Here is a 211,005-nt window from a genome sequence, read left to right on the forward strand (position 1 = left end):
AGCATGTGAGCAGGGCCCTCCCTAGTTATTCTGGGGCCTTATGCAGCCCCCCATATGGGTGGGGAGGGGTGTGGGGCCCCAGGCCTCCGCACGGGGTGGGGGGGGAAGGGGCAGGGCTGGCTTGAGGGGTAGGAGGGAACCACTCCCCAGCACTCACTGGCGGCGCATCTGGGGCCAGGTTGATGCATTTCCCACTGCCGGTGACTGCAAGCCCGGACCTGCTTCAGTCCTCAGGTGAGTGGGGGTGGGGCTGGGGCAGAGCGGGGGTGGGAAGAGGCAGAGCAGGGGCGGAGGCCATGGGGAAGGGGCGGGGCAGGGGCTGGAGCAGCACTCAGCTGCGTAGGGCACCAGGGAATTTGGCACCCCAAATTTCCTGGTGCCCTACATAGCTGCATACTTTGTGTATGGGTAGGGATGGCCTGGCATGTGAGTACATGTTGTAGATCAGGCCCTTTGGCTTATCTCAACAATTTGATCCAACTATTGGGTCGGAATCCTTGACTTTTGCCCATTAGTTAATTTTGGGACCAATATTTTAAAAATATTGTAGTATGCAATATGTTCTCTGTAACACAAAAGGCAACCAGGTGTATATTGTTTTAATTAAATTATATATTTGAAATACATGAGAGAATGTATTTCCAACACATTTTATTTATCTGGTCAAAATATTTGGAAAAGTATATATTTCCACCATATGTAATTAAACTATATATAAAATTTCTGCAAATAATAAATGTTTACTTTGTGTGGAGAAGCAGAATTTTAATTGTAAAATACTAGAAATGTACAGGAACTGAAATTTCCATTTAGCAGGATGTTCTGCAATGTCAAAATTTGATTTTGTTCTGAATCAGAATATTGAATATTTCCAAATTTATCACAAAATAAAATTTTAAAAAAATCATTTTTGATTTTGACTTTAAAAAATAATTTGATAAATTTTTAAATTAAAAAGTTAAACATTCCATTCTGGAAATAATCAAAATGGACCATTTCAGCAATATGCTTCAAAATGCTTCATTTCAATTTTTTATCTAAACAAAATGTAATCAAAATCGACGTGCTCCTGTGGAAAGTTTTGATTTAATCAAAATGGCATTTTCCACCAAAATCTGTTCCATTAGAAAATTTTTAACAAGAACTATAAAATACTTTAATTTTTCATTTACTAGGGAGTTCACTGGAATAGACTATGACACATAAAGGAACAGCGTACTCTATGTTCTATTGTTTGTAATATATGTTTGGAAGAAGCTAGAAACTTGAGCAATGTAGAAAACATTACTAACACAATGCAAGAGTTTTTTAGTACCAAATCTCTGAGAAGAATTATAAGGATTTCTTAGTAGCATTTCTTGGTTTCAGACAGGCAAGCATGGATGACTATCCTATGGATGACCAAAACCCAATGACTATCCTATTCCAATCTATTTTATTTTAAAGTCTATTTTATAGTCCTTTGCTTAAGAAGCTACCAACTATGCTCTCAAAATTACACACACACACACACACACATAATTCATTCACTTGGAAACATATCAAAAATTGATGCATCCAAAGATGCACCAAATTGTACCAGTCAATGAAAGTTTTACTTGTGTAAGGACTGCAAGTTTTGGCTTAAAATAAATAGATCTGCTAATGGTTAATTTGGATTTTTGACCAGCAATTGGTCAACGTTAGCGTACAGTTGCCCTGATTCTCATTTACATTACGGCTGCTCTACATCTCTCCAGTAGTGTAAAGGGCCCTTGAAGTGGGTGTAAAGGTTAAAGTTGTAGTTTTAAGAATGAGATTCAGCCCACTACCTGATAGAAATATTTTTATGTGTGTACAGATTTAGGTTTGTAGTTTCAAGAATGAGAATTAGGCCCACTATCATCATCAGTCCCTTCAGATTAACAACTGATCTGCTATGCTAAATCTAGATGTACTACATCACACATGTTGAAGTAATAGTACATTCCTCTCTAGCCACAGGCTAGTGGGCAGTCCCCTATGAGAAAGGTACATCTTTTAAGGCATAGCTGTAACGTTTTTTTTATACTAGCACTTCTGCTCCAGTAACAACTCAAACAACAAAACACAAACACAAACTGCGATTTCTTAAGACAAACAGGCTACGCATCTTATAACTGACATAACTTATGACTGACAGAAAGGACAGATTTGACTCCACAGGAAATTGAACACTAAGAACCACTGAGACCTGTGGAGATTACCCTAATGGTTAAAAGTATTTATTGGATAAAAATTTGCCAGCAGTAGAGTATCAACTTCTAGATATACATAGCAGCAAAATACACTGTCCTTGCAGGAAATTGCACACTTCTCTCAGCTTTTTAAAAACTAGAAGCAGTATTTTTTTAAATTTCTAACATTATGTGATGTGTGCTTTTCATTGTCTTATGATTTTCTTGAGTCTTAAAATCTCATGTTAAAGGATGGATATAAACTCATTTAACTCCACACAATTTAACGCATGTATTCCATTGTATCAGAAGCATAAAAGAAGGCCTTTTTCAATTTTTTTATATTTTATGTATTGCTTTTTTGCATCCCAATACAGATCCTTTAAAACAATCAAGAATATAAAATGAAACACCCTATGACTCAAACCAGATTGCTAGGACATAAAAGTGTGAGTCTTTTGCTCTAAAATAATTGTATTTCTAAATCAAACCATTTTTAAAGACCAGAGTACTTTATAAGAAAAGATTTACCAAAACATTTATCAAACAGATTTGATTAGATAGAGTAATTCAGAGTGATTCACAGACATAGTCTGTGAAAAGTCTTGCAGGGGAAGTGGTGATAGCCCTATGGCTTAGGACTTCTAAAACTAGAGTGAACAACTGTTCTGCACAAACAGCAGAGCCAGTGCTAGGCATAAGAAGATTAAGCAATTGCTTAGGGCCCCGAGCAGCTCAAGGGGGCCCCTAAGTAATTATTAATATGTGTCGGGGTGGGTAAAATTATTGCTGCTTAGGGCCCCCATGGGCTAGCACCAGCAGTGACTAGCAGGGAGATTGACTAGCTGTTCAAATACGTATTTCCTGTCTGTAACATGTATCATTCTTCCCTTTACATTATAAAAAGTTAGGATTTAGTCCTTTATCCGGAAATATTTTCCTATGAAGGCATATTGGTTTTACATTTAACTTTCAAAAACAGCTGATTCAGAAACAAATCAAAATATGGTTCACTTACAATATCTTTCATTGACAGTCACCCAACTTTTGCACATAAGAGTTGTGTTGATGAAGTGCATCTACAACTGTCTGTTATACATCCCTAAAAGATAAAGAGTTTGATTACATGCTTCTTTGTACCCATGGAGGCAACTGTGCCAACAGCGCTGTTGGGGAGTTCACCATATTGATACCATTCTCACACAACCATGCAACCAGAATAGGGCAATTTGAAGTTCTGGCTAAGGGTACATAAAAACTCTGACAGCAGAGGCTGCCTGGGAGATACTGTGAATTAGTGCCTCTCTCTGACGTCATGTCTCTGCCCTGTGCAGCTATCTCCACCCACTTTTGGGCCTGTAACAGTGAGCTTTAGGGCATGTTTTGTTGCAGTAAATAGCCAGCTTTTACTTCTGTCTTCCCACTCTGGACAAAAAGAAAAGGAGTACTAGTGGCACCTTAGAGACTAACCAATTTATTTGAGCATAAGATTTCGTGAGCTACAGTTCACTTCCTTCTGTAGGCAAGAGCGAGGAGTGAAGGTTTTCCGACAATGGTAGAACTGCATTTTCAACTACTTACAGCCTTCCTACTTATTTTAAATATGAGGGATTTGTTTCAGTTTTAAGGCAAGTAAGAAAAATGTACGATGCAATGCAATATTGTTGTTTACACATTTTCTCTGTAGTTTAACTGCACATCATTTTTCAGGACTTTGTCCATCACATTGTCAAGGCTCCTACTGAATCCTCAATAAAGGGCCAGATTCTATTTTTATTTACACTGTTAGCTCCAGTTCTAGTTGATATTTTCATAAATTACTTGAATTATAGGTTGGAGATTATGCTTATAAAATCTGCAGATGCCGCCAAACTGGGAGGGGTTGCAAATACTTTGGAGGACAGGATTAGAATTCAACACAACCTTGACAAATTGGAGAATTGGTCTGAATTTGAAAAGATGAAATTCAATAAGTGTGAAGTACTTTACTTAGGAAGTCAAAAATCAAATACACAACAAGATGGGGAATAACTGGCAAGGTGGTAGTACTGCTGAAAAGGACTTGGGGATTATAGTGGGTCACAAATTGAATCCAAGTCAACAATGTGCTGCAGTTGTGAAAAAGGGTAATATTATTCTGAGTTGTATTAACTTGAATTTTTTTTAAAAGACACAGAGGGTAACTATCCCACGCTACTTGGCACGGGTGAGGCCTCAGCTGAAGTACTGTGTCTAATTCTGGGCACCACTTTAGGAAAGATTTGGACAAACTGGAGAGATTCCAGAGGAGAACAACAAAAAGGATAAAAGGTTTAGAAAAACTCACCCATGGGGAAAGGTTAAAAAACCTGGGCATGTTTTGAGAAAAGAGAACTGACAAGGGACTTGGTAACAGTCTTCAAATACATTAATAGCTGTTATAAAGAGGACTGTGATTAATTGTCCTCCATGTCCACTGAAGGTATGACACGAAGTAATGAGCTTAATTTGCAGCAAGGCAGATTTAGGTTAGATATTAGGAAAAACTTTCTAACTATAAGGTTTGTTAAACTCTGGAATATGCTTTCAAGGGAGGTTGTGGGATCCCCATCATTAGAGGTTTTTACAAACAGGTTGGACAAACACCTGTCAGTGATGGTCTAGGTTTACTCAGTCCTGCCTTAGCACAGGGGACTGGACTTGATGACTGCTCAAGGTGCCTCTAGCCCTGCACTTCTATGATTCTATGAGATTCTCAGATGAAAGGCAGTATATAAATGCAAATTATTATTATATCCTTATATTTTATTGCTCTTTGTCATGTTTATTACTTGTCATCAGCATACTGAACTTTTTCTATAACCAGAAAGGCTTTAAATTTATCTAGGATTAGACACCTATCTATAGTTCCCTGGTTTGTAGCTTTAAGATTAATGATTTTCTTTCATGTAATCTTTGTTTTTTTCTGAAGTCATAAAACATTTTGCATGTTAGTAATTGACAATTGCTACATGATGGTAAATAATACTGCTAACAACACTAAGTACTTGTAATTGCAAAGCACTGAACAAACAATTATTAATCTTCACAAAATCTCAGCAAAGAGCATATTTTATCCTACAACTTAAAAACAAATGTAAAAAAATGAATACGACTGAAAAATGAGATGCTTCATTTCTCCAGACTTATCCTATTAATTATTTTAATTAACAAAATGTATATAATAAATTTATAAGGAACTCCTATAGCATCTTCTAACAAACATTCAGGCATACTCTCTTCTTGGTGCATACACATAATCCCTGTAAGGGTTAATGGGAGTTAGATGCACAAATTGAGAGCAGACTATATCACAGCCTGTAGTATATCTAAAAATGGTTCTTTGGGTGCTGATCTTTTGGCTGTGTTTTCATTCTGTCTTTTAAAACCATTATAACTAGCACAGGTCTGGATGCATTATAGGGACCTTTAAGAAGCCTTCATTATCTCTCCTCTTTTTAACCACATAATAGGAAAAAGTGAGAGTATAGTACATAGACCACATTGAGGAAAAGGAACTTACCTTGAATTTTTGAACTGGTATATCTATTTTCTGTAATGCTCAGTGTGAATCACTCTTAAGTGCTGGCCCATTCACGATTATATGTGTTTTGTGCCAAAGGTTATCAGATTGCAAAAGTGTACTCATCTCCCAAGGGACTCATAATTCACCATCACCTTATTTTGACACTAAGGGAAAAATATGTGTATCAAGCAGGGGAAATAACAGGGCAAAAACCCTGTGTTAATGGTGTAGGAAATCTTCCAAAGGGAAAAAACACAGGCTAGAAAGTTAATAAAGATAACAGAAAAGTAATATTATCAGATTATGAGAAAAGACTTGCCTGTGAGTTCATGCACTTCACAGAGTTCCCAAACTGTATTTGAGGAGTTTTCCTGAAATGCAAGGAGAACGAGACAATTAAAATGCTTACTTAAATTAGCAAAATCTGAACCAGGTTTACAATGGCTCAAAGAAAAGAGACAACAGGATTTATTATTGCCTGAAAATACAATAAAAGCTTGAGTAAAAATATATTCCTGCAAGGTGACTATAGATACAGAATATTCCTATACAACTGTAGAGTCATCAGCCCAGATCCCCAGGTCTGGCCCAGCTGTGCTAGGCATAGGAGGTAAGGTGTGGGTTGGACAAAGGAAGCTAAAAGCCATCTTTACATTCCCCCAGTCCCGGGAATAGAGAGGGCCAACTGTATTCCCATCATAAATTAGAGCATCTTCAATCTAATTTACACAGGGGCAGAGGCTGTTACACAGCTGGGGATCCCTGTAGTACAAGATGCTGCAACAACAGGGGAAGGTTAGAGATAGCTATGCTGGCTCCATGCCAGCCAACGTTTGCCCTATTCAAAAGGAATTCCCAGATGCCCTGTTAAGCAGCTTTACTTTGGGAATAGTGGGATGAAGTAAGGAAAATGATGGATTTATGCTGGTGCTGGATCTGCACTGTATATGAATTAACATTCTATAGATATTTGTACACCATTGCCAATTTGCCCCAAATAAAACCATTTTAAAACTAATCAGCAGAAGTGGTTGTGGAGAAAGAAGAAAGATATGGATTCTAATGCTAATAAATATTAAATATTAACTATTATGCATACTATTTTAAAACGTAAAACTAATTTTAAAAACTGCACTTCATTAAGTGTAATAACTATGCTCTATACTAAGAAATATGACCCAGTGTTAACGAATTTAAGAATTAATTAATAAAAATCAATGAGCCAAATTCATCATGATTTTTTTAACCTGTCCATATGACAATCTCTTCTTTGGACTCTCATTGCTAAGAATTAATATGTTTTTCTCTATATAGAATCTTATATATGAAGTTTTATTTAACACCTGTAACCTGTCTTTTGAAAGAATTTGCAAATATTTCAAAATCTTACAAAACATTTTAAAATGACTTTTTAACTAATATCAAAATTTGATATCTATATATCAAAATATATAACATTAAAGAAATAAAATTAAAATCTAGTACATTCCTGTTTTCAGGCACACACAATTTTCAGAAGATATACTGCCCTTAACAATGAAATTTAAACACAGACAGATGTTTGTAGCAGTTCATTATTGTTGTCTTCACATTCTCATCACTGAAAGGCAGCCCCTTTTCTTGCACATCATGAAATCTTCTCTGACAGTTTCATTAAGAAGCATTTATATTCTCCCTTGAATGGTATCCCTTACTCTTATGAATAATACCTCATTAACGATTAGTAGCAGCCAGGACACAAGACACCTTTTCTAATTCCCCCTAAATATATTCTAGGTCAATGGTTCAGTACTGACTCACAGAACAGACAAGCTACTGAATAGTCAACACTGCTTCTTGCAGCAATCTGAGTTTTCTCTGGAGACATATAAGTCATGTACTAACTTGCTTAGTTTATGACTGTGATCCCCAAACTTTTCAGGGTTGCACCCTCCATGACACCATCCGTGGCTCCCCAGAGCTGGGGCTGGGGCCATGGTTCCTGGGGGGAAGAGGAACATAGACAGGGTAAGGGGGCTGAGGCTCGGGCGGGGCCAGGGCCAGAGCCTCAGATAGGCCACAGTCAGGGGCTGGGCGCAGGAGCTGGGCCATAGCTGGGGGCAGGGCCGGAGCAGAGCTGGGGCAGAGCAGGGCTGGGTGGCACTCCCTCCCTGTCCCATGTGGGGACTGACCTGGACCCCACTGTGACCCCCAAATGTTCCTCTGCCCCCCCAAAGGGGTCGCACCCCACTGCTTGGGGACCTCTGGTTTATGATACATAAAATCACAGCCTGAAGTGGCATGAATGCAGGCTTGAGACTACATATTCTGAGAACAAAAGCAAGCCAACCAGGAGACACTGGAGCATTTCCTTAGCAGATGTAAATTAGCACAACTCCATTGACATCTAATGGGCTATGCCAATTTACACCACCTGAGGATCTGGACCCGACTCTTGAGCTAACTAATGCAGGTCTTTGCTCTACTGCAGTGATATTGGCCTCAGGGGTTCAGGCGCCAAATCAGTGATCAACATTACGCAAAAGAACCAAAGTAGTGTGAATTCATTGTTTCATTTACTATAGTACTATATATTCATATTTAAACAGTTTGACAGAGGAAATATTTTGTGTGTGTGTGTGTATATATATTTCTCACAACAAAATGACTGACCAAATATTATTATTTTATCCACTACAATTGGTTAATAACATAGTACAACCATCCTGACTGGTTAATAACTTAGACTGGTTAATAATTAAATCACACAGTGTTTTCATATCATGTTCTGCAAAGGAGAGACACAGAGCCACTTGTGGCTTGCAAGCCTCAGTCTGAGTATCACTGTTCTACGGATTCGATTTTACAGGGTGCTGTGCACTCTAGCTCTGATCTAGCAAAGCACTTAAGCATGTGCTCAACTTTAAGCATATGAGTAGTCCACATTAATAACATGCTTAAAGTGTACACGTAACTGATTTGCTAACTCAGGATCACAGAGATCAGCATTTTGAAGGATCGAGTCTTGTAGTGAGAGTGGCAAGGTTTGCCTATGGCTTTGGCTTAACCAGCAGGAAAAAGGGCAGCTCTTCAAAAGGGAAGCCCAGTGGACAAGTGGCAACCCTTTATCTTTTGGAATATTTGTCTTAACCTTACTAACCGACTAACCATATTATTAAACTAGGATTTCTTTGTGTATAACTTCAGCACTAGCTTGGAGTTTGAATCAAAGCTGATTGTTTGTGTGTAACTTCACCTCAGCCCAGCACTCACATTGAAACAGCTTGTGTGCAACATCACCTCTAGCTTAATGTAACCCTTCTGCCCAGTCAGAGTTGGCAGCAACAAGGGCCGGGTTCAATATCTAGGGGATCCATTCCAATAACACAATGCAAACCGGCTCGAGCCCCCACCCAGTGACCTGGGACAAATATATACCACCCCCGCTGGGCGCCTCCAAGAGGCAATACTTCCCCTCTCGCAAGCACGTAGTCTGAGTGTAGCAAAAGCCTTTTAATAACAGAGAGAAACAATGTGGCATTATGTTGGGGAAACACCACCAACAGGATTCATAACACAACCCATGAGCAAAAAAAACCCACCCCAAGCAAATTGGGGCATGCCCTTTTCCCTTTGGTTCTTGAGTCCAGCAACTCCAAATCACCCAAAGTCCCGAAAGTCCAATGCCCCAAAAGACTCTGTCCCTGGTCAGGGCAGCCCCAGAGTTCGAAAGTCTATCGGCGGAGCTTTACCTCCCAACCTGGGTGGAAATGGGACGGGGGTAAGAGGCACCTTACATGACCTGAAGCTGACAGCTCCATAGCAGCGCTCCGCTCCGCCAGCCGCCCCATGAACTCCGCCCCATGAACTCCTTCGCTCCGCCAGCCGCCCCACGAACTCCTTCACTCAGCTGCACTCCGCTCTACCAGCCGCCCCACGAACTCCTTCGCTCAGCTCCAGGGCCCATAAGCAGCTCCTGCCATCCACAAACTGCTCCGCATAGAACTGCTTCACCAGCTGGTCTGCAAGGCACACCAGCTGTCCCGCAAACTGCTCCACAATATATCTTCAGGCTCCCACACTACTTAACACAACACTCAGTGATTTCAGCTCTTAGGTGAATTCAGCTTGTAGTAGGGGAGCCCCAGTGCTGGTGCACTGTCAGCCCAACATGAGCTCAGCAGCCTATAACTAGACTTCTAATGAAATCAAAATTAGCTCTGATATTCCACAGTGGAGAGAGGAGGAAGTGCAATTAGCATGTAAGGCCCTCACCAAGGGGCCCATACCATCAAGTATCAATACTTATCCCCAACCTCTCCCCATTCACACAGTTTTGGAACCCATGACCCTTGCCTAGCAAGTGCTACTTAGTTGATGGTGAATCCCTCCATCATAACAAAAGGCCACATACAGTTCCAAGCACAGTTCCCATAATCAGGGTAATAACAATTTATTCTTCCTGCCCCAATAACAGAGACACTGGGGATCCCACAGCAGCCAAAGTGACCATTTGGGCAGCTATGGTCTCATTCTAGGCATGGTGGGTGTGCCTATGCAAATGAGATCGGCCCCTGAAGTTCTCTTCCATAATTTGCCACACCTCACCACCAGATGTCAGGGTGGAGCTCATCCTGACACTGCTTACATTAACAAAACTTGCATCAAAGTGACTGGGATACATGTAATCTCATCTAACCCAGTCTGACATTCATATTGGTTTATTTGTGTAACTTCACTTCTAGTTTCAGAGTAACAGCCGTGTTAGTCTGTATTCGCAAAAAGAAAAGGAGGACTTGTGGCACCTTAGAGACTAACCAATTTATTAGAGCATAAGCTTTCGTGAGCTACAGCTCACTTCCTCAGATGCATATCGTGGAAACTGCAGCAGGCTTTATATATACACAGAGAATATGAAACAATACCTATTCCCACCCCACTGTCCTGCTGGTAATAGCTTATCTAAAGTGATTTCCAGCACAAATCCAGGTTTTCTCACCCTCCACCCCCCCACACAAATTCACTCTCCTGCTGGTGATAGCCCATCCAAAGTGACAACTCTTTACACAATGTGCATGACGTCGTCATGAATAGGTCGGAATATGAACAAGAGGCTGCTCGGCAGCTCTCCAACACGAGTTTCTACAAGCCATTACCCTCTGATCCCACTGAGAGTTACCAAAAGCAACTACAGCATTTGCTCAAGAAACTTCCTGAAAAAGCACAAGATCAAATCCGCACAGACACACCCCTGGAACCCCGACCTGGGATATTCTATCTACTACCCAAGATCCATAAACCTGGAAATCCTGGGCGCCCCATCATCTCAGGCATTGGCACCCTGACAGCAGGATTGTCTGGCTATGTAGACTCCCTCCTCAGGCCCTACGCTACCAGCACTCCCAGCTACCTTCGAGACACCACTGACTTCCTGAGGAAACTACAATCCATCGGTGATCTTCCTGATAACACCATCCTGGCCACTATGGATGTAGAAGCCCTCTACACCAACATTCCACACAAAGATGGACTACAAGCCGTCAAGAACACTATCCCCGATAATGTCACGGCTAACCTGGTGGCTGAACTTTGTGACTTTGTCCTTACCCATAACTACTTCACATTTGGGGACAATGTATACCTTCAGATCAGCGGCACTGCTATGGGTACCCGCATGGCCCCACAGTATGCCAACATTTTTATGGCTGATTTAGAACAACGCTTCCTCAGCTCTCGTCCCCTAAAGCCCCTACTCTACTTGCGCTATATTGATGACATCTTCATCATCTGGACCCATGGAAAAGAAGCCCTTGAGGAATTCCACCATGATTTCAACAATTTCCATCCCACCACCAACCTCAGCCTGGTCCAGTCCACACAAGAGATCCACTTCCTGGACACTACAGTGCTAATAAACAATGGTCACATAAACACCACCCTATACCGGAAACCTACTGACCGCTATTCCTACCTGCATGCCTCCAGCTTTCACCCTGACCACACCACACGATCCATCGTCTACAGCCAAGCTCTGCGATACAACCGCATTTGCTCCAACCCCTCAGACAGAGACAAACACCTACAAGATCTCTGTCAAGCTTTCTTACAACTACAATACCCACCTGCAGAAGTAAAGAAACAGATTGATAGAGCCAGAAGAGTTCCCAGAAGTTACCTACTACAGGACAGGCCTAACAAAGAAAATAACAGAACGCCACTAGCCGTCACCTTCAGCCCCCAACTAAAACCCCTCCAACGCATTATTAAGGATCTACAACCTATCCTAAAGGATGACCCAACACTCTCACAAATCTTGGGAGACAGGCCAGTCCTTGCCTACAGACAGCCCCGCAACCTGAAGCAAATACTCACCAACAACCACATACCACACAACAGAACCACTAACCCAGGAACTTATCCTTGCAACAAAGCCCGTTGCCAACTGTGCCCACATATCTATTCAGGGGACACCATCACAGGGCCTAATAACATCAGCCACACTATCAGAGGCTTGTTCATCTGCACATCCACCAATGTGATATATGCCATCATGTGCCAGCAATGCCCCTCTGCCATGTACAATGGTCAAACTGGACAGTCTCTACGTAAAAGAATAAATGGACACAAATCAGATGTCAAGAATTATAACATTCATAAACCAGTCGGAGAACACTTCAATCTCTCTGGTCACGCAATCACAGACATGAAGGTCGCTATCTTAAAACAAAAAAACTTCAAATCCAGACTCCAGCGAGAAACTGCTGAATTGGAATTCATTTGCAAATTGGATACTATTAATTTAGGCTTAAATAGAGACTTGGAGTGGCTAAGTCATTATGCAAGGTAGCCTGTTTCCTCTTGTTTTTTCCTACCCCCCCCCCAGATGTTCTGGTTTAACTTGGATTTTAACTTGAAGAGTGGTCAGTTTGGATGAGCTATTACCAGCAGGAGAGTGAGTTTGTGTGTGTATGGGGGTGGGGGGGATGTGAGAACCTGGATTTATGCAGGAAATAGCCCAGCTTGATTGTCATGCACATTGTGTAAAGAGTTGTCACTTTGGATGGGCTATCACCAGCAGGAGAGTGAATCTGTGTGGGGGGGTGGAAGGTGAGAAAACCTGGATTTGTGCTGGAAATCACTTTAGATAAGCTATTACCAGCAGGACAGTGGGGTGGGAATAGGTATTGTTTCATATTCTCTGTGTATATATAAAGCCTGCTGCAGTTTCCACGATATGCATCTGAGGAAGTGAGCTGTAGCTCACGAAAGCTTATGCTCTAATAAATTGGTTAGTCTCTAAGGTGCCACAAGTCCTCCTTTTCTTTTCACTTCTAGTTTGGCACTCATGTCAAAGCAGGTTTTTAGTTCACAACTTCATCCCTAGCTTGGTACGTATACTGAAGTAATTTGTATCTAATTTAATTTCTATCCTCTTGCAGAACCAGCTAGTTTGTAACTTCACCCAGTTTGGTACTCACATTGAAGTGACTGGTGTGGAACTTCAGCTTGCCGCTCACATGGGAGTGTCCTGTGTATCTTTACCCAGCTTGGTACTTGCACTGAAACAGCTTGTTTGTGTAACGTCATCCAGCTTGGCCCTTGAGCCAGAGCAGTTACTTTGTGGGTGAAAATTGACTACTGGCCTGGCACTTGCACTTAAGGGACTTTGGTATCACCCTGCGCAAAACAGTGACAGTCCTAATAGCCTTGTTAAAATTGCTTCTTTATGAACCCAGTGACATTACTGCCCCATCGCTAGCAGACATGTCAGTAAGTGGAGAGGGCAGCAGGTGAGGAAGGAAGGGGAGGGTTATGCAGGCGGTGTCCCTGCTTGTGTCCCTAGCCAGAGCAAGGTGGGAAATGCCTCTCCCCGTCCCTATTTCATCTCAACATGAATGTGACAAGGATGGGAGCTCTTGGGGCCCAGCAGTGCCATGTCCTCACACCAGCAGTGAACACACGTTGGGAGCCTTCTTAGTGACCAGGGGGACACCGCGACCGCACCCACCGCCCGCTTCGGACGCTGCGCTCCATCATGGCTGCGTACGCTCCCAGTGTGCCGATGTGGCCTATAGAAACTACACTTCCCAGCATGCAGTGCTCCTCGCAGCCTCAGCTCCTGAAACGATCGTTCCCAGAATGCATTGCTCCATTCCCAGGGCTGCGGCCTGGTCGCGTTACCTGCTGGGAAGTGTTAGCCTTCTGGCGGCGCTATGCATGCTGGGAACGGTGATCTCCTCGGCCGTAGTTCCGTACTTTGATCCCGAGGGAGCAGTGGTGGGTTTATTTTATGCCATTTAGGTGCCGCTGGAGTTCAGCCCTCCTGGGCGGGGTCGGCAGCGTTTTGCCAACCGTTCCAGTGTATGCGGGTTCGGGTCGAGAAGTGCATGTGTCCGCCTGAGCTCTGCGGCGCGTGCGCGTTCCATCGGGAGGAGACGCTGGTGTGTCCTTCCGCACTTGCCGTAGGTTCCCGGCTCGCCCGACGTTGCCGCCGCCTTTGTGAAGAGGCGAAACCGGAGCGGAGCCTCCGAGCGGCGGTTTAAGCGGAGAGAGGCCCCGCTGTCAGGTTAGCGCCGTGCCCGGCGAGCTCTGGGGGAGGGGGGCGCCCCGTAGCCCCTGAACCAGCCACCGCTAGCGGCAGAGAGGTGTCGGGCCCGCCCTTCCCCCCACACCCGGTGCCGCCCAGGGGAGGAGAAGCCAGCAGTGGGGAGAGGGGGAGCAGGTTCCGCCCGTGGACTGTGGTGGGCGAGGCGGCCCCACACGCGGGGCAGTAGGAAGCGATAGGCTGGGGCGGTGGGGAGAGTCGGCCCCTGGCTCAGGCGGAGCTGCCAGGCTTCTCGGGAGGCGCTTGCTGCCTTGTGTTGTGGGGAGGGGGCCTTGGGCTGAAGCGCCGCGGTTGCTGTAACGGGTAAGCCCGGGTAAGCCGAGGCATCCTGGCGGCGTCTCCTTCCAGCCCGAAGGGCTCCAGGGTGCGCCGATGCTGTCACCTTTGGGTGACAGCACGAGTCTGTGCAGCAGCAGCAGCAGCAGCAACAACAACCCAGCCACCGTGCGCGGGTGTCCCGTCGAGCTCTCTCACCCGCTGTTCGCTTATCCCCGCTGGCACAGCCCCTTTCAGGCGTCTCTGGTGATAATGTACTGGGTCAGGAAGACGCACCTAATCAGATCAATTTTTCATCTTTTTCCAGTTGCAGCAGTGCTGTGAAGCTGGCTTTCTGTATTGGAGCCACCACGTTACATAATTTATGCTTTGTAAATTTAGTATTAAACTTCCAATTCCTTTATTAAAAACTAAAACAAAACTAAACAAAAATATTCAATGGTAGTATTAATCTCTTAAGTTGTTTTGACGATCTTAAAAACAAATCAATTGGCAATTTTATGTTTAAAGTAAATATAAAAAAATCAACATTTACATTGGACTAAATATATGAAATTTCTGGTATGTTTCTTTTCTCATGCACACATGCATGTATGTGAAAAAAGAAACAGCTGTCAGTTAATGGTTCACGGCTTTTAGCTTTATCATCTCTGGAAAGCACTGCATCTGCAAACATTTGTTCAAGTGCATAATTTCAGGCACTTGAATAGTTCCATTACTTGGGCTTAAAGTTAAGCACGTGCATCACTGTTAGCAGGATCAGGGTTTAAGGGCATTCACGGCTCCTCCTATTGTTCACTGTAGAACTTCCTCAGACATAATTTGGATTTCTTTTTCATCAACAAATTTAATCTTAGTCTTCCACCCCATACACATACAGCTCTTCTGATCTGTATTTTAATTTTTTGGTACCTTCGTTTAATGGGGGTGAACTCTCCACTTCTACCAACCTGTTGAATTTGGGAAACCTTGCTGTGTTCACAGTATAACATATAATTGACCATGTATTTCTGAATCCACCTGCGTCTTCATTTTTCTTTTGAAAAATACACTGGAATCCCTGACAGTAAACACTAGACAAAAAAAAAAAATATACAGAAAAACATTGAGTAATCTACATTTTGTATAGTTCAAATTGTGTTCTCTAATAAATTATACTTACCTTGCTTTTTAGTTCATCATAAAGTTGGCGTTCCTCATATGATTCAGAATATAGATTTAATACAGCTATGTGCTATGGAATATGCTGTTAAACAGCAACTTTTAAAATGAACTTAAATGCAAAGGCAGTACGTTGTTCGTTGATATTTTCCTTCCTATTGTCCTATGCCTGGATCTTGAATGTAGTTGACACTCTTCATATGCAGAGACACATTGTCGGATTAGAGACTCTAATCTTTTGGTAGCCAGCAGGATATGGTGAGTGAGGGAAATCTGGATATGATGTAATGAATGTTTAGGTGGCTCCTTAAGGCTTTGTTTCACAGCTTTGTTTTTAGTAGGTCAGATAAGTATATTTTTATCAAACTGACTAATTTTTTGAAAAATCATGGAAGTCCACTGTGTTAAAAATACATCACTGTCAGTATTATATGACTTGTTTAATAATCACTTCATTTTGATCAGGATTCCAGCCATGTCTGACAAAAGTGAATTGAAGGCAGAGTTAGAGCGCAAAAAACAACGCTTGGCGCAAATCAGGGAGGAGAAGAAAAGAAAGGAGGAAGAAAGAAAGAAAAAGGAAGTAAGAACCTAAATTTTATCAACAAGAAAAATATCAAATATTTGCTTATGTCCTGTAACTTGTTTTGCACTTAGTAAGTTATTAATTTGCTTCATGTTACTTAAAGGTATGCTGTCAAGAAGGGTAGGGCTAAAACTTAAATGTGCGGTTTTGTTTTGTTTTTAAGGGGGACTAACACCACTTCTGAATAGAAATATTTTGATGAGTGTTTTTCTTCCCCATGCATTGTTAGAAATCCAAACATAATAGCATTATACTAGTGCATGAGAAACAGAAAATTGAAGTGATTAGTCAGATCACTAATCAGTGATCAGGGCGGCACCTGTAGAAAGTAAACAAACTGCATAAACTGTGAAAAGTTTTGGTTTTTTCTTTTTTAATTTAAAGTACTTTCTTAAATGTAGTTTTCAATATGTCCCTCAGTAATGACTATCAGTGCTGTCGGTGGCCAAGTAGAATATTGTGCCATTAGCCAACTCTAATCTTCAACCTGCATTTTCAAGTCAAAACAGTAATCAGGTCAAAGCCACCTACTCTGCATGTTGGAAGATAGAATTAATAATCAGTCAAAAGAAATCCAAGCAATTGCTTAAGTGCACAGTTGGCAGTTATACTCTAGAGACTTCTGCTGCACATTGGCACACGTTCAACAAAGCACTTAAGCATGTGCTTGAAATTAAGCATGTTTAAATGCTTTGCTGAACTGAGGCCTTCGTTCATGTCTTTTCTGCACTTAAGTTATGAGCTGTTAAGAATCTTAAAACAGCACGTTACTGAACATGCCAGAAGCATGATTCATATGTAAAGAAAAGACAGAGAAATATCTTGCAATATAATTCATGTCCCAGTGATCACAGAAAAGTGTATTGACAGTTTGCACTTTCCAGGAATCATGTATAATACAGATAGCACATCATCGGGGGCTTGTTATAATATTTGGGAACTCCTTGATTTAGGAGAAATCATACAATGGTTTGGAAATATTATGTGTATCCAAGAGAGGAGTAGGCATTTATCTTTAACCATAAACATAGTGAGAAAATTGACTTATCTAGGTTTTTCCACCTATACGAAGGATTCCGGTTGAATGACTGGTTTATCTTTGTCACTGTTGTTCTTTTTTTATAAAGTGCCAATGATCGTACTCTAATTATGTGATTGAGATAAATTTATTGTATGGTATGAGCAACTTGAATTTGAGTCATATTTCTTCAAGTTAATAAGTAGTAGACATAGACTTATTTGTTTAAACTTAATGAAGTGTTATGGATCTCTCTCTCTAGAACATCAGTTATTGTAGACTTTTTTCAGTGACCAGTTGGAGGATAGTTCATTTAATTTTTAGTCTGAAGTGATGTTGTTGGGAGCTGAGTGTACTTTAATCCTAAAATTCCCTTGGCCCAAACAATCTTTTGGTTATTATTTTGAATAATATGCTGAAGCATTTGATCACTTGATTTTTCCTTTTGTTTTGTGGAGTGTTGCAAGAAACAACTTAACTTAAACTGTACATTGCATCCATCAGTTGTGTTTTTGCGTAAAGACAGAGAGTAATATAGTTATTTCACCCTTCCCTTTCTTTCATTTTGTGAAACGTATGTGATTGTATAGAAAATCTAAGCAGCCCATGTACACACCTACAGAGAAGTGGTTCTAAATATGTTCATGCCCGCTAGCATATGATCTATATATTCTCCTAATTAGTAAGCTTGTAAATATTTGCCATATCGGGCAGAGTGTCCTGTCACACCATTGGCCAAGCTTCTGTCTGTCTCCTTGCTGTCCCAAACCCATAGTATTTTTCTTTATAACAGTTACTGCCATTCGAGAGGTTTTCCAGACCATTATCTCATTAAGGAACATAGAGCTCTTTGACTTTCCCTGCAAAAGGAGCTTCAGGATTTCTAGATCAGACTTTTCCAAGTTCTGCTCATGATGTTAATGAATACTGGAAAAAAACCTAAATGTTTTCTCACACATGAAACCACAAAATGTTTTATACCAACTATATACTGTCTCATAAAGGTTAAGTCTGTTCCTGAAATTTTTTTAGACTGATCAGAAGAAGGAAGCTCTTCCTGTACAAGAAGAGTCTGATCTTGAAAAGAAAAGAAGAGAAGCTGAAGCATTGCTTCAAAGCATGGGATTAACACCAGATTCTCCTATAGGTAAGAATAGTACCAGTTAACTGTTTCATCCCTCGTATCCTACATTAAGAATGTAGCACTTGTATTAAAAGCATGAAAATTAAATGACTGACTCAGTGGTTCTAGCCTGCTTCTGTCTCTTGTCTTTGGCACAATTTGTCCTGCATAGTTCACCATTTGTCATAAGTGTCAATCCTAAATGATGTGCCTCAGTGCACACAATTAAATGCTCGATGTCTCTTCTTTTACAAAATATTGTGAGTAAAATGTTGAACTCTGCAAATCTGCTCAATATTTAAGACCATCTCTGAGAACTGGGATCTAAATTTAAAGTATCTTTGGTACATAAAATTGAGGAGTATATGTCAAAAGTAAGATTTCTTCAGAGCATAAACAAAAGTGAATTATTGGGAATCTGTTTTGGTCTGCATTAAATAACATACATTTTTGTTTTCCTCCTATTTTCCCTGAACAGCACATTGGTATTTTGTCCTCTGTCAACAGGCAGGGTTTTGGCTAGCGATTTTCCACTTCTCCACAATCGCTGACCTTAATTACTATACATTATCAGTAATGTATCAGTCTGTGCATTTGTTCTGTTTCTACTACTTCCCCCTCCCACCAACACAATCTTATGGGTGTTGGATTGAGGTTCACTTAATCAGCCGATGGGTCTAACAAATATTTATTAAGAAAAAACGGAGTAGTGATCAGTTACAAGTGAAGTTCATTAGGACGATCTCATCAGTATCCTCCAGCACCAAACAATACAGCAGTCTCCCTTCATCACACAAACTTATTTATAACTTCTGGTTATATTTTCTTATACATATGTACTAATTTCTCATTGCCATGTTAACTCTCTTCCCTGTCCGTACAAGTTTAGTTTTAAAGCAGACCGGTCTCTTCTAGCTTTTTAGTTATTATCTTGATTACTCTGCAATTTCTTACACATATGCAACACTAACGTGATTATTCTGTAATTTCTTACATGTACACATTTCTGTTTATGCTGTTAAATGTTACCAGAACAGAGTGTTAAAATCCACAGCAGTCTTCTGTCAGGCCTAAAGGTGCTTTCACTTCCAATAGTGGGGGTAACAGCAAGGTCAAATGTAAGTTTTAACTGTCTAGGAAAATATACTTGTTCTTAACTTGTTCTTTCCCTGTTTTAGCCTCAGCTCCTACCCCATTCTTGGATAGGCTTGTATATCAGGTATGTCTGATTGCTCAGACTTTGGTTTTCCTTAGTCATATCTTTCTGAAAAAAAAATCAGACTGGAGAAGTATTTTTAAACTCCATCCTATATCTCAGACACTTCTCTCATCACTAGTTTTTGAGCACCCAGGATTTCAAGTTATCCTTTTGATTTGGGCTTTCACTGTGAATCTTGTCTTGCAAGTATGAAGCAGTGTGGTAGTTGCTTTTCCATTATGGACATGATCCTTCGCTGACAACCCTGTTGCATCTGGTCTTGAAACAATCCCTGTGTATTTTGAAAGTGACCATGGGGATACCATTAAAAATATTCTTATTCCATAAACTTCAGCAATGACCTACAATGGCTTGTGAGGGTAGAATCCTGCCCTAGAATCCTGCCCTTAAATCATTACTCTGGCAATTGTACTCCACAGATGTTTGAGTATCTTTCTCTGTGCCTGCCATTCAGTGTTTTGGCGTCTTTAGCAGTACAATATGTTACAAATTATCTATTCCTCTCTGTGTATTTTTGGTAGACTAAAATTTAGGACATTTCCATTCAGGAGAAATGATGGTTTGATAGTTCTGCTGAAATAATATGAAAGACTCTTTCAGAAGTCCACAAGCATATGCTTACTAGCTGTCTGTGAAAGTCTGAAAGCCATGAACTGGTACATCTCTCTGAAAGAAATGGGTTTATAAGGTATAACTGTTAATGGAAAATTGTCTGAAAAACCATGCCCTAACAAAATTGGTACTCTTCAGGTAGGGAACCATTTGTCCAAAGCCTGGACCTTGTTTGCATGTGACAGTGGAGAACACTCCCTTTCAGTGGCTATATTTAACTTCAAGCAGTAGCTTTGATCAAGCTCTAACTCAGGTTAAATTAAGTTTCTTCAAAGGAAAGAGTGGTATTGGAAAAATGTATAAAGTAAACACGTATTGATAGTTTTTCCTTTCTGTAGACTTCCAGTAAAGTGGTTTTCCTATATTAGATATTGCCTTAATGATAGAATATGGGATTTCACTTTTAAGAACTCATCCTCTGATCCACGTTTTCTTAAATACCACCATATCCCTGATGTAAGAAGATATACTTGTAGTAGGAAGAGAGCCTGAGATATAAGCCCTTGTGTTAGAGGCCTGAGCTAAAGTAGTGGGCAAGCTTTTGCTAATATAACGCAAAGTTAGCAAAAGTTAGGCTGTGAGCAAACATCAGGCTTTGCCTGCTTGCAAGTTCACAGAATCGGGCAAGAATAGGGCTGATATTGCAGAAACACACATTTCTAAGAAGTGCTAGGCACAGAGTCCGTATGCAAACACATTTCAGAAGAGTGGTACCAAAATATCCCGGTATCAAGGATGGTACAAAAATATTTTCCAAGAATAAGGAACATGCTGACCCCCCTCCTAAAAGATAAGGTCAGGATAACAGAGTGATAAATAGAGATGTTTTAATCGAACCAACATGTACAAGGAGATAGGTGATAACTAGCCACGTTGGGGGCAGTAACTATCTATCTCACAGGGGCATTTGTAATTTGCATTTTTATGTAATTTGTTTGTATCGGTCTACACTCTGGGGCATCGATCTAAGTTACACCACTTAGCTGAAGCTGACGTACTTAGGTCGACTTACTGCAGTGTCTTCTCTGGTAGGTTGACTGCTGACGCTCCCCTGTCGACTCCGCCTACACTTCTCATGCCGGTGGAGTACTGGAGTCGATGGGAGAGCGCTCGGCAGTTGATTTATCGCGTCATCACTAGGAATGATAAATCGACCCCCGCTGGATCGATTGCTCCAGAGGTAAGTGTAGACATGCCCTGAGAGAGTATCTTGGTCCAGCCAAGGAAGGAATGGAAAGTCCTGCCATTCACAGAGCTATGTCATGGGCATACATGTCTTACTATCCTCGTAGAGTCTGCCAGGTGTTATTGCTGTGCTTTTTCTGCAATAAACCTGGCCTGGTGCCTTCGTACCTTAACGGATCTTGTGGTTATTGGACAGTTTGCTCGAGGTCTGCTATGCCGTCTGTCTGCGTAGAGCTAGGGCAACACACAGGGAGAACACACATGCAGCTGAACATCTAACAATACTTACTTAGTGAAACACAAAACTGCTTCAAGAAATCATTAAAATTTTATCTTCTAACAACCAAAATTAAGCATCCTTATTTGGACAGTCTTGTAAGATAATTACATATGCATTAAATAGACATTGTCCCCACCAAGGAGAAGACTGCCTTCTTGGAAATGACATGCTCCACAAGGGGGCATTGCAGTATCGCAGACTAAACTTGAGAATGATCTAGAAATAATACATTCTTTGTGCTTATCATAAGGATCCTGTGCACAAATCTTTTTCTCAACAGTCCTCTGATCTGCTCTTCCCACTAGCCCACTTCTTAACTAGGAAGAGTGTGCAAGTTTTAGTCTAGTAACAGAGCCTAAAGAGATTAGGCCTCAAACCTCTTCACTGCATCTTTATTCATAATCAATACTACAAATATTAAGTACTGTAGAAGATGATGTAGTAAATCATGGTTTTACCTGAAAATCTGTTTACTAGATATATATGCCTACTATAAGTAAGTGATAGGCTACTACAAGTTGCCTTTTGGTAAATAAGTTTAAAAGGACTAGTTCTTGTCAATTCCTTTAACATTTTGCCTAATTTTAGTCTGTTTTCTACTCATATTACAATATTTTAGATCTGCTTTTATCATACATGTATTGGACAGTTCTAAATGTAATTTCCACTGCAAGAAAAGCATTTTGCGGGAGGAGCAACTTTAGGGGTTTTTTTAATAGGCAGAACATCAGAAATAAGAATTATTTTCCAAAACCCTGGATTAGATCTGCCATTTACTTTGGTAATGAGAATCTATTTCTTTAGCATATACACATTGTACTACAGATAAATCACTCAGCTATGCTGTATATAACAGTTGTTTTTTAAAAAAATGGAAACTTCATACAAATGCAAATAAACTAGGAGGCATAGAGTAGGTACTCACGTTGACACTAGTCTTTCCTTTCCACCTATATAGTGCTGTCTCTTTAAAAAATAATAATTCTGGTGCAAAGAGGATTTAATAAAGATAGAATTTTCATTAAACACTTGTGTGGTCTTCTGTTGAACAAGAGATTCCTAAAAAGAAAAAAGCATTTTAACTTTAGTGTATATTAGCGGGTCAAGGAGGTATTGTTTCATATTCTCTGTGTGTGTATATAAAGTCTGCTGCAGTTTCCACGGTATGCATCCGATGAAGTGAGCTGTAGCTCACGAAAGCTCATGCTCAAATAAATTGGTTAGTCTCTAAGGTGCCACAAGTACTCCTTTTCTTTTTGCGAATACAGACTAACACGGCTGTTACTCTAAAATCTGTCCTGACTCTCACTCCATGTAGTTTCAATGTCTCTAACAGGGTTGCATCATATATAAATTGGGGCAAAATTTGGTGTAGAAAACCAGGGAACCTTCAAATGATTGTTTTCATTGGTTAATTACTTTCATGGCAGTGATTATAGAATCAGAGAAACGTGGGACTGGAAGGGACCTCGATAGGTCATCTAGTCCAGTCCCCTGCACTGAGAGAGCACTAAGTATTATCTAGGCTATCCCTGACAAGTATTTGTCTGACCTGTTCTTAAAAATCTTGAATGATGGAGATTCCACAACTTCCTTAGATAATTTGTTCTAGTGCTTAACTACCCTTACTCTAAGGAAGTTTTTCCTAACATCGAACCTAAATATCCCTTGCTGCAATTTTAAGCCCAATTATTTCTTGTCCTGTCCTCAGTGGATGAGAACAATTTTTCACTCTCCCATTTATAACAAACTTTTTCATGAAGACTTATCATGCCTCCCCCTTCCCCTGGTCTTCTCTTCTCCAGACTAAGCAAACCCAATTTTTGCAATCTTTCCATGTGGATCACATTTTCTAGACCTTTAATCATTTTTGTTGCTCTCCTTTGGATTTTCTCCAATGTGTCCACTTCTTTCTTGAAGTGTGGTAGCCAGATCTGGACACAGTACTCCAGCTGAGGCCTTATCAGTGCTGAGCAGAGTGGAAGAATTACTTGTCATCTCTTCCCTGCAACACTCCTTCTAATATATCCCAGAATGATGTTCACTTTTTTTGCAACAATATTACATTGTTGACTCTCATTTAACTTGTGATCAGTCTACTATAACCCCCTCCCCCGATCCTTTTCTGCAGTACTTCCTAGGCAATTGTTTCCCATTTTGTATTTGTGCAGTTGTTCGAAAAATTACTTCCTGCATGTTTGTCAAGGTTCCTTCTCCACTCTGAACTCTAGGGTACAGATGTGGGGACCTGCATGAAAGACCCCCTAAGCTTATTCTTACCAGCTTAGGTTAAAAACTTCCCCACGGTACAAGCTTGGCCTTGTCCTTGAACAGTAAACTGCCACCACCAAGAGTTTTAAACAAAGAGACCACTTGGAGACGTCTTCCCCCAAAATATCCCCCGAAGCCCAACACCCCCCTTTCCTGGGGAAGGAATAAGAATAAGAATCCTCACCAGTTGGTACAGGTGAACACAGACCCAAACCCTTGGATCTTAAGACAATGAAAAATCAATCAAGTTCTTAAAAAGAATTTTAATTAAAGAAAAGATAAAAGAATCACTGCTGTAAAATCAGGATGGTAAATACCTTACAGGGTAATCAGATTCAAAACACAGAGAATCCCTCTAGGCAAAACCTTAAGTTACAAAAAGACACAAAAACAGGAATACACATTCCCTCCAGCACAGCTTATTTTACAAGCCATTAAACAAAAGAAAATCTAATGCATTTTCTGGCTAGATTACATACTAACTTTACAGGAGTTGTAAGGCTTGCATTCCTGATCTGTTCCCAGCAAAAGCATCACACAGACAGACCAAACCTTCCCCCCCCCCCCCCGATTTGAAAGAATCTTGTCCCCTCATTGGCCATTTTGGGTCAGGTGCCAGCTAGGTTACCTTAGCTTCTTAACCCTTTACAGGTGAAAGGATTTTGCCTCTGGCCAGGAGGGATTTTAATGCACTGTATACAGAAAAGTGGTTACCCTTTCCTTCCTTTATATTTCCTTTATATTTCCCTTTCCTTTTATATTTATGACAATGTTGCACTTTGCATTTGTCCTATTTATTTCACACCATTTATCCAGTTTGTCAAGATCATTTTGAATTCTAATACTGTCCTTCAAACCACTTGCAACTCCTTCCAGCTTAGTATCATCTGTAAACTTTACAAGTGTACTCTCTCTGCCATTATCCAAATAATTTATGAAGATACTGAACAGAACTGCTTTCAGGACAGATCCGTAAGGGACCCCTCTCTTTATGCCCTTCTGGCTTGATTGAACCATTGATAACTACACTATCATTTTCCAAACAGTTGTGCACTCGCCTTACAGCAGGTTCACCTAGGCTATATTTCCTTATTTTGCTTATGAAAACATCATGCGAGACAGTACCAAAAACTTTACTAAAGTTGAGATATATCACATTTACTGCTTCCATTCTATATCCACAAGGCTTCTGTCAAAGAAGGATATTGGGTTGGTTTGACATGATTTGTTCTTGACAAATCCATGTTGACTGTTAGAAGAAAATAACGGTGGTAACTAAGTGCTTACAAACTGTTTATTTGCTCCATTAACTTTCCAGGTACCGAAGTAAAGCTGACTGGTCTAGAATACCCTAGGTTGTCTTTATTCCTCTTTCGAAAAATATGTACTATATTTGCCGTTTTTCAGTCCTCTGGGATCTCTCCCATCCTCCACAGATCCTAGCTCATTTACACTTATGTTCCCTATGTTAGCTCTTTTGGTGAAAAACTGAAATAAAAAAAAGTTTCAGAGTAGCAGCCGTGTTAGTCTATCCGCAAAAAGAAAAGGAGTACTTGTGGCACCTTAGACACTAACAAATTTATTTCAGCATAAGCTTTCCTGAGCTACAGCTCACTTCATCGGACGCGTTCAGTAGAAAATACAGTGGGGAGGTTTATATACAATGGGTGTTACCATATACACTGTAACGAGAGTAATCACTTAAGGTGAGCTGTTAACCAGCAGGAGAGGGGGAAAAAACAAAAAAACCTTTTGTAGTGATAATCAAGGTGGATCATTTCATGATCATGTTCACCCAAGCTGTCTTCCACCTTCAAATTCTCCTTCATATTTGTCAGAATTAAATCTTAAATAACTTCTTCTTTCTAGTCTCTTTCACCACCATCTGTAATAAAAAGTTGTCTCCATTGCATTCCAAGAACTTGTCAGATAATCTGTGCCCTGCTGTATTATTTTCCCAACAGATGTCTGGCAGGTTGAAGATCCACATCCTGTGCTTTGGATGATTTTGTTACTTTAAAAAAAGCCTCTTCCAACTCTTCTTCCTGGTTAGATGGTCTATAGTAGACTCATACTAGGACATCATCCTTGTTTTTTACCCCTTTTATCTTTATTCGGAGACTTTCAACAGGTCTGCCTCCCACTTCTGTCTCAGTCTTAATGCAAGTATATACATCTTTCATGTACAAAGCAACCCCTCCTCCCTTTTGTCCCTGCCTGTGCTTCCTGAACAAGCTGTACCCTTTTATACTGATATTCCAGTCACATGAATTATCCCACTAAGTCTCTGTGATACCAAGTATGTTGTAATTGTGGTTATTCACTAGTATTTTTAGTTTTTTTATTCCCCATACTACTTGCATTAATGTACAGGTATCTAAGATGTTGATTAGATTTCCCCTCCTATGATTTCCTATGTTCCCCCCAGATTCTGACCCTTCATCCAGATCTCCATGTTTTGGATTTACCTGTGGATTTTTGTTTCCTGGTCCCTTTGAATGTAGTTTAAAGCCCTCCTCTGTAGGTTAGCCAGCCAGATGCTCTTTCCCTTCCTTGATAGATAGATCCTCTCTCCTCTCAGCAGTCCCTTCTTCTTGGAACAGCATCCCATGGTCAGGGAAGTCAAAGCACTCCTGGCAACACTGTGACCGAATGGCTTTGCATTCATCCCAGGATGTGTCTATCTCTCTCTCTGCCTCGGTCCCTACCCTTGACCAGAAGGATTGATGACACCGCCACCTGTGCCCCCAGCTCCCTCTCCCTCACCTCCAGAGGCCTGTAGTCACGTCTGATCTGCCCATGGTTATATCTTACCAGCAGGTGGTTTTCTCTCAGGACTGGTGGCCACATTTCTTCCAGCCTTGGGGATATGTGGCTTCTCCTGTGCCGCCTTTAGGGGAGATTCCTCATTGCCAGGGTAGAAAACTAGTTTTGAGGGGGTTTTTGTGGCCTCTATTGAAGGTGGGTTGGGAGCAGAAGTAGCCAGCATCCAGCTTCCTGCCTATTAAGGCACTCCTCCTCCCCTGGTGGTGCTACTGCTGGCCTCCCCACATGGATTGCTTCCTCAGTCTTGGAGGTCTCCATGTGTATATTTTCAATCATTTTCAACCTAGCCACCTCCTCCTGTAGCTTTCCCACCTGCTCCCTGAGGGATTCTACCAGTAGGAAACTCTCACACTGGATGACCTTTCTAGCCTGGCTTTCTGTGATGGGGACTACAGGTCACAGTCTCTGCAAATCCACACCATAGAGTCATCCATGACTGGGTCCTCTGTCTGGACACAGGAGCAGTGTAGGCATTGGCAATGTGGCCTTTTTGACCCATGCCCCCTCGTTAACGCACAGGGGAAGGGTGATCAAAGGTGATTCAGGATCAAGGGACAGGAGGCTAGAGCCTTGCTAATGCACACTCAGTTAGCAGGCCTCTGGTCCCCACTCCCACACAATCCCCAAACACACAGTCCCATATAGACCACGCTGTAAACTTTAAGCAAGCCAAAAGAAAAACCAAACAGAAACAAACTCACTTACCCCAAGAATTAGTGTTTGCTCTTTCAGCAGGGTATATCCCTCTCAGACTCCGCTGTTTGCAGCCCCCTGTTCAGGGAACAGTTATGTCATGTTTTGGTGGGGGTTTTTTATTGCTGCTCTTACCTTTTCTGTATCTGATTCTTTCGTGATCTATGAAGTTGTGTACAGTAAGCAGCTGCTTCCTGGGGCAAAAGAAATCCTGGAAAGTCAGTCATTTGTCCTCATCTTTTCTTCCTTTGGATTTTTTTGGAGGGAGTGTGGGGAAGAGCTGCTCTGCTTTGGAGAATAAATACATACAATTTTAAGTTGTAGTTTACATAAGTATTTTTAGATTTGGCTCTGATATTTAATGTCATAGTTCAGTGTTTGATATTTTATATCTATTAGTTAGAGCTCAATCACTAGATTGCACATTTTTAGGGCCTCTACCGAATTCACGGTTCATTTTGGTCAATTTCATAATCATAGGAATTTAAAATTTAGTCAATTTTATGGTTTCAGATGTTTAGACCCAAAATTTTGTGGTGGTGTATTCGTGGGGGTCCTGACCCAAAAAGGGGTTGGCTGACTCTCTCACCCCCCAGCAGCTGTGCAGGGGAAGAGGCAATACCATCCCTCCCCAGTCCTGCCAGGACTAGCAGCTGGAGCTCGATTTATGGTAGGAGCCTCCACCCTCAGTCCTGCCCCTCTTCACCCCCTCCAATAGCTAGATTTCACAGGGGAGAATTGATTTCGTGGTCCGTGACATATTTTTCAAGGCCATGTATTTGACACAGTCTGAGCTAAATTGATAGTCTGGGCATTATAATCCCTTAGCTCTGTTTTCAGGAGTTAACTGTTTAATTTAATAAAAGCAGAAAAAGTTTTCATTCATGTTTGTCTGTTTTTATGTTAATTACCTTTTTTTTAATTGAACAAGTTAGTGATAAAATCATGCTGTACTAGAATAGAGGGTTGTAGGCAGTCATTCTATAAATTATCCAGCAGATGGCAGTGACTACCCAGAAAGCTCATGCTCAAATAAATTGGTTAGTCTCTAAGGTGCCACAAGTACTCCTTTTCTTTTTACCCAGTAAAATTATACCTGTAAAAAGAGCTATCTACCAACTCTACCTGTAATTTTTCCCTGTTTTGGGAGCAAAGGGGGAGTTTTGTTTTTTGGTGGTTAGTTTTTTGGTTGTTGTTTTTTTTGGTGGTTGGTTTGTTTTGTTTTTTTTTAACTCCCAGTTTAGGGGAGAACCATGGCTTTGGGTGTCTGTTACTGAAAAATAGAAGGTGCAAAGAACTTTGAGGCATTATTAGGCTGTCAAAAAGGTATAAAGATGGGTTAGGCCATTCTTACAAATCATAATTTCTAGAGTGGGGAAACACAGTTTTGCGTGGTATTTAAATTGCATGATGTCACTCTTCATTATGCATCAGTTCCCAAAAGCACATTGCTTTTTAAATTTTGTTTACAGTCTTCGCCCAAAATGCTTGAAACTTTTAAAGGAGATATATATTTTAAATATAACATCATTATATTTAATTAAAAAACAGCTTCAGGATAGCAGCTATTCTTGTGTCTAAAGGAAGTGTTAATTACTATTATCCGATAAAACAACAACAGTACAGGTTAAAACTTATTGTATGGCAAATTGTTGCAGTTGTAACTGAAGCAAAGGCAAATTTAGTAGAATTTAAATAGTGCATTTTATGATCTGTTTAATCCATGAAAACAGTTCTTAATGCTATACTAACAAATGTCTTGAACTTATTTGGAAATGACAAATTGTAAGGAAAATTGTCTCCTTTGAAAGTTGGTGGCAGCATTTTGTAGAAACTGAGATCTTTTTTTAAAAAAGATTCACCAGTCATTTTCTCCTGGGTGCGTCTTTTTTTGTTTGTTTGTTTTTGTTGTTTAATATATATAAAATCCCAGGTACATTAAATGCCAAAGAGTTGCATGAGTGTCCAGCATGAAATGTTAACATTGTCTTTTCCCCTCTCTTTCTACTATTCATTTTCATCCACGTATTTTTTGTTTGCCATCACTTTTTTTTAATACTTCATGTTAAATTAATTTGGAAACATCCTAAGCTGTGCAACCTCTACGAGTAGTAACAGCGGATACCTGTCTGTTTCACTATTTAGTCCCTCCTCCTATGTCTCCATCTTCCAAATCTGTGAGTACTCCAAGTGAGGCTGGAAGCCAAGACTCTGGTGATGGTGCTGTTGGATCTAGGTATGGTAACTTTCTTAAAACATTAGATTGTTAAAATGACGTTAGATATGTTTGTAGGTTGAGAAGTGCTTTAAAATAATATTGAGTTAGTGTTAACTTAAAATTTGTAAACGTCTAAGTCAAATTTTATATGTCTAAGTCCTTTTAAGATAAACCACATAACATCTCTTGTTCTAAAGCAATTAATGTTTTTTACTCTAGTGATTATGTAAAACCATTTTATCCTCTGATTCAGATAATTTTCTTGGAATGTATTTTATTTAAATACTGAAGCTGCAAATAAAATGTGAAATGAAACTTTGAATTTCTTTTTAATTTTAAGATGAATCAGATATGTTTGTTTCTAATGGACCGATAGTTTAAAGTGGCTGGGAGGAAAGAGAATGTTATATCAAAGGGATGTTTTCACTGTCATATGTGCACTTTCTTCAGATAGTAGGTAAATTCTCATAATAATTTGCTCAGAAAATCTATTAATTGGCAAAGAGATTAAGGTATTATGCTGCTATCAAATATGTTTTTTAACTTATCACACTATATGTTTATATTATGGAATAACTTGTTAAAACATAATCTTCTAGATTTCTTTGTGTGTGCTTGTACATGAGTTTTGCTCCTTTTTGAAGAAGTTTAAATAAGATGTTTGCTATAATATTTATAGGATGCACATATTCATGTCTTCCAAATGCTTGTGTTGTGGCTGATGTGTCATTCCCATATTTTGCATACCCCATGCTGTGAAGAATGAGTGCTTGAGCCCCATTATGTATAGTTTAAAATGTTGCTATTCCCACCATCCTAACTGTGTTTAAAAAAAAAAAAAGATTATTTTCATAACCAGTTAGTGGCATAAACAAAAGTTTAGGTTGTTGCTAAAAAATGAGCCATGACCAAAATTAGGAGAATGTAAAAGATCACTAACATGGAGACACATTGCTTTCCTGGCTGTTCGTGGACACTATGCCTCTTGAATGCTACTTTGTGTTTAATATTTCATTCAGTCTGCATGGATAAAGCCCACTTTTGATGTAATAAAATATCCAGTAATATTAGTCTTTCATTTAGTAACAACCAGATTTTAAGTAGTACAGTTCACATGTGACATGAAATCTGTGGATCGTTTGTATCATAATCCATTGGGTGGGAGGGTTATTCTCTGCTAACATTATTTTAATCTAAAATATTTGAAGATTAAATTCCATTCATGTGTAATATTTAATGGTGAAGCGAGTATGAAACATGTTTGACATGAAACAAACTTCACATGTACATTTTATGGTGAATTCATCTCTAACTAATGAAAATATTATAGTCCTCACCATTGTGTATTCTGCACGTGCAGTTACATAAATGCATGTCACATAAATGTAGAGTAGGCACAGGTGCTTGAAAACTGAGAGAAAATAATACCGTGCACTTCTATAATTTCATCCATATATCTCAGTGTGCCCTACATGTTAGGATTAACAGCAATTTACAGAGTTTGGAAGTACAGTACAGCAGTTTTCCCATGTTGCAGGTGAGGGAACTGAGGTATAGATAAACAACCTAATTTGCTGATGATCAAATAGTGAGTCAGTGGTAGAAAAAGAATATAATTTTGAGCATTACATTGGGAGTCAGAAGAGCCAACCACCAGACAATACTTTCAGATAATTTAAAGTACTAAAATATCTGCCTCTATGTATAGTATATTAGTACATATGGACTCTTGGTGAGACACACTGGTATTCAAAAAATCTTGAATTTGGAAAATCATTCTGCAGGAATAGTTTAGTATGATCGCCTCTAGAAACCATGTTAAGGAGTTAACCAGTTTCAGAGGCCCATCAATGTGCCCATATCATTACACATCATCTTTTGGAATGTAGTTCTAAAAGTTTGATACTGATCTGAAAATGTAAAACTGATCCTTCTATTTTTTTTCTCCATGTTTTTAACCCTTTAATCCCAACATTCCACTTCAGTTGCATGTTGAACAGCTATGTGATCACATGATCACAGTGCTTCTCTTATGCAGCAACTCAGTTTACAAAGATTGTCTTCCTGGTTAGCTTAGCATCTCCTTTGCATTTTTACCTCTCCCTTATGGTGGTTGGCACACAGCTGCATTTCTTAACTACCTGATAAGCAGTAAACCACTGTTCAAGCCCTATGTCCACTGCTGCTATCAGTTTACCTGACTGCTTCTCCTGTCCTTTTCATCAGTAAACCATTTTGCATACGTGCTTCTTCTCATCCTCAAGTTGCTGTGTTTATTGCAGATCTTCTGCCTCTCTTCCCCACTCCCTATGTTTCTCAGGAACATTCAGAATAAAAATTCAGGGCTTTGCATTTCTAACTAAATCATTAATGAAAGGTTCATGCCTTTTTTACCAAAACTTGCAACTAGAACAACCTAGTACATAATTAAAGATACATAAATTTTAATTTAATATTTTTACCACACTGTATTAAACTATTGGGAGCAACTTTACATCTTTCTAGGAACTCTCCAGTTACACTGGAAAATAACTTCAGTCTTCCTAAAATAATCATATGGAAAAACCTTTTATTGATCTAGCATACAAACATATTACATGTTCTTTATTTTTAAGCTTCTGATACAAAATAATAGTAAAATTCTCTACAAAGTATGGTAGCATATACAAGCTTACTAAAAGCAGATGTTCTGCTGCTAATATTTCACGTATGTTTGTTTGAAATTGCTTCTTTGTGCCCTGGTAGAGTTAGAAGTAGACACCAATACTGGATGAAGTAGATTTCCCTCCCCCCTCCAGGCAAGACTAAACTATAAAGAAGGTCCTATTTTATATAAGTGACCTGTAACAGATCCATTCCCCTTCTTATTCCTATGTACTGTGCTGAATACTCACTATTTTGAAACGTTTTAATATAAAGCCCACTGTTTTCTACGATACTGAATATCTTAAATTGGCTTTAAATCGGATGACATTTGTAAGCCCAAGGCAGTGCTTAACCCATAATTACAGCAGTGTCACATCTTGGAAACTCTAGCAGTTCTGTATCCCAGTGGAAACGCATTTTGCTTCTCTACCAAAAAGTTTGTGTGTTGACTCATTTCCTTTACCAATATGACAATTTCCTGCACATATTTAATGCTTTGGGCAAGATTGCAGTACATTAACAAACGTGACTTCGTATGACATAACCAAATTTGTATAGCTTTAAAATGAAGTTTAAAGTTTAACAGTTCCTAAGCTGTTTCAAATGGATTTTTATTCATTTGGCTTTCATTTAGGCTACTTTTGTCAGCGATTCTGCAATGCTTTAATTTCCCATCTCTGAAAGAATTGAATGTCTCTAATTGCTCTGAATTGTATGTTTGTGTTTAACTGTTTTATACTTATTGCATGTATTGTAGCATTGAACATTCACTGAATTTCCACTAACTGATATTTTGTTTCCTTTGAACAATGAAAAAACTGTAAACTTACAGTAGCTTTAACATTTCATAGTGTGTATTTGCTTCACTAATCTCTGGCCTCTTTTGCTAATGCTGCATGGTTGTTCAACCTACGGTATCAGGACGCTGCATTGGGATACTGATCCATCAGTTCTTCAGCTCCACTCTGATTCCGATCTGGGGTATTTCATAGATTTTATATTCCCTCTTTTGTGTATTTATAAATATACAATTTTTATATATATACTCCAATATGAGAGCTCTTTTTTTTAAAAAATGAACTTTAAGTTACTATTAAGGGAACACAAGTTCTGAAAGTAATCAAAGTTCATGCTCTCCCTGGGTTTAGTGCAACTGGCTTATAGTAGGCAATTTCAGTCTTACTGTGATTGCAAGTTTATCATTTTTCCAGCAATATGTTTCAGTCTTTTAACTTTTTATCTACATCTTTTTTTTTCTTGGCAAGACAAACTATAAAATGTCATTCTATTGAAATAAAATAACTACACATTTTAAATATATATAAAATGTGTCTAGTATAAGAAAAGATGGGAACTTATTGTTTTGTGGCTAATGTATCATGAAGTCCATTATAAATTGTAAGCTTTTTCATTAAGACCCACATCATGTTATAGAATTGTTTGCCTTCCAAAAATTAAAGAAAGAATGTTAGAATTTTTCCTTGAGCCTGTTTAGTCTGTAATGAATTTTTTTAAGTGTGGGAGAAGATGATGGAAAGATTAATATTCATATACTGCTTTTTATTGCTGGATTATTGGACTAGTGATTAATATACAAATTGAAGTTAATAGGGGTTTTTACATAAAAGTTCACCTGAGGTGGGTCTAACTTGCAATATATATATATATTTATATATAGTGTGCTTGTGTGTGTTGCAGTTAGACCCATTTTGTCCATGTCAGTATTGTAAATGAGATCTTGTTCTCTCAATTTTTCTTGTTAAATCTTTATCTTTAAGTTCTTTAGTATTCCGTTCCAGGATATTATACTACTGTTTGGGAACAGACTTACAGTTCTAAGTCCTAAATAATAGGTTTGGGAGAGCTAAGGAAATGGCCAACATAATTAAATGGACTGGCAAACAGTCATTAATTGCAGAAATAATTAAACAATTTTGCAAGCTATGCAATCTTGGAACCCTGGTCCTGCAAATATCTTTCATGTGAGCAGGAAAACAATGGTAGTGCTCACATGAGTTTGGTTTGTAAAATGGACCCTTTAGCCAGTGAAAAAGAGCTTTGTCATACACTAAGATTTAGCAAGCCTTGAAAAACACTTCGTGTGAAATCAAGAAATCCAGATATCTTTGCCTTTTTTCTTTTTCTTCTAGTCTGTGTGTATAAGCCAGACACCTTTTTAAAAAATAAAGATAGCATATCACTAACATATATAGCATTTTTCAGATGATAGCATCCTTTGGATTTAAACTTGATTTTTAGAGTGTGGAGTGAGATGATGCCTTGCAATCTGAAACGCCTTATAACTTAATCATGATTGTATTAAAAATATCAATTGTTCTGATGTCTCTGTTCATTTTATTTAGACGTGGACCTATTAAACTTGGAATGGCTAAAATTACACAAGTTGACTTTCCTCCCCGAGAAATTGTTACATACACGAAGGAGACTCAAACACCAGTTATGACTCAACCAAAGGAAGGTGAATGTTAACTTATACTACTATTACATGTATTTTTCTGGTTATTAAAATGTACCAAGACTATTCTAGAAGGACAGATGGAGATCAGTCATTTCTATTTGATGTTTAATATTTTACAAAATAAATAGTGTTTCAGAGCTGGACATAGTTAAGTGTAAATTGATCTGAGGGATGACTGGTAATGTCTTGAGTCCATACACGTCTTTTTAAAGAATGTCATCCTGCATCTTGTAATTAATTAAAGGAAACCTATTAAGCACTCGTATTTTCCTCTCCCAAATACACAGTTTTCTAGAAGATTTACTACATTTATTTGTAGACTTCCTGATGTTTAAGCAATGTAGAATGTGTTCCATGCACATTAACGTAACAAAATCAGTTTATTTGAAGGCTTATGTTTTCTTAAGCTAAGAGTCAAATATGTGATTAGCATATGCAACTCCTATTCTCATCAATGGAATTTTGATCAGTGATTAATGGCAGTCTGTGTCCCAACACATAAAAATCAATTTATAAAAATAAGAGTCTTTGAAGGTGGCATTTTTCTGTCAACTGCTAGTGATGCCACTCTCAAAGACTCTTATTTTTATAAATTGATTTTTATGTGTTGGGACACAGACTGCCATTAATCATTGATCAAAATTCCATTGATGAAAATAGGAGTTGCATATGCTAATCACATATTTGACTCAGCTTATGGCACAAACTGAAAAGAGTTGGAAATTTCTAAGTTAAAGCTTCAGTTGTAACTCGCTGTCTTTGCAGGAAAGAGATTTTTTTAAAGAAGATTCAGTGGGTTAATTCACTTGCTGTTAAACTTTAGAGACCTGGGAATTCGATCACAAATGACAATATTTGGTCTTTGCCTAGTCCTTAGTTCATATCACAAAAACACTGAATTGTTCAGTGTGACTTCCTGCCTGATCTCTGATGAGAAGTTCACTATGAGAACATAAATTGAGGGCCTAGAATTTCAACTTCCAATTTTGTATTTCCTAGCTTTGTTGGGGTTTGTGTTTAATTTTCTGGCATCTTCTCAAATATAGATAAAAGCTATGGGCAATGTGTTCATTTATTCTGTTAAATTTATATTTTACAGGATTTAGTTCTTAAATCTTTTCATTTAAGAATCACAAGCATATTGTCTGAAAAGGTTTGATGCAGAATGTATAGCACTCTAGCTTGCATCAGTACTTTTTAAACATTTGGCAGTGGTTTATGTTGAAGCCACTTATATTAGAAGCACACCTCTATAGAAGAGAAATGAGAAAAAGCAAGTCACAGTACTACTACCTCTCTGTTGAAAAAGAGCTTTTCTTTCTTTTCCCCTGTTTTGCCTCATGTAAGGGAATCCAATATACGTTCCAAACACCTAAGAGAGCAGGTTTCTAAACTTGATAAACTAGAGTAGAAGCGGATTTTTTCCCTGTATTTAAATGGTTTGTTTTATTTCCCCACAAAAATATATATAGACCTAGTATTTATTTTTATTTATCTGACAAACTGAAATATGTACTAATATTTCAATAAAACGTATTTATTGAATATTCAATATATTGCCTACAGATCACAGGCAAATCCATTCTCTTGTGAACAAGCTTTCTATCCCTTCATATGTGAGGGTTTTTAAAAATACTTACCAGTTCAAAGGCTTTTCTGTAGTTTCTTTTCAGTTTTTGAATGGTGGCGTCTACTTGGAGCACTGGCAAAAATGGAAGCTGAATGCTTGCTTTTCAAGGGTACATCAGTAGTGACATCAGAGGAATCACATTGTTCTTCAGGAACTCACTAGTTCATGAAAATGCTGATTTCCACTTTAACTGTTCTTTATTTATGAGGTCGTCTCAATTCTGCCTCTAAGAGCTTACAGTAGCAAGAGCCATATAGGTGTGCATTCACATTCTACGTGTATTGCGTTGGGCATGGTGTCTGCTGTCAGTTTTCAAACTCTCCTCCACTTTCGTGGCATCATGTAATTCACTGTTTTGGTGTGATCACAGCTGGGTGGCATCTCAGAATTTTTCAGTGATGGAACAACTTTTCCTTAAAGAATCTTGTCTGGAAAAAAAATAGGAGTTTATGCAGAAACTGTATGTAGGAGAGTTTACTTTTTTGAGAGTTCTAAAAGTAAGTCTGCTAAGGGTTGAGTGTGTCTCTCTTTAACATGGTGTTGCTGCAAATTTTGCATAGGCTGAGGGAAAATTAATGAACAGATGAAATTTTATCTCTTGGATTGCATTCTTCATCCAAGTATTTTACTAATAATCCTCATAAGATGTTCAAGCAGTAAGTAGATATTCCTGTTTTATAGATGGGGAGATTGAGTCAGAGGTTAAGTAATTTATTCTATTCTCTCTTGCCTCCAAAACCATGAATACTTGGATTAGAATTCATGATTTTCTGGTTACCTGTGCTCAAACAAGCTTTAGTATTTCAGAGTGATTTGTATACAATTTTATTTTAGAAATTTGGGTGGGGAGGGGTGTTTTAAAACTGGCAACTTAAGTGACAAAAGGGGAACTGGATACATTGAACTCAGAGTTAAACCTGAAAATCCATCTTAAGTCCCGTAACATACATTTTTAGAGGATTAAAGATGACTTAACTCTCAAATTCTGTACCCTCATTGACTTTCCTGAAAATAACCACTCCTTTGCCTAGGAAGCTCCCTGTAGCATAACTATGCAATACTGCTCCTTCCATCCATTTGTATATCTAGACCACTGAATGAGACAGTGTGATGGAACATGCATTGGAAGTACAACTGGTTACCTTCTAATATAGTCTAGAAAAAGGCAGTTCAGGTTTTTCAAAGATTAAACTTGAAACATTCTAAAGGAAGAATGCTATCTTGAAATGTAGTGAATTTAAAACCGACTTAAAATAGTTTCAAGTGCTACAACTGCCCCTTAATTCCTCTGCATGTTTTGGTGGTTTTATAGTCACTCTTTTCAATTTTTACAGATGTTTTTCTCTTCCCTATTGCTATGAGATCCACACAAACAGTGAAACCTGACTATATGCAAAGTAAACGAATAGGTTACAGAAAAGATTTTTTTTCTTTCAGCTATACTAATTTTGTTTATATATAAAAATAGTAGGTAAAAATATTGGACAAAAGTGTATTTAAATTGACAATATTCATTTAAATGTGTTTTTGGTGACAGAAATAACTTCTGTGTTGACACCTTCTACATCAGGCTCCCTTTTCATGCAACTTTGGGAAAGTCCATACTTTTGGAAAACAGCATTTCCTAATGGAAAGACTGCAAATATTAAGTGTGAGATTCTTGGTTGTTTCATTATTTCTATTGTGATATGCAGTGTTGTAGCCGTGTTGGTCCTGGGATATTAACGACACAAGGTGGGCGAGGTAATATCTTGCATTGGACCAACTTCTGTTGGAGAGAGAGATGAGCTTTCAAGCTTACACAGAGAACTTCCTCAGGTCTGTGTAAGCTTGAAAGCTCATCTCTCTCTCCAACAGAAGTTGGTCCAATGCAAGATATTACCTCGCCCATTTTGTCTCATTATTTCCAAATAGCTTCTGGCTCATGGAACATAGTCCCAGGGAGTAGATCACAGTTCCAGGGGAAAAATTGCCCTATGTTACTTTTAATCTATCAAGGCAATTTTACCTATAAACTGTAATAACCCATATAACTATGTCAAAAAAGCAAGTGAGCTACCAAAGTTCTCATTGTCTTCCGTCTTTCTTCCTTCCATGTTAGTCTTTCTCTTTTGCTTTGCCTCTTTTTTCCCACCCCCTCTCATTTTCTTCCCTTTTTCAGATTCTCACTGGAAGGTGGAGAGTTAGCACATGGGTTGTGTGCTGAAGTGCTTTACTTACAATGCCTGCTGTGTGTGAAATTGCCTGAGATTGCATGATCCTTGTTAGTTTTACTCTCAACAGATATGCTGTAGTTAAAGAGCTTTAGTTCAGGAAAGTGACTGTGAACTGTCTGCCTCCCACTGGTGATTACCAGAACCCTCCCTTGGACACTATAAACTAGGATGGGTGGGTGCAAGCAAACTTAAAAGTTCCTTGCTTCCTGTTCGCTTGAGAACTACTGCTTTAATTGTATTGTTAAATCTACTGGTATTGTGAATGTGCATCTCTCAAAAGTGACTTGACACTTGTATTAAGAAATGGGACTGATAAATTTGCTTTGAAGCCTGAATGTCTTTTTTATACGACTTCTTTCCAAATACATCTTTAATAAATAACTGGGAATTATGTTCCCGCCTCTTTAATATGGGGACTACAAATAATACTACAGTCAGAAAGTGAAATTGCCACAGCAAACTGGAGTCTTGAAATGTGGGATGCTATGGTCATAGTTTTTTCCTATCTAAAATATCTAAGAGGATACAGGCAAATATGTACGCATGAGTTGTGTGAGTTTGGTGAGAATGGAGCACCTTTAGTTCATGTATATCTTTTCAATTATCACATTTAATCTCTAGGCGGTATTTAGTTATGGAATTTCTAGTTCATAGTGTTTAAACTAAGTAGCAAGACTAAGAAGTATACTTGAAGCTTGTTCTGTTTAACATAGGGTAACTTGATATTACATAGACTAACAAAATGTTCTGTATACAGGGAACCATGATGATGAGAATGTGTATTGGAATCTCCTTCATCTGTATACTCAAACTATGTCTGTATTAGAAGATCTGACTATACAGTCAGAGGCAGTCACTTCAGAGTTAGGGTTGCAACTGAATTTCCATTTATAATCCTAATTTTGGCAGTTCCCTCAAAAATCCACAAATGAAAATTAGCAGGTTAGATCCAGAGCGGAGGTCAATTTTTTTCTATAAAATGTGTGGTGAATTAGACACAGCATTTCTCAATTATGACATCCTAAAAAGTGTAGTTTAAAACAATTTTGGAACTCCATTTAACATGTTTCCTTTCTCTCAAACTCTCTGCTGCCCATGCCTCCTCCTCACCCCAAAAAAGAGGAAAGAGGCAGCCTTACTGGACTCCCCCAGCTCTTCCCTAGGTGCTTGACTTTGGCAGGAAAGGTTGTGAAAGTCAAGCAACCAGAGACAGTTCATTCAGCCTTATTCTCTGTACTTGTCTATGTGCTACGTATACAGCATGGTGTCTGTATTTTTTAGCTGTAAGTGTTTTATCGTGTGTTTTGGCCAGTGGTCCTTGTTTGTACATATAATTTGAAGTCGCATACCTTTTCTGTGGATGACTTACAATCTCAGGTCCTTTCAGAATGTCTGAAGCCTCATTTCTCCTCTTTAAGCACGCTGGTGGGGTGTGAAGGTTGATAAAATGGTTGACCTGAGTTTTAATAATAATTAGTGTCTTTCATTTGAACATCAAACTTGAAATTGTACAGATCACTTAACCCTCAGTGAAATAGGTCGAAAAGGGGGCACTTCTCTGAACACTGCCCAGTATGGAAATTAAGACCAGAAATTAAGACGACCCTATCCTATAGGAGGATTTAGGTAGGTCGACAATTCCAGTTCGGTAGTTATTGTTCTAAGATATAGGGGCTAAATGAGGATCTTGACTTTACATTTCATCTGCAAGTCAGTACAGTGCCTCCTTATGTCATGCCCCCACACTTGGTCCAGTACTGATTCAGATGGAAAAGTGTCACATACTGAATCATGACTTTTTTGACCATGTTCCATTTTGCTTGAAAGTCTTTCCTCCAAGCACTAGCTGGCCTCATCTATCTCACTTCTGTTATAGGAGGCCTGTGTTTATGAAATGTGACCACATCCAAGCCGGATGTGTTGTAGCTGCAGGCAATGGAAGGCATGACAATTGTTCACCTATTGTTGTATAGCTGTATTATGACCTCTGAGTTCCTTAAAATAGTGATGAGAAACTCAGTGTCTTGGAGAGATTGGAAATCGTTCTCTTTTGCTTTTCATCTGACACACTAGAACAATATAAGCATAGCTCTCAACATGTGTTTTTTCAATTTTGTGACTAGGATGAAATAAATAGTCTTTTAAGAGATTCATTAATGAATGTTTTGCCACAGTTTTTCATACATGCTCCCAGCAACACAGCAGAGTACCTTCTTTTCTTAATTCTTGGTCCTAAAATGAAGTAAATTCAATAAATGCTAAAACATAAGCAGAATTCCAGAGTACAAAACAGACTTATAAAGGAAGTTTACTAAACCTTTCTTCAGGTTGCACCTACCACTTGAAGATTTTGTGTGTCCACAAAGTACTCCTAGTCTCTGTGTAAAGAGTATAGTCTAGAAGGAAGCAAACACAGCACCTAACACAGTGGGGTCCTGATCCATGGTAGGAGTCCTTGGTGCTATGGTAATACAAATAATAGATAACCATTGGGGAGAGGCAGCCAGACATTCTCAATGGAGGGCCTTAATGTTCTTGAATTTGCTCAGTCCGGGACCTTGGCGCTAGAGTAGCCTTCCTGTGGTGGTCAAAAACTAATCCAGCTTTATGATGTAGGTCAAATAAATCTGTTTTAAAACATTTTTTAAAAGATAATGAAAAAGCACATTTTAGACTAATATTGCAGTAATTCACAATTTTTTCATATTTGTGGACTGTTTCTTCAGCCAGATCTTCTCTTATGGATGGTCTTCTCTCCCCCCCCCCCCCCCCCCCCCGCCAGTGCTAATCCCACACCTATGCAGTAGCTATAATGATTGATAACCTAAAGTAGTATTAGAACAACATAAAGGAGATGAGATTAAAATAAACTTGTTCCAATGCAACACGTATGTTGTCTTGGTAACATTCTCTCCTTATTTTGTTTTTGTTACCTTTCCATAATGTAGAGTATTGAATTCATTCATTCCTTTGTACTAAATCTGCCCGTTGCCTATAATTGCCACTGAACTAATCTAATCTATCTGGGTCATTTTATAGTTTTGGGCTGTCCTCTTGTGATTTGCTACCCATCAATTTTTATGGTGTCAGCAAATTTGATCATGAAAGAATTTTAATACCAGGGACACCTGACAAAGACTTGATATGATTCATGTGTAATGCAAACAGGAATAGGCATCCAAGGGAATTCTGCTTAAACACTGGCTCATTGTTAATGGATGCTTTCTGGGATAGGAGGCCCACCTCTTGTTTTAAATGCCACGTTGCACCTTTGTCATGGAAGCACTTATGGACCAGGGTTTGAGAAACACTGATTCTGTTAGACAAAAGGTAGGATGTGGCTCATTTATTGTTAAATGTTTAAATTGTGTGTGTATATACACAGGCCTCGACCCTGCGTAACCGGCATAAAACAAATTCTTAAAACTAGATACAGTAGAACCTAAGTGTTATGAACTAACCGGTCAACCACACACCTCATTTGGAACCAGAAGTATGCAGTCAGTCAGCAGCAGAGGCAAATGCAGTACAGTACTGTGTTAAACGTAAACTACTAAAAAAATAAAGGGAAACTTAAAAAGAAAAAGATTTGACAAGCTTAGGAAACTGTTTCAGTGCTTGTTTCATTTAAATTAAGATAGTTAAAGGTAGCATTTTTCGTCTGCATAGTAAAGTTTCAAAGCCATATTAAGTCAATGTTCAGTTGTAAACTTTTGAGATAACAACCATAACGTTTTGTTCAGAGTTACGAACGTTTCAGAGTTACAAACAACCTCCATTCCCAAGGTGTGTGTAACTCTGAGGTTCTACTCTACTGTGCTGTATCAGAGCATTACAAAGTGACTGTAAAGCTGAAAGGAGCAGCTGAGGATTCCCCTGCTGTGAGGGAATCCTCGGCTAATCTATAGTTGAGGTAGCCAGCCAATTTTGGCTTTCCTTGCTCCCATCAGAGGGCATATATCTGGAGCACGGTGTGCTCAGATGACCTTAACCTTAATGCAGGGGCTGTTAGTGGTAGCCAGAGAAAGTTAGTCCAGTCTTTAGGCTGGACTTAGTTGTTGTGCCAGGTCAGCCTCTGGACAGGCCCATGATTTGGGGAGACGGAAAGATGGCAAAGCACCATGTTGGCTTCCCCTTAGTTGTTTGTGCCAAAGGTACTCCAATACAGCAGAGGATTGAACGTAGGATGTCTAGTAAGAAGTCAGGTGACAGTTTTTCTCTATAACCATCTCTCTTATAACATCTTCCTTTCAGATTACTCAGACAACTGGAACTTCACATTCTAGTATTTATTTCTAGGTATAGGCTAACTTACAGCACCGCCTTTCATTCCATCTCTCCAAAATACATCACAAGTTTGATGTTGAAGTAAAAACTCACCCTACATTCAGAAAGTAAATGGGGGAAGTGTGCAGGCTGACACACTCCCTGAAAGTTTTGCAGTTCATGTTTGTTAGGGAATTCAGAGTGATTTCCTATGAGTGAATTGCTGATAAGCAGTAGAATAGAGTATTGCACTAATAAGTATAATATACAGGAGTCTGGGGAGAAAGACACAAAGAGAAAAAGGTATATGTGAACAGGTAAGTATTATAAACATGAAAATCAACAGAAGATCTGTATAAATGTGAAAATTAGCAAAGAATTACACTCAGTTTCTGCTTGGGACATTATTTAGTAATGTATTTCCTCAGAACCAGATGGACTTGGCTTATTTCAATAATTTATTGCATAGATGGGACACTTTTGATGTGTAATATACTTAAAAACTGGGAACCTCTTAATTTACAATTATTGTATTCCTTACTCTTGTAGATTATAAAATTAATGTATTTGCAGTCTCTGTACAGTAAAGTGCATTTGTGCAAGTCATATGTAATTATTTGTTAACTAAAGACAATATTGCTGTATTAGCTCCGCACTAAGTATTTGTAATTTGTTATTGGTGACTTATAACTGCTTAATTATTAGTTTAAAAAAATGCATAAAACTTGTATGATCAAAATATTATTTGGTTAAGACTGATCATTTTAACTCAGGTTTTAAATATATTTAACATCTGCATGTAAGGCCTCTGGGTGCTACAGCAATACAAACAACACCACGCATAGTATTTATATATTCCAACTGTACTCTTTAAGAAATAGTTTAGTTTTATATATGCCTTTAGTTCCCAGTACATGCTATAAATATACAATGAAATACAGAAGGAAAACTTAATAGGAAGACAACTTCATCTTAACAAAAGCCACCCATTTCACAGATGATTTAACTTTGATTAACCTACTCAGCAACAGATTACTCAGACAACTGGAACTTCACTCTATAGCGTTACTGCTAGGTGCAGACTAATTTACAGCACTGCTTTTCTTTCCATCTCACCAAAATACATCACAATTTTGATGTTAACTCAAAGTAAAAATTCAGTGGTTCATTAACTCTGGTTTTAGCATTCATTGACAAGAGATTTGTCACTTTAAAAGTAACTGCTACTTTTATGCACTCTTTACTGCTTAGTTTATAACCTTAGATCCCCTGTCAGGAAAAAACATGGAGTTAACCACTTAGAATATTGTAATGAATATTCATCAATAAATTGATGTGACATACAGACCCGTTTCCAGTCTTCATGATCCTGTGCAGTTTTTAAAGTTTTGACTGCTTTATCTTCGTCTTTTTGGGGGGAAAAAAGGTTAGCATTTTTAAAAAAAACTAGAAATTGTATCAGATGTATTGCTAACTTAAATGGTATAAACACCCAGCAGATAAAGTTGTCAGTAATGAACAGAGGGGAGGCTGAAGTAGAGAAGGTCATCTCTGCAAAAATTCAGGCTAAGATGATACGTTTTTGGGTTGGTGTGATGCATTTAGATTTTAAATGAGTACTTAATGCATTAGAAATGGTAAACTGTTTTTCGACATTAGAACTTTTAATACTTTTTAGTGTGTGTTGCTATTCATCATATTGTATCACAACCCCTGCGAACACTTAACACTTGGACCATTATTGTTAAAGTAAGAGGTGGTGACTGGGGGGAAACGAGTTGGGGGGAGGGGAGAATAGGAGAGGAAAGGACATTTTAAAAACTTAACTCTGATCCTTCCTGTTCTCCAGTGGATTCTGGTTGTGTCTTTAGATTGTGAGTTTCTCTTGGTAGGGACCATTCTTTTGTTAACAACTTGATATACAATGTTTTAATTTTCTAAGCTTTTATGTTTTAATTCAAGATTCTTTACTAATCCATTTTTTATATATATATAATAGTGTTGCTTAATGTAAAGTAACCACAATAGAATTAAGGCAACAAGTCTTATGAGCCAGGGGGATGTTTGTACATATGTAAACCTAAAAATAGGACTGAGTCATCAAAAGCCCTGATAACTTAAAGTATTGGAATAATTGCTGCTCTACTATGTCTAGGACTCAGCTGCAGCAGTAACTAATAAGATGACAACATATACTGAAAGTAATATGAAGGAATTTGGATGTCTCTAATATACACCATCTATGTTGAAACATGAAAAGGGAGGAGCAATCTGCTACAATATCTTTTCTGTAAAATATGTAGATTATGAGGTCACTTAGCACTAAACAGCTGACCATCTGCATTTGTTAGGAATTTGACTCCTGTCATTGAAAATGGTACTTAAAATCAGTGTGATGCAGCAAAGTTGGGATGCATTTTCTGATTCATTAAATTTAAAGCTAGAGTAGCTGTCCAGAGTGACCAGAATCCAGGTCTCTAAATATAGGGCATTTTGTTAACTGCAGCAAGATTGGTTGGGGAAACAAATATTTTTACATAATTAAATTTTCATTGTACATCAGTTGTCTTGCAATTTGCTATTCTCAGTCATATCTATTAAATATAAATTTATCAGTGTTCACACCCACAGTGACTGGACATTAGAATTTCAGTTTGCTTTGAACAGTACAGTTTAGAATTGCTACAAGTTATACAGTTTTCAGATTAATAGTCAGTTGTACATGCGAATCCATCTAAAAAGGAGCAGTGTCTTTCTGTTTCTCCATGTGATTATTTTGCGCAAAAAAGCTTTTTTTTAAGTAGCACAAAAGCTGTAATTGGCGTGCTTTGTAAGGAAGTGTCAATGTGCAAGAGAGTGGAGATCACTAAGAATTCTTTTACGCGTTCTTTCCCCTTTGCACCACCGCCTCCTCAGCAGGGTCACTGAGATCACTAGCTTTTCTTGAAATGGCCATTTTCACTGGCAGGTGCATTATACCCTGTATTTTCAGATTGTTTTTCCATTCTGAATGTTTGGCAGGTTGATTGCTCTGGCTGCATTGACAGAGAAAGGGCTGACAAATGCGGTTGGGCTGGCTGAAAAGACAGTGATTACTGTTTTCCTTTGTGGCTGATTGAGGCCCTTGAAAGGAAAGATTTTAACCTTCACCATTTGGTTCAAAAGTATGAGCATATATTGAAATCATTCATGCCATTTATCCTAGTTCTGTAAACTTGTCAGAACGTAAAAATCGCTCAATTTCAAGTAATGTACGATTGGCATACGTCATTATCATTTTGATTAAGTTGGAGTTTGTATTATTGTGAGCATTATACAGTGTCACTTAAAGCTTTCTTTCCTGCAGGTACAGTTATATTTTTATTGCCTGTACTATGGAGTTAAAAAGACATTCAGACCTCTCTAAACCTATCACTATGTGTGTGGTTTGGCAGCTGGTATGGCCTACAAGCTGTATTTTGTTTAGAGGGTAAAGGCTTGTCTGTGGACCTCCTGGAGTGCTGGTAATTGCACGGGCTTGCCATTGGGGAAAGACATGATTGGAAGCAGTGAGGCAGAAAAATGTTGTGCCATCCCATTGCCACCTCATAGCAGAGACACACAATCCCAGCAGTACCATCTGGTTGTTGCTATCTAGTCAGCTGGCCTGGCTGCTGGGAGCATGGCTTGGCAGCTGGTTCCCATCCCTTGACCACTCTTTTGTGTGTGTGCTCGTGTGTGTTTTTTGTTAGAGAACTTTAAACATGGGTCAGAGAAACGTCTGTGACAAACAAGTAGAGTCCCTGTTGAATACTGTCTCGTTACTTGTGATGAAGCATGCTGTAGACTCCTGCTGCCATTCCCTTATAGACAGATGACATAGCTGTTTAACCAATAAAAATAGTCTTTTCAAAAACTTACCTTAGAAAGGAGAGGAAGAAAAGACAGGAAATGCATATTCCACAACACTAAGTAATTTAAAGTTATTTTCTGGTTTACAGTATTCAAAGGATAAAATGTAGTAATGTAAAAAGTGCTGTAAACCTTGTCAGTATTCCAGAACATTAACATTTTACCTTATTCATTGCAATTAGGGAAAACACATTTTGCTTTAAAATTCTCATTGCCAAACATGATACAGATAATGAGACTTGCATTTAGAATGACAGAAAAGAAAATGTAATCTCTCAGCTATTATCTTTAGCAAAATTTGCCTCTCAGAATAGCAACCTGAAAGCTAATGTAAGTCATCTTTATGCCATATGAAGACCCATTAGACACTGATGGTTTCAGATCACAAGTAAGCAGCAGCTCTGTAGGCTATTTTAGACATTTGATTTTCTTTATTCTGCAGCATTAATGTGTCAGCATGTTACATAAAACTGTGGTACTTTCATATTCTGTCTGGAATGATAAATGCTTGTAAATTTAGAGATTTCCACTGTGAATTCTCTACAATTGCTTATGTATTCTGTTTCAGTTTACACAGCTACGCAATTTGGTATGACTGTTGTATACTAAATAGTGGTGTAGATAATGTTCTGATTAATATTCCTTCACTTTAACCAAACATTATCCTTTTTAAGGATTACGTTTTAGGAACTGCATCAATTTATGTAAAACTATTCCATATGCACAAATGTATTTACTTTTGTATTGTGTGAAACTGGATGGAACTTTACTGTGCTTCTCTAGGACTGTTATTAACTATTTTGCTGTATCATTTCTTTTCAGATGACGAAGATGAAGATGATGTAGTGGTACCAAAGCCATCAACTGAACCCGAAGAAGAAAAAACATTGAAAAATGATGAAGAGGAGGAAGGTACAACTCGCTTTAGGACACAGTATTAGGCATTGCAAATAAAAGGATGTTTAGGAATTTTAATGTAATAGTTTTTTTTAATCAAACTGACATTTGACTTTTTAGCACCTTTCTGTAAACAAAAATATGAATAACTTAAAATCCTATGTAAAAATTATTAAAATATATGGATATGAAAATGTTTTTTTAATTTGAAAAATATTTGGGTTTTTTTTCATAAATGTTTAAACAGATAAGAATGAACTTTAGGAAAATCTAACCTTTTTTTCCCTCCCCCCAGCTGCCCCTCATGAGCTTACAGAAGAGGAAAAACAGCAAATTTTACACTCTGAAGAGTTTTTAAGTTTCTTTGACCATTCTACAAGGATCGTAGAAAGAGCTCTTTCTGAGCAGATTAACATTTTCTTTGACTACAGTGGAAGAGATCTGGAAGACAAAGAAGGGTAATGTGGGAGTATTGAGTGCTTTACTGTGTTTACTATATTTGTAACTGAAAACGTGATCTTGGATTAGTACCCTCCATTTGTCTGTCTTTACAGAGAGATTCAAGCAGGCGCTAAACTGTCCTTAAACAGACAGTTTTTTGATGAACGCTGGTCAAAGCATCGTGTTGTTAGTTGTTTGGACTGGTCATCTCAGGTAAAACAAATATTTACTTTGAGTCACCTTTGCAGATACCTCAAGTTTTGTGCACTCAACTTTTATTTGAACCATACATTCAGTGGTTTACATATAGTTCTTAGAATAGCTCTGACACGCTCTGCTGTTTACATACTGTAATTGGATGTGATTGTGTTTATATATTTTGAAAGAGGTAACAGAAGTTAACTCAATGTTCTTTTAAATGCAATCTATAAATAGAACAAAAAATGTCCAAGGCGCAAAGATACAGTATTAGCTCCAAGAAACTAGCCTCACCTAAAATTTTTTTAAATGGATACAATTTATAATACATAAGTAACGAACACAATATTATCTTGTATTTTAACACTATTTTTGAATAAACCCTTGTAATTATACTTACTATGGTAATTAGCTAATCCAATATTTTCTGTTTATGGGGCTGACTTATCCATTGGTTAAACTTTTAGTTTTGCCAGTATAAATCAAGATTCTAGGACTGACTGGACCATAAGGCAGTTGTTTATTTTGAACATTTTTTTCCATTAATTTCTCTATAACTAGTATCCAGAATTGCTTGTAGCCTCCTACAACAATAATGAAGATGCCCCTCATGAGCCTGATGGGGTGGCTCTTGTGTGGAATATGAAATACAAGAAAACTACCCCAGAGTATGTCTTTCACTGCCAGGTATGATGTGAGTTCCTGTCTCACCAGGCTCAAGATTTTATGTTGATTAATTTGGACAAGTGCCTTATTTATACTTGTCAACATGATGATTTCATTGGGTTGGCATGTACTTTAACCACATGTATTTGCAAACAGATGTTGATGGCTGAAGACTTCATCAGTTTGAAAAGATTCCTCTGTTTAAATATTCTGAATATCAGAAATTTTGCATGTCTGAAAATCTGTTTCTTAATCTCATTTATTAAAAGAAAAACTGACATTTATGCTTTCAGTACGAGGGGCTTTTCGGGAACTATGATGCAGAATGTACAACTAGACCTTAGCCCACTGAATAAAGTGTACATAGCCTGAGGAATTGGAAAAAAATAGATAAGTAAAAACACATGCTTCAAGTAGAAAACAGATGCAGGTTTTAAAATGGATTACTGAGAGGTAAAAATGTGCAAACCTTTTCTGTTTGACCAAACCTACAATAACCATTTATTTTCAAAATGTCATAATTCTGAAAAATCACTTAGTTGAATTAGAACTAGTTTGTAATCTGATGCTGTCAGATTACTGTCAAGGCATAGATTGCAAAGGTAATTATATTATGATTTCATACTATAGTGACAAAACAGTTTTCTGATCTCCTTGAAAAATGACCACAGAATGTGTCCTATTACTGGATTCTATTTCTGTTACATTTGATTTGTATCTTTCCTAGAAGTTAGTAGTATGCATATGGGGAGAGTGTGATTTTTATTTGTATTTAGTAAAAGTTGAGACCAGAAGAATATCAAGATTTTTAAATAACCATTCAACTCATGTAGTTGTGAACCTTCGTGTATTTGGACAAAGGAGCAGAAGATAGGAAAAGCAATATCAAATGTAATTGAGGAAACAGCTCCCTACCAGTAATTGGTCAGATTTTCTATCCTTAAATTCTGGATTTTAGTCTTAAAACAAAACTTTTCCTTGTGTGTGTGTGTGTCCTTTGCAGTCAGCAGTGATGTCGGCTACATTTGCAAAATTTCATCCAAATCTGGTGGTTGGTGGCACATATTCAGGCCAAATTGTGCTATGGGATAATCGCAGCAATAAAAGAACCCCAGTGCAGAGAACTCCACTTTCAGCTGCTGCTCACACGGTAGGGGGTGAAATGAGAACTACTCACTATTGAGCCGTTAACCCCTTGGGGTGGGAGAGGGTTTCCCCTGGATGAACAGTGATGATGTTTTAATATTTATGTCTGGATTTAACAATAGTAGCACTGAAGAATTGTCTTTGTCATGCAGCTGTCAGTTTTAAAGGAGCCTGTCTCTACACCATGCGTTACTTAAATGCTAAAAGGCTAAATAAGTTTTCATATCTTTCAAATAGTATTGTTAAGTCAACTTAAACTGTTGTATGAAATATTAAAATTTGTATTTCACACTTGTGTTAAGTGAATGTCATTGAATTTGTTATTATGGAAACTGTTTCTGAAAATAATTTTGTAATCTCTTTTCAGCACCCTGTATACTGTGTAAATGTGGTTGGGACCCAAAATGCTCATAATTTGATTAGCATCTCAACTGATGGAAAGATATGCTCATGGAGTCTGGACATGCTTTCCCAACCGCAGGTAGAGTAAACTTGGGAAAGTATGTAATAGAGAGCTATAGATGAGGCTATTACTTACCACTTTTTAGCTCAGGTAGTCTGTACCTTACTAAATACTTAGGATTTTAATATTAATTTCACCTGTTTGCTTTACCTATTTCATAAGACTTTGTAAAGTAGTGTTCTGCATTTTGACAATATGCAGACATTCCCTGCTTGAGTAGTTGTATCGTAATTCTGTAAGATAAATTCCTTTTTTACTGTAGTACATTAAGTGTCATAATAATTTTTGGATTCTTCAGTACTGATGCTAAAGTTTGGATTCATGAATAAGAGCTAGATTTCCAAATGTAGAAAAGGGCTGGAATAAGAACGGCTTGTGGACTAACTAGTACTAGGAAACCTACATGATTTCTGGTAGAAGTTAAGATGGCAAGTTTGAAAAATAAGTTCCTGCTACTTTTTTCTACAGGATAGTATGGAGTTGATTCATAAGCAGTCCAAGGCTGTAGCTGTCACATGCATGTCCTTTCCTGTTGGAGATGTCAACAACTTCGTTGTTGGAAGTGAGGAAGGCTCTGTGTACACAGCATGCCGCCATGGCAGGTGAATAGACACTCAAATTATTTTTTTGTTTTAAATAGTGAAGCTTATCAGGATTTTCCCCTTAATATAGAAAGATTTTGTTGAGCAAGCTTAATTAGCGTTCATAGCAGAGCTTTGTGTTTATATAAAAAGGTAATATCTTTTTAAAAATATGAAATATTAAATCAGACTTTTAAAGTTCAAGAAAAGAATCCACCATTGCTACTGTTGGATCTTTACCTTGGCTAGGACTACTTTTAATTATGAAAAGGAAGATGAACTAGTAGACTTCAGTTCTATTCATTTGAATTGTAGCAGAACATCCCAAACTTTGTATCAGTTCCCCAGATAATTGTACAGTAAAATCACACACAAATCTTAAATTGGCTAGCATTTCTCCTGCTGTTCAATCTGCTTTGAAATTATCTGGCTGTATCCTATCAATTGCTTTCTTAAATAAAATTGAGTGTCCAGTTTTCATCTCAAATACACATCACTCTCACAGCACAGCTCTTTGGTTTAAAACTAGCCAAAATTGTCTCTTTTGTAACATCCTTTTTCCCTCCTCTCCACTTTATCAGTTCTGATATGAGATTATTGGGGATGTATTGTCACTGGGACTAAAGTCTGCCCCAGCTACTTACGTGCAACTCCTGTTTAAGGCAATTTAAGGAATTTCGTATCCATATTTGAGGACTGAATTTTGTTATCTGATCCAAATATTTAGCTATTGCTTGAAGAGGTACCTAGTCAAATCTGGATGGGATAGCCTTGCCCAATGTTACTGTTTTCTATGGTATTATGTCTACACTTAAATACAACAGAATAGGGTTTTGGAAAAGAGAGGCTAATACACAGGATCATATTCAAACCCACATTTCACTTCCCCTCTGCAGGCCAAATCTATTTGGGTTCCACTGAAACCCACTCCCAGTTTATTTAAAGCATGTATTCCTTGTTGCCTTTGTGTGAAATATAGTTTCAAAGGAAATTAACCTACATAATGTATTTTAAAACAGCAAAGCGGGAATCAGTGAGATGTTTGAAGGACACCAAGGACCAATCACAGGTATCCATTGCCATGCCGCAGTTGGACCTGTAGACTTCTCTCATCTTTTTGTCACCTCATCATTTGACTGGACAGTAAAGCTTTGGACAACTAAGGTATCTAAAACAGAGGTGTCTAACAATTCAGACTTTGACACAAGGTGGTGCTATAATGTAAGCTTTAGTTAACCAAATTGTTGTCAAAGGGTTTAGGGAAGCTTGTTAAGTCGATTGGATGAATGGTAACATCAGATGAGTTAATTTATGTAACTTAGTTCTCTTTTAAGAACCTGCAAGTAGCATCACCAAGATTACTGTAACTTATTATCACCTAAATGAAACTTATATGTAAATCCTGGCTGTTTGTCTATTTCTGGTCCATTTTGCTCATCCTTTCAACTTTTGTAACTGGGTTGGGAAGACCAATGTAATTATTCAAATAAGTTATGTTGTAATTCAGGTATATTATGTATTATATTAAGTATATTATAATTATGGTAATTTAGATGTCCATTTCATGTCCTTGCATCTCCATAGTTCTCACTACAGCCCACAATGCATTACCATCAACACTGTTTCTAATGAGCCTGAACAGAGTTGCAGTCAAGAGCCATGATACTCATGTCTTTTCCATTGCTTGCTTAGCAAGCTGCCTCTGCAACATTGTTGTCCCAGGGATCATGAAGCTGGACTAGGGTCAAAGTCAAGCTACGGTCTCCCCCATAACAGTGCACAAGCCTACCCCTAGGCCATCAGGTCAGCTCAGGAGACTTTACCAGAATTCACTCATATTTAGGTTGTTATACCAGCCTCCTATTGAAGCTATGTTGTAATAGCAGGCAGTAAACATGCTATATCATTCATCCAAACAGGGGGGTTTGGTTTTTCCCCCATCCTGTGGTTATTTTTTGGCCTCTTTCTATGTAAGAGACAGTTTAAGTAATTCTTTAAGCACAGATAGTTACTTTATTTTAGAATTGCTGCAATATGAACTGTACAAAAACTCAGTCTTTCACCTTCATTGCAAAAAGATTTCACTTTCAGAATCCCAAATGTAAAGATTGTATGGTGTAAAGTACTATATGGTGCTTTGTTTCAGAATAATAAGCCTCTCTACTCCTTTGAAGACAACTCAGACTATGTTTATGATGTGATGTGGTCTCCCACTCACCCTGCCCTGTTTGCTTGTGTGGATGGAATGGGTAGGCTTGATCTGTGGAATCTCAACAATGATACTGAGGTGAGGCACAATAATTTACCTACTTCAAATCTGACAAGAACTAAAAATCTTAGGCTTCTTCAGAAATGTGTATGGCTAGAAATGTTTCATCATGGTTGCACTATGTATTTCTGCTGCTGCAGTGGCATTACGCAGTAGATGTGTGATTAGAGGGGAATAATTCAAGTCACCTCGTTTTTAGTGTCAGATGGTGGTAACTAAAATGTTGTCCTCCCAGTATAAAAGGAATACAGAATTTCTGTCTATATAGCATGCTATACTTGTGTGGCTTTTTCCTTGGACGTGCATACAAGGGCTAACCCCCCCCCAATACTATGAATGAGTCACATAAGATTGCTATTATGCTGTTAGTTGCTCTAGTAGATTCACTGGCTCACATTCAAATGTAGCTGTTAATTTTTCTAGCATGAAAAAAAACAAAACACGATCATTAATCACCTGGTAGGGTGACACACACTTATTTTCAGACATAAGAATGGCCATACTGGGTCAGACCAATGGTCCATCTAGCCCAGTATCCTGTCTTCCAACATTGGTCAATGCCAGGTGTGTCAGAGGGAATTAACAGAACAGGTAATTATCAAGTGATCCATCCCCTGTTGCCCATTCCCAGCTTCTGACAAACCGGGGTTAGGGACACCATCCCTACCCATCCTGGCTAATAGCCATTGATGGATCTATCCTCCATGAATTTATCTAGTTCTTTTTTGAAACCTGTTATAGTCTTGGCCTTCACATCCTCCTCTGGCAAGGAGTTCCACAGGCTGACTGTATGTTGTGTGAAGAAATACTTCCTTTTGTTTGTTTTTAAACCTGCTGCCTATTCATTTCATTTGGTGACCTCTAGTTCTTGTGTTGTTAAGAGGAAATAACACTTCCTTATTTACAGCACAGCTTTGCAAACAGTAAGGTTCTGTAAAGGATTGTAGTCAGTACCTATCCCGAAGCCCAAGTATACTTGCCTATATTACATAGAGCCTTCAATACCAAAGGGCTTTGTACCTCAAAATGCACCTGATCCTCACTGTACTAGCAGAGGCTATTGAGGTCATTCCTAAATGTAGGTCTTCCAAGTAGAAATGAAATTGATTGCCACTAAACAAATATCTGTTGTGTTATGTGTTTTAAGAAGAATTAGGAGGGGAAATTGTCCTAGGATGATTATTTTTTGGCAAATTTCAAATCCATACCTATTGTCCTGTAACATATACTGTATTTATACCAGAGATGTTCCTAATGATTTAGGGACTGTTTGTATTAATGTTATGAGGCAATTTTTTCTCTCTAAATGAGGATTGCTTAAAATAGGCTCTCTCATGACCGTTTCTGCATATGTATATTTCATGAGTGCTACAAACTCAGGATTTATTTTAAGAACTGAGGTAGCTTTTGGGAGGAAAGAGTAACTGGGGTAAGACTTGTAAGCTCCCATCTCTCCCAATTCCCTTTCCCAATGTATTGGACCATTGGGGAAAATACTTGTCAGATCAGTGTTGAAGATTTGTTTCACCTTTTAAAATCTCCTTTTTCTCAAGGGGGAACAGTTGGCTAGAACACATTTCCGTATGATTTTTATGCTGCTAGTTTTAACTGTGTTCTAAATGGATATAGGTGCCAACTGCAAGCATTACTGTGGAGGGTAATCCTGCTCTTAATCGTGTGAGATGGACACATTCTGGGCGAGAGATTGCTGTAGGTGATTCAGAAGGACAAATAGTTATATATGACGTGGGAGAGGTAGGTAACTTTTGAGTTTGCTACTTTGTGTTACATGGATTTAAAGCTTCTTCCTGAATTTACTCTGTCACCTAACTTTTTGACTTTCGACTTTCAACTTTCCTTCAAAACATTTTTGCCAGGAATAAATGGTAATTCAAGATAAATTTCTAGTCCTCTTGCTTTCAGGATTAATTATGATTTTTAAATGTTTCAATCTCAGTTCAATTTCATACAATATTTTAGCATTTTAAAGAAACTTTGATGTGTTGTAATTGTGCAACTAAAAGATAAATGGTCAGTATTAAGCTGTTGAAATAAAGATATCTAACCATTTAAATTTATACTGCAGTAGAAATTGCATATAGAGGAGATTAGTAGTGGGTGTGGACAAGATTTCACCTCCTTTATCACTACTCTGAATGCATGCCAGGTTGGTTATGAACAAAATGTACCATCCAATGGCCATTTGAACTGTAAAGTGAGAAGTAGTTGCCTCACTTCAGTTCCCACTGAGCAGCTGTCAGTCTCTCTAAAACAATTAGAATTGGTATATATATTTCAAGGATTGTTGGACAAGGATAAAAGAACTACTTTCTCACCTGTGGAGGTGGTCTCTCCAGACTGAGGTACATGGGCCAAGCTTATTACTACCACTGCCCTATTTGTTCTGTGCTTAAACGCAGGACTTCAATGCCAAAAAGTCAGACAGCACCCTTATCAAGCACTGAATTTATTAGTTTTTTAAAGTTTACTAAGGCTTTGTCTACACTGGCACTTCGTTGGAAAAACTTTTGTCATTTAGGGGTGTTAATAAAAAAAACCAAACCCCTCACCCCCGAACGACAAAAGTTTTACTGACAAAAAGCGCGGTGTGAACAGTGCTTTGCCTGCAGGACTCTCCTGCTGACAGAGCTGCTGGTGGAGTGGAGAGGAAGAGCTCTCTCCTGCTGACAAACAGCAGCTACGTTGTGCGCCTTTTAGCAGCACAGCCGTGTGGCTAAAAGCTGCGTAGTTTAGCCATAGCCACAGTTACCACCATTTGTTGGGCAATGCATACCAGCTGTATTTGCTAGTAAGACTATTGGAAAACTTTTAATGAATAAGGTAAGCTGTTAGCATAATTTATAAATGTGGTGTTTAGACCAGGTGTAAAAATGAGCTAAATTACATTGTGTAATTACAATATTATTTACACCCATTGATATTTCTCTATAGCAAATTGCTGTTCCGCGCAATGATGAATGGACACGTTTTGGTCGAACACTAGCAGAAATTAATGCAAACAGAGCTGATGCAGAGGAGGAAGCTGCAACCCGCATACCTGCGTAAATCTTTCAAAAATGAGTTATAGTAGTGGATTTGGGAATGACTTGTGTACATTTTCAGAGTAATAGCATGCTTCAGTCTAACTGGTAACCTGAGGAGAAATACGTGGAATAAACTGTGGATTTTGAAATTGTATAAAGGTCACTGAAAATTAAGTCTTGCAATGTCACATTTTTTATACATAATTACAAGCACGTTATTCTTGAATTTGTTTAATTTTTAATACAGCTGCCCTGACTTTGCAAGAAATGTTTTGCTGAAACACTAACCCAGATGTATATTAGCTGTAACGCTACTGAATTTTTCAAACAGTATGTAACTATTTCTGAAAGATAAACAAGTTCCATTTCTCAATCAGAACTTCCTGTATTATACTAGCTAGCTTTCATTAGGTAGTTAATCTCTGAAGGATTGTTAATATTAGGATATTAGAACTGTCCACAGGAGTGCATGCATCCTGTTCAAAGTAAACCTTCATCCAGTTTCTTTCTTGCTCTTTTTTTAATAAGCAAGCAAGGCTAGGGTAGTAAGTTATGTCTATAATAAACTTTATTTGGTCACTGAACCTGACTTTGTAAAATAATACATATTTAGTACTAGGTCTTTGTTAAAAGGTGAGATTCCTTTATAAATAAAGGTTACGCAAGCTTTTAGCACCAGCCCAGCCCCCAGTCTCTCATTAGTAGTAACATCTTTGCTCAGATGTACAAAATCATTAGGAACTACTTCTTTATAGTCAAATAAATCAGTGTAAGATTCTTTCCTGTTCCTCCCGAGACAATTCAAAGAAGCAAGAGGTTACCAACTCCTGTCATAAAGATTGCTATCCCCATCATACTGTAAGAGCCAGGTGCTGGTGTCCTTGTTGCCACAGCCTGTACATAGAAGTATATGGTATTAAAACATTCTGTGTAACTAACTTAATGTGTGCAAAGAATGTAGAAATGAGTCCTTATTCAATGTTTTGGGTAGAGATTTCCAGGATTAGCAGGAGGACTTCTGGAGGATGTTGAAAAGCCTATTGTAATCTGCAAGATGAAAAAATGACTAATAGAGTAGATGAAATTACTTAAAAAAACCTCACCTCATGTTATAGGTAATAAAATTGCCAAGCAACTAGGAAAAAAAAGAGAAACATGCTCCATTTGTGCCAAGTTCATGTGAGGCAGTAAAGGGGCTTTTGTAGAGATGTGGATCTAGATTAGCCTATCCCCTACCCCATCCCACTCTGGAAAAAAAACAAAAAAACAACCTAGTTTGTGTCACAAGAATAAGATCTCTTAAGCTCTTGTTTGCTCCAGCTCAGTCTGTTTCCCCAGGTCAACATTAGGGTGCCAGAACCTTCTTTCAGAGACCATTTGACCCCAACTTTTCAAACTAGGACTGCCTACAAAGGCTCTCCATATTATCATAGGTGCTTCTCCTCTCAAGGATTTGCCAGTTTAATGCAGCAGTATCACCCATCTGCTTTTATATTATTTTTTCCTCTGTCAGTTACTCCACTCTGTCCCCTCCCTTGCTTTGGCAGCAAGAAAGATGCTTTGCCCTTTGTGAAGAGAAGACAGTGCCTCTCCATTCTTGAACCAAGATTCTGATTAATATGTCTGCTCCAATAAAGCCTTTTGTCTTATCAAGACCAAGGTCACTCCTTCATACCTCCTGTGAGAGTATTGACAGTGATTTAAAAAACATTTATGAATTCTGTGCCCACTTAACTATCTCTGTGCTCTCTGTACAGAAAAGGCCCTCATTGAGCATCAAGGAGAGTGCCTGACTCCACCATTAAGAACATTTGTTTTTCAGGTTTTTCACTCTGCAAGATAGCTTCTGTGTAGCTGAATGATGCTGCACAGGACTCCTCAAGACTATCTGCTTAGAATAGTGCTCCCCAAATGCTTCCTCAGAGCCATCTTGGAGGGGAAGGAAACTTTTAGCTTATCTTCTCCCCCGCCCAAACTTGGGCCCATTTGTTTGGCAAGTGACAAAAATGGGCTCTCTAGAAATGTTAGGTCAGTGCTTCTAGAAGAAAAGTCTCAGTCTTGTACTCTGAGGCCTAGGTCCTATTTCCATTATTTTCCCTCTTTTTTACAACCACGGCAGAAGCAATACTTAAGTGCTGTGAGCCTGAGGACCACAATCTAGCCCAAGCCAAATCCCACTCATGCTGGGAGAAGGCGTACCTATCCATCATACATGTAAGGGAAGGGGCTCTTAACATTTAAAGAGCAATGGAGACTTACTCCTTCTGACTAAATAAGGTAGTAGCCCAGAGCTATTTCAAAAATGTAGGTGTAGACAGTATTCCCTACCATTCTCTAAACGTAGCCTCTTCCCATCCACCCCCAGAAAATAGCCACAGGAGAAAAAAGAATTCAGGCAGAAGTCCAGCAGCAGAGTAGGTTAACAGTTTATTGCACTGAATGCAGCATGTATGATTAACTGCCTTGTAGGTAGGTGGCGTGTCAGGTGCTCATGGCCCTCACAGACTGAGTACAGGCTCTTGAGACTGAAGGAGCTAAGAGACAAAGATGAGACTTTCTGGGACATAGAACAGTGCTCCTCCACATCTGACAGTCTCGGTGCTGTTGAGACTGTCATCCTCCTCAAGAGGAGAGAAATGATCCCATAGTTAGGACCCTCCTTCCAGATTATGTCAGTCGTATCCTTTTGTACTGAGGATACCTCTCCAGGGAAGGGAATCCTGGTTATTAGGAAGAGACAGGTAATAGCAATGTAGGATTCAATCATTAGAAATATAGATAGCTGGGTTTGTGATATCCAGGAGAACTGCATGGTGAATTGCCTGCCATGTGCAAAGGTGGCAGATCTCGAGACATCTAAGCAGATTTATATGTACTGGTGGGGAAGAGCCAGTGTACATGGTACAATGACCTACAGAAAGGCAGGAGAAGTGTCTTGGACGCCAAATTCAGGCTGCCAGATAAGAGATGGATAAAACTATAGCGTTTGGAGGAGGGATTTAGGTTTATTAGGAACTGGGGAACCATTGGGGAAAGGAGGAGCCTTTACTGAACAAAAATGGAATCAGATTGCTAACCTGTAAAATTAAAAAAAAATTGTAGAGGAGTTTTTAAAATAAGGGCTGAAGAAAAGCTCACAGGTGCAGGGGAGGATCTATTAATGGGGATTTGCTACATTGGGGTGAGCAAACTACAGCTCGGGTGCTACATCCGGCCCTTCAGACATTTTAATCTGGCCCTCGAGCTCCCACCAGAGAGTGGGGTCTGGGGCTTGCCAGGGTCCACGTGTGGTACAGCTTCCGGAAGCAGTGCTATGTCCCCACTCCAGCTCCTACATGTAGGGCAAGCCACTGGATGATCAACATGCTAAAGAAGCACTCAAGGAAGATTAGGCCATAGTGGAGAAGCTAAATTAATTCTTTGCACTGTTGTTCATTGCAGAGGATGTGAGGTAGATTCACACACCTGAGCCATTCTTTTTAGGTGACAAATCTGAGAACTGTCCCAGATAGGTGTCAGAGGAGGTTTGAAACAAATTGATAAATTTAACAGTAATAAGTCACCAGGATCAGATGGTATTCACCCAAAAAAAGCGGATTCTGTACCAGCTGACAACTGAAGGATAGCCAATGTGATGCTAATTTTTAAAAAAGAGGCAATTACAGGCCAGAAAGCCTAATGTCAGTACCAGGCAAACTGATTGAAAACTATACTCAAGAACAGAAGGATCAGACATCCAGAAGAACATGATTTGTTGGGGAAGACAAAATGGCTTTTGTAAAGGAAAACCATGCCTCATCAATCTTTAGCATTCTTTAATGAGGGGGTTCACAAACATGTGGACCAGGGTGATCCAGTAGATACAATGCAATTGGACTTTCAGAAAGTCTTTGACATGGTCCCTCAGTAAAGGCTCTTAGGCAATGTAAGAGGTCCTAAGATAAGAGGAAAGGTCCTCTTACTGATCAGTAACTGGTTAGAAGACAGGAAACAAAGGGTAGGAATAAATGGTCATTTTTCAGAATGGAGAGTGGTAAATAGTGGTGTCCACCAGGCATCTGTGTTGTTCAACATATTCATAAATGATGTAGAAAAAGCTTGCAAAGTTTGTAGATGATACAAAAGTACTCAAGACAGGTAAGTCCCAAGCTGACGGGAAAGAGTTACAAAGGGATCTCACAAAACTGGGTGACTGGGCAACAAAATGGCAGATGAAATTCAAGGTTGATAAATGCGAAGTACTGCACACTGGAAAACAGTCTCAACTATACATACAAAATGATGCATCCTAAATTAGCTGTTACTAAAGAAAGATCTTGGAGTCATCTGGATAGTTTTCTGAAAACATCCACACAATGTGCAGCAGCAGTCAAAAAAGCTAACTCTGTTAGGAACCATTAGGAAAGTTATAGACAGAAAATATAGTGCCACTATATAAATCCATGGTATGCCCACGCCTTCAATACTGTGTGCAATTCTGGTCACCCCATCTCAAAAAAGATATTAGAATTGGAAAAGGTATAGAGAAGGACAACAGAAATGATTAATGGTATGGAACAGCTTCGATATGAGGAGCGGTTAAAAAGACTGGAACTGTTCAGCTTGGAAGAGACTACTAAAAGGGGATATGATAGAGATCTATGAAATCATGAATGGTGTGGAGAAAGTGAATAAGGAAGGAAATGTTATTTATTCCTTCACATAACACAAGAACTAGGGATCACCCAATGAAATTAATAGGCAGCAGGTTTAAAATAAACAAAAGGAGCTACTTCATACAGCGCACAGTTAATCTGCAGAACTCATTGGCCAGGGATGCTGGAAAAGCCAAAACTATAACTGGATTAAAAAAAGAATAAGGTAAGTTAAGAGAGGATAGTGCCATCAATGGCTATTAGTCAAGATGATCAGGAATGCTGCCCCATACTCTAAGTGTTCCTAGGCCTCTAACTGCAAGATGCTAGGACTGAATAACAGGATGGAGATTGCCCTGTTCTGTTCATTCCCTTTGAACCTTCTGGCATTGACCACTCTCAGAAGACAGGATATTGGCCAAATGGACCATTGATCTGACCCAGTATGGCCATTCTTCTGTACTGGCTTAGATCATGCTTTTCCCTGGGATAGGTGCAAAGAATCATACCGGGGGGAGTCATCTGACCCTAGACTTGAAATGACTGGTTCTCAAATGGTTTAAAATTGAGTCGTGTCCACTAAGTGAACTTGGCATCCTGTAGGCTTGTTGATGCTCTCCTTCACGTTAATAGTGCAACTGAGGGACTTCCCTACTGTTACAAGTAGATAAGATATCCATCATAATACACAGTCCTTTGCCTGGTGAAAGCACTGCACTAAACAGTTACAAAAACAAGGAGTCCGGTGGCACCTTAAAGATTAACAGATTTATTTGGGCATAAGCTTTCATGGGTAAAAAACCCCACTTCTTCAGACACATGGAGTGAAAAACAACAGTTGCAGGCATAAATATACTGCATCTGTAATTTTCACTCCATGCATCTGAAGAAGTGGGTGTTTTACCCACGAATGCTTATGCCCAAATAAATCCGTTATTCTTTAAGGTGCCACCAGACTCCTCATTATTTTTGTGGATACAGACTAACATGGTTACCCCTCTGCTACTAAACATTAATGGTCATCCCAATGTGAGAGAGAGTTAGGAATATAAGCATTGTTCTAAACTACACAATCATTTGAGACTGAGGGCGGGGGGAAACCAAACCAGGCCTTTCCAGTTCTGGAAGGCTAAGGCTTGTTAAGCTAAGCTCTCTGAGAGTGAGGCTGAGTGCTTTCCAAAGGACAGCCCTGAACTCCAATCTTTTCCATTTCAGCCAACCTAAATAAATTGGTAAGCAAGGTAGGATCTGCTTGTTTCTAAATTCTTTGGATAAATCACCTGAGCCCAAGATTGAAACCTTGGCAACCCAACCTTATATGCAGGCCCATGATTATTCTTGCTGTTGAAGAGAACCTGCTAAGTTCTGGAAGGATAATGCCTTTCTCACCTAAGAGACCAAAATGGTAATACTCCCTTCTGGAGGCAGATTGAAGGACCTTACAATAAATTGTTGTTGCTTTCAATGTGGGGTGGGGGGTGGGGGGAAGGTACTTACAAGAACCATCTCTGGGATCACCAGAGACATAAGTCAAAAAGAGGCTGAAGTAATGCTCATTTCTGCTGTGACACTGCATCTGCCAGAATCCCTGCCAGAATCATGGTGGAAAATGCATAAGGCTAATGTGTTATCCCACTAAATGTAACCATGAGAGAGGTGGTGGTCACCAGTGACAAATCCTGACCTATGGCCAGAGCTCCCCTGAGCTCTGAAGGAGAATTTTGCTTCCCATCTCATGAGACCTACACGACTCTTTCAGGATTGGGAAGCATGAAAACTAGACAGGAGTGTGAGCAACCCCAAAGGAACCTAATGAAACTGAGTAAGTGGTAGAGCGGATTCAAAAATGGGAATAATTGTCATTAAACATGTCTGCTGAAAAATTGCAAAACTCAAAATGTGACCAACTGTCAAGCTATGCGAAATCACCCCTTTTTCAATCAAATAGAAACATTCAAAAAAATTTCATCAGCTCTTGTAATTGGGCAACATGGCAGTTGAAATTCAGTGTAGAAAACTGGAAAAGCTCTTTAAAGCTATCCTGCAGCATTCAGGGGCTCAGGACTGGTCATCTTAAAAACTATCAAAAACAGAAGACATCCGGAAGAGGACACAAAAATCAGTTCCTGCTGCAGGAGTCTAGATAGAGGGGAAATTAATAGGAATGGTCTATTTAATCTTAGTACTTTTAATCTCAAAATGTTTCTTAATAATTTGGAAAGAGGAATACAGCATTCTGAATGGTATAAAAGAGGTTAATCATGTAGTTCAGTTGATCACTTCCTGTAGTGCAAAGGTGAAATGACCAGGAAGGCAATAAAGATCAAACTGATAACAGGAAATCCCTTTCTGGGCAGCATACACCCTGTGGAACTCGCTATTGCAAGGTATCATTGAGGCAATATCTTAGTAGCAAATGCTTAGAGGCACTGTACACACAGAAGACTTAGCAGGTGCAGTTACACTTATTACATTAACATGCAATGTCTTTTTATTTCTTATGCTTCAGCGTATACCCCAGTATGACATAGTGGAGTTAGGAAGACCTTTTCCCAATAATTTAGTATGAGCACTATCAGACACTAGCCATGGTAAGGGATGGACACTGTATTTGATTAGATCAACCACTGATCGTGGCAGCTTCCAAAGCAGCATGAATAGAAAAAAAAATGTTAATAGTGCATCTTGTAGCAAAAATGCTCATGTTCAGAGAGGGTGCCCTTTTCCTAAAGAAGCTTGGATCCAGGTTGTTTGAGAGCAAAGCAAGAAATCTGTGCTCAGTCCTAAGGTGGATAAAAGCCTGGCTTTCATTTCGAGAGCAAGTTGCCTTTCCGGAGTAGCTTATCCTATTTCAAACAAACAATCTGGCAATACTTCAAACAAGACTGAATATTAGTAACTCTCCAGTGCTGGAGACCCAAGGAAAAAGTAGGCTACCTTCAGGCCTGGAGGCACACTAGCTTCCAGTCGCATCGGCATCGACCTTGCTGCAGGGCCCTGACAGTGGAAAGTTCTCTGCACAGAGGACACTACAGTAGCAGAGAGCAGTTTTAATCACATAGAAACAGAGGAGGCCCAACACAGTCCCACAAATGGGCAAGGCTGGGCAGGGTGCGAGGGGCCATGGCAGCTGGCAAATGCACTGATTCGGTACATCCCCTCGGCAACCTCCCACAGTCCAGTCCAAACTCAGCACCGATCAGGATTTAAAGCTACTCAGGGCAGGCAGTGACATCGCTTCTGCCTCGAGGTGCCTGGGAAGATAATTTACACTTATTGTTTCAGCTTCAGCAAAAAAAAAAAACAAAAAAAACCCCACACTTCGAAACAAAGAAACTTGAGACTGAGGATTTAACAAAAACAATAGAAAAATCCAACACATGAACCAATCTTAGCATTATGTAGGTTTAAAGAACACAAATCTCAAGTGTTTCTCTGTCTGATTGTGCATTTCAGATGGGTGGCGCTCCAGGTACATGCACAGGATAGCTGCAGCTTACTGCACTATGTTTTTTATGGAAATAAATGCCATGCAGCATTGAATGTGCTAATTACATGTCTTTGTGTCTATGTAATGAGACATGTAATCACAGCACTAAAAGCACTTGTTTATTTCTGTGTGCATTAGACATGCACAGAGCTGGAATGCAGCACTGCTACATTCAAAATATTTGGCAGAAAATTCAGAGGTGCTCATACAGATAGGCAGGGCTCCAAAAGCAGCAAAGCTCATCCATCCACTATGCTGGGGACCCAGCTCAGATGGCCCAGGATGGGAGTCTCTCCCCTCCCCCACCACAGATCTGTTGTATACATCAGTAGGAGCATCAAAAGGATGTTTTAAAGGGAGGGCAGGGCCATAGCCAGTGGATTCTCAATTATACAACTCCACTAGCTAACTCTGCGACATTGGGCAGGAGGGGTCTGTATCATAGAGGCTATTGCAGTCCCCGGGCTGCAGCAGCAATCTAAGTGTCTGAGCGGCACTCTGGTGACAGGGAGACCTCTGCTTTAAGTCCATTTGTGCTGTGGTTGTGGGGAGAGCTGGGCCCAGACTGCAAATATGCTATGATTTTTAAAAAACTTAATTTCTGATCCAAATCGCTTCTAACACTTCAGTGGCACTTGTCTGAAGGGATGACTTAATCCAGTGGGAGACTGAAGTTTTAAAATTAATCCAGATGAATTACCCAGGTGGAAAAAACATCAGATTTAACACAATACTCCCCATCTCCCTTCTCTCTGAAAACCTCAACAGCTGCCCAGTGCTTCACAAAATAAAAAATACCCTTTGGGCTGAGAACAAGGGGAAACATCATACCCCCAAGGGTTTTTTCTCCCACCCAGCAAGTTTCAAGTGCCTGAAAATGGTCACGTATAGGGAAAGCGCTACCCTCACCATTACAGTAGCTTTGATGGAGCCCCGTCCTGCACAGTGGAGCTGGCTGGAGAATGACAGTTGTTTCACAACAACTTGTGAAGTTTTGACTTTTCTTTTTGCTCCACACAGCACAAAACATTTTGGCTTCATGTGTTGACAAAAAAAACAAACAAAAAACAACACCACACACACACACAAAACATTTAGCTGAAAATGCTTTAACTAGCTCTACTATATGGGTGAAAATCACCTTCTGTGCATTAGTACCAGAGAGCATTCAAAGTTTATTTAGTGCCATTTGTTCTTAATCTCCTCTACAATCCTACTTCTTTGCCAGGAGAACCATTTTACGTATTTCAAAATCAGAAATGGGTTTATGTTGCTATTTAATCTATGCTATAAACAGAAGTTCTCTTACCAATTCTTGGTATTAAAAAAACCCCTCATTCTATTATGACCAAAGCTCATATGGGGACTGGCTGCTGCAATTGGAATTATGTCTTCAGGAGGTTATCTTTGCTCAATAGATTTGAAAGTGAAAACTTCAGGCTTCCATCAGCTTTGCCTTATCAAAGTACCCCCTCTATTTTCAATCCAAAATCATGCTATTCAATTTGACATTTGCCCTGTATATTTTCACCAACCTTACGATAGTAGCTTTCTGTTCAATTGAGACACACAAGGACTGCATAAAGAACAGGCATGTCATGTGATGGTGTCTATCCTCCAGGCATGGGAATTTTTAGCAAGCGGAGCACAGCTCTGCAGCTTCTGCTGGAATTTAAATAAATTTTAGAGGTATTTTTCCCTCCCTCTCCACTCCAAAACAATTTCTTCTAATTCTAGATGAAAATTTTCAAAAACACAACAAACTAGTTCTGCTCCAGAGGACTCCTGACAAGCACTAGGTATGAATACGAGTCTTGGTAGCTTCAGCATGGGTCTGAATCCACAGGTCAGGTATCATTTAGGGAAATGTATTGGAAAATGGAATCTAGCTTCAAGCAATTTATAACCATTTTTATTTTTCCTCCCAAACCATATTTGCATTGACAACCCCATCCCCCCAAACATTTAGGGAATGAAAAGAGGATAGGGTGGATGGGATTTCTTTAGACAATCCCATGTCAGCAGTTATGGAGGGACCAGCATGCCAGTTGCAGGATGCTAGATATTGTAATGACCATCCCAGGAGCCTCACTGTCCAATAACTATTTCGGAACTCAAGTCAGTCAACAAGCTGTGAGCAAGATTAAATGCCAGTGTGTACCAAGGATTTTTCTACCCCTCAAGGGAGCATATTCTTTTCACAGAGCAGAACAAAATTTGAAGATACAGGAGTGTGAGCTGCCTAAAAAGCCTATGCCGAGGCAAACTGCGTAAAGAGATACATTCTCTGACCGAGGACTGGGAACTGGGTGCCCCATAATAGCCTTGGTTACATGCACTCAATTCCTGTTGAAGTCAAGGGAAGTTTTGCTCCAAAGTTAAGGGCTGATTGTAGTTCAGCAGCTACAAAAAGTTACCATTTCTTGGATAGCGACGAAAACACAGGGAGATTTGCAAGTGTTTATTTGGCAGAGACAATAAAGGCTGGACATTCCTATTCATATTTTTTAAAAAAGCTCCTTCTTCCTTAAATGCTCTCTAAAGCCTTGGCCTTCACCTGTCGTACGGTGAACTAAAATATTTAACTGGAATAAAGTCAAGGCAATTCTAGTTGCCTTAAAAAAAAAAAAAGTCCTGGAGGCTATTTAACACAACCATGGCCCAGAAACTATGGTGTCTGAAACTGAAGTTGTAGGATAGGTAATTTTCTACCTGCTTATAAAAACCTGGCCACTGCCTGTCTTGTGGAATCAACAGCTCTCTCTTCTCAGTATTACATTTCCTTAACAGTTTCCTAAGGAATTGCAAACCTTTCACTGTCCCCCATTTCAATTAAAATAGCTGCCTGAGATTAAGTGGCAACTGGATTGAGCTCAGCAGCAATCCTGCCTGTCATTTGGTATTTTACTGCAGTTCTTAAACCCAGAACATGGAAGCAAGCCGTTAGCTAGGCATTACTTTAGCGGTCCCTACCCAAGTCAGTTTGTAGGCAAGGATTGGCAGGGCTTCTCCCCAGTTTACCAAGCATACATTGTCAGACCCAGTCTCCTTTAATTAGGTTTATTGTCCAAACATAAGCCAAATAAACAGAAAATAGTCCTTCTGCTCACCCTTTATCCTAGCCTCTTCTCCCAGAGGTCTCTGGTAATTCTGCTTCTTGCAGCTTTCCAGCTCCCTGCTCAGCCAGTCCTCATTCAGCCAGCTCCAGCTGCTCTTCTGGAACAACTCCACTACAGGAGTTAGTTCCACTCTCCTGTGGTGCCAGGTACAGCCTGTCCCAATCATTATGCCTCTGACAGGCTGTTACAGCCCCAGGTGTAGCCCTGCTTCCTTTAATTGGCTCAACTGGGTCCACCTGCTCTGATACAGGGGCACTGGTCCTGCACTGCTTACAGAGACCAGCTATGACAGTAGGGTGATAGATTACAGCTATGAACAGGGACTCTTGCTTTTTCCTGAGAGTCTGGCTGGAATTCTGCATTTGCATTGTTCCAAAAGCAGATTACCCACCAGTCAAAAATGGCTTTTAATTTAGCAAATTTGAATTTTAATTTAGCAAACTTGAGGCAAAAGTTCGACATAATTTTTTCTTCAAAATACCTGGAAATCGTCTCAGAGTATAGCACTCCTCCTGTGGAACACAACCAGGTGCCTCCATTTTATTTTTTCTGGAATTTAGAGATTTTGGAAAACAACTAGCTTTCCCCCTCATTTTCCTCCTACCAAGAAGGAACTTAGCCCCTCCCTGAGCAAGTATTTCCAAGTGGATTAATTTGTATATACCTCAAGCCCACAAAGCCAGGAGGGCTTGCAGCTCCCCGAGCTGTCAGAAGTCATTCTTCTAAAGCTACAGAAACCTCCTGTGCAGAACATAGAGCAGCTTTGTAAGTCTGCAAGGCTGTACTCAGAGATGTTTGCACACATTCACACAGTGCTACAGATCAGATGTTAACCCCCTGGCAGATTTCCCCACGCTGCACATTAATCCAAACTTTGTACTTCTAGTGAAGGCACAATCATAATAAAATGAAAGCTGTGTCTTTTAAACAAAAACAGATTACATCAGAATTCAGGAGTTATGAATATTCACCAATCCAACCACCGGGTGATAGATTTCCTAGACTACATGGGGAGCCAAATTTATCTCTAGGAGATTCCACTGAACACAATAGTTACATCAAAGATGAGTTAGGCCAAGGCCTTTTATTACTTAATTACAAATATGACACTTTTGGGACTTGCTGGCAAACTAGCAGTGCATATCCTGGCAATTATTTCATCCGAATATGCTAAAACTAAACCCTGGACTTATTTTACTTGCTACTCAGATATGTACATTTACAGGATAAATTTATTCAGAATGCTCTTAATAAAATCCACTTATAACTGGTAAATACAATCTCACCACATTTAAACATGATATGCTGGTATTCAGAATTAGCAAAACGTTACTAATCAACATTACCATGAGTTTCTGGGTAATTCCTACAGTTTTCAGGCACTCCTCCCCACATACACACCCACAGTTCCTGTGCTGTAACTTCCTACCAGCATTGCATGTTTATGCTTTTGCCTTTATTAACTAATACCTTGATTTATTCTCTAAGACAAGTCATACTACACTATAATGGGACCTTTCTGGCCTTAAAAATCTATGACTAACTACACCAAATATCTGATGGTTTATTTTTATATATTACACAAATATAAGAAAATGAAATGACTTTAAATATATTTTATTGTTCCATGATTCTTAATAAAAACACCTTCAAAACATTCTGTACATTTCAAACTGCTTAGAACTGCATACCCATTATATAAATGTAATCGTGTATGGATGCCATGATGTCTCTGTACAAAGATGTACAATATGTACAGTAACATTAAGTGCAAGCTGTGCAAAGCCAAGTAAAGGTTACTGATTCATGCCACTGGTTAGGGGGGGGGGAAAAAATCTATGCAGAACTAAAGCTTCAATCCGTTTCCTGTGTGCAAATGATTAATTTATAAACAAATAAATGCATATTGTATATCATTTAGAAAGGAGTGATTTGACTTAAATTCTCAGTTCAGCAAGAGCAACATGCAGCTGACTGGATAGATATAGTACTGTTCTCTTGAATTTTTTTTTCATTGTGTCGTTATACTAGGCTGAAAGGTCATCTCAGGATTCAGCTGCTACTTTTGGTAGAACTGAAGCAACATCAAGAGATCGAAATTTTGGAAGATAAAGCCCAAACTTGTTTTCTATGCCAGCAAATGTAGCTGTAGCAAGTCTGTATCCACCTATGTGGTCAGGATTAACAGGAGGCAGGTCTGAGATTCGAGATTTGGGGGTTGGTTCTGATCCAGAGGGTTTGCTGTTTGAGGAGAAAAAAAGAAAAGATTATTTATTTAAAATGTTTCTCCTGCATCAGAATAACAGAGCAGAATCTATAGTAAGCCAATACTAAAAATGATCATCTGTCTACAACATATAAATCAACATAGTTAGAAATTAATTATTCTGATTAGTTTTTAAAATAAAGGAAGCTTGCTTTAAAGGCCACTATCTAGTAGTTCAGGCTAAAATTTAGTTTCTGGATATTTTAAAATAGAAATATTTTCATGAAAAAAATATTTTAAATGATTTTAATTAAAACAGTTTGAGGGGGATTTAATTATCATCTTGCAGTGTAGGAAACCCAAATACAGAAGTTTTGTGCAGTGTATTAAAAAAAGTGAAACTGACATACTTCCTGTTGCTTAGACAGTGAAATAGTATACAAATCAAGGCAATTTGATTTGTTTAAGCTCTTTCAGTTTTAATACCCAAAGATGTTAATAGTAATATCACTGTTCGGGGGATTTTTTGTGCAGGGCACACTTAAAACAAAATTCTGGCACTTTGATTTACAGCTAATCAATATCATTAAGTTTAACTACATCTGTTTCAACATATTCTTTCCATTTAGTTCTCTGAAGGCTCTGTATGAATTCAAACTTAGCAGACCCGATTTGCATGTTAGTGAGCAAATGTTTGCACTTACATTCCTCCAAAATCAACATAGAACCATCGCTGCAGAAGTTCATAGGTCACTAACGTAACACCAAACTGAGGTGAAGATCTGAACACTCGAGCTGTTGAATATTACAAATAATACTGTAATACAGCAACGTTAGATCAAGAAAGATGGTCTGAGAATTTCAAATGAACCTGTGAACTACAATACTAAGGCCCAATCCTGCAAACTTTACTGCTGGGAGCAATCCTGAGTAAAACAACATTGAAAAAATTTGCAGGATTGTGGTCTGACTTAAAATATAAAGAAAATTCCCTACCCATAGCTCCCTTCCAAAAAGCCGAAGGGCCTTCTTCTCTAAGTATCTTTCTAAAACAGTCAATAACTCCACTGTATGTTGTCTGACCAGCGCGAGCTGCCACTTGCAGTCTTGTCTTGATGACATCAGCAGGGGTTACCAAGGAAGCAGCAGGCACACCTTTTAGAAGAAAACAGCATTTAATTCACACAAAGTATCTTGTAAAAGATAGAAATATTTCTAATGTCAAAGAAAATACCTGCAAATGTCAATCTTTTTATGAAATCAAAGCTTATTAAAAATGTAAACCCACACACCCTGGTACTAACATAAAGTATTCAAAATTGACTTTTACTGCAGCTAGCATAGCACAATCCTTCTAAATGTCTCTTCAAAATCACGAAGTTAATTTTAATACAGATGCTAAAGGAAAACACTATGAAAATACAGCCAAGAGAACTGCAAAAATTATGCAACGATATTAACAGAACAATTCTCTCAAGAGCTCCCCTTTGAGTTCTATTATCAGTCATTTCAAATATCTTTTATTTTACCTTTTTTAAAGAGAGACCCAAATATTTCCAAGTATAAATAGTTAAAACTCACTCTCTCTCTTTTTCAATATAAAGGATTAAATATTCCTGACACAAATTAGTGGTGCTCTCAGCTGATTCTAGGAGCTCTGTCAGCCTTACTGTGCTTTGTGAATATTAATAGTTCTACTCACCTATTGTATGTACCAAGTACTTTGTAACAGTATAGCTGATTAACTGCTCTGCAAAAACCTCTCAAGTACTCGCAAAAAGAAAAGGAGTATTTGTGGCACCTTAGAGACTAACCAATTTATTTGAGCATGAGTTTTCGTGAGCTACAGCTCACTTCATCGGATGCATGCCGTGGAAACTGTAGCAGACTTTATATATACACAGAGAATATGAAAAAATACCTCGTCCCACCCCACTGTCCAGCTGGTAATAGCTTATCTAAAGTGATCATCAGGTGGGCCATTTCCAGCACAAATCCAGGTTTTCTCACCCTCCACCCCCCCACACAAATTCACTCTCCTGCTGGTGATTGTGTAAAGAGTTGTCACTTTGGATGGGCTATCACCAGCAGGAGAGTGAATTTGTGTGGGGGGGTGGAGGGTGAGAAAACCTGGATTTGTGCTGGAAATGGCCCACCTGATGATCACTTTAGATAAGCTATTACCAGCTGGACAGTGGGGTGGGACGAGGTATTTTTTCATATTCTCTGTGTATATATAAAGTCTGCTACAGTTTCCACGGCATGCATCCGATGAAGTGAGCTGTAGCTCACGAAAACTCATGCTCAAATAAATTTGTTAGTCTCTAAGGTGCCACAAGTACTCCTTTTCTTTTTGCGAATACAGACTAACATGGCTGTTACTCTGAAACCTCTCAAGTACTAACATTCCAATCCTTCACAGATCCATTTGTTTAAAGGTGTAAATATGCAAAGTGATCATTCAGAGGCCTTCTATTCTACAGTGTGAGATTTCTATGGTGCTCTTTGGCCAGTTCATTAGCAGAACACAAGAACACAAGTCTACTTAAAAAGTAAACTATAAAGAAAGGTTGACAATAAAGGTTTCAGAGTAACAGCCGTGTTAGTCTGTATTCGCAAAAAGAAAAGGAGGACTTGTGGCACCTTAGAGACTAACCAATTTATTAGAGCATAAGCTTTCGTGAGCTACAGCTCACTTCTTCAGATGCATATCGTGGAAACTGCAGCAGGCTTTATATATACACAGAGAATATGAAACAATACCTATTCCCACCCCACTGTCCTGCTGGTAATAGCTTATCTAAAGTGATTTCCAGCACAAATCCAGGTTTTCTCACCCTCCACCCCCCCACACAAATTCACTCTCCTGCTGGTGATAGCCCATCCAAAGTGATAACTCTTTACACAATGTGCATGACAATTAAGCTGGGCTATTTCCTGCATAAATCCAGGTTCTCACATCCCCCCCACCCCCATACACACACAAACTCACTCTCCTGCTGGTAATAGCTCATCCAAACTGACCACTCTTCAAGTTAAAATCCAAGTTAAACCAGAACATCTGGGGGGGGGGGGGGTAGGAAAAAACAAGAGGAAACAGGCTACCTTGCATAATGACTTAGCCACTCCAAGTCTCTATTTAAGCCTAAATTAATAGTATCCAATTTGCAAATGAATTCCAATTCAGCAGTTTCTCGCTGGAGTCTGGATTTGAAGTTTTTTTGTTTTAAGATAGCGACCTTCATGTCTGTGATCGCGTGACCAGAGAGATTGAAGTGTTCTCCGACTGGTTTATGAATGTTATAATTCTTGACATCTGATTTGTGTCCATTTATTCTTTTACGTAGAGACTGTCCAGTTTGACCAATGTACATGGCAGAGGGGCATTGCTGGCACATGATGGCATATATCACATTGGTGGATGTGCAGGTGAACGAGCCTCTGATAGTGTGGCTGATGTTATTAGGCCCTGTGATGGTGTCCCCTGAATAGATATGTGGGCACAGTTGGCAACGGGCTTTGTTGCAAGGATAAGTTCCTGGGTTAGTGGTTCTGTTGTGTGGTATGTGGTTGTTGGTGAGTATTTGCTTCAGGTTGCGGGGCTGTCTGTAGGCAAGGACTGGCCTGTCTCCCAAGATTTGTGAGAGTGTTGGGTCATCCTTTAGGATAGGTTGTAGATCCTTAATAATGCGTTGGAGGGGTTTTAGTTGGGGGCTGAAGGTGACGGCTAGTGGCGTTCTGTTATTTTCTTTGTTAGGCCTGTCCTGTAGTAGGTAACTTCTGGGAACTCTTCTGGCTCTATCAATCTGCACAAGATCAAATCCGCACAGACACACCCCTGGAACCCCGACCTGGGATATTCTATCTACTACCCAAGATCCATAAACCTGGAAATCCTGGGCGCCCCATCATCTCAGGCATTGGCACCCTGACAGCAGGATTGTCTGGCTATGTAGACTCCCTCCTCAGGCCCTACGCTACCAGCACTCCCAGCTACCTTCGAGACACCACTGACTTCCTGAGGAAACTACAATCCATCGGTGATCTTCCTGATAACACCATCCTGGCCACTATGGATGTAGAAGCCCTCTACACCAACATTCCACACAAAGATGGACTACAAGCCGTCAAGAACACTATCCCCGATAATGTCACGGCTAACCTGGTGGCTGAACTTTGTGACTTTGTCCTTACCCATAACTACTTCACATTTGGGGACAATGTATACCTTCAGATCAGCGGCACTGCTATGGGTACCCGCATGGCCCCACAGTATGCCAACATTTTTATGGCTGATTTAGAACAACGCTTCCTCAGCTCTCGTCCCCTAAAGCCCCTACTCTACTTGCGCTATATTGATGACATCTTCATCATCTGGACCCATGGAAAAGAAGCCCTTGAGGAATTCCACCATGATTTCAACAATTTCCATCCCACCACCAACCTCAGCCTGGTCCAGTCCACACAAGAGATCCACTTCCTGGACACTACAGTGCTAATAAACAATGGTCACATAAACACCACCCTATACCGGAAACCTACTGACCGCTATTCCTACCTGCATGCCTCCAGCTTTCACCCTGACCACACCACACGATCCATCGTCTACAGCCAAGCTCTGCGATACAACCGCATTTGCTCCAACCCCTCAGACAGAGACAAACACCTACAAGATCTCTGTCAAGCTTTCTTACAACTACAATACCCACCTGCAGAAGTAAAGAAACAGATTGATAGAGCCAGAAGAGTTCCCAGAAGTTACCTACTACAGGACAGGCCTAACAAAGAAAATAACAGAACGCCACTAGCCGTCACCTTCAGCCCCCAACTAAAACCCCTCCAACGCATTATTAAGGATCTACAACCTATCCTAAAGGATGACCCAACACTCTCACAAATCTTGGGAGACAGGCCAGTCCTTGCCTACAGACAGCCCCGCAACCTGAAGCAAATACTCACCAACAACCACATACCACACAACAGAACCACTAACCCAGGAACTTATCCTTGCAACAAAGCCCGTTGCCAACTGTGCCCACATATCTATTCAGGGGACACCATCACAGGGCCTAATAACATCAGCCACACTATCAGAGGCTCGTTCACCTGCACATCCACCAATGTGATATATGCCATCATGTGCCAGCAATGCCCCTCTGCCATGTACATTGGTCAAACTGGACAGTCTCTACGTAAAAGAATAAATGGACACAAATCAGATGTCAAGAATTATAACATTCATAAACCAGTCGGAGAACACTTCAATCTCTCTGGTCACGCGATCACAGACATGAAGGTCGCTATCTTAAAACAAAAAAACTTCAAATCCAGACTCCAGCGAGAAACTGCTGAATTGGAATTCATTTGCAAATTGGATACTATTAATTTAGGCTTAAATAGAGACTTGGAGTGGCTAAGTCATTATGCAAGGTAGCCTGTTTCCTCTTGTTTTTTCCTACCCCCCCCCCCCCCCAGATGTTCTGGTTTAACTTGGATTTTAACTTGAAGAGTGGTCAGTTTGGATGAGCTATTACCAGCAGGAGAGTGAGTTTGTGTGTGTATGGGGGTGGGGGGGATGTGAGAACCTGGATTTATGCAGGAAATAGCCCAGCTTAATTGTCATGCACATTGTGTAAAGAGTTATCACTTTGGATGGGCTATCACCAGCAGGAGAGTGAATTTGTGTGGGGGGGTGGAGGGTGAGAAAACCTGGATTTGTGCTGGAAATCACTTTAGATAAGCTATTACCAGCAGGACAGTGGGGTGGGAATAGGTATTGTTTCATATTCTCTGTGTATATATAAAGCCTGCTGCAGTTTCCACGATATGCATCTGAAGAAGTGAGCTGTAGCTCACAAAAGCTTATGCTCTAATAAATTGGTTAGTCTCTAAGGTGCCACAAGTCCTCCTTTTCTTGTTGACAATAAAGGCATTTTGGGCACACACACTATGGTAACAGCCATCAATGATGGTACAGTAACAGTACCTCACCCCAAGCACCAGCACTGGTTTCTTATTCAAATGAAAGGGGAACTGTGCAGGTAAAGTACTATGCTGTTAGAATATTTATAAAATTTAGATGTAAAAATCCAACTCTCATTTTTAGTATAATGAATACTGACTCATCTCAATCACTTAACCAAAACCAAGAATTCCCTTCCAACTTGGAACTTGAATGTTCACTTTCAGTCTTGGTTGAATTGTTACTGTTGATTTCAATACAATTAAAAAAACAGCCTAACAGTTGTCTACATAGCACTTAAGGGAGATTTATAAAGTTGACAGGTCAGAAATTTAACGAAGTTACAGTAAACCTTCCCAAAACATCCTGCTGATCAATTCAGGAGGTTTTATCTTGGAACAGGAGCAGCAAAGCCAGTCTATTTGCTAAAGCTAACTATGCACTATTACAACCCTATAAACTTTTTTTGAAGCCACATGTGTACACACAATGTTCTCAGTTATGCTTATCTGATCCACTCCCATTAAACAGTAACATGAATTTGCAGCTCAGAAAGAAGGATTCTTGTAAGCTAAATTTTATATCTCAAACAAGATTTATAGCCATTTCTACTGAGCGCATCGCATCAATATCCAAGTGTCTGATAAACATTAATGAATTAAGCTGTGGTTAAAAAACACAAATGGCAAGTCTTATTATAGGATACTAGCCCCCACAGTGTATTTTTCAGTAGTTCTATGAATAAAATGGAACAGATTTTCTTCCCATTTCTGGTCCCTTTGTGCCATTCAAGAGCAAAAGGGCCGAGAAAACTGTCACATCTCCCCAGCCATGGGGGCATACCCAATTGGGAAAGAGCGGGCATAACTAGGTCCTACGCCAACTCCAGTTTAGGTGGCAGGCTGGAGCACACAGAACTCTAGTGATCCCTGGATAGCTCCAAGGATGGTCTAATAAACTACACATAGGCCAGCACCAAATGGGCCCAGGATCAAGGAACTGCAAACACCTCCTCTGCATTCCACCCCACTTGTGTTACACCGAGCAGATACTGGGTGCAAAAGAGAATTTGTCCACCAGGATGTCTACCATTAATTTGTCTAGCAGTGCATTTTTAGCTTATTCACCACCATCACATCTGGGCCTAATTTTATTAGCCTACTGACTGAGATAAGAGGCCATTATTACCAACAAACCAGTTACACATTCTGTTCATACCAAGTGCAGCCAATGATTTTAGTTTATTGTTTATTCATTGGGTAATGTTATGATTTACTAACATGTTATTTTACATATAATCATCGTATGCGAAATAGAGTTAAATTGTAGGATTATAGAAATATAAGATTGATCAGTAGTTAGAAGGGGTAATTATGTATTCGATATCTAAGTAAGTAGGATTGTAAGACAAGGCTTACAGGCTGAGGCCTGTAAGATTTTAGCTTAGCCATACTAGGCCATAGGCTTAAGAAAAGCTTGACAAAAGTAAGGGACCAAAGAATGACCCTATGCCACAACATTACCAGAAAAGATGCACCAATGGGTGATATTGCAAAAAAAATTAACAGTAAGAGTCATTTTTCGCTACAAGATGCTCATTAGTCACATTTTTCTAACCCTCACCGCAGGATGCACTATATGCATAAACACTAATGACGTATAGTCAGAATCACATTATAAAGAGAGGGTACCCAGATTAGGAAAATTGAGCTCCCTATGGGAAACTCCAGCAGGAACCATTCCTTTACTTATTATCAATCCATGAGAGACCCACCAGACCCTAACACTATCTAGGAGGATGTGAGTATAACTATATAAGTAACGTGTGCATAGGTCTGTATAGAATTTCTATATGCTTAGGTAATCATAACTTTGATTGTAACTTTAGTAAAACTTGTCAAACAGACTAGACATTATACTTATAAATGTATGTGAGGTCTCTACTCTAGGCCTTTGTGTGTTCCTAGAGACTCTAAATCTGAAGCAAGTAGCAGAGGTGACTTTCACTCCATTAAGCCTGAAACTGTAGCCACCAGAGCCGAACCCACGGTGGTGTAATACCACATTACAAAATTCACTTTAAATAAAATAAAAGCCTACAGAAGTCATTTCTAAACACTAACTTCATGTAAGTGGGGTGAGTTTGTCCCACTATCATTAGAAGGGAAATCTTGATTAGAAATTCTTTAAAAAAACATGAAGAGTATGTTATTTCCACTCCTGTCCTGCTATTGAACAGTAAAGGCACCTTCAAATCCTTGTTTTGGCATTTACCTTTGAACTGAAAGTTTCTTCCCCAGTTGTTTAGGAGCCCTAAGCTAGATGAATCATTTTCTTTCTAATTCTTCTCAGTATATGTTCATCAAAGATTCAAATTAGCCTTCAAGTCAGAGAGCCTGGTAACAACTAAAACCCCATTGAGACAGACAGATCAAATTTGGCTACAAGTTGCTGAGCTGCATTAAGCTGTTTATCCACATTATGCAAATGTAATTAGCTCTCATCAAAATTACACTACCTCCCACCAAGGATAAAAGTGATCAAATTTAGATTAAATCAGATACAATGGCATACTAGCTTTCATTTATATGGGACTGATGAACGAATATTAAATATTATCTATTAAGGGGGAAAAGGTTATTTCTAGAAAACATATTGAGAAGTTACCTGCAATGGCACCAGCTGTAAGGAGATTAAGCCCTCCCACATGGCCATTTTCATCAGCAAGCATCAGTTTACTGTGAGCATAAACAGGAAAATAGATTGCAGAAAAGGGAATGTCTCGGAGGAAACACGCTTTGGCACCCTGTCACACAAAAAGGAAACATAATATACACACGTTATATAAATAGGATTAGACTTAAAGGCTGGCAAGAAGCCCCAGGCCACCGGGTATAGACTGAGCCAAGGCTCTTGAGTGGATCTACCAGGTAACCAGTAAATGTAATATGTCTTAAGGAATGTAGTATGGAGATTTGAACATCAAAAGAAGCACAGTTAGTCATTTGATGGTCAGCTCTCAGCTTCAGCGATGGTTTCTAACTTTAGCAAAAGAGTGACACTTGACAATTAAGGGCCTGCCATCAAACCTTAGATAGATGATTTTTCGTACAGAAATGTACACGACAATTTAACCTACAAAAAACCTTCTCTTAGCTGATCCTGCTGGCCTGGTGACAGGGAATGTACTGCCACACAAGAGAGTCGACTGGGGCCCTTGCTTGCCACTTGCTCCACAGGAAGCTGAGAGCATCTCCACTGACCCTCTCCGGCTGCCAGAAAAAACTGCACTGCAGGGCTAGCACAGTTTGTTCTCTTTCCCTATGGGAAAGTTGCCACAACATGGAAACACTAAAGCATGGGAAAGTAATACAGAGACAAAGGATGGGGAACTTGAATGACTCCCTTGCTGGGAAAAAAAAGTAATTCTTGGTTAAAACAAAAGCAGACTGTGAAGAACTTCAAAAAGATCTCACAAAACTAAGTGATTGGGCAAAAAAATGGCAAATGAAATTTAATGTGGATAAATGTAAAGTAATGCACATTGAAAAAAATAACCCCAACTATACATACAATACGATGGGGGCTAATTTAGCTATAACTAATCAGGAGAAAGATCTTGGCGTCATCGTGGATTGTTCTCTGAAGACGTCCACGCAGTGTGCAACAGCAGTCAAAAAAGCAAACTGGATGTTAGGAATCATTAAAAAAGGGATAGAGAATAAGATGGAGAATATCTTATTGCCCTTATAGAAATCCATGGTACGCCCACATCTTGAATACTGCGTACAGATGTGGTCCCCTCATCTCAAAAAAAGAAACGTGGGCATTAGAAAAGGTTCAGAAAAGGGCAACTGAAATGATTAGGGGTTTGGAACAGGTCCCATATGAGGAGAGATTAAAGAGGCTAGGACTTTTCAGCTTGGAAAAGAGGAGACTAAGGGGGAATATGATAGAGCTATATAAAATCATGACTGGTGTGGAGAAAGTGAATAAGGAAAAGATATTTACTTGTTCCCATAATATAAGAACTAGGGGGCACCAAATGAAATTATTGGGTAGTAGGTTTAAAACAAATAAAAGGAAGTTCTTCTTCACTCAGCACACAGTCAACCTGTGGAACTCCTTGCCTGAGGAGGTTGCGAAGGCTAGGACTATAACAGGGTTTAAAAGAGAACTGGATAAATTCCTGGAGGTTAAGTCCATTAATGGCTATTAGCCAGGATGGGCAGGGATGGTGTCCCTAGCCTCTGTTTGTCAGAGGGTGGAGATGGATGGCAGGAGAGAGATCACTTGATCATTACCTGTTAGGTTCACTCCCTCTGGGGCACCTGGCATTGGCGACTGTCGGAAGACAGGATACTGGGTTGGATGGACCTTTGGTCTGACCCAGTAAGGCCATTCTTATGTTCTTATGAACTTGGCATACAAGGCCTAAAAGCAAACTAAAGAGAGTCCCTCTAGATCTTGACACATGCTACAATATCTGTGAAGGGGCTGTTAAAATATGTTATGTCAAGAATCCTGATTAAAATGACTCCCCAATTATTCATCTGATATTGGGTGAATTACTTCCTGCTGCAAAGAGCTCATCCTGAGGGTGAGCCATGGAGGCTTCAAAACTATCTCCTCCACCCACCACTTCAGTCCACTCTGTGCCAGAATTGTGGCCATTGACTCTCTGAGTTCCCTACATAAGAGGCTCTGGGCCATGGGCCACATAAGAGTGATGCCAGGGCCTTAGGAGGTCACACATTTCTAAAAGTTCCCCTCCACGCTGACCTATTTGGAGCAGACATAGTGCTCTCCGCAGGGGATCTGTGGGGCTTAAGTGGTATGTATGGTCTTGTGGAGACACACTCTATGCTTGGATGAATTTCACTCACCACTATTACATGTTTTAAAACCAGTCCCCTTTTGGTATTTACTCCACTGAGCTTTGTATTCTTTTTTTCTTTAACTTAATTATCCTAAACTTCCTTGAGATGACTGTTCAATTTTAAAGAAAGATAAAATTTGTAATAAAACCATCTTTCTAGTCACCAGACACAAAAATTATTACTGCACTAAAATTTTGTCCTATGTACCAAAACATCGATGCTATTTAGGGAAACATTATAGCTGTGTGAATCTAACCTAGTGAATTCAGAATAAAAGCTGCAGCTATGGACGTAAATTTACACATTTTTACAGTGCTACATAGCTCCATAAATAAATCAGCTAAACCAATATTATGGAAGTGCACAGCTGCCTATAGCTGTTGAATTTACGTATTACTCCTTGCACTGGCACAGGATACAGAAAGAAATACTCTTCCTTGTTTAAGAAAACTAATCGCTTCTGCACCATTACATCTGATCTGTAATGATGGTAGTAAGTATACCTGCAGGGAAGGAATCTGTTGACTGGCATTCTGGTAAAGTACAGTACAGTACAGGCTTTTTTTTTTAAATGGAATTCATTATTGACAAATCCCACCACTTAACTTCTTAAAGATCTGAATCCTACTAAATTCTACTACTGTTTCACTGCTGCCAAATTATTAAGACAAAAAGAAGATGCCGCTGTGAGGATAACAATAGAGATAACTGAGATTCAAAATAAATGTAAGACAATTTAGGCTCCTAAACAAACACAAAAGAAAAGCTAAAGAAACTTTTCACAAAAGCCTCCAAATGAAATGATCCATGCCAGAAGCCAGCAGGTCTGCAGTACAGGACTCCCTGCAACCTGATATAAAAGCCCAAAGGATAGAACAGGAGAGTATTTTTATGTTTCCCTCTTTCACTAATATGAGTATAAGGGCAAGTCTACGCTACAAAATTAAAAAGAAAAGGAGGACTTGTGGCACCTTAGAGACTAACCAATTTATTTGAGCATTAGCTTTTGTGAGCTACAGCTCACGAAAGCTAATGCTCAAATAAATTGGTTAGTCTCTAAGGTGCCACAAGTCCTCCTTTTCTTTTTGCGGATACAGACTAACACGGCTGCTACCCTGAACACTACAAAATTAAGTTGACCTAAGAGTATGGCCACACTGGAAACTTCAAAGCACTCCCGTGGCAGCGCTTTGAAGTGCAAGTTTGGTCGCGCGCGAGCGCTGGGAGAGAGCTCTCCCAGCGCTCCTGGTAATCCACCTCCACGAAGGGATTAGCTCCGAGCACTGGGAGCGCGGCTCCCAGCGCTTGGAGCCTGTTTACACTAGCGCTTTAAAGCACTCTGACTTCTACGCTCAGGGAGGTGATTTTTCACACCCCTGAGCCAACAAGTTAGAGCGATATAAAATGTAAGTGTAGCCAAGCCCTAAGTTATGTTGACATACAGCCACTGCAGTAAATAAACTGCTTTTGCATGTCAACCCTACAATCCTTGTGTTGGTAGTGCGCATCCTCAACAGGAGCGGTGGAATCAATTTAACTGTCAGGGTGGGGCACTGTGGGATGGCTCCTGAAAGGCAGCAACAGTTAATGCAACAACACACTGCGTCGACCTAATTACATTGACTTAAGTACTACACCTCTCATGGAGGTGGAGTTATTAAGTTGGTGTAGTGGGGAAGTTACATCAGTGGCAGCTGCATTTTACTGTAGACACTTACAGATTTAAGTCGATGTAAGCTGTCCTACATTAAACTAACTCTAATGTAGACCAGGGCTAAATGTTTCCCCCCCCCACCCCACTTTTCTACCATGTGGCTGCCCTGCAGGAAGAGATTATTTTTAAATTTGAAAAGATTTTTGTTTTTCAGCAATGTTTTTGTTTTAAAAGTTCTTTTAAATTTAGCATAAAATGGTTTAAAAGTGGTGTGCCAGGAATGCCCAAATACATACCTTATAAAGACCAAAAATTCCCAGTTCTTTTAGAACAGTAAGGGCACTGACTCTGGGTCCTGTAGCGATTTCTCCTGCTACCTGCAACCGAATCTTTACAATCTCTAGTGGATTAGTGAAGATGACCTGCGAACATCCTGCCTGCAAGACCAGAGAAAATGAGTTACAGTGAATTCTATCATTATATCACACCAGTAAGAGTCCACTCCTACAAGGTGCTGAGCACCTTTGGCTCCCACTGAGGGAAAACAGAGCCCTATTACATTACGTATCTGCAATATGGAACACACTCAGTAAAATCCCTGTTCTGAAGTCTCCCGTTCTTCTGCATAAAAGCATGTGCGTTTTAAAGTAAATTGAAACAGAAACAAAGGCAGACTGCCATGGCTCTGTATGTATTTGTGATTTCTATTACAGCAATCATTCCATTTTTCTTCTCCCTCTGACATCCATATTTCTAAACAGCCACATTACTGCCTAGAAGTTTATCAACTTTCATCCATATTAGATATCAGGTTAAGTTAATCATAATGCTCTGCAGTCCAAGGCTCAGGAAAACAGGAACAAAAGAAAACTGCTCTCATTCACAGACTAAAGTAGAGTATATAGCAAGTACAGTTTTGCCACAGAGATGAAGAATAAATATTAAAAAGGGAAATTTAATTGATCAATATTAGAGGAATATGTATGAAGTTTACAATATGCAGTGACAGCTCAGAAAAATGGATATTTTAGTTGCCATAACTCTACAAAACTGAAAGTTATGAAATTTTGTACAGTTGTATTTGATATGCAGTAGAATAGTTGGGTTCAATAAATGAAAACCAGCCAATGTGGTGAGGTGTTATTTGTAGTTAGTGCTGCTGCCTGCGGGAAGTAAGCTGACTGAAATTTATATTTGAGGTTGTAATTTTAAATAATCAGCAGAGTGGTCATATTTTTTGTGTGGAGCTTTTAATTGTTCTATCTGGAAAATTAAATAAATAAATCTAAACAATAGACATACCAACATTTCCAAATTTGTTACAAAGGAAAATAGATAGCTAGATACAGACTGGCATCCATTTCTCTGACCTGAGCATGACACAGATTTAATAGCTGGCAAATTGTTTTTACTTTATTAGCAAAGCAGAAGCACCATATCTTTCTCGTTTCTCCCATCTAATATTGCTGCATGAACTGTTCTACAGATTCTGCATTTTAGCCTAAGACTTTCACAGAGCTGCATCTCAAATGTTAGAGAGATTCAACATGACAGTTTATTCAAGAAACATGTAAATGTACTTGCAAGTAGCATGTTTAGACTTCTCTTTGGTATGCTGTAGGTACCACCCTTCCCTTCTGGCAAAGTGCATGGTGCCTCACAAAACGGATAATTTGTCTTTACTGCCGACCCCAATGTTCCTTTCTTTCCTCTCCCCCTCTTTAATTTTTTAATTAAAACCATTTACAAATTCTATTTAAAACTTGTGGCACTGAACATGCCCAGCCTTATATTAATTAGCATTTTCCTCTCATTTTAAAAACTCTGAATCCCTTCCTCATACCCTTTTACATTCACTTCAACCTGTCAAAAACATCACCTAAGGAAAGGGAGACTACCCCAAACAGCTTTCTTTTTTATCATCCAGGAATTCAACTCCCACTTTGTGAGCACAGTGGAAAAATGCAGGAACTTGCTTCTTCGGACAGCTATCCTATCTCCTACAAAGCACCCAAACCCAGGCTTTGAGCATCTACCAATGATTTAAAATTACTAAACTAAATATGCAGTTCAACCAACTCACCCCTCCTGCCAAGCAGTAGCTCATAACCAAATCTCGACATATCCAGAATTGAAATCTGTGTTGGGGTTTGCCAGGGCTCAGCCTCTTCTGTCATGTGTAGTCATGCTGGCAGGGATGGAGCAGCATACTCTACAAAATATCATCTTCTGTGCAACATGACCTCGCATGCACTGTCTGTGCAAGGTCAGGCCAGCCGAGGGGAGCAGCACGCAAAATGGCGTCCTCTGTACAGCACCCTCTATTTGAGCCCCAACATCATTTCTTTACAAATTAAGAACTAGACACACCCATATATTGGCCTATATGTCAATCTCCCTACCTCTCTTCAAAGGCAGATGTAATTAAAAGGCCATGCAACATGGAGTGAAAGTTGGCAAATCTGGGCTACTTCAAATCAGGGGCAGGACAACACTGCAGAGCCCCAGTTTATCTCTCACCCCTTCTATTATTTGGAGAGGGAATCAAACATCAACTCTCCACTGATCACAACTGCAGACTGCACCGACTGTAAATTATTTCTCTACTGATCAAAGTTTGCAATAAAGGAGAATGACAACCCTGACAATTAAATGGTCATTATGCTTTGAGTCAAAACCCCTGAACCCAAATAAGGGCAGTTCACATTTATCTTAATGGCATAGTTTCCCATTTGTCATCATCATACTGGTTTACCTCTGGATAACTTTTTGAAGGATCTCTCTCAAACAGAGGAGTTAGGTCTTCAATTTTTCTTTTTCTGGAACACTTGATGCAGCCATCAGGGAAAGTGCCAACTTGCTGAGCCCCTACAGGCCAGCTCAATTTGACCCCAGCTCCTCTGTGATGAACTATATACAGTAAGTTGTCTCAGTGCAATAATGCCACTAGTGTCCAACGCCATTTTTCAGACCTAGTTTCCTTCCTTCCAGTCTCTCTCCCCCTCACACGCACTTAAAACAATAAAACAACAATGGATGATGCCCTGCAGAAGAAACATTTCAGAGTTTCAATCTAAACAAATTTTATAAAATTACCAGCCGGCAAATTTTGTTAAATAATCACCTAATTCATTTTTCTTCATGTTGTATTAAACATCAAACCAATTTGAAAACTTTATGATTTTCCTACATTCATTTATTTCAATAATTGTGGTAGCAATAATCTTAGGCAGAATGCTTGTATTATAATGCAATATACCACAAAAACAATCCTCAAAGAAACCACAAATTTAGATGCTGAAACCAGAAATTCAGTTCTGCTAGACAATAATTTGTTAACTGCTCATTAAATGTACATACTGTGTATACATGTATGAAATTCTGGTTTTTATTTTTAATCAGCTATAAATTAGAATGTCCTGCAGGGCAGGCAAAATAACTGTCCCTCATTGCCTAACACACGGCAGAGAAACACAAACAGACCAATTCATAAACATTTCTATTTTCTACAAAAAATCCAATCTTCCTGTAATTAACATTCTCTTTTTCTATCTGCAAAAGTGGCTGGGTCTCTGTTAAATCCCAACAAAAGCCTGCTTCTGAAGGGGCAGAGTTGGACAAATAGGACTCTAATTCATACAAAACTCTTTAACCATTTTCTATTAAAAATGTGTGTTTTGCTGAACAGATAGCTGCATAAAACACATCTACTAGGGGAGCCCTAACATGCGCGGGCTTGTGTGTCATCATTAAAGTAGTATTTTGAAAAGTGCATTAATCATACCAACCTCATTAACATTTGGCGCGCACAGTATTCAAGATACTGACGGACTCCAATAACAGACACACTTGTCACAAAGGTGACTTGAGAAGTTTCAGAATATTTTAAATATAATAATATAATAACTACAACCACAACTAAAACTCATTTTAAATGCTGCTCTTTAAAAATAAATTCTCTTGCCCAAACATTGATTTCTCAACACAGCTTTATTTTTCATTCAGTGTTATAGGTGTGCTTGGACCTCTGCAGGTCTCTAAGGTTATGTCTGCATTGCATGCTAGCTTAAATCTACATAAAATGGCTTAAAAAAAAAAGCACAAAGATGCGGTGGCACGGGCTTCAGCATGGGCTGTACAAGCATGCTGGTGACCCTAGACACATACTCGCATTGTCAGTCTGTGCCATCTTGGCTTCACTACTATTTTTAGCAATAATAGCTAAATTATAGCTAGCGCACATTTGCCAGCGTGTGCTGCAATCACACCTCTTACTACAGTTTAGACATACCCCACAAGACACCACACTTTCCCAAAATGTTCTTACAATCCAAGACCTGATACTGCAAACACTTCGGTACGTGAGTAACTTTACTCACGTGAGTAGTTGCACGGAATTCAATAGGACTATTTGCATGAGCAGGGTTTTGCCAGATTGGTTCCTTGAACATATCATTTATGAGTATGACAGAAGAAGGAGGGAAGGCAAAACAGAGGACATTTACGGAAAATGGGAAGCAAAAGTTAACATTTTGGCAGTGTATGTATTGTAATTTTTTAATTTATTTTTATCAATGTATTGTTTGTTTTAAAGATTATGAAAAGAAGAGGATTTTGAGGAATAAGGAAGAGGGGAGACTAAATTGGATAGGATCAGGGAGGTAAAATGAGGCATAGAGAACAGTACTGAAGATAATGCAGAAGCAGAAAGATAGAAAGGAAGTGTTAATGGAAAGAAATTGGTGGAGTGCAGGCACTGCTTGTAAATCCTCAATATTTGTTTGCAAATTGGTTGTGCAAATATTCGTACTTCTTTTTTCCTTTTTCAAATAGTCCTATTTCTATTTATTTCTTTGTGTGTTTGTGACAGAGTGTGTGTGTGTATATATAAACAGACACACATATCTCAAAGGAAATTCAAGTACTAATATTCAAATTTATTTCTTTTTAAAATAGAATTGTCCTTTTGCACCTAAATTACAGACACGTTAAAAAAAAAGGTTGACAAATTTATTTCTGAATGGAGGTTATTCATACACATCAGAAACAACAATAATAAAAGCTTCTATTTAACCTTAATGTCACGTAAAATAAAAACTCCACAAGAAGCAAATGAAGGAACTACAATTGACAGCAAAGGTTATGAGAGAAAAGACGTAGTTTGAGATCCCACTGCAAACACCTCATGACATGCCAAAGCCTGAAGGAAATACACAAATGACCCTACAACATGAGACCTCTTGCCCTTTCCAATTCCACCCCAGAGGCATACGCTACAAAGTGGGAGATGTCTGCTCCAAGCCCTTGTTTACTTCCTCCTTGCAACTGCCACATCCTGGACCAAAACTATTTCCCCACTCAACCAACTAAAATAAGAATATGTTCTTTGATGTTTATGAAGTGGTCTGATTTAAAGAACTTGCACTCCACTCCCAAGTCAGAGCTTTCATTGTTCATACACCTACAGTAACCCTACTACAGGATTGCTAAATAATACACCCCCTCTCCATTTAAATACGTATGTTTAAGATTGTAACAGAAATCAAAGCAATTTCAAATCGTAGCTGACTTTGCCCTTAACTCTCCTTGTACTTTCAACAGGCAAAAACATACAACAGCACAAGTAAAGGTAAACAATCATCTCTAATTCTACACTTCCTGCATTTTTCCTCTTTGATAATTAAAAACAATTGTTTAAACTTTTTATAACTTCTTTAGTTTTTAAAAAAATATTTGACAAATGTCTACCTTGACAAGCTAGAAGGAAATGCACATAAGAAAACCATTAAAATGTAAAAAGAAAAGGAGTACTTGTGGCACCTTAGAGACTAACCAATTTATTTGAGCATGAGCTTTCGTGAGCTACAGCTCACTTCATCTGATGAAGTGAGCTGTAGCTCACGAAAGCTCATGCTCAAATAAATTGGTTAGTCTCTAAGGTGCCACAAGTACTCCTTTTCTTTTTGCGAATACAGACTAACACGGCTGTTCCTCTGAAACCTGTCATTAAAATGTAATAATTCTTTTTTTGAAATAAAATCCAAGGAGTGTTTCGAGACTAGACAATATCATATTTGTTTTTTAGTTAAAAACACACAAAATGGTTTAAAAAAAAGATTATTTTTAGGGTCATATTTGGCCTTTGGATGGATGCATGCATATGACAGCTACAAACATTAGTGGAAGCTCCACATCTGCCTGAAAGGAAGTATTTGGGCCTTGGGTTTCCTGCGACTCTTGCACCCCACATCCTCCTCCTCTTCCCTCCAGCAGAAATCAGAAATCTCCTCCAGTTGGGACTGGATGCATCCCTGTCCCAAGTTTTACTATTGCACTGTCTCCACACTGTTTAGGAGGTATTAACTTTTTCCTGTTTAATTTTAGAAGTCACAGAACATTGTTTCTGAAAGGCTGTGAAAGTCCTTTCAAAGCATTTATACAGCACAATAGGCGTGCATGCGGCTTTACAGACTTAACATGGACTCTCCTCCTGACTGATGAACTGATTGTTTCAGAGACAATATTTAACTATACAGGCTTATGGGGCTTTCTCACAGCATTCTCATCTGAATGCAAAACCCATGATGCTGAGTAGGAGGAAAGCTTGTAACTTATAGGTCTCCAGAAATTAATTAATTTTATTTATTTAATCCATTTATAAAGCAACTATCAGCAAAGTGTTCAAGAGTCATACAATAAAAAACAAAATACAATACTTAATAATAACCCACCAGCCCAAATACACAGCCTGAAAACACAAATAAGTCTGGCATGGGAGAGAATCCAACAGCCCCACTAACGACCCCCCACTCCCAATTAATAAAAATGGATTAATGGGCAGGGAGAGAAAGGTGGGTCCCCAAAATGGTCAACAGTACGCCAAAGAGCCAGGTGGGATTTGCAATGTGTCCTAAAGACAGACAATGAGGGACTCTGACACACCTCAGTAAAGGAGTTCACAGCAGATTTGTTCACAGCAGTCCTGAGAAAACCCTGCCATGTCCTGGCCCTCACTAAGCCTAGGTACTGAGGACAGACCTGTACCAGCTGGGCAGCAACACATTTGATAATACTCTGCAGTAAACTGACATCTTTGTAAACATCAGAAGTGAGAAGAACTTTTTCACTCTGTACCCCAAAGCAGATGACATGCACAGAGGCTGACCCACATTGAGGGTGGGGAACCAACGTTCAGGATGGGATTCATGAAGCATCTCCAGCAGGGTTCCACTTTCAGCTAGCACAATAGCCTCACTTTGAATTCTCCTGCCCTACCTTGCTTGGAACAGGATCCATATGGAAACGGTACTGAACATGTAGAGGGAAGCACTGACAATCAACTGGCATTGTTTCAACCACCTAATCCTGTCAGTTTTCTACTTTAGCTTTTAATGAGTTGCCAGCAGTGTGTCCTAGATTCAACACTAGTATTTGTGAAAAGAATAAAAGAAGCTGAAATGACATGAAGCAACAGAGCAGTCACCCATTTGTAAGCTATCACGTGACCTACAGAGGCTACAAGGAAGAGAATGTGGTCTCTGAAGTAGCTGAAGTGAGGGCAAGTGGTCTGCTGTCTGCACCTCCTAAAAATGAATGGAGGGGCAGAATAGGTATGCCATCTTCCCCTACAGATGCCAAAAGGGGAGAAACAGGACTACTAGACACACCATAATACACCAGAGAGAAGTAGTAGGCCAATGGCCCGCCCCCCAAGAAAATAATTACTGAGAATACAGCCAATTGGAGGAGAGGGTTGTGTTTGGATAGCAATATGGGGAGTCCTCAATTTCAGAGGAGCATCTGAATTTTTGAACACTTATATGAAAATCAAACATTCTCTCAAATTTTCACATGTCCTCTTCATATATGATAAAGAATATCCTTCAGATAGGGAACTACTTACCAGAAAAGATATGGCCTTTAATGCAGGTTTTACTGTGTATGAAACATTTTGGTACAAAAGGATCTAAACATAGTAAATCTGATGATCAGATTTCACAGCCAGATGGAAATTACAAATATCTTGCAAATATTTTTAACTTAACACATCACAGGAGAGAAAAACACCTAATGAATTACACAGTCTGCAAATACTGTTTGTACAACTGAGCCTTCGAGAAGAAGGTTAGCGTTTGTGGTTGATTTTTGCTAGCTACATATTGCAACTCCTTTTACCCATTTCCATAAAAGTAAACTTTGTACACTGACAGGTGAAGACTCAGGTATGTACCATACTGCCAAATCTAATCAGGGAGAACTATAATTAGCCTACCTTCAGGGCTTCTTCTTTGAATTTAAATCTTGCAGAGGTCAACCACCTTATTGCCCCAGGTTGTATGGCAAGCTGAGGAGGTTTTATTCCAGCTTGCCAACTTCCAGCTGGAAGTTATTAGGGTTCTCTGCTACAAAAGTATCCCTAACCAGCTTTAAACATTCTACACTGTTACCAAATGTTGTGAAATCCCACAAATGAAATTAGCCAAGTTACAAACACCAAAGTCTGTTGTCATTAAAAATGCAAACCAAGTACAGATTGCTTAAAGAACTACCAAATTATAGACTTCATTTCCAGCGTAAATTCCATTTGTATATTTACTACTTTTACATGCTGCTTTTAGTTAAAAGATGGAGTAAAATAACTCTAAAACTTTGTATAAAGGAATTTAAACAAACTCCCTCAGAGCTGTTAGCTCAAAGCCAATAAATACTGTTATTCAATCTCCTTACATTTATGTAAACAATATATTAAGAGTTGTTGTCGTTGCTGTTTTTAAACAGAAGATACCAAGTGAAGACGTAGGTTTAATTCTCTTTTGAGATTTACAGCAGGAACTGGGCTGTCCAAGTCAGTTTTTAAACTCCCTTCTATGGGACTTTTTCTGGGAGGACCAAAGGAAGTTGATGATGATCCCTCTACTGTATTCTCAAGGACTGACAGTGAGCCATCTCGTCCCCTTCACGCAAAGTATTAATACCATCCAAATGTGCCAAGAACTATGGAAAGGGAGGAGGAGCACCCTCTCTTTGAGACTGCGGAAGCCCCTCCTATGAACACCACATCCTGGGACTCAGTCTGACTGAGCTGGGAAAGTATGGTCAGTCAAAGATAGGAGCAGTGATAAGCAGCCACTCCACAAAGCAGGCTTCCATGGCAAATTATAAAGTATAAGATTCACTCAGCATCAGTGTTGCTGACAGCAGTATTCACTTTATCTCTGCAGCTGAAGGTAACAATGAAGAGGGATGGACGTAACAAGCAGCTTTGGCTGGGTCAGCAATGCCAGCACATCTCATATGTTAGCAAGGAGCAATACAGAGGGGCCATAATTCCATGCTGCTCTCCACGATTCATGAGACTGGAAGAGGGGGTGTGAATAGATCTTAGGGAACTGGATCACTCTATATTTCCTGCCCCTTTCTCACAGAACTGAAACAAGTAGATAATGCTTGGGCACTCCACATGGAGAACTACAGAGTTTCAGTAACTTTTCCCATGTTTCTGTGTGGAAGAGGATGGTTTGCCTGATGTCATGGAATATACATTATACTTTATCTGTTATTCTGACTGGCCAGTGCAAGGGTGGGAATTCTCTCACTCTTTTTTTTTTTTTAACATAGGTATGAACAGCACAGAACTGATACTTACACAACTTCCAGCAAGGATCTCTGCAAATACTGGAATGGAACCATCTCTCTGAGTGAACTTGTCTCTGACAAAATCATTAACCTAATAAAAATATACAATTTATGTATCACAAACAGTTTTTTACTTGAACTTTTCTGATCAATACACATTACATTTGTAACCAAACTTAATGGAACACTAGTAAGTGTTCATCATTCATGCATTTAAAGGAAACAAAGCCCAGCTGCTTCTACAAACATGGGAATGCCAGGAAAACAGACTTGTCTTTTACTACTACAAATCAGACAAAGATTAGTAAGAGACAGAATTAATTTAGAAATGGAGAAACTTACTGTGAGCTTAATGGCCTTTTCTGGAGCAACACCTATAAGCTGTGGTAACAAGCCTATAGAGATAGAGAAAATCATTAGGAAGCATTTTTTTCTATCAAAGAAAATATTACTTTTATAAGAGCCCAACACTCCTGCCTCTCCACAGGTGGAACTTCCTTTGAACTCAATGCCAGTTCTGCATGTAGAGCTGGCTGTAACATTGGCTACTGAACGTGTACTTATGCAACTGAACATCTTAATACTTCTGCTGAAATTGGCAATATAAAGGATAATTGAATCCCCCTTCCATAATCAAGTGAAACCAGAAATAGGGGTAAAAAACGGGAGGGGCTTGGAATATTTGTTTACACAATGGATCATTCAGCATTTTCATGAATATTTTAGCCTCCTTACTCAGCACCACTCTCCCATGAAGTATACAAATGAATGATTTACTCTATGAGAGAGTGAGGCTGAAGAATGTCTGTCTAATATTTTCATCCTTGCAGTACACTGAAAGCAGACTGAGCTTGGATCTCTCCTCTACAAAAGTTTATCTTGTACTTTTGATGAAGGATGTTCCCTACCTGATTTAATTTATTCACATTAAACACATAATCATGCTATTTGATAACTAAAGCAAGTTTGGTAACAACCTGTTAAATGTCAAAATTCCCAACATAAAATAAATAAAATGTGTAAGCTTGAAAGCTTGTCTCTTGCACCGACCAAATTTGCTTCAATAAAAAGATACTACCTCACCCACCTTGTCTCTGAAATAAGAGACAGTATTAGACATCTAAGCAAAGCATCGTTACACACGGCCAAGTGTTGCCATTACTTAGGTGACTTGTTTAATAAAACACAAAACACACACACACAAGTTTCCTTTGCCCAAATGACAACGTACTACTCAAAATGTATGGTTTTCTTTTTTTTCCTATTACTTAACTTACATAGTTAGAATGGATATCGAGGATCAGCATTCGGGAAAAAAGTTAGTTGTAAGTAACATTCAATTCGAATTCACTAGTTTCTCTTCAAGCACCACATGAGGTGGCACATGCAGTACTTTAGCTTTTAAACCATTAAAAATGTTGTTTACAGGCTACATTTTGGCATGCAGCAGCTGCCTAAGACAAACTAACAATTAACTTCTATATGGAGTCACAGGGCTCAATTTGCTAGAGGCTACAGCTTATCTAAGGCTTTAAAGGATTTCCATTCTTTCAGTACAACAGGGTAGCATGCACTTTAAAAATTGCTACTAATAAATGTTTTCTATTCTGTCAAGTGTGTGTGTTGATGGACCCCTAAAACATACCTTGGAGAGGCTGATGAGACGGACATTTTTTTGTTTTGTTTTGTTTGTAGACAGCCTGCAAATATTCTTGCATACATACTACTATCAGTCAAACCGAATCAACGACAAAAGCACATGACCTACTCATACACGTTTCTAGGAGCAGACTGATTAAAAGAATAAATCAGTAGATGGCAGTCTTAACTTCCTAACATCCATGATTAGATCAGCTCCTGTTACTTTTATTCTAAATCTTCTGCATAATCATGTCAGTATAGTATATATGTTACAAAACCTGCATAAATAAAAGGTTACAAATTGTTAAAGTATTGATTTGTCCCTTTGATGATATCACTGTAGCTTTAACGAATATTAGGCTAACCTGCCAAGAGTTTTGTCATTCAACGGCCGGAACAACAGACCACCAGTTATAGGTGATATCAGACAACAACAATAAACAATACAACCACAGGTTTCCTACTGTCTTGCAAGGGTAAGGCAGGGAAAAAAAATCTATGAAAATATTATGCTATTTAAATAATAAAGAAGGTATAAAGATCCCCCACCACACTTAGCCCATTTAATTCACATAGTACCTTCCTCTAACCGAACCCACAGAAAACATGTACCTACATAGAAAGATCAACAAATAATACATGCAATGTCTTGTTTTCTTCCAACCCAGTATTTTCTGTGCAATTTACAGGCTTACTACACTGAGGAAAGGTACTTATTACATACAAAGAAAAGTTGACAATGACAAAAAGAAACACTGCCCTCCCAGCCTGAATCTCTGATCCACTGTGAAAAGAAAATCCAGCTCTACAGTGCCCACAGTTTAAAAAAACAAAAAACAAAAAAACCCTACTAGACAAAACACCACAAGACACACCTCCCACTGCCTTTTATGTGCTGTTAAATACATGCACACACACACTCCATAAATCTATATTTCAGAGAGCCTGAGATTCCAGCCAGAGGAACGTACAAAACATTTCAGAGTTAATTCTGGAGTTGGGTGGCAGAGTCCAGTAGCCTTATGACAGATATTAATAAAAAATAAAGAATTCCTGTAAGGGATCACTTTATTTCTATGTAATTTATGTAGTAAAAAACACACGTCACGTCTGCACTGTCCTATTCTGTCTAAATACAATTAAAATTAACACATTTATGCACACAAGAATCCACCTACAGATACACTGGGCATCTCTTCTGTGAATGCAATATAAATGTTTCTGTACTTCTACTTCTACATAATTTGAATTATGACAGTCTGGCATGGTTGTGGAAACAATCTAGCGCTATGAACTCAGTATCAGACTCTCCACAGATTTAAGTTTTTCAAGGACACAAAAATGCTAAAAACGACCATACAATCTAATTAAAAACAAGTATAGAACAGACCTAAAAATAATTTGATCACTGTTTATTTTAAGCAATACATTAAAAATGTAAAACATTGTGTATCATTCATGTAGAGAGAGTCTTTGCTTTCAAAGTGCTTGTCAAAGGTTACAAAAAGAGGCAACATTGGTACTGTTAGCAACAATCAAAACTCAGACAGCACCAAAGCCAAAAGCTCCAATGCAAAGCTATTTGACTAGAAAAGGAAATACACTAGAAAAGGAAGAGAAGTGATGGGGTTTCAGGTGAAATTTTAAATTATGAATTAAGGGGTAAAATTGTTCTTGTGAAATAATTAGCAACACGGGAAAGCAAATCTATTTACCAGTAAGATAAATTACTAGCAAGAGCCATAACAAAAGCTGTGCTACACTAACTATATCATCCCTAATATATCCCTCCCTTTGTGTTACTTTCATTGCAAGCCCCCAGAAAGACAATGTAAAAGTCGAACATTAACTACGTACCACAAATAATGAGATTATTAAAACCTCTTTAATCAGAGCAGTCTCGTTTTAACTGGATTCTCTAGTGTAAAAACTGCTCAGGGGTTATCCCTTAAATAAATTGGAAGATTACCAATGCCTCCATGGACACAGCACAATGCAGACGACCCAGACAGGGAGCATCAAGGAGGTGAGGGACTCCACCCCAAGGAAAAGAACCAACTTAAGAAGTACTCCTATGGCAGCTGGAGAAAGTTTTTGTGAACACAATTAAGTTAAACCAAATGGTAAATAAGAATACAGAGGTTGGTTAAAACACAAAGATTGCAAGTGACCAGTTAGAAGGGCCCCAACCATATAACGTGAAATAGTAACAGTCCTTCGGAATATGCCCGAGCTAAAAACATGAGATGGACCCCCTATATTTGGGTATATTGAAGCACCTGATTGATAAAAAGCAGTTTTAATTTCTCAACTTAGACTTTAAAATCAGTATTACACTGATAATCAATTTTACAAAATATGAGACATATTCATATTTTAGAACTAATACAATAGTAGACAGCAACAAAAAACAAGGAAGGCTTCACCTAGCGAATGATGTTTAGTTTTTCCTAAGGAAACATTTACAAATCATGGAGCAAATCCCATTTATCACTCATGTGAACAGAACCATTAAAAGCATGAGACTACTTGCTTGAGTATGATGAGCAGGATTTGACCCTTAGTTCAGACATTACATTTCAAATGATTCTGTTTCTGTCTTGTATTATGTATTTCTCATCCTTCTCTAACAAATATTTGCATTAAAATAGGATCTTTGCTCCTTAGACACTCATCTGCTCCTGCTGTTTATCTCCCACCTACAGTCACAATCCTTTTTTTGCAAGATAACAATCAAGTCCACAGCACCCATAATGCCCCAGAAAATTAGGACTTCAAGCAATGAAATAGCACTAGAGGAACAAAGATCCTGTTTTCCAAGCAAGTGTTTATAATGACACTGATCAAGGGAAGATAAATACTCAGTTCAGCTATGTGAAATAGAAGAATTGTTCTGATTAGCAAGAGTTTTTTTGGTGTTCCCATAAGGTGTTGGCTGTTGATGCACTGGATGAAGAAAATTACTAGATACCTTTGATTTATTCACTTACCTCTGTAAAGACCAAAAAAGCCTTCATAACGCAAAACTTTTTTAAAACAGTCATAGCTGTTTTTATACATCAATTCTCCCACAACTGAACCAGAAGAGCGCTGATTCTGCATTCGTGTCTTCACCAGGTCTATGGGGTACACAGCAGTGGCACCCACAGCTATAAGCAAAAATTACAAAACATTATTTCTACAGTACCACAGGTGTGTATGTTGCAATCGACTGTTAAAAAAAGTACTAGTTTTCTACAGCAGTGACCCGAAACATGAGGTTCAGAGGGTAATTCATGTTTACGGGCACGGCAAGGGAAAGTTGATGGCAGAACACAAGGCAGAAAAAGAAATCTTGGATGGACAACGTGGCATCCTTGGTGGATCAAAAGAATTATTCAGCCACACAGAGATTAGCACAGGATGGTACAGAATAGGCTACTGTGGTTGCAATCCTCCAGTAATGGAGATGCCACATAAGAAGGCTGTATACACTGTGAATAGTACCAATTGAAGTTAATGAGACTACTCACATTGTGAAACAGTAAACATGTGCCAGTCTTTGCTGGATCAGGAGTGTAATCCCTATGCCTCAGTTCCCCATCTGTAAAATGGACAGGATACGTCCCAACCTCACAAGGATGTTGTAAGAATAAATATTCGTATTTGTGAGGTGCACAGATATTATAGTGATGAGAACCATAGAAAAGTGAATATGTAAAATAATCTGTTCTCCTTGCTTGAAATTTGCCAAAGGTTGTAAGGACTGCAGAAAGCTCAGAATGCACTGTAACTTCACCTGTTCTGCTGCAGGGCTGGTGGGCACACGTTCAGTGGCTCTCTGAACCCTTCCTGCAAGTTGTGTGATGGAGTCTGGCCCTCCCAACCCTTGAGTAGTTCTCTGCACAATGATCATTTACTCAGGCTGTGTAGGAGTAGAAGGGGTTGAATTTCACCCCAACGTACAATATGTCTTAAGCAAAAAGCCGCTGAAATTAACAAACACAAAGCTTTCAAACGCTATTACAAAAAATGAAGGACAAAACCTTATGATACCAGTAGATCATGGATTTTTTTTTAAAGGCATGTTAAAATATTCAAAAACTATATTTAAGGGGAAAATTGACAAAAGCTAACAAAATAAGAAAAAGTTTGTTTATAATTATGTAGACAGACATAGCAAAATCCTCAGTTTTGTCCCTCTCAATTTTGTTCTTATGTTTTTGGTATCACTCCCACCAAGTATAATCAATGGCGGTGCAATACTGCATGCAGAAAGCCAATGTCATTATGAACGTTTTGCCTTGAAGACTGTCTGGAGCCAGAGTTGCCACTGCAATGTTCTGCCAAGTCTTCTGATCATAGGTAAAAATAAAGAGCACTTCACAAAGCTCTCCAGTTCTTACCCTTTCAAACAATGAACTGCACCTTAGATGATCTCCATTAGTCTGGTGAGATAATATTACATTAACCCAGCCTTGAAAACAGTACACAGACATGTCACTCACCTCCAGCAACTGAGCCCAAAGTGAACCTGTAAGCAGACTCTGCTACGTGGAGCCAGATAGGCCTGCCCATACCGCCGTAAGATTGCTGGGGGGGTGAAGGGTGGGGGGAGAAGGGAGACATGATTTGGAAAACATGTGAGAAACTGAAGCAGCCTATGAACTGGCTTTTGTAAAATTAAAGAAAAAATTTGACAGAACAGCAGCTTTAGTTCAAGGGAAAAAAGACTGGATAATCCTCCTTTGGCATAAAAGAAATAGCACATTTTCAAATAAATCTCTCATATAGTTCTACCTCCTATATTCCTTGTCTGACCAAAGAAACAGTTTGAAAAATTATTTCTTTATATGAAAGGTGCATGCAGAGATGCTTTTAATTTATGATTTTTCCCTTCTGTAGGGCTCGATTCTATGAGATGGGGAGTGCCCTCTACGCCCACTGATTTCAATAAGCTTTGAGGACCTCAGAGACAGAGCTCAGCACCTCACAGGATCAAGAGCATCATCAATATAGTCTATGTTTTATCATTATACATGCATTAGATATCCATACTTAGCACATACAGCACTTTACAGTCTCAAAAGCAAGGAAAAAAGTGATCTAGTCCTCATAACACCCCTGAGAGGTTAATAAGTTATAATTATAGGGTTGACTTTTGTTTTAAGTTATAATGATGAGCCTCAGATTTCACTGACATATGCTAGAGTAACAAAGCGGTACATGGCCTTGGAATTTTTCAATGATAGACTTAAACAAATGTACATCTGCAAGGGGAAAAGCCTACAGAGACTGATATTGTGGTGTCGACTAGTTAGAAAAAAGGTGCCACTAGCAAGCTAGTCTAACTTGCACCGATGAGGCATTCTGTAAAGTATGCAAACTGGGCCAAACAGAAATCAGTGGGGTAGAGGAGAGTTTGTTCATTGAGTGTAAGATGAATTGCACACAGAAGGAAAGGAAGATAGCAGTAAGACTAGTCCCTCCTCCCACTCCAAAAAAAGTGAATGATTCAAAATTGTGAATTGAGATCAAATGGAAATTATTGGGAATTAACTGTGTTCAAGTCAGGGAAATATCTGGTCTGGCATAGTAAGGGTGATATTTATACTTTGCCAGAGATATGCACAGTGCTCTATGGACACAAAAACCAAGACCCCACCTCCAAGGCCTTACAATCAAAATTAGTCATCAAAGTCCCCTCTTGCTTATGCTGTGGTTGTACAAGCAGGGAGGGAAAATATCAAAAGGTGTTTAAGTAAATCTCCTTGCTCCATTCCCCTGACATTTTTAAAGCCATTTGCACCATGGCAGATGACCCCGACACTCCTGACAGTATATTTAGATCTTGCAGAGGCCCCAGGGTGTTACGGAAAGGTTTTGCTCTTAGACCACACATGAACACATGAATATGCATTAGAAGATATATGGCATTTTACTGAAAACACAGTTCCTATATCCACAGGAGTATATTTTAAAGGATCTATCGCTAAGGTTCCTTAAAAGAGTTGTGCTGAGCTTGCTGCAGCACTGGGGAGCGAAATAGCCATTGCCATGCAGCCGGCACTGCAGAAAATTCATTTAAGCAGCCCTATTGGTACTGATATTCCATTGCACAGGTACAAACTTGAAGTTATAATATATTGTACATTTTGTTTTACTTGATTTTATTAAATAAGTGTGGAGAATACAGCAAAAATTGCAAAGATTATATAATTTTGGGGTCCACTATTCTTTTTCACTTTGATTGGGCAGATGTATTTATTTATTCATTTGTTTTTGGAGGATATTACTGTGTGTATTTCAATGAGACATTTAAAAGTTCCATCATGCATACAGTTCCAAGCAGCAACCCTTCTCATTGCTGGGCTCTGATCAGGCCAAACAGAGGGAAGGTGCAGTTTTATCTCACAACATTTTATGTCACTGATCTTTGTTAGCTTCTACTAAAATCTTGGCAGCCATCCACTGAATGGTCTCAGTAGGTCCTTGATCCCGCAATGTGTAGCATGCTGCTGAACTGCTCCACTGAAATTTGTAGGGCTTCATGCTGCTCATGAAGTACATGGTACTATATAGGATTGGCAACTATGAGATTAAGATGAGCTCACTTCTTTTAAAATATAATGAAACTTTTACAAAGGCCTTCCACAATATACACGGCCATCAAGAATTTCCTTCCCCAAGATATTTCGTCCAGAATAACTCACTGGAATACAGCCTAACAGAGAAGAATGGAGAATATTCAGATATTTATCAATTGTGCACATAGATAAAAAAAACCCCATAAGATTACATCAGAAGAAAAACCTTTAGTTAAGATCAGAAATATATTTTCCCAATGGGTACAATGGAAAAGAAAGATAAATCTGAAGAATTTCCCCTTGAATCAGAAAAAAATTCATACTGAAAAAAGCAACACTAAATAAATCCCAAAGTAAAATGGTGTCTCGATTTATGTAGATAAAAATAGATAAAAGCAATGAACTCCTAAAAGACTTGAAAAAGGACTAGTTCTTTTATCCCTGCACAGTTTTCTTCTGTCTTCAGCACACTTGCTTCTCTTTAATCTTTTAAAGCTAGTCTCTTCCTTGTAAGCATCAGAGTCTTATCAAAACCAATATATTATACTCAGACTTAAATTCGGATGTTAATACTCAAATTCCTTGTGAAACAAAAGTCACTTTCATCCTATTAAATGAGTGTTCACTATAGTTTGTAGTTCACTTGTGTTCAAATGTAAATAAGTATAATTAATGCTATAGCTTTCAGATCATGCATATTTATAAACAGAAAATTACTGAAGCTGTCATACCCATCTAACCACTGTATACTGATATTCAACTGCTAGGTTTAAAAAAGTCTCAAGATATGTCAACACTGAAAAAAAAGGAGTATTTTTAACATGGGTTAGCTAACTTGGGTTAAAATAGCAGTGAAGACACAGCAACTCAGCTTTTAACTCAAGCTAAAGCCTATGGGGAGCATGAAGTTGAACTTGAGCGGGTAACTTGAGTTAAAAGCCAAGTTGCCATGTCTTCATTGCTATACCCTAGTTCAGAAGACACCTTTTTTTGCACTATAGACACACTCTTACATTAATCAAATAATCAGCAAACATGTCTGACAAGCTATGTCTACACTGAGCTGTAGTGCTGACTACAGGGGTGTGAACTGCAGAGCACAAAGATTTGCACAACAACTTGGTACCTTTTCGTTCTTGCCAGCAATATTTACACAGGGCACAACTCAAAACCTCGTAGTCTGCACTATGGAGTAGTGTAGACAAGCCCTAAGTTTCATTCATGCTAAATTTACTGAAGAGATATTTACATTAATTTTTCTACATTACATTTCGTTAATTTTTTCTAAAAAACCCTAGAATTTAGGAGTCATTTAGAGTCACCGTAGAAACATCTCTATTTTTCTTCCCAAGCATAGCTCCCCTGCAAGGTAGATACTTCTTAGACCTCATAGAATTTCTTATCCTTCTCTAGGATTTGATAACATATCCTCCCCAGTATAAATCAATTCAATAAGATAATAGAGTCCAACAGAGATCAAAGTTCACCCCCCGCCCCCGCAGATTCAGGAACAGAAAGAAAATTGACTATTCCTTCTAATCTGCATTTTTAAAAACAGAGCAGAATAGGCAGGATGAATAATGTCTTATTCCAAAAGTGGGAAGGTGGAAGGAAAATACATTCTGTGCTTATTATTATTACCATAGTGCCTAGGAACACGAGTCATGGACCAGGACACCATTGTGCTAGGCACTGTTTAAACACAGAACCAAAAAGACGGTCCCTGCCCCAAAGAGTTTACAATCTAAGTATAAGAGAGATAAGGTGGGTGAGGTAATATCTTTTATTGGTTCGACTTCTGTTGGTGAGAGAGACTACAACAAGACTGCATAATCTAAGTATAAGACAAGAGATAACAGAGGGCTATAGACAGACAGACTCACAAGGAAACAGTGAGACATTACTGGTCAGCACAATAAGCAGTGATCTCAGCACAGCAGCAGCCTAACCATTGTCAAGTGTATTTAGATATTATGACAAAGGAGAGTTTTCAGGAGGGTTCTGAAAGTGGACAATGAGACAGCTTTCAAGATATTTATGGGGAGTCCCTCCCAAGCATGAGGGGCAGCATCGGAGAAAGCACGAAAGTGCTTATCTGCAAAATCAGAAAGTGGACAATGGAGGCTGGCATCATGGGCTGATCAGAGGTGAGATTCAAGATCTTAACAGTGAATACAAACAGCTTATGTTTGATGCACTGGTGAAGGGGGAGGCAGTGGAGGGCTGCAAAGACAGGGATAACAATCAAAGTGACAGGTTAAGAAAATAATCTTTGCAACAGCATTCTGAATGGAGGATGATGATGCTACATCAAGAAAGGAAAGAAAACAGGTCCAGCTGAGCAAAACTTTTTTTTTCCCCCACATTCCTTTTACCACATAGGTGAACTACAAAAATAATTCTGACCAAGGAAAAGCTACGCATGCTGTCTGAAGGCATTAATGAAAACCAAATATGACACCATAAAATGCAATGCATGTTTTTGACAGTACAGTATCTCTCAAAGTCCTTTTTATAAGTCCAGATGAACAGAAACAGATTTCTGCAGGGAAAGAAAGATGGAATGGATTGCCACAAAAGTCTACAAAATAAAGCATTACCTGTACGTAACTTTTGTAGACTCCTATTTCATCAGCTCAGGTACGTATTTACCCATAAGGATTTAAACAAAGTGGTAACAGGGAAGAACACTCCAGACACTGATTCTGCTCAACTGTCAAATCCATGTCAGAGAAGGTGACCAAAATGTACATGATGAGCCACAGGTTGTGCACAGAATTTCATCATAAATCACTCTGCTCAAGACCATACCCCTCCATGGGACAATCTCTCAACCACAGCAGCTGAATAGGTTTAACATTTCCTCAGGGACTGATCCAAGGCTTGGACTTCTGTGGTCTTTCTTGTAGATTCAAAGAAATCTGTTTCCAATACACATACTTTAAACCAACTGAGCTGAGGAGTTCCAGCAAGGGGCTTTATAAAGTCCTTGATTACTCTTAAAGCTCTAGAGATTTCAGGGAAGTCTTTGTATTTTTGGAGATGGTAACCCACATGGCCACTAGACTAGGTAAACACTCACAACATACTGTGCATCTGGAGAAGAAAGCTCTGCTCACTCATTAATGCAGTGTCACTGGGACACATTTCTGGGATCATCTCTTTTTCATCTGGCAGAAAGCTATACAGCATTGTATGCATTTGACAAATCCATCCTGGCTGCTTAAAGAAACTAGTAATATATCTTTCTCAGTTCTCACTTTCTGCACCAGTTCTTGGGTCTTTTATATAGGATGGCAAAAACAGGGTGCTCTGATTCACAGTTCCAAACATGGTAACAATGGTGTAAGCCATATGGTAGACAAGGCTCAGGTGTTTTTAACCACCATATTAATTATCTCTACTTAGTACATACTCCACCCTTCCCATCACGAGTGGAGGTACACCACTGCACAATGATGGAGAATTAGGGTTCCATCTTTGTCAGTGTCAACACAGCCATAGACACTGTGGTGACAGGCACTCTAAAAATTCCAAAGGTCGACTAAAGGATAGACAGGTTTCAGAGTAGCAGCCGTGTTAGTCCGTATCTGCAAAAAGAAAAGGAGGACTTGTGGCACCTTAGAGACTAAAAAATTAATTTGAGCGTAAGCTTTCGTGAGCTACAGCTCACTTAATCAGATAGATAGTAGCTAAATCACTCTGATTTTCAGAAAGTGGGGACCTAGAAAAGGGAAACGATGGTAATCCACTGAGCACTTAAGCCAGAAATACAGAGCATGGGTGTCTGTGCACATAAAGAAGCTGAAGAATTTATCTCTGTTTTACGTAACAAGGAAAAAGGATATGGAGACATCCTTTGGTCAGAAGGCAAGAGTTCAGGGAAACACTGGATTTAGCTGTACCTTCTTGAAAGACTTACTTTTAAAGGTACAGCTCCATATTTCTAGAAAGAAATAGACTTTCTATCTATACTTTATAGACTAAAAGTAAAAATAAAACCATTTAGGCTCAAGTACTGCATTTTTTCTTTGATTTTTCGGCTCAGAGCACAGTTAGTATTCAATGTAAACAATCACAGTCAGGGCAGCATGATTATGTAATCATTTAATCTGCCACATACATGTCCTTCTTTCTGAATTTGCTGCCTAACCGTGTTTCAGGGCTTGTCTTCACTGCAAAGTTAGCCTAGCTCGAGTGACAGCAGTCACTGCAAAAACACTGGAGATGCAGAGAGCGACTGTACTAGCAGCACAAAGTAGCTGAGGCCTGGTATAGAACTACCAAGTTAAGTCAACGTATGCTGCCTTGTGTTGACCTAGTTAAGCATGTGTCTACACTTAAATTTGTCTCACACGGATGTAAGTACTCCATTACGCCGACATAGTAAGACCTGAGCAGTGTTGAGTCATAGTTGATTAACTCAGGTTGAGACAACACAAATGTAGACACTGCGTTATCTATGTTGACCCGAACAGTCCTCTAGCAGATGTCCCACAATGACTGACACTGACCGCTCCAATCACAGTTGTGAACTCCACTGCCCAGGGGTCACGGAGACCAGAAGACCTGTTCCCTTTAAAACCCTGTGAATTTAAATGCCTTTTCCTGGTAGTCCACCTTGGCAAGCACACCTAGCAACTCTCCACTGTTGTGCATAACTGCCCAGCTGACCATGCCAGCTATGTACGTCAGATGCGCTCCAGCCCAGAGTCGACAGGAGATATTGGATCTACCTTATGGGGAGAAGAGGCTGTGCAGGCACAGCTAAGGATCTGCCGTAGTAATGTGGACATCTACGAGGGGATGTGGGAGAATAGGTATGACATGGATCAGTGGCTGTGCTCCGTGAAAGTATGCGGCAGACATACCAGAAGGCAGGAAGAACAACAGTTGATTGAGTGCCGAGCCACAGACTTGCTGCTTTTACAAAGAATTGCATGCCATACTTAGCAGACACCTCACCACCATCCTGCACACCTCCATGGATACCTCAGAGAAGTCTAAGTCACCGGCCCTTGGCAGGAACAGGGAGGAGGAGGAGAACAGGAGACATGCGAGTCATGGTGGTGGTGCGGGGGATGCTCCAACTATGCTACGAGCCAGGATCTGTTTGTGACTCCACAGCAGTCCAGCCAGTCCCGGTGGTCAAGACCGATGCAGAGGAAGGAACTTTGAGTAAGACTGTACATTTATTTCCCATTACAGCAATGGCACCCCCACCTTGGCAGGACACAATTACTGACTTTTCATATATTTACTCATACTAGAAGAGGTAGCAGTACAACAAAGAGAGTGTAACATGCCACACAGGATACAGAGCCCTGACTTGTAAAAACACCTAAATCTAAAGTATATAAAACTTCCATGAAACGAAACCACACAAATCTATGAAGAAAGATCTCAGGTGCAGGACCAGCTCTAGGCACCAGCAAAGCAAGCACATGCTTGGGGCGGCACAATTCCAGGGGCAGCATTCCGCCACCCTTTTTTCTTTTTTTTGGCTTGGGTAGGGGCGGCAAAAAACCTAGAGCCAGCCCTGCTCAGGTGAAGTAAAGAGTTAACATTCTGAAGCTGTATTTTCCATCCTCCAATTCTACATTTTTCATCAGCCCCACACAAACAGGATTCTCCTGTTGCTATGTAAATCACAAGAGCTAATGAGTATCAAATAACATTAGCAAGATTCAGTGAGCATTCTAAACAAACCATCCAAGTCAATCACCATGGAAGATGATTACTCCAACTAATCTCTCAAAGGAGAACACATTTATCAGCCTTACATGCTGTATACACAAGTATATTCACAACATAAAGATAGAGCTTTATTATGGAGCTCAATATGGAAGTGTACTAAAACAGAAATAAAACTCAAAGTGTACTTCCAAACTAGTATTTATTTAAGGATGGATTTTAACAGAAAATTCCAGATATTTTCAGGAGTTAGTGGATATGTTTTTAATTGGTTTATTAACAATAGTGGGAAATCCAAGTGTATAGACAGTTCATCAGAGGGTTTAACGGTTTCATAAGTTTCTTCTCTAGTACAAAAAATATCTAATATTTTGATTAAAATCTATAAGCATCCACTCAATGAATGATTTGTTTCAGGAAGTAATGTTTTAAAACATTCTTACAATTTCAGTCCAATTATAAAAAAATGTAATAAGAACTTCCCTTAAAATCTAGTGCCTAGACAACAAAAACATCACTAATGTCAGAGGAATCCAACATGTTTTCTTTATATTCAAGAGAGAAAAGAAAATCTGTAAAATCTGGGAACAGAGTTTCTTTTCTTTTCTTTTTAAACTATAAGCACAGATTTGAGTTTTGTAGAAGTCTTTTTAAGGCAAATATATCTAATTTTCATAAGCAAATATTCAGAAGTTTTATAAATTGCCAACTTCTAAATGTTTCCTTCAGTTTAGCATTTTCACAATTGACTGTACACATGATATCACTCCTACCTACCTGCCGCTGGAGTTCTGCCAAGTTGTAAGGCAAGGCACCTTCAGCCAGTGGTGTTATTCTCTCAATATCTGACAAAGTTAAACGCCTTCAGACAAGCCCAAGGAAAATAAATCATTGTTAGCCAAAATCATAAACAAATCTCAGCAAGCACCTTTTCCTCAACAGACTAGATTATGGCTTTATATATTACTTGTTATATTTCAGGTATTCCTAAGTACTTTACTAAGTACTGTTGCAGGATCCAATCTTGGGAGTTATAAGCATTTCTGTTCTCATTGTCCTCAGTGGGAATAAAGGGAACTCAGCATTACCCAGGTTTGGGCCCTTGCATACTGGTAATATAGGGTCTGCACTCTGTAAATGGAGCAGCCACCACGTACCCCATAATAACTCACATGCTGCAATCTAGTCAAGACACCTCTCACACTTCAAGTTTACACCAGCAATCTGTGTATTACAAGTTTTTTGAAGCAGGGAGTGTATTTTGTTATTTTACACCATATACTGATTATCAGATGACTGCACTATACATATACTTATACACCACTCACCCCCCAGCACAGTCAGCAGTCATCAAATAATCCATATATACGTAATATATGAATATATACGTAAAACAAATCTATTTTAAAGTAAATATAAATAGGGTGGAAAGACGAATATGAATGATTATGATAGTTATAAATTACCCTGTAGCATTGTATAAGTCTGAAAGTTGATAGAGAATATCGATTTCCAGCGGTGTCACTTGTCCAAATTTGATTGCAGCCTGGGAAAACTCCTCTGGATTTAAGAGGAAGGGGAAAATAAGGTAAATGATCCTGAATCATTTATCACATTTTCACTTTAAATAGAATGAAATGAGCCAGAATTAGTACCACATCTATTTCAGAACAGCAGCTTCAATCACAGAGTAAATCTGATCTTTCAACTCTTACTTATGCAAGTAGTCCCCATTGAAATCTATAGCAATTCTCCTATCAGCAAAGTCCATAGATCAGATCCAGTATTTGGGGCTCTACTGTAAAAGCAGACAATGGTTCATCCATAAATTATACCAATCAGCATTAAAACTAGCACAATCATTTCACTGTTCCTTCCTCCCCTAGCTCTCATTGTTCCCAGGTTTGGATAAGTGCCTATCCACACTACAAATACAATTTGTAACACATCCATGACACTCCTCTGATCAGTTACAGAAAACATGGTTTAGTAGTATCTATAAAACAAGTTTTTCACAAGATAATCATGTGAGCCACGTTTGTGCATTCACATTTACCAAAATAGTTAGGTAGTGATGTATCAGTACAACCTGGAGAATCTGGACAGGTGTCCCATCCTACCATCCAAAGACAGACGGTGCCCAGAGCATATGAACATAGAGCAGCACACATGGGGTATTGCACTCTTAGATGTCTAACTTCATGAGAACTGGAAGGAAAAGGGGTGGGGCCAACCCAGAAGATATAGTTAGTGGGTCCCATCCACAGATGGGAAATAGCTACGTTATGAAATGGTTACAGAAAGCCAATCAATCCAGGCCAGTGGCAAGGTTGAATCACAGTTAACTTGCACGCTTGCTAACAGTATTAGCCTTATTGTATGTGTGGAAACAAATTATATTTAGCGCACACCATGCCATTAAACGGTTACAAACTCCGCTAAAATTGTGTGGAAAGAGCTACAGTAGCACACAGGAACAGCCAACAGGACACAGAGAGTTTCTGATTAAGTATTTTTGTTATTGTTAAAGCATACCCATTCTGCCATAGTTGCCATATTCCCCAGACTTTTCTACGCTCCATGTAAACACTTATCACTACCATAAGAAGGTCCACATTGCAGTGGTATCCCCAGGATATCAGAACCAGTCAAGGCTCTTGTCAGAACCCTGACAACTCTTCTCCTTAAAGAGCCAGCTAGAACCCTCTGCTGGCCTGTGAAGTCTGGAGTTGAGCAGGAGACGCACATTCAGAATCAAACTTGAAATATTTGCATAGCTGTGCTAAACCTCCATATTACTAGATTTACTAGTCTTAATCCATATACAGTATAAAAAAGACACACTTTATAGATCTGAAAATTAATAAAATATAGTAAATTTATTTTACCTTTTGTGACCTCAATATCTTTCCTTGTAGCTGCTATAATACTGTATATCTTTCGAACGAGTTCCATGTTATTCAGCAGGGCATTAAAAGCATTGAAATAGGAGAAGCTGACCTGATGTGAAATAGTTCCACCTGCTACCTTAAAAACATAAATAAAAAAAAAAGATAAAAGACAGATCCTGATTTGTGGTTAGGATTCAGCTGATAGCCTTAAACCCACTGACAACCCAAGGGAGCTTTACTGTAAATTAACATCCATCTGGACATGCAAGAAAAGATTAAGATATATTTCCATCGTAGTAGTTGTATCCTGTTTTTTTAGTGATACCAGTGAGGGGGTCATTATTACATAGAAAGGGTACTATGGTTTTTGATGCAATAAAAATCATCAGGAAACAACTGTAGAATTACTGTTAAACTTTTTTGTAGAATGCGTTGTTCTAGATTTTTCCAACAGTGAAATTTGCGTATGTTTTATTTTAGGTAATTTATAGCAATAGTTAACAGTGTTAACAATTAACCTTAGAAGTTGAAATTAACACAAATCCTTACTTTCCAAACTAAGACACCTCCCCCATCCAGCAAAATACTTAAGTGTATAAATAGTCCCCATTGACTTCAATGGGACTTCTCATGTATTTAAGATTAATCACATGCTTAATTTGTTTGCTGGACTGGGGACTTGTCTATAAAGAGCAGTGAGCCAAAAGATGGGCAAATTCTGACTCACATGAATAGTCCTATTACAGTAAATAGGACTACTCACATGAGTACGAATTTGCAGGATCTGGACCACATTTCATGTCACTAGTTATAATACTGTTTACATTGCAAATTTCAGCTCAAATGTTTTATTTACTGTGACAGAGTATACAAACCCCATACAAGGTGGAAAGTGGTTAATGAGAACCTGTGGGCGCAATTAGCCCCATCCTGCTTCACTTGCAAGAAGTGCCAAGCCTGGAGGAACTTAAAAGGGGAAACATTCCATGCAGGGGCTGACTGGGAAGAGAAGAAGGCCTCTTGAAGGAAGGCCTGATTAGGACCAGGGCCTACCCCAGAACTGACTGAAAAAAAGGCCTGGCCAGAGCCAAAAAATAACAAGACACAGTTAGACCTGAGTCTCCCTAGGGGTATGTAGGCCTGGCAAGGGACTCATATATGTTGTCTGTACCCAGAGCTATGGATTTTTTCCTTTTGGGATCTGTGAAGGAGTGCACCCAGGAAGGAGCTGGTGAAAAGGCCTAGAAGCAGGCCACAGTAGGAAGCAGTGGATACAAATAGGCAGACCTTAGCTGTTTATTACAAGGTCCCTGGGCTGAAACCTGGAGTTCAGGGAGCACCTGGGTTCCCCTACTAACAAAAGTAGTGGGGAGGCCCCTGGATATAAGGGCTGGAAAGCCTGTAGCTGGGATGAAAACCCAACATAAAGTCACTGGGCGACAGCCATACGGGATTATGTTTACCCCAAAAGAGGTGGGACCATACAGAGGTCCCTGGCTGGAGGGCCAAGTCATGAGAACAGCAGACCACTGCACAGAAGGCATCTAATGAGAAGACACTACTATGAAATGCCAAGCCATAAGAACGTGCACCTATGGTGACTCACCTCACTGACTCTTACAAAAAGGAAAATACTCAGCTATTCATGACAAACAATCTTGCTTTCAGTAATGCAGAATAACTTGTACTTTATCATCATTATTAGGGCTGTCAAGCAATTACAAATAATTAACCATGATTAATCGCGCAATTAAAAAATTAATTGTGATTAATCGTACTGTTAAAACAATAATAGAATACCATTTATTTGGTATTCTGGTGACACTGTAAATAAGAAGAGGACAGCATTATCTCCTATAAATGTAAACACACTTGTTTGTCTTAGTGATTGGCTGAACAAGAAGTAGGACTGAGTGGACTTCTAGGCTCTGAAGTTTGCATTGTTTTGTTTTTGAGTGCAGTTATGTAACAACGAAAAAATCTACATGTGAAAGTTGCACTTTCACAACAAAGATTGCACTGCACTACTTTTATGAGGTGAATTGAAAAATACTATTTCTTTTGTTTATCATGTTTACAATGCAAATATTTATAATAAAAATAATATACACTTGATTTCAATTACAACACAGAATACGAATATGAAAATGTAGAAAAACATCCAAAATATTTAATAAATTTCAATTGGTATTCTATTGTTTAACAGTGTGATCAAAACTGTGATTAATCGCAATTAATATATTTTTAGTTAATCACGTGAGTTAATTGTGATTAATCGACGGCCCTAATCAGTATTACTTCTATAAAAACACTATATTGCATAAAAACCCTATGTGAGCAATGAATGGTACTGCATTGTCAGTATTGCTAATGAAGAGGAAGATAAGGCGTGTGTTAAGAATTTTAGATATATATCAATTAAATTACAAACTCTCACTTGAATAGCACTTATATTTAAGACATTATTTTCTTTACACTTACTGAAACTAGATTTTCTTCCACAAACGGACTTAGCATATGCGAACGAATGGTAGCCATGATGTCACTAAAGTCCAGTCCAGTAATCATACCAGTTTTGTTTTTGTCTTTCAGTGCAAAGGCTTGTCTTGCATGTTCTGACTGTAGCTCCTGAAATACGAATTAGAAACATCACATTAGGAATATGAGTCTGTACACCCACTGTGCATGGAACTCCCACTGTCTTCATCCGCCTGCCTAAGAGTGTGCATGCAAATGTTATACTCTATATAAAAATACAACAGTAGTTTTAGTAAAAGCGCTCAACAAACTGATTCATCCCAAAAAACTCCAATCCAAAATGGAAGCCAAAAAGTCTTCCCACCACTCCTACCCATTCATCTTTGCTGTCACAAGAAAATCAAAGGAGAACAATTAGAGTTTGAAATGTCATCAAATCTGGGCTTTGGTGAACTGAAGCACAAAGGACTGTTCACATTTCGAACCCAATGCCCCGCCTGCAGCCTGCTCAATGTTAAACCAGGGAGCTGTTAGCCAATGCTCCTCCAATGATGTGTTATGCAGTACATAAAAGGTTGTTACAAGTAGGAGAGAGAAAAATTATTGTTCTTAACCTCTCAAGATAGGACAAAAAGCAATGGGCTTAAATTGCAGCAAGGTCAGTTTAGGTTGGAAATTAAGAAAAACTTCCTAACTATCAGGACAGTTAAGCACTGGAATAAATTTCGTAGGAGGGTTGTGGAATCTCCATAATTGGAGATTTTAAGAGCAGGTTAGACAAACACTTGTCAGGGATGGTCTAGATAATACTTAGTCCTGCCATGAGTTCAGGGGACTGGACTAGATCACCTCTTAAGACCTCTTCCATGAGGAGAGTGCTGATCTCTCAGGTATTCAGGACTGAACACAATTAGGGTTTTATAGGTTAAAATTATCACCTTGAATTGTCCTGAAAATAAACTGGAGGCCTGTGAAGATTCCAGAATACAAGTTTAGCATGCTCCCTGAGAGAAACATCTCTTTACAAGTGGGTCACTGCATTTTATACCATCTAATGTTTACAAATGAATTTAAAAAGAGTAGCCTCATATAAAGCACATTGCAGCAATCTAATCCCAAAGTGACAAAAGCATGGATCACTCTAGTGAGACCCATATAAAAAAAACTGCATCCTTCTAGCCATGCATAATAATAAAGCACACACTCAACTCCCATTATTCCTAGAGGTCTAGAAGCAGCTGGGAATCCAAAATATTCCCAGGTTATTAACCAGAGTAACAAAAGGCATGCAAAATTTTCCAGCTGATACCCACTGAACTAAATATTCTGGTTAGTTTCCCCAACCTACCAGTACTACCTCAGTCTTGTCTAGATTGAGCTGCAACCAGCTTGCCCTCATCCAGACTCTGATCTCAGCACAACACAGACTAAGCCAGCTGAATGCAGTAGCAGGTCTGATAATTTGCATGGGCTTGCCCTGGCACTTCTAGGCTTGGCAGTTCATAGCCCTGGCACCTCTGGGATTGCTGCATCAGTTATGAATGTAAAAAAATTGCTTAAGCCATGACACCTTTCATTACAAATTAAGCACTGGACAGAACCCTGCTGTATCCCATAAGAGAGCTTCCTTGGGGCTGCCCAGGATACTGCTCTGGGTTATCTCAACAAAAATTGCCACTCAGGATATGTGAACAGTGTATTGTTGCCCAAAACCCTTATCATCCACATTCAAAGCCCTAAAGCCACATCTAGGGATGTACTGAACCCCAGCTCACATGTTTGTGTAAGGGTATACTGAGCTGTGACCCACCACTCCCTTACCACCTACTGTACAGTGTGGGCGCAGCAGAGGTATCTGGGCTTGAGTTTAGATGACACTCCACCGCCACTCCCACAATTCCTTGTACCACTATCTTCTGCATACCTCCCACAATTTTACTGCATTTCTTCCATACACACCATGGACTTTAGAACCTATCTAACCAAACTCTTTATTTTGTAGAATGCCCTCAGTATCTATATCCTAAACTATCATTACAAGCCATATAACCAATCTAATTCAACACCCTGTACTTTCCTGCAATTATTTCCAAAAACAAAGCAATTTAATTTCACAGGCCAGCCGAGGAATTACGTCAATTATGAAATTTTAATTTTCTTTAGGCCTAAAAGCCAGAAACCACAACAAAAATATAATATGAGTTGATCATTTCAAATTATATAGAATTCAATTACCTACATACATTTGCAAAATCTTTTCCCCTTAATTACAATGCACAGCTGTCCACGTTCTCCTTCTTTCCTTTTCTCTTAGCTGACAACTCCTTCTTCCCCTCTAATGTGAAATATGGTTCTGGGAGTGAATACTTTTAAAGTCCTCTCCCCACAGGATTCTTCAGCAAACCTTTGAAAGGAAGACTTCTGGCTTACTGCAAGTTTGGCACAAGGGTCTTAAACTTCTGAGGTGCAGTAGTGTATATTATGGGGAAATGTAATAGGAAAAACTTTATGAAGCTAAATGAAAAATTAATCAATACAACAAAGTATCAAGGGAAGCTATGGAGTAACAGCCAGTGGAGATATTCAGGTTCCAATCCTTTTCCCATTGAAATCAGTTTTGCCACTGAACTCCAAGGGAGCAGGACCAGACACCCACACTCATCAGTGAGGGGATGTTTTAGAAACAAAATTAATCCTGCCCTCCAACAGGGTGGTGGACCAAAGTCTAATGCACTGTATGTGATCTTATTATATAATCTGTATGGTACAGTGATAGTTTAGCTCTGTTCTGATTAGTCTATCTGGACAACAAATTTCTCACCACCATATAATAAAACTAATTTATAATGGCCTTAATACAGCACAAATGACAGAGCTGACGGCCAATTATGCACAGAAAGAAAAATAAATAACTGACCTGCAGAAACTGTGTAAACTCCGAGTAGGTAAGGTTCTTCTTTCTGTTATGTCCAAAATGCAGTCGAATAAACTCACAATCCCAATTAAAAGGGATTTGATGATGAATAATGGTCTGTCCAAAAATTTCTTTGACATTTTCTTGGGAGGGGAAAAAAAGCAAATGAGTTGTAGAATAAAATAATTCACCCCTGCCTAAATGTTCCTGGTAGAAAATAAGAAGTTTTATAAGGCCATTTAGAAAGTGTTGTAGTCTGGTCACTTTAGAATAATTTCTAAGTTATATATTCAGAGCCACGTGCAAGAACACATTTACTACAGAATTTAATACCCAAAATTGTACATTACTATGTAAAGCCATGGAATTAATAATTTCATATTTAAATTTAATTAAGAAGCAATTTCTCTTGTAGCACTATAAATAGTTGCTATTTTGTACTCTGATACAGAAATCAATAGTAAGTCCCCATTTCTGCAAGGAGTCAAATTAAGCCTTTTATCAAAAACATGAATACCTGCATCACTGTCTAATGCAATATTTGTCATACTAAGTATGGTTTGATTGAAACTTGATTATTACATTCACACTAGCCTGAATATGTCTATTGAAGATAGGCATAAGAAATGCCACCTAAAGCATATCATTAGCTCAGCAGAAAGCACCTTATTAAAAGCTTCTGATAGTGTCATAAAATATGGCCCTGACACAGAAATCAAACCCTATAAAACATGATTGGTAGTCTCAGTTATTAAAATGTTTTAAGGTAAGTGAAATTAAAGATGTCACCTTTTAAATGAAGTAGAGAGGGAAAAAAACACATTTTAGGGTATGGAATTATATTGTGTGTACTGTACAACCAATCAACCTATAGCATATACAAAGCCCGATACAGAAAAATTAGATGGGGTGTTATGTGCATACAAGTCTGGTATGTGTATGCAAATGGCCAATGGGACACAACTGGACATTTGTTCACACAAATTGGACACATGCAAACTAGACCAGCACATAATTTTCTAAATTCAGCTCAAAAATTTTAAATCAATTCTAAATTTCCTTGTGAAACTAAACTAATTTAAAAGCCCACCACAGAGCTTAAGTTAAAAGAGAAATGCTAAAATATTTTCTTTAAGACAGGACTCTTTTCTGTTAACAACTTAGCTAGCATATTTAACAATGTTTGAGTTTACATTTATCAATAGTACTAGAGGACTCTTATCCTATGAGCAGTTATCTACTCTGTTTCTAAGTGGAAATTCACAGATGTGGACTGCAATATCTTCCGTCCATTTTTCCATCAGACTCTTTCTTTGATGGAAATCTGTTCCCTTCTTTACATTAAGTGATCAGTTGGTTTGTTCATGTTTTAAAGTATATGCTTTTCAGTTCTATAGCTGCCTTCTTTACATGAATCAATGCTACTCCATGATTGTAGAGGCTTTATTGGTTCAGTGTATGAGAAATCATTGTGAGAAGGAAAGAAAGAGGGACGAATGGAAATCTATGGAAGGGGTCAGAGTTCCAGATCAATTCACTAATGTACAAGATTGGGTTTTTGGTTATATCATTTGCCTCACATTATAGTTGCAAGGGAGGTTTCAAAAGTATGGTCATACTCTGGTGACTGTGAATGAAGTGATGTCCACCAGCATATTTGTCACACTGTCCCATGCTCTAATTTTTCTCTTTACTCTGTTCTATCACAGCAGGTGCAGGAACTTATATTTCTACGTTCAAGCTGACAGAGTATTTATAACAACAGAAATTGATAAAATCGGCTAATGTTAAGGTACGTGTACTCCTTTTATTTCCCGAGACAGATGTCAGCAAATTATCAAGATAAACTGCAAGTAGTTCATATCTGATAGAACCATTCAAATAAGAAAGAGATCAGATAGCAATTCGCTAAACTTAAAAAAAAAATTGTAAAAAACACCATTTTATTACAATCTGATAGAAGTTTTTCATCGTCCCCATCAATCCATGCTGCTTATTTACTGAAGTCTCTTCCCAGTCTTTGCTAATCTTTCTGTGGTAGAATTACCTTTTGCTGGACAGATACTCTCCTCCAAGGCAGATATCAATGTAGCTCCATGATGCAGCTTGGATGTGGGCTGCCACACAAATGACATGGCCAGAGCACAGCCCTGTGATGCATCCAATCTACCATCAGCCCCAGAAGTTATAATCCTAAAGTCACATACAAATCCATAGCTCCAGCATTCCAGTGCACTACCTCCAAATTAAAGGCAAGTGCTTAGACAAAATGTTTACATGACTGCCACAGAAATTTTCCACCTGACCATTTAAAGCAAATTATAGCTGTATCTGAACAGCATTTCTTTGAAGGCTTTGCACACCAGATTTTGTCCAATCACCTTCAAATATTTTGAAGATAGGGCCAAAGTCAGCACCTGTGAGGCGCAGTAAATTTTCTCCAAAAGAAGATCCTTTTCAGACAACATTCAATTTCAAGGGAAGAGGCTAAATACCAATCTGAGTTCCAGGCACGCAGATACAAAGATGAGGAGCATGGCATAAGAACCCAAACAGAACACAGGTGCAAATGAGCTCAATCATCATCCCCCTAACCCACCCACCCACAAGGGGGGAAGAGACTGTTACCGCAGAATCGTAACAGTGCTACTCAATCCTTTTGATCTGAGCTATAGTGCTGAAAGTATTCTATTTATATATTTGTTTTACTTTTATATACTGTACTGTATTTTTTTAAACTGTGAACAAATATGAATATCAGCTGCAACCAGGAATAACGTAAATTGCTCCATGTAGCTCTAACATTGCACCTACATCATGACAATCTCCAACAGCCCTTATCTTTTAATCTTGGCTTTCCACTGAGCAGAGGGCTAAACAAGCTGAATTGTACAGCAATTTAGGATAGAATGGAAGTTAGCACATTCTAGTTATGGCTAAGGCCACTGGAAATGCACACAATGGAAATTCTATGTTGCATCACCAATTTAGGATCAGCCTGCAGATTTTTGGCATTTCAAATGTTTTCGGCAGAATGTAAACTTCAGGACTCAGACTATGCTATTGCTCATACATTAAAAAAAGGAAAGGCAGCAGCCCTCACCAACAATTTAACACGAGGGTAAGCACAGAGGCAAAACTGGCAGTTGGACATCTTGGCCCTTGGATAATGACAGGTTTCAGAGTAGCAGCCGTGTTAGTCTGTATCCGCAAAAAGAAAATGAGTACTTGTGGCACCTTAGAGACTAACAAATTTATTTGAGCATAAGCTTTCGTGAGCTACAGCTGCATCCGATGAAGTGAGCTGTAGCTCACAAAAGCTTATGCTCAAATAAATTTGTTAGTCTCTAAGGTGTCACAAGTACTCATTTTTTCTGGCCCTTGGGTGATAGCTACTATAAGATGTCTTACACAAAATGCTTGTACTTTAAATTGAAAAACACTTAAAATGAATTACATTTCATCAAAAATTGAAGACATTTCCTTGGAACAAGGAGAAGGGAGTCATTCTGTAAGATGTCCATGAGATGGGGTTATCAACTTTGTCTCAACTTTTCTGGATACATTGGATAGTGCACAGAATCAAAGCAGCCTTTTAAGTGATCCTGGCTGGGAACCCTGGGTTCTGAGTTCTCTCTTCTCTTTCTAAACTCTCCCAAAATTTAAGATCTGGGAGTATTAAAGCTTGTAACTGAGCCTGAAACTTTAGGCTCACTGTAAGTACAAGTTCATCACTTTAGATAGGCAATGCTTATAGTTTGTGAGGCCTCCAATACAGCCCATGCAAAAACCACAGTTGAGATTTCATAGAAGTTCTACACTCTGCCAGCCTGCATAGCAGAGTTTGTAACTCCCTATCATCTCTCATGAAGCAAAAGGTCACACTAAAGTTACAGGCAAAATCCATTCCACAGATAAGCTATATGAGCATAAGCACGTCAATGTTGGGGCAGGGGGGTTAAGTGAGATTTTATCTGTGTATCCAGGTTCTTTTATGGTCCCCATCACTAAAAGTCTAAACACTAATGTAAGCAATGCACTTCTAAAGTGTTGCTATGATCTTTTGCTATTTCTGCAAAAAGCTAATTTCATTCACTTCCACCTTCAGGATACAAAACAAAAATCAAAACAAAAACCTGCTGTTATTTGCAAATAACATAAAAACATAAAAAACAGAAGACTGTCTGAAAAGCTCCCTGGGGATGTTGCGCAAGTGGTGTGTTAGGGAATAACAGAGGAAGGAATCCAATGGTATATCTACACAGCAACTGGGAGGCGGCTTCCCAGTTCAGGTAGACAGCCATGCACGACCATGCTAAAAATAGCTGTACGGCTTCAGCAGCATGAGCAAGCCACCCCAGCTGCTGCCATTGCTGCCTGTGGCCACACTGTTATTTTTAGTATAATCACTCAGGAGCAGCTAGCACGCGTCTATCTACCCGTTCTGGGAAGCACCCTCCCATCTACTGTATAGCCATACCCCAAGTGTAGCAAGTGCAGCAGTACGCCTGCTAGTGCTGAGGTGGGAGAGTGGGAAGAGGATGATGTATGGGGTGAATAAAAAGGAACTAAAATGAATGGAAATATATTTCTATTCCTATTTAAAAGGTCAGGACCATCATTAATAGTGGCCAAAGTACAAAGGTAATGAATTAATCATTTTTGTGCAAATAAACACGTACAAGTCACTGCTTCCTGCGCTGCTGAGCTCTTGTTCTGTAAATTAACACTGTCCCTGGACTTTAAACTATTTACTATTAAAACTGAATGGGTGCCTCTCACATATCGATAACAGATTATGTTGAGTGGTTCTAGTTGTGAGATTGGAGAGGAGAAAGGGTAGTGGGATAGAAGATTAAACAGAAAAACCATGTGGAAGGACCAAAGAAAGGAAGGGTGCCATTTCTAATTTCACAGGAACTCCTGGAATTATCATAAATAACTAAAATGCATTGATGCATACATCATGTTCCCATATTCACTGCATGTACCTATGATACCACGTTAAACAAAAACCAACCTCAGGTAAGGTAATAAATGTACACTAAGTTTAACATGAAGGTGTGTTGTATTTAAAGTTTGGGGTTTTTTTATCCAATCTCATGAATTAGTTTTAGAGCCTGACTCATGATTTTTGAGCGTTGGGGGTTGGCAAAATAGGAAGTAAACAGTTAGACTGAAAGGCTTCAGAGTAACAGCCGTGTTAGTCTGTATTCGCGAAAAGAAAAGGAGTACTTGTGGCACCTTCGAGACTAACCAATTTGTTTGAGCATAAGCTTTCGTGAGCTACAGCTCACTTCATCAGATGCATACTGTGGAAAATACAGAAGATGTTCTTATACATACAAACCATGAAAAAATGGGTGTTTACCACTACTGAAGTGTTTTCAACTACCTCTCACTCACTCTTCCTCAGCCCCTCCCCATCCTCCAACACTCTCAAAACCGCTACTGTTTCTCGATTTTAAGGAAGATTTAACCCTCTCTTTCCCAAGGAGTAATGTGTTACATTTGTTGGAGTAAATTTACTGGTTTAAAATTAGAAATTTGTTAATAATCCCATCCATCTATAATAGTATAGACAGAGCTTTTGTAAATGCTTTCTTAAGAGATTAGGAGATAGTCTTTTTTTTGCTCTGAGCAACAATATTTAAATGCCTTGCATTAGTCAGCGTTCAAGTATCCAAATACCTTCCAACTTGCTCCAAAAGAATTTGAAAACTGAACACAGGGAAATCATGAACAGGAAAACTGTAAAACAATATACAGTTTCGTTATTTTATCTGTTCTTCTGCTCTTCAGAGCTACAAGGTTTTAAGTTAGCTCAGGTATTTAATTAAAAATCAGTCTCTGAAACATTCCATGAGAATGGCTGTCCTTCTAGCCTCTGCATGAGAAGGTGCAAAATTGGAAGAAAGTGCTTGGACTTGTACACACCAGTTAAGTGACACAATCCAGATCAGTTTAAAGTTTACCCAGTTGACAGTTCAAGAAGAATCCTTTCATTTCCAGTCAAATACCTACTTCTAGAGAAATTTTAAGCAGTCTTGGCAATCCCTGGTTCCAGTCACTTTTACCCCACAAGATGGGGATTATCTGCTTAGCATCAAGCAAAGGCACAGCTCTTTGAGTTATCTCAGAAAACAGAGCTGAAAAGCAAAAACTACCCAATACGAACATTTGCTCTAACCCAATTTCAGTTCAACTAAAAATGTATAGAAAAAAAATCTGTAAATTCTCTCAGCTTTGTAGCATTTGTTTTATATCTTATTTTAAATACTTCTTTCAAGTTAAGAAGGTTTATCATCAATGAAGTAGACAGTTACTTACCTTCATCAATGAAGGTTTAAAAAAATAATCAGGGTCTTAGAATTACCTGATTAGGAAAAGTCCTGACTTGAAAGTATTCTAAAGGTGAACTGTGATTTCACAAATCCTTAGCATGTTTATTATTAAGGGATGCTAAATCCCTTTCTCAAAAATTGTTTTCTTTCTATTACAGCCAAGATTGAAACGGGAATGAATGGTTTAAATGAGGTTGAAAGAACGAGGAGTACTTGTGGCACCTTAGAGACAAACGAATTTATTTGAACACAGTGGGCTTTAGTCCACGAAAGCTTATGCTCAAATAAATTTGTTAGTCTCGAGGTGCCACAAGTACTCCTCGTTCTTTCTGCTGATACAGACTAACACGGCTACCACTCTGAAACCTGTTAAATGAAGTTGTTACTTGTTCAACTAGGTATTGACTGCTAACCATTCCACCCCCCTTTTCTTTTATTTCAATAAACTTTAGATTTTAGATAATTCTCAGTAATGTATAATCTCACATATGTTATCCACTGATAATGGATCAATCTTTCTGACAAAAAGTTTCCATATAAATATAAAGTTGTTAACCTTGACCTCTATGAGATTTTAGGTGTTTCTGTGTAAAAGCTTTACACATAATTTAACAAACAAGTTACTCATTGGGAGTAGAATATAAACATTTTATAAAGAGCTAGTAAGAGTAGAAAAGTGACAGAAAGAGGGCTAAAAAACCAGCAAGAAGCCAAGATGGCCACATTTGTCATGGGTATATATGCAGGGTCAAGCCTAAGGGGAAGAAAAAAAAATCAGAGTGAAGGAAACTACTTGTTGTGTGTTTGAAATGTAACCACAGTTCCAGATCTACAACTGTCTATCAATCGTGCGCGCTAGTTGGCTAGCTCTATTCCATTTCGGTATAATTTCTAATAATTCTCTACATTAAAAATATTTATACATACGGGACATGATATACATGCACAGAACCTTGTACACTACACAGATTAATATACACAATATGCCACTATTAAGTGTGTGTATTTTAAGTCAAGCAATGGGTAATACCTTTGTTTATTCGCACTGATTGGCTAAGGTCAAAAATTACAAATCGAAGAAAACTGGCCTTCTCCCCTCACCCCACAAGGAGTAAATATCTTGTAAGATTCTTTGAAGCAAAGATCCAAAATGGAAATATCACACTTCACCATGATCTCATCTCGTGAGGTCTTTGGAGAGTTTCCTAATTTCACATAACTGAAATTGTCTCCTGCACTCATATGAAGCTAACCTACTGTCTGATACATATGTAATGGGGCGGGGGGGGGAGCCCAGAAATAAACCAATACAGAGGCATCTCCTTAACTCACAAAAGTGATCTGAGACCAATTGCTGATTAGCAAATGTCAGTATTTCATATGAAATTATATTGTGCTTTATATTTCCCCCAAACTCTACACACTTATAATAACCCTGTGAAGGTGGTTATGTATGCCATTTTGCATGTAGGAAAATTGCCAAGCAAGAAGCAACAGGAAGTCAGGGGTACCGCACCACAAAACATATATTATAAAGAAATTAAAACATTTCACAGTACGCCACTAACTATAAAATATACAAGTAATTGCCCTATGGCATATTTTGTAAAACTAATGAACTGGGGATAGTAGTATAAAACTTCCCTACAGCACTCTGATATTAAAAGGAATATCAACTTAAAAATCACAATTCTATCTGAAAGATTGGTTTTAGTTGTATTTTTACAACTAACCTTATAATAATTGAAAGAGGACAAATTTGTATCTATTTTTAGAGATTGCCTTGTGCATTTGACACCACTTTGTGTTTAGTCAGTTTCCCTTGTTTTGTGATCCTCTAATACAGCCACAGAAGAGGGAAAACACAATTTAACAGTAGGAAGCTCTGACCATAAAACCACCAAAATCAGCACAGAGGGACACAAGGGCATATGTACTCCGTGACATTACTTTTAACTCATTTTTTGAACCAGCTGTTTCAACTTGACTATGTTCATGTACATTTGTGAGAAATCGGGGCATCATCACTTTTTTGGTGAGAATTAATGTAATGGATTGCTTTGTCAGTTTGACTGCTAGCTAGTACCTGAATTTACTGTTTCTTTTTATAAAGTTCTTACATATTATTTCTCTTTAGGATGTGGCAGCCCCTGAGTGCTTAATATTTTGCCCTGTTTGTTAATCATGTCACTGTATACGAGTAATGATTCAAGCAATACTATATATATTTTTTCAGAAAAAGGCTCGTGCATGATTTGAGTTTCACCACTACCTCAAAAATTGGTGCAAAAATTTTCAGAAATTGCTGGTACAGACAGTAAGTGGCTACAAATCCAAGCATAAATTGCATTATCTTTATTGAAAGCTTTATTCTTTTGGATAAAATTAACATTTCGCACTCCATGTATTAAAATTCTCAGCATTAAATGTTTTCTAATCTAAATATACATTTTAGCTTAACATTAAATAACAAATCTACAATTTATTATAATCAGTAAGCTTTTATCTATTCAGTAACATGGTAAAATGAAACTCTTTCACCTACAGAATCCTGTTCAGTTCAGTTCTTACTCAGTGATAAAAATTAGACTGTAACAATAAAAGTCTAAAAGCCAAATTCCACTCTTACTTACATGGGTTCAGCTCAGGAGTTGTACCCATATAAGATAGAGTAGAATTTGTCCTTAAAACAGGAAAATTAAATTGGGATTTCTAAAACATGAATTAGAACATCTTCATTTCTACCTGCAACCCCTATTATCTTCTCAATAAATGTAGTAACAGTTCTCCAAAGGTGGTACCTGGAGATCCTGAACTTCTTAAAAAAATCCCTTCAGGAATGAAGGAATTAGTACCCATGGTTCACTATGTTACAGGACAGTCCTGCACAAGCAAGTTTTACACCACCTATTTTGGGAATGTGTAAGAGTCAATGATTCAACAAAGTATAGTAATTACATTTTTGGATTTCTTACGCTTGTGTTCTAACCAACACTTTGAAAAAATGAAAACAAATTTTACCTATAGATACCCTTTTAGGAAATCAGTACTGTATGTGCAGAACTATACGTATTTCCGGTTAGATTTCCAGGGAGTCTTGGCCATTCTTGCTATCGATACTATTGACCTTAATCTGTTAAAATGCTTTCTGAGAGTATTCTTACCAAATGTCACTTCTCCATTGCCACTCTTGTCAAACAACTGAAAAGCAACAATGAACATTGCATCTGGAGTACACAAAACTGACTCAAATGCCAAAAATTCTTGATAGGAGATCAACCTACAAAGGAAAAACAGAAGTTAAAGGCTTTAAAAGATATTCACAAGGGCCATAAAGGTTGGGGTTTGATAATTTGGAAGGCTTCACAATCCAGTGATTAAGAACAGGTGACAAGAAAACGGATTCTATGTTAAAAATGGGAACAAATGTGCTGTGTCGCCTTAGGGAAGTCACAACCCCTGTGACTCAGTTTCCAATTGCATTCAGATCTGTGGACACAACTCTCAGTGTGAGCCTAGTATTTAATACTTCATAATTATTTTTCAAGTGCTGTTCTACTTGGATTTACAAAGTGTGAAGTAACAAAGCATTTCTGCTGAAATGAAATTTGGAGGGTTGCCACTGCTAATATACATGCTGTACCAGAAAAAGTTGGATTTTTTATGAACCAACATACAGATAAAAATGAGATTTTCCTCGCAAAATGCAGAATATAAACAAACCTTGAAATTCTTTTAAGAACACTGAAATAATACACTACTCTTCAAATTAAGCAAGCAAAACGCGTATAACTGCTACAGTTCTGAATTTCAGATTAGCAGGTGTCTAGAAAAATAGTTACAGTATAACACGAAGCCCATTTTATTCACATTCCATCATTAATTTCTTTATCTACTTTATTTTAACATCAATTAGGTATTTTTTTATTTCATTGTAATCTCCAAAATAAGTTTAAACCACAAAAATGAACTGCATCTATAGCAATAAAGAAACATGCATAACATTTTTGCAGATTGTCAAGGTAAGAAGTCTCAAAAAAATATTTATTGATCTCAATTTACAAAATATAGCCTTCCAGTACTCTCAGTGCTGAAGGATGAACTCAGTTCATAGCAGTTATTTTGCACTGGGACTGTTCATGTCTGAAGACCCCAGTTGAACAGATGCATATTTTATGAAACAGTTTAATGGATTAGGCCATAGTAGCCATTAGTTCATCTAGCCCTTATACACACACTAACCAAAATATAGATCCTTATAACAAGATCCTTTACTTTCCATATTCCCACTGAACTAGACTCTAGAAACATTATGGGCCACTAAACAGGAAAATTCTCAACTTTGACATTTCTATCATAGACCACCAGTCTAACAATTTACAAAAATGAGTTTCTTCCACAAGGTGATGATTTTGGAAAAGGAGCCCTCTACCAAGAAAGCCAAACACTGCTGCTGCTGAGTTCAATCCCAGAAAAATGACAAACGTATCAAACTAAAGGACAGAACAACTATTTTTACAAAAACCTTTCTAAGGTGCACCTAAAGCAAACAGGTACCCAAATACTCCATCTTTTTCCAGAACGGTCATAAACTTTTTGGTTATTCTTGACCATTTTTTCTAGGATTGTTAATCCTTCTTGAGTTACTTAAAACTTGAGAACTTAATTTTTAGGGGCAGACTAGTTAATGGTTATTCAGAAGACCTTGGTTCTATTCCCAGGTTTTGCAATTGATCTGCAGTGTGACTATGGGTAGTCGCTTCAGTTCTGTGTGTGTGTACACAAAAGGTACATTAATACCTACCTAAACATTGTAAAGCAATTTTAGATCCTCTGAAAAGCGTAATGTATTATTACAATTTAGTTGTAGACTAAAGTAATTAATAATGTTATAAATGAAACTACCTCTAGAAATAATACAGTTATCTAAGACTGAAATTTGGTATAAGATGCTAAGACTCACAATGAAGGCTACAAAAGACTATGCTTCTGGAAAAAAAATTCAGGGATAAACCTGATGATGTTACCATATAGGGACAGAATAAATCTTTCACATGAGAAAATCCTGACTAGAGATAAATATAGATCTGAAGATTCCAGAAGGCGCAGTTTCAGACAACTGAGTGTCCAAATATTTTGTATTCCAGATCACACAATAATAGTTCCCCATCACATCATCAGTTATTTGCATATAATGCATAGTCATTTTATTTTTAATTGTACAACTAAAACTTCACATTTAAGTTGCAATTCACATCATCCTATTTTTCTAATAACTTCTACTTTTGAACAAAAAGTTATTTATAACACCAAGTTACTATTTCAAACATCCCTCACAAGCAAATATGATATAGAATCATATCCTTATTTTTTCTGTTCCCTGTTCACATTTATTTCTAGATTAATTTTGTGTTCTTAACTGTGAGGAAATAACGCTTTGACACAAAGCATGCAGCAGTCTGGTGCTCTGTGAATTGTCTCACATAATTCTGAAAATGGAACTCCATCTTAGCCTAGGGAAATCCTATTTTAGTTATGCGTTTTCCTGAACTGAGACTACTGATCAGATTAAACAGTATTCTGCATCTGAATCAGAACTAGAAACTAGGACAAAACCAAATGCATTTTCATTTGTGACTCTTTTAGGATCTGAACCCACGACTCCTAAATAAATCCAACTCTGAGTTCCTATCTCCCACCAATTTTGGACGATAGCAACAAGAGAAAAGAAACACTTTTCTAGACCCAGTCAACTAAGAATTAATTGCTTAAATTGTGAGTGGAAGAGAAAGAGGTATTAAAGAAAGCATTAAAAAAGAAAGTTAAAATGCCTACTAGTAAATTTGAAAAAAGATTAGTTTTATGCAATCAAGATTATTTTAATCACATTTTTCTATCCTGTTAAATAATCTAAAATAGATTTTAGAGATACACCTCTACCCCGATATAATGCGGTCCTCGGGAGCCAAAAAATCTTACCCCCTTATAGATGAAATCGCGTTATAAACTTGCTTTGATCCACCGGAGTGCGCAGCCCCGCCCCCCCGGAGCGCTGCTTTACATCCTTTACATGTTATATCCGAATTCGTGTTATATTGGGTCCCGTTATATCGGGGTAAAGGTGTAATTTTTGCCCTCTAATATGCAGCATGCTTCACTCTGTAATTTGTAAAAATTAACCAGTGAGCTCTTTTTCCAAGGTGTAGATTGTCATATTCTGGAGAGCAGGCTCAAGCCTCATAAAAATGAAACCGTAAGTGAATAGAAAATTAGAGAATACTGCATTAATTTGTAAATACCAATCAAGATATAAACCATATTTTACTAGTCCTATTCATATTTTGAGAATGTTTTGATATGAAAGCTCTCAACTACAAAAACCCAAACACTAGTGAAGGTGGAATAAGAAGATGTTATAAGTACTTGCTCTTCTGAATTTTAAGCAGCAGATTTCATGATCAGTAGATGTAAACTACATTTATTGCATCAAGTGGTGGAGGTTTTGCTTTTTCACAATAGGCATATAAGGCTGGAAATATTGGCCGTTACTCATGGAGGGTGCTAAAATTACCATTAGCCAATGAGCAAAGAAATGCTCAAAAACTGAGAAGGCAAGCTAAATCTGGACAAGTTAATGCTCAAATACCTTGGCTGCCTTCCAACCTCTTCTGTCTCTGTAAAAATCCAAACTCTGGATAGTAAGTTACACATTATTTCATCATATTTTATCACCTGCATGAATACACTGATCTCGCTCTGAACAATAGTGTCCAAACAAAAAGCTACACACAAAACAGAAAGTGGTAGAAAACCAGCAATTTCTCAGTCGGAGGGTCTGCTATAAGAAGTGAAAGACACTCTTGACTCCTAACTGTACAAAAAGTCCTTTTATAAAACCACTCTTCAAATAAACACACTTCTAAAAGATGACCAACAGCTGCGGGAGAAAGCAAAATATTACAGATTTGCTTGTTTACTGATCATGATTTCAAAAAGATACGTATATTCAGCCATATTGCTGGTGATGCATCCCATCACATCCATATGTTAGAGACAGTAATGTAACTTTTTTGGGTTATCAAATACCTCCTAAAAGTCCAAGGAGAAACGTTGCAACCTTATTTAACAAACATTATGTAACTATATAACAGAGTAAATTCTATCTTTGCTATTTAACACAAATTATATGCATTTCATAGAACGATAATTTTAGTTATCAAGTGAAGATACCAAACCTTCTTGATCAGGGTGCTTGAAATATAAAATAAAATGTTCTAAAATACTACAATAAAGGAAAACAAAAGCCATCTGAATACCATCCAGGGTCAGATTTACACTTACAGAACCAAGGAAAATAAGAGGCTTTCAATTTCAAATAAATGAAATTTATCTATGAAAAACAGATTGTATTCTATTTTAATAGCAGCCTTCCATCTCTTCTCTACCAAATGCCCACTCCTCTCTGATGGTATTTTTGACCTCTGCTCTGATGCTTCTTAACCTCTTGGCTCCACTTTAACAACATCTATGCTTCTTGCTACAATACAATGCCAAACCGGAATGCCTACATGCAGCAATGGAAAAGAGCAAGAAGGCAAGGCTACTTTGGAACAGAGTCGGTTAAAAAAATAACATACATCTTAAGACTGGGCATTTTGTAAAATAGTTTCAGAGAGCAATTTATAAACAAGGACTACTGTTCATAAGCAATGATTAAAAAACTGTGCAGTATAACCTTATCTTGATTAGGTTATACTTTTCTTCCTAAATAAAAAGTGTTTGGTGTCTCTCTTGCCAAGAGGTTCTCAGTGGTTTGATCTGTATGTGAATCGTGGCAGTGAGGTATTATAAAGACCACACACTACAGAACATGCATGACATCTTTTTTTATTTTTCCAAGCTGTGTTTAATTATGGATACTGAAGACCAGGGGGTGGGCAAACTTTTTGGCCCAAGGGCCACATCTGGGAATAGAAATTGCATGGTGGGCCATGAATGCTCACAAAATTGGAGTTGGGGTGCAGGAGGGGGTGAGGGCTCTGGGGTGGGACCAAAAATGAGGAGTTCAGGGTGCAGGAGGGTCCTCTGGGATGGGGTTGGGGTGCGGGAATGGGGGGGAAGGCTCTGGCTGGGGGTGCGGGCTCAGGGGTGGGGCTGGGGATGAGGGGATTGGGGTGCAGGAGGGTGCTCTGGACTGGAATCAAGGGATTCGGAAGACGGGAAGGGGATCAGGGCTGGGGCAGGGGCTTGGAGCATGGGGAAGGGCTCTGGGCAGCACTTAACTCAAGTGGCTCCCAGAAGCAGCGGCATGTCCCTCTCCGGCTCCTACACAGAGGCATGGCCAGGTGGCTCTGCACGCTGCCCCGTCCATTGGTTCCCAGCCAATGGGAGCTGCAGGGGCTGCACTTGGGGTGGGGAAAGCATACAGAGTGGAGGCCCCTGGTTGCCCCTACACATAGGAACCAGAAGGGGGCCATGCCGCTGCTTCCGGGAGCCACGTGGAGTGGCCCCCGACCTGCTCCCCGGCTGGAGCGGGGCAAGTCCCAGACCCTGCTCCCCAGCGGGAGCTCGAGGGCCGGATTAAAATGGCTGGCAGGCCAGATGTGGCCTGTGGGCCATAGTTTGCCCACCCCGATAAAGACTCTACAGTTGCTGATCATGGACCTGAATAAATTGAGAATGAACTTCTTCAAGGCAATCATGAAAAAATGGGTGTACTTATTTTAACCAAAAATGTAGCCATTCTGTTAGGCATACACAATGGCCTCTGGCTAAACCCCACATTAATAACCTAAATACTATGTTAACCCCTCAGTTAAAGCACCTTAAAAATTGTTATACTCTATATTCTCACTAATCTGAAACAAAATTATCTACTGAATTTGAGAAAAATCTCATTATTTAGGTAAACAAACAAGCTCATACAGCTCAACACAAATAGTAAGGTATTGTTTTAGAAGGCAATAAAGTAACCAGAAGACATATTAAATCATTTGCCAATTATACGCTTTTAAAGGAAAGCAAAGTTCTCACCCATCCTTTGTTTGATCTGCTACTCCCGCCAACAGTTGCACTGTTTTAGGATTATAATTTGGGTCTGTGTATAGTCCTAGGTATCTCTGTACAAAATCTCCTGGTGTCATGTAATGCTCTCCATCTTTCTCAACAGTGGCATACTAAAGAAAAAGAGAGAAAACAAAATAACATAATTTGGATGATTAGGTTAGCAGCTACTGAATTGATACGATATTTTCTGTCTTATTATCTATCCCTTTCTTAATGATTCCCAACATTCTGTTTGCTTTGTTGACTGCTACTGCACATTGAGTGGATATTTTCAGAGAATGATCCACAATGACTCCAACATCTCTTTCTTGAGTGTTAACAGCTAATTTAGACCCCATCATTTTGTATGTATAGTTGAGATGATGTTTTCCAAAGTGCATTACTTTGCATTTATCAACAAAATTTCATCTGCCATTTTGTTGCCCAGTCACCCAGTGTTGTGAGATCCCTTTGTAACTCTGCGCAGTCTGCTTTGGACTTAACTATTTTGAATAGTTTCGTATCATCTGCAAATTTTGCCACCTCACTGTTTACCCATTTTTCAGGGCACATTAACAAACTTGACATTATCCCTTTAATTATTATAATTCTAGAACTTCTTGAAGAAAAAAAGGAGAGGAAATGCCTGGTTTTAGGACTACAGTAACCTGAGGCAGAGCATACCTAGTCTAGTCTCATCCCATCTCCTTGCAAAGGCAGGATGTAGAGCCTACCGCTATTCCTACAGAAGCATTAGATATTAAAAAGTGATACTACATTTGCTCATAATATAACAGTTTTCAGACTTTTGGGTATTTGTGACCGGGGTCATAGTGGGGAGCTTGCTATGGTCACTCAATTAGGGTGAACTGCAAAGAATGGGGCAGCCAAACCCCAAAAAGCTGCTGGATATTCCAATACTTAGATTCACCAAACCAGCTTCTTTATTACCTTATTGGTTACTGAGAAGTCCAAACAACACAGTTCCCTTAAAATGATCCAGCCTCAGGCCTCCATCCACGGACCCACGTCAAATATGATGAATATTTCTGTAAATCTTATTTCATCATTTGAAAGAAAAAGTTCTACCAGTCCCAAAGGATCAGACACATTACCTCCCAGGTTAATGAATGTTTCAGATTCTACCCAAATGCACACTACAGCCAATTCTTATTAACTAAACTAAAATTTATTTAAAAAACAAGAGAGAGAAACATACAGTAAAAAGATTAATATACATACAGACATGAGTTCAATTCTTGAGGTTCAGATTCGTAGTAGAGATGGTGAGCTTTGTAGTTGCAAAGAGTTCCTTTAGAATTCAGTTCATAGGTCATACTCCAATGTACAAATATCATATTCAGGGAGTACTAGAATAACTGGGATCTCAGTGTTGCGACTCAAACATCCCCTAATGAAGCATAAGCAGATCCAAGATGACAGAATCACGACCCAAGGATCTTTTATAAAATTTCATGTCTTTTGACAAGTTGGAATTCCTCAGAGAATAAAAGGTAATTAGGATGACTTTGAAGGAGGTCCATCACGGGTACTTAGCTATACAAATTAATGTAAGGCCACTTGCTTGTTCCTCCACCATTCACAGTACATTTCAAAGAGAGATGAATACTGAGATATCCCATGTTACAATTCATTTACATGATAGGATGTTCTTTTGACCTCTGAATTATCAGAATACAGCATAGACAGGGACTATTAATTACATTGTCCACCCTACTTATACATATGTAAATACACAAACATTAGCTCCTTACATGTCTTTTGAGGGTTATTTATTTTTCAGGATGTTTAACCCTTTCTAGCTATGCATCACACCCCCAACGTTAGTCTGGTGTGGAAGGGCGAAATTAGAGCTCCTGGGTACACCTTAAGGATCTTCCAACATTGATATGAGCTGTGTTTACATTGAATTTTTTGTAAGGCCAAAGTATTGATGCTTGCTTTGGCCCCAGCCAAAAACTTAGCCCATACTTTGTGAAACACTTTAATGGATATGTTAATTTAACACATAGACCAAACCCTGGAATCACTAATGTTCTTCAGAGAGCACTTACTCTGGTATTCAGCCCTGAAGGCTGTGAGGTGTTGTACCCCAGTTTCCCTTTGTGCACAGCAGTTCAAGCTTGTCGTGGTTTTTCTGCTGTGGAAAGTTTTAGAAATATACCTATGCATTAGCTGTGAAGCCTCAACATTATAAGGCTTTTTAAACACAAAGTGTGTTCTTGTTGAACCAAACAGCATAATCATAAAGGTTTCTATTATGTACCACTCTTAACACGTTCAAGAGCTTTTCCAAAAGACCATGCACATTGTACATTTTTACAGTTCTTTGTATCAGCAACAAATTAGTTACAACCATTAGCAATAACATTAACATCAGTTCTATCATGTGTACATTTACAATTATTTTTGTCATGCCAAGCCTTTGGTTTAGACAAATCATTCTTTAGGTCAGCTTGTTCAATATCCCTTTTGAATCTTTGTAGCTTTTTCTTGACCTCAGGTCTTCCTTAACATAGGCTTTCAGTTTAACCAATTCCTTGAGGTTTTGGTATTTTAGGGTTAATATAAATAACCCTGTGGCTTTTATTTGCAAGGTTTAATCCTTCCTTTCCTCACTATCCACTAGGGTCAAAATCTGAACTCTTTTGTGTAACAGAATCCATTGGCTGGCTGGGTGCATCATCTTTGCTAATGGCTATGGGCAAGTCTTTCTCCCCCCCATCCCCGTCAGTCTGGTCATTTGCATTAACACAGACCTTAGCTTGTTTACTAGTTTTCAAATCTTCAAGCTTTACCAATTCCAAGGCTGCACTCTATCTTAAAGAGATACCATCAATTTTCACTAGCATGTTATTCTCTTTTGTCTTTCCATTACCAAACTCTGCTTCCACATGGAATCAGATGTCAAGTCCACTAAGAGACTACAAGTCATATCCAAAATATCTGGAGACAAGAGTTTGCCTGCTCTCCCCTGCATCCTTGTAATCCAGTAACCAGATCTTTCTTCAGTATCTGAGTCACAGACTGCTTACTTAAAGAATCAACAACATTGTCTCCCCAACAAGCTGGTTAAGCTTATAGGGCTGTTTAAATTCCCTAAAAATTTTTATTGCATTTGAAATCTTTTCAAAGCTATCCACACTGGGCCTTTCTAAATCAAAGTCAGTGGATCTATATAACTCAGAAAGAATCTGGCAGTTAGGAACTGGAACAAGTCTCCCAAACAAATTGTTGCTTTCTCTATCCAGTGATTCATCCTGAGTTAACTCTACCAAATCAATTCCACACCCATCAGTTGCAGTGAACTGTTTGTTAAAACTACCCTGAAGATTTCTCTTCAGGAATCTTTCTAAGCAACAACCCATTTTTCACAGAAGTTCTGCCCTTAGCCTTTTCACCTAGGGCTTGCTCTAAAGGAACATTTTCCTGAGCAACAACAGACTTTCTGGGTTTCACTTAAATCCAGAATCATCTCTGTCCCCTCAGAAAGATTTTCACAAAACGCCCTTTCAGGTAAACTGCTAGACTTCATAGTCACAAGATTAGAAACATTCTCTTCCTTGTTACAAGTTTCCACACTGTAAACTCAGGCAAACATCCTTGCAAAACCTTCTTAAGATTCCCTTTCCATTTTAAAATAATGTTTGTGGGTAACATAGTCAGATTACCTTCATGCTTTCCTTGTGCCCTGGCTATATCACCCTGATCAGACAAGGCTGTTGTATCTTTACTCAGCAACATACTAGCAACAGGCAAAATAGAAGCACCAGAATCGCTTGGTCTCTGGGAGCAATTTATGACATTAACTGGATACAACCTAGTTACAATAGCATCCCTAGAAGACACAAATTCAGAAACATTTCCTTCCTGGGCTTTAGTTGTATCCAGAATCAGCTCTGGGTCAACTGATAAATTTTCAACCATCATAGGCTGACAGGATTCTACTGTCTGCTTTACAGACAGAAAAGAGCTGGAGAAACATTCCCCTTTAACAGACAAACAGCTTGGCATATCTTTTCTTTTGTCCCAGCACACATGGCTGTTCACAGACAATTGCTTGGAGACTGGGATAGCTCCCTTCATAGGCAAGTCATTACCCCTCACAGACTCAGAAACATTTCCTTCACTGTCACAATTCTCCACACTGGTAACAGGTAAGGTGTAGGGATACTCATGTTCCACTAATCTTGCCTTCCCAAACTGCTGATTAGACAAAGCTATCAGCTCAGAGGGCTGCCTATGCTCATCTAAACTTTCTTTGCCTTTCCCTCCCCTATCATATAAACTGCTGTTTTCTACAAATAGTGTCTTATTACACTGAGCTATTTTAAGGACATCACTTTTACCTGGGTCAGGCTTACTTTCCCAAACTTTATTAGCCAACATTCCCATCACCCATAAAAAAATTACCCTTTTCTTCCTCAATTAGGGCTTTAACCTGATCACCAACTTTAATTTTTTCTAGAGAAACATCTTCCTGAGCCTTATCTAATGTTAGATTCACTCCTGAGATACCAGACAGACAAATAGGAATTTTTTCCACATATGCACTGCTTCTTTGCACAGATAAACAGCTATCTTCCTCATACAAACATTTGGAGAAACCTTCCATAGACAAATCCTTGCCCCTGGTAGACACAGGTTCAGGATTATTTCTTTCCTGTGACTGGTTTATGTCATCAACTTGACTGAACAAAGTTTTAATATCATCCCCAATCAAAAGATCCTTAGGCAATAACTTCTTTCCACCAGCTATAACTTCATGTTTAACACCATTCCATTCAAGATGGATTCTGGCTAAAGGCATACTTACAGTAAACTCATAGAGGATTACAATATTCATACGCTAATTTGGTAAATAATCTTCTTCTTTGACAAAATCTGTTTTAACAAGAGTAATATTAGCTGTATTTTGCCCTGAACAGCTTTTACGATTGACGTTTACATTCTCTGCACAAGTTATGGGGTTACCTTCACCCGAGGTCAGAGTAAAATTATTTACATAAAAGGTGGCAGTGGTGGGGTAAATTTGTTTACACATATTCAACTGTTTAGAGTCAAACAACACACCAACACTGTTACAAACTGGATAGATTCTATCCCCGTCTTCACAGTTGAGAGGAGTTGGCTTTCCAGGATGATACAGTTCCTGTTGTTCCTTTATTCTCTTGAGATGGAGCTTAAGTCTGTTCACTTCTACCTTAGCTTCAAGTTCCTGCAATCAAATATATGCCATTCTTTGTTCATGTTCAAAACACAGGCACTCTCTTTCAGCAGCTTCTCCTTCCATATTAGCTATTTTTTGCTTTTGTACAAGTTCTAGCTGCAGGTTTCTCACTGCAAGCATTTTTGCTGGATCTGCTTCCTTATCACCGGCAATTAACAGATCTTCCAGTTCCTGCTCTGGGGCCTTTTGCTTAAAATACAACCCTCTCTGTAAGCACAATACTTCCAGGCATTTTCCGTCAGGCATCTTGATCACGGGTCACTCACTGTAACTGATTTTTAACCCTTAAACTCTCCCAATATCAAAATTAAATTTTGACAAGTGTGTGGTTGTGATCCAAAAACCCAATTAACCTGTGGTAATGTGTATCCAAGAACGACTACGCCACTGTGACCAGGATCCTAGTGGGGAGCTTGCTATGGTCACTCAATTAGGGTGAACTGCAAAGAATGGGGCAGCCAAACCCCAAAAAGCTGCTGGATATTCCAATACTTAGATTCGCCAAGCCAGCATAAAAGACGTTCTTTATTATCTTATTGGTTACTCAGAAGTCCAAACAACACAGTTCCCTTAAAGTGATCCAGCCTCAGGCCTCCATCCACGGACCCACGTCAAATATGATGAACATTTCTGTAAATCTTATTTCATCATATAAAAGAAAAGGTTCTACCAGTCCCAAAGGATGAGACACATTACCTCCCAGGTTAATGAATGCTTCAGATTCTACCCAAATACACACTACAGCCAATTCTTATTAACTAAACTAAAATTTATTAAAAAACAGAGAGAAGTATGGTAAAAAGATTAATATATATACAGACATGAGTTCAATTCTTGAGGTTCAGATTCGTAGTAGAGATGGTGAGCTTTGTAGTTGCAAAGAGTTCCTTTAGAATTCAGTTCATAGGTCATACTCCAATGTACAAATATCATATTCAGGGAGTACTAGAATAACTGGGATCTCAGTGTTGCAACTCAAACTTCCCCTGATGAAGCTTAAGCAGATCCGAGATGACAGAATCACGACCCAGGATCTTTTATAAAATTTCATGTCTTTTGACAAGTTGGAATTTCTCAGAGAACAAAAAGGTTATAGGATGACTTTGAAAGAGGTCCATCACGGGTACTTAGCTATATAAATTAACATAAGGCCATTTGCTTGTTCCTCCACCATTCACAGTACATTTCAAAGAGAGATGAATACTGAGATATCCCATCTTCACAATTAATTTACATGATAGGATGTTCTTTTGACCTGTACTGTAAGCTGTGTTCCACATTTTTAGTCTTCAATGTTTCATAGCTTTTTGTACTGAAAATATATTTTTGTCGAGACCAACCATAACAGAAGTTATCAGAGAAGCTGGGGGTTTCAAAATCTGAGAAAGAGGAAGGCAAGGCTTTTGGCTCCAGAGAAAGTGTAGGAATTGTTTGGGACTGTGGAATAAGAAGAATAGTAGATGTATACTGCTGTTAAAATTATCAACAGTGACATGGTTAAAAGCTAACATTTAAATTTATCCCTTATAATTAAAAAAAACAAAACTTTAAATGACTCCAAACCTATAATTATTATCTATATCAATCATCTCCTATTTGTTTGTTACATCTACTTGTGTCTTGTCTTAGACTGCAAAGTTTTGGGGCCAGGGACTGCATCTGTCTATGTATTTTACGAAAGCTAGCAAAATGGACCCTTATTTTGACTGGGGCATGTGGGACTCACCATAAGACAAACAATAAACTGTTGTCTTATATTTAAGAATTAACACTCCATTAAAATAAACAGGATAGTTCAAACTTTATCAGAGCTATGTTTCAGGGTTCCTGCATATTTGGCAAAGTCAGGCAAACATCCTTGCAACACCTTCTTAAGGTTCCCTTTCCATTTTAAAATAATAAAACCTTAGATTATGAAGCATGATTCCTCTGTAAGGAGTGCATTCCACAGTAAACTCTGCATATGCAAGATCACATAACATACAGGGTACTGAAAATATCCACAATAGCAGCAGAATCCAGTTATAAAAGAGGAAGCACGCAGTCAAGGATACATGAAAGACAGTAAACATTTAAGCATATAATACTGTAAACATAATTATCCAATTTCTTTAAAAACTAATCAAACTATTTTTATTAAATTGTGAATTATTTTACAATAAATAATCTGTTTTGGAATTTATTTTTGATACAAATGAATGAACCATTATCTGACAGATTATTCTCAGCTCCATATGAGAAAGTCATGATAATTAGAAAGGGTGCTGGCAAAAAGCCAACATAATAAGGAGTGACAAAGTAAGTAAGCCTTTCACTTTTGGCATGTATTTATAAATTCAGAGTATCTGGCCCCAAGTGACCTTTCTGCGATGCAACCTATAAGGCAAGGATCTCTTAGCATGAAAAAAATAAAAGGTTTGACTAAACTCTGATATATATATATTCTTTTATATTTATCTATATTTATTAAGAAGTTATTTAATTTACCCAAAAATTAAAATAAATTTACATTACACATTAAATTTTATACTAAAATTAAAAATAGATTCTTCAATTCCAAATTATTTCTTTGCAAAAGAGAATTCTTATCACACATAAAAAGGATAATTCAAAATTGAGCATTTGATTAATTTGAACATCTTGTTTTCTACCACCATAACATAACATGTCTAAGCTAAGCACAGTCTGTCTTTTTAACATACAGTTAGATGCCATCACACTGGTTTTCAGCCTAAATTAATATTTCCTCCAAACTTTAACCTTGACAGAAGAAAAAATTCACAGGTATCCCTCTCATCATTCTCATCAAATCAGGTGCAATAGATTTGAGAAAATGGACTTTTAATGGAAAAAACTGTACTGTGTTTTAAATAAATGGAAAAGGGTAGCATGTTCTTTTTTCCTCCTTACTGGTTCAGTTCCATTTTGGGTTCAGCAGACAGGGACTCATTCAACCGGATAGTTCCCAAATTTAACTGCATCTCCTCTAGGGAAAAAAATGGAGGTTCACCAGGAGATTAAATAAACACTGTCCTAAAGAGACCTGTATCCCTCCTGCTCTCCATTTCAACTTCTCCTTTGTTTTGCTCCTTTAAGCTTTTATACTCTAAAAATAAAAATTTTCCGCTAACACTTTAATAATTTAAACAATAAAATCTTACACCAAGCTTCACAAATTCTAATATGCACAGCATACACACTAATATATTCATGTGACTTGGATGGTAACATTTAGTAGAATGCATCATGTGAACAAGAGAAAGGATAAGGACGCCCTGTACCACAGTGCAAGGTGAACATATGAACTCTCTTCCTCTTCATGATCCTCATCGTTACTTGTGTCTATTTTCAAGGGAAGCCAAATTTAGGCAGGAATGCATGCCCTTTAGCTGAACAACATGGAACAGACTTGCACCCTCAGCAAAGAGCACAACATATTTGACCCATGAAATGTGTTGTAACACTAACAGTATTTCTCAACAAAGTTCTATTCTTTTTTGTCTGGAGGGTTTCTGTTGTGATAAAAAAGTATATGTTTATTTATAACCTACCAACATAGCATGAACAGGATTTCAAACTTGTGTAATTTACCAAATTATCAAAAAGAAACAGGAGATTATCTCTTTCTATGACCATAACTTTTTCTTAATTTGGTGTACCTCTGAACAGGCGTACAATTTAAAATGTTTAAGTTCCTATAGCTTTTTTATTGCAAGTTTCAGCTATTCAAGAAAAGTAATATGGCAGCCATTATATCTTCATTTCTCATGTGCACAAAACAAGGTAGTTTGCATATCTGTTGTAGAACTTGTGGAATTAAGACTTTTTAAAAACAATAAACTGCCAACGTGACACTAAAATATTTAACTTCATATGGAGAATTTACAGATTTAGCATCACGGTAAGCATAAAAATACTACATACATGACTTAAATCAAGGGCTTCAAATAATTTACTTCACTTCAGCAACAAAAACTCCTACTTCAAAACATAACATAAGACAAGAATCACATACGCTCTGCATTATGCGAAGCATTCAGGTTGAACAGAATAAGATTACGCAAAAAGTTAAATATGCCAAATGTCAGAAAACAACCCAATCATGTTTCAAGTCTTGTATGACTTGCAAAATGTTTTTTGACTAACTACCAAAGTCCACAAGCCAATAAAAGAGCTTTTAGATATCTGAGACTCATTTGTATTTCAATAAATTAATACTTAACTATTTTATTCTTTAAAACTAAATACTACACATCCAGTTTATGCTTTTATGCTGGGGAAAAATCTTTACAGGGTATATCTGATGTTAAAAAATTAGACAATCATTTGAATACAACATTGCAATTTTTAGCATCCACTCCTGTATTCAAATTAACTATCTATGAAAAAATGTGATAGTTAGATATAATTAGTTCTCTCAGCCAAAAGGGTCTCTTGGCTGCTTATCACATCTGGGAACTTGATAATACAGCATCAAAGGTCACATGTCAAGGGTGACATAAAGGTGACTTGTGTTATTACTGTCTTATTTCCAGGGGAACTCCTTAATTTAAAATTACTTTCATTTCCTGTATTCTAACTAAAGTATTTTACTTGAGAATTACTGAATGTAAGGGAAATATCATCTTTACATAGAAAGATATTTAAAATATTAAGGGACACAATCAAGGACCAAAGACACATTTGATCACATCAATCTTGTTACAAAATCTTACTTTCATAATTTTGTGTTTTCCTTTTAGAATTATCTTTCTGATGGCTTGAGGGAAATCAGAGAGGAAGGAAGAAAAAAAGTAAACATACCAATTTGGACACCCTTTACTAAGAAAGTGACATGATGTAAACAGACTAGTACACACACACACAAGCTGACAGGTTTCAGAGTAACAGCCATGTTAGTCTGTATTCGCAAAAAGAAAAGGAGTACTTGTGGCACCTTAGAGACTAACCAATTTATTTGAGCATAAGCTTTCGTGAGCTACAGCTCACTTCATCTGAAATGAGCTGTAGCTCATGAAAGCTTATGCTCAAATAAATTGGTTAGTCTCTAAGGTGCCACAAGTACTCCTTTTCTTTTTACACACACAAGTTGTAACCTTAAGTTATCCTTAAGGTAAGATCTACAGTATAAAACCACTTTCAAGGTAGAGCTTTTTATTATCTTGAAAAGTATAACTTAAAAAAATAATGAGGCTTAGGGTTTGGGGTTTTGTTTTTGTGCTGTAGAGGAAATGTTGTAACTATTTCAAAAATATTTGAAGGAAAGAAGTATTAAGCCATAACTTGTTTCAGTATCGGTTTACCTTAATGCCACTCAAACCTAAAAGGGCCTTTAGACATACAATATAAACAGTGTGAACTTTAAAGATCTTAGTGTGACATAAAATGTGTGTCATACATTTGACATACCAACCGCCCCGCATAGCAACCGCCCTCCATGGTAACCACTCTCCATAGCAACCCCCCCTCCCTAGCATATCAGGGCATATAAAGAGTTAGGCCTTGTCTACACTGCCACTTTACAGCTCTGAAACTTTCTCGCTCAGGGATGTGAAAAAACACCCCCCTGGGCAATGCAAGTTTCAGCGCTGTAAAGTGGCAGTATAAACAGTGCACCAGCACTGGGGAGCCACGCTCCCAGCGGTGGTAGCTACTTGCCTTGTGGGGGTGGTTTTTTACAGTGCTGAGACAGCTCTCTCCCAGCGCTGGTGCCGTGACTACACAGCCACGTCAAAGCGCTGCCGTGGCGGCACATTAACATTGGTAGTGAAGACATACCCTTAAAGAAAAAACTGTCAATCAAATAAATCAGTTTACCTGTAAAAATATGTTCCGTAGCTCATTGGGATCCGCTCTTTTGGTTGTTTGCACCTGTAAAGCCAAGAAAAGAAAGTTAATGCTTTACTAGCTGGGTAATTGACTTATAGTGTAAAGAATCCTCATGCAATCTATCCTGATAAGGGTAATAAATGTCAGCTCTCTTATCTAACTGATAAACAGAATCCCAAACATTAAAATCTAAGTTTTTATTGCTTAACTTTAAAAAAATTCAGGGAGGAGTGATAGCTGTCAAACTCAGTAACTGTTGTCTGAGAATAAGGGAGACAGTGAAACAGGCTCAAATGTCAGAAGCAACAGTATTTCCAGTGCCCCAAATGGTAGAAACTGCCCTTAGCAGAAGGAGTTGCAGTAAATCACCAACACTTGTGAAGTGTCTCCACTTGCATTTCTAATTGTCTTAATTAACTTGAATTAAAACATGACCACACTCTAGTTTAGACAAACAATTGGGAAGACCTTGGGACACTTAAAAGTTCAAGCACATGCACCAGCATCCAGGCTACACCTGTAGGCTAAAAACTCACTAAGCAAACACATTTTAACACCTTTGGCTTGACTACGTGCAACAGAGCAACAAACACACACAACACAACGAATACAGACTAACAGGGCTGTTACTCTGAAACCTGACACACAACAAGAATCATCAATATTTTTCCAAGTGAGATACACTGTTCTGAGAACTCCCCCACCCCAACTGTGCTCCCCCAGCTGAGGACTGCTCTGCAAGCTCCTGCTGTAAAACTCCCATCTTCCCAAAGAGCTCCTCTATTCACCCTCAATACCCCCCCAGAGGTGCTCTCACCCTCCACTGCCCACCACAGGACCCTTCCCCCAGGGCTGCTCCCTGCCCCCACCACAGGACCTTTCCATCGCGAGCTCCCTCCCATCCTCCAACCGCAGGACCCTTCCCCCCAAAGCTGGTCCCTTCCTTCCCACTACACGCCCCTGCCCCCGGGGTGGGGGCTGTCTCCCCTTCTCCTCCCCCGGGGTGTGGGGCGCTCTCCTCCCCCCCATTGCCCCCTTGCTGTTTGGGGGCCGCTGCCGGGTACCAGGACCACAGAGGGGCGGCCGCAGCAGCCGCCGCCAGCTCCCCGCCTGCCCGCATAGCCCCGAACTGGCGGCGAAGGGGCCGCCCGAAACACCCGGCTCCTTATGCAACAAGCGACGGAGGAGCAGAGTCACCTTGACCGCCATGCTGAGCGCGGGGAGGGGGAGGAGGAGCTGCCAGCCCGGCACTACCACCAGCCAGCCGCGCCGCCGCAGCCCGGCCCTATGCTAATGAGCCCCCCCTGCCGGGACCCTGCGCCAACAGGCTGGGGCAGGGGCCCTGGTGCTGGGCCTCGCCGGCGGCCGGCCAGGCAGAGGGCGCCCGCCTGAACCTTGAGGCCGCAGTAAGCGGTCCCCACGGAAGGAGAGTGGCCGGAGTGACGCGGGGGGCACCTCCCAGAGGAGGACACCGGTCTCGAGCGAGGCAAGAGTGCCAGCCCTACGGTTGTGACCGCCTAGCGCCTGCCAGACAGGGCTGTGAGGAAGTTGACCTAGGTCAGATGCTGGTGGTCTGGGGGAGGGGGAGGGGGAAGGGGAAGGGGGGGGGGTGCCAGCCTTTCCTACAAAGGCCTTGGTATGGATCTTGCCCAGTAATGCACAACCTCAAAATCTCTGTGTGACTCCTCTCCTCCCCTACCACAGCTCTGGATCACCTTTTCTGTAAAGTGACCACCCCAGGATGCCCCTCTGTTTATACCAATGTAGAAAGATTAGGGTAGTCTTTGCAAAAAGAAAAGGAGGACTTGTGGCACTTTAGAGACTAACCAATTTATTTGAGCATGGGCTTTCGTGAGCTACAGCTCACTTCATCGGATGCGGGGTAGTCTTGACCTCCTGACATCTGTTCATGACTCCCAGATTGAGAACTGCTCTAGGGGTCTGACTCTGTACTGCCTTACACCTTATACAGTCATTTACACCTAAGCAAGATGCAGTGCAGAGGAAGCAAGGTCTACTAGGTAGAAAAAACTGACTGGGAGTCATATTCCTGGCTCTATCAGTGATTTAGCAAGTCACTAACCCCTATATATTTCATCTGTAAAATGGATATAACATTGCCCTCTCACAGGGGTGTTGCATAAATTATTTAATAATGTTTGTAAAGTACTTGAAGATCCTTATTAAAGGCACTATACAAATCACAGTATAAGTAGATCTAGTAAAAAAAACTTGAACTTTTGACAAAAACTGCCCATCCCCAAAAAAATCTTTTTGCCAGCTCTAATTATTGTTATTATGTTGCATGTATAGTTCCAGCAATTATAATTACTACTTATATTTAGTAGCATTTCATATCTGTAAAATGCTGCACAAATTCATTACTGGCATAACCAGGTGCAGCAACTCCATTGAAGACCAATGTAATTACACCTGTTTACGTCAAGTGGTATATTTGGCCCCTAAACTAATAAATCCTAGCAACATGATCCATGCAAGGCAGATAAATATTATTATCCCCATTTTATGGATGGGGAAATGGAGACACAAAGTAATCAGTGGAGTTGTGATTGGAATTCAGAAGCTTCTGGTTAGAAGCTGTCCTGTGCTTTAAATACTAGGCAATGCTGCCTGGCTATCTTTAAACTTGAAAGAAATATGCAGGCTTCTCATTCTCAAGGAGGGAGACAATGGCACTATGTTTGGACAGCTTGTTCACAATCTGCGTTTGGGAACCAAATGTTTGAGAATAATGCACTTTTGATTTTGCCATATAAAAATTTCAAAGTGACCAATAAGATCTCTTTGCAAAGCATATATGACTGCTGCTTTTTTAACCCCTGATAAGATACACGCAAATATTTCCAACTACAGTAGATAGGAGTTTGGGGTTTATAAACAGTGTGATAAAGCCATAGGTCCTCTGCTGTGATATAAGGGTAATTGAAAAAGTAGATTTACTTTTACTTTTATGGTAGAGTGGAACTTTGTCAGGCTACAGCTCAATGACAAATTCCCACAGCCCACTTTTAGTTCATTACCATGCAATAACCATATAATTATTTTAATGCATAATAGTTTTTGTAATCTCAGATTAGATTAGATTAAAATAATGTAGGCACATTACATTTTCCCCCTCACATCAGTTGTGCTAATATACCTTGTGTCAGATTTGGAGCTGCTCTGTAATAATTTATAAACACTGTATGTTGACCTAGTTATTAGAATGTTTACTGTATTAATATTTTAGGATAACTCAAGAGGGCTATCTAGGTGAACAAGTCAGAGAAGGGAAAGTAATGGCTCAAGATAGATAGTCACTTCTCAGCAAACACTTGAGAGTTGTAAGGGACAGGGCCAGAACAGGTTACTCACTTTTTGCAGTAACTGAGGTTCTTCAAGATGTGTCCCTGTGGGTGCTCCATTCTGGGTGTCTTCGGATCCCTGCGCCTCAAATCAGAGATTTTTGGTAGCAGTGTCTGTTTGGCTCGCACATGTGCTCTCCCCATCTCACGCTGTGCTCTGTTGCTATATCCGGCTGTGCAAGCTAACTGCCCTCAGTTCCTTCTCTACCTCAGAGCTCATATATAAGAACTCTGAAGCAGAAGGGAGGAATGCGGGTAGTGGAGCACCCATAGGGACACACTATGACACCTGGGAACCCCAATATTTACCAATGTAATGTAATTAGGATATGTTTTGTACAAAGTATACCTTGTGAGGTATTACTCTAAAAGTCTTGATCTGCTAGACAGTAATATCTCATTGGATTGTATGTGCTATCGTCGTATGTGAAATTATGAAGTTTGGCTATGTATGTGTTACTGAAACATGTCTTGAGGTTGAAAACACCCACAAGGAGCCTTTCAGGTACAACAGTAAAAAGGCCAAACAATGGTAATGGTTTATTGAGGAAATGTACACAAACTCAAGGATTACCCCAGGGATCGTGTACGATAGAAACCTCTCAGAGACAGCACTACACATGGAACTGGGTCAAATGGGAACTGTTTGACCCAGGTCACAGCAAAAGAGCTTTTGAGCAAGTGGGAAGAAGATATAAAAGGGGGGAAATGACATCATGATGGTACCTCACTCTCTCTACAACAACCCACCTGGAAACACCTAAGGTGCAAAGACTGAACTGTGGGAAGTGATAGTCCCAGGCTAGAGGGATTTTTAGTCTGTGTATGAAAACCTGGGAAAACCAAGGCAGTTTGTGTCTTAAGACAGCCAGCCTGTTTATCACTCAGGGTGAGAAATTGCTAATTCTTATTTTACCTATCTAGCGTGTTAAGCTCAGTTTGTGGGTTTTTTTATTTTCTAAGGTAATTTGCTTTGATCTGTTTGCTATCACTTGTAATCATGTAAAATCTATCTTTTGTAGTTAATAAACTTGGTTTGTTTTGTCTAAAACCAGTGTGTGGAAATTATAACTTGGGGTAGAAAGCTGTTGTATCTCTTTCTCCACATAGAGGGAGGGGGTGAATTTTATGACCTTACTGTACAATTCCCTGTGCAGCACAAGACAGTATAATTTTGGGTTTGCACTCCAGGGGGGATGCATGCCTTAGCATCTGAGAGGTGCCTTAGCTGAGCCATCCGATGCAGAGCTGATCTCAGCATCTATGTGTGAAGCTGCAGTTTGGTGTGTCCCTATTTGTGTGTATGTTGGTAAAAGAGCAAGCTTAGAGAGCGTGGCAATTTATCACATCACCACAGTGTGAAAGGGAGTCCAGGCTGCAGGGTCAGGCGGCTCAGTGGTACCCCAGTTCCCAGTGGCATCCTAGGGGGAACCCGTTGTGATGTTGCACCCCATAATGCTTTATAGAAATATGCTTATGAAGGTAAATATGACATAACTGGAATATATTTTATGCTAGATATGCCATGTAACATCTCTGTGCAAAGGTTATGTTCTTCTGCATGTATTCATCCTGTTTGTATGAATGTATCATTCTTGTATCTAAAACTAGAAACATGAAATATAACTCTGAGGTCCTATTGTAATTATGCAAAGTGTGGGCCATTAATGGTGGTTTGGAATCTTGATGGCTCCCATTAACCAGGACAATTGACTGTAGATGGCTCTGTTTACTTACAAGCCTTCCTGTGAGTCAGGTGGGAAGAATGAAGGCTTGGGATCTCACAGGACATGTGACTATGTCACCTGGTACTGGAATCCATCATAAACCTGGTGCTTTTCCATTTAGAAGGAGGGGTGGGAACCCAGAGAGGGACAAAGGATTTTCGCGTTGTGCAAAAGATGTATAAGGGGGTGGAACAGAACAAAGGGGCTGCAGTCATGAGAAATCCCTAGCTACCACCTGATCTGGAACAAGGACTGTACCGGGGAAAGGATTGGGCCCAGACTAGAAGGAGGCTAGTCTGTCAAAGAAGCTTATTGGAACATCTCTGAGGGTGAGATTTACCTGCATTGTTTCCTACTGTATTAGGCTTAGACTTGCGTGTTTTATTTTATTTTGTTCGGTAATTTACTTTGTTCTATCTATTATTACTTGGAACCACTTAAATCCTACTTTTGTATTTAATAAAATCACATTTTATTTATTAATGAACCCTGAGTAAGTATTAATACGTGGGGGGAGGGGCAAACAGCTGTGCATATCTCCCTATCGGTGTTACAGAGGGCGAACAATTTATGAGTTTACCCTGTATAAGCTTTATACAGGGTAAAATGGATTTATTTGGGGTTTGGGAGCTGGGTATCTGAGTGCTGGAGACAGAAGCACTTCTTAAGCTGTTTTCAGTTAAGCCTGCAGCTTGCGGGGGACATGGTTCAGACTTGGATCTGTGTTTGCAGCAGGCAAGTGTGTCTGGCTCAAACAAGGCAAGGTACTGAAGTCCCAAGCTGGCAGGGAAAATGGGCTCAGAGGTCCCAGCACATCAGGTGGCAGTCCCAAGGGGGTTTCTGTGACCCAACCCATCACACACACATCTTCAAGAACCTCAGTTACTGCACAAGGTGAGTAAACTTTTCTTCTTCTTTGAATAGTGTCCCTATGTGTGTTTTATTCTAGGTACTCTAGGGCAGTGTCCCTAATGGAGGGGTGGGGCTTTGGAGCTGAGTCCAATATTGATGATAATATGGTGAAACCAAAAATCACATCAGATGCTGAATCATGAGTGATTGCATAATGTTAGCAAATGTATGAGCAAGTCACTGCTCTGCATATTTCTGTGACTGGAACATTATTGAGGAAGGCTATGGAAGCGGACAAAGATTTTGTAGAATGAATTTGGTCTCCCGAGGGGGGTTGTACATCATGCATGCAATAGCAGTAGTTAATGCATTCCAATATCCATCTAGAGCGTCTCTGCTTAGCTATTTGGGATCCCTTAGATCTGTCTGCAAGGGAGAGATTTTCGGAAAGGCTCAGTCCTTTCCAAATAGAAGGCTAATGCTCTCCTGACGTCAAACGTGTGCAGTGTTGCCTCCCTTCTATCCCATATTGTTTGGGAAAGAATGCTGGAAGGGTGAATACATTGATTTATGTGGAAGACTGAAGGTATTTGTGGTAGGAATTTGGGATGTGGTCTCAAAGATCTTGTCCTTGAAGAAAATCATAAAGTGGGGGGAATATGCCATTAGGGCCCCTATCTCTCCCACTCTCTGAGCAGATGTGATGGCCACTAGGAATGCAGTTTTCATAGAGAGGTGTAGAAGCAAGCAAGTGGCCCTAGTCTTACAGTTCTTGGCTGTGGCTGTAGTGAACAGGTCTATCTATACTCTTTCTGATCCAATGGGAGATGTTCAATAAAGGCATTTAAATTGGAATCATTGATGTGGTTATATTTTGCCATGAGGGCTTGATAGTTAGCAACCCTAAACTATAAGGTTGCTAAAGAATATGATTTATATCCAAATAAATCCAGACATTTCCAGTCTTTGTCATATGGTGTCATTTTAGCATGGTGCTGTCTGTTATGTTCATTAACAGGTTCGACAACCAGTGAATTTGGGGATGGGTGAGAAAACAAAAAGTCCATGTGTTTAAAGGGCACATAATATTTCTTGTCTGCCGTTTTGGACATCAGGGGTATTTGGCTGGTGTCTGCCATATAGTTTTCACTGGATCAAGCAGCACCTCATTTATGGGGAGTGTAATTATGGCTGATGGCAACGTCTGCAGGATGTCAAGTAGTTTCTGCTGTGACTCTTTGACTTCTTTGAGTGGGATTTGAAGGGAATCCACTACCCTCTTAAAGAGGTCTTGAAACTGCTTGAAGTCATCTGCTTTTGTTGGCAGAGGAGACATGGCTGCCTTGTCAGGAGATGATGAGGAAATGTTGGTCACCAGAGTGGCTTCCTTGTCTAGTCTCTCCTCCTGTTCCTCAAAGCTCTCCTCTTGAGGATCAGGAGGTCTGGCTATTGAGAATGATGTAGATCATCTTTCTCTCTCTCTCTGAATGATGCTAGAGTTTCTTGAAAATTGTTGTCTATATGCCACCCAGGTGGCCACTGAGGTTGTGGAAATGGCATGGACAGGGGCACCCAAGGGTGTCCATACCAACTGTCTCTTCTACTCTGGCAGTAGATTGAAGGAACATGAGTTTCCACCTGGCTAGCTCCCTGGTGTTGCAATGGAGAGCTCTGGATTGACAATCAATATAAGTCATCCCCATCATTGTCGTTGTCGGATCAGGGTGAAGCAGTCATGGATGGTGGAATAGACTGTCCTGGTACCACATGTAAATCCAGAGACCTGGGTGTAATCCGTACCTCAGTTATGTCGGTGTCTGGTAATGGTGATTCAGTCATCTCCGAGACCATCAAGTCTTTGGGGAACTGAAATTCCTGCAGTGATGGAATAGCCATCAGTGTCATTGAGGTCATAAGAGTGCCATTGAAATGGAGATAGCCATCTGTATTGGAGGCCCTCTGCACTCCGAGGAATGGCCAACAGGCATCGTCGTAATCTTTTACGGTGCTGATGTACTTGGCACTGATTGTGTATAAGCCTCCATCAGTGCTGTTTTTAGAGGAGCTGCATCTTTCTTTGCTGCACCTTTCCACTGATGGGACTATTCTGCCTGAGCCTGCCCTCATAGGGTCTTTGGGCTTACTGGTGGTATCGGTACCGGAGGATTCTGCAGCTTCATAAGTACCTAATTGTGTGTCTGTCGGTACTGAAGTTATCGACCATGCCTAAGACCTCTTTCTCTTGGCCGATTTCCTGCTTGGGGAACTTGTGGCCCACTTCTTTGAGACTTTCTGAGAGAAGTCTAAGGATTTCCTCTATGAAGCCACTGGAGAGTGTTGAATGGACGATGTTGACGGGATCGGTCTCAATGGCGACTGCTGTCAAAAGGGGGGGTCCTGGGCTCTGGGGTCAGAGGCAGGTCAGACTGAATTTCCATCATGAGTAGTCTTAATTTCAGCTCATGACTCTTTCTGTTCTTGCCTTTAATTTGAGACAAAACATGTACTTCTGAGGCAGGTGTCCGTCTCTGAGGCAGCGAATGCAGCAGGAATTGCCGTTGCTGACAGGAATGGCTTCCCAACAGAAGAGACAATGTTTAAACTTGGGGAGAGCTGCGCATACCCTTTTTAGGGCTCACTTTCTGAATGGGAAGAACTAGGGAAATATAATTTATACTATAAGCAAAATAATAATATATATGAATGAAATTAAAAAAAGAAATTATTAACACTAACATTAACTAACTGAAGTTGTATTACTACTAAGGAAAAAAATTATTAAGAAGAATCTCTATCAATGGGCTTGCTAAGGCTCAGTCTCAGGCCAAGGGTAGTTGAGAAGGAACTGAGGACGGTTTGCCCGCAAAACACTATTTAGCAACAGAGCACAGCGTGAGATGGGGAGAGTGCACATGCAGGCCAAATGGATACTACTACCAAAAATCTCCAATCTGAAGCACAGGGACATGCACCTATAGGGTCACTATTTGAAGAACTGTTAGCTTGAGTTTTGCCTCCTTTCCAGCCAACCTACAAAACTGGTTTTAGCCAGGATAGGTCCATGAACACAGAAGAACTCTGGCAGTATGAGACAGGACCGTCTCTGAGGAGAGGGAAACTTGTTCAGAGGAACCTGACTGAGACACACAACACGCTGCTGAAGGTGCCTGAAGAAGTTAGGCCTGACTAGGTTACCATCAGAGGGTGATAAGACTTTAGTTAAGAATAGATGCATGAATACTTTTTTTATATTAAAAATCCTTTTTCTTCCCCTAAAAGCTCTATTCCTTTTGCTAAAATAAACAGTACTTTGATTTTAAGAAGACTTGCCTGATCAATGTGTACCACTGGTCATACACTCCTGAAACGAAGACTATAGGTGCCCGAACTCAGTCAGACCTCAGGGTAAGAATTGGTGGAAACACATATAAGAGATGTCTGTTCCATGTGAGGAGTTGTGCACAGGACACTGTGTAGCCCAAGATCCAGTGTAGGAGTGGGAAAACTATGCAAATCCACCCCAGGATAGGTAAAGGCATGAAACCTAACATCTGAGGGGGTACATTCAAAGACCAGGAAGGGGGCAGAGGTGTAACTAACACTGTGACCATGGCATATCTGTTAAGTAATTTTTTTTCACCTGAATATGCAGGTTTTGAATATAGAAATATTAAATAATAGAAAAACTGTGCCATAACTTTTTAAAAAATATTTCTTTAAATAGAGGTAGTGTATTTCACGAATGTCTCAGCAGTGACAGAACGGGAACAGAAGGTAGTGAATAAGCAGCCTAGAAAAACAGCCTTAGTGGAAGGGTGTGAAACTGTTAGGAATGGAAGGTATTGGAAGGGGAGTCTGGTGTCCACAATAAGAAAGAGGAAAGGAGAAAGCAAAGAGCATCAAAAAGAGGTTCCAAATCAGAGGGCATAGGGTGGAGAGAATGGGAATTGAGAGAACCATGTTTGGAGAAGACTACCGAGAGAGGAAGAAAACACACTAGGATGTTGGTGTAAGTGTGGAGACAGCCTGAGGGAGTGACAGGCACAAAGAGGCAGAACCAGCTAGACACCATATCTGTACTACAGCATCTCCAGCCAAAACCAGGGCTGTATAGGGCTGAGCACTGTACATTAGGGCTGCCAACCCTCCCAGATTGTCCAGGAGTCTCCTGGAATCGGAATCAATCTCCCAGTGGCTACTGAAACCAATCCGGGAGATTTTAATAGGCCGCTAAAAGTCCAGTCGATAGCGCGGTGGGTGTAAGGCAGGTTCCCGGAAGTGACCGGCACATCCCTCTGGCTCCTAGGCACAGGGGCAGCCAAGGGTCTCTGTGCACTGCCCCCATCTGGAGCAGTGACTCTGCAGCTCCCATTGGCCAGTCACCAGAGATAATGGGAGCTGCGGGGGGCAGTGCCTGCTGGCAGGGGCAGCACGCAGAGCTGCCTGGTCACCCCGAGCCTAGAAGCCAGACATGCTGGTCGCTTCCGGGAGCTGTCCGAGGTAAGCACCAACTGGGCAGAGCCTGCACTCCATTCCCCTTCCCACACCCCATCCCTCTACCCCAGCCCTAAGCCCCCTCCCATGCCCAAACTTCCTCCCAGAGCCTGCACCCCAAACCCCTCCTGCAGCCCAACCTGCTGCCCCGGTCCTGAGCCTCCTTCCACACCCCACACTCCCTCCCACACTCCAAACCCCTCGGCCCCAACCCGGAGCCTCTCCTGTACCCAAACTCCCTCCCTGAGCCCGCACTGCCTCCTACATCCCACCCCCCAGCCCAGAGCCTGCACCCCCTCCCACACTCCAACCCCCAGCCCAGTGAGGATGGGCGAGAGCACGCTGCAGAGGGAGGAAGGATGGAGAGAAGGGGGGCGGGACGTCAGAGAGGGGGCGGTGAAGGGGCGTGTCCTCTGGGCAGGGGTGGGGCAGGGGGGGTTGGGTTTGTGCCATTAGACAGCTGGCAGCCCTTCTCTACATGAGCGTCCCCTAGCATGGAGCTGAAGCCACAGGGACCAAGAGAGCCAGGAGCTGGGAGCAGGCCAAGCCACGGGGATTAGGCAACAGGCCCTGGGCTGGCAGGGAGCTGGAGGACTTGAATCGGGGGGAGGAGGGGGAAGATGGAGATTAGAGGGAGGCGGGCTTATGCAAATGAGCCACTAACTCTGTAAAAAACCCAGCGTCTCCAATAACAAGGGACAGTTCGTTACCATGCCACTGGAGTGTACAGAGCATGCGCACTATCTGTAGCCGCCTGTTTCCTTCCCCCCTTTGCGCACCGTAGCTGTCGGCGAGCGGAAGCGCGTGGTTATGTGCTCACGTCCGGTGTGTGGGCGCGCGGGTTGATTCGGTCTGTGTCCGGGTGACTTGGCTGCTGCCGCTGCTCCCAAATGGCGGGTAAGTTGTGGCGGCGGAAGCGAGCTGTGGCCCTAGGCTCTGTCGCGGCTTCGCCGAGCGCGGTGCAGGGAGGGACCCCGGCTTTCCCTCGGCCTGTCCTGCGGCCCAGGAGTATAGGGGCCTCCCCGGTGCCGCTGCTTGCGGCTGTGGAGGGGCTTCCTGCTCCCCGCGGGGAAGGGGGGGACCGGCAGCTCCCGCCGTCCGCCCTCACCCCGCTGTTTGGGGGAGCTGCCAACGGCGTGTTTGCCAGTCCCCGGGCTGCGGTGCCTAGTGCCTGTCACGCCGCCTGCCCCGTCCCTCGGAGCTTGGGTCTCCCGGAAAGCGGCTCCTTGTGTCCTGCTGCTCCTGTCTCTTCCCCTCGCTGCGACCCGGCCTGGCTTGGCCGCTCCGAGGGGATCCGGGTCGCAGTGTGGTAAGGAGGCGTGGGAAGGGACGCGCTTACCGCGAAGCAGAGCCCAGAAGACTCTCTCATTAGGAGCCACAGCCGTGTTAATCTGTATTTGCAAAAAGAAGAGGAGTACGTGTGGCACCTTAGAGACTAACCAATTTATTTGAGCATGAGCTTCGTGAGCTACAGCTCACTTCATCGGATGCATCATAAGCTTTCGTGAGCTACAGCTACGGATCCGATGAAGTGAGCTGTAGCTCACGAAAGCTTATGCTCAAATAAATTGGTTAGTCTCTAAAGTGCCACAAGTCCTCCTTTTCTCATTACGAGCCGATGAGACTCTTCACGGGGTGTCTGCACCCTGCTTCTGGGGAAGAACAAGGGAACATGACTCCGCAGTGGCTCTGCTCTATAGGTCCCGGCCAAGGATACATTCGCACCTGTGAGCTATGTCCAGTTTCAGGTGTCTGCCCAATTCTTAAATACACAGCAGCCTGTTTAAGTCAATAAAAAACACCTTTACAGATGGTCTGGATAGGATAGTAGCAAATTTTTCCTTTAAGTACCAACTCTCCTTTGAACATGCTTATGCTAATTTTATGGATCCCCAGAAACGAATTAAACTGCAAAATCTTTTGTGCAAACTTCAGCTGATTTATGAGATGGGTCTAAAAAACTTCAAAAATTTACTTTTTAAACTTTGTAAAGCTGTGGCCTGTAAATAATGTGGTTTAGAAACTTCCTTTATTTTAGTCCATTGTCCTGTATAAAGTCAAGTGCATTTGACTAGATACTATGATGGGTGCACTAGAAATGTGTGAGATGCATAGGTAACTAGATATCAGAAGTTAACTAATGTTTGGGAATTATTTTTTGCACATTATTGAATGCTTTGAGAGTTAGGCAGACTTTTCTGAAGTTCTATCGGTAAACTACTCAGTTCAAGGTTAGTGGTGACTTGCAAAAGAAAAACAATTGCACTTGTGCCCTTTTTTCTTCATGATTTTTCTGAATGCATGACACCTTTTTTCAAATGTGTTAGCTTGTACTTTACATTAGAAATTAAGGGCTGGTCTGTCTTAGGACTCTTTGAACAACGTGATATCATAGCCCTACTAGTTTTTCAAAGTGCAAGGTAGTAAAACCCTGATTTATTGAGATGGAGAAGCTTTTTTAATCACTTAAATTGTTTTTGTTTAGCCTACCAGCACCTCTCTCCTCATCCTTTCGTCCAATAGCTTCTCTCCTGTGTGTTACCTTCTCTCAACTTTTTCAACACGTTTCAGTGGGAGTGGGCATCTTTGTCCATGCCCTATTGACTGAGATTAGTGTGTGTAGATTTGCTCCTGTTAGGTGGAGTGGAGAAAAATGGTAACTTAAACTGATTTATTTTTGATTTTTTAAATTTACAATAAGTACATTTAAAAAAAACTATTTAAAATTAAATTTGAAATTGACAGCTTATGCCTAAACTTAGTACAATCTATTAAAATAATTTAAATTTAAAAAAATCATATTCAAGCAGTACGTTTGCTTCTGAAGTTGTAAAGAAAGTAAAGCCACTGAACTGGTGGAAGTCAATAGCTAACCACCTGGAAACAGTTTGTGAAGTGTTAAACCTGCTCTGGACAGCAATAGCCTCTTCTCCAGGTGTGGAGAGAATATTTTCTTCATTTCTGTTTGTTCAGCTGAATGAGTAGTCCATGCAACGTTGAGACATTGATTGGGAGTCGAAAAAACAGCAGTTTTCTTCTTTCAGTCTAAATAAAAATGAGGTGTGAGAGACTGAGACTTACTTGTTCTAAAATATTGAAGATCATGCAGACCACAGATCAGTTCAGTTCACTAAGTACAGACAATACTGCCTTTGTTTAATATATTAGTTTAAAGGCAAGGTTTGATACATTTATTTCTTATGTATTCAGCACATTTAAGGTAGCTCAACTGAACTAATAAAAAAACTTGAATATGTTTTTGTGCATTTTTAATTATAGTTTCCATCCAAATTTAGCTTGACACAAATCATAAGTGGAAAAACAAAAAATCAAATAGATAAGAAACTCCTCATTTGCTCACACAATAAAAATGTAAACATTAAGAATCTGAAAAATATATGTAAGTTTTGTAGTAGAGTGTATCCTCCGGGCTAGTGAAAAGCAGCACCAGGTTTAGTGTAGAGGCTATATTATGTATTAATGATTATAAACCAATGAAAATTGACATCTTGAATTATTTTTCCTCAAAATAGTACAAATGCAGAAAAAGATGAAATTTTGATTAAAATTGGTGATTTTAAATCAGTCCACCCTGGAGAGGTTCATATCCTCTGTCTCTATAATATTGGGTCATTTTATTAACACTAGTGCAATGTGATGCACAGACTTAAAAACTAGGAGGAAGAAAAGCCACCCACTATCTCATAACAACAGCATTAGGTTCTGAAATATATAACTCATAGCCTTTATGGCCAGAAGAGACCACCATGATCATCTAGTCCAGTGGTTCTCAACCTATTTACCATTGTTGGTCATATCCAATGCTACGTGTATGGCCCTGAGGATGTCACGTGGACTGCAGCTATGTGCTGATCGGGCCACAGGTTGAGGACCACTGATCTAATCTGACTACCTACACGTTGCAGGCTAAATAACCTCACCCACCTGCTCCTGTAATAGACCCATAACCTCTGGCAGAGTTACTGAAGTCATAGATTCCAATGCCAGAAGGGACCACTGCGATCATGTAGTCTGACCTCCTGTGTAACACAGGCCATAGTACTTCCTCCAAATAATTCCTAGAGCATAGCTTTCAGAAAAATATCCAATCTTGATTTTAAAATTGCCAGTGATGGAGACTCCACCATGACCCTTGGTAAATTGTTCCAGTGATTTAAGTACCTTCAGTGATAAAACTTAACTTCTTATTTCCAGTCTGAATTTATCTATCTTCGGCTTCCACCCATCAGATCATGTTATACCCTTCTCTGTGAAATTGAAGAGCCCATCATCAAATATTTGTTCCTGTAGGTACTTACAAATTGTAATCAAGTCACCCCTCCGTTTTCTCTTTGTTTAGCTAAATAGACTGAGCTCCTTGAGTCTGTCACTATAAAACATGTCGCGTAATCCTTTAATCCAGGGGTTCTCAAACTTCATTGCACCACCACCATCTTCTGACAACAAAAATTACTACAGGGCCCCAGGAGGGGGAACTGAAGCCTGAGCCCGCCCAAGCCCCGCTGCCCCGGGTGGGGTCCAAAACCCACTGCCCAGGCCAGGGGGCCCAAGCCTAAGGGCTCCAGCCCCAGGTAGAGGGCTTGTAACCTTAGCCCCACTACCCTTGGGCTTTGGCTTTGGTCCTGGACCCCAGCAAGTCTTAAGTCAGCCTGGTGGCGACCCCATTAAAATGGGGTTGCAACCCACTTTGGGGTCCCGACCCATAGTTTGAGCACTTCTGCTTTAATCTGTTGGCTCTTCTCTGAACCCTCTCCAGTTTATCAACCTTCTTGACTTGTGGACACCAGAAATGGACACAGTATTCTAGCAGTGGTTGCACCAGTACCAAATACAGAGGTAAAATAACCTCTTGCTCCTACTCAAGATTCCCTTGTCCATGTATCCAAGGATCACATTAGCCCTTTTGGCCACAGCATTGTACTGAGAGCTCATATTCAACTGAAGAAAAGGAATACTAGTGGCACCTTAGAGACTAACAAATTTTTTTGAGCATAAGCTCTCGTGAGCTACAGCTCTCTTCATCGGATGCATTCAGTGGAAAATATAGTGGATGAAGTGAGCTGTAGTTCACAAAAGCTTATGCTCAAATAAATTTGTTAGTCTCTAAGGTGCCACTAGTACTCCTTTTCTTTTTGCAAATACAGACTAACACGGCTGCTACTCTGAAACCTGTCATATTCAACTGGTTACCCACCCTACTTCCAATCTCTTTGAGTGACTGCTTCCCAGTGTAATAAAGCCCAGGTGCTAAAACACACTTTTTAAGCCTTTGGTGTAATCAATAGTCCATGAGAAGTCCCCCTTAGTGGCGTAGTTCTCTCTCCCCAGGGCACACGCCTTTCACGTTTTGGTCTTTTGTTTCAAATAATTATTGATTACTAACTAAATTTTCAAGATTTTTGGCTTATGCAGTTACTGATCTATTTATATAAAATAAGATCCATGTCAGTGCTTCAGTATTCTTTTACTATTGTCGTACTCCTATTTCATAAAATGCATCAAATCCAGTCTGAAACTGAAACTTGAGAGAAATACAAAGGAACCTACAGGAAAGTATTGATTCAACATCATGCCACGAAGCCATGTCTGATATTTCTTGATTCGTGGTTATGTGCATTTAAATAAGTATATACAGCTGGTGTAAATTAGCATATGAAACCACTTCTACTACAGTATAGTACTTTTAAAAACTGTTGGTTTAGCTATTCTCTGTATGAGGCTTTTGTGCTTACGTAAAGAATGGAGGCCACACAGCTTTTAACTACTATTTGTCCAACAGACACATTTTTCAGTGCATGGTGGCAGGGTATGTCAGCATAGCTCCCTCGCCGAGGAGTGTGGATTTTTACCTCCTAAGTGACTTGGCTATGTCAACCTAAATTTTAAGTGTAGACCAGGCCTAATTAATACAAGTACATGTAAACTGTCCAAAAACTGATGTAAGAATACAGGTGTTGCTAGGTACAAAGGATGTAATTTTATTAAAGGAACACCAGCAACTTAAAAAACAAACTCATCTGAATATTTAACATGCATCTTTCTTTGCAGGTTTATAAGACAGTTGAGTTTAAAAAGGTGTTAACAGTACAACAAAATACATCTTTAAACAGTCTGATTAAAAATCTCACCACTCTGTTGCTTAAGTGTCTCATTTTTGGTACTTATGTTAACTTCTAGTCTTCCTGGAAAAATAATGCAGACTAGACCTGAATTACTAAAGCAAAAAATAAGCAGGAAGAAACCTGTGCTTTCTCAGACAACCTGAAGAATCATGGACCATATTTTCATATGTACTTGTTTAGCACCTGGCATAATCAGGCCCCAATCCTGGTTGGAGCTTCTAGTGCTACATAATATAAATATTTTTTCTTCCTTAGCAGCTCAACTTTTAAATAAAAAACAAATGTAACAAAAAATAATGCATAGCTGCTAATAGTTCCTGTTTAATGTGAAGTTTCATACTTTTCGGTATCTGCTGATGCAACTCTTGTCAGGAAAATCTTCACAATATTTCTATTTGTAACATCAGTGTTCCAAAATGAACTTGACAACATTTTGGAAAAATAATTCTTGGCAAAGAACTTGTACAGTATTTTAAATTTCAGCCAGTAGCATATTTACTACTGGATGAAATTTAACATACAAGTTCTTTGCCAGGAATTTTTTTTTTTAATTTTTACAAAATGTCAGTTCTCTTTATTGTTTAAAAACAAACAAACAAACCCCCAAAACCAGAAATATTTTAGCTGACTTGTTTGCATTACTAAGAGGACTGTATTTTTTAATTGTAAAAAATGGTAGCCCCTTATTCAAAAAATATGAACTAGGGTATTTCTGTACCCTCTAAATGGTTCTTGCCACTCTGATGCACAGAGTAATTCTGTGTGTAATTACTCTCTATATATTGTAGATTTACATAACATTTAGTTACATCTCTAAAGGGTCCTGTTTGAAAATGAGAACCCACATATGAAAAGAGACAAATTGAAGTGTTTTTGATGTGTATTTATTTCTTTACTTCTGTAAAGTTTAAATGAGAACCTTATTGTTTTAAACATGTTCCCTTGGATTGTGGCAGTATGTAGTTTAAATAATGATTTGCATAAACTTTTTTTCCCAGGGCTCAGTGCTATGGAGAAGAAGTTGGCTGAGTTCAAGTGTAATACAAATGAAGCAATTCAACTGAAATTAGGTAATTTGTTTTCAAGTCTTTGCATTTGATACTGCAGTATGTTACCAAGTATTTTAGAACCATTGCTTGATATTTAAAGTTTGTCCAGTAAAAGTTTGTTCACTTTCTTCTATTCACCATACACTGCATGAAGTGTAAATATAAGTGTAGTTTAACAATGTCTAGTTCCCTTGGCTCAGTGGAGATAAAGTACACCAGTATAGAAATAGTCACTGAAGGACTCATGCAAAAAAAGTGAGTCCCACCTCCCCATAATGTGTGTTGAATGATCCTTTAGTTGGTTTCGGCGCTTCAGTAAACCTACATTAAAATTAGTGATATGCTGAAATTGCCCCATCCCTTATTTTTATGTGGCATTCAGTACATGCTGATAATACTGGGAGGGAAAGGACACAGCAGTTCTGTTCTTCTAGTTCTTCCTTTCCTTCCATGTCTTTGGTATTTCAGCTCTCTTGAGGGTACCTTTGACCTCTCAGTGGATTTAGTGAAAAAATTAGTATTACTCAACTGTGTATTTTTTCAGTTGCACAGTATCAAATATCCAATTATGCATTAATTTTGTACTATCCGTTAATTCTTTAAATTACTTTTTCCAGAAAAGGGATCTTGCATTCTTGCTACTTAGTAAAATAGTATGAAATCCTGGTTGTGGTCTGAAAGAAAATACTCCATAAATAGTCTCTCTCATTTTCATTGACTTTCTCGATGGTTTAAGAGTTTTTAATGAGAACTTTTGGGGGGAGGGGAAATCTGAATGAAAATATCTGCAATTCTGGGTTTCACCATAGTGAATTTACCTAAACAACATCTAAAATGCAAAAAAGAACTTTAGAACTCTGCTGGATGTGGACGCAACATAATTTAACTTGAACAAGCCTATCAGTGTCAATAAAATTTTTTGCAATAGGAGAAGAATAAACCATATCTTTGTAACTTTAAATTTTTCCACCTGCGAGTAAGTGCTCCTCTGATATGACCGAATTGCATAGTTGAAAGGTACTAAGAGGGGGGCCTAAGTTTGGAAGAGGAGCAACAGCAATCTTCAGAATACTGAAAGAGAGCTAATATCAAACTAGTGTTTGACTTTCAGGGTAGGAGAGTATTGCTTTGAAGACCAAGAGTATGTGTAATACTCCAGGTTAGTGGGAAAGAAAAGAGAACGCTTACTCTAAAGTAGAAAAATTAAACAATAAAGAAACATTCATTCTCTCTCTCTTTTGGAGAAGATGAGCATTTAATAAGCTGATTTAATCTATAATTAAAATTGAATTCATAATATGAACTCAATTTAAAAACTTGTAAGCCAAAATTTTGTTCTAATTGAAGTAGTTTAAAGCTTTAAATATTGGATTTGTAAAACCATTTTCCTCAGATTAAAAAAATATTGTTTTACATATACTTTCTTGAAAATATCATGTTTTACAGGGATTTAATTTTCACTTTTGTGTTGTGAGACAATCTGTCATTTCCTCTTACATTTTTCAAAAGGGATGGAAATAATGGGGTGTATTTGAATTTTGGCTACCAATTAAATGAGCTATTACATGAATATGAAAAAATCTCAAATCGTCCCCCTAAAATTAATTAATATCTCCATATTCTAGTCTTCCTTTTCTGTTTTATTCTCCTCTTCCAACTTGAGACTGAAGAGGATCCTAAGGATCAACCACTTCTATTCCTTGCATGTCTTTGCAGCGTCTCCCTCCTCCTCGAAAATGTAGTTTGTTTTTCCTGCATGTGTACAAAGAAGTAGGAGTACATCACCTTTTATGGACCCTCACTCATTTCAAAAGTGCTTTGTCTTATTAAAACTCTTCATGGGCTTGCCTCAGGCAAGTTCTGTGTATTTGCTTTCTGAATCTAGCAATGGTTGCCTTTCTGTCCCTTTTTGCTATTGTAGGTGCGGGGACTGCTTTCTCTATCTGGAAACTCCTCGTTTGCATTTCTTCCTTCTTTGTTTACACCTTAGCTTTCTCATTTTAAATGTAGAAAGATGCATTAAGCAGCTGTAAAGTTATATATTTGACAGCAGGCAGGAAATGCAAAAATGAAGGTTCCAATAACAAGCTTAACTCTGCAACATTGCATACATGTGTAAACACTAAACGTGTATTCATTATCATACACCAATCAAATATACAATTTATAATTTCTTGAACGGCCTCCCCTTACCTAAAGGTATAGGCAAACTGCCATTGTAATGCATATATTGACCACTGCACACTTTATACTTTTACAAAACTTCATTTAACTGATTTTTATTTTTTTTAATGTGAGTGTAGTAGATACTTGTAGAGTTTTCAGAAATGTAGGAAAGAACTTCCATGGAAGTCACAGGAATCCGAAATTGGATGAGGCAAGAACTTATTTTTTTCCCGTCAGTTACATCTTTATCATATTTTACTGTACAAGTATATATTTTAACACACTGGATATAAACGTATTTTTACAATGATTTCTGCAATTGCTAGCTTTTCACATTATGCCCTATTACATGTTTTTCCATCATAGAAGATATTGTTAAATGTCTAAAAAGGGGGCAGTAAAGTGATGCAAAATGTGTTGACTTCTAGAACTCTGAAAAGACTATTGTTTTTGAGGTGTTGAAAATCAGAAGCCCCTTATCCTAATCATTCACAGTTTTCCAGAAAAATTCTACCTCAACCTTAGACTTCGCCTACTAATATTAAGGCGAAGCAGGCTTATGGTGGAAACACTGTTGTAACCTTAACTATAGAGTAACTGCAATTACTCCACAGTGTGAATAAAACACAGCTTTAGTAAGCTATTGCATTTGTGTAGATGCATCTATGGTGAACATTTTTATATTGCTGAAAAATAAATAAGTAACCTGTTTATTGAGATTAACAAAGTCAGTATAATCAGTTAAAATAGTCTCAGGACTGGTGCAATTTTTTTGCTTACATGTGTGTTCTGGTTTTCATCTCATTAAGTGATAGAAGCATTAGACCTAGCACATAACAGGATCTCTCTACTCCTTGCTGCATTATTTGAATCACTTGCAACTGACTGTATACTTTGCTTATTCACAAGTACAGAGAAGACTGACAGAGTGGGGGAGCAATGTTACATATATGCTTATATGTGCAAAGAGATCGGTAGATTGATTTGGCTTCTATGGGATTGCCCCCGTCTGTAATTTTATATAGTGACCACAGTGATGTTCTATTTTAATGATTACATACATAAGTTTGAAAATATATCAATTTCTCAGTAGAGATCTCAATTTGTTAAACATTTTAAATAACAGATTTATTTTGAATGCATAACACTATTAACGGATGAAAATGAAACTTTGTCACTTAACCATATGTCCTGAAAGTACAGTAAAAACCTAGAGGTATAATTTTGATTGTGTGTACTTTGGTACTACAGAACATTGGTGACCTGCAAAACTTATCTATGCAAAGCAGTGATTGTGCTGCTCTTAATAAAAATGTAAAAGCAGATGTAGTGAAGATTCACAGTGCAAAGATTTCTTTTCTCATGGACAGTATGAAGCATAAATACAACTAAACTACAAATGATACGAAATGTGCATTGTTCATATTTTAATGTGGTGTCCTTGTTTTGTATTGTCTTTGCTTGCTAATTGTTGCGGGGTAGGAAATCAGTGAATAACAGGCCTCCTGGGAAATTGTTAGTGTAGCATTAGCAAGGTTTACTAGCATTCTAGAACTACCACTAGATGAAAAAATCTTCTGAATATTGCCCTTATGAAAATATACTACAAACAAATGGTTGTGTAAACTAACTTCTTCTTTCCAGCTTTAATGGTGTTACAGCTTGCCTGTAGACAGGGTGGATTTGATTTAAATCACTAGTCAGGAAGATTTCTAGATAAAAGTGCATTCTTGTTGGTTGTTATAACGTTAATACATATTCTTCACAACTCAGATGTAAGTTTCATTTTTAGAAGGTACACACTATACATTTTTTAAGTGATTTATTTTGAAAACTTTTCAGATTAGTTTTACAGCTATGTCAGAAAATGAATCATTGTTTGGTTATTTCATTTACTAAAGGTAATTGAAGCAGATATTTATGAAGTCATTGGGAGGTGAACCATCTCTAATTCAACAGGTTAATCAGTAATAATTTGGAGGATTTTCTTGCCATGCTGTATTAGGATAAGAACATCACCAGACAGACACTTAAAACATATAATATTTTAACAAAACAAGCATATGATTTTGAATTTAGTTAAACATTCAAGTTTTTTAAAATCAGATTTGTTTTTGTTAAAATTGTTTAACTAAAATAGTTAAATGAAATATTAAAAAAAAAAAAATTGGCTTTGTCAGCCAGGTCAACATGAGAAACTTAAAATACTGGCTTCTGCAGTTAACTCAGTTGTCTTCACCTTCATTTTCCTGTTTGTTCGTAATCTGGAAAAGAAAAACAAGCTTTCCTGCTTTTTCAGGTCCCAAACAATTTTTCAGTTTGGAATGAATATTCTTTCTATACTGGCAGAAGAAGCTACTGCTGTTAAAAGTGAGATTATCACTTCAGCAGTCTCTGAATCCAAGTGCTTAAGTACTTCCACTAGGTCACTGGTGTGACTTTCTTTAAAACATCATCAGCAAACATATATGTCTTGAATGGTTCACCCTCAGCTCTGAAGTTTATTGTAGTTGGCATTATGGAGGGATGATTACTGGATGTCCATGTCAGAGCCGCCAACTCCTCTTCTTCAGCAGTTAAGGTTTGACCCTGGTATCGAGTATTGAGAATATTTGCAAGAAAATGAGCTAGAGATAGTGCTTGTCCCATTCGTTTGTTTAATGCTTGTAATTTAACTCTGTCATTGCATATTTCTCTTTTTAAGATCTCACTCGGTTCCTTCCAAATTTCAACACCATCAGCAATTTCCCTGCATTTTGTTCAAGGCTACAGAAATAGGCTTCAGGTTACTCAGGATGTGTTCAACATTTCTCTGAAGACCAATGTTGAGAACTTTGCCTGTGACAGTGCCATCTATTTTGTCATGATTTTCTTCACAAACTGTCATCAGATTAGGCCAGTTCTTGATATAGTGCTGAAAACACTATTGAGTTTTGCATGTCTTGTGGGAGAGTTAGCTTGGTTCCTCCCACTTTTTTCAGAGCAGCTGCTGCAAAGTGGTTATTTTGGAATTATTTTGCAATTTCAACAACATTAGCCTTTATTTCTGGAACACTGAAGTCTTTGGCTAGGAGGGGCATCAAGTGAGCACTGCAACTATATGTTAGCTTGGGACTCTCTTCTAAATTTCTTCTCATGTTGGATACGTTTTCAGCATTGTCTGTGACCAAGCTGTGTACTAGACATTTAAATCTTTTTTTTCCCCCCCAGTTTGTTATAGCTTTTACTGCTGCTACTTGTAAGTATTCTGCTGTCTGTCTGCATTTCCTGATGTATCAATTGTTTCTGTAAGGAAGACATTCCCTTCTTCTGTTGCCACACAAGTACGTACAACAGGATCATTGTGGACGTTGCTCCACCCATCAAGACTCAGGTTAACAATTTCACCCTCTAGACCTTTTGTACACTGCTCAATTTCTTTTTCATACACATTATCCAGCAATTTGCCTGCACCATCTGCTCTGTTGTGTGGACTGTATCCTGGTCTTAATGACTGAACCATGTTAATGACGTGTAGGTTCTCTGTCATACAGAAAGGAGAGTTTGTTGCATAAACAAACTGGGCAATCTGCTGGTTCTTATCACAAACTTATCTATGGTTGTTTCTGGATGATGGACATTTTTTTTTTCCTTTTTGCCACAGGTGATATATACTGTGGCTATGTGACATACATGATGTGACTGAAACACTATAATTGGAGATAACTCTGAAACTATAGAAAATGATGGTGATCTTGAAGGTGGATAGTCTTCAGAATCCTGTTTGTTGAGGATGGATTCTCCTAAACAAAATAAGTCAATGCAGTTATTTGGTGATAATAACTATACTGCTCATTTAGTATTACTCATTGCATTCACTGACACTCTGTACTACTTCAAAGGTGAAATTGTAAAAGGAAGATATGTCTATTTCAGCTATTTATTTTGTATCACAACTGCATCTAAAATGATAGTACCATAGAGTAACAACTATATTTTTTTGCTCAAACGTGAGAATTCAAAAATAGTCCAGAAGGAAGACTGCCAGTCCTTAAGAAAGAAGTATGAAATAAAAAAGTTTACCAACCTGAAGATCCTGTATGTTCAGACATGTTCCTTTCATCATCTTCAACACAGCTTCCTCCTGAGAAGGAACACTTCTCATGACATTTGTTTCATGTGGGTGACCAGGCCTTGCATTTCTTTGTTGGCAGTGTTTGCATTTTGCAGGTAGAGGAACTTTGTTAAAATATTCCCAAACTGGGTCTCTTATGGCCTGCTGCCATTATATGTTTTCCCTTCTAGTGAGAGAACGGTATGGTAGATCTCAAATCAGTGAAGACTACACTCAGAAAGACCTCAACACTTCTGGAATATGCTGCTCAGTTTAATTTTTGTTTCTATTGCCTGTCCCTCCCTTTTCACATTTATCTCCGGACTTCTCCGGATCTATTCCATTCCCAGCAATCTTCTCTTCACTGAACTTTTTGAAACTTCGCACTTTTAGAGAGAGGTAAGGGATTGACTGTGTACACAAATTTGTGGGGGGACAATAGGGTTGAGGTCTGTTATTTCTAACCTCTCTACTTATTTTTTTGTCTGTCTATTTCTGGAGCCCCAAATCCACAGTGTGATAACTGCAAAACTAAGCATCTCTGATGGTATCTTCTAGATTGAGCACTGAGTCCCATTGAGTAGATGGCAAGATTATCCTAAATAATCTATACAGAAGCCCCTGGAACTCCATAAGATTGGATCCTTAATCCATGAACTATTGGAACTCATTTACAAAACTTATCTCAACCGTTACATGAATAAATTGTCTCATACTATTGAATTAAAATTTATAATCCCTATTCCATGATGAGATACATTATAGCTCAAAGATATTTTAATTAAAACTATTTTTAGATAGGTTTGTCCTCAAAAAGCATTTTATCAAAATAATCCAATTTAAATTAAAAAATCCGATTGAAAAAAATCCAATTTTTTTTTTTAAATCATTGATTTTTTTTTATCCACCCTGCCTGTAGATATTTTTAAATTATGAACAGAACCACAAAGAATTCTCAGAACTGTTAGAATTTTTCTTGCGCACCACGGCAAATAAAGTTGTCTGACCACAATGAGAAAATGGGTGTTAAACTGGTGTGGCATCTACAGTATTTTAAAACAAATTACAAAAAAAATTGCGTTGACAAATCACGGTTCCTTGTTGCTTACAGTAAAATTATGCCCATTTTCTTTTCAGTTCGTTTTCCTGAGGATCTGGAAGATGACAGCACAACATTTAATCCAGAATACAGCCATCAAGTGTTCGGGGATGAGTAAGTTATCTAATCAAATGTCAGGACAAATGAATAGGACTTGAAGGAAGAGGTCATTTTTGTTCTAGTTTTAGAAAATAGGAAATGTATTTTTTTAAATCACTTTTTAAAATCATACAAGAAAATACTTAAATGTCTTGATGTGGTAAGAAAGATACCTCAATGGTCATCTGACAGTTTGGAACTGTAGTCACTTTTTTTTTTGTAGAAATTTTGTCAGATTGTTGAAGAATGCAATCAAAATTGCCATTTACTTCAAAGGGAATTCTGTTCATAGAACAGTTCCAAATCCTATTAGGTGACTTCCACATTAGTGTGTGCCAAACTCATATAGGTACTTGTGTACCACTGCTAGCTAACTACATTTTAGTTTCTTAATCTTTTTTTTTTTTTAAATCACATCTGTACACATTAGGTTTTAGTTTCAATCCAGATCCCTCCTTTTAACACATGGACTGTTAAAATTCAGGAGAGTATTTTCTCAAATACAGTAGATTCCCCTTATTAGCTACTGCTGGGTTGCTAGGAAAAAGTTCCCATTATCTGTTAATTGCTGATAAGTGGAAAGCAGGTTTGTGAGGCTGCAGTCAGAGAATGAAGCACTGGGATCTGGCTTCCCTGGCTGCAGTCCTGAAAAACCTGCCTGTGGGGTGTGGGGCTGTAGCTCAGATGTCTGGGCTATCTGTGAGGGTTCTGGAGGGACATGGAGCCACATGGTACTTCTCCCTGCATTCCAGAGGTCAGGGCTCGAAAAGTCCCAGTGCTTTCTTCCCTGGGTGCAGTCCCCAGGCAGGGTACAGCCCAAAAAGCATGAGGAGTGGTACCATGCAGCTCTGGTATCTGGGCTGTAGCCTCTCCTTGCTGCTACTGCCCTGGCCATAGCCTCCCCTCTCAGCCTGCAGTACCTTACCTCCTCTGCAGTTCCTATGTGCAGGCAGATTTTGCAAGGTTGCTGCCCCAGAAAGAAACAGTGGGACAGGCTGAGCACCGGCTTCAGCCAGCTTAGTGGGGCTGCAAACAAGGAAGGCATGTCCCAGCACTTCCTTCCCTGGCTTCACTCTTGCAAACCTGTCTGCAACTTGGGCCTTTCTTCCAAAAATATTGTTTTAATAAGTGGCATAATAATTGTCCAATAATCCAAATCCCATTAAAATTAGTCAGTGGGATGGGATTGGTTTCTGGCAAAATGTTACTATTAACCAGAAGTTGTAAATATCTAGGCTGCTATTAAGTGGAATCTACTGTATGTCAACTTATACCTACACAAAATATAGAAACCGTAGTCTGTGTCCTAATGCGTGTCTGTATATTTCAGTTTAAAAATAAAACTTCTGCATTAGATGAATTTTTAGCCCCAAAAGAGTCAGCAGGAGTTTTGTTATTTGCTTCAATAGGGCCAGGATTTCACTCATTTTTAATACAGTACTGATTACCAGTCTGTCCATTATAAATAAAAATGTATTATGTGTAATAATCCTGTATTGACATAGTGGTGTACTAGATGTAGTAAGGATTTTTCTTTTCTAATTTCTGAGATTCCTTAAAGAGCATCCTTAAAAAGATCAGATTTTGAAATGGTCTCTATACATTAACCAACCATAATAAGTTATCAACTTTACAACTATTAACTATTTCAGTTTATTACTAACAATCTCACTTCTCAATGCTGTTATGAGAACTTTCCAATCTGTCCATTTAAAGTGATTCCCTTGCACTAGAAATATTATTTCCAAAACTGCTGCTATCAATTTTGAAGGCCTGTTACCTTTCAGGGAAAATATGAATGAAATGTCACTTTTTCCTAAATAAACATGGGAAAATAAAAACTGTCAATATTGGTTTGTAAGTAATCCAGTAACACTTGTGCCACTGTAAGTAGAACTGTTTTCCAGAAACAAAGTGTATTTCTCTATTCATGAATAGAAATTCTCATAGACCTTGTGCCAGTGATCTTCTGGGTATGTTCTATTCCTTGAATAGGTAGTAGAAGGCTCAAAAACCTCTTCGCTTCCTTCCCTCCCTTTCACATAACCAACCCCATTTCTGTTTTCAGTATTAGACTTCCCTGCATTTCCTTCAGTTCTGTCCTAAGTCTGGTATGTTTCATCAGAACCATCAACCAAAAGAGAACCTACTTGAGGTTGCTATAAAATTATTATTATTTTTTTTAAATACGCAAGTGTCATTTGCAGTAGTCTACCTGAATATAAAATCCACATTCTGAAACAAGGATCCCAGTAAATGCAATCTGCCTCCGTATCTGTCTGTATTAAAAGGTTAAATTACAAGTGATTGATTTAAAAATTTATTTCTAAAAGATCTTATAAAATAAATGGAATGCATAGTTGTATCATGTCTCCTAACTTCTTGACCTTTGAAATAGAGGTTGTTTTACGCGTGTATACATTGTCCTTTAAGGTCGGGGATGTGTGCGTGGTCTAAGACTCTTTTTATGAGTTGTCTTTATTCCTTTATGATAAATTCCACAGATAACTAGTCACTTCAGTTCTTTGTTTCATATTGACAGATGAAGGAATATGAATGGTATATTCATGATAAAATATTGTAAGGAGTTACCTTCATTGTATATATTCTGATGTAGTATATGGCAATTCTATTTCTCTTTTTATCTATGAGCAGGTTTGTACACTTAACTTGGAAAGTAGACATGAATTTCAAAGCTTTATACAGATTACAGTTTACTGTGATGATTGTTTAGTAGAGTCTAGGGTTCCTGATTGCTTTATTTTTTTTTCCTCCCCCAGTGAAGTTGCCTTCGGTTACAAGGGTCTGAAGATCCTTTTGTACTACAATGCTGGTAACCTGTCAACACTTTTCCGCATCCAGTATACATCTAAAGTTAATGAAAACTTTGACTGTGTGGAGGTAAAGTCAGAGTCAAACTTACATGTTCAAATCTTTGTAGAATATTCAAAATTCTTAAAAGGGCCATAATCAAAAGGTTTAGGCCCCGCACTTATCTACTTCATAGTTAGACTATCAGTTTTTAAAAATATATTCTCTTCATACTGTAGCTAATTTAAAAAAAGAAGAAAAAGCATTGAACCCACCTGTGTGTTGTGCCCTTGTGCATCCTCTGACTACAGTAGTCAAATTAATGCAAGCTGTTTCCAGAGATGAGCTGACATCAAGCCTAGTGTTCAAAAATAAAGTAAGGCTGAAATTTCATGTTAATTAGAAGATAGGTGGTGTTGAGTTTTCCAGATTTAAAATAATCCCATTAGACCGTAAAGAGGTTCTTGTAAATAAAATGTGTATGGTAAAATAGGAATATTTAAGAATATCTTTTTAAATGGGAGGTGCAGAAAGCAACCGATACAGAATTTTGTTTTAGAAATAGAGCTATCCTAGTTTCCTATCCCAGTTATGTATCGGTTACTCTCTGATCTCATTTCAAAGGGATATTGTCAGTATTTATATTTTACTACACACACTTCCTGTGCTTACGAAACATTTTTATAGGAAGGTATCTTTCCCTTCTGATTATATCCTTTTAAAAATTTAGTAGACTAATTTTTCCATCCCACATATCATTCATTATCAGGTTGACTTCTTTTTGTGAGCTAACCTCAGTTTTTGAATCCATTTATAAAGCCTTTTAGCTGAATTATTCAGATATGAAAACTGAAGCTGAACAGTCAACTTTTGATAGTCCTGCTTTTCCCTTCAGTAGGCTAAAGTATACCATAGACATAGAATATTAATAATGAAGTTTTTAGTCATGTTTATACAACTAGATATTAAATATTTGAATAAGAGTCTACCTAGTTGTTTAGAAAAAGACTAAGATCTTGCTGGTGGTTCCTGATGGATTAAGAAAATTCACCATTGTTTGGTTATTACTTGGTTACAAGGAAGAAAAAGTTTGTATTGATTTCTTTGCAAAAGTGCTATTGATTTGGTTATTGCTGAATCTTTATAATACTGCATAGAGTGAAAAATAGCTATGCATTTGTATTGACTTCTCATTGTACTGAGCTTGAAAACAAGGTTTACCATTTAGAAATATTTTTACCAGTAAGTAGCCTTCCTTTCTATGATTTCAAACTGAGTTTAAAGTTCCCCATTTCAAAAGTGGAGAAAATTTAAATATGTTCAAGAAAAGACGCATTTAATTTTTCTAAAGAGAAAAATTGAATTAATTTTTTTGGTGGGGGATTTGCCATTTCTTCTCTAAAGTTGCACGAAGGCATATTCAATCATTTACCCTATGATTAAAATGGTATCAAGACTAAGGCAACAGATCAAGACACCTAAAGGTCATGCTTTGTAATCTTGTTAGTTTTCTAGAGCTGAAAAGAGATGAGAAATGGCAGTCTCCAAAATCAGGATTATCTAGATGACACAGTTGAATGGGTTCAGCCCTTCTCAACAATGTAATTTCAGAGCTGTGGTAAAATGGAGAGCGAGGTGTAGAACACCATAGCAAACTTCCATGAGCATCCTGATTCATATACCACCGCCAACACGGCTTCCTTCCCTCTCTATTCACGATGGGAGAGTCCTTGTTCACCTTTGTAGTCCCTGCGATCCTCCAACTTTTTTGCTCATTCAAAGCTCTCGACTTTCTCTCAAATCCCCATGGTGATATCTACCATCTTTCTGGCAGAGGAAGACTGATCAGGACTCATTCAGAGCCTGAAGGAACAATCTTTAATCAGCTAGAGGTGTCGTTATCCACTATGAAAGCACACCCTTTTCTACTGTGAAATACTCATGCACCTTGTCCGCATGAGAGAGATGCGGCAGATAGCTTGTTCTTACCTTTGCATGACTGCAACATACCACATGTACATTATAGCCCTAGTAGAAAAAATATTCCTCCTTTCGCCATCATACCAGTCACTGTTTAGATCTACTTCCTGCATTCTACTGTACCTGGATCAAATTGACTGGAAGACATTTACCTGTACAAATAGTACTGTGCACACAATTGAGCTCATTTGTGTGCTGCTCTCAGACACAAACTTAATTATTTATATTTACCTTAGAGGAGGCCTTCCTATGAGCATGGTGCCAGCTGGGCTGAAACAGATGTGCAGGCAGCCATCTACTTAAATTATAAAATGTTTGGAGCAGTGACCATCTTCTTGATTTTTCTGTATACTGTCCGGCACAATGGGGCTGGGACCTCCAAGCACTATCACGATTCAGAGAGGGGGAGACCTAGTGCCAGTTGTGCTTTACTATACACAGTACTTCAGTGTATGACTAGGTGTCCAAACAGCTGACTGGGGACATACATCACTTGGAGCAGCAAGCAGTGCTTCAGAAAGATCTCCAGGTCCAGAATAAGAAGTCTGTCTGACTCAGAGGAAATATTACCTTTTTAATGACAAACTGGGCCAAATTCTCAGGACTCTACCAAGCCCAGTGGACTTCTGGATATCACTCTGGCACCATACAGTGAGTTGGTGAAGGACAAGGAGGATGTGAAAGAAAACGCCCACTCTGAGTAGTACTTCATTTTGGCATTACAAGTGGGCAGAATTTAGCTTGTTTTTCAAAGAGAGATTAGAAAAAAACACTTTCTCTTCTCTTTCTCCCCCCATTCCACAGTTTAAATCGGAACAGTATTACCTATTGGACTTCCTTCTGCTCTACTGCTTGCTCACTGCCATTCCCTAGATATTGCACTCTTTTACATGGAATCTAAATGAGGCATTGTAGCCTCTTAGACAACTTTTGCTCTTTGTACTGTAAATGTTACCTTGTTGTGCCAGTGCAACTGGCCTGTGACCTCTCTTTTGCTTTTAATAAAGAAATTGTATGAAAAGTGTGTGTAACTTAACATCTGGCATGTTATTTAATTACACTACCTCAGATCGCTTCTTCATATACTCCCTCATCAAAACTAATACAAATCATTTCTAAAGCAGGAGCTACATTTTATGTATCTAAACAAAAGTATAATCCTGTTTATAAGAAGCTACTTAATAGTGGCATGCAAGCCACATAAAGGAACTTCATATTAGCAACTACCCGTCAATACAACTAAGCACTTCTCCATAAATCACCTCCACCACAGAAAATAAGAGAATAAGGTTACTAATTAAGGTAAAGTTTTAATACACAAGGAGAAATCCAACATCAATTTGGCATATCTCCTAATAAAAGTAGGGTTTAGTTCACTAGTCCATTCCTAATTCCCCATCATCAATTTGAAATTAAGTGCACATGGCATTTCTTATGTGGCAGCATACAGACTGCAGGTGATGCCTATGTAGGTAACAGCACCAGGTTCAACAGCTTTTCTGTGTGGCTGTGCATAGGTTATTTCATTGTCTCACTCTTGTTTATTGAATACTTACCCTTGATTTTGTCTGTTATACAAGATGTAGCAGGCAGATTTTTATAATTACTATATTAGTTGGCTGAACTGTCATTGAGATTGGGAGAATGATATAAAGATGGAGATCTGTCAAAGGCAGAGTCCACCATTATCATGCATTTGCAGAATTTGTTTAAACAAACCCAGAGAGATACTGATTCATCGGGTAATCATTTTTGCAATAGCTGATTAAAATTGACGTATGTGGTCATTCAAAATCTCTGGGGACAGATAAATTAAGATAAATATTTGGGAATAATCCCTGTTGAAGAGTCACATCATGCACTTTGCTTGGTCCTTGTTTGTAACTGTTATGTTGATCACTTTCACTGTCACTAAGGCTGATGTGCTCCTGGACTGACTAAGAACGGGCACTTGAGTTCCATCACGCGTTCTGGAATAGTTCTAGAGTTATCTAATTGTTCATATCTCTGTTAAGTGTAGCAGTAGGTATAAGGATTTGATCCTTATTTCCCTTCCACGTAATGTTCTTGGTCTTCAAGAAGAATGCATGCTAAAAGCTTAGTCATGAGTAAGGGCAGGAGGAAAACTAAAATTTACAGAAAATTCTGGGATTTTTTCAGTTTTTCTGGATATTTTTCAAAGGTGTGTTTTGGGTTTTTTTTAACGTTGCACACATTTATAGGAGTTAGAAGTCTGGTGGGATAGTGTCAAATGGAAGGATTTCAGGGAGCTGACTTCTACCCTGAAATTAAGGAAGCAAAGGGCAGTCCATGACAAGGGGGAAATGATTATTTAAGTTCTTGAATATGGGTGCTGCCATAAATGAATACAAAAATTAGTAAAATATATGTGCAGATTTAAATTACTAGCCATTTGGTAGTAGCCATGTGGTACTAGCCATGTTCTAGAACCAAAATCCCAGATGTGATTATACCTGTGCTTTCAGGCAGTTCATATTCAAATATAGTAAAACAAAGTAGTTGAAAATCAGGACTTTATACATCTACCACTTCCCCAAATTGAGGATTCTGGGTTTTTCCTTGTAAGAGGTAACCTCGCAAACTCCTAAGCAGTGTGAGGAATACAACTTTTTATAAAGAATTACCAATTCTGTCTTCTGCAAACAAAATAAAGCTTTTCTAGCCATGACTGTAAATCTTTTGTTATGCAGAGGTTGCTTTAGATTTTTCTGTAGCTTTTTCCCCACTATGGCAGTAGCTAATGAGGGCTCCCATAGGAAGTGTTGATCATATTCAAACAGCTTGGTGTATCTTCTTAATTTCAGTAGGGGAAAGAGTTGCAATGTCCTCACCACCACCACTAGCCTAGCCACATGAGAAAGTTTGCTGCTGCTGTTCTGTGGAGTACACGGGAGGGAATTCACACTCTCAAATATACATGTTTAAGCACAATGAATCAAATAACTAATGGATCATACTGAACATAATTTCTCCTATTTCTAGATTTTCTGTATGTATACTGTGAGGAGTTACTGTAAGCATTCACTGAATGGATGATTGCGTTTCTATTTTGTGGTATTTTTCCAGAAAGACAAAATAAATTTTATGGTAAATGTTGATTTGCCGTTTTCTTCAATTTTGTCAGTTTGCGCAAGCATAAGTACTTTAATACATATAATAGTTCACAAGGCATGACTACCATTTTATGGCTAGATAAATAGGTTGTGAAAAATAATGTTAATGTTAATACACACATTCACTCTGTTGTATTGTTCTTTCGTTAGTAACTACATTGCGTTGATCTTTAAAAAATGCATAATTTTTGTTTTGCCTGATCCATTATTCAGTTGAATTAATGGTTCCAGGGGAAAAAATATTTATCAAATACTGCTTTAGAGAGAACAGAAAAGGTTCTAGTAAATTCACCTTCTTTGTCTTGAGAATGAAATGGATGCAAAGACTGATGTATGGATTTAAAATAGGCTCTTAGACAAAGTATTGTAGAGCTATATCTTAACCAGTTAATAGCTCTTTTTATAGATATAAAGCAAGTTAAATATAAATGTTGGTAGTACCAAACCATTGAGAATAAAACTTGTTTGTGCTGAACTCCATCCATGGTTTTCTGTCCTAAAAATCTAACTGAATGATGATAAAGTGCTATTCATTTGCAGGTGCATTACTTCTACTTAGGGGACTGTGGTTGAAAGGACAGGAATTAGTAGCATGTTGTATTAGCCTTTTGTAGTGTATTTTGTCCTAAGCATCTTAATTTCCCTGTTTTGAATGCTAAGTAGCAAGGGTCTTGGTTTAGAACTAATACCCATCATGCATGTAAACGGTGTGAAAGAGCTGCTTAGTAAGTTAACACAGTGTTCTTGTGTCAGTCCTTGTGGAAATAGATACAATACAAACATTACAGCTGAACTCATGGCAAACTCCATTAAGTAAAAACCTGGGCTCATTGTTCAGAGGAAAGGTTGAATAGAATGTAAGCTCATTTTGTTGAATGTAATGTCAGGCTTTTAGGGGTTGTATTGAGGGGTTAGGTTTTTGTTAAGTTGAGACCAATTCATTAAGTTTTATTGCCTGGTGAGAAGCAGTAATACGTTATTGTGAAACTTCATCAAATATTCATGGTTAAAGAGAAGTAGTAAATGTATTCAATCAAGTGGTCTTTGGGAGTTTGAAAAGGATTATGAAGTCTGCTCAGCTGATAGCCTCTAACATTCACTGTGGTCATTTAACAAAGGTAATTTTAATCTCTGAATTAAAATTTGCTCTGAAGACTCATGTCTCTTCCCTTCCCCCATTTTGAGGTTACAAATCCAAGTTGTTGAAAATTGTCCTGTTACATTTCTGTGTAATATCATTTTGTCTCAAATTCAATTTTCAAAGAATATTTTGGTTAGGAGGTAGGCTCTCCTTCTTTGCATTTGTAATGTTTATTGTGGTTGGTGCTTTAGGCATGCATTTCAAGTGTGTGTGTGTGTAAGAGAGAACAAGAGCGCTAGCTGCCACTCTCTCTTACTAGGACTGCCATTTTCTCAGTTACCTCCCCTATGCCTTTTGCTAGCTGCCATTGCTTGGCTTGGAAAAAGCAGTATCATGGAAGAGCACACCACAATCAGTGCAGTTTCAAAGATTTGCCAGCTGAAGAGAGTCTTAAGGAACAGTAAGTGGAGCCAGCATCTTACTTTGAAGAGTAATTGCACCACATCCATCACACGCTGGCAAATGGGAAAGCAGGAATTCCTATGCGTCTCTGAGTTCACAGCCTCCCTTTTATCCCATCATCTTCATTGGTGTTTATCAACACAGTATCTTCTCTCTTAACGGAGTAAATGTTCAAAATTGGCCTATCAAAAAAAACCCTTACTAGTTGACAGCTTTGAGGACTATCCCCCCAACACTTCCAGTCTTTCCCCGTTTCACATCATTACCCTTTGGGCATACAGTATAGCTACCATGAAACAGTGACTGGACCAAACTTCCTTTGGAGCCCTTTAATGCTGCTGCTTCTTCAACCAGAAGGGTTATTGTTAAGCAATGAAAGGCATTGCCTTCCTTCACCCTGGTACTGAGCACTCCTCCTGAAATTAGACAGGCCTTAGTGACTTTTTTTTTTTGGTATCTGGGTACTTTTTACAATAATTTGTTTTTCCCAGTAGAACTATGCTTTCATAATATTGTGTGTGGAATGCTAGCTTTTGATTTTTTTGTCTCTCTTTCTCACTCTTTTATTCTGTAGGCAGATGATGTAGAAAGCAAAATTAGAAAAATCATCCCTCCTGGGTTTTGCACAAGCACAGATGACTTTGTGTCCTTGCTGGAAAAGGAGGTTAATTTTAAGCCCTTTGGAACGTTACTACACACATATTCAGTTCATAATGAGGAGGCAGGAGAAGACATAACGTATCAGATATATCAGGTATGAAAAAGTCTAATAGATCCTTTAGGACAGCTATAGCTTGCTTTTGTAGTGATGTATTTTTAGTAATCTGTTATAACTGCAGCGTATAAACATCATTATTTTACCAAATCTTTTTTCAGTATGTGTCTAGTTGAACCAGAGTATTCTGCTTATAAATATTTTCCCACAGGAGTATTTAATTGTATTCTGCAGGCTTTCTCTTTGACCTTGGTGATGAGTTTCACCTGACTTCTCCTGGCTTTTTCCCTAGGCTGACATGACATGTCCAGGCTTTCGAGAATATCATGAAAGGCTTCAGACCTTCTTGATGTGGTTTATTGAAACTGCTAGCTTTATTGACGTGGATGATGAAAGATGGAACTACTTTCTAGTGTAAGTACAGTTCTAAAGCAACAGTGGAACTTATTACCTCCACAAAGCCTGCATTTTAATTGTGGCTGGCCAATTATTGGGACAGTATAATGATATTTTTCCCAGGAAAGAAAAATCATTGTTTATCAGGCTTGAGTTTTTCTCCATTATGCTTTAGGAGACCTTGAGAATAGAGCTGAATTAAATGCTGTTGTCAGTTAGAACCCTGAATGTAGGCTTAAACAGTAAAATGAGCTTTGCCTGTGTTTTCTTTTACTTGCCACCTATTCATCTTTATAATAGGCAAGTGCACTAAACTGCTGTAAAGAGGCCTGATTTATCCAAGTTGCTGCACACCAATTAAGTGAATTGTACATTCAGAACATAGCAGGTGTACCCATTGGGCCCTCACAGAGTAGCTTGCTGACATTGAAAATTCAGTTGGAGAATGGAAAAGAAAATGGACACTGCATGGGAGCGCGACTGTAATTGACCTGCTTGGCTTTCTGTTTTATCTGCAGATTTGAGAAGTATAATAAGGATGGAGCTACGCTCTTTGCGACCGTAGGCTACATGACAGTCTATAATTACTATGTGTACCCAGACAAAACCCGGCCACGTGTAAGGTAATTGGCAGCATAACACGTGCCTTCCCTTTTATTTCAGAAGAGGGAACTGCTGAAGTTCCCAATACTTGTTTATAATGGTGTTGATTTGTTTAAAAAAAAAAAAAGTCCCCATTATTAGCTGGCTTTGCACTGATTTGTTTCATTGTTGCCCTCTGTAGCAGGGTGGAATCTCAACCCAGTTTTGAATATTTTAGCAATTTTTTAAAAAATTGTTGCATGTTTTAGCCCTCTAATTGCCATGAATTAGCTTTAATCCTTAAATAAAATGTTGATCATAACACAACATATTTAAATGTTTAAGTTGTGTTGTTTCCTTGTTGAGTCCCTTTTTAATTTAAAAAAAAAAAATCCTTTCTGTCTGCAGCCAGATGCTGATATTGCCACCATTCCAAGGAGAAGGCCATGGTGCTCAGCTTTTTGAAACTGTTCATAGATACTATATGTCTTCTCCAATGGTGCTTGATATAACAGGTATGTGAATGGTCATTTTATTAGATATGTGAATTCAATTAGACAAATCTTGGAGCATTTGCTGCCTGTTAGCCTGCAGCCTAACTTTTGTATTCATCTGTCAGAATTAAATGGTCTTTTGAAGATTTAGCTTCAGTTTACTTCAGGGTTAATATTACCCTGTTTTACAGAAGAACTGCATATAATGCAGCTCTTTAAATCCTGTACTTACAGAGAACAGCACACCAGGAAAATCAAATCCCTGGCATGAAAGGATTACCAGTTAATTAGCTATTTTATTGTGAGGTACACAGCTGAGTTTGCCGAGAGATTGAGCTTTCTCAAACTCCTTGATGAGCTTGCTCCTTTTAAACAAAAGAGCAAATCAGAAAATATACTGATGGTAAAATATTCATGTTAATGTGAGGGCCAGAGTCTTTCAACTACTGGAAACATATACAGCAGTCTGGTGTCCCAGGAGCATGGGTAGTAGACTGACTGAAGATCTGCATGAAGTTGTCCTTGCATGAATACCTGAAAAATATTAATGGGATTGTAGGATGGAGAAGAAAGAAAAAGAATATAAAAAGAAGAGGTATGTGCTGCTTATAACAGGGAAAGGAATTGGCATATGAAACCACAGGAGAGAGATTGTATCTGGAGCCCACATATTAGTCCACAGTATGATAAACAACTGTGAGAACAATGTCAAGTAGAATAACACTCCACTCTAGGTGCTACCTATGTACAAATAACATCCAATTGTGATATTTTAAAAAAATTATTCAAAGAGAAACATTAAGTACAATAAGACATGTTTGATTTCTTCTACACAGTGCTGTAGGATTATCAACTAATACATACAGGATATCTGGTCTCTGAACTTCAATACAAGTTACAGAAACCTCGCTGAAGCATCACAAACACTCACAAATACTTTTTTTTTTTTTTTTTTACTGTTACGTGAAATGAAGTGGAATATTTTACATTATAAAATGTATATCTAATTTCCTGTTAATGTAAAATGCTGTGGTTTCTAGTTATATAACAACACCTTTCATATGATCCAGTAAATCTGATTATGGCAAAGCAAATGAAACATTTGACAAAAAGTGTTTAGCATAGTGTTAAACAAGAGATGGAACCAGGATGTAAAAGGCAGGTGACCAGTCTGTCCCTCAGTGCACAGTGTGGTATATGTTCTGACCCAGTAAAACTGTTCCAAAAAAGAGTTTAAATTGGCCTGTGGAATAATCAGCTAGGAACCATGGTGTTTTCTACACAGAGTTTAAAGGGTATATGGAGAGAAAATCATCTTTTCATTCATTTCTCATTGCCACTGCTGGGGAAAAGTTGGGCTGGATAGGCGTAAGATGGGTAGGAAATTATGAAAATTAGATGTCATCTAAAGTTACAAGGTGGGTAAGGAAGGGGCATCAAACTCAGTGAGAAGTACAAGATAATGTGGATTTATAAAATTGTTGCTTGGTTGGAGTGAGCTGAAAGCAGTTAACTTGTCTTCAGTTTGCACATATATATTTTACTTGGATTTGGCATTTTTTGTGAATAGTCCATTCCTACATTTAGTTTGTCACAGAAGCCTGATTCTAAGTTCATGTCAGTTAAATGTACTTCAACAGTGCTCATTACAGAGGAATTGCCCACCTCTTTTTGTCTTGCTCTAATTCACCAGTTTCACCTTTACTGTCCTTTCAGAAATCAGTCCCCAGTTTTTCCTTTTCATCAAAATTAATTCTGGTGCATATCCTCTTGCCTTCCTTTCAAGATAGGCTCATAAGGCTCACCATACAAGTGTAGACCATTAGTCCACCAAGTTGATATACTTTCCCTGGTAATGATCAGAAGCCTTCTCCTCTCCTGCACCAAGAAAATAACTAGCCAATTGTGCAGTACTGTATGTGTGATGGAAAAATTCTGTCTTAACCTTGTTTATGTGGTCAGTTTATGCCCTGAAGCATGACACCTGATTATCCTTAAATCACAAGTGTTAATGTCAGACATTTACCAACCCTTTTAAAAATCCAAGTATTATGTGAATCTGGCTGCCTGTAGCACTGAATTCCACAGGTTAGAGATCAAAAGCAGCTCCCAGGCTCTGGGGAGCCCAGTGTTTCTTTCAGATAAACTTTTTGTCAGAGATCTGTCTATGAAGGTTTAGTAAGGGAGTAAAAGCTGCTTGCAATGGTTTTGTAAACGTTTCCTGCTGAGTAGTTCATAGGTGGAAATAAGTCTGCACAAATGACTCCATGCTGGTTTGCATTGTAGCTGATGCATGTCTTTTTTAAGTTTCCTTCACAGCTCTGGAGAGCTACCAGGAGTGGGATTTGAATAGAGTTAACTCCTTTTGCTTACAGAGAAGCATGTGTGATGATAGACTATCAGATTCCAAATAAAATATCACTAATAGTGAGTGATTTTTAAATTCGAATCTCACAGGAGTTTTTTCCGTTTGCTATCCTTCATTGAAATGGAGTAGGTGTGTTCCTGTCTATACCACGATAGTTGCCTGAATACCCTGTCATATCCTGAGGTATAATGAAAACAAACCCAATGCTGTTATGATTATATTTGTTGTTGTTAGGTAGATTAATAAATATCTAAAAAGTTGAGAGAGCTTTTTAATTTTTTTTTTTTTGACAACTTGAGGCCTGGTCTAAACTACACAGTTATGTCAACATAAGGCATCATACGTCAACCTAATCATGTCAGTGCACACACTACAGCTCTGTCCTGCCGATGTAAGTGCCCTACTACACCAACATCATAACTCCAGCTCCACGAGCGGTTAGGGCGACGGTGTCTCTGCAGACACTGCGTTCCTTACACCGGCTGTTGGGTGTCTTGGCCATTTCACGGTTCTCATCTCCGTGCAGCTTTTATTATTTTTCTATAGCTGACATTTTATAATATATTTTGGAGGTTATTTTCACTCAGTGTTATCCAATTCTTATGATTTGTACTATAAGAACCACCTTTAAATCACAAAAAATGGGCATACTCCAGGCATTGGAAGGCAGAAGCCACTGAATTTAAAGCGAGGAAGAACAGAGGTTAATATTTGGTCCAACCCACCTTTTAGTGCCTTACATATTACAACAGATTTTATAAGAAAAATCACCCACTGAACTCATACAATATAGGTTCTGTGGGATAGAAGGAGAGTTAGATATAAAATTAGTCTTAACCAACAAAAAAGAAACTGAGAATTTATGTTGGACAGTAGCTGAATGTGTAAGGACATTGTGTGTTAGGTCTTTTAGATACATTTTAAGAATTTGTGGCCCACTGTGATCTTTTTTAAACTTGTCTTATTTAGGTTTGTTTATATTATGGCAGTACCCAAAATATGGGTGAATAATGAAGTACAGTTATGTATACTTTTGTTTCTGTGTTTTAAGGATGTTGTCTGTCCTTACTTTTAATAAGTTTCCCAAAGTATCAGATAATTAGATGCTTGAAGAAAGAACAGATTACAGAAAGTTCATAGTTACTGTATAGTTCTATATTCTTTCCAGCTGAAGATCCATCTGAAAACTATGTGAAACTCAGAGACTTTGTACTTGTGAAGCTCTGCCAAGATCTGCCTTGCTTTTCCTCAGAGAAGTTAATGCAAGGATTCAATCAAGAAATGGTGACAGAGGCTCAACAAAAACTGAAAATAAATAAGGTATTTTAAAATTTGTACAGGTATACTCAGGCCTAATCTAATCAAATCTAGTGCTTAGTATTCAAAAGTTTTCACAAACACAGGTGCTCTGCTCTTCAAGTTTCTAACACACACCTCCTGGTCTACATGCAGCATATTTCTGGAGTGCATTTGGAAATGAAACATTTCCTAGCTTACTATGGTTTTAGAAAAATACTTTTCTTTCCTAGAATGCTTTGATACGGTACCATTAGTATTTTGGCATAAGACTTGACTAGGAGGAACAGTGTGTTTATACAAATAAAATATGTTTTAATTGGATATATAATAGAATACGAAAATGTAGGGGAAAACTGCTAAAAGGCAGATTCTAAGCTGCTACAGAACTGAAGATTGAAGGTAAGCTCCTTACGGAGTGTTTAAACTGCAGGAGCGGAGCTGTGGAGTTGCTTAGGAGCTCTGCTTCTTCCCTTAACTTGTTCTGGATACTCTGATTTATTTGAACTTCTGATTTTTATGAAGTCTTTGAAAATACTGAGACCTAAATAAAAAAAGTGTACCCATATTTTACATATGAAAACTACATAGTGGTGTAAGGGGAGAGCCGAGTGCAGACCTCTTGTATGTCTATGGGACATTACATTTGAATGGATAAATATTTAATATTTAAATGAAAACTTAGATAAACATGTAGAAATAATAAGTGTATCAAAGGCTCCATCTCTGTTTAAAGAACATACAATAAAGGCAGAATAAATTCTTTTTAAATGCTGAAAATATGTAACTTGATTTCATATATTTTGTTGTAGATTTGGAGGCTTTCAGAGGTAGTAGGCAATTTTGTTAAACTATTCATTTTGAGTAAAGAAATTTCTTAACTTATTTCTTAAGTTAATAAATTGAGTTGTTAAAACCCATTAACATAACCAGAAATTTGCTGTATTCCTCTAAATAATGTTTCATTGCCCATTATTTCTAGAGGCTGACGGAAACATTTTCCTCTAGAACAATGTTCCCAAAAGCTATAGAATAGATGCAACAGAAATGGAATGGTGTAATGGCAAAAGGAATCTTTTTTTTTTTCCAAATTTGTGAATTTTGCTAAATACAATTACATCACTACTTTGACTTGCCCCACTTTACTGGTTTGGGGTTTTTGTCCGATCATCCCTCCCCATCTCCTAAATAGTTTAGTTTTAAAACGGCTGTTCCATGCTTAGATACAGAACTGGGAGGAAGTGGCTTTAAGGAAAGCTGCAGGTGGGGCAGCTCCAAATTAGCAGTGGAACCACAGTATTATGAATTACCCACCAACAGACCAGTCCCAAACTGTCTTTCAACCCTGGCTGCAGGGTTCCTGCCAGTTAATTAGATAAACTCCTGTGCAGCTCATGCCTTTGTGACTCTAGAATCCTTTGCAACTGAGCATTGCTGCTTCTGAAGTGCCATTGCAGCTGGTACAAAGGATTCTGGGGTGCATTAAAGGCATTGGTTGCACAAGGGGGATTATTTTAGAAGAAACATTGGTAGAAGACTGAGTGAGCTGCCAAACTTGTCAGTTATGAAGTACCATAGAAGTAAGGAAGTGATGGGAGGAGGAGAATCAAGTCTCTGTCAGTGCCCTTTGAATCTCTCATGATACATGTAACATCCTGAGCAAAATAATTGAACATGTAGCATTTGCACATCTTTTCATTTCTTAAATCATTCAGCAATAAGATTGCAAATTATAACATTATTATTCATACTGTTTTTCTTTTTTTTTTTCTTTGATTAGCAACACACAAGACGGGTTTATGAAATTCTCCGATTGCGTGCAACAGACATGGGTGATCCAGAACAGTCCAGAGGCTATAGGTTGGACATCAAAAAAAGATTGATTGGCCCATATAAGGTGTATATGACTTCAGTACCTTTTAACACTTACTCCAGAACTAAACAAACATGGTTTTTGCTTTCGTTTCTATCAATACAGCTGATGCCAGTTACGTTGCCAATCAACTGTTGCTAGTTATGCAGCATGAAAGTGATCTATACACAAATATAGAGCATTTTTGTATTGTCTAGTGGTATCTTTTTACACTGCCATGCTGAAGATCCCATTTTACTTTATATGCTAAAATCTGAGATACCCACAACATTGAAATTTCCAGCGGTATTTCTTACCTAACATTTAGTTGTATTGCATTATTTAAATAATATGTTTCTTCTTCGAGTGATTGCACATATCCATTCCACTGTGAGTGTGTGCATGCTATGGGCACGTTTGTCAGAGATTTTTCCCTCAGTGTCATCCATCAGGGCAGCGTGAGCATCCTCTGGTGCCTTGCGCCACTGCATGCAGGTATAAAGGGCAACATTGCTCCCCGACACCCCTTCAGTTCCTTCCTACCGCCAATGACAATTATTGGCGCTTCGATGCTTGTATTTACAAATCTTCCCCCTTTTAGCGTATATAGTATGTGCACTATTAGTTTTTAGTCTAGTGTAGTGTGTTTGTTCATAGTTAGATATAAGAGTAAATTCAGAGTCTTTTTTTCTAGAATTGGGTCACCAGTTCCCATTTGTGTACGAGGCTTGGTACTGGACTAATGCCTTGTTCTACTGGCACTAAGGCCTGTTGCTCATATAAAAGTCTATGCCAGTGAGCAACCCCCATACCAGCTGCCTTAAATGTGTAGGAGAGGCCCATGTGAGTGTCAAACGTCACATTTGTAGAGGGTTCAAGCCCTGATCAAAAAAGGACAGGGCTGCCACAATCAAGTACCTGCTTATGGAGTCTGTGCTTCGCCCGCCATTGGAACCTCCCCACTCGGAACAGATCCTTGTCACCAGTACCTAAGAAGAAACAATGTAAGTCTCCCAAAGACTCAGTACCGAAGCCTTCAAAATCTACAGTGAAGGCACCGAGTGGAGGCAAGGATTCAGAGATGTGACAAAGAAGAGGCACCACCAGACACACTCCGTAAGCCAGCAAGGATTGCTGACTCTGGAGCCCAAGAAGGGTCCACTGAGACCAATCCCTGAAATGTTGGCGCACCTTTCGATACCACAGTCAGGAGCCTCTTCCAGTACCATCTACACCCGAGGCTTCTGAGGCAGCTTGAGTTACTGAACTTGTTGGTGCTGGCTTCCCCCATGGTTTAGAACTCCTGCCTGGTACCAGGATTGGAAGTGCACATCCTTACAGTCCCAGCTTCAGCCCCAAACCGCCATTCAATACTGCGGGCTGCTACAGTTGCTGCACCTCTCTGTAGGGTTCCATCCAGAAGGAAGTCAGCAATGATCTCACTGGTACCCCCATCTCCAGACTCAGAGCCAGTCTCCCCAGTTCCAATGATACTAAGGTAATCACCACAGATCAGTGCGTCCTAAGCACGGTGGAACTGTGATACACCCTTCAATTTATTTCAATCCCTCTCCTTCCCCATCCCTCTTCAGAGACCACTCTCATGAAAGCGTGCTACTTCAGGAAGTCCAGTTTCTCCTCATGGGGGACATACAGGAAGTTTCCCATGTCGTTCAGATACTTGTTAATCCCAAAAGCAAAGGGGGATCTTGGGACTATTTTAGATCAAAGGGAGCTAAATGAGTTCCTAAAGAAAACAAAATTCCAGATGGTTAGTCTAGCATCTGTTATCCCTTCCTTAGATACCAGGGTCTGGTACGCTGCTCTTGAATTAGAAGACATATACTTTCACATGGCAATTAACCAGAGCCACCAATTCACAGTGCTGTCTTTCGGCGTATAAGCAGCACCTCATGTATTCACTAAATCCGTGTGCTGGGGTTCATATACCTTTTCTGTACTGAATTAACCAGTTTTGTTTTAAGTTAGTTTTCACATTTCACTTTCTTGAAACATGAGCACCTTGCATACCCATTTTTCACTAAATATTGAGGTTGAGGTTTTGCTGTATATCTTACAGTCATAAGTATAGTTTGAAATAACAAGCGCATTACTTCTGTGGTTGGATAAATAAATTCAAGCCATGCTATTTTCAAAAACTGCTTCTCAAAACAATTGCAATTAAACTAACTCACTTGTACTTACCTCACTTTCCAAATTATAACCTGTTGTGAAACAGCTTTTCATATTGTCAAACATTCTCATCTTTACATCACAGAGATGTACTTACACTCTTAATATCTTTCTTGTACTGATGGTAAGGTCTGATATTTATAAAGCACTTTGAGATCCTCAGTTGAACAGGGCTGTATAAATGCAGAATATTGCAAACTATCTGCAACTCTCAATCTCATGATAGACCTATTCCATCCTATAGCTCTCTCCTAGATTAATGAAGTGAGTGCAGAAAATTAAAACCAAAAATTTTGTAACACTTTCACTCCTTTAGAACTGTCCTTGTTAACGAAAGATCATTGTTGAAAATACTGAACTAAGATACTACATCTGTTCTCACTGGTCCATGAATTGAAGGGACTGCTGAAGTTGAGAATGTTGTGATGAATGTAATTGCTATAATTAAAGATTTTCTTTTTTTCATAACAGTTCTTTTAAAAAGCAAAAGATTTGGTATGAAAATGAACAGGAGAATATAATTGTTTGAAGTTGATGCTGTGGATTACTTATGAAGTCGTGTAGGGCATCAAAAGGGGGAAGAAAACTTTCTCCAAGAGAGATCATAGAGAGTGGGCTGATGACTCAATTATAACTTTTTTTTTTTAAAGTGTTCTATTTAGGATAATAAAAGAGCATGGGAGTCAGCAAAATAAGCAGAGGATTTGTTTTGTGCCTTAAAATATGATTCTGCTGTGAAAGGTGGCTATCTAAAAACAGTATGTTCTCAGCTGAGGTGCTCCATGTGAGTATTCAAAGTAAGATCAGCTTACTTTGGTCAAAAGAATAATTTTTTGTTTGTTTTAACTCTTATTTGCCCTGCGGAACTAACACACAGAATGCAATAGTGAGCTGGAATTGTGTTTCTTCCCAGACATCAGTGGAATTGTTCTCATACTGTACCCAATCCACCAACTGCAGGGAGGTACAGCCCACAGCTGCTGTTATGGTAGCAGCTTTATAAAAGTTTCTTGGAGTCAACTTCCCAGCATGTATAGACATGGAGTGTATCAGCATAGTCCCTGTACGTTGCATATACAGCTTCATTGTGGATGTTTACTCTCTACTTCAGGCTCATTAGCAGGCTTCTTCTCTCCTGGGAATTGTTCCCTTCATCTCTTCAATTCTCCTTCCACCCATGCCTGATGGCAACAGGATCCATCAATCAATGCTCTTGTTATGAGACCAATAAGAAAATAATTTCTACTGTTGTCTCCCATTTCAACAGAAATAGTTTGTTCCTCAATGATTTACTTCCCCAAACAACTTGTTCCAAGGGAACCCACTCTTGGAACTGACTTATCAGGATCTCCAAAGCAGCAAGCTTCAGAAGCTGGTGTGCCCACCTAGGTTCCCTGATGTGCTGGCCAAAGTGTTCCCAGGAAAATGATCAATGGAGTATCAGTTGACTAGAATTTGGGTTCATCTGGTCTTTGTTGAAGAAATTTACTCTTTCCCTGGAATCTATAAATTCTTACAAATTGTGACAATAGAATGACCCTAAGCAGTGTTGCCAAATGTGGGGGCACTTTGGAGTTCCTCTTTGTGTAGAGGTGATCAGGATTGTGTCTTGTATTGAAAGGCCGTCATAGGAAGCAGACAGTTATGTCTCAGTAAGTGCCCCTGCCAAAGAATAGTAATTAAGTTAAACCAACATGTTTTATACACCTTACCGCCTCTTCTCCCCCTACCCCCCCACCCCACCCTGGCCTGTGCGGTCCCTGAGATGGAACTTTTTCTACAACAATGAAGTTCTTGTGTCTACTCCCAGCACTGACAGAAGTCTTCTTGGAAGATGGACACCTTTTCCTTCAAGTGGAAAGTTCTATACCTTCATCCCATCCATCATCATTAGCCAGAGTTGCCATGAAAAGTGGCCTGAACAGGGCCACAAAGATCTTGGCTTTCATATGTCAAGGCAAGATCTCTTAAAGCTGCCCAGCAACCAGAGATCTCCTGATTTGGCTTAATCCTGCACCCAATCCAGAGGTGCTTGTCTCTAAACCTGGAGATGAAGGGTGGTATTTTCCAAAGCTCTCTGTATTAGCTTAACTCTGCTCTCATTGAAGTCCATGCAAATTTTAGGCTAGTACTGAGCACTTTAGATTAGAATATCCCACCTCAAGAAGCTGAACTTTCTGGACTCTTGCCTACTCAAGGGATCAGGGAAGTTTATCCTGAAATCTGGATGAGACTCTAAAACTAAGATTTACCGCTGAATTGTTCTTCACTTGCAGCCTGGTGTGCCCCCTTCAGCATTAACCCTAAAATATTATTTTAAAAAAAGCTTTTGTCAAGGTCTTGCAGGATGGTGGTTGTCCCATTCCTCCCCCACTCCCAAGGATGTTGGGTTCACAAAGGCTTATGTTCCAACTATCCATGTTGCCCTTTGGAGCTTCACCATCACCTTCTGGATGTTAAGAAGGCTAAAAAGTACTATCTGGACAGAACAAAAATCTTTCTGCAGATAGAATTGCCTTTTCATTTTTTATGGAGATCATGAAAAGCCTCAAAGCATCAAGACCAGTATAGCAAGATGAGTTTGTTCTGCTATTGTTTGGGTCTCACAATCAGCAGGAAACTTCCACTTCGAGAGCACAGCCAACTATACCCGTGATAGTGTCAGAAACAGCATCTTCGAAGCTTTTCATGGCTGTGACTGGATTGTTTCTGCTATTTTTACTAAGCATTACAAAACTGATATCGTAGCTGTGTTGGATGCTGCTTTCTGTTACTGGGTCCTGCAAGATGACCCTGTATTCTTTTCCTTACTGTTTAATTTCCAGTTGGGCCAGGACTGGTGGATTGATGATAGGAGAATTGAACAATTCCTTTCACTATAAATTGATCATCTACCCAGTCCAGCAATTATTTTATTCTCTCCTTGAAGTTATTATTGATTGCTGTTGCTGGGCATTTATTTTTAGTTGTGGATATGTTTTGCTTAAGCTTTTGAAGTATCTACTGGGAGTATGTTGAGGCCCCTCTTGCCTTTATAGATTGGAAATTGGTGTCTTGAATCTTCTTGAGAATTGCTTTTGTGACCACAGCTATGAGCTGGATTAGATTTATACTGGTAGGAAACTGCCAGCTTGCAAGTTTAGGAGCAAAAATGTCACATTACACATATTCAGTTGCAGTCCAAATTGTCCCTTCACTCACATCTGTGTAATGCCAGTGAACATAGTGGAATTGCACAGGTGTAACCAGTTGCACAGGTATAAGTGAAGGTAGAATTTGGCATGCAGAATCTTACAGGTGACCATGAGAAAAGAAAGAGTTTAACTTGAGGGTAATATCTCAGTTTGATAGCTTTTATAGAGAAATAAAAAATGTGGATAAATTTGACCTTAAAATAACTTCAACTAACATGGACCCTTGTGATGCCACTTTAACAAAGTCACTATTTCCAAGTAAAACTAGACTTTAAAGGTACCTTCCTGCCTTTCTGAAAAAATAATGATGTTTTAAGAATGAGTAATAGGCTTAAATTCATAGGTGATACTGTTCCAATTAAATACCTTTCAAAGAAATTGGATATGTAGGTGTGAGGGGAGATTTAATTTTTTTTGACAGCAGCTTCCTGAAGGCTGCAAAGAATAGTGCAAAGAGTGAGACTGGTGGTGTTTTCCCTCTTTCCTTTCTTTAAAAAAAAAAAAGACAATTACTTGAAAGTGCAGCTGGTCTGGAATTTTTCAGCTAAACATTTTTCATCTGAAAATGCCAAATTGTCAAAACCTAAACTCTTTGCAGGAAAGAGATGGTTTCAATGAATTTTCCATTTCAGATTTTTTTTTGAAAATTTCAAAAATGTTGAAACCGCATTTTGATGTTTTTGAAATGAAAGTTCCATTTTTATGTTCAAAATGACTTTTTGTTTAAAAATGTTACCTTATAGTAAAATGTAAAGATCTAAATCAAATCAAAACATTTCAAGATTATGAAAATGAAATGTTTCAGTTGTTCTGATCTGAATTTTTTTCCTGATTTTTTTTTGGTTCACAGAAATTTTCACAATTCTGACTTTTCATCTTTATTTGGTGTGGGAAAAATTTTTGAAATCTTGAAAATTCTCATTGAATGGGAGCCCAGGTCTACTTGAAAGGCTCTACAATCCAAAATATTGTTGTTTTTCTCTGCGTTCTGGGAAATGAGTGTAAAAGCAATATGTGGTGGCTTTTACTTTGAGACTGGCTTTGGGACTGAAATTTCTTAACAATTTTTCTTCTGTGTTTTACCAGAGACGGTATAATTACATAGACATCACAAAGGGTGATTCATTGCTAATGTACTCGGCATGTAGGACGATGATTGTAGTGCTGGTGATGCATGAATACCTTCTTTTCAGATAGATACTATTGTTGTAGAAGTTCCAATGGTGATACTGTGAGGTGGAGAGACAAAGCAGTGGTCCTGTCTGAAGCAGAAATGAGAAGTGCATATGCACACAAATGGAGAGATAAAGACATTGAGCACATCTCTTAAAAGTATTGCAATTCTGAATGACTTGCTTTCAACAAAACATATTTTTCTCACATGAAACTTTTATATAGAACAGCTGTCTCTGACTTCTCAGCCCTTACAGAGCTGTTGTCGACTAACGTAAAAATATTGGCTCATGAAGACTGACCAAACTTGAACTACAGACATGAATATTTAAATAATTGACATTTCAATAATTTCACTTCTGGTAGCATTTAGATTTTGAACGATATACATTTGATTAGAAGAAAATTACTAATTGATATACTTCCATTTAGAGCTGAGGAAAAGACAAGAACAGCAATACATGCTTGTTTTTCTTGGTATTTTCATATTGGACATTAGGACACAGACCTGTGGAATCATGATGTATGTACTTATTCATATTCTAACCGTGTACTGCAGTAGCTAGTTCCTTTATGAAAAATGTATACAAACCCTGCTATGACCCAAGTGGTGGGCCATTAGATACTGTGGAAAGGCCAGGAATACTGGTTCAATCCACTAAATAGGAGGGTGTGCAAAAGCGGTGTGCAAAAATCTTAGATTAATTGACAACAGATACAGAAAAAGGGGGAATAAGTGAAAATCAGAATTCTCTAGTGATAGTGCGGTGGGAAAGTAATTATGGAAGTATAATGGAGTCAAATTGTTGCAGGGGTTCTCTCACTCTGAAATATATTGATTATTTATCTCTTTATTGGTCCGTGCATATGAGCAATTACATCTTAAAAACAGGAATGGGATATAGTAAACCTGAAAAGTGTCCTAAAGAGTATTTTGGGAGGAGAAGCCAGTACAAGGAGTGTGTGGTACTAGCAAACTCTTCCATTAACAAACAAACTTATTCCCATCCCAGAGGTGAAAGTATTGGTAGTGGTAGGGAGGTAATATGAGGAACAAAAAAACAAATAATGGTGCTGTTCCACTGGAAAAACAAATGCCAGGTGGCACAAATACTAGAATATTAACATGCCATATATTGAACACTGTCTCTCTCACTGGGGATGATCTATCCAAAACTTACTACAGCTACACTCAAAACCTACTCAGAAAGGGTGTCTTTGACACAACATGTTGCCACTTTATATCAGTGGAAGTTTTGTAGTAAGTGAGCTCAGCTGACCAAAATAGTGATACCCCTTTTTTCAACACTGAATGAAACTTAATCCCCCAGTTTAACTCCTGCTTCCAAGTAAGAACTTTTAGTCTGTAAAATGTATTACCAGGAAGAACAGAGTGGCAGCATGAGAAGATGATGACCCATTTGTGCCACTTTAGACCTACTTGCCTAGCCAAATGTAATGCACAGGTGACAGTACTGATGAATCTGACATACTTGCAGTTTGTTTCTATTAGGATAGTCTGGGAGAAGATCATTTAGGTGGAAAGTTCAGGAAACTAAGCTTTTTCTTACTGCTCCTTTTCATTTAGAGAGAGTGCATTTTCTACAGAATTGGTAACTTCTCATGGTGATAGCAAAAACGGTACTGTAATCTTTACTTTAAAAGGTTTTCTGATAAAGACCGTCCCCAAGGGACAGTAAGAAAATTTGATAACCACTATGAAAGAGGTAAAGCCCTATTATAGATTAAGAACTCATTGAGATAGGAAAATAAATAGCCAAGTCTTGATGGAGAAGAGGTTAATAGGAACAGAGATCATGAATAGGACTAGTGGTGGTCACTATTTAATTTTTAAGCGGGTGGGGACAATGGTGGAAGAAGTGGCGTGGTAATAGTGAATTGGTAACATCTGTAGATGACATGAGTCAAAACTAGGAAGGACTTGAAGAACTTGGAAAGAAGCAAACAAAACTAAGGAATCGGGCAACTTTTGATGAAGTACAAAGTAGTCATTGGTAGGACAAAACATATTGTAAGTAACAAGAATACTCTTGTCTGCTACTAGTTTTGGATTAGTTAACATCTCAGAAAACAGTCTTAGGCTACATGTGTACCGCTCAATGAAGTCCTCTTACTGCACAGCTGTGCTCAAATAACGTTAGGCTGTTTTTAAGAATAGGCTAGAAATCATGCTAGTAGATATTTGATAATACAGCCTCACTTTCAGTGCTATGTTCAGTTTTGGTCTTCATCACCCAGACGCTAATGGAAAAGGTCCAGAAAGAGGCAGTGAAAATCTAGTTTAGGGCTTCCATAGAAGGAGAGACTAAAAAGATGAATTAGAAGTCAGAGCTGGGAAAATGGGAGGTCACTTTGTCCAACCTCCCTGCTGATGCTGAACTGTTCTTGGTCTATTAGTGGGTGCTTTGTCCAGTCTAGTTTTTAAATAACACAAGTGTTGTGGGCTTTCTTTGGGAAACTGTTCAGACCTCTTATTTTTCCTGCTATTCAGCCTATAGTTTCCATTGCTCATTTTCATCCCATCATTTCAGGCTATTTACTCTTGAGGTCAGCCTAAAGAATTCCTTCTCTTTAATATTTTTTCTGTTAAGTTGGCGAAAGTACAAGAAAGGAGATGTATGTAAAACAGCAAGTGGTCTAGAGTGAGCCAGCTGAGTGCTCCTTTTTACCCTTTCCCTATAATACGAGAACAAGAGGCCATTCTAAATTAAAATGCAATACTTTTTTTCTCAACATATAATTAACTTGTGGAAATAGACTGCCTCTTGGTAGCACTGAGACATTAGCTTACTAATATTCATAAAAGGAACAGACAAACATTCATAGGAATATCATCTGCAATTTAAAAACCAAAAGGCATTTCAATCTTTAAGTACAGTTTAGGCACAAACTGACCACCAGCTGGGGGCAGAAATTCTCTTTTGTCTGCATTCATGCCATAATTACAAAATTAGGTCCATTTTGTGAGGGTTTATCACTTGCTCTGAAGCACACCACTTTGGCCAAAGAGTACTGGATTACATGACACCTCTCTTCCTCTATAGCAATTCCTTTATTTCCCTGACTTTCATAACTAAGTACTTAGTCCCATATTATCTTTAATCAGTATTTTAAATTCCTAATAGGTTTTGGGGAGGGGGGTTTGGTAGTAGTTAGGTATAATTTATTGATGGGTAATGGGGTGGGGGTATGTGGAGGAGCTTACCAGTTAGTGAGGAAACATTTTTGAGGTGCATTCTTGTCTGTTATATTGTGCAACAAGTGACCCGTTATGTGTTTCCACTAATAATTCTCCTCTGCTAGTATTTGTGTGGGTGGGTCTGTTTTACTGCTGTTCCCAAATATTGATCATCCGCATAAGATTTTTTTTGCATCAGATAAATTATTAGGCCTTCCTTCCTTATTCTTGGATTATTTTCTAAGTAGTGGAGGAAGGGTGGTTAAAGTTAGTTTTTAGTAGCTGTTAAATAGATTATGTGGGAAATATAAAAATTTGGCAGAAGATCAGCATAATAGTACATAGGTGTGGTTAACACTGGTAGAGGAGTAATATATAAAGTAGTATCAGTTCAGATGGTTACCAAAATTAAGGTCAATATAACATTTTTTTTCAAAATCAAACCAACAACACGCACACAAAAAACCCACCAAATGAGTAGTACTACTCCCAGTCTCTTAGCTTCACGAAAAAATACAGAAATCTGGATATTACTTTCTTTTAGTTTATTATTGACCTCTTTGTTTAGACTTTCAAGGGAAAAAGTGTTTTATCAGGAGTATTTACCCAGCCTCCCACTGCTCTTGTTTAAAAGTAGGGACATTGTGGAAAGAAATACGTACTAATAAAAGGAATATATTTAATCAATAAACACCTTTTGGATAAATCTTTAGACTCTACTGCTGTTCACTTCATTCTGAAAATACAAATATCTGCCAATAAAGGTGATGACATTGTTTTTAAACCTGTTTATTTAATTGTTTAGAAAAAGCAAAGAGAACTTGCCAAGATGAGAAGATGTCTGAGACCAGAGGAGTTGACGAACCAGTTGAACCAAATAGACCTAAATATGCAGCATGAACAGTTAGAAGAGAGCTTCCAGCAACTTGTTTCAGATTACCGAAGGGTCCTAGAACGACTTGCTCAAGCATGAGAATTCTACCTTTCTGTACTGGAAACTTGCAGATTTCTATACATTGTGTTGTGAAGCACATCCATAATTGCTACTTAATTGCAAAATCTCATGTGACGTTTTAATCACATTTAAGATGACTTTTTGTGTGTGTTTTTTTCTGTGCATTTTGAATATTTTCTATTTTTGTGCTGTAGATTTAAAGATGGTTGTACTTAGGTTTTGGGGCACTTATTGCTTAATAAACAAGAATGTAGATTCTGAGATGCACTATCACTGCAAGTGTTCAGGTCTTCTGTACAGTTTTGTTCAGATGCTTAGTGAGGCTTGAGATGAAGCAGATTGGACTACCGTAGCCTGGAGTATTTAAGAAGTCACTATCAATCTCAATACTTCAGTTGTTCATAAGGTAAGTTAAAAATAAAACCAAATGTTTTAAAAGTGAAATATTTGAGTTAACTACTAGAAAATTTTTACAAAATTCTATTTCATTCTCCTGCCCTCTGCTGTTCATGACCTGCCTCGTGCATATACTGTTATATGGCTCTCATCATATGATCTGAGCCCATCTTAATTAAACAATATAAAAACCTCATCCCCTCCTGCCTATAGGAATAAACATAAATAGTAGTGATTTTTTTTAGTAAGTTTCAGTATGTTTGTGTTGAAAGATGACTGTGTGTGTGTGTGTAAGAAAAGAGTTGTTGATGGAATGCTAATTTGAAGAAATGGACTTTACATTTGGCTCCAAACACTGAAATCCATGGTCATTCTCTCTCTAGGGAATTCTTGTTGAAACCGTTGATAAGCAGTAACATATTTATGTGTTTGTTTGATAGTTTTAAAACTCTTCACAGTTAAGCAATTGGCTTAACTCAGTGTGCTTAGCCTATGGAGGCATAGCTTCTCATTTCAAGTGTGCTTAGGTTACTTTTATAATGTTCCACACTCTCTTGTGATGGTATTTACTTGCAATCCCATAACCAACTCACAGCTTTCAGAAACCACTAGTTTGCTAACTCCTTAGCTCTGAGATTTGGAATTTTTGGCAAAGTTTGCCAGATCAAAAACTTTAAAAATTGAACTGATGACAAGAACACCCAAGTTTAACTGATGCTATCGGACCACCCTTCACTTTGCTTTATGACTTACCACTCCTGCAGATCCATAAGAGTCCCACAACGCTTAATATTATTATGTACTTTACTTGAAAACCATCTGTGGAGCTGTAATATTCAAAGTGTACAAACAGCAACTATAACTATCTACATTGCTCAAGTTAATGAAATAAATGTAAGTCTGATAGGGTGAATCATCCTTTTCCACATAGCTGCTCCCTCTCAAAATCCTGTCTGTGCAGTAGTCCCCTGTGTCAATAGTCCTTCTCTCAGTAATGTACAGGATGATATATTAGCATTGAAATTGTTATACTGACAGAGAGGCTCTATGGACTTGCTCTTAAAATTTATTTCATAGATTTCACAGTGGACTGGTTGAAATCAAAGCGATTTAACAGATTTTAATCCTGATTTAAATCAATTTTCATCATGTTTTGCATTTGTAATTTTTAGTTATTTTCTTAAAAGTTGATTCTCATTAGTTGCTAACCCATTAAAATGTTGTTTGTAACTAAGTATAGCCTTTACACTCAATGTGGTGCTTCTTTTTGCTAACCAGGAGGATACACTATATACACATTTATTTAAGCAATGATGTAGCTAAACTTAAATTATTCAGTCTCAATAAGACATTTTAATAGTCTTAATTTTTTCATTTTTTATTGTTATAAAATGATGAATGATATATTTCTTATTTACTAGATGATAAATTTTTTATTTGAGATTTGTATCAAGTTCTATTTGGACGGAAATTCAAATTCAATTAAAAATACACAAAAACAACAGGTTTTTTTGTATTAAGTAAAACTGCCCTAAATGTGTGGGATACATAAGAAAAGTTTATCCAAAAAAATATGAAAACACATTTTGCCTTTAACAGCGATTTACTAAACAAAGGAAGTATTCTCTGTGTAGTTAATGAATTGACCTGATTGTTTCTGGTCACTGGGTCCTGCGACATTTTAGAACGATTGGATCTCATCCTCTCACACCTAGTTTTTTTTTTTCACAAACTGGAAGAAGAAAACCAGCTTTCCTGCTTTTTTCAACTCCCAGTCAGCTTCTTAACTTTGAATGAACTTGCATTTGTACTGAACTAGTTGAACCAACAAAAGTGAAGAAAATATTCTCTCTCTACCTGCAGAAGATGCTTCTGCTGTCAAACATTGATTTAGCACTTCAACCAACTCTGGTTGCAGGTGTTTAGCTATTAACTTCCACTAGCTCAGTGCTTTGACTTTCTTTAAAACTTCAGTAGCAGACATGCTGCTTAATATTATTTTTGTATTTAATTTAAATAACTTTAATATATTTTAGGCCTTAACATAAGCTGTTCATTTCAAATTTAATTTTAAATACGTTTATTTTTAAAAATCTATTTAATTTAAACTTAAAAATGTGTGTTTTTTTTTTTTAAATCATTGATTTTTTTCATCCATCCTGATAGATTTGCATTGATAGGATAACATGCTTTGCACAGCTTTGCCATTAAATGGTCACGGGAATCTCATTTTGTGGAGCTATGAACTTGGTAGCATAATATACAGGCATTCAGTAGTTAACTTTTCATACTTAAGTATCTTGGTTCTTTTAAATGCTGAGAGAGAAAGGAAAAGTTTACACTTCAGCTATAGATATTAGCGCAAAAAAAAAAAAGCTACCTGAAATTGGATAATTAAATGTTGAATTAGGCCATGTTTTCTCCTATTCATTACCCCTGTTAAACATAAATAATTACTAACAGACACTCCAATGACAAGCATTCTATAGAAAACTAGAAGGATTCTGAATGCAAATTTATATTTAAGCAAATTTAATCTAAATTTTCCAGGATAAACTAAACCAAGAAGTTGCTGTTCTTCCATTGAATTATTAAATATTTAATGGGAACTTTTCATTATATATGGAATAAGCATTAACAGATTTATTTTAAGTGATTTTATCTTTTTAAAAATTCTCCATGTATTTCTTACCATTTTGGCTACAACCAAGTTGCTCAGTCACTTTAACTGAAGACCAGGTGAAACTTTAAACTTCTTGAAACAGGATTTAAAGGAGAGTTTGCTGCACTTGAAATACCATGTTGAACTTTCAGGTTATACAGCATTGGTCAAGAAACTAAAGTTGTGTATGATGTTCTTTGTTGTAGAAGCATCAGAGTGCTGCTTTCTGCTCTCTGACGTAGTCTTTCATCGCTTATTAGACAATTTTTATGCAAGTAACAGTGAAAGTCTCTTGTTACCAGTAGAGAAACCTTTGAATCTGAGCAAGTACTTCAAAGCAAAGGGGTAAAATAAAATGAAAAAATATTGGAATACTTGAAAAGTTGCCAAACTCCCTTCAGTCTCAAAATAAAAGTTACAGTAACAGCAACTCAGCATTAAATGTAGTTCTACTCTGATCAGCAGCTATGTAGAAACAGCACCTTACTCACCATTATCTGCTCCTTGTATTAATTCAGAGTCCCAGCTGCTTGATCATTTACAGAACAGGGTTTTTTTAGTACTTTTTATGCCTGCTAGCAATACAGAAAGAACAACAGATATGGGAAAGTGAGGTGGATTTTATTTTGGCTCTCACATCTTCAGAATTGTTAATGCAGTTCAACTGCAGGGTCAAATTCTTTTCTGTTACATCTGTGCAAACCCACTGCCATCCATGGTATTGCACAGGCTTAACAGAACAGAATTTGGGTTGCACACTCCTATTCTAGTGGTGATGTGTGAGAATGCAGCTAGACTGTCAGATGGCATGTTATGTGTGATCACCTAAAAAACCCAACATTTTTACTTGAAATGGAGCAAATATGTTCAAAACAATCAAAATGTGGAATACTCATTGCAAATTTTTGTACAGCTTTTTGGAAAACAACCAGACTCTAATTTTCAGATTATATGGGTAGATTTAATGACAAATGCATTTTTAAATATTATTTTAAAACCCAATTCCTGTGCTTACCTGAGCAGTGCCAAGTTTAGAGTTCCATGTTTCCCCTGCAACAGTGGAGGACATCATAAATGCCTAAAATAGTGCAGAAAAGAAGTGCTTCTTAAACACAAGATAGTCCTTAAATACAAGAACTTTAAAGGATCAGGAGGAGAGAGAAGTGCACTTCCCAGAACCATTAAGATAATTTCATTCTACTTCTAGTGCCTGATCATCCTATGATGAATTGTTCCCCTTCATGAGGCTTGGAGAAAGACTAGGCCCAAGACCTTCAGCTAGTTGCTGGTCTTGGTCCCCAGGAAGGCATTAGAGAACTGCCCTGCCCTCTGCAGCAGTAACAGGATGTTCCAGGTAACCCGTTACTATGGAACCTTAAGAATAAGTTTTTCCTGTGCAAAATATGTTGTTTAACACAAACTTTAAAAAAAATTTTTTTGTAAATGCAAGCACAAAATCCTCTAGCACGGAATATGATTCTTCTGAGTCATTGCTAACCCCATTGCTAACCCACCCAAGGCTGAAGAAGTTTGTGACAAAGCAAGAAAATGGAACAGAATCTGAGAAAACATTCCAGTGCTCTGACCCCGCATACCTCCCTCCCATCTGCTATTGCAGACAAGCTGCTGTTGTTGGGGAAAATCCTTAAAATCTCATGTAGCTGCTCTGCCCTTCTTCCCCCAAACCAGCAACTCAGTGAGAACCTGGCTATATTTAAAGGATGGGTTACCCAAACCATACAGTACCACAAAAAGGCAACTCCCTGTCCCTGGCTTTAGCTCTACTGCCCACAGCAGATTCAGCACTAGCCGCATCAGGGTTCACATGCATAAGGAATAGGGAACCTGGCCTTCGCAGAACTCTCTTGCCCACGAGCTTTTTGGGTGGTGGCTTGGTTGTCTTTTCAACCTCCCTTCCTCTCCATGATTCTGCCTGAATTTCAGGACAGGGAAACTAAATTCTTCCAGAGACTTTTGGCTGTGCTGGTTTACAGGCAGACAACTTGCCTTTCTTCCTACCCCCAAGTTCCCAATTCCATATCCCTGTAGTCTTTAGAGGGAGCAAGGACCTGTGATGTTACACCCCATAGTCTTAATGCTTATGATATAGATATGGCATAACTGAGATATATTGCATGCCAGATGGGTCTTGTAAGGTATCATTGGAAAGGTTATAATTTACTGAATATGATTATCTAATTTGTATGCATGTGTCATTTCTGTATCTAAAGTTAGGAATATTGACTATGTAACAATTACAACTGTGTGTGTATTTGGGAGACACCCACCAGACAACAGCCCATCAGGCTTGATGGGCCATTCAGAAGAAACAATAAGACTTTGAGATACTAATCTCTTTCTTTCCTGAGAGGCATCTTGTGACGTAGCTGTGACGCTATTAGGTCAGGTGGTCCTGTCACCTGGTACTAAATACCATCTTGGACTTCTAGTAATTTTCCACTAAAAGGAGGGGAAGGTCAAGACTGGGAAGCAAAAGATTCCTGCCTTATGTAAATCTTATTTAAGGCTGGGAGGTAAGGCAAACAGGACTCTTCTCCATTGTCTTCCTGCCCAAGAAGAAAGACTGCTGAAAGTACCTGACGAGACAAAGGAACTGAGCTGAGGGAAAGGCAAGGGCTGAGTCCAGACTAAGACAAGAGTCTAGTCTGTAAAGAGAAATAACTGGAACTCGAAGCTACAGAAACTCTGCAACTTGCCTAAAACAACATTTAGGGTGAGAAATTACTTGTTGAAATCAGGTGAGCTGTAGCTCATGAAAGCTTATGCTCCAATAAATTGGTTAGTCTCTAAGGTGCCACTAGTACCCCTTTTCTTTTTGTTGAAACCAGTCTCTTTAAGATCTTAAGCTTAGTGTGCATGTTTTGTTTTATTTGCTTGGCAATCTGCTTTGTTCTGTTTGCTATCCATTATAATCACTTAAAATCTGCCTTTTTTAGTTAATAAACTTGTTTTGTTTATTATTAAACCCAGTTTGTGCAATTTCTAACTGTGGGGGGGGGAGAAGTGGTGCGTCTCTTCCTCCACATTGAGGGAGGGGGTGAATTTCTTAGCTTACGTTGTATAGATTTCTCTACAGCACAAGACAATATTATTTTGGGTGTACCTTCCTGAGGGGAGCTGCACTTGAGTGCTTCGCGATTTCCTAGCTGAGTCTTCCCATAGAGAGCTGTTTGCAGATTCTGTGTGATTTTATAGCTGGTGCCTCGCTCTCCGGCCTCTGGCATGGTAGGCTAATTCAGCAAAACGGGGAGAGAGAGCCCAGGCTAGTGGAGCAGGGAGGCTCAGTGAAATCCCAGTACATTAGGTGGCATCCGAGAAGGGGGGTCCAAACCATGACAGGACCCTCCAAATGGGACTACCTGGGCCCACAACCTTTCAGAGTAGTTATTAGGAACTATGTTACTCTCAGTTGCCCTGCTAGCCATTGTCCTACCAAATTGACTCTGTTTGACATGAAGAAAAGGCTTTGCGGCAGGTGAATGCAGAACACCCCGCTACACAAAAAGCACAAGCTGAGATGCAGGGTGGTTTTGAGTGAGTCTATCTTGAATGAGCAGCATAAATGCATCAGCATTTTATCCTGAGTCACAACAAACAGCTAACTCACAGAATGATGACAAAGGCAAGTGAGGAGCAATACACCTCTCAACTTCTTTTTCACTTGCTGTCCTGAAGAGAGCAATACCATCAACCAGGAATTAGAAACAGTAGAAGGAAAGCTTTTGAAGTTTTAAGAGCAGTGAGAGAAGGAAACTCTGCCACGTACTTTGAGACTATTCTATAACATGAGTGGTATCTATCTGACATCGCCAATGAGGAAACCACCTCTGGATAAACAACAAATACTGAAAACTAAAAAGAAATACAAAAAAGTCACTAGGAAATAGTTTTAGCAGCCAAGAAAGAAATCTATCTGATGTCAAGGTAGAGAAGGAGGCATAAATCGCAAAGTAATATCGATAGAGGTTCGTGTAGCTGAGGCTCTGCATCTGAAGCAATATCCTGGGCAGAAGATGTCCATGCCTCCTATGAAGAAATACAAAAAGCTGCTGTATGTGGTTTCAGTCCAACCTACTATCATCCTCTGCAACATTCAACAGAGGCATACAGTAATGCCTTGGTAGGAATTACTCTTGTTTATACAGATAATTTTATCGATTTATTCACTGCTCTTTGTTTTATAGTAGGATTGTTGAACTCTGGAAGAAGGAAGACATTTAGATTATCTTGTAATGTCCTTTCTCTGATTCTGAGTGTCTGATAGCAACTGTCTCTTATACTTTTTATTTGAAGACAGTTGCAAATTAATCTTTTGTCAATCTCCTAACAGTTTAAGTACTGTCACTGCTTTGCGAGTATACTTTTCTAATAGCTGTTCCTTTAGATTGAAGCTGAGCAACTGCTTGAGGACATGTACTCTGATCTGCATTCTAGCCTACAGAAGGGAGAGCAACTCAATTTAGCAAAGGTTTGTTGGACACTCAGAACAGGAGATAAGTAATTAGCAAGTATGTTTGTCTTAAGTACATACATGCAGAAATGTGGACCCAACTTTTCTTGTTTATTGCAGGGGCTGAAAATTATACTGGTTTGAGAACTGGGACTTGGCATGGTCCTGGACCAGTGCCAAAAGCACTGCTAGAACAGGGGACCAGAAACAGTTTTGAAACTGAACCTCTCTATCAGGGTTAGTAAAGAAAACTGTATACTAGTTGGTAAAGTTTGGAATTTCAGCTTTTCAAGGTAAACAGCATATGTTTCCTACCCTGAATAGTTACATAATACTAAACTTTAAAATGGACTAAGCATAGGTTGTATGCGGTGGCATAGCCATGTTGGTCCCAGAATACTAGCGACAAAAGGTGGATGAGGTAATATTGTTTATTGGACCAACTTCTGTTGGTGAGAGAGAGAAGCTTTTGAGTTTATACAGTCCTGTGCTGCAGGTCTGGGAAATGTACTTGGAATGTCACAGCTAAATACAGAGAGACCTGGGTTCAGTTCCCAACTCTGCCTCTAACTTGTGGGCAAGATACTCTTCCTTTTTGACTGTTGCTTCATCTGAGCAAAGGTGATGATGCCTACCCTTCTTTGAAAAATACTTGGAGATCTATAGAGGAAAAGTGCTAGCTAAATCCAATGTTGTATATTTTACCATTCTACCTTTTCTCCCTGTATCAGTTCTGATCTGATTTCAGCAGTGTGTCAAACTGCTGGAGCTGAAATACATGGCTGTAAGCTGACCACCTGAAAACTTGGAACTGAGGCTTTCAAACTGCAAAACGTTCTCTAATGCTATTGATTTGTAAGGCACTGGTCACTATAATGTTGGATTTTAAGTGGGGCAAAGAAGGTAGCATGATAAAATATTAGTCTGATATCTCTGCACTGGCTAGGAACATTGTGACAGATGAATACAAGTGCCTTTAGGACCACTAAGCTATTCCAAGCACTAGTCCTGGACCAGGTACTGGAGAGGAAAAAGATTTCAGTAGTTAATTTCCATTTATCCCGTTGTTTAGCTTGCACAGGCTTTTAGCCACACAATTGGCTCTCACTGATATCCTTCACCCAAAAATCTCAAGCAGTAGTTGAAAATGGAAGGCTAACTATTCAAAGCAATACTAATAGATGCACAATTTGTTTGCAGGTTTCAGAGTAGCAGCCGTGTTACAGGACACTATCCATCATCACACTTGTTTGATTTCTAAGGAGGGAAAGCTGAATGAATAGGAATGCTGCTTTCTCTTCACCACCCAAACCTTTCACAATGCAAGAGGAAAAATAAAGTGGAGAGCCAATATAAATAACCATGTCTACTCAAACTACTCCACCTATCAAATAATTGTCTATCATCAGGTCAATTGCACCTTCCTCTGAAGCATCTGGTACTGACTGTTGTCAGAAACAAGATACTGGACTATAAGCAGGCTTGGAAGGATTTGATTTTTATCAGTAAATGTTGGTAAACATCGATTTCACTATGTACACGCAAACCAATAAAAATATTTTCATCAATGATAATTAACAGATATGCAAAGTAAGAAGAATGCTGCTTGAGAATTTAGAGCTTGATTTAAGGATATTTATTTTGTATATTTAGAGATGTGATGCTGACAACCCTGCATAATTTTATGCAACTGTGAAAATTTAAATCAATAAAAATTGAAAAAATGCTTTAACATCCATAAAAAGAAAAGGAGTACTTGTGGCACCTTAGAGACTAACCAATTTATTTGAGCATGAGCTTTCGTGAGCTACAGCTCACTTCATCGGTTCCGGATGCTGTAGCTCACGAAAGCTCATGCTCAAATAAATTGGTTAGTCTCTAAGGTGCCACAAGTACTCCTTTTCTTTTTGCGAATACAGATTAACACGGCTGTTACTCTGAAATTTAACATCCATATTATCCATAAAAATTATATACAAAAACTGAATTCTGCCAAGCCTAACGAGCATCTATGAGGCTTCTCTGCAGTCCCATTGTTAGCCCCATATAACTAGAGGGATCATTGATCTGATCTATTATGACAATTCTCAGGTTCCCAGGTTAAAAATGTTTAAATCTCCAGCACAAACAGATCTAAAAGGGCAGGTGAATTCCTCCCTTCACCCCTTTCAAAATATTGCAAGCTAATAGAAAAATGTTGATTTAGACAAATTCAGTTCAGCTGGAAGATCTTTTAAAAAGAATTATTGTGGCAGGTGATTACATACAGAAGACTTGGGCTGATCACATATGTGCCTCAGTGTTCTGTCTTGTTCATTGTGAAAGCTCTGGGTGACAGCAGAGCAGGGCTGTGTGCTGTCTGTTCCTGCAGCAGCTGCAGCTTTTCTTCCTTTAGCGATCAGAGAAAATGTAATGCTGTTAACATGCCTCAAATAAGAAGAATGTGCTCTAGTTAGGGCTGTTCTGAGTAAATCTGAGTGAACATAAATGAAATCTAGTAGGGGAGGGGAAGGCTCAGCATCTGCCTTCTTGTTTCTAAATGCATTATAATGAAGGAGATGCTCCATGTTTAATATAATTTATTTTTGAAGATGCTCATCTCCCTTCCCACTGAGCCTTTGCTTATCTTTTGAAATAAAGCATGCTTTTAAGATTTTCATGTTCCCTGCTTAGTTTATCTATTTCATGTTAATCTTAACCTAAAACCTGTTAGGTAAGTGAAAGGGCTGTATTTTTTTTTATGTGGTGTCAAAATTTATTGTAATCTTTGTCTATTTTATATGTTTGGTTTATCACTCATTTAGAAACAATTTCTGTTAGAAACGCTTTGCAGTTCATTTTGAAAATATCATTTTAAAATGATGATGTTGAGCTCTCAATACTGAATGCCCATTAGGAGAAAAATCATTTTATATACTGATACTACCTAAAGTTGTCCCACCATAGGTATATTCTTTCCTTGCCATGTGCATATGACTTTCACTTGATGTTAATGTAGGTAACTTGCATGTGCATCAAGACTAAATACTTCCCTACACCTCTCCTGAACTCCCCCATCCTTCCCTTAGTGGTCAAATCTAGTGGGTTTTGAACACCCCTGCTCTAATTTCAATTCCTAGGGGAAACTCCTCCCACAGCAAGTTGACTAATCGTTTCAAAGGTTTTGGAAGATTTTGAGTGACTTGTGAATAAAGCCATATCTAAGAACAGAGTAGCAAAATCAAAGTTTTTCTGGTGGTGGGTTTACTAGTAGTATCTGGTCACAGCAGGATGCAAATCCTTATGTTTAATGTGCTTAGATTTAGTGGGCACTTCCTTTCTGACTACAACTAGATCGGTCCTCACTTATTTTCACTGTATCTGAATCTGTATAAAAGTTTGACTATACTTAAATCTGACAGGTTATAGGTGCTTTCTTACTGAGTAGCAAAAATCCTCATCTAAGCACAAATTTAAGACTACTATAATGATTTCCTAATTGGGCTTCCTTTGAAACTGATCCAGAAGTTGCACTTGTTCTTTAGGATAATGGAAAAGAAGCTGGGCATGCCAGTCTTCTGATCCACACTTGACTTTCCATACAAAAAATGAAACAATTCAGTCTTAGCAGTAGTATATAATCACATGTACTAGTTCCAAAATCTGCCCTCTGTTGGCAAGGTAATTGCAAGACAGTTGTGGCATATCTGGAATCCTTGGATTTCCTTGGTTCTTGTCAGTTAGGTTTCAGGCTCATGGAGATCAAGCTAACCTCTGTCATTGGTCTACTACAGCAGCACTCGATAAGACTGACTGAGATTTTCTTGAGTCATCTATGGCCCCTGGCAAGAAAGCACAGAATTGCATTTGAATAGTGTCTGTTTCTGCCCATTAGAAAAACTCCAGAGAATAGTGATAGCTAATTACCTATCTGCACCCCCCCACACACACCTACACACACGGATTACATAGGAACCTAAGGATATAGGACCTGAAGGCCCAGTCATCTGCTATTGCAGACAACCCCACCATGTAATGCCGTTCATAAACTTTATTCTGAAGTTCTGTAGTTGTTCTGGCATGCAGCCCTCCCCCCATTTCAGCATGTATGTAAGATACTTTGAGCTGGGTGGCCATTGTGCAGGTTGCATGAAGCTCTACATTTCTTTAATTGAACCAAAGGTGAGATGTCTGTTTTCCAAGTGCCTTGCCAAGATGAAGCAAGCAGGCTGAAGCTCAATCCAGTGGAAGAGAGATCATGCCGTTTGGCTGAAGGAGCAGTCATACGGAGGTGTTGGATTCTGCCCCTATGCGTAGGGGAATTCCTTGAGTCCTACGAGGTAGCAATGGGTAAGAGTGGGGGAAACTCCATTTTTCATCTATTTTAGCTCAACTTCTCTTTGATTTGGATCTTGCCACTTTCATCTCCACATTGGATTATTATAGTGCTACCCTTGAAGACAAGTCACAGGCTACAACTGATACAGAATGTAGCATCTCATCTGCTTAGTGAGTCTTGATGTAAGGAATGGATTAGCTTACTTGTTCATATCTGGGGGCAATACAAGGTACTGCTACTGAGCTTTAAAGAACTACATGGTTTGCATATGAGGTATATGATCAACTGATACACTTTAGCTAACAGTCCTTAAACAGGAACATGTGGGGGATGGGTTGCACATTGTTTTGAATAGGAGGCCCTCAACTTTTGAAGTTGCCCCCTCGCTGGTTCAGTAGGTAGTCTGTCCTTGAGAGTGCAGGGTAAAGTTCATATATTTTTCCATGAGTGGGTGGGGGGCTGATTGCATTGATGGTGTTTCTCTTGTTTTTAACCTCTTTCTAGTAAACTACTTTTTAAGAATCTGTATATGCACCCAGAGACAATAAGAACAAAGCAAGGAAATAAATACAAAGTTTTAGCCATCTACTCTTATCTGATGGAAGTTTGCAGGAGCAATCCACCCCTCCCCCACAGCTGATGTTAAAACATACTGCAAGTTTTTGGATATTTTTACCCTCTTGGACTATTTGTCACTTCTGAATTTTGGGTTCCCTCCCTTTCCTTTTGTAGCTGCTACCCTAATTGCTCCCCATTCCTCTTATTAGTTGGGTATTTGATCCCTTTGTGCTTGATATGTTTGCCTTAGAGCTGTTGGGTTCATCATCTAGATCAGTGGTTCTCAAACCTTTTTTTTCCACACACCACTTGAAAATTGCTGAGGGTCTCACCGGACCACTTAATGATCTTTCCCAATGTTGTTTGTACCATTAGCTAACTATAGTAAAGCGCTTTGGATAAAAGAGCTATATTAAAAAAAACCCAATAATTAACATTTTTTTTGTTCTACAAATAAAAGCACACAACTCATATTTTAATATCAGTAGTTTTATCTTTCTAATACGATGGATGTGCCCTCTCTTCCCCTCCACGGCAGCCAGAGCTGAGGCTTGGAAGGAGGGCAGTCTCTCCCCGACAGCTGCAGCCCTGGAGCTGAGGAAAGTCACCTTTCTCTGGCCCCCACAGGCCTGCACATCCCAAATTCCCCCCACCTCCTTTTCTCACCACACTGCCCCCTCCCACCTGCCTCCTATTCCCCCCAAGGCCACCACCTCACATTACATGTGCGTCTTCTCCAGGGTCCAGGCACCTAATTAGTGGAGCCATGCCTGTGTGGATCCACTAATTTGGTAAGTGGCCCTTCATTCTCTTGTGTGCGGCAACCCAGGTGCACACCTTAGAGGGAACTATCTGCAGACCTCCTGAATGGAGCTTGTTGACCACTGGTGGTTCATGGACCACAGTTAGAGAACCTCTGCTCTATAGTAAGTAGCTAGTTTGGTTTTTTTAGGTGTTTAATTTTTATTGCATGATGTTTGGCTGTGTTGCAGTAAGTGACTGTAGATGAAGTAACTAGCTGGACTAAAATACAACAAACTTGTTTTAGTTTTAGGCATCTCTTTCATGATTCTGCATGGATTAAGCAAAGTTTATGTAGTTGTCATAAATATAAAGGGAAGGGTAAACACCTTTAAAATCCCTCCTGGCCAGAGGAAAAACCCTTTCACCTATAAAGGTTAAGAAGCTAGGATAACCTCGCTGGCACCTGACCACAATGACCAATGAGGAGACAAGATACTTTCAAAAGCTGGAGGGGGGGAGAAACAAAGGCTTTCTTTGTCTGTGTGATGCTTTTGCCGTGGACAGAACAGGAATGGAGTCTTAGAACTTAGTAAGTAATCTAGCTAGCTATGCGTTAGATTCTGATTCCTTTAAATGGCTGAGAAAATAAGCTGTGCTGAATGGAATGGATATTCCTGTTTTTGTGTCTTTTTGTAACTTAAGGTTTTGCCTAGAGGGATTCTCTATGTTTTGAATCTAATTACCCTGTAAGGTATTTACAATCCTGATTTTACAGAGGTGATTCTTTTTACTTTTTCTTTTCTTTTAAGAATCTGATTGCTTTTTCATTGTTCTTAAGATCCAAGGGTTTGGGTCTGTGTTCACCTATGCAAATTGGTGAGGATTTTTATCAAACCTTCCCCAGGAAAGGGGGTGTAAGGGTCGGGAGGATTTTGGGGGGAAAGACGTTTCCAAACGGGCTCTTTCCCAATTATATACTTCTTACATGTTTGGTGGTGGCAGCGATAAAGTCCAAGGGCAAAAGATAAAATAGTTTGTACCTTGGGGAAGTTTTAACCTAAGCTGGTAAAAGTAAGCTTAGGAGGTTTTCATGCAGGTCCCCACATCTATACTCTAGAGTTCAGAGTGGGGAAGGAACCTTGACAGTAGTAAATAAAACTGTGGCTCCAGTGAAGACTTTTGTCCTCTCATGTGACTGCTTCATGTCCAGGGTTTGTTCCATAGACTGTTCTTACTTGATATAAGCAAATGAGAGAAAATTCTAAAAGGGGAAATTATACATCATTTCTAGTATTACGGAGTGTGGTATAGATACAACTCACCTGTGGATTGTAATTTCTCTTTAGGAATCACTCTGCCACACTGATTCACCTACTGGTTAAAAATGACTAAATCCTATTTCTGTTTTTGTTTTACTTCCCATCATTGCCATTCAAAGCTATGAAAAAACGGAGAATACTCATGACTTGAATAATAAGTGGGACTACTTCATACAGCTTACAGCAGCGTCCCTAATCAAGCTAACTTTGTTAGAAGCAAAGACTCAATATGATTTAAATTACAGCACACAAGAGAAATTCAGCAGTACTTTTCAATATCAGCTTTAGAACAGACTCCAATGCTCCCAGCAGGCCAAGCTTGCCACTCTATAGGCAACCAACTACTGGCAGTGTATATTAGGGCATGTCTACACTTGCAAAGTTACAGCACCGACAGTTACAGTGCTGCTCAGAGAGCGCTGAAGGAAAACTGCTGTTGTGTGTTCACACTGACAGCTGCCTGTGCAATAGCGTGTTCACACTTGCGGCACTATTTGGAGCGGTACACTCTGGGCAGCTATTCCACAGAGCACCTTTCTCTTTTGCCACTAAGAATTCTGCGAAGGTGGAAGGGATCGCGGGGCATCCTGGGTCCTGTCCGAATGCCCCGTCATGCATTGCTTCGCATCCCAGCAATCCCTGGGCTTCAGTCTGCATTTGGTGCCATCTTTCAATGGTTTGTGTACTGTGCGCCCTGCCCTGCCTCTTTCAGGCTGCAGGAATGGATCCCGAACTGCTGACCAGTATGCTGCCAGTATGAGTGGTAGTGGAGTTATTCCTTAAACTACAAAGGCAAGAGGAGTTCGACATTGATCTTGCCACGCACACTAGTGTTGGATCATATTAAAGAAGTTCTGTATTAAAATCACAAATGAGTTTGATTCCCTATAGTTTAAATTCCAGGGTATTACTAATTAAGAGGTCTTTTGGTTTTTGGTACTGTTTATCTCCCTCTGTGTGAAACTTGCAAGCTGCTAATTGTGTTAGTACATTCTAAGACAGAGTCTGTTCTCAAAGCAATTCTTTGTAACAACCACCACTCACACAGACAAAGACTCAAAGCAATACTCTGTAACAACAGAAACAGCACCCAGAGACTCCCTGCCCTTTTGTTGTATTCATCTCGCTTTGTTAACAATTGTGATTAAAATAGAGATAGAGGATGTATGTGGATGGATGCTTGGTGTGGATAATAACTGAATGATCAGGGAGGTGCCAGCCAAAGAATGCAGTGTCCATCGGCTGAAGAAGGCGTCAAGTGGAAATAACCAGAGGACCCCCGGAGGGCAGACTGGAATCCACCCAACAGCCTCAAGAATGGGAGAACCAAAGAACAAGATAACATCTGGCAGCACGGAGCCGTCAGGAATGTGACATCTGCTGATTGATTCAGCAACAGCATGATGAAGCAATTCCCATAGACTGGCATAAGAAGAAATTCCTATAAAAATGGACTCTAGAAAGTGAGAAGTTTGGGGTCTGATTCTGCAAACCAACTTCCAGGAGCATCAGATGTGCATCTGACGAGGCCCTGCTCCCTCCTCATGTCCAGGCCACCTGGCCAGTGGCTTGGCATGAGCAACTCTAAGGCTGGTAACTATATGATAACAACCTTGCAGAACCTGTGTGTGTGTGTGTGAATGAATGTGTGAATAAATATGAGATTGAATGGAATGTTATAGCTATAACTAACTGCTTACTATGATTCTTTCTGTATTCACAATAAATGTGGTATTTTGCCTTTTCCCCTTTAATAAGATCCTGCTGGTTTTTATTTTATTGGTATAACACTAGCTACAACACAAGATTGCTAGTGGCATTCATGGAGGTGCTGACCACAGTGGAACGCCACTTTTGGGCTCAGGAAACAAGCACTGAGTGGTGGGATCACATCGTGATGCATGTCTGGGATGATGAGCAGTGGCTGCAGAACTTTTGCATGAGGAAAACCACATTCATGGGACTGCATGATGAGCTTGTCCCAGCCCTGTGGTGCAAGGACTTGAGAATGAGAGCTGCCCTGTCATTGGAGAAGCGCGTGCTGATTGCACTGTGGAAGCTGGCTACTCTAGACTGCTACTGATTGGTCGCTAACCAATTCAGGGTGGGAAAGTCGACTGTTGGTGTCGTGTTGATGGAAGTGTTCAGGGCCATTAATCACATACTGCTCCGAAAGACCATGACTCTGGGCAATGTGCAGGACATTGTGGATGGCTTTGCACAAATGGGCTTCCCTAACTGCAGAGGGGTGATAGATGGCACACACATTCCAATTCTGGCACTAGACCAACTAGCCACTGAGTACATTAATTGCAAGGGGTATTTCTCAATGGTTCTCCAGGCGCTTGTGGATCACCGTGGGCGTTTCAGACATTAATGCAGGCTGGTCCAGAAGGGAACACTGGCCTGTTCAAGAAGCTGCAAGCAGGGACTTTCTTCCCTGACCAGAAGATCACCATAGGGGAACTCAAAATGCCCACTGTGATCCTGGGAGACCCAGCCTACCCCTTAATGTCGTGGCTCATGAAGCCATACATAGGGCAACTTGACCGCAGCAAGGAGCGGTTCAACAACAGGCTGAGCAAGTGCAGAATGACTGTGGAGTGTGCATTTGGCCATTTAAAAGCCCGCTGGCGATGCTTGTATGGGAAGCTGGACATGGCCAATGACAATATTCCTATGCTTACAGCCGCGTGCTGTACACTCC

General features: G+C 39.0%; 3 protein-coding genes and 1 long non-coding RNA gene across 15 annotated transcripts; 2 read left to right on the forward strand and 2 right to left on the reverse strand.

The window, feature by feature from the left end:
• Window positions 1-3,218: 3,218 nt before the first annotated feature.
• LOC140895639 (uncharacterized) lies at window positions 3,219-14,279 on the reverse strand. The gene is made up of 3 exons (XR_012154289.1): window positions 13,197-14,279; window positions 6,059-6,110; window positions 3,219-3,297 (listed from the first exon to the last, which is right to left on the reverse strand). It is a non-coding gene; the product is annotated as an uncharacterized lncRNA (long non-coding RNA).
• On the forward strand, window positions 13,888-56,997 carry DYNC1I2 (dynein cytoplasmic 1 intermediate chain 2). Of its 7 annotated transcripts, none has more exons than XM_073305829.1 (17): window positions 13,888-13,995; window positions 16,226-16,343; window positions 18,397-18,511; window positions 29,665-29,809; window positions 33,359-33,418; window positions 34,801-34,916; window positions 47,742-47,831; window positions 48,112-48,274; window positions 48,371-48,470; window positions 49,017-49,142; window positions 50,125-50,271; window positions 50,635-50,748; window positions 51,199-51,332; window positions 52,331-52,475; window positions 53,458-53,598; window positions 55,210-55,335; window positions 56,533-56,997. In XM_073305829.1, the coding sequence occupies exons 2-17, from the start codon at window positions 16,236-16,238 to the stop codon at window positions 56,644-56,646; spliced, it is 1,944 nt and encodes a 647-aa protein (XP_073161930.1). In that variant the 5' UTR covers window positions 13,888-13,995; window positions 16,226-16,235; the 3' UTR covers window positions 56,647-56,997. The 7 variants fall into 7 exon arrangements, with proteins under 7 accessions (XP_073161930.1, XP_073161929.1, XP_073161931.1 ...); XM_073305828.1 differs by lacking the exon at window positions 13,888-13,995 and adding an exon at window positions 14,017-14,284; XM_073305830.1 differs by lacking the exon at window positions 13,888-13,995 and adding an exon at window positions 15,767-16,018.
• An 11,811-nt stretch (window positions 56,998-68,808) lies between these two features.
• Window positions 68,809-142,294, reverse strand: SLC25A12 (solute carrier family 25 member 12). 4 transcript variants are annotated; one of them, XM_073305821.1, is made up of 18 exons: window positions 140,847-140,900; window positions 131,021-131,189; window positions 129,767-129,909; window positions 123,898-124,013; window positions 114,393-114,532; window positions 111,479-111,625; window positions 108,995-109,133; window positions 107,573-107,666; window positions 106,884-106,968; window positions 98,334-98,418; window positions 96,837-96,995; window positions 92,548-92,600; window positions 92,216-92,296; window positions 82,866-83,006; window positions 78,703-78,841; window positions 71,070-71,228; window positions 70,778-70,868; window positions 68,809-70,108 (listed from the first exon to the last, which is right to left on the reverse strand). In XM_073305821.1, exons 2-18 carry the CDS (start codon window positions 131,024-131,026, stop codon window positions 69,913-69,915), a joined length of 1,974 nt encoding a protein of 657 aa, XP_073161922.1. In that variant the 5' UTR covers window positions 131,027-131,189; window positions 140,847-140,900; the 3' UTR covers window positions 68,809-69,912. The 4 variants fall into 4 exon arrangements, with proteins under 4 accessions (XP_073161922.1, XP_073161924.1, XP_073161923.1 ...); XM_073305823.1 differs by lacking the exon at window positions 131,021-131,189 and adding an exon at window positions 141,923-142,007 and having other exon boundaries at window positions 68,811-70,108; XM_073305820.1 differs by lacking the exon at window positions 131,021-131,189 and adding an exon at window positions 142,056-142,294 and having other exon boundaries at window positions 68,812-70,108.
• Window positions 142,192-194,422, forward strand: HAT1 (histone acetyltransferase 1). Of its 3 annotated transcripts, XM_073305834.1 has the most exons (12): window positions 152,131-152,193; window positions 156,074-156,153; window positions 158,438-158,509; window positions 165,885-165,960; window positions 168,726-168,846; window positions 175,988-176,167; window positions 176,421-176,542; window positions 177,043-177,147; window positions 177,515-177,621; window positions 181,137-181,288; window positions 183,045-183,161; window positions 193,681-194,422. In XM_073305834.1, exons 3-12 carry the CDS (start codon window positions 158,449-158,451, stop codon window positions 193,846-193,848), a joined length of 1,209 nt encoding a protein of 402 aa, XP_073161935.1. In that variant the 5' UTR covers window positions 152,131-152,193; window positions 156,074-156,153; window positions 158,438-158,448; the 3' UTR covers window positions 193,849-194,422. The 3 variants fall into 3 exon arrangements, with proteins under 3 accessions (XP_073161934.1, XP_073161933.1, XP_073161935.1); XM_073305833.1 differs by lacking the exons at window positions 152,131-152,193; window positions 156,074-156,153 and adding an exon at window positions 142,192-142,415; XM_073305832.1 differs by lacking the exon at window positions 156,074-156,153 and having other exon boundaries at window positions 152,092-152,193.
• The last annotated feature ends 16,583 nt before the right edge of the window (window positions 194,423-211,005 follow it).

Source organism: Lepidochelys kempii, chromosome 11 (genome assembly GCF_965140265.1).
Source record: "Lepidochelys kempii isolate rLepKem1 chromosome 11, rLepKem1.hap2, whole genome shotgun sequence".
Classification (NCBI taxonomy): domain Eukaryota; kingdom Metazoa; phylum Chordata; order Testudines; family Cheloniidae; genus Lepidochelys; species Lepidochelys kempii.

What these genes read in the sequence shown, in the direction of transcription:
- DYNC1I2 (XM_073305824.1), top strand. Translation starts at nt 16,149, where the DNA reads ATGGAAGTCCACTGTGTTAAAAATACATCACTGTCAGTATTATATGAC. An exon ending in AGTATGTCTTTCACTGCCAG is followed by an intron (nt 49,143 to 50,124) that starts GTATGATGTGAG and finishes TGTCCTTTGCAG; the next exon opens with TCAGCAGTGATGTCGGCTAC. An exon ending in ACATGCTTTCCCAACCGCAG is followed by an intron (nt 50,749 to 51,198) that starts GTAGAGTAAACT and finishes TTTTTTCTACAG; the next exon opens with GATAGTATGGAGTTGATTCA.
- SLC25A12 (XM_073305820.1), bottom strand. An exon ending in TGGCAGAACTCCAGCGGCAG is followed by an intron (nt 98,419 to 106,883) that starts GTAGGTAGGAGT and finishes TCACCCCCCCAG; the next exon opens with CAATCTTACGGCGGTATGGG. An exon ending in TATGTTGATTTTGGAGGAAT is followed by an intron (nt 70,109 to 70,777) that starts GTAAGTGCAAAC and finishes CTCCTCAAACAG; the next exon opens with CAAACCCTCTGGATCAGAAC.
- HAT1 (XM_073305832.1), top strand. An exon ending in AGATGGAACTACTTTCTAGT is followed by an intron (nt 176,543 to 177,042) that starts GTAAGTACAGTT and finishes TTTTATCTGCAG; the next exon opens with ATTTGAGAAGTATAATAAGG. An exon ending in AAAAACTGAAAATAAATAAG is followed by an intron (nt 181,289 to 183,044) that starts GTATTTTAAAAT and finishes TTCTTTGATTAG; the next exon opens with CAACACACAAGACGGGTTTA.